Source organism: Arvicanthis niloticus, chromosome 12, assembly GCF_011762505.2.
Source record: "Arvicanthis niloticus isolate mArvNil1 chromosome 12, mArvNil1.pat.X, whole genome shotgun sequence".
In the NCBI taxonomy this organism is placed as follows: Eukaryota; Metazoa; Chordata; class Mammalia; order Rodentia; family Muridae; genus Arvicanthis; species Arvicanthis niloticus.
Window position 1 is genome coordinate 9,037,456 of NC_047669.1, and position 281,507 is coordinate 9,318,962.

General features: G+C 44.8%; 5 protein-coding genes across 14 annotated transcripts in view; 2 read left to right on the plus strand and 3 right to left on the minus strand.

Moving 5' to 3' along the window:
• Map3k13 (mitogen-activated protein kinase kinase kinase 13) overlaps nucleotides 1-16,636 on the plus strand; it is a 144,918-nt gene extending 128,282 nt beyond the window's left edge. For 4 of the 5 annotated variants that reach the window (XM_076942716.1, XM_076942717.1, XM_034514721.2 and 1 more), the window contains 5 exons: nucleotides 3,010-3,147; nucleotides 6,588-7,362; nucleotides 10,467-10,534; nucleotides 11,224-11,521; nucleotides 12,976-16,636. In XM_076942716.1, the coding sequence (XP_076798831.1) occupies nucleotides 3,010-3,147; nucleotides 6,588-7,362; nucleotides 10,467-10,534; nucleotides 11,224-11,521; nucleotides 12,976-13,077 (1,381 nt within the window). In that variant the 3' untranslated portion in view covers nucleotides 13,078-16,636. The remainder of the gene's footprint in view (nucleotides 1-3,009; nucleotides 3,148-6,587; nucleotides 7,363-10,466; nucleotides 10,535-11,223; nucleotides 11,522-12,975) is intronic. The other variant, XR_013113474.1, reaches the window with a different exon arrangement.
• Nucleotides 16,637-19,707: 3,071 nt separating this feature from the next.
• Nucleotides 19,708-26,476, minus strand: Tmem41a (transmembrane protein 41A). Its single transcript, XM_034514722.2, has 5 exons — nucleotides 26,277-26,476; nucleotides 24,901-25,054; nucleotides 23,301-23,462; nucleotides 22,376-22,514; nucleotides 19,708-20,454 (listed from the first exon to the last, which is right to left on the minus strand). Exons 1-5 carry the CDS (start codon nucleotides 26,393-26,395, stop codon nucleotides 20,234-20,236), a joined length of 795 nt encoding a protein of 264 aa, XP_034370613.1. The 5' UTR covers nucleotides 26,396-26,476; the 3' UTR covers nucleotides 19,708-20,233.
• A 3,518-nt stretch (nucleotides 26,477-29,994) lies between these two features.
• Liph (lipase H) lies at nucleotides 29,995-73,908 on the minus strand. 4 transcript variants are annotated; one of them, XM_034515052.2, is made up of 10 exons: nucleotides 73,683-73,903; nucleotides 63,572-63,939; nucleotides 62,067-62,175; nucleotides 55,978-56,079; nucleotides 53,699-53,788; nucleotides 45,186-45,353; nucleotides 43,243-43,338; nucleotides 38,102-38,213; nucleotides 34,760-34,933; nucleotides 29,995-33,206 (listed from the first exon to the last, which is right to left on the minus strand). In XM_034515052.2, the coding sequence occupies exons 1-10, from the start codon at nucleotides 73,729-73,731 to the stop codon at nucleotides 33,119-33,121; spliced, it is 1,356 nt and encodes a 451-aa protein (XP_034370943.1). In that variant the 5' UTR covers nucleotides 73,732-73,903; the 3' UTR covers nucleotides 29,995-33,118. The 4 variants fall into 4 exon arrangements, with proteins under 4 accessions (XP_034370943.1, XP_034370945.1, XP_076798835.1 ...); XM_034515054.2 differs by lacking the exon at nucleotides 29,995-33,206 and having other exon boundaries at nucleotides 34,788-34,933; nucleotides 43,236-43,338; nucleotides 73,683-73,907; XM_076942720.1 differs by lacking the exons at nucleotides 29,995-33,206; nucleotides 34,760-34,933 and adding an exon at nucleotides 36,595-37,592 and having other exon boundaries at nucleotides 73,683-73,908.
• An 11,902-nt stretch (nucleotides 73,909-85,810) lies between these two features.
• Nucleotides 85,811-121,291, plus strand: Senp2 (SUMO specific peptidase 2). Of its 2 annotated transcripts, none has more exons than XM_034515050.2 (17): nucleotides 85,811-86,046; nucleotides 87,685-87,743; nucleotides 89,151-89,284; nucleotides 91,075-91,141; nucleotides 93,186-93,276; nucleotides 97,977-98,145; nucleotides 100,148-100,248; nucleotides 102,512-102,606; nucleotides 103,119-103,170; nucleotides 105,840-105,900; nucleotides 107,668-107,844; nucleotides 109,155-109,301; nucleotides 111,178-111,381; nucleotides 112,096-112,175; nucleotides 117,224-117,308; nucleotides 118,017-118,112; nucleotides 120,043-121,291. In XM_034515050.2, the coding sequence occupies exons 1-17, from the start codon at nucleotides 85,946-85,948 to the stop codon at nucleotides 120,103-120,105; spliced, it is 1,782 nt and encodes a 593-aa protein (XP_034370941.1). In that variant the 5' UTR covers nucleotides 85,811-85,945; the 3' UTR covers nucleotides 120,106-121,291. The 2 variants fall into 2 exon arrangements, with proteins under 2 accessions (XP_034370941.1, XP_034370942.1); XM_034515051.2 differs by having other exon boundaries at nucleotides 85,812-86,046; nucleotides 109,170-109,301.
• A 12,259-nt stretch (nucleotides 121,292-133,550) lies between these two features.
• On the minus strand, nucleotides 133,551-232,782 carry Igf2bp2 (insulin like growth factor 2 mRNA binding protein 2). 2 transcript variants are annotated; one of them, XM_034515569.2, is made up of 16 exons: nucleotides 232,523-232,781; nucleotides 230,974-231,034; nucleotides 160,741-160,789; nucleotides 159,161-159,212; nucleotides 155,797-155,860; nucleotides 154,411-154,662; nucleotides 152,537-152,671; nucleotides 151,871-151,993; nucleotides 151,161-151,296; nucleotides 148,713-148,841; nucleotides 143,725-143,793; nucleotides 142,060-142,176; nucleotides 137,481-137,555; nucleotides 136,455-136,586; nucleotides 134,918-135,031; nucleotides 133,551-133,973 (listed from the first exon to the last, which is right to left on the minus strand). In XM_034515569.2, exons 1-16 carry the CDS (start codon nucleotides 232,698-232,700, stop codon nucleotides 133,881-133,883), a joined length of 1,779 nt encoding a protein of 592 aa, XP_034371460.1. In that variant the 5' UTR covers nucleotides 232,701-232,781; the 3' UTR covers nucleotides 133,551-133,880. The 2 variants fall into 2 exon arrangements, with proteins under 2 accessions (XP_034371460.1, XP_076798837.1); XM_076942722.1 differs by lacking the exon at nucleotides 133,551-133,973 and adding an exon at nucleotides 134,085-134,335 and having other exon boundaries at nucleotides 232,523-232,782.
• Between the last annotated feature and the right edge of the window lie 48,725 nt (nucleotides 232,783-281,507).

Below are 281,507 nucleotides of genomic sequence, written 5' to 3' on the forward strand. Positions count from 1 at the left end.
ACGATAATGCATGAGTTTGAGCTAAGAACAGAATAAAGTTGAGTTAATTTAAATTCAGTACCTTCAGTTTGTTTGCCTAAACCTGGTTATACAACGAGAGCTGGTATCTATTAAGTGTGGCCAGAACCTGTAGGCAAATGAAGATGCTCTGCACTGACCACACCCCTCTCTGTCGCTGACCACGCCCCCTCTGGCACTGACCACGCCCCTCTCTATTTAAAAGATAATTTACTGTACACATTTTATTTACAATTTTATACACTGTATTAATATGAATGGGACCTCTTTTCTACTTGAGGCATTTTTCAAATTAGTTATTTGAGAATTTTCCTAGAACGAGCTGAGTTTTGACCATATTCAGTCCTACCCATCTGCTCCCAGATCCCTCCCCAAACTTCTCTACCCATCCAACTTTATGCCCCCTATGGCCAGTATTAAAGAAAGCCATCGATTCACAGCCGCTCCTTGGCTTAGGGATGGGAATTCATGTCGGACTCTTCCTCCTTGCCAGGGTTTGGGTTGAGCTTGCACGGGGCTGGTGCATGCTGTCAGACCTGCTTTACATTCATGTGTGTGACTGTCCTGCTGTCTCCTGAGGACACTGTTCTCTGTGTTTGTTCAGCACCTCTGGCTCCTGCAGTCTTTCTGCCCATTCTTCTGCTGTGATCACTGAGCCTTTGGGAGGAGAGGGCACCATGTTTATGTTCCCTGTAGGGCTGAACATTCCACAACAGCCTCTTCTGCTCTGCACCTTGGCCAGCTGCAGGCCTCTGTATTAATCACTACCTACTTCAAGCAGAAGCTTCTCAGTTGAGGGTAGAGAGATGCATAAATCTAAAGGTATAAAGAAGTCATTAGGAGTGACTGGATACTATGTCCATTTAGAATAGTAAGAGGTTCTCCTTGAGGGCCTGTGACTAGTTTGGCCAGAGATGCTCAGCCTGAAAATGATGCTAGCTGTGGGCTTCATCTAACATCAAATGAGAACGCGGTTATTACTCCTACGCTGTCTGCACCACTACTGCACCCGTGAGCAAGCCACACCAGGATGGTGATTATTGTAAGATCAATAACCACTTTCCCCTACCAGTAGCATATGTAGAACCATCCAGCACCATGAAAGCTAGCCAATAGAGATGGGGCTTCCAGGTCAGTGCCAGCTTAATGTTCCTGTGCTATATAATTCAGATACAAGCTTTTCAGCAATGGGGCCTTATTGTCAAGTTCTGGAGGGTAGCCAAGAGAATTGGCAACAACGTTTAGATCTATGGAAGCTCAGAGGAGCCCCAGACTACAAAAGTAGTCTTTTTATTTGTTAGCCCATGGCATCTAGTGTCAATAAAGACATGGGTGAACCTTTATCAGGTAACTATATTCATTCTCTCTCTCTCTCTCTCCCTCTCTCTCTCTCTCTCTCTCTCTCTCTCTCTCTCTCTCTCTCTCTCTCTCACATGTGTGCACACGTGTGCATGTGTGTATGGTAGGTTTCCATTTAATTGTTTTGAGATGAGATGTTTCTGGAGTTTCCATATCCTTTCCATATCCCCTCCTTTCCATATCCCCTCCTCTACCCCGCTTTCCCATTCCCATGCCAGTTTAACCCTTCATGTTCCGTTCAGCCTCCTCAAGCTTTTACATCACTCTTTGTAACTCCTCTCCCTTTAAAGCCCCACACTGGGCTGCACCCCTCAGTGTTTTCCTGACCTCTATGGGTATTCCAAATAAACATACCTGTCTGACAATTTTAAATGTTTTTTATTTTATTTTATTTTTAAAAACTTGTTTGTATATTATGGTTATTTTGCCTGCATCTGTGTCTGCGCACCATGTGTATGCAGTACCCACAGAGGACAGAAGAGGGCATCAGATCCATTGGATCTGGAGTTACAAATGCCTGTGGATATTGGGAGTCAAACCCAGATCTCTAGAACAGTCACTGCTCTTAACTGCTCGGCCATCTCTCCAGCCCCACTTTGGTTTTTTCTTAACAGCTGAATAATATTTTGTTGTGTAAGTGTATCACCTTTTCATTATCCATTCATTGACTCATGGGTATCTAGGCTGTTTCCACTTCCTGACTGTGTGACTGATGTACATGGATGAGAGGGCATCTCTGTAGCAGGATATGGAGTACTTCGTGTATAGGACCAAGAGTAGCATAGCCGAGTCACATGATAAATCTATTTCTGGCTTTTTGAGGAAATGTCACACTGGTTTCCATGGTGGCTGCACCAGTGTGAACTCCCCCATCAGTGAATAAGTGCCGCCTTTTTCCCACATTGATGACAGCATTTTCTGTCATTTGTTGGAAGAGGGGGGTAGTCTTAGCTGTTCTAATTAGGATAAGATGATTAAGAGGGTGTTGTCTAGTTCCACAGTCACTGAAGACCCCCATACTCGGGAGACCCTTCCTCAAGCCTCTGGAAATCGCGACCACCCAAAGATCACAAGAAACCATACCTGGATGCAATCAGCAGAGGTTTATTAGGGGAGGAGCCGGTGGTCAAAACGACAAGCTCTTTAGCTCCAAGAGCAGGGTTTTTGGCCCCGTCTGGTGGGTTAAAGGGTCTTTTATAGCATGGGGTGGGGGGAGGAAGGCATTTTCGCGCACTTACACATGAATGGTTGCATTTTTGCGTGCTTACACATGATTGGTTGTTTTACAAATTTTGAACATAGCACTGGGAAGACCAAGGGAGGGGTAACCAAGAACAGTGGAACATTTCAGAGAATCTAGCCCAAATGATAGCATCTTTATCTGTAGTCAGGAATGCCTTCCTGCCTTGGGAGAGGCTTGGGGAATGTAATCCAGCAAGTGTCCTTCACCTGGAATGTGAAGGCCTGAAATCTTATTTTCAGTTCCGAGTTCTGTAAGGCGAAAAATCTACACATATTTCATAAAATGGCCTTTATAATTTTTCACTCTACATCACCATCTTTGATTAATCTCTGTCCTTCCTTTCTGTCTACCAAAACCAAGGAGTGTCTTTTTTTTCCTTTGTCCCACAGGCGAGAGCAAGCAGTGGAAAAGAAGTATCCTGGTACCTACAAACGACATCCTGTCCGACCAATCATCCACCCGAATGCCATGGAGAAGCTCATGAAAAGGAAGGGTGTGCCTCACAAGGCTGGGGTGCAGACTAAGCGGTGAGCCCACTGCAACCATGCATCTGATGTGACACCCAGGAAAGGTGGTTTTGGGGGCTCTTTGTTTTTCTCCACATTGACCCCTGTCAGATCTATAGCTGGCAGAGATCATTACCCTGTTCTGAAGGCTTCATTCAGTTACCTTGTTTCCTGCATTGTGGAGACACTCTAATTTCATGAGGTCTCACTTATCAGTGTTGCTTTATTTCCTGAGTGCTGTGCAAAAGTGGACGTTCTAGCTTAGAACTCTCCAGTCCTCACATCTAATAACCATAAAAGTGGACGTTCTAGCTTAGAACTCTCCAGTCCTAACGTCTAATAACCATAAAAGTGGACGTTCTAGCTTAGAACTCTCCGGTCCTAATGTCTAATAACCATAAAAGTGGACGTTCCAGCATAGAACTCTCTGGTTCTAACTTCTAATGACCACATGGGTGAACTAATTCCAGGCTTCTGTTTACTTATCGTCCTGGCCATCTTCTGCTCACTGGCTGAGAAGCTGCTTTCACTGGCAGCTGGCACAACCCTCGTTTTTTTGTGGTACTAATTAGGGACAGCCCACCTACCAACTCTACTCTGCCTACAGTTTTAAGACCAAGTGTGCCCAGGAAGCAAAAAGGACTATGTGACTTAAAACTGTGAGTTGACGATCACTTTTATACTGGCCATGGAAACTGTTTTAGAGTTTGCCGTCACTAGTACCTGCTTAGTAATTGAGCTCAAGAGCCAAACCCAGGGCGGGCAGCCTGTAAGGCACTGCTGACAGTCACCGTCAGAGGTGGAAGTGTTAGATCATTTAGATGGTTACGTCATTTCCAAATTGGAGATTCAGAGACCTTGGGAAAGAAGTTGGAGAGAAAAGAAAAGGTCTTCCCTAGCTGCTTCCCATCAGTCACCATCTGAAGCCCAAATTCCAGCTTACCATTTAGTCAAAAACTAGAAGGGTGTTGCATTCCATTTGCTTTTTGTTGGTATGATAAAACATTGACCAAAACCAACTTGAGGAGGCAGGGTTGGCTTACAGGTTACAGCCCAGGGAAGCCTTGGCAGGAATAGCGCTGACTGGCTTGTCCCCAGGCTCACATTCAACTGCCTTTCTTATACAGCCCAGGCTACACTTGTCCAGGAATGCCTAGCCCACAGTAGTCTGGGCTCTCCTATATTAACCGTGAAGAAAATACCTCAGTTATACCTACAGTAGGCAAATCTGATGGAGCTAATTCTTCACTTAAGAGTCCCTCTTGGGACAATGTGTCAAACTGACAACCAAGATTGGCCACCATGGTTTCATAGTACAGTCCTCCCAGCCTGTTTCCCAAGACTTCAGTAAGTCTGAGGTGGGAAAAAAACTGTGCCCCAGAGTCAAAGACTCCAGGTCAAAGAATCTTGGTGATGACAAGCCAACCCGCTGTGATACCCAATGGCACTCTGAAGTTGTAATCACTGTAATCCCGTGAGGCAGACACTTTACATACGTGGGGAATCTTGCAGGCTCCCCCTTTGTGAGGTTTGTGGGTCTGTCTCCCCACTTTCTCCTCAGCTCTCCTTTGGATGCCCCACAGCTCATTACCATGCAAGCGAATGCTACCCAGCCCTGGAGGCCTCCCTTGTGTCAGTTAAAAGCCCTTGACACTCTTTCACCAGGTCCTCATACAGCCCAGGCTGACGAGCAACACTGTCTCCAGTGCTCTGGGGCTGGCATAGTGGCGTCTTGGATGCCTCAGCTGAGCTAGAAAGGACTAGGGCAGCATGCAGAAGGGCTGCTGCCTGCCTGCTTCCAACCAGGGCCACCACATCCGGTGCCTCGTAATTAGCTGAGAAAGTATTTCTGCTGTTTATAAATGGAATGTGTTGACCTTCTAACTCTAAAAGTTCCTCTTCCTTTGTGTGTTGTCTGGTCCCAAACACAGGGCTCTGCTCAGGAACCGCTTGCTTACCTGTGGGCTCAGATCTACCTCCATGCTCTGGCTCCCCCCACAACCCCCACCCACGCATGTGACCCTCATGGCTGGTCCTGTAGCACTGGAACACGTTGAGTGAGGCCTCCTCTCATTAGGATAAAGTAGAATGTTAGGTTGGACACATGGCCCAGTTGGTAGAGTGCTCTTATGACAGTCACAAAGTCCCAGGTTCGATTCCCAGCATGGTATAAACAGCCACAGTGACACATGGCTGCAATTGCAGTAATTAAGAGGTAGAGCAGGATGATTAGCTCAAGGTCATCCTCAGCAAAGTTCAAGGCCAGCTGGGGCAGGGGACCCAGTCTCAGAAGGGAGGAAGAAGCAGAAATCCACGGTCACTTCTCAGCATCTCTCTTTTGCTGCCTCTGCCTAACTTCCTGGGCTCCCTTTCCCAGGAAAGGGCTCCCTTTCTCTGACCCCACCTTTCCTGCCAGCCTTTGGGACTATTGAGTACCTGCAGTAAATAAGACTCCCTGCTAGGATCAGTCATATACAAGGATGGATAAAACACAGTCTCATCCGTCCATGAGACCATGTCCAGGCCAAACTGCTTGAACATTTTAGACCTTGTCTATTGACCCTTAGGTTTGTTCTGTGGTACCATACCTTTCCTCTGTGATGTACAGCATGCCCACATGCATCATTAGTCTGATGTCTGATGTGAGCACACTCCCATACCTTTCCATGCCAGTACCATGCTGACAGTCAAAGATCACAAGGAAGACATTAAGGACCTTGTGGGACAGAATTCTAAAGAATGAGTGCAGGGGTTAGCGACTCAGAATCTAGAGAAATAAAAGCTGTCAGTAAGACAGCTTAACTGGTAAAAGAACACAAAGCCGATGACCTGAGTTCAATCCCCAGATCCCATGATGGAAGGGGTGAGCCAACTCCCCCAGTGTTGTCCTCTGGCCTTTATACATGCACTGTGGAACACACACACACACTAACCTATATACTCTCCACAATAATAAATTTATTTAAATTAAATAGTTTAATTAAATAAAAAATAAGAAACCACTGTAAGTGAACACTTAGATTGTTTCCCAGTCTTTTGCTGTTTTAAACGTCCAACATTAAACAGCTCTCTTGTGTCCGTCTGTTGCCTCCAATGGATAAATCCCCGTGTCTGTGAGGGCTGACTGAAAGGGTCTGTGTATGAAGCCAGGAAGGTGGCTCACTCTGATAGCTCCAGGACCCTGGAGGCTGAAGCAGGAAGATTGCCACAAGTTTGAGACTAACCTGGGCTACCGAGTAAGACACTATCTCAAACAAACATACATACATACATACATACATACATACATACAATAACAACAGAGGTTTTAGGGCCAGGGGTGTGGCCGAGCAGTAGGATGCAAGACACTGGATTTGATCCCCAGTGTTGCAAATTTATAAAGTATTGTAAAGCTTGGCATATTTTACCCCAGTGTTAAACATGTTTTGATGCATTTGAAACAAATCTGTTCTCCTTGCCAGGCCAGACCTATTGCGATCTGAAGGCATCCCTAGTACAGAAGCGGTTCCCACTGCATCCCCTCTGTCTGGAAGTCCCAAAATGTCCACCGCAAGCAGCAGGAGCCGGTACCGAAGCAAACCACGTCACCGCCGAGGGAACAGTAGAGGCAGCCATAACGACTTCGCAGCAATCTTAAAAACCCAGCCCACCCAGGAAAATTCACCCCACTCCACCTACCTACACCACACTCAGGCTCAGTGTGCTTCTGTCCATCAACAGAATCCTCTCCAGCAGCAATACCAGCAATCCCCTCCTACCCTGCCTCAGAGCCGCCATCCCAGACTCAATGCGCATGGGCAGGACATTGCAACCTGCGCCAATAACCTGAGGTACTTTGGCCCAGCAGCAGCCCTGCGGAGTCCACTCAGCAACCATGCTCAAAGACAGATGCCTGGCTCTAGCCCCGACCTCATCTCCACAGCCATGGCAGCAGATTGCTGGAGAAATTCTGAACTTGACCAAGACCAAGTTGGACCCTGGGGCTGTTGTCAGGCTGAACCCAATGATCCCTGTTTCCAGTGCAGGCCAGAACATTCTGGGTCTTTAGATGTTCCCACTACTGAGCCAGTGGGGAGGAGCCCAGACCAGTCCAGTTCACCAGCGCACAATCCTCTTTCAGGAAATGCCCAAGGCTCTGAGAGAACGGAGGCACAAGGATTCAATGGCTGTCAGTCTGGTATTTCTCATCAATTCACACCCCCAATGCTACCTCAAAAGACACGGCCCCTTCAGAAGGTAAGGTTTAACAAGAGTAGACTGTCTCTGCCATCCTTTGATGACAAAGACATCAAAGGATGGCAGAGACAGGCATGTGACACACATTATGAAATCGGGCATTTAAAGGTGTGCATTGGGAAAAGACTTTCCTTCCACGGGACTTCAGTGGTGGTCCAGGGGGTTCATTTGGGGGATTACTGAACTGGGAGACTGCGGTAACCATATTTTAAAGACATAGTCAACAAGTTTGGACACTATTGTCCTAGAACTCCAGTCTGAGCGGTGTCACACTGAAGTTCAGGAAATGGCGGTTCCTGGTGTGCCATCGCAAACATGATCTTGGAGAAGTCACACAATAAACTGTCATCCAGCATTTCCTGCATCCATTTGACTATCCAGCCCTCTAAAACTTGTGCTTCCAATCGCCCTTGGCACTAGTGCTCTTTACAGTATTCTTTAGAAAACATGAACAACCATCTTGACCCAGCTAGTTCTAAGTTGTAACCTGTTTGTCTCCTCCACTGGCTGCCTGGCAGTCCTCTGTGGAGCTAGGGATCCTGAGCTTGCCAGTCAGACAGTTCAAAGTGAGGGTTCTCCACCTAGCACCTCTGAATCTGCCACTGTCTATACACAGGGCCAATAGTGGACTCAGATATGCTTCTTGATTTGAAGACTATGTGGATTAGTGTCCAGAATAGCATCTGGAATTCAGCCTGCTTAAAAAGTCACATTGTCTTGCTAAGGTTTCTAACAAAGATTGTTGTGAGAAGTATTTGGAACATGTAAACATGTAATTCTGAACATTGCTTTAGCTCACTGTCACTGTTGAGGAAAGGAAAGGAAAGCTGAGTGTGTGTGGTCCACTGGATACTTCATGGGAAAGGAGCGGAGGCTGTGACTCCGAACTGTCTCAGATCTGTGTGTCTGTCCACACGTGCCACTGCTGCTGCCTGAGCAGAGAGGTTCATGTGTGCCGTCAGGTGGTGCACTTGATGTGAGCTAATTCATTCTGCAGCCCCCCCAACTCCTGTAGCCAGTAACATAGAGTCCTTCCATTTAAACTTTACAGGATGGCTGGTTGGTTAGTTGATTTGGTCTGGTTTGGTTGAGTCTGGCGGGGTGAGGGGCTGGAGGTTGGAAGGACAGAGTCTTGCTCTATTGCTCAAGCTGGTCTCAAACTCAGAATTCTCCTGCCTCAGCCTTCTATGTGCTAGGATTATAACATGCACTGTAGCTGGTCTTTGCTGCTTTGTGGGTTCTTTCTCCCACCCTTTGTCTGCCCCCGTCAGGTTTCTCCTCCTAACACTATTTAGGAAGAAACAAGAACAGAGGGAGAAAGGAATTAGAAAAATCCCTGAGTCTAGTTTTTTTCTTCTTGTTTATTCTTTGAGTACAACTACTAACAAACCACAACCCACTCACTGAACAATAAACAATCACCCACCCTACCTACCGGGCTCTAGCATTTATATACCCTCTGAAAAGTTTCCAGAATTCCAAATGTCACACAATTGCAGAAATTATCTGCAGCTGGCAAAACCATGCTTCTGCTAGAAAACGAGGCAAATCACAGTCAGGTGCTGCAGACGGTCCAGCGCAGCCCCACATCCCTCCCTATACCTAAGATTAAAAACGGAAGCACATTCTTACAATATCTTTGAGGTTTTTAAAGAAGCCAAAATTCCAAATTGTTTCTACAGTACACCAGCATACCCATCTTGGTTGTTTGCTGGCAGACGCCTTGCCCCCAGCCATCTTGCCAGCCTTGACCTAGTTCAGCACTTTTTGTCTACATTATTCTATTGCCATCTCAACGACCAATTTTAAAACATTTTCATCAACCTCAAAAGAAACCACATCTTCGCTGGAACTGCACACCCCACAGACGCTCAGCTTCTCTTTCCAAAGATGCACCTCAGTGGGTGTTCCTAATACAGCTGCTCATCGTGGCGTTTAGGTCTACTCTGTCCCTGTGTCCCTGTTAAAAACAAAACAACAACAAACCAAACGTGTCAAAATACAATGAACACGATTGTGATATTTTAGAACAGGCTTTTAAAAATGTAAATTACCCTCAACCTTTGGATCATTCCCACTGGCTCAGGGGTGGGGGACCATCTAAGCTCCCAGGAGACTCTAATCCAGGGTGCTGCAGCGCTGGGTAAGGGCAGTTGAACTTACAGGTGGTTGATTTTCTGCCTGTGGTGCCAGATGAGAGCTTCCCCTTGGGGAAGATCAGCTGTCAGCCAAGCACTTAGACAGCTCTTCACGTCAGCCACAGAACCCTGCAATCCTCTCAGCTGTGTCAACCAGAGCACCTCATCTCCGCCAACATGTGGACTCAGTAAATATGCCTGGAGACTCCCCCTGCCCCTCCTTTTAAGTTGGAAAGTAATGACACGAATTTGTGTGATTGCACCTTCAGTAAACTGCTATACTGGAGTTGAGTATGAACAAGGTACAGTCTGAGGTTTAAACACTGTACGTCTCGATGTAGCTGTAGTATTAGTGATGAAACAATTGCTATAGAAACGGGAAAGCACTTGCTGGGCTTTGCAGAACTAAAAGCACTTAGGTGGAATTCCTATGAAAGACCCTAGAACCACACTTATGACAACAGTTACAGGACAGTGTCCTAAATCCATGACCTCACTGGCTTCCTCTCTGGGACTTCTACCTCCTGAAGGCAAAGAGGAAGTCGAGTCTTCTAGCACCTGGCCAAGGGCCTATTGTCATGGAAACAGGACACACTGCTGCTGAATGGGTGGATGTGGACATGTTGGTTTGGGCTGCTCTGCTTTGATATTGGGGAGTTGTTTGTTTTATCTGGGAGCTGCTTTGTGGTTCTGTTGTTTGTTTTTGAGACAGTGTTTGACTAATTAGTAGGCCAGGAACTCACTATACCTGAGCTGTCTGCATCCTCCTGCCTCAGCCTTTTGAGTGGTGGGATTCCATTTGTGAGCTACCCTACCCAGATGTGGATGGACAAGTTTAAAGAGGCCTTAAGCAGGGTATCACTAAAGTGCTCTGGATGAAGATTAAACCTGTGAGAGGCAAGGAGAGATAGGGAAGAGGGAAGATCCTAAAATCAATAAAGGCCTCTATCTCCTTGTCTTCCTCAGAGTGGAGATGACTCCTCAGAAGAGGAAGGAGAAGTGGACAGTGAAGTAGAATTTCCTCGACGCCAGAGGTAAGGCCTGCACGAGCCTGTGACTGTGTTCAGTGTAATGGGGAAAACCCTGCATGTGCTACACCTGGCTCGGCCAGAGGCCCTTCTGCAGCCACCATACGTGATAATTGAACCAAGTGCCAGTGTCTTCCCATCATCATGTCTGAAAGTTGCCTCTGCACAGGAGGTCACAGGTCATCGGATTCATTCCCAGAGAACTTCACAGTGAGAAGCAGAGTACAGACCCACTGTCACACTGCAGAACACAGAGTCTGCTTTGGGAGGAGTGGTACTGGTTTGCGGTGACTAATGGTTTCCAGTGGGCCTCCTTGAGATAGGCTGTTCATGCTGCTTGAGTCAAGTCTCACACACGTAGTGTTTATGGAACATTTATTTCTTACAGTCATGGAAGCCGGAAAGCCGGAACTCACGGGGGTGGTGATGCCATCCCATTAGACACAGCTTGCTGCCTAGCTTGCAGACAACCACCTTCTTCCTGTGTCCTCACAGGGGAAAGATGGATAAATAACAGAATTTGGGAGGGCACAATTTAGTCCATAGCTACTCTCTACTTCTTATTGTTTCCTACCAGGCTTGACCTTCAGTATTCCTCTGGGTCAGGAGGTCAAGTTTCCTGTCACTCTGGGTAACAGACAAGGCAGGGAGAGACTCCTGCTCTGCTTACGTTTGCCTGGTTTCCCTGTTTGCAGGCCTCACCGCTGCATTAGCAGTTACCAGTCATACTCAACCTTTAGCTCCGAGAACTTCTCTGTGTCTGATGGAGAGGAGGGCAACACCAGTGACCACTCGAACAGTCCCGACGAGTCAGCCGACAGACGGCAGGACCGCCTGGCAGAGGCCCTGGACGACCTGCTGTCCCAGACACCCGAGGCCCCCATCGAGATCTCCTCCCACTCAGATGGGCTGTCTGACAAGGAGTGTGCTGTTCGGCGTGTGAAGACACAGATGTCCCTGGGCAAGCTGTGTGCTGAGGAGCGCGGCTACGAGGTGGGCACCTCTCACTCCTCACTCCACTGCGCCCTGTCTGAGTTTAGAGTATTTTCCTAGTTTGCTCTCTGTTGCTATGATACACACTATGACCAAAAACAACTTAGGGAAGAAAGGGTTTATTTCAGCTCACAGCTCACAGTCCATCGCTGAGAGAAGCCAAGACAGGACCTGAAGCAGAGCAGGAGCCTGAAGGCAGGGCCTGAAGCAAGGGCTGTAGAGAAAGGCTGCTTCTTGTTCCCATAGCTTGCTTAGCGCATATATATATATATATATATATATATATATATATATATATATATATATATTGGTGCAGCCCAAACCCAACTGCCCAGAGGGGGTAGGACCACCCACAGTGGGCTGTCACCAATTGTCAATCAAGAAAACACTCACCAGGCAGTGGTGGCACACACCTTTAATCCCAGCACTTGGGAGGCAGAGGCAGGTGGATTTCTGAGTTCGAGGCCAGCCTGGTCTACAGAGTGAGTTCCAGGGCAGCCAGGGCTACACAGAGAAACCCTGTCTCAACCCTCCCTCAAAAAAAACAAAAACATTCCATGGACTTGCCTACAGGCCAGTCTGATGAAAGCATTTTCTCAATTGAGGTTTTCTCTTTACAAATGACTCTAGCTTGGGGGGGGGGGGGGGCACACCTAATCAACACAAGTATGTTCATGCCTCAGGGTTTTTATAACTTTTATTCAGTAGATAAACTTACACTGTCACCACAAAGTACATGAAAGCATGTAGTCACGGGGGTCCTTGAATAAAGGCAGTATCTCACAAATGAGGCAGAAACATGGAATGTTGAAGAATCCTTACCTCCTCACCCCATCTTCCAATCCCACTAAGAGACTGAGTATCTTTCTGTCCACACCGGGCTCTCCTCTGGAAGACATTGCCACAGAACAGAAGACAGACTCTTGTGTAGGCTAGTACAGCCTTTGGAGAGTCAGGAGAGCATGGTGCTCATAACTGTAAAGCCTAGACTCAGACCACCTAGATGCAAGCCCCACTTGCATCTAGGTCACTCTACCTACTGTGTGACCTTGAGCAAGTTGCTTACCCTCTCTGAAGGTCAATCTCCTTACCTGTAAGATGTGTGATTTCTATCAAATTTGTGAGAAATGATCTATTTCGGCAGGTGAGTTTATCGGATTAGCAGAGGTAAAGAACTTACAGTAAGTGGTACCTGGGGCATTGGAGTGCTATGGAGATGAGGATGTGGGGACCTGCTACAGGTGCACCCCCACTGTCAGCATTAGCAACTTTATATAGCTATGTTCTCCATGCAACCCCAAGAACAGGGCCCAGCCTCATTTATCTTTACCAGCTCCTATAGCAGGAGCAGTGTTGAGCTTGAGGGCTGTAGTGAGCTGCCACATGGGAGTGTTCCACACGCTGTTGCTGAGGGTTGTGGAAGAGAATTAAGAGCTCTCGTCTGAACTTTGCAGAACCCTGTGCAGTTTGGAGACTCAGACTGTGACTCTTCAGAGGGCGAGTGTTCTGACGCCACAGTTAGGACCAGCAAGAACTACAGCTCTGCCACCTGGTGACAAGGGCTCTCTGTCGGGTCTCAGGACTGACTGCTCTCCAGCAATAGACTCCTCCCTCCTTCATCTGTCTGGGAGGAGTGGCCCAGTCCCAGAAACAAGCCACAGTGACAGGAACATGAGACTTGTCAACTCTCTGGGAAATACCCAAATGAAATACATCTCCGTGAGCATTTCAATCAAGAATGTCAGGGATCTGTTGTACTGAACTCTCCAGCTACTGTAACATTGATATTTATTTTTGTTGGACATTTTAACACTTTGTATTGTAAAGAGTGAACTATATATGATACAGACACAATAATTTCTTTACAAAAAATGAAGGAAATGTTGCTCTTTAGGAACAACATTCGGAATTCGTGGGGCCAGGTGTCACTGTCACTTGAACATGGGACCGGGTCTTTTGTCCATGCTTGAAGACTCGTAAGGAGACATGTTGAACATTGAAAACACAAGCCAAAGGGTCACAGCCACATTAAGGTCAACTGGCTTGTCCCTGGGAAGGATGGAAACGACCTGCAGGTTGAGTGATCTCAGCACCAATGCCGTGGAGGGCATGTGCTTCCTGTAGGAAGAAGAAGCACACAGAGCCATAAGTGCACATCTGGAAGCCATTTTGTTTCTTGAACGTTAAACAGAGCCTGGCTGTAAGAGCTTCAGCAGCATCAGGTCCCGCCCTCAGCACATGCTTCCCGTTTAGTGCCGCCATTTTCACGCCCCTGACCAGCGTGCTCTTCCAGACGCAGTGCCATTTCTCCCAGGTAGCTTCCTTTCTTTCCACCTGTGGGCCACTTCTTTTAGGAATGGAAAGGGTCCTGAGGGGGATAGAGGGGTGAGATGAAAAAGCATCTGTGACATTAGAAAAACAAGCCTGTAAAAATTCTTCCTGAAGATGCCTCTATTCAGATATATAAGCAAGACAGCGCGATCCCTCTCTGACCCAGGTTGTCTACCTCCCGGAATCACACTGATTCACACAGAAGGCAGCTAGGATGTGTGTATCCAGTGTCCAATCCCAAACCATCTTTATTTTGTTCGTGATCTCATTCTAGCATGGAAGCTTTGGTGGCTGTCTGTCAATCACTGTAGCATAAAAGGCTAAATTAGCAGCTCATAGAAGGTGACCTCCTGCACCGCATTTTTGTTCAATGCTATCTGTAAAATACGGTAGGTTTGTTTTGTTTGTTTTTTGGGTTTTTTTTTTTTGTTTTAATTCTGAATCACTGCAGTTTTGTTTAGTTAGGTTAGGAAATTTGTAGAAGGAACATGCTCAGCAGGAATTAGAATTAGTTTCTCAAAAGCACGTGAATCTTCCTGTGTCTAGAGTCCTGGGCTCTAAAAGGTTCCCCGAGGTGCTTTGTGGAGCCTCGGCTTGAAGCAGGAAATGTCTCACAGTTCCCTGGGGTCTGGGTCACAGGTAGACACCACCATGCCGGGCTTAAAGATGTTTCATCCAGAATGTATATACACACACGTTGGCCTGATTCCTGTCTCCAGTGCAGGCTTCTGCCAAGCATTGCCCTGCGCTGGCTGGGTTCTGATGTTGCATCCTGTAAGGATGTTAGGTATTAAGACATTCCAACCCCAATGGAAACAGTGCCCCTGGGCCGGGTGTCACTCACTGACTGCATCAGCCAAAATGAAGTGCAGGAGGGACTCAGAGCCAGTCTTACGTTTGATCCCTCCTTTGTTTACACTTTATGTTGAGGACATTGATTTTAAAACTTAGTCTATAACTTTAGCTCATAGGAAAGATAAAGGAACACGTACTTAGAAAGCAGTATTGTTTTGTTAAATTATTCCGTTTTGTATGAACCGTAGCAGGACTACACAGAGCTTAAGTTATGGCATTGTTATTCTTGTGTTTACTTTATGCTGTCATCATTTTCTGTTGACCAGAAGGTGTGGCTTATGATGTAGCACAATGACTGTTTATTGCTAACCATGAGTTATTATGGACTTCGTGGTCCTAAGTGAAGGCTGGGGATGGAGCTGCCCTTTGGCACTCCCAGCATTCCTCAGTGTTTTCCCTGGTCTCCTGAATACTGCAGCAATGGCCTGAGGAGGTGGGCTCTGCCCTGACACCCAACGGGTACACTGTGAATTTTTTTTTTTTACTTGATTGTAAAAGCTCCTGAATATGCAGATGACCAAGTGATGAACAAGTAGTTCAAAGGCTTCAAAAGTTACAAACTTTCTAAAGTGTCTTAGAATAAAATCATGGGACTGTAAGAAGGGCAAGAAATTGAGGTAGTTTCAAGAGTGGACAACGAACCGGTCACCATCTCCTTCCAGCTGAGTCCCACAGAAAGACTAGAAGAGACATGTACAGCAGCAGGATGTGCTTCTGTGACTGCCTCAGGTCCCCTGTTCCTTAGAATTAAGACTCTTCCCGTCCCACACAAAGCAGGAGCAGCTGTCTGTCCTGTGCATACCATTAGTGACACCAGTGAGCTCTGAAGAGCAGCTTCTGCCTGCACCATTCAGTATCCTCCCAGAACACACACCCAGTACCTCAGCCTTCATCAGCGTTCTGCATTCCCACCGTGCTGTGTGGCACACTAAGGCCACCTTAACTGGATTCTCATTACAGGATGCCATGATATGGCAGGGGTGTGCTGTTGAGTCCAGTCATTCACTGTAGCATCCAGATAAGAGTGAAGTCCACACTTCTATAGTAGAATTAACGAGGTTTCAGAGAAAAAAAAAATGGTTCTAAACAAGGTTAAAAGGGAAGAACAGTCCTACCCCACCTGCCGTGTAGGAGACAGGAAGTTCAAACTGTTCCCTTAAAACGTTATCGTCATCAGAAGAACCTTGCGTGTCGAGATCAGGGACCGTAAGAGCCAGCTCTTCAGTGCGGTTAGATGGGGCCATGCTTCGGTGCTTTGAGAACCCTTGCCAGACCGAATTCAAGCGTCAGCACTTACTGTGAGATGAATGGCTACATTCTTTGGCTGGCTGGTTTTGACTGACTACTAAGATGAGTTTCATTTTGTATTGCAATCAAGCACTGGATTTTTCTCTTTTTCCTAGACCATGTCCCTAAGTAAAAATCGCTCTTAAAATAACAGCCTAGCACAGTAATGGAGAAGCCTGCGCGCACTTTAAAACATTCCCACCACCACTCAGTTTAGAGCTTGCTGCAGGACTGGGGGCATTCTGCCCAGGACAATGAAGATGATGTTTTAAGGTGACTTGGGTGGCCTGCTTGAAGACTGAGTAGTTTAAGCCTTTAGTTCCACCAAGTTAATCCTGGAATTAAAGTAATTTTGAGTCAGTACTGTCTAGTGATTATTCAGGGCCTTGCTAAATTACTCCCCTAACCTGCTCTGGGTGATGAAAGCAATGGTACTGGAGTTTCTTGTTACTAATGGAGGCTTGTCAGTGCTCCCCACGAGGTAGCCCTGACATCTATCTTCCCCGTGCTCCCCACAAGGTAGCCCTGATAGCTTCTCTGTGAGAATATGTTCGTTTTGATCCAGTGGTTTACTGTTTTTTATTATGTCCTTATGTCTCAAATGTTTTTAATTATATATTTTTTAATTCTTTGAGAATTTCATACATGTCAACTCTGAGCTATGATCATATTCACTCCGTGCCCCCCTATATACCACCTAAGCCATCCTCCTCCCAACTTCAGGCTTTTGGATTGTTGTTTTGGTAATTCACCAAGTCCAGCTAGTGCCACCCAGGCATGCGTGTGACCGTCCACTGGAGCAAGGGACACTAACAGCAGATCACGTCCACAAAAGCATGATTTTCCCTCCCCCAGTAGCTGTCAACTGCCAATAACTCTGCAATAAAGATAAGGAACGGAGATTTCCTTCCCACATCAAATTCTCTATTTAAAAGACATTTCTAGCTGGGTATGGTGTCACATACCTTTAATCCTAGCTCTGGGAGAGGCAGAGAGAGAGGCAGATTCTGTGACTTCAAGGCTAGCCTGGTCTATATACAAGCCAGGCAGAGTGGCTTGGTGAGACTCTGTCTCAAAAATTAATATTAATAATAATAACAATAACAATAATATCATCATCTAAGGGATTCCTGCCCTGCCCCACATATATTATGTTTATTTCTCGAAACCAAACTACCATATTTCACCGTGCTCCACCTTCACCCTAAACACTGTGGTCTGCGTCTGAGCGCCGCGTTGCTCCCTGCTGATCCTTGCTACAGCCTCAGAGCAGAGCATCACTCACAACTCGCTGGAATTGGTGTGCAAAGTATGTATGGACCATTTGAGACCTTGAGTTCCCTGATGGGCAAGTACGGGGCCACGCCAGGGGTCTCCTTGTGGATCCCCAAGGGGATCCAGCAGGGGTGTGTCATGACAGGCAAAGGGCCACTTGCCTTTATGCTCTCCCTTTGGACTGCAGTCCAATTGACTAACCACCAGTCCCATCTCTGCCCACACTGAACTGTACCAAATGAGCACACTCTTCCCCGTCTGAACCGAAGGGTCAGGTGTGCCATCCGTTACTTGTTTCCTCCCGAGATGATGTGAAAAATGATGTGATATTTTTATCAAGACTTTTTTTCAACTGTCAGTGTGGATTCAGTGCCTTTCCAGGCAGCAAGCTTTTCTTTGCTGATGCCATAGAACAAATGTCCCAATCTGCCCACCTCCCTCTAGACTGGCCCACTGGATCCATACATTTGCTTATCTGCATGGCTCAATTGGCACAGCAAAAGCCCGTTCAAACAAGAATGAGCTGAACTAGGCTGCTAAGTGGAGGACCCACTGGAACCTAGAATGTTTCTCAGGGACAGAAAGACCTGGGGAGGCTTTGGGCAATGTCACACAGAACGGAGTGACAGAAGGATTTCAGCCAGTGTCACACCCCACACCCGCAGATGGCAAGGCCACTATAAGGAAGCTTCCAGCAGAACCAGAGCCCTGCTTCCCAGGGCCACTGTACGGCACTGGGGGTGGGTCAGCGGCATCTGGCCCTAGGCTGCTGTCTGCTGATCATGGCTCTCCCATGGCTACAAGCTAGAGGGTGCAGCCACATGTGAGGGGTGGGGTGGGGGGTGCATCATGATCACCCCACCCCAGTGGCTGGCCACATCTAGAGCTCTACTTCCCAGAGGATAGGGAAGCCTTTGAGTCTTCTTTTTTTTAATGTATATGTCTGCCCTCTCTCTTGCCTGTCTTTCTCCCATCTCTCTCTCTCTCTCTGTCTCTCTCTCTCTCTCTCTCTCTCTCACACACACACACACACACACAAAATAATGTGAGTTCCTACTGATTTAGAGCAAACTTCTTTCTAATATTTAAGTCTCAGAATGAAACTGCATCTCTCTCCCGTGGTCTCAGCTCCTGGGGGCCCTCCCACCCCACCCCACTCCTCGTCCTTTTCAGATACCGGCTCTGGCTTTGTACTGAGCAGCGGTGGGAACAAGAATGATTATGAAAACAAACCAATGCATGGAATTAAACAAAAAGTATATCTTATGTTTTCTGGTCCTCTCTTTTCCTAATGGGGATGTTTGCTGTCCTGCCAGGATGTCAGGGAAAGGCAGGCTGGGTTCTGCAACAGGAGCCTATGTTTCAGGGACAGCCGCTCCAGCTGTGATTTCTGCTATGTCTTGAGTATTCCCATAAAGGCCCAGGCAGGCCCTCTGCCTCTTCCTGAGCATCCTGCTGCCCTTCCTGCAGCTGCCATTACCAATGACATCACTCTTAAAGAAGCCAAGAGAGGGAAATGGGAAGCTGGCATCATTCTGTCATTCCGGGAGTGAGAAGCTAAGCGAGCCTTTCGCATTGTACTTTTTCAGCCATTCTGCTCCCTCTGTTAAGGGCAGTTGTTAGTCTGCAGCATGTACAAACATGCTCTTACAAAAATTTATGTCTATGGACTTAGGAAATCTCATCTCCTGGGAGCCCATACTTGTGCAAGATCCTGGGGACACACACGGGGGAGTCTCAAATGGGATAAAAGGCCCATGTGCACAAGGAGAAAAGCCCCTCTTCTCTCTTTCCCTCTGTATCCCAACATGCTACAGAACCAGGCCTCAAAGCACAGTCTCCACCTCCCCACCCCCTCATTAGAAAGCCTTCTTTTAAAAAGAAATTTTTTTTTAATGGAAAAAAAAAAAAAAAAAAAAAAAAAAAAGCCATGGTGTGGCAATCCACTCTCACTGTAGAACCTGAGAATGCCCCAGAATTCACACAGCACAGCAGGCCTAGAAAACCTTGACAAACCTTGACAAGACTCTCAGCAGAGCCCAGGTGTGACACAAACACACCAGCCCACAGGTGATGTCTTAGAGGGCAGTTCTGCTAAGTGCTTGTCACAAGGCCCAAGGCCACAGAGCGATCAGCTCAGGTGCCCAGCTGGGAGATACAATCATGGCTCTAAGTGACCACAAGACAGGTAGGCGGTCACACTACCTTCTCCTCTTTGAATTAAGAAGTACAACTGTTCCGCAGCTGTCCTCAGCAAATGGCAAAATAAAACCACTCACGGGGTGCACTGGCTGACAGCCTCACTTAATGACGCCAACAAGAGGAGGTAGAAGGGATTTCCAGGCAGAAAATATAGATGGCCATTTGATTCCGATGAGACAGAGCAGGACCTTCAGATGGGAAGAATTTCCCCTGAAAACATTCAGAACATGCAAAGCTGGCTTCCATTCATATTTACTCTTGTTTGAATCAGCCTAACAATCGGGACAAGGAGCTTAAACACAGATAGAAGTGTCCGTGAACGGGAGTCCTGCAGGAGTCATTGCACTTAACGCTGCGTGTACAACCTAGGCAGCCCCTCATGTTTCCCTTGGCTTATGAAGAGGTAGATCAGCAGAAAGGTGGAGAGGACAATTCTTCAACAGAGTTACAGAGGACAGGGTGACATCTGCAGGGTGTTAGCAGGAGCGCGCCTGTCACACAGCCTGTACAAAAAGACCACCTGTATCTTCTCTCAAGACATCTCAGGGACCCGCAAGAGGCAAGCTTGACAGATACTGAATAGATTTTCTAGAGAGCAGTCCATTTCATAGAACCCGCTGAACAGGACAGAACATCCTTCTAACAGACCTCTGCGCACACTAGAGCGCTGTCCACCTCATCTTTTGAGGGAAATTAAAACACAATGAGGACATTAAAAGGACCAGCAGCACAGTCCGGGGCCCTGTAAACACAGAACCCACGTTACACGTCCTTCCTGCTGTCCAGACAGCCAGTGTTGCCCGCTTCACTCAGTACCAGGTGCTTCTGGCTAAATTTTTTGATGAGCGTTCCAGGAACCAAAGCGACCAGGGCAATGGCCAACAGCTTCAAGACAGTCTCCCAGGAGAAGAGGGCATCCAGAGAGGTGAGGGTGGACAGGATGGAGCCCGTCTGCACGCAGATGAAATTGTATGGGATCAAACCTGGAAAACAGAAAGTGGATACACTCATTAACGGGGCAGGATGGCCAGGGATTCAGAACAGGGAACCTAGCTGTCTGTCTAACTCTTAGCCCCTCCCTTTTCTCCCCACACTTCCTGTACACACTTGCTTTACCTGAAAAAGGCATTCAGATATGCCACACAACTATATATATGTGATATATATATATCACAATAAGCAAAATTTACTTATCACACAGGGAAAAAACACTCAGTAAGCTGCCCTTTCCCATATCTGTTTTAGAGAAGAAAAGCAAGGTCATTTCTCACATAAAGTTCAGCGGCTGAAGTCTGCACACTTGCTTAAGGTGGGACCTAAGAGCCGAATGGGAGAAAGGAGCCTGACAACATGAAAGTTTCAGCTTGCATTAAAATGTTTCAATACCCAGCAAACAAAACAAGTTTCTTCCAAGTACAACTTTGTGCGCTCTGCACCCTGAGAACAGCACTGCGCTGGACTCCAAGGCTGGTAGCTAGACAGCGGATGGCATAACAATTCCTTAGAGTCAGGCTTGGTGACACATGCTTCTAATTTTAGTAAAAGGACGCTGAGGCAGGAGAATAACAACAAATTCAAGGCCAGCCTGGACAACAAGCTCAAAAATAAAAACAACAACCAAGAACCCTGTAATGTTTAAGAAACAAAAACATGTACGTCAGGCAAAAGGGAGCACGCTTTTAGCACAGTACGCAGGAAGTGGAGGCAGGTAGATCTCGGTGAGCTCCCAGGTACCCTGGTCTCCACTGAGAGTCAGCCAGAGCTCCGCAGTGAGACCTTGTCTCAAAGGGATATCTTAAGCCAAATGTGGCGGGTGCCTATAGTCCTGGCACCTGGACGGCTGAGACAAAAAGACTAAAAACTTGAGGCCAGACCATGCTATATTGCAAACAAAACAAATAAGTCAAAATGCATTCTTAAGCATCCACCTCAGAGACCTGGTTCCTTGCTTCTGCAGTGTATCAGAAGCCTCTTCCCTGTCCCCACCCCTGAGCTTCTGGTCAGCTGAAGAGGTGTACAGGAGATAACAGTCAGAGCACCCAAAGTCACAAAGCTTGGCCCTCAGAAAGGAATTCTGTCTCCAGAGTCTTTCCATGCTGGTGACGATTCCGTAATGACAAGTTGTTAAACCCCATTAGCTGAGGTGCTGAGGTACTACTCAGTTCTACTCAGTTCTGCTTCCATCAGAACTGGCTGTGGCCAACCTCCTTCCGCTTCTCTCAGATGTCGCTAATAACCCCTGCCCTGCTGCACGTTTGTTAACTTGGACATTAAACCCTGAGCATCAGTCCCTCCACACTCTGAGAAAGGTCTGGGCACCTCTGCCCATGGTTTCAGGAGGGTGGTAATTTACTGCAATGAGACATTAACACTCATGATAGGATGTTATCACTTTAACTTGCCAGGAAAGGCGGCCCGAAGCCCACATGTAAAGAAACACTGCTCCTAACCCCAGCTCTAATCCAGTTAAGTGATTTCCTGAGGGAAAGTGGCTTGCTAATGGCTGTGCTGTTCTCAGAAGGTAGACTGGAGCCTCCTGATGCTGGGTCTCCCTTAGCAAAGGGGCCTGTGCCAGAAAGGAAGTCCCTTGCTCTGAGCTAGCCGCTCAGTCTGCTAGCACTTCTTGGAGCCAAGCCATGTACTTTACAGAGATGACCCTGTCCAATCCTGGTGCTCAACACATGCAGGGCACACAAGAAACACTGCGGGCACGGGATGAACAATCCTTGGTTGTTCCACAAGTATTTGTATGGGTTTCCTATTGAAGCCAAAGGAGGTTTGAAATTAGAGACAGCCGTGTCAAGTCCAGACCAGAAGAATGCTGTTCATAGGCAAGCACATGGCCCAGTGGCCGGTGACGAGGGCAATGTCATTACGACAAACCTACCCCCACCCCCATCTTACCGATAAGCACTGAGAAGAAAAACTGCACAATGGGGATGTTCAGAATCGGGGCCGAGAGGTTCAAGAACCAGTTTGGTGTCATGGGGAAGAGTCTGAGAAACAGCAGGAAGAAGAACAGGCTGTTTCTGTTCTCCTCCACCTGCAGAGAGACCGAACCCAGCGTCAGGAACAGAACTGGCTCTCCAGCAATGCCTGAAGCTGGACAGCTCCTTCCCAACTCAGGCTGCACAAGTACTCCCCCACTCTCCCCACCCAACCCCCAGACATGGTGGCTCACACTTACAACCCTAGCACCTGGGAATCCAGGAGGCTGAAACAGGAGGATTACACAAGTTTGAGGCCAAAAAAACCCAGAAAAACTGGGTTGGGAACATAACTCAGAAGTAAGGTGCCTGCCCTGTCAGAATAAGGATCTGCATTGGGTCACCAGTACCCATGGCAAACAAACAAACAAAAAAAGCCTAGGGCAGTGCACAAGCCTGGAATCCCCTGGCAGGGAGACAGGAGGATCCAATGAGGCCTGTTGGTCAGCTACTTTAGCCAAACCAGTGAGCTCTAGGCTCAATAAAAAAGACTGTCTTCAAAAACAAAGTAGACAGTGATTGAAGAAGATAACAATAAACCGCTGGCTTCCACGTGTACTCACACATACACAAGCTCCCCCCACACACACCCAGAATTAAATAAAGTAATAAGATCATTGTGCCCGGGAACCAGAGGAGTCAGAATCTTAACTCAAAGCCACAGAGCAGGTAATGACAAGAACTTGAGGAAGCACAGACCTGTGAGCAGACATCAAAAGGACAAACTCTTCCCAGCTCCCAGGTGGGGCGGAGGAGCACTGTGGGAAATCCTGCCTCCACGCTGCTCCCTGCCCATGAGCTGATGCTCTGAGACCCAGCGCTCAGGTGTGCCCCCACCTTACCTTCCTCTGCAGCAGGGCCACTTTATCAGGAAAGTAGGAGATGACCAGCTGTTTGCCGAAAATACTGGAAAGCAGGTAGCAGCCCGTGGCGCCCACAGATGTCAGCACACAGCACAGCAAAAGTCCCAGCCATGGCCCGAACAAGGCACCAGCCAAGACATTCTGCAAAGAGAGCAGCCTCAGCCAGGGCAACATCTAGCAGCTTCCAGTGCCCTTATCCTGGAGCCTGTGTTAGCTCCTTCACATTCAGTGGTTTTCACAGCCCCAAACTGAAGGCCCATTCTAAAGCTGTGGATGAAAATGGGACTTTAAGTCTCTCCTGGGGCTCCTCTGCTTTACAAGGTCAAGTGGACTCAGTGGGCACTGGCAGGCTACAAAGGAGACCAGACCGTGTGCAGACATTACCTGGCTGTGGGGAGGGCTACAGGTACCCTGCAGCCAATGGGACACCCAATGAAAGGAAGCAAAGCTCACAGGCTAATATTGTTGTACAGTATTCCATACTGTACATACCTTCAGGAATCCGTGGGAAATATTTTTTGTTTCTCATCTGGTTAGTAACCTCACACTGAGCTTTCATTCTGGCCACAGTTCTAACTGACCTTAATTTCACAAAGATGGAGAAGTTAATTAATACTTTACAGATGCAGTTTGGTAATTATCATTCTGCCTCGAAGCCTGGAATCCGGGAGAAAGAACGTGGGAAAAGTCAAGGGTGCTGGCACACACCTGTAATCTCAGCAATTGGGAGGCTGAGGCTGGAGGATTGCTTTGAATACAAGGCCAGCCTGAGCTAGAAACTGAGTTCCAGACCAGTCTGTGCTACAGAGTGAGACCTCATCTCTAAGCATACACTGGATAGATGGAGCAGCCACTAAGGTTGCTTTCTGCTGTGGAGGACCAGTGTTTGGTTCTCAGCGCCCACACTGGGTGGCTGACAACTGCCTGTACCTCCAGTTCCAGGGGGATCTAGTGCCATCTTCTGACTACACAGGCATGTGTATGCTTGTACACAGACGTGCACATAAATAAAAACAGGTCTTTTAAAAGGCATAAGCCAGTGAATGAATGAGCATCGGTAAGCCAATGAAAGAGGGGACCTCGGCAATGAGGCCAGGGCTGCCAAACACACTAACCATGAGTCCTAAGCAGTCCTCACCATACCCTGGGTATTGTGCTATCGCCCCTACCCCCATTCTACATGTGAGAGACAGCCTCACAACCCAGCTCACACTAGGCAGAACTAAAATGCACCCCAATTCTGGGCATGAGAGCCCTCACCAACTGAGGATATATAGCACCAAGTAGCAGCTGGCTCTTTACCCCGAAGCAGGATCAGCTCAAAGGGTCAGTCAATCCAGAGTCAGACCTAAGGACTAAGTTGTGCTTGGATAGATCTAAGCAAATGTGGAGTAGAATATAATACTGGGGAGGAGAGAGAGACAGGACAGTAGGATGCTTGGAGTATCAATAAGTGCCAAATGCCCACTCACGCCCACTTCTCCACACTCATCCTGCCACTCGGCTAAAGGGGTTTCTGAGGGGGCAGCCACATTTTACAGAAAAGGAAACCCAGTTGGAAAGAGGGCAGGACACTGACCAGGAAGCTGGAGCCAGGGATGGCAAAGCCCTGTTTGTAGAGGTAGGCGCTGCAGAAGAGCAGAAGCACGTAAGCCTGGTGCTCTTTCCGGTACTCTCTGAGGACCTCGGAGAGCTCCCGCAGCTCTGCTAGATCAGAGGGGAACCACAGTGACCTAGGGATTGGAAAATCAGACGTGGATTCCAGAGAAGCCTGGCGCCTAAGAAAGTTACAAGTGTGTCTTCTTTGCAGAGTAGTTTGTAAACACATCATCTGGCCATCTTACAGAGAAAGAACTCAAGATGACAGCTGACCCAATATAATACAACAGAGGCAGGTGGAAGAGCCCTGGCATGGGGGCCAGAGCCCTGGGCTGGCCCCCTCACTCTGCTAAGCTCCAGTGTAACCTTGGAGTGACCACGGGCCTCATTTTCCTTGCCTAAAAAGGGCCTGGTGCTGGATAACCACTAAATTCCCTCTTTACTTATTTAGGGGTTTTAAGATGGAACCCCACAGTCTCAGCCATGCTGAGCATGGACCCCAGCACTAATTTACATCCTCGGTCTTGTCTTATCTTGTCTGAAGACACAAGTCTATTCATCTCCAGGTAAGTGCACAGTGTCATAAATTGCCTTTCTTTCAAGGAGACCCCCGTCCAAGCAAACAGAACTATTTAGACAGCATGTTGCCCCAGATGTACTAGGCAAAACAACAATTTCATCATTTAAAAATATTCCCCGTGGATGTATACCTCCCATCATAATAAATACAGCTTTCTTGATAACACAGCAGGCTGGAGGCTATCCCTTTCCAAGAGCCTCTCTCTTGACCCTGCTCTAGGCCTGGTACATTGTGAATCCCGTCCAAAGGTCACAGTACAAAGACTACCCTGCCTCTGCCATCTCCACAGTTCTTTGCTCCAGCAGAGATAAACTATGAGCAACCCCTCCTAGTTCTCGTGAGTACCTCTGACATCCACAAGAAAGCTTTTTCAGCTCCACTAAAAGACAATGGTAACTAAAAACAGTTCGAATGCTAGTTACGCCTCTTGGTAATGGGGCAACGTGCCAGACACACTATGCACTTGGAAAGTAATAAGCGGCAGTCGGGAAACCCGACCGGCAAGTCTTCTGCCTCCTGACTCGCCCAGCTGTCGTGGGAAGCAGAGTCAGACAGGAAGAAGGCAGACTGGATCTTAGCCTCGTCACCCGAAGTCTGGGCTGCACCTCTGAAGACTGGCTACTGTGGTAAACTGACTTGAGGAAGGAGAACCACGGTGGCCGAGATGCCTGGGGCTGGAAGGCGACCGCGCGTGCAGAGAAGTGCAAGGGCCCCGCGGCATCACTGCCAACCCTCCGACCTCCGCCCGGGCCGCCGCCCGGTGTCCTCCCTCTCACCGGCCTTCGGGCTCCCCGTCCGACCCCAGCCTCGGCCCCAAGGGCAGTCTCGTGGAGAGCAGGTATAGCGCGAAGGTGCAGCCTCCGAATACCAGGAGCAAGCCGAGCAGCGCGCGCATGCCGCGGCCGGGCCGGAGAGCGCGCTCCCCGCGTGGCAACGCAGAGCCCTCCCCGTGCGCCGACTGGGCGGGCGGAGCACGTTCTTGGACGGGCGGGGCGGGGCCCTCGCAAAGCCCCGCCCCCGCCAGTGACTGCTCGCTCTGCACTGAACACCTCCAGTGCTGCCCCTGTGACAGAGCTGGGAGATCTAGGGGTGAGTCGTGAGCCTGCCACGCCTAGCTTACCGGTCAGTCTTGTCCACACTCTGTCTCACAAAGCAAATGTAGCCAACAAATGTGAAATTGGCACCGATGGTCTGGAGAGAAGGTAATGACCACCACAGAAATAAATCGACGTGCCTTCTATTCAGTACCTAAAGTGTGCTCATTATCCCCAGTCCTCATAAACACATTTCAGAGTTCCTTGACGGATGAAAAACCTTACTGCTATAACTCTTGTCTAGGAGCTAGCGTGTACAAACCTGTAACACACATCTGAGTTTTAAATGAGTCTGTGGTGCTGGACATGGTGTTCATGTGACTGATCCTAGCACTTGAAGAAAAGAAGGAGGGCCCGGGATTCAGTCATCTTTAAACACTAAGTAAAAATTCAGAAAGGGAGAGAGTAGGTGGGTCGTGACAATGACATCTCCCAAAAGAAAGCTCAGATTCAAATATCCAAAACTAGTGTGGTCCTCGCACCATGTGGATTCTAAAAGAAGTGCGCATTGAGTTTACTCTCTAGGACGAGCAAGCACAGGAGCAAGTGAGCTGGCCCTAAGTAAGGCAACCTCAGGGAAGCCCAAAGTTCGGGAGAAATGAATAGCAATCGGCCACTTGGAGAGTGCGGGAAGATAGGCTGGGAAGTGGGGCTCCAGTAAACTGTGGGTGTAAGATAAGCCTGGAAGCATTTAGTAAGAACCATTCTGCTAGCCAGACATCGTGGTGCATGTCTGCAATCCCAGCACATGGGACACTGAGGCAGAATGGAGACCAGGGACAGCCTGGGTTATGGTGAGAACCTGTCTTCAAAAAACAGGGAGGAGAAAAGGAGGGAACATGTCCATGTTCCTTTGAGAATGTCTACATGTCAGAGCAAGTGGTTAGAATATACTCTGAGTTAACAGCAAATGCCCCAATTTGGGGAGGGGGGACAGAAAGGACCACAGTGGTAAGAACAGGGCAAGAGGGACAGGCTGCACAATGGGGACATGAAGTAACAGCACAGATGAGTGACCACTTGGGTGAGTTCTTCAGAGTCAAAAGGTACAGAGCACTTCTTTGGGTCAAACAGGGAGCATGCATCAATATTTTGAGAGTACAAAATCCTAGCAAGTCGACACCCAAGAACTGAACCCACAAATACGATTGGCCTTGTTTTGATATCAAGAGACTGGGAGCAACCCAAATGCTGATTGTCTCAGGACTAGGAGGCTACTTATGGCACATTCAAGAATGGGATATTAAGAAGCTTTCTAAAGGGGGAGGGGGCAGCTTTACATAGCCTGAGCTGGCGCAGTGTAGTGGTTTGAATGAGAAGGACTCCTCTAGACAGTAACTAAGTCTCAGTTACTGCACGAAGAGCGGGAAACTAACAGTCAAACAAGTTGCAGAGTAAAGAATGTACTGTCAGAGCCAGGGAGTGGGGGATGGGGGGTGCCTTTAATCCCAGTACTCAGGAGGCAGACACAGGCAGATCTCTGATTTTAATGCCAGCCAGGTCTACCGAGTGAGTTCCAGGACAGTCAAGGCTACAAGAGAAACCCTGTCTCAGAAAAAAAAAAAAAAAAAACAGAATGTACTATGAGTTGTTTATTAGAAAGATAAAGGGATATACTTTATCTTTTTAAGATACTGAAGTAAAATAAAGCAAGGCAGAGTGGCGACTGGAAAGCCTAGGCAGGTAAGGCCAGCCTAGGACAAAGCACAGTGAGACCCTGTCTTAGTTACTGTTCTATTTCTGTGAAAAGACACCATGACAATGGCAACTTCAAAAAATCATTTCATTGGGGGCTTACTTACATTTTCAGAGGGTTAGTTCACAGTGATCACAGTGGGAAGCATGGTAGTAGACAGACAGGCTTGGTGCAGGGGCAATAGCTGAGAACTCACATCTATCCATAAGTTAGAGGCAGAGAAAGAAAGACTGAATCTGGCATAGACTTGAAACGTCAAAGCCCACCCCCAGCAACACACCTCTTCCAAGGCCACACCTCCTAATTCTTTCTAAAAAGCTTCACCAACTAGGAACCAAATATTCAAATATATGAGCCTATGGGGCCCATTCCCATTCAAACCACCATAAACCCCTGTCTCAAAACAAAAATAAAACCAAGTATTTACACTGGGCTAAGATAGTAGGTTAGCTGGTAAAATGTTTCCCTTACATGTACAAAGCCCTGGTTTCTGTCCCAGGGCCTAGTTGCAAACAGGCATCTGTACACTTAAGAGGTTGAAGCAGAAAGGTCAGAAGTCCAAGGTCACCCTTGGTTACATATTGAGTTTGAGACCAGCCTGAGATATATGAGACACTGGAGAAAAAGTAGGGATAGAAGAGAATTGGGGGGGAGTAAAGTATCAAAATAACAAGATAGGGTTTCTACAGCAAGATTACACATTATTGGTAGAGTTGGGTAATGAACACATAGAGGAGAATTTTATATTCTTTTGTCTGTCTCTGTATATATTTGTTTATATTTCTACTAAGAAAGCAGGGAATGTCTCTCCCCTTCATTGTATCATTCACCCTGCTACAGTGTCCTCATGGCTAATTTTGGTACACACACACACACACACACACACACACACAGAGCTCTCTACAACCCTCACCTCCTCCTGATTTCTGTCTCTCCAGCCCTTCAGCATCCCAAGCCAGCACCTCCTGAGCCAGCCCAGCCTGACGCACACCAACCGAAGGCTAGCTACATCAGCCTTCCTTGAGGCTCCTTGCTTACAGCGCATGCTCGGATGCTCGTGCAGTCTGGCAGAGCTGACCAGGGCTCATCTGGAACCGTAGGACAGGTAGAGAATGGGAAGAGAGAAAGAGGCGTTTTCCTCATTCTTTGTCATTAGCTCACACCTTTCCTGATTTAGTCACATCTCCATAGAGCACTAGAAAGGAGTACCTCCTAGAACACTTGATTAGTGTGTGCATGTACACACACCCCCCATAAACACACACACACACACACACACACACACACCAAACCATCACAGACAAGCTGCTTTTGTTTGTTTGTTTGTTTGTTTTGTTTTGTTTTGTTTTTGTTTTTCGAGACAGGGTTTCTCTGTGTAACCCTGGCTGTCCTCGAATTCACTCTGTAGACCAGGCTGTCCTCCAACTCAGAAATCCACCTGCCTCTGCCTCCCAAGTGCTGGGATTAAAGGCGTGCGCCACCATTGCCCAGCCAGACAAGCATTTCTAGAGCTCCCTGACCACCCTGCCTAATGGGTGAGCCTCACTTTTCAGTGAGAGTGCTGGAGAGAACCTGAGTTCAGTTCCCAACACCCAGGTCAGACTGCTCAAAGCCACCTGTAACTCCAACACCAGAGGATCTAACACCATATGTATAATTAAAAATAAAGAAAAATAGCATTTAAAAAAAACACAATGTGGTGTCAAGGCTAGGTAGGCCAAGGTCCATTTTCCACCCACAGGAACATTCTTGAGTAAAAAAATTCTCAGAAAAATGAAGAATGTACTGACTGATAGTCACCTGACCCTCTGGAAAGTCCCAGGTAGAGTTCAAATGCACGTCATGATCTGTCCATGTCACACAGTCACTGTCTGAAGTGCTTGGAGGAAGCTGAAAAATGTGGCAGGGTGCTCCTTAGGAATAGGCGTGACACAGCGCCTTCCTCCACCCAGAGTGGCCCTACTACAATGCCTTGGTTGTCAACTTGACTACATCTGGGATTAATTAAAATGCAAATGGCTGGGACACCTGTGAGGGATTTTTTTTTCTCAGTTAAATAATTTGAAGTGCTCCCACTTTTAATCTGGATCTTTGAAGTGGGAAGATCCACCTTTAATCTGGGCCACAACTTTTGCCCAGCCTATATAAAGGACATGAAAGAAGGCAGCTTGCTCTGGATGGCAAGCCTATACCTTCACGGGTACTGCAGTCTACTGCTTCAGAATTCTGTTGTATACAGAATAATAGCTGAGACATACAGTCTCATGGACTGAACAACTACTGGGTTCTAAGACTCTCTATTGGTAGACAACCATCATTGGAATAGCTGAACCACAGTCTGTAAGCTATTCTAATAAATCCCCTTTATGCATATATAGTCGTGTGTGTGTGTGTGTGTGTGTGTGTGTGTGTGTCTGTGTGTGTTATATATATATATTCCTGACTAATAAAACTACCATGATGATTAGTATTAACTGTCAGCTTGACAGAAGTTAGAGTCATCTGAGTAACGGGCCTCATGTCTATGGAGAATTATCTTTCTTTTTAAGATTTATTTATTTAGTTATTTAGTTTATATATTTATGGGTACACTGTAGCTGTCTTCGGACACACCAGAAGAGGGCATTGGATCCCATTACAGATGGTTGTGAGCCACCATGTGGTTGCTGGGAATTGAACTCAGGACCTCTGGAAGAACAACCAGTGCTCTTAACCACTGAGTCATTTCTTCAGCTCCAGGAATTATCTTGATTACATTTATGGAGACCTGCCCATTGTAGGTGACACCATTCCCTTGTCAGGGGATCTGAACTGTATTAAGAGCTGGGAAAGTGGTCCAGTGAGATGGCTCATCTGGTAGACATACTTGCCTCTAAGCCCAATGACCAGATACCTGGGACCCACACACTGGAACGAGAGAACTGACTCCCACAAGTTCCCTTCTGAGCTTCACATGTGTACTATGTGTGACATGTGTAAATGTGTGCACAAATACAAACACACACAATGAAAATTAATAAAGTGTAATAATTTTTTAAACATGTCAGGAGACTGAGCTGAATACTCACAAGCATGCATTCATCACCCCGCTTCCTGACTGTGGATGTGATATGACCTATGAGCTTTTAAGATGCTGCTACCCTGACTCCCTGCCATGGTGGACTATACCCTAAACTGTGAGCCAAAATAGACTCTTTCTTCCTCACGTTGTTTTTGTCAGAGTGTTTTATCATAGCAACAGGAAAAGAAACTAAGACAGTGTGGATGTCAATCCATTTGCTCACAGCTGGCGCAATTCAATGAAGAGAAAGGTCCTGGGCTGGTGACACCTTCCCCAAGTGGTCACAGATGTGGGGTGGGTGGGACTCCCCTTCACACCAGGCATCTGCACCCTCTAACTGTTCTTCACTTTACCCTCTCTGTCCCTGGCCCTCTGGGACCTCTTAATCTGTTTGCACTGTCATTCAGAAATGTTTGGACTCACCTCTGCCTCCAGGGAGGCCTGGGAAGACTTCTCCAAGGTCCCATGCCCCCAAAGCCGACTATGCTCTGAATCTGAGTTAGCCCCGCAAGTTTAAGCAACGAGTCTAAAGATTAACATTAATCCCTCTAACAGGTGGGACTCTGCACAGTTTATTTTTATTTTGCATCTATACATCTTAAAGAATTTCCTGGAATAATCATGGATTCCACCAGTAGGAAGGAAAGAAAACTTTTTGTTTGTTTTTGTTTTGGAGAAAGGATTTCTCTGTGTAGCCCTGGCTGTCCTGGAACTTGCTCTGTAGACCAGGCTGCCCTCGAACTCACAGAGATCTGCCTGCCTCTCCTCCCAAGTGCTGGGGTTAAAGGTGGGCACCACCACCACTCAGCTTTTGTTTTTATTTTCTGCTTTTGTTTTTTAAGAAAACAGTCTTAAGGACTGCTTTAAATTTTTTTTTTCTGAAGCTGAGACCAGAGCTCATTGCACAGCATGTTCACTCCCGGAGCAGACAAACAACACTGTAACTGACACTTCCGCAACCTCAGTGAAAGCTGGCCAGGTTCCCTCCAGCCTCTCACTCTGCCCAGTCCACATGCTGAAATGCTACCCCTGTTTCTTCTCCTTTCTTCCACTTAGCAGCACAGGCCTCAGGGCTATAAGCTCATCCCAATACCTCTGGCCATCAGCATCACTTCAGAAAAGGCTGGAAGCCAGAGCCTTCTTGGTGCTCCAAGGCAGACAGTCCAGGAGGGAAGCTGGAGTTGAAAAAGAGAGATTGTGTATCCTCACATGAGAGCTAAACCTTACCAAAATAAAAGCAGATTCACAGTAGTCCACATCCCCCAGTTATCGACCCAAGGGATTTCACAGACCCTTCAGACTGGCCCTCCCAACCCACAGTTCCCATGAGGTAGTCCAGTTCATTCTCCAGCTCATTCCAGGATGGCAGAGGACTGGGCACAGGAACACAGATTGCCTGAGAGGCCTCCAGGCGTTACTTCACTCTGATGCTTACCCCACGGTCCTGAGGGTGTGGGTATGACAGGCAGCAGAATTGACAGTTGAGAACAAGTGAGGCCTCAGGATGCAGCCAGCCGAAGTGCTTTGCTGTAGGGAGCTGAGCTATTTCCATCTTGCCCTAGTTTAGGGGCTCCTCTCCCAGTGCTGTTTCATAATCACAGGTCCTTTGACATTTTGTGAAGTGACATCCTTGGAACACAGCCGAAAATAACCTTGGTTTTTTTCCCCCCATGCTTTGGGAGCCTTCAGGACGCAGTAGGGCTAGGCACTAAAAGCCTGTGGCTGTAGAGATCCTGACGTCACCACTGCCACTTGTCTTAACAGCAGCTACATCTGCTGCTTGGAGCACAGGATAGGTTGGAAGAATGTCTCAACATTCTCCATAAGGACGAGATCATACCGACACAAGTGAGGCCTGGGGAAACCAAAGACCCTCATCAGTGAGCTATCACAAACCTCCTAGTCTAGTCAGGTAAGCTTCATCACCTCCTTACAGTATGGACTTGTAGAACAACTGTTTCTAGTGCAATGGCAAATGGCTCCTGTGGTGGTTTGAATAAGCTCAGCCCAAAGGGAGTGGCACTATTAGGAGGTGTGGTCTTGTTTAAGTAGGTGTGGCCTTGTTAGAGAGGTGTGTCACTGTGTAGGTGGGCTTTGAGATCTATGCTCAAGCTCCACCCAGTTCAAATCACTCTCAGCACCAAGGTCTTCCATAGTCCTACCAGGATGGCCCATTAAGCCCCAGTTAAAGCATTCCATTATTTCCCAAATCTGAAGCTCCAAAATTCACATTCCTCCAAACAAAAACATGGTCAAGCCTATCACAGCCATACCTCAGACCCTGGTACCAACTTCTATCTTAGTTAAGGTTTCATTGTTGTGGAGACACCATAACCAAGGCAACTCTTATAAAGGACATTTGGCTGACAAGGGTTGGCTTACAATTTCAAAGGTTCAGTCCATTCTCATCATGACACGAAGCATAGTAGCATGCAGGTAGACAGACATGGTGCTGGAGGAGCTGAGAGTTCTACATCTTGATCTTAAAGTAGTCAAGAGGAGACTCTGTCTTCCTCAGGCAGCCAGGAGGAGGAGGCTGTCTTCTGCACTCAGTGGAACATAAGCATAGGACCTTAAAGCCCACCCCCACTGTGACACACTTCCTCTAACAAGGCCACACGTCCTAATAGTGCCACTTCCCATGGGCCAAGCATATTCAAACCACCACAGCTATGGAAGGCAGTCATGCACAAGAAAGTAGGGTGTGAAATCTGACTCAACTCCACTCCGCTCCTTTGTTAAAGATTTATTTTACGTTATGTGTACGAGTGTTGTGTCTGCATATGTGTATATGTGCCTGGTGTATGCCTGGCCCTGTGCAGGTCAGATGAGGGCATCAGGTTCCTGTACAGCTGGAATGTCTAGATGGTTGTAAGGCACTGTGTGTGTGCTAGGAATCTAATCCAGGTTCTCTGCCTGACCCTGGATCCTCCTGTCTGCACTTTGCAAGTGCTAGGATTGTAAATAACTGCACTCTGGCTCTTGCTTTGATGTTTTTGAGATGTGGTCTGGATAAGTTTCCCAGGTTTGTCTTGAACTCATGTAGCCTCTTCAGTTCTTAAACCTCTGATTCTCCCCTTCAGCCTCCAGACCAGCTAGAAATACAGGTGTGTACTACCAGGCCCAGCAGTAAATAAATAATCAATCAATTAATTAAAAGCCCCTGTTTTAATATATAGTGAATACCTTCTTAAAGAATATTACTAAATATTTTTGCAGTACCCTAAATTTTTAAGTAAAAGAAATTCATCACTTTGGAGGCTGAGGCAGGAGAATTGTCACAGGTTTGAGGCCAGCCTGGGCTACATTGTCAGGCTCTGTCTCAGAAAGAAAAAAAAAAAAAAAAGGAGGCTAGAGAAGGAAGGGGGGGGGGGCAACAGGAGCTTGTCAGACCTGCCTGTGACTCACCTGTCTGGGTGGGCCAGGGACCTCAGCTTCATTCGCAGGACCCTGAGCTTGTACTTTGGGCCCACCACAGACCTTGTGGAGAACAACAAGGAAATTTCTGCCACTTTATCCAGATCTCGATTAAATCTCGCAAGGAGACTCACTTGATGGTACTTCTGGAATGCAGACGGCTCACTGGATGGAAGAAATGGCATTTTAAAATGAATATATAGAATGTAAGATAAATATATATTCATTTAAAATGAATATGATATAGGTTGCAAATGAGAGACAGCGGCTTCCAGCCTCCAGGTCTGGTCCATTTGCGTACCCAAGCTGACTCTCATGGACAAAGGCCCCTGACTCCATAGGACTGCCTAAATGAAGTTCCTGACCTGCAAAGTGGCACTTCGGACATGTGCTACTGTGACTATTTACTGTGTTCAAGATAGTGTCCATGTCTCTGGGTACATTGCCCCAGCTGCTATGGCATCCAAGGTCTCCATGTGGTAGGATTTATATGCAGCAGTTCAGAGATGAAACCAGCTCAGAGTTCTTAGGGCCCTGCTACATCCCATGAAGCCTTAGATGATGTTCCAGTGGGGCTGGGGTAGCAAGCACCCATGGAACCCCCAATCCCAATCTGAGGTCTATGTCTGTAGCCAATTCACTGCCCCAAACCCAGGTGCTTGTCAGTTATCTGTGGCTTCCTTTCCCAGCTTGGTAGAGACATAAAACAGTGCAGAGACTCCCCAGAGAGACACCTGAGCAGCACTGGAGTCTCGGGTTATGATGCATTGGATGTTGCCAACAAAACTGGGATCATCTAAATTAAGTGCAACTGTAAATTCAAAATGCAGGTTGTTTTTTACTATTTAAAAAAAATGAAATGTCAAAGAACGTGCATTGAAGATGTTAAGGCTCCAACTTTCTCTCCTCTTCTCCCATCTCCTAATACTGGATCGAACTGGAAGATCAACTTGAAGAGGGTTTACATGAATGAACTCATAGTTCTTACCATTCGGTCTGCCTCAGGTCTCCATCTTGAATTTGCTTTTCTCTTTATTAAAAAGTTTAGCTCTTAATAGACAACTGTTTTAAATTACATTTATTATTTCTCATTCTCTCCCACCCACCTCCTGTGTGCCCAGGTGTGTGCATGCCATGGCACAATGCAGGCCAGAGGACATGTTCTGGAAATAGGCTCTCTCTTTCCACTATGATGGGTCATCAGGGCTGAGCAGCCAGTGGTGTTGCCCGCTGAACCAACTCACTGGACCCAGGCCTTAATCCTGATCAAAACGTGAAGGCAAGAAGATAAGGCTAGTGAGTTCAACACCAGCCTGGATTACATGAGGCCTGTCTCAGAACAGACAAAAGGATATTTCAAAATTCAAATTTAGGGATTGACAGTTGGCTAACATTCACTTAGTAAAGATAAAATCTCTCAGCTGTATGTAAAGGAGACATGAAAGCAGTTTACTGGTGTGAACACCCAAATCCTGTCAGAGCCCTGCTGCCCCTTCATGTGTGTGACTGCACAGTGTTCCTTGGGTGCTGTGTGTTCTGAAAGGCTGCATTTCAGGTCAGCTCTCAATTTTGTTCCCCTCACCTCAGCCCAAAGCCCAGGTACCACCTAAGGCTGGTTCCTCAAGATGTCCTCCTTATTGCTGCCCTTCCAGAAAACACTAGCCCACTGCGGACATGGGGATATCAGATCGGAAACAAATCCATGGGGAACCCTAAAAAATGCCACTGCTTACATCTGTAACTCAGGACCACTTGCCAGGGGTGGTGCCCTCCAGACTGGGCTGGGCTCTTGAGAAACATGAGTGTCAATCATTACTGAAGACAGGGCTGCCGAGACCTGCCTACGGGGCTAGCTGATGGAGATACTTTCTCAGTTAAGGTTCCCTCTTCCCCAGTGACCCTGGCCTATGTCAGGATGACAAAAACCAACCAACACAAGCATCTTCAGGCTGGGGTGCAGATCAGTGACAGAGTGTGGACTCTCCATGAGGAAGGTCCATGGGCTTTGGTGGTATCATGGAAAACATAGCTACTTCCAAGATCAAGGCCCTGGGTCCAGTTCCCAGCACCAAAAATAAACAAACAAAACCACCTCCAAGCCATGTGTCCACACATGCTAGTTGCCTGCAATCAGCCACAAAGCAATTCCCAGTTGCCCATGACCTTCTGTTTAGTGTTGAATGCATGTGGCCCAATCTCCTCGAAGACACAGGAGACCCATTCGAATAAATGAACCTCACATTCTTTTGCTTAAGTAAAGAGCATCTCTCCAACTTCCCCTGGTTACAAAAGTGACAGAATAAAGTATTAATATGTACATACTAATATATGTACTTACAACATAAACCATACATATAAATATACACTTAAAGAAAATTGAAAATTAGGGCCAGTGATGGGGTCACACATCTGAAGTCCCTGCACTCGGGAAGCTGAGGCAGGAGGATCATGGGTTTAAAGCCAACCTAGAACACATAGCAAGAACTTGTCCCCAAATAAGTGAATAAACAAACCAACAAATAAATGAATAAATTCTTAATAAATTTTCTATGTTTAAAAATCAATATTATTTGTATTGACAAGTCATAATTATATGCATTTATGGAGTGTTGATTAAAGTTTCATCTATGCGTACAGTGTGAAATGCTTATGTCTGCACAGTCTTGTAGGTGTTTGTATGTATTAGGTGTTTGTCTGCATGTCTGTCTGTGTACCACAGGTACATGCCTGATACCTTCGAAGAACAGAAGAGGGCACTGGATGTTCTGCAACTGTAGTTCCGGACGGCTCTGAGCATGTGTTCTGGGAACTGAGCCCGGGTCCTCTGGAAGAACAGTCAGTGCTTTGAACTGCCGAGCATCACTCTGGGTTTTGAGACAGGGCTTACTATCTAAGTCTGACTGGATGTAGACTCCCTGTACAGACCAGGCTGGCCTCACACGTGCCGCAATGCTCCTGCCCCTGCCTCCCAAGCAATGTGATTACAGAGCAGTCCATCATCACGGCTAAACCAGCACAGCCCTTTATGGCTTGGACTTAGAGAAGGCGTGGATGGTTTATTATTATTAACCATTTAATTGCTAGAAATGAAAAGAGAAGGAAGAAAAGTGACAATAAGCAAGAGGGACACAGAGAGAAGACACGCAGAAGAGAAAAGGGAAGGGTGGAGAGAAGATGAGAGATGAGAAGATGGTACCGACTGCACTTACAGCATGCAGAGGCAAGCCTACGAGCAGCAGTGTTCCCTCTGCCTCCTGTAGCACAGAGGATGGTATCAGCTGCTAAGGAGAAGAGCGTCCGAACCAGAAAACACCAGCTCGGAGCCTAACTTACTGATCAATTTTGGATTCTGTGATATTTCCATCTTCGTCTCTCAGTTTGATTGTAATGAACCCTCTTCTTACACTCTTGTTCCAAGATACAATGTCCACAAAATAATGATACACTGTAAAATAGGGAGAGAAGCCCATAAGAGAGGAACCCTGGTACTCCCCAGGAGGGTCGGGTCCGGGCCGAGATCCCTTTCTTCTCTCTCTAGCTTCAAGAATGACCTTGAGACACACACACACACACACACACACACACACACACACACACGCCTGTTTCCCAGAGGCAAGAATTACAGGTGTGCGCCACTACACTGGCCCACTGGCATGCTTTCCTATTGTTTCTTGCTCTTTGGTACAGTTGACAAGAGTGACAGCCATCAGTGCTGGCCAGTGACCATGTGCAGGATCATGGAAGCCTGCCTCAGCCTGGCAGACATGTTCAACCTTCTGACATGTTTGACCATTCTGCAAAGTCAATGCTAGAGAGCCTTAGAATCAAGTTAACAAAAATGAAAGCAAACAAACAAAAAAACACAAATTATCTCTGGGTTTTTTGGGGGTTTTCAAGACAGCATTTCTCGCTGGCCTCAAACTCAGAAATCCGCCTGCCTCTGCCTCCCAAGTGCTGGGATCAAAGGCCACCACTGCCTGGCATCTCTGATGTTTTAAGTGACTTTACTATCGTTTTGTGTTGAATTGTTCTTGCAGATGGTGGTCTAATTGTGGAAAACATTTAATGTTTTCCTGTCATTATTTCTCAACACGCCAGTACCACATTGGTAGAGCTTTGCATTGTAATGTGGTGAAATGTTTGCCTTTAAAAATCATTGTCTGAAGGCTGGCTAGATGTCTCCCTGCAAAGGCATGTACCGACAATTCTGAAAACCTGAATTCGATCCCTGGAGCCCCCTTGACACAAGGAGAAAATGAACTCCTTCAAACTGTCCTCTAACTTCCACCCACAGGCTATTCCAGACCACACACACACACACACACACACACACACACTTAAACTGTTTGAATTGTTGACTTGAGTTTTATTTGTAAAAGGACCAGTGTTCGACTCCTAGCATCCACATGGTGACTCAGCGACTCTCACTCACTGAAGGGATCTAGAACTCTCTTGTGGCATCTGCAGGGTCTGAGCACATGGCACACATGCAGGCAAAATATCCATCTATATAAAATAGATAAATAAGTTTTGTTTTTCTGGTTCTTGGTTTTTTTTTTTTTTTTTTTTTTTGACAAAGTTTCTCTGTGTAGCACTGGCTATCCTAGAACTTGCTCTATAGACCAGGCTGGCCTTGAATTCACAGAAATCCACCTGCCTCTGCCTCCTGAATGCTGGGATTAAAGGTGTGCACCAACACTTTCCAGAAGATGAAATAGTTTTTAAGAAACCATTAAAGGAGTTTGAGCTTGTGATATACATTCTGCCCGTATGCTCTGCACATTCACACAAAGCAATACACTCACTGATTATTATAAAATTAGAATGATGGTCAGCTCTGTAAACCACCAGTGATGCCCTGTATCAAGCGGTATCAGATGTTTAACCAAACATCAGCTCCTCATGGAAAATAAGCAGGCACGTCTATCTCATCAGAATACACGTGCTTTTCTCCTTAATAAATGGTAAAATTATACATATATACCAAATAATTATTTTTAAACAATTTTCTTTATGATTTATTTTTAGTAAATGTTTTATTTCTGTATTGGTTTTATACATCTATATATCTGGGGGTGTTTGATATATTCACAGGCTGACTCCCTGGGAGCCCACAGGCCACTCTGGTCAGAAAAACAGGTAGGCTAACACCAGCTCTTCACCTTGCCCTCAGCTGTTCCAACTCCAGTCACCCAGTCCCATCCCTGCCTCTACAGCGAAGCACCTGCTGCTGAGGGCCCCCTTCTCCTCCTGCTCCCATCTCTAGAGGACTACACAGATCTTCCCCTCCTGGCCTCCCTCCCCTCAACTCCAGCAGGCATGTCCCAGGATCCCACAGGCCACTCCTGCCAGGGAAGCAGGCAGGCTAACTGCAGGTCTCCTCCTCCCTCTCCATTCCTCCAAAGTCCACTCCCTGACACCCCATCTCATCCCAGCTCTGCAGCAGAAACTGCTAACCAAGCAAATGAAAAACTTGTATGATTAAAAATGTCAAATCACTGAGGAAGGAAATCGAAGACATTAGAAGATGGAAAGATCTCCCATGCTTGAGAATCAGTGGGACTGACATAGTAAAAATGGCCATCTTATCAAAAATAATCTGCAGATTCAGTGAAAAATCACATCAAAATTTCAGCACAATTGTTTGAATATCTTGATAGGACAATTTTCAGCTTCTCATGGAAACACACACACACACACAACAGGATCAGGATACGAGCTAGATGTGGTGGCGCACACCTTTAATCCCAGCACTTGGGAGGCAGAGGCAGGCAGATCTCTGAGTTCAAGGCCAGCCTGGTCTACAGAGTGAGTTCCAGGACAGCCAGGGCTACACAGAGAAACCCTGTCTTGAAAAACAAAACAAAACAACAACAAAAAAAAAACCAGATGAAACATACAAAAAACAGATGTAAGTATATTCACTTATGGAGACCTGATTTTTGATAAAGAGGCCAGAAATACACACTGGCGAAAAAACAGAGCATCTTCAACAAACAGTGCTGGTCAAACCAGATATCTGCATGTAGAAGAATGCAAATAAATCCATATGTATCACCCTGCATAAAATCAACTCCAAATGGATCAAAGACCTCAATATAAAACCAGATACACTGAACCTGATATAAGGTAAAGTGGAGAATAGCCTTGAACTCATTGACGTATGTTATGGAATAGGTCTAATGCTGCTTGCATTATGTTAATTGGTCCCCAAAATTGTAGGAGAATCAGCACATCTACATGTAAGACTCTGAGGTACCCTGCCCCCAGTTCAGTTTGACTGGTAAATAAGGTTGCCAGTGGCCAATGGCTGGGCAGGGAAGGGAGACAGAGGTGGGACTTTAGGATTCCTGGAGGAAGAGTGATAGCTGCCATGCTGGGAAAGGAGCAGAGGCCACGCCTGAGAGATGCCGGTCAGAGAACATAGCTGTAGGTGCTGGGAACTCGGCCCAGGAGGACTGTAGGTCTGAGTCCGGGGCAGCCAAGATGGAATATAGGTTTTAGTAAGTAATAACTCAGGAATATCAGAGAGGAGTGTTAGCCATGTGGAGGTTTGGAAGTGGCCCAACCATTGAGCTGTTTAAGGCATATTAAAAAATAAAGGCTGTTCCTGCTCTTCATACAGGAACCCAGAACACACCACAGCAGTTGATTTAAGTACCATAATTGGGTTCAGCTACAGGCACGGGAGGAGACTTTCTGCACAGAACACTATTAGCACAGGCACTAAGATCAACAATTAATAAATGTGATCTCATGAAACTGAGAAGTGTCAGCACGGCAATGACACTGTCATCTGGACAAAGCAGCCTACAGAACTGGAAAAGATTGTTTTTTGTTTTTTTTTTTAAACCACCTCCACATCCAATAGAGGGCTAATATATAAAATACATAAAGAACTCAAGAAGAAAATAGGTGTCAATTTAAAAATTGGGGTACAGATCTAAATAGAATTCTCAATAGAAGAAGGTGGTTGAGAAGCACTTAAAAATGTTTAACATCCTTAGTTATCAGAGAAATGCAAATCAAAACTACTTTGAGATTTTCCTTCTTACACCTGTCAGAAATGACATGCTTATGCTGTCCAGATGTGTCAGAAGCTCATACTGGTGAGGTGTGCAATTAGAACACTCATTCACTGCTGGTGGGAGCACAAACTAATCCACCACTATGGGAATCAGTGTGGTGGCTCCTCAGGAGGATGGGAATCAATCTACCTCAAGATCCAGCTACACTGCTCTAAGGCATATACCCAAAGGCCACTCATCCTACCTCAAGGACACTCGCTCAACTGTGTTCATTGCTCCTCTATACAGAACAGCCAGAAAGTTGAAACAACCTAGATGCCCTTCAACACAAAAAATGGATAAAGAAAATGAGCCGGGCGGTGGTGTCGCACGCCTTTAATCCCAGCACTTGGGAGGCAGAGGCAGGTGGATTTCTGAGTTCAAGGCCAGCCTGGTCTACAGAGTGAGTTCCAGGACAGCCAGGGCTACACAGAGAGACCCTGTCTCAAAAAAAAAAAAAAAGAAAAGAAAAGAAAAGAAAAGAAAATGTGGTACATTTTGCACAATGGAGTATTACTCAGCTGTTAACACAAAATAACATCATGAAATTTGGAAGCAAATGGAACTAGAAAGAAATCATCCTGAGTAACAAAATTCCACATCAGAAAGACAACTGTGGTATGTGTTCACTTATACGCGGATATTGGTTGTTAAGTGATGATAACCAAACTTCAATCCATACAGCCACAGAGGGTAGGTATAGAGAAAGGGACTAATGCACTGATATATCTCATTAGGAAATGGAAATAAAATAGACAGGTGTGGATGGAGAGGGATGGAATGGGAGGATCACGTGGAGAAGGGGAGGGGAGGGAGGGATGAAGGAGGGAATGTGGGGAAAGACAGGTAAAACAAAGTAAACTACACATTATCAAATGAAAGGAAGGAAGAAGAAAGAAGGAAAAGAAGGAAGAAGAAAGGAAGGAAGAAAAGAGAGAGAGAAGAAAGGAAGGAAGCAAGCAGTGTTCACAGGCCAAGGGCCTGTAAATGGCAGGCTCAAGAAGGCCCAGCGTAGGTCAGAACTGATTCGCGTACAGAATCCACCGGTTTGTCCCTGATCCCAGCCTCACGTCTCTTAGAAACAATTTCCTGGATGACAGCCCAGTGATGACAGTGACTGTCCTGGGATGCCGACACTCTGGCTTAGCTTTACTTCAGTCCTAATAACCTAGACAGCAGGAGTGATTGGCTCCATTTACCAAACTGGGCTGTGACACTCAGAAGGGAGAAGAAACGTGACCGAGGTCACACAACTGTTACGGACAGAAGCTGTGTTGCTCTCAGGCCTTTTAGCTCCATAGCTCTATCTATCACAATCCTCATTCTCCGGGAAGCACCCAGAATGCTGAGACTCTGTCCTCTCCAGAATGCCAGGGTCAGACAGTATACTCAACAGTTACCACTCACTGCAGTATGGTTTTGTCTCAGCCGTGTCGAAGAACGCCTTTGTCATCGGAGGATCTCTGTCCCATAAGTACTCTTTCCAGTTGTCAGCATAATAGCCTACAAAACAAGTCAGAAACACCAACCAGTATTATATAAACATGAAAGCCACAGAGGAAGCGAGAACAGTTTCTAACTCCCTCCTGCTCCCTCTCCAGTCCCCACTACAGTGGCTGAGACTAAGAAGGGCCCTGGAGAACATCCCATCCATGCTCTCCCCTCTTGCTGGCTGTCCCCATCCTAAGAACTGGGGTGCAGAATGACCCTACTGTGACTTCTCCTCTTACTGTGTCCTCGGTAGCTAGGTGGGGAACCAGAGCAGCACACATTGGTCATGTGGCTAGTTTTCAGCACTGTCTTCATTTTCAACATTAAGCCAGATTGAGACCCATACTTAAAGCATCACCGCTACTGCAGAGCAACAGGGTCTTGTTAGTCTTATTCTGAAAATAGAGTCTTATGCATGCAAAGCATGCACTCTTTACCACACAACACACCTCTCTCTCTCTCTCTCTCTCTCTCTCTCTCTCTCTCTCTCTCTCTCTCTCTCTCTCTCTCTCTCAATACTGCTAGAAATTCAGGGCCTGAAGCATGCTAGGCAGGCAATCTACTGATAAGCTATAGCCAGAGTTCTTGTGTTTTACTTTTTATTTTGATACAAAGTCTAGCTGGCCTTGAACCCATTGTGGAGGGATTATTTTGGTTTTGTTTCTAATATAGTTTTGGAGATAGGACCTGCCTCAGCCTCACCCTGCCAAATGCCTAGGGTTATAGTCCTGTCGGGGCCCTAGTGGGCTCAGGGTTAGGCCTATGGGGAGGGGGGAGGTTGTCTAACGAGCCCAGGGTTTTCTTGAAGAACTAAACTGAAGCTAATGAAGTGCACAGGTCACGGGTTCGATGTGCAATTGTGTCACTGAGCAGACAAATGTCTCTGCCTGAAGGAGACATGTCCGAACTCTGCCCAGTGAAGCCTCTTTCTGTCTGTCAGGAAAACTTTTTCATCACCCACAAATCCTGAAGTCCTGGCCACTTATAATACTTCCTCTACTTCTATGGAAAACACCTCAGTGGTCCCTGTGGCGTCCTGTGTGTGGATATAGGAGGCAGATTGTAGAGGGAAAGCATTCAGAGACACAACTTATTGAAAGGGATTAGTCTGCAAGGCTCAGCCCTGGGCCTGATCTCTGGTTCACTGGACTTCCCCTAGCAGAGAGGTCTGTGCATGGAGTGGGCGCTCCTGTCCCAACAGGAACAGGTGGTACAAAGCCTAGGTAGCTTGCAAACCCTCTAGTTTCCTCCCCCTTCTCTTCTTCTTCTGCCTCGTCTTCCTCTACCTGCTCCTCCTTTTCTTCCTCTTCTTCTTCATGACAGAATAGTTTGCCTAGGAGGGCTGCAGTAACCTCCAAGTGGATCCCATGAAAATTGTTCCAACACTAGGTAGATGGTAACTGTTGTTTCTTTTGGCTTTGGTGTGTGTGTGTGTGTGTGTGTGTTATTTTAATATTGTTTTTGAAAAATAGGGTCTCTCTCTTTGGTCCAGACTAGCCATAGACTCAACCATCCCTGCTAACCTGTCATGCCCTAACCTAATACACTCTATAGTTTAGAGAACAAGTTGGCTAGGAAAAGCTGGTTATAATGTTTATCATGTGGTACACTCTCGCAATACCTGTTACTCTGGAGACTGTGGCAAGAAGGTCTCAAGGTCATGGCTAGCCTGGGCTACAAAGTAAACTCAACCCAACCTAAGCTAAATAGCAAGACTTTATGTCAAATAGTAACTAAATAAAGCTGACTATCTAAAAACTTGAGTAAATACATTTTGAGATAAGTTTCAGAGAGCAAATGACTCTGGGAACTGAAAACGAATGAACTGTACATTAGAGACAGGAACCCAGCAGGCTTACCCAGGTGGGGACAGGACACAACTTGCCCAGCACCACAGCTGACACACTTGCCGTTCCTATAATCTCGATAGGAGTCACAGGGATAGGCCGTGATGGAGCAGTTATTTTGCAGGGATGCAAGGTACAGGAAGACGGACATCTGGTGATCACACTTGAAGTACTTTATACCTTAATTATAAAGGAACCAAGAACAGTTGCTGCATTTACCAGAAAAGCACGTTTCACATTTTATACAATCACCACCACAGCTTCCGAGTTCTCAACTCCACTTAATCCTAGGAGAACCGCAGACAGGGATTCGTTGTGGCCAGTGCAAGGTGGAAAGTAAATCATACAAAGGTGGTCGTCAGAACAAAGGCAAACCTGCGGGTGCAGGCTGGACAGGATGCTCGGTGCTTCAGGGTGCTTGCTGCTCTTCCAGAGGACCCCAGTTCAGCTTCAGGACACACACTGGCAGCTCACAACTGCCTGTAACTCTAGATCCCCGGGATCCAATGCCCTCTTTTGGCCTCCACAGACACTCATGTACAAATGCACACACACATACACACACACACACACACACACAAACACACACACTTTAAAAAGAAGGGAGGTGGAGAGCTGACAGTGCTTGCTTAGTATGCACAAAACACTAAATTCAATCTCCAGCATCACTAAAAGGGAGGGCTGCAGAGATGGCTCTGTATAAGCATGAACACCTGAGTTTGGCTCATCACCACACATGGAAAAACCAGCAGCACGGGTCTGTGACCCTGGCCCTGGAGATGTAGTGACAAGTGGCTCCCAGGGGAGCCAGTCTAGCTTAGACAGGGAGGTTCATGTTCAATAAGAGACTCTGCCTCAAAAACCAATATGAGAAATGACTAAAGAAACCATCCTCTGGCCTCTACATATGCATGCACGAGGACATGGACTCGTAGGCAAATCACCCCCAGCCGTGCACATAGATACTACCATCCAGTGTTTGAGCAACAGATTATCCTCACTGTATTTATACTTGATGAAATTCAGGATTCAGGGCCGCCCCCAAATACTGCTGACTTAAAGGAGGCCGAGGAGCTGGGACCACTCCTTGCCCCCAGCACACCTGTGAATCTAAAGGACTTCAAAGCCCTGGTCTAATTGGTAAGGTCACCTCACAGAGTAACTAAGTAACTACTGTGTCCACTACTCAAGTTGACAACCATGCTCACAGACAGTGCTAGTCAAAAGGTCACCAGAAAGTGACTTTCCATCAAAATCATTATCCAAAGAGTAACTCATGGCCAGCAAGATGGCTGAACAAGCAAAAACACTATCATCAAGGCTGATGGCCTGAATTCCAACCCTGGGTCCCACACGGTGGAAGGAAATAACTGAGTTCCACAAGATATTTTCTAACGTCTGGGCACACATGACCACACACATACATTTTTTTTTATAAATGTAATAAAAATCTAAATTAGTCATTAATTTTTTTCCTTATCTATTATTTTGAGGAAGAGTGAAAGAAAATAGGCCTTGGTCCTGAATTTGGGAAATCGTTAACAGAAACAAAATTTGAAAGGTCACTGTAAAGAGCCATGGTGAACATATCCACTCTGATAAACCTATTCTGTTATCTAACCCCCCACCCCAATGCAGATTCCCGGGTTATTTGAGACACTATCTCAATGTGTTATCCAAACTAGCCCCAACCCCATAGGCCTCCTCCCTCTGCCTCTTGAGTGCTAGAATCCCAGGAGTGCACCAAAACATCTGGCCAGCTTTTGAATTCCCCAAAAAATGACCAGTCGCCATTAAATATCAACATTAGTTCTAATCAGGAACTACTTTCTAGGTGTGGAGAGTTGTCTCAGTGGTTAAGAGCACTTAACTGTTCTTGCTGTTCTTGCCAAGGACCTGTGTTTAGTTCCTAAAACCCATAGCAAGCAACTCAGAGCTGCCTGTAACTCCAGCTCTGGAGAATATGACCCCTTCCTCTGGCCTGTGAGGGTTCCACACACACACACACATAGACACACATATACACATAGACTCACACACACAGAGACAAACACACATAGGTACATAGACACACATAGATACACACATATACATAAATAAATTTTTAATCACTTTAAAAAATATTTTTCTCTCCTTTATAGAATAACTATAGTTCCTTTGTAAATGAGGACTGGGCCCATTTCATTCACTGTTGTAGACTCTAGACGGCTGTCAGGCATATGTCTACTAGGGTGTGGTAGATGGTGAGAAAGCACAATTTACACTACTCCGCTGAGCATTGGAACCTCTTCCTACTCAGAGTTAAAATGGAAGTTATGTGAGGAGTTTCTGAAATCTGTCCCTGGCCAGCACTGATAACACCAGCAACTCCAAAGGTCAAGGGCCAAAGAGTAGTTCTTATCATGGCCACGGTGCCCATTCATTGTCAAAGGTAAAAGGGGACTTCTGGGAAGACAGCAGACTAGAGCAGCCTCTGTGTGGCTCACTGAAGGAGATAGAGAATAAGGAAAACAACCCCCAGGCTCAGGCATGGTGGTACACACCTGTAATCCTAACACTTGGGAGAAGGAGGCAGGAGGGTCATGAGTCTAGGTCATCCTCAGCTACGTAGTGAGTTGGTGCCCAACCTGAGCTGCAAGAGGAGAGTCTGTCCAAAAAAAGAAAAGAAAAAACAAAAGACACAGGAAAAACAGACTATTTCAACGAAAGAAAGAGGGTCAGAAGCTCAGAGAAATGTGGCTCAGATGAAGGACTCTCTGAAACAATGTCAAGCTGGCCAGGCAATGGCGACACTCACCTTTAATCCCAGCACTCTGGAGGCAGAGGCCAGTGAATCTCTGAGTTCTAGGCCAGCCTGGTCTACAGAGCTAGTTCCAGGACACAGAGACACCACACAGAGAAACCCTGTCTCCAAAACCAAAACCAAACAAACAAACAAACAACCAAGCAAAAACAACAAAAAGAATGATGCTAAGCCATCTCCATGTTTAATGAGAAAAATCCCCAGGAAAGCAAGAATCCTTGAGAACAATTCTTGCAGAAATGAGAGGGGGATGAGAAAGGGAGACAGGGTGAGAGGGAAGTTTTTAATTGTGTAATTGGATGAAGCCACTGAACAAACAATACAAAAAATTAAAAATAAACTTGATGAAACTATGACTGTGTCAGATTTGAGGTAACACAATAGTTATATTCCTGGGTCTTGATCGTTGTATTTGGCTTCAAAATAAACTCTCTTGCATAGTGGTGTTCACACATGCCTTTAATCTCAGCACTCAGGAGGCAAGAGGCAGACAGATCTCTGAGTTCAAGGCCAGCCTGGTCTATACAGAGAAACCCTGTCTCGAAAACTATAAAATCAGAGAAACCCTGTCTTGAAAAACAAAAACAAAACAAAACAAAAAACCAGAAAACTATAAAATAACAAACAAAAAAACCCTATCTCTTACTCTCTCTGAGTGAGAACTTAGTTATTAATTAACAAGGATTGTCATGAGCTTGAGGCCAGCCTGGGCCACAGAGTCAAGTCTCTGTCTAAGACAGAAACAAAAGAAGGGGGAAAAGAAGGGGTGGAAGAAAGAGACTGAAGAGCTGGCTCAGTGGTAAAACACTGTTGCTCTTCCAGAGGACCGACGTTCAGTCCCCAGCACCCACACAGCAGCTCAGGACTGCCTGTAATGCAGCTCCAGGGATGTGTTTTAAGTCCTACGAGCATTGCCTCGCTGGAAGTGGCCTCAAGTGGGCACAATAGGCAGCAGCTATGAGAAGGAAGGCATTCTAAGACTGAAGGCCTCAGAAGCATGTGGCCTGGCAGGTGGCGTCCAGGACAGATGTGCTTAGCTGGTTCCCAGCGATTCTTCCCATTTCCAAAGTGAACTCGAAGCCAGAAAAGCAGATTAAATATTAAAGGGAGATGAAAACTTGATGCTTGTGATGCAGCCTCGGGAGAGTTACAGGGATCTCCAGGGATCAGGGACCATTGAAAGGTTAGTGTCTCGGCTGATGTCTCAGAACACAGAAGGGAAGAATGTCCCAGGCTTAGTGGGACCTAGCACTGGGGCCTTGGGGAAACTGAGCTGAGAGAAAGTTCTCGAACTCAACCTCCTCACCGGCAAAACCATGTGTATAGAAACTGAAGACATGGGTGAAGCACGAGGAGGTAGAAGCAGAAAAGTTGCCCGTGGTGCATGTGTCTTTGGGGGAAAGGGAAAAGGTGAAAATACGTGAAAGGACAAGGCTTCATGGGTAGTCAGAGTCCCTACAGGTTACTGCCAGAAAACAAATTAAGTTGAATTCACTGGAGAGAAAAAAGGGGCCAGGGAGACAATCCAGATGGCAAAGTGCTTGCCTGCAAGCAAGAGGACCTGACAAAGATCCCCAGAACCCACATTTAAAAAGAGGCATGGTTGGGGGGCCGGAGAGATGGCTCAGCAATCAAGAGCACTAGCTGCTCTTCCAGAGTGCCAGGGTTCAATTCCCAGGACGCAGAGGGCAAGTCACACCTGCCTGTAACTCCAGTTCCAGGGATCTGACTCCCTCACACAGAAATATATGAAGGCAAAGCACCAGTGCACATACAATAAAAAAATTTTAAAAACTGGAAAAAAAGTTAAAGATCATAATAATTTAAAATACCACTAAAACATAACAAAAATAGGTTTGGTGGCATGCAGTTATAATCCCAGCACTTGAGAGGCAGAGCCAGGCAGATTTCCAGGTTTCACTGGCCAGCCTGCCTAACCATAGAGCCCCAGAGTGGTGAGAGACCTATCTCCAAAAGCAAGGGGGTGGACCTGTGAGAAGGCTCACTGAAGGAAGGAACCTGCTGCACAAACCTGATGCAGTGGCACACATCCCACAGCACAATGAGGGTCAGAGGCAGGAGGATCCCCAAGAAACTCACAAGCCAGCTAGCCTAGGACACCCAGGTATAGCACATTACCTCAAAAACAAGTGGAAGGCGGGAGCTGACGTCTCAAAGTTATCCTGACTTCCACCTGCACGCTGCAGCAGGTGCACACCCATACTCACACACCACGTACACACACGCATACACACACACCTAATACACACACACACCACATACACACACCACATACACACACGTACTACACACAAACTCTATACATACACATCATGCCATACTACACACATACACACCACAAACATGCACACACATAACACACACACACACTACACACAAACACATACTACACACATACACACCACAAACATGCACACACATAACACACACACACACTACACACAAACACATACACATACTACACACATACATACCACAGGCATGTACACACACACACAAACACTCACTACACACACAACACAGAGAGACACAGAAAGACACAGAGAGAGTGAGAGAGAGAGAGAGAGAGTGTGTGTGTGTGTGTGTGTGTGTGTGTGTGAAATGAGAATAAATTAGGTTTTTTTTTTTTTTTTTTTTAGAAAAGCTCCTGGACCCTATATCAAAAAAAAAAAAAAAAAAAAGTCCACACACAAAAAAAGTACAAAAGGAAGAAGAGAAGAAAGGCCATCAGGAAAACAGAGCACCAGAAAATGACTCCAAGGAGGGCCACAGAAGGCAGCTTTGAGAGAGGGGGCCGGAGAGCGAAAGGTTCTAATCCTGCGGACAAGGCAGGCTTACACAGAATGGCTCTTCAGCGCTATGGCGGTCTGAATAAGAAAGCACCCAACAGGCTCATATATCTGAACATTCAGTCACCAGGTACTATTTGAAAGGATTAGAAGGATTAAGAAGTGTGGCCTTGTTAGAGGAAGTGTGTCACTGAGGGAGTGGCTTTGAGGCTTTAAAAGCCCACACCAAGTCCAGAGTCTCTCCTCTCTCCCCCTCTTCCTCTCTCTTTCTGCCTGTGGATCAGGATGTACTCTCAACTCCTTTTCCAGCATTCTGCCTGGCTGCCCTCATGCTCCATGCCATGATGACAAAGGACTACACCTCTGAAACTGTAAGGAAGTAAGACTTGCCTCAGTCATGGTGTCTCTTCACAATAGGACAGAAGCTGAGACAGGAGTGTGGGGAGGTTAAGTCTAACTCATCTGTAACAAATAATAGGGAGATGTTATGGAGATGTGGGAGAGATGACCCTATACAGCCAACAAAGGTAACAAGAGGGGTCTCTGGCAGTGAGAGCCAGGGAGGAGCTACAGGCTTTCCCAGACTCCAGAGTGAACTGAGGACTGGATTGACAGTTGGTGGCACTGAGAGCCATAAACAAGCAAAAGTGGTCAGCGGCAAGAAGCTTTCTTGGTGGTGCCATGAGGTGTTACAATGTGACAGGAGGCAGATGATGCACAGAGGTGGGTGTCACAAGAACGTGACAGGGAGGTGACGGGGAGCTGCTGGTGTGGTTCCAAGAAGAACAGAGCCCCAAAGTGGGCAATAAAGATCAGGTCTACATGGGAGGCAGAGGCAGGCGGATTTCTGAGTTCAAGGCCAGCCTGGTCTACAGAGTGAGTTCCAGGACAGCCAGGACTACACAGAGAAACCCTGTCTCAAAAAACAAAACAAACAAACAAAAAAAGATCAGGTCTACATAGGAAGCAGCCAATCGGGGAAAGAGGCACTGGGTTGTGAGTGATGGCAGGCGGGGTGGGAGTGCTGCAACTGGATCAGTGTTTCTGTTTCCAGTGAAGACACAGGAAAGGTGTCACAGGAGACAGTGAAGGACCAACTGGGACTAAGAAGAAGAAGCATGGGGCACCTGGGCTAAACTGGATCAAAGTAAAAGCTGACAGGCCAGCACCTCTTACTGCTCCTAGCAGATACCATGATATCAGTAACAGCACATGCATGTGAGGACAGTGGATGTGGATGGATACATTGGATACATGTAATCACTTTGTTGCACAGGACAGGATCAAATGCTCAGTCAGGCAGTTAACTACCTGGTCTACCGAGTGAGTTTCAGCTGCATTCAGCTGGATCATTTTCAAACACTTTTGTGTGTGTGTGTGTGTGGTCTTCCCATGTGGCTATATATCAACGCCATTTCTACAAAGATCATCTTTAGGGTTTGTTTGGTTTTTTTTTTTTCCAAGAGTGTGTGTTAGTCTGTTAGTGTCTGTGGGCATACCCATGTGTGCAGGCTCCTAGAGGCCAGAGGACAACAGGCACCCTGCTCCATCATTGTTCACCTAGTCCACTGAGGAGACAGTGTCTCTCGTTGAATATGGTCCCAGGCTGGTAGCCAGAAGGACTAGTGTTCCTCCTGTCTCTGCCCTACACAGCTGTTCAGGTGGGTGACATCTGAGCTCAGGTCCTTGTGTTGTGCTCTGTCACCCCTGAGTCAGCTCTCAAGCCCTGGTACCACCCTTGTTTTAGAAGCTTATCAAGATGACTTTCCTTTCTCTAGCAGCAGTGAGGTATAAATTAGACTATTACAACTCCGTCCCTTGGATCTTCTTTGTGTTACCCTCCAATTTCCTATTTATGTTTTGTGATCTATATTTCTATTATATTATAAAATATTTTATTTTATAAAATATTATTTTTTAAAGATTTATTTATTTTTTATTATGTATACAATGTTCTGTCTGCATGTACACTGGTACACCAGAAGAGGGCATCAGATCTCATTACAAATGGTTGTGAGCCACCATGTGGTTGCTGGGAATTGAACTCAAGATCTTTTTTTTTTTTTTTTTTTTTTTTTTTTTTTTTATGGTTTTTTGAGACAGGGTTTCTCTGTGTAGTCCTGGCTGTCCTGGAACTCACTTTGTAGACCAGGCTGGCCTCGAACTCAGAAATCCACCTGCCTCTGCCTCCCAGGTGCTGGGATTAAAGGCTTGCGCCACCACCGCCCGGCTCAGCCAGTGCTCTTAATCTCTGAGCCATCTGTACAGCTCTATAAAATATTATTTTAAGATATTGAAGATATTGAAATATTAATTTGAAATGTATTTTAAAACATTTAGCCGGGCGGTGGTGTTTCAGGACAGCCAGGGCTACACAGAGAATAAATAAATAAATAAATAAATAAGTATATATATATAATAAAATTATTTAAAATATGAAATGCTATTTTATATTTTATTAAACATCATATATAAATATATATAAATATAAATGCTTTTTATACAAAATTTCTTTAAATATAATTAAATTTAAATAATAATATATAATCTAATAATAATTATAATATAATAATAATTTATTTTAAGTATAAATAACTTTATATAATAGTAATATATAATAACATAATAATACAAATTTATATAAATTGCTATGGTATATATATTATATTATGTATTTCTACTATATTATAAAATATTGTACACTTTCTCAGGTGGTCTGTTTTCTATTTACAATGACCCCTTGATATCAGGTAATTTATGATTGTTTTCATTTGTTTTGTTTTGTTTTTGAGACAGGGCCTCTTGACTAGGATTGAACTTCTGATTCTGCTGCCTCCACACTCCCTGCTATCAGATATTTTAATATTCCTTTCCGAACTAATGTCTTACAAAGGATAACAGATGACGCTTACCTCCAAATATTGTCTTGGGGCAACCCGGCTGATCCAGTCCTCCATTCGGGTAGAAGTCTATGTGTCCTAGGGCTTCCTTGTAGCCCAGTGCTAAAAGAGAACACACAAGGCTCGATTGCTCGGGGCTTGGGATTGTGCACATGCTAACGTCACCTGCCTGCAGGGTTAGCCAGCAGCTGGGCCACATGTGGTTGTTATCCTGGCCCTTACTCTATTTAAATGTTCTGCCCAAAGCTGTCGCAAATTGCAGTCACATCTAGACCAGGCTAACTGAGCCCAAAAATGGTGACAGGCTGAATTCCACTGTGTCCAGAGACAAGTGACTCAGCACTGGGCCACTGCAAGGCTGACAAGATGACCCGTTTCTTCTTTACATTCAGTCAGAGCTTTCGAAATGCCAGAAGATTCTCTTTGCTTTGGATAAATCTTCACACAGTGAGCTATGAAATAATTAATTTTTTACTTAGTAGGTAAACTCTTTAAATGTTTGAATCTGATCTGGAGAAATGGCTCCGCGGTTAAGAGTACTGCCCATTCTTGCTGAGAGCTCAGTTAGGTTCCCAGCACCCACATGGTGGCTCACAACCACCTGTAACTCCAGTCTCAGGACACCAGGCACACACGTGGTACACAGACATACATGTAGGCAAAACACTCATATTCATAAAAATAAAAGAATAAAAATAAAAATTTTGAACCTAAGACAGGTATGGTGGCTCACTCCTGAACTATCTATCAGCCCTTAGGAGGCTTAGGCAGGGAGCTAGCCATGAGCTTGAGGCTAGCTTGGGCTAAAGAGTGAGACCTTGTCTCAAACAGACAGAATGGGATGGATCTAGGATGATTTAAAAAAAAAAAAAAAAAAAAGATTAAAAAAGGAAATATTTTAAAAGATGGGCACCTAGAAACACAGTAACCTTATTTTCTCTAGCCATATAAACCCCCGAATAATTAGAAAATGCTGTATTAAAAGGTTAGCATAGAACCATCTGTGGTGGTGCACACTTATAAAACAGAAACCAGTGGTCAGAGACAAGAAGGTTGACAGCTTATAGTCAGTCTTGGCTGCATCATACCAGGACAGCCTGGGATACATAGCAAGAGTCTCAGAAAAAATAAAAGTAAATGTTTACATATACATGTATATGTTATGTGCAGGATACTGTAGCAACCATAATAGCTCTCCTATTATGAGATTCTGTGTATCGGCTGTGTGTCTCACACACTCTTCCATTGTTGTAAGTTCTTCCACATAGCTGTGGGGAGGGCAGGGGCCAGTAGACTTCAGGTTTGGCTCGGCATCACTAGAAAGAACAAAACCTAGGATCTGCCTCACTGCGACCCTTGCACTCTTTCCTTCAAAATTCACATCTCAAGAATAAAAAAACCAAATTGTTTTATTCTATCTTAAAACGGCACTTAAGAAGGAACTATTTTGCAAACTATTTTTCAAATGTCACGGTAAGTCATTTCCCCCAGAGATAAACAGTCACTACTTGTCACACAAGAAGTGCCCATGATACAGAGTCAGGGGTAATTTAAAAAAAATGTGTAGTGTCTGTGTGTGTTTTTATGCACATGTACCAGCATAAACTTAGCAGTCTGGGGACAATCCATGAGAGTCAGATCTCTCCTTGCATCATCAGATGGATCCCAGTGACCAAACTCAGGTCAGTCAAGCTCAGTGGCAGTGAGCACCCTTCCTGGCTGAGCCACCTCACAGACCCCAGACTTGATCTTTGTTGATCTTTGTTTCCTGGTGCTGGGGCATGCCACACAAACACTACCATTGAACTACATCCTCTGCCCTGGGTCCTTGATTTGTTAGCTAGTTGCTTCATAAAGATGAAGCACAATTAAATGAGCACTCTGCAGCTGCATCCCTCCTCCCTAGCTTCCCAGTTGGCTCATCCCTGAGACATTTGGACACCGCAGATATCTGTCCTTTTTATTTTCTCGGCCATAGTCTTGCTATGTAGCCGTGACACCCAACCATGAACATCACCCCAAGCCCCCCTCATGTATCACATGACAGATAGGAACCCAGCACGTTGGGAGACGGAGATTCACCAAAAGCCCAAAGTAGGCCAGGGGTGCTCTGGGTTGGGAGATACAAGACTCTCAGCCAATGGAAATAAGAGAAAAAGACAAGCCACCCTGGAAGCTAATTGTCACAAACCAGATCTGCAGGGGCCGGCAAGGTGGGGGTGGGGGTGAGGGTGGCGGGTGACAGCTACTGAATGTCTTGGGGCCACTAACTACAAAGACAGGAGTATTACCGTCAGTGTCTGAGTGGATGACGTCCACAAACTGTGCATCGCTGGGATCTAATCTGTCCTCAGGAGGTCTCCCGTTGAATAAAGGGCCTGCAGGGTCAAGACCTGAAAGAAAAGCAGAGCAGCTTGGCAGCCCCACGCCATGAGTCACTGCTCTTTGCATCCCTCCAGGAGAGGATGGCTCACAGGCTGCAGGGCATGCTTGGGTAAGTAATTGCTAGCATCCCATCATGCAGTCAGGACTTCTGTCTACAGCCTCTAGCTTTTTCCCACAGTGTGGATGGTTACTCTGACAGTGGCTCTGAGAACAGCTCTTTGAGGAGGCCAGGTTGGGGGCAAGAGCCCCACAGCAGGGAGTCACCTTAGGTAGAAAAGCTCCTGGCTGAGAATCAAACCCAGGAACTTACCTTACACATGAAGCTACACCCAGCTACCTCCTCAGTCCCTGACAAAGTTCCACCATATCCCTCAAACCAGCTTCAATTAGCTATGTAGCCCAGGCTGGCCTCTAACTGGATTTTCATGTGCCTCAGTCTCCTCCGTGTCAGGATTAATGGCATCCATCACTTCTCTGATCTTCCCCATTTTAGGGACTTCAGAAGCCCCACTTGGCTTTCACTCACTAATTTGTTGACACAGAAAACAAAGCCAGGTTTGCCATTATGATTCCATTCTCCAGGTGACTTCCCCTGAGGCCCAGGGGGCTCAACCATCCTGGCCAGAGCCTGGCCCTCCATCCACTCATGGTCTCTCTGTCCCTAGCTGAGCCAACCCAGCAGGAAGCTGTGAGACTCTCTGGAGAGGCTAGGTTTGGAAGAGCACTGTGTCACACTACAGATGAGGCAGATCAAATACATCCCATAATGCCTGAACCGATTCTTGGTCTTGGTCAGGGTGAACTGGGCTTCATTGCCACAGCAGTGAAACCCCTGGGAAATCACACTTGGGATTCTGGAACCACAACATGAACTTGACAAAGCCCCGCTTACTGGAGCCCTGTGCAAGAGGGTTTTTAAGGGAATCTTCCTCAGAAGTTTAACCTATGAATACATCGTATGGTTAAGCTCGTTTTTTATTTGTTTTAGGTGCTAAAGGTTAAACCTAAGACCTCTTGCATGCTAATCCCATGCTACTGCACACAGCCGCTCTCCTAGTCCCTCTGGATGCTTTTCTGAGGACATCTCCCCTTCCTGTGTTCAGCGCACAATCAAGAGGCAGCGACTGTGGTTCTGTTTCCTGTTTTCTCCTCTCCCAGTATCCTTGCCATTCCTTGAAACATTCTTTCATTTGCCTCCTTCCATTCTTGTCCCTCCGCCCCAGCCAACTGAAACTGGTGTGGGAGGGTGTGAGGTAACTCCCAGTCACTCAAGACCAACAGGTGGCCTCAATACAACAGGGCCCAATACAGTAGGAAAAACTCCACAGCCATGGAAAGAATTTACCCAGAAACTTCCCCCTCTTCACATCGGACACCACCAACCACTTTTAGATCAAACATTTAGACCAGGGAGGGCACTGAGAGTGATGGGGCGGGGAGGAGCTATCCAGGTACCAGCACATATAAAACAGAAGGAAAAGTATAGTCCAAAACTTGAATCCATATTTGCAGTTAAAAGTTTCTAGCAGTCACCTAAAATGTGTGTATGTTGCATGCATGTGTATATGCATATTAGCAGGTGTATGGGCATATGTGTGTATGCATATGGAGTCCAGAAATTGACACTGGATGTCAGCTTGCCCTAAGGACCCCTCTGTCTCTGCCACCCCAATGCTGGGATTACAGGTGAGTCACAACCAGCGTTTATCTAGGTGCTAGGGGTCCAAACTCTGGCCCTCATACTTGAATGACAAGTGCTTTTATCTGCAGAGCCATTTCCCAGCCTAAAATGTTTCAAAAACAAATGGCAATTGATTTTAAAAATGAGGACTGCTCTCTGCTCCAGTTGAGCAAGGTGCCCAAAGAAAAAAAGGCCAAGGGGAAGGAGGCCTGGGCCCCGCTGTCGTCAAGAAACAGGAGGCCAAAAACGTGGTCAATCCTTTGTGCGAGAAAGGCCCAAGAACTTCGGCAGTGGGCAGAACATGCGGCCCAAAAGAGATCTAACACGCTTTGTCAAATGGTCCCGTTACCTCAGGCTGCAGTAACAAATAGCCATCCTCTATAAGTGGCTCGAAGTCCCTCCGGCCATTAACCAGGTCACCCAGGCCCTGGACAGGCAGACGGCTACTCAGCTGCTTAAGCTTGCCCACAAGTACAGGCCAGAGACAAAGCAAGAGAAGAAGCAAAGGCTACTGGGCCGTGCTGAGAAGAAAGCTGCTGGCAAAGGAGATGTCCCAACTAAGAGACCACCTGTCCTCCGAGCAGGGGTCAATACAGTCACCACCTTGGTGGAGAACAAGAAGGCTCAGCTGATGGTGATTGCCCATGATGTAGACCCCATTGAGCTGGTGGTTTTCCTGCCTGCCCTGTGTCAAAGATGGGGGTGCCCTACTGCATCATCAAGGGAAAGGCCAGGCTGGGGCGCCTGGTCCACAGGAAGACATGCACCACTGTTGCCTTCACACAGGTTAACTCGGAAGACAAGGGTGCTCTGGCTAAGCTGGTGGAAGCTATTAGGACCAATTATAATGACAGATATGACGAGATACGCCGCCACTGGGGAGGCAACGTCCTGGGTCCTAAGTCTGTGGCTCGCATTGCCAAGCTGGAAAAGGCAAAGGCTAAAGAGCTCACCACTAAACTGAGTTCAATATACACTAAGTTTTCTGTACATAATTATAAGTACAAAATTTAAAAAAAAAAAGAAGAAGAAGAATGAGGACTGTGGGGCTGGAGAAATACCTCAACAGGATGCTGCCCTTTCAGAGGACCCAGGTTCAGTTCCCAGCACACAACTCAGCGATCTGCTGCCCTCTTCTGACCTCTGCAGGCACCTGCACATACATGGCACACACACACACAACTAAATTTTTCTTTTGAGAACATAAGGCTGGGGATATAGCTCAGATCATACAGTGCTTGCCTTGCATGTAGTGATGTCCTGGGTTCAGTTCCCAGCATACAAAAAAATATTAAATTAAAAAATTTAAATTTTAGCCAGGTGTGGTGGAGCATACCTTTAAACCCAGCACTTGGGAGGCAGAGAAAGGTGAATCTCTGAGAATCTGAGGCCAGCCTGGTTTATAGCTAGGGATGTCATACAAAGAAACCAAAAGAGAAAAAATAAGTTAGTTTTAAAAAATATATACTTGGGCTGGAGAGATGGCTCAGCGGTTAAGAGCACTGGCTGCTCTTCCAGAGGTCCTGAGTTCAATTCCAAGCCACCACGTGGTGGCTCACAACCATCTTTGTAATGGGATCAGATGCCCTCTTCTGGTGTGTCTGAAGACAGCAACAATGTACTCATATACATAAACTAAATAAATCTTTAAAAACATTAAATATATATATATTATGTATATATATATAATATACATAATATATTATGTATATATATAATATATATATATATTATGTATATATATATATGATATATATATATATACATAAACTGGACATGGAAAAACTTAAGAGGCTAAGTAAGAAAAGAACACCTCAGATTCAAGGCTAGCTTGGGGGACAAGTGAATTAAAACATAGCCTGGGCTTCAGAGTTACATCTTGTCTCAAAAAGACAAAACAAGACAAAACTGGGTCATTGATGGCTCAGGGGATAAAGGTTCTTGCCACCACACCTGACAACCCGAGTTCAAGCCTAGAACCTATAGGGTGTAAGGAGAGACCAACTTCTGTAACTTTTATATGCACGGTGTGCCACACCCCCACACATATATACACATACAAAATATAGAGAACAAAAATGTAAAAAATAAAAATATTTTATATTTTAATTAAAATTATTTAATATCTAATTACAAAAAGATAAAATAATACTCAAAAATTAAAAATAAATGAAACAAAACCAGCTGGGTACGTAGATCACACTTGCAACCCTAGCACTTAGAGTATGAGGCAGGAGGATTGGCATAAGCTTAAGGCAAGTCTGAACTTAATGAGTTCCTAGGCCAACCTGGGCTACAGAGTAAAACCCTGCTTCAACACAGCAAAACAAACAAAATAATGCATCTTGCAACCAACATATCTAAAAGTTGTTGTGCCAATACACTCAATAATAAATATGAGATTTGATTTCCTTTTTTTTTTTTTTTCCTCTTTCTGAACCTTCGTCTTCAAAAGCCAGTGCTTATTTTGCACCTATAGCCCATCTCAGTTCACACTGGCTTTGTTTCAAGTGTCAGTGGCTACAGGCACCTAACAGCTACTGTATTGTTTCTCAAAGGGCTGTGGGCAGACTACCTGCGTCTTCTGGGTGAAAATTTAGGCTCCTTATCTTGGCAGCAACTCATGGCAGAGTCTGGGCCTGGCATACATAAGATTCTGGATTCATCTCAGCACCAAACATAGGAAAGAAAGAAGGAAGAGAGGGAGGGAGGGAGAGATGGGAGGGAAAAAGCTGATGAGAAGTCAAACCAAGAGATAAACCTGGAGAGGAGACGCAGAAGAGAAGAAACCGACAAAGAGACTGCAGAGTGAAGATGGTGGCCTTACCTACCCTGGTCTCAGGAAATAATAGTGGTTTGTGTCTGTGGGTGACAGATCACATTCCACCCTGTGACCCAGTGAGCACACCCAAGCAAGGACACTGGGACTCAGAATCCTCCTGAGACAGCTGGGAGTAAATCTGGGGCTCGGAGAGCCTCACCAGAGGAGAGAACTGGGGACCTCCATGGAAGTAGACAATTGATTTGTAGACCGGAAGTCGAGTCCGGGTCTCAGGGTCAGTCACATGGGCCTAGAGTAGCAGAAAGCCTGGCTTGGGGAATTTCTGTAATTAGAGGCTGAGAACACTGCCGTTCACGTAGAGAACGGCGCTTGGGTAGAACGAAATGCTTGGCCTAAGGGTACATCTGGTCCATTTCTTCCTAGCTCTGTGATCAGTGACCTCAAGTTGGCAGTGACATCATTAGTCACTTCCAAGGAAATCAGTGTAGAAACCAGCAATTGTATAAATCAACACCTGCCACTGAACCCCATGGCAACACACCATGGGAAAGAAAAATCCCCTCTATCAGAAAATGATTTCTAGGGTGAGGCAGACCCAAGCCTCTGTCCTTCTAAGTGTGAGGATTCTCATTCTCTCTCTCTCTCTCTCTCTCTCTCTCTCTCTCTCTCTCTCTCCTCCTCCTCCTCCTCCTCCTCCTCCTCCTCCTCCTCCTCCTCCCCTCCTCCTCCTCCTTCTTCTCTCTCTCTCTCCCTCCCTCCCTCCCTCCCCCCCCCCCTCTCTTTCTCTGTCAACTTTTAAAACTACGTTGGTTCCCTAGAAAGGTAGGGAAATTAGGTAATTAAAGTAGCCTTGGCTTTTGGGAAAACTGAGGGAAAAAAATCCAAGGCAAACACCCTGAAGCCATGCCGGCAAGCTGGGTGCAGGGAGGGGGATTTAGGACTGTGAGGTTATCCACCCCCTCAATATATTTGGAGTCATTTACATTTCCTCTCCTTCCACACACTTCAGTCTTACAGTCTCCCTAAATTTAAAACCCGGGCAGGAGAATGAGTCCTGAGAAGGGTGAATGATAGTCTCTTGAAAGCCTGAACCAGCCCTCAGCCCCGTGAATAGCTGTGGAAAATTCCTACGTTCTAGGCAAGAGATGCAGTCTTTGTCCTTCAGGATTTGACCTCCTGCAATTCTGGTATTCATTCATGTTAGCTAGAAAGCTGAGATTTAGCTACAAGTTTCCCATCTCCTTTTGTGTTCACGAGTCTGCAGCCATGCAGCCATGCCTAGTAAGTCCTGGCTATGTCGTCCAAGCCTGAATCAACCCAAAGGAAGAAGGCTCTCTGGGCACAGGTCAGATTCCAGGAGATACTGGCTGGGGGTTACCATAACAAAAATAAGGTCACCACCAGGCTTTTCTGTGACAAACACAGTTTGCACAATGTTCTACATGGGCTGAGGTCAATGTTGCCTGTGTGGTGGTGCTCTCCCAGAGAACACATGCCCACGTGAGACCTCTGGTAACCAACAGGAACCTTACCTGTGATTCTCCCCAGCTTCCCATCATACATTTCTCCAACAAATCCAGATATGTGGGCTCCTAGGCTTACTCCAATCATGTAAATGTTGTCCAGAGAAGCTCCTTTGGCCTAGAATTTCATTAATACATTGTAAGAGTTCAAGAAATTGACCACACTTGCAGAGATTTCCTGTTTACTTTGAAGGAATATTCCTAAATACTTTATATCTGTTCTCACTTGGGCTATTTTGTGTGTGGGTAGATATGCATGCACAACTATACACATATGTGTAGAGGTCAGAGGTCAAAGAGTCAGGTGTCCAGCTGGAGAGATAGCTCAGTGGTTAGGAACACTTGTTGCTCTTGCAGCTCAGTAGTAAAGCACTTGCCTGCCTCTTAAGTCAGTCATAAGCCTTAGGGTCAATCCCCAGCATAGCAGAAAAAGAGGGGAAGTTACAGCATCCTGCAATGTTGAGAAGACTCCTTTAATACACAAAGAAGAAAAGCTAAGCCCATGTCTGACCCAGTGGGGAGGGCACAGAGTAGGATTCAAAACAACCTGCTAGCCCCAAATTTGTGTACTTTATTGTCTCCACTCCCGACTCTGCTGGATGTCAAGCAGAGACATGTTTAGGGCTTCCAGATAGGGGAAGGGATGATAAAGCACTTAGATGACTCCTAATGGAGTCACTATCCCAGGGAAGAAAAGGTGAGGGAGGGTAGACCTGGCTGTGGGCAGGCTGTGGGCAGCTTGCTCTGAGCCACCCAAATGTTAACCTGCTTGCTGGGGAGCTCACATAAAACTCACATCACCATCACACACAGTGGTCACCTCGTTGGGGGGGGGGGGTGTCCCTTTGAAATTGCTTTGACTTCATGTGATTGTTTTGTTTTTCAAGACACAGCTTCTCCTTGTAGACCTGGCTATTCTGGAACTCCCTCTGTAGACCAGAATGGTATCAAACTCACAGAGAACTGCTTGCTTCCGCTTCCTGAGCCCTGGGATTAAAGACTTGTGCTACCACAACCAGGCTCAATCCACATCTTTGTTATGTTAAAGGAGGGGGGAGGTGCAGTTTATGCCAACACTCTCTAAATAAAAGCTAAGGTGCTGCCTTGGGAGGCTTTCTAAAAACAATGACTGTCCCACCACCACCTGTTTTCACTGTGGTTGGGAAGAACCCGGACATAAGTAGCTTAACTAACAACTCTAGGCAGAGCCTCTCCTACTCAAAGACACCCTCATAGTACTCACAAAATGACACTCCTTTCACAAGCTACTTGCCATTCGCTACAGATTATGAGGACTTAAGATCTACAACATTTAAAATGAGAACATTGCCCCATGCCCCTTTGCTATGGGATGGACAACCTGCAGAGCCACACCCTCTTCCCTGGGTCTCTTCAGATTCACACAAAGTTACAAAATGTTACAAAATAGCCCCCCAGCAGCCAACCAAGTGATGCCTCTTGGCCTTAAGCTTCCAAACAAGCCACCAAGGTCATCTAAAACAAGTCTTTCTTACCAACATCTGGTCGATAAATTCCTTCAAAATAAGAGCTACTTTTCTGGTCTTGCTAGACGCGTGGGGGTATATCACAGTCGTCGCTCCTCGATTCCAATCAACAACCATCACATTCATCTCTTGTACCCTGATCAAACTCTGTACCAGCTCCTCCATCCAAACTGGAGGGGAGCCTGTTGGCCGGAAACCATGGATTATAAAAGTGGTTTTCTTGGTCACATTTAAGCTCCCCAGAGCTGTGGAGTTGATGACTTGTGCACAGGTCTGGTCTCTCTGTGTGTAGAGCATCAGTCTCACACTTAGTCCTGTACCTACCACCGCACTGTGGAAGCTCAGTCTGGTGAAGGATGGGCATGTTTCATCTGTATCTGGAAATAAGAATTAGATGACATCATGCAGGGCCTCCTAAGCAAGGAAGTGCTATGACTCATTCTTTACACTCTTACATTGCTCACAGCACCCCACAGGAGCTGAGTGAAGCTGGTAAAGTCATACTTAGTCTAGTATTTCTAAGTAGTGATTCCTGGTTTCTCCGAACATCTTTCACCAAACTCCTTCAAGGTTGAAAGCAGAAGTTAGCTCAATGGAGCTTCTACAGCCCTCCCAGCCTTAAGTATCCTTGTAGAGTGAAAAATTATAAAGGCTATTTTATGAAATATGTAGACTTTTTCTTTGCCCTTAGACCTAGGCAGAAGTGCAGATTCCAGAACGAGGAACTGAATGTCAGATTTTCACCACCCCAGAACACATTCCAGGTGAAGGACACTCTGCCCCTGAATCAAGCCACAAACAATAGGCCCACCTATGGGTGGGAGAGGCCCAAGGCAGGAAGACACATTCCTGACTACAGATAAAGATGCTGCCACCTAGGTGGGGCTATAGCCGGAAGATAGTTAATCTGAAATAGTTGGTAAAGGCAGGATAAGACACAATGACATGATAAAAACCACATTTTTGAGAAGAATGCAGGGTGATTTCCACATGACACTAACCATTCAGGGTGGGTTTTCTGGAATGTTTCACTATTCTTATGTTATGTATCCTTGGCAACCCCTCATCCCTTCCCCACTCCCCTGTTTTGTGGTTTTTCCCTTTAAAACCCTCCACGGACTGGATGTTGGGGACATCCTGCGAAAGTACGTGGTCAGACCGCTGGCTGCCAGCTCTTTCCCTAATAAACCTCTGCTGATTGCATCCAGGTATGGTTTCTTGTGATTTTTGGGTGGTCGTGATTTCCTGAGACTTGAGGAAGGGTCTCCCGAGTTTGGAGGTCTTTATTCTCACTCCCCAGCTCCCTCAGAACCTGTGAGTGCCTCCCAGCACAGTGAAATCATCTTTCAGGGCTATTCTGGATACTGAGTGTAGGGGTGTCTACCCTGTGAGATCCCATTCTCCTTGAATGGTAATTTCCAGCTATGTATCCTCAGAGAGATAGAACACAGACAGAGTCCATGGTCTCTTGTGTAGAACCCTCTCCTGAGAGGATGGTCAGAGAATGCTCTGCCCCACCCTGAGCATCTGAAAATGCAGACCATGTCAGCTGGTGCTGGGCCCTTTTCTTCTAGGCTCCTCAAGCTCGCCTTTCAAAGCTTTGCCTGCCTTAGAAGAAAGTTGGACTCGAGGAAGGGATAGCACAAACCTGAAAGGTCTTCTTGTTGTTTGGTACAGGATCTTAATATGAAATTCAGTCCAGCTCAGACTTACCACGAAGCCCTAGCTTCAACCTTGGAATCCACCTGTCGCACCCACTTAATTCTAGGATTACAGCTATGCCCTGCCATGCCATGCTCCATGCCTGGCTTGGAGTTCGAGGCCAGCCTGGTCTACAGAGTGAGTTCCAGGACAGCCAGGACTACACAGAGAAACCCTGTCTCAAAAAAACAAAAAACAAAACAAAACAAAAAAAAAAAAAATCAAACACACACACACCGAGGCTTGCAGAGGACACAGAGATTCAGTTCCCAGCACCCACATGTGGTATACAAGCACCTGTAGCTCCAGCTCCAGGAGATTTGAAGCCCTCTCATCTCTACCAGCTGCTGCATCCATAGAGTGAACACAAACACACTCAGGAATACAGCAAAAAAAGAAAATCAAATTCAAAGAAAAGGAAAAATATATATGGATGTATTATATTAAGATGAAGAGTTAAATGAAGAGTTTTGAGGTCCTTGTGTAGAGTGAAAAATTATAAAGGCCATTTTATGAAATATGTGTAGATTTTTTGCCTTACAGAACTGAAAATAAGATTTCAGGCCTTCACATTCCAGGTGAAGGACACTTGCTGGATTACATTCCTCAAGCCTCGCCCAAGGCAGGAAGGCATTCCTGATTACAGATAAAGATGCTACCACCTAGGTGGGGCCCTAGCCCTATAGCCGGAAAAAGTAAAGATAGCAATCTGAAATGGCCGGATAGGGCACAATGGCATGGTAAAAACCACATTTTTGAGAAGAATGCAGGGCGATTTCCACATGACACTAATCATTTAGAGTGAATACCTCTGAATTGTTCCACTGTTTTCATGTTTTGTATCTTTAACAACCCCATCCCACTCCCCTGGTTTGTGGTTTTTCCCTTTAAAACCCTCCAAGGACTGGCCGAGGGGGTCGGACCTTGACTCCAGCGTGAGTACCTGGTCAGACCGCTGGCTGCCAGCTCTTTCCCTAATAAACCTCTGCTGATTGCATCCAGGTATGGTTTCTTGTGATCTTTGGGTGGTCGCGATTCCGGAGGCTTGAGGAAGGGTCTCCCGAGTATGTGGCTCTTCACTTGATTTTGGAATTTGTCGGAATTGAACCTTTGCAATATTACACAATGCTTTGATCAAAAGCTGCTGAGAGGCTTTAGTGAGCTACTCAGAGATGGGACACACATGCGCAGGACCCTGCATCCAGCTCCAGCCACCGAGAGACAAAGGGCACAAACGCAAATACGGGTGAAAATTCTACTTTCCAGACAAAACATAAAGATCAGGAACTGCATTATTTTAAATTGAATTCTTTGATAGCCATCCTGTACTGCACCATGCCACACTGGGCTTCATTTATGGAGAGCAGCTCTGTAGAAAGTGAAGCACAGCTCCTACAGCAAGCCGGGAGCATCCCCTAGGGTAATGTTAATGCCAGGGAGAAGTTGAGGGAACAGGGATGGAACAGAAGGGGAGAGACATTAACTTCTGATGGGCCACCAAAAGGCGGGGGAACCTTGGGACACACCTATTCTGACTTCTCTCAATGGAAACTTAAGAACCTAACTATGTAGAGACATCTGTGTACTTTTGGTCATGGCGCCAATCACAGTAATAGTGACCAAAGTCATACACAATGCTCTGGGCCCTATATTGCTGCTGGTATACTCAGGCATGGTCCTGTAGTAGGTCAACACTTCCATGTCACCCTTCACTTCCTCTTCCCTAAAAAGAAATGCCCTTGAGAACCCAGACTGCACCTGTTGGTCTGCTTGGAAAGCCCATCCCAGAGCAATAACTCCCTACTTAATTAGTCATCTGATAGTACCGGAGGTGTTGTGGAACAGGGCGCCGAGCTCTCTGGGTCTGATCCATCTGTAAAACTAAGAAGTTTTGTTGTTGTTTGTTTGTTTGTTTGTTTGTTTCATTTTGTTTGTTTGTTTTTAGTTGGTTGGTTTTCAAGACAAGAGTTTCTCTGTGTGTAGCCCTGGCTGTCTTAGAACTCACTCTAGACCAGGCTGGCCTCAAACTCAGAGATCACCTGCTGCCTCCCCAATGCTGGGATTAAAGGGAGTTCACCACCACCTCCCAGCTAAAGCTAAGTTTTGTTCCAGTCTGTGCAGCCTACTCTCCAGACGCTCTGGAAAATCATGTTGTTTTTCCGCATGCTACCCATGTGTGCCAGAGAGGAATATGGCTGGGGTTAAGCCTGAATGATCTCATCCTGGGGAAGACAGATGTTTCTGTTCTTAACCACTAGGTCTGTTCACCTTTGGACACATGAACTGTAGGCCTTTGGGTTAGAAGCCACATATTCACCTGGGTCCTTGAGAGACAGGAGGCTGGTGAGCTGAAGGTCAGCCTGGACTATAATGAGAACTTGTTACAGGAGGTGGGGGTGAAGAATTTGTAGAATGCACAGTGGACTTCACCAGGCCATCTGCCCTTTGGCCCCACCTAACAAGGCTTATCTGAAACAGGAGAAATTATACCTGTCCTTTTCAGATTATTTTGGAATTCAGTTACTCTGAAATAACATTTCCTTTCATCCTGTGGTCTTAGAATAAAAATGGCCTCAGTTGGCTCATGTATTTTCATGCTTAGTCCCCAATTGATGAACTGTTTGGGAAGGTTTAGGAAGTGTGACCTTGTTGGAGGAGTTGTGTCACTGGAGGAAGGTTTTAAAGTTTCAAAAGCTCATGCCAGGTCCAGTTTTTCTCCCCCCCGCCCCCCACTTTCTGTGCCTGCTGCCTATGGATCAGGATATAAAGCTCTTAGCTATTGCTCCAGCACCATACCCGTATGCGTCTTGCCATGATAACAAACTAACCTCTGAGACTAAGCAAGCTCCCACTTCAATACTTTCTTTTATAAGACTTGCCCTGGCCATGGGGTCTCTTCACAGCAGTAGAACAGTGAGTAAGACACGCCTCTATCTCACGGAGGTTGTCCTATTACAGGTAACTTTGTCTCAGGGGCTCACCATCAATCTGTCTGAAATAGTCTCTGACCTGTGCTAGGACTGATACCTGCTCTACCCAGTCTTTCTAACCCAACCCTTCCTTTCTCAGGTGCCAGCCCCAAAGCATTCTGGGATGTCTTCCTGCCCACTTTTCCCTCCTTTCTGGATCCATCTACTATACTCCCATCAATAGAGATCTTGGGTTCATTGGTTTCTTCATTCATTTGTTTTGATTTGTTTGTTTGTTTTTAATTACACCAACGAGGGACACAGTACATTCTTGCCATGGTGTGGAGGTCAGAAGGTATAGTAGTTGGCTCTCCTCCCACCATGATGGAACTCTGGTGGGCTGGCTCAGCAGCAAGTGTCTGTAACCACTGAGCCCCATTGAGACAAGGTAGCATTATACAACCCAGGCTGGCTTCAAACTCACGATATTTCTGCCTCAGCCCCCCTAGTCCTGGAGTCATAGGCATGTCTGGTTCAAGACTAAACTTACTGTTTATTCATTTTTTTCCCATTTGAAAAATATATTATGAGGGTGTCATGTACATGTCTGGTACCCAAAGAGGCCCAAAGAGGGTATCAGATTCCCTGAAAGTGGAGTTATAAGTGATACTGATCTGTCTTGTGGGTGATGAGAATCAAATCTCGGTCCTCTGGAAGAACAACAAGTGCTCTTAACCACTGAGTCATCCCTCCAGCCTATTTATTAATTCTGACTCCTAAAAGGTCCAACTCAGGCCCTTTTGCATATGAGGCAAGCATTCTACCACTCAGCTCTATCTTTGGTTCCCAGAACTAAACATTTGTAAAAGACAACAATGAATCTAGACCATGTAACAAATTAGCTTAAGCTGCTTGGGGTCAGGGTATTGTGTTGCTTGTATCAAATGTGTTCCTAGTACTGGAGCTTTTTGTTGGTGTCAAAATTCTCAGCATTTTGGAGAGCATACAAACAGGAGACATTGTGAGAAATAAGCGTGTTCAATGGCTTGCCACATAAATTTTCATATTTTATGCTAATGTATTTAAAGCTATGAACTAGTTTATGCTTCCCAAACGACAATTTTTGGGCTATTTAAATGATTTCTTACAAAGTCAAGGTTACTCAGAGGACAACCAGTATATTAAACTGGTTTTTCAAGTTTAATCTCGTCTCTCGTAGTTCACTGAAACAGGAAAAATTATGCCTGTCCTTTTTAGACTGCTTACCCTGAAATAACATTTCTTACTGACAGCTGGAAAATTACAAGGAAATGAACTCTGTATACAGCACCCTTTGAGGAAGAATCTGGATTCTATACAGAGGTGGCATAATTGTTATTTAGGACGTTCTTTCTTATATTAAAATAAACAGATTCAAGTTGAAAATCAGGACTATCATCAATAGCCTTTTTATCTTGTGTGACTCCTACTGGCCTGAGGATGATCTTGAAAGCCTGGTCTTCCTGCCTCCACTTCACAGGTGCTGGAGCTGCAGGTGTGCACACCACACCAAGTTTATGCAGTGCTGCAGATCAAGGCCAGGTTTCATGCATGCCAGACAGGCACCCTTAACTGAGACACATCACAGACTCACAGAGACACTTTCTTATAGTCTTGGCCATGTCTATTTACACATACTGACCACGGATGCTCTCCTGATGGACTGACAGAGTTAAACCATCATGAATTTCAGATCATAAAGCTAAAAGTCTTAAATAAAAACACAGTACAGTTTTGAAAAAAAGCGGGGTTTGGAAGTCAGACCTAGGTTTAAAATCTAGAACTATTTCCTAGGTATCCACGCTGGCCCATCGCCTAGCCTCTCTTGAGTCTCACTCTTGCATTTATAAAATGACCATAATAATGATAATCTCAGGCAGTTCTACAAAGGTAGGTTCAATTTGAAACCAAAAACGTGTGTCCCTACACATATATAGTTATTTGAATATGAACTGTCTTCCACAGGTTCATGTGTTTGCACATCTGTCCCCAAATGTTGGCACTTGTTTTAAGAGGCTGTAGAATCCTTGGGAAGTTGGGTCCTAGCTAAAGGAATAGTCCCTAAGGGCCAGGCCTTAAGTATTATGGGCTGGGCACATTTCCAGCCCCAGCTCTCTGTTTCCTGACTGCTAAGGTGTAGCAGCGGCACCATCAGCTCCACCACCATCATCAGAGCCCCAAGCCACCCTGTTTTCTCATGTGATGGACTAAATCCTCTTGTGCCTCCAGCCAAAGAAGCCCCTCCTCTTTAAGTTACTTCTGCTGGTATTCTGTCACAGCAACGGGGAAATTAATTCAATATGCTCATTATGGGTTCAATCTCCAGTGCACGCACACACGCATGCGCGTGCGCACACACAATAGTATTTTGAACCAACTAAAAACAGTTTATCAACACCCCATCATAAAGAAAAGGAAGGGAAGGGACTTTCTGAATAAAGTTCTGTGTGATTCAGTCTGTTTACACAGCATCACAAACCCTCATAAACTGCTGCACAAGGAAGTGGAGCCAGCCTGGGCCACCAGGGAACAGGTTGCTGATAAATAGCTTTTACCACATATAGGTGATAGTTAAAAAAAAAAAAAAAAGTAGCCTTTCTTTACGAAAAATGTTGGTGTTTTGTTCATTGTGCATTTATCTGCAATACTTTTAAATATTGTATTGGAGTATCACTTATCAGGAGGGTAGAGTGGGCAGAGGCACCGGCCTGGAAGCCTAAGAACCGGAATCCAGAACCCACATGGTAGAGAGAACTGATGCTTGCAAGTTGCAACTCCCTATCACAATGTGGTTTGTGCATGTATGCACATGCATGCACTCATGTGTAGAACACAAATAAACACATGCACATGCACGTGAGCACACACACAAACAAAATAAACAAAAATAAATAAACTAACTAATTAAATGTAATTTTTCAAGGTAAAAAACATAGCACTTGCAAGATGGCTCAGCAGTTAAAGTTACCGTCCGGTCTTCCTGAGGACTTGGGTTTGATTCCCAGCACCCACATGGTGGCTCACACCTAATGGTGATTCCAGTCTCAGATCGGACACCCTCTTCTGATCTCTATGGACACTGCATGCACATGAGACACAGCTACATTCAGGAAAACACTCAAGATGAAATCTCAAAGAAAATTTAAAAATCACTTATTTTGATATCTGAGTTTTGGTCCCTCCTCTCCTTGATGGTTTTCTGTGGAATGATGTTCTCACCCTCTTTACCCTAAGCCCCAGCCTGTCAGGACTGCTCTAAGAATTTTAGGTGATACTTATGAGGTTTCCAGAGCCTTGGCACATAGATGACGGACTGGGAAAATACTATTTGCCACATAGGATTGTACAAAGACTTGAAACAGTGCAGTCAAGGTGGGCTGGAAATAAGTCCTAATATAATTATTATACATTTTCTAGTTTGATTCTAAGCTTCATCTATTAACATACTCATAGAACTTTTAACACTTTTAATCATTTTATCAAATTGAGTTCTACTGTCTTATCCTTTGCATTATTTTATTTTTAACTTTTTTTTACATTTTCTTTAGTATTGCTTGTGCACATGTGCTTGCATGCCAGAGCTCACACATGAGAAGCCAGTGTTCCCCTTCCATCTCTCCGGAGTTAGGAGATCCAACTCAGCTTGCCAGGCTTACGCAGTTGGCGCTTTTACCCACTCAGCCAGCTCACATGTGTGTGTGTGCGCACATGTAGAGTATGTTTGAGCATGTGGAGGCTCTCAGAGTTTGGCAGGTGTCTTCCTCAGTCACTCATCAGTTTATGAACTGAGGCAGGCTCTTATTAGAGCCGAGAGATCTCTGATTCTGTTGATCCAGCAGGCTTGGGGACTCTTTGTCCCTGCCCACAGCGCTCTGAGGTTCCAAGCGGGATTTCACACCTCTTAAGCATTTATGTGGGTTCATATTTATCTGGAAAGTGCTTCTCAGCCCCAAAGACCACTTTCTTTAACAACCAGTTTAATACTGGAACCTGCAAGATGGCTCAGTGGGTCAAGGTCGATAGCAAGCCTGACAGCCTGAGTTGTATCCAGTACCACACAGTGGGAGTAAAAAACCAGCTCCTACAAGTTGTACTCTGACCTCCACATGTGCACTGTGGCTTGTGCACCCACACATATTAAGTAAACAAATGCAATGGAAAATAGTTTGATATTTGAAACCTTGCCGAGCCCTGGAGTAGAGACATTTCTGCTATATCTAGTCTGCATTTGAGGTTTCCTGTTGGTTGGTTGGTTGGTTGGTTGGTTGGTTGGTTGGTTGGTTGGTTTTTAACGTTATTCTTGCAGTTGGGAACATAACTCAGTAGTTGCATGTTTGCCTAGTGTATGTTAAGGCCCTAGGTTTAAAAGGACCTAGCACCGTCTGCTGCTGTCTCCACCAAAGGTTATTTCCTTAGAACAAATAGCACAGGCCACTTTTAGGAGCCATGGACCCTCATGAGTGGTCTACAGGTCTGATATCTGCCCCTGCCCTTTAAAAAGTTATGTCAAGGCTGGGTGTGGTGGGGAACACCTTTATCCCAGTGAATTCAAGACCGGCCTGGCTTACAGTATAAGTTCCAGGGCAGCCAGTGCTACATAGAGAAACCCTGTCTTAAAAAAACGAACACAAGTTATGTCAGAATTCACAGTCACAAGCTTTGTGTGAAATGGAAGTGGGTTCCAGAAGGACTGAGAAGTGCATTTCATTTCATGTTTGTTATCTCACCCATGGAGATCCATATTTTCACTTTGATTTTATTATCTTTTTTTGTACTGAAAATTGAACCTGGAGTGTCATATACATTAGGCATATGTATGGCTGAACTACATCCTCGGCTTGGCAATTAGTAATTTTTATTTTTATTTTTTTGGTTTTTTTCGAGACAGGGTTTCTCTGTGTAGTCCTGGCTGTCCTGGAACTCACTCTGTAGACCAGGCTGGCCTCGAACTTAGAAATTTGCCTGTCTCTGCCTCCCAAGTGCTGGGATTAAAGGCATTTGCCACCACCGCCCGGCGGCAATTAATAATTTTTAAGTTATAAATATATCACTGCACCATTATAAGAAATTTATGTTTTTTTTATGAAATTATGATTTTTCTAACAGTGGTTTAAATACACGTAAATAAATACACGAAAGTATAAAAATTTACCATTGCAAAAAAAAATGAAACAAAAAAATGAGAAAAACAACTTCTCTGTGTAAGCATTACAAAATAAATTTTTACAGTTTCAAAAAAATAAGTTATTTAATTTTATATAGCTGAAAGACACAATTTAACTATGAAAAAATTAATACTACCTTAGCCTTTTCAAGTTAATTCAAAGAGACAAGGGGTTGAACTATGGTTGAGGGGAAAAAATTCACCGTAAGAAAGCTCATTCTACCCATAGCTCCTGGCGTCAAATATGCTCACATAGAACTTTGAAAGTCGACTAATACTTCTTAAAAACATTGGCTAAATGACCTACCTGATTTCACCAAGCACGTGAAACTGATGAGAAAGCACAACCTCAGCATAGGGAACCTCAAGAGATCATGTGTCCCAAACACAAGGACACTCCGCACTCCGCAGAGACTGGCTTTCCCGAGTTCCCACCTAGGAGTCTGGCTTTCTCCAAGAGAGCTAACATAGGGCTAATACAGAGTCCGTGACAACAGGAAGTCCCTGAGGGAGGTTCTGTGGCCCTGTTAGTCCTGTCAGGATCTTTGGCTCCTCCTCTTTGCAATAAAAGATCTGGGACTTTCTGCTTGCACAATTGGTGCATATGTTAATGTGCCATTTGCATTTGAGGATGACGGAGTTTCCTTCTTCGTGGGCGGTTTACTAGCTGTTTGGCTTGGTGTGTTGAAATCACCTCATTTGAGATCCTTTTCCTTTATGAATGAATCCTGAATGACAAATCCGGGTCAGTATTCCCCTATTACCACTGTGTATACAAAACCACTTTCACGTTAACTCACATGCACCTTCTCCACGGAGCAGGCTTTAGACTTTTAAGAACATTTCAGTAAGTCCAGTTCTACAGCCGTATTTACGAATATATCTGTGCTTTAGATTAGGAAGATCTTTTGTATTTAACCTTCTCCCCATCCAGAGTCCTTGTCTCCCTCATAGTGGAGTTTTTATTTTTGAATTTTATTTATTGGAGGTGGCAGGTGAGTGTGGGCTTTGGTCCCTGTCCTTCCTTCAGGGCTGGGACAAGCACCTTTACCTGCTGTGCCTGCCGTGCAGTCTCACCCACCCAGTTCTCCTCTTAAAGGGGAAGAACACGTCTACATCTTTCCAACCTTTCCAAGGACTGTGCTAGAAGTAACTAATCCTGCTCTAGGAGGTGACTTGGGTGAAGGCACTGTGGAGTAGAGAGTGTACCTAGCCAAGATGGGAAGGTGAGTCACTAATGACAGGATACACTGCAAAGTGACATACCCTCTTTCTAGTGAAAATTCCCCTAACAAGTTTCTGGGTATTTTATAAACTTAAAAATAGTAAGAACAAAAACCCTAACAACAACAACAACAACAACAAAGCACATTTTTCACTTAAATCATTAATCATTTAGCATTGTCTATGTGTCTGTGTGAAGTGCTTCTTGACATAGGTATGTGGCCTCAATAAAGAAAACATTTATGTTCTGTGTGTCTCAACTTTCTCAATCGTGAAATGATAAGATCGTTGACTCACAGGGGTTATGCAGATTAACTGAGGGATGGAAGCTGAGGTCTTCAGCGCTGGGCCTGCTGCCAAGGTAATTGCTTCTGCCTCTTAGTAACTCCAGGTCACACAGCTGACACCCTCCCCACCCCTCTGAAGACTTGCTGTAGAATTGAGAAGGGGGGCTTCAAGAGGACTGTGAGGAATGGGGCCCTTCTAGTCCTTTCCTGAGCACAGCAGGAACACGCTGTAGTGTGCTTTGCTTTTCTGTGCTGTCTGGAAATGAATTAAGAAACTGTACATAGGAAACTCAGATCAATCCACTTTTCTGCTGTGCACTTGTTCTAAGCCTTGTTCCTTTAAAAAAAAAAAAAAACAAGGGCTCTGTGGAACAGAGAATCGCTCTGTCTCTTTAAGGAACCTGAACTGGAATGTGCCGCTCCCTGCTGGGTAAGTATAACTACCTGATAAGTGTTTAGTGAGTTCCCATCAGCTTTAAGTGTTTATCTGGCCCTAACCAATATACTTTAGGGACAAAACTAGCCAATCCTCAGTTATAGGAATAAGGGTCGCTCTGCAGAGTGGTCTTCTACGTGTTATTAATGGTTAGGACACAGAAGTTCCCCTAAATTCATGTCTAGGTGTTCAGCTTTTATTCCAGCATTAAATGCAGCAGAGAAGCAATGGAGGAACCCATTCTTTCTCTTTTAGAGGAGTAAGAAATATTGACACTGTAATAACAAATACCAACTATGCAATAGGAAAACAAAACTCTCTAAAGGTGGAGAGAGGAGGAGAGAGTAGTGAGTCACCACAAGGACTCGGATCTGTTTACTGGGTGGAGAAGGGACCCAGGGCCTTGGTCTAAGCAGGTGCTCTACCATGGGGTTGTCTCCGTAGCCCTGCAAGGGATCCTTTAATGAAGGAATCTTCACAGACAGTGAAGAATCTTATTTCTTTGGGGGTTGGGGAGACTAATGATTTTTTTCATGGCATCAAATTATATGTTTAGAAAGCATGGATTCCAGTCAGGCAATGGTAGCACATGTCTTTAGTCCCAGCACTTGGGAGGCAGAGGCAGGCAGAGCTCTGAGTTTGAGGCTAGCATGGTCTACATAGTGAGTTCCAGGACGGTCATTAAGACACTTAAAAACTTTGTCTCAAAAAAACCAAAACCACATCAAACCAACCAACCAAAGGAACAAACAGAAAGCATGGCAGTATGGTAATTAAAACTAGCTGAGTGTCATGGTGCATACCTTTAACCCCTGAGGCATGAGGACCAGAGCTTGAAGTTAGCCTAGGCTATACAAAGAGATGCAGCCTCAAAAAACAAAACAAATACACAGAGGCAGGGCACTCCCCAGTCTTGAATAGTCACAGAGTGTTACATAGAAACTCGGGGATGTGAAAACACACAGGGCAACAGCAAACTGCTTTGTCGGGATCAAGTTCTAGAACAAACAAAACTCAGTAAGGCCCAGCATCTAATGGATTCTCTTTTGGTACCATGGACTTTAGAGTCATTTGGATCTTGAATTGTTGTGTCAAAATTGAATGCAAGAAGTCAAGTAAAGAAACCAAAATGGCTGCCCTGTGTGTGGAAAGGGGAAAAGTTTATTCCAAACTGCCAAGGCTGTCTTCTCAGGAAAACAGAAAAGCAAGAAGGTTGAAATCTCCAGAGTTGTAAGGAAAATGGGAGTGCGCTAGCTGGGGTGTAGAGGCTTTGAAGTGTATCCGGGTACCTGTGGATAGGGGCTGAGGGAGCCTGGAGGCAGCATGGACTTGATAAGCTGAGAGGCACCACAGGCCTTAGGTCCCTTTTGCTGGAGACAGGGGAATGCCTCCTTCAGGCTACTGGGAACCAGTTTTACAAGTTTCTGAGGAAGGCTGGTTTTTAACCCAGAAACAGGACTATAGTCCTGGACTGCCTTTCAGAATTGGGGGAAAGGAATTCACTTTAGACGTAACAAATATGTTTTTATTAGAGCCAGAGTCGTTCTGGCTTTGTAGCTGGCTGAACCCCAGAACTGATCATGAGAATCTAGAACCGCCATTCATTCGACAATCTCCAAGGGATATCTGAGGCAGGTGCAGGGCTGTTTATGTGAGAAGTGGCTTCATGGAAAAGTTCTACAGTTTGGAAGGGCAGCCCTGTGACCTACTAACTAGATCATCATGTGGAATGCTTAAGAGCCATCTGGGGCTCACGCAGCCTTGGTCCACAGGATATTCTCTTGGAGAGAGCTTCTCTTCACTGTCCTTTTCAACAAAGTCTTGCTACCAAAGTGTGTACGTGTGTCTGTATGTGTGCACACCTCTCTCTGTCTCTCTCAGTGTGCTTGTCTGTCTCTCTCTCTGTGTCTCTGTTTATCCCTGTATCTCTCTGTCTCTGTCTCTGTCTCTGTCTCTGTCTCTGTCTCTGTCTCTGTCTCTCTCTCTCTCTCTCTCTCTCGTGTGTGTGTGTGTGTGTGTGTGTGTGTGTGTGTGTGTGTGTGTCTAGTTGGAGGACAAATTGCAGGGGTCTGTCTCTTGATATAGATTTGCTATGTAGCCCAGTCTGGCTTGAAGCATCTGATCCAGCCCAGGCTGACTTGGGGACTAAGTGTCCTGTCTTAGGCTTCTGAGTACTGGAATTACAAGCGTGTGCCGCTGTATCTACCTTCAGATCTATATTTTAAATCAAACCACTGTGAGAACATCTAAATTTGGTGGAAAAGTCAACCACTTTAACTTGTTTTTATATTTTATTATTATGGTGTACATGAGTTTATGCTGATTTTGTGATGACAACACTATTGCATGAGCAATTGTGAGAACAAAATTTGAAAGCAGCATTGTAACAATAACAAAAATTCATGGTCAGCAAAGACCACCAACAATTTGTTAAATATAGTCATAATAAAAATATTAAGCCCCTGCAGGGGCAGGGTGACAAAAAATAAAGGCATACAAGGGCATGCCCAGACAAGTCCAAACAAGCCCAAGTGAGTAATGGGCTATCTGGTGTTTACTTTTCTCTCCCTCCCTTTTCTGGGAGGTCCGAGTTTCTGCAAGTTCTGCCAGTTCTGCAAGTTGCTGATGTTTGAAATATCCAATCATATGTAACCGCGCCAAATTTTCCCGCTCTCCCCAACCCCTACCGATAAATATCCCAAGTTCCCTGGGTCCAGGCGCGGAACCTCTATCTCCTGTGTGAGATATGTTCCAGCCCGAGGGCCCTCGTCATTAAACCTCCTCTGCAATTGCATCAAGAAGGTCTCTCGTGTGTCCTTGGGGCGCGCAGGTCCGGACTTGGGTGAGGGTCCCCTTGCAGGGGGGTCTTACACAATGATTCTGGAACAATATTCTATGTCCAGAATTAAGACCTGAGTCTCTGTGTGACCTCTACACTTGCTTTGTATGATTACCGTATGCTGAGCCTGAGTGAGGTCCTATAGTCAGGTGATGATTTAGTACACAAGCACCAAACATGCCAGGCCCCAGAGACATTCCCTGCCTGCATGGGGTCTCATCCCTGTAGGGGCATTGCAGCATAAGCTGCCAATCTAAACATTTGTAGAAAGTCAGAAATGTTAGAGGCTGGAGAGATGGTTCAGAGGATATGGGCACTTGTCCTTCCAGCCCCAGTTGTTGTTCAAGCCCCAGTACCCATCAGGTGGCTTACAATCTGTAACTGTAGCTCTAGAGGATCTGACACCCTCTCTTGGCCTCTGTAGGTACCCCGGTACCCTGACACAAGCAGACATAGAGAAATGCATACAATTTCAAAATTAAAATAAACCTTAAAAATCTGTGGGCTGGAGAGATGGCTCACTGGTTAGGAGCACTGACTGCTCTTCCAGGGGACCCAGGTTCAGTTCCCAGTGCTTATGTGGTAGCTCACAACCATCTGTGACTCCAGATCCAGAAAATCAATGCTCTCTTCTAGGTGCTGCCGGCACTGTATGCACAGAATATACAGACACATGTGCAGCCAAACTCCCACACCCACCTGCCCTGCCTGCTGAGTTCTCTGGGGTACCCCCAACTGCCCTGAGCAGCCTGCTATCCTTGCTGGACCCTCATTCTGCTACCTCTCAGCCCACCTTCATCAGACCTGATAAATTGAAACAATAAATCCCAAAAATACCCATCAGAGACCTGCCACACCAGGATTATCAAGGTTAAGTCCCCTCCCAATACCTACCACAACAGGAACATTCAGGAACTAAGGCCATCCAGAAGGCTAAAGGCTCTCAGAAGAACACAATCAACAAAAGCCAGGTCAACATGACACCTCCAAAGCACAGCTACCCCAGTACAGTAAACCTTGGATATCCTAACACAACCAAAGCACAAGAAAATGACTTTAAGCCTAAGGCAGTGGTGGCACACACCTTTAATCCCAGCACTTGTGTGGCAGAGGCAGGCAGATCTCTGAGGCCAGCTTGGTCTACAAAGGGAGTTCCAGGACAGCCAGGGCTCTACAGAAAAACCCTGTCTCAAAAAAGAAAGAAAGAAAGAAAGAAAGAAAGAAGAAAAAGACCTTAAATCCAATCTTATAAAGATGATAGAGGCCTTTAAAGAGGAAATGAATACATCCCTTAAGTAAATACAGGGAAACACAATCAAACAGGCTTTTAAAGAGGAAACAATAAATCCCTTAAAGATATACAGGAAAATACAAATAAACAGGTGAAGGAAATAAATAAAACTGCAAGACCTGAAAGTGGAAATAGAAGCAATAAAGAAAACATAAACAACCCAAATAACCCAATTTAAAACTTGGGACAGAGCTAAACAGAGAATTCTCAACAGAGGAATCTCAAATGGCTGAGAAACACTTTTTAAAAAATGTTCAACATCCTTAGTTATCGGGGAAATGCAAATCAAAACAACTCTGAGAGTCCATCTTACACCAGTCAGAATGGCTAAGATCAAAAATTCAAGTGATAGCCCACGCTGTTGACGATGTGGAGCAAGGGGAACACTCCTCCATTGCTGGTGGGAGTACAATTGAAGACCCCCATACTCAGGAGACCCTTCCTCAAGCCTCCGGATCGCGACCACCCAAAAATCACAAGAAACCATACCTGGATGCAATCAGCAGAGGTTTATTAGGGGAGGAGTCGGCGGTCAAAAACGACAAACTCTTTAGCTCCAAGAGCAGGGTTTTTGGCCCCATGGGGTGGGTTAAAGGGTCTTTTATAGCATGGGGTGGGGGGAGGAAGGCATTTTCCGCGCGCTTACACATGATTGGTTGTTTTACAAATTTTGAACATAGCACTGGGAAGACCAAGGGAGGGGTAACCAAGAACAGTGGAACATTTCAGAGAATCTAGCCCAAATGATCTAGAGTCATGTGAGATCACTCTGCACACTCATTCTTCTCAAAAATGTGGTTTTCACCATGTTATTGTGTCCTATTCTGCCATTTCAGATTACTATCTTTACTTTTTCCGGCTATAGGGCTATGGCCCCACCTAGGTGGTAGCATCTTTATCTGTAGTCAGGAATGCCTTCCTGCCTTGGGCGAGGCTTAGGGAATGTAATCCAGCAAGTGTCCTTCACCTGGAATGTGAAGGCCTGAAATCTTACTTTCAGTTCCGAGTTCTGTAAGGTGAAAAATCTACACATATTTCATAAAATGGCCTTTATAATTTTTCACTCTACACAATCACTTTGGAAACCAATTTGGCAGTTTCTCAGACAACTGGAAATAGTTCTACTGGAAGACCCTGCTATACTACTCCAGGGTGTATACCCAAAAGGATGCTCCACTATACCACAAGGACACTTGCTAAACTATGTTCATAGCAGCTTTATTCCTAATACCCAGAAACTGGAAACAACCTAGATGTCCCTCAACTGAAAAATGGGTAAAGAAAATGTGGTACAGGCTGGAGAAATGGCTCAGTGGTTAAGAGCACTGACTGCTCTTCTAGAGGTCATGAGTTCAAATCCCAGCAACCACATAGTGGCTCATAACCAACTGTAATGGGATCTGATGCCCTCTTCTGGTGTGTCTGAAGAGAGCAACAGTGTACTCATATACATAAAATAAATAAATAATTAAAAAAAAAAGAAAATGTGGTACATCTACACAATGAAATATTATTCAGCTACTAAAAACAAAGACATCATGAATTTTGCAGGCAAAGGAATGGAATTTGAGAATATCATCTGAAAGACCCCCGCAAGGGGACCCTCACTCAAGTCCGGACCTGCATGCACCCAAGGACACAAGAGAGACCTTCTTCATGCAATTGCAGAGGAGGTTTAATGTCGAGGGCCCTCGGGTAGGAACATATCTCACGCAGGAGATAGAGGATCCGACCCAGAACCCAGGAAACTTGGGATATTTATGGGTAGGGGTTGGGGAGAGCGGGAAAATTTGGCGCAGTTGCATATGATTGGATATTTTAAACATCAGCAAATTGTGTAAGCAATCATTTGAGCTGGCAGGATGACTAGTTACTTTTGACCATGAAACCTTGGACTTCTCAGAAAGGGGGAGAGAGAAGTAAACACCAGATAGCCCATTACTCACTTGGGCTTCTTTGGACTTGTCTGGGCATGCCCTTGCATGCCTTTTCATTTTTGGTCACCCTGCCCCTGGAGAGACTTAATATGTTTATTATGACTATATTTAACAAGTTGGTGGTGGTCTTTGCTGACCATGAATTTTTGTTATTGTTTCAATGCTGCTTTCAAATTTTGTTCTCACACATCCTGAGTGACATAACCCAGACCCAAGAGAACATTCATGGTATATACCTACTTATATGTGGATATCAGCCATAAAATACAGATAGATATCCATGCTATACTCCACAGACCCAAAGAAGCTAAACAAGAAAGAAGGCCCAATCAAGGATGCTTTAATCTCTTAGAAGGAGGAATAAAATTGCCATAGGAGGCAGACAGAAGAAGGGGGTAGGTGGAGGGGAATAGGGGGTTTTCAGGATCAAGTGTGGGGAGAGACAGGAGAGATGAGCAAGAAGACCATGAGAATGAATGGAAATCTGAACTGACAGGTGTGGGGAGGTGGTTTGCATCGCCAGGATGTCACAGAGACCTGGGCTAAGGGAGACTCCCAAGAATCAATGGGGGTAACAATAACTGTGACTCACAAGAGTGGGATATGGAACCTCAAGACGTGGCCACCTCCTGTAGCCAGGTAGAAACCCCAGTGGAGCAATAGGGACACTGACCCTCTCACTAAACTTTTGACCCAAAATTTATCCTGTCTACAAGAAATACAGGATGGAGCAGAGACTGAGGGAATAGCCAACCAATAACCACCCCAATTAGAGATCTACCCCATGGGCAAGCACCAATCCCTGACACTATTAATGATACTTTGCTATGCTTGAAGACAGGAGTCTAGCATAACTGTCCTCTGAGAGGCTCCACCTCTGAGAGGTGGGAGATGAAGCACCTAGTCTTTCAGAGAGTTGATGTGCCAAGATTGCAGGGAATATCCAGGGGGACCTCCACCCTCTCAGAGGATAAGGAGAGGGAGAATGGGGGAAGGGACTGTAGGGAGATATTGGGAGGACAGTGATCATGATGTAAAGTGAATAAATAAAAAATAATTTAAAAGTATCTGTTCAAACTTCCTTTCTAAAATTATGTTTTTAATAGCTTTGTAAACTAATGGACTTCCCATAAAGTTTTTTATGTAGACTAAGTTTGGGCTAACTTACCCCCCCCCCCATCTCTGCTCCCCAGTCCCATGAACTGGACTTAAACCTTTAACCCCTGGTGTATTCCCTCTCTCCTTTCATGTCACCTGTTTTCTGTCCCCTAGTTGAAATGTTTTTCTGAAGTTGGAAGGTCCTAGGTTGCATTTTGGTTAAGCCTTGTGCCCACCCTTCATTTACCCATTTTCCAAACCCCTCATGCTTCAATCTCTAGCCCTAGGGTCCCCCTTTTACCTACATTTTTTAAAAATATCTTTTACCTATATTTGACTATTCTCTCCCCCGTAATTCTCCAGTCCCCAGTGGTCCACTTCTAGTTTTCTACCTTCCACCATACTCCAGGTTAAGCATACAAAACAGGATTAGAAGCAAGGATCCACATGAGAAAAATTTGTCTTTATGTGCCTCCGTGACCTCTCTCAGTATAATTTTTCTAGTTCTCCCTGTTTACCTGAAAAGTTCATCATTCTGTTGTTTTACAGCTGAGCAATATTCCATTATGAATATGTATCACATTTTCCTTATCTAGTTGTCACGTGATGCATATCTAGGCTGTTTCTATTCCCTACCTATTATGGAGATGGTACAGTGATAGTGGGGTGTCTTGGAGAACAACAGGGTCTTTCTTGGGGAGGCAGGGGCCTAAAACTTGATCATCACAACCACTATAGGCCAGTGACTTTCAGGTCTTGTCTCATAAATTCGAAGTGTGAAATTCATGTACCACAAAAGGTGAGTTTTGAGAGAACTTTACTATAGATTCCTAGGTATAGGGGTGATGCCCTCCCCTCCCTTGCATCCTAAACCTGTGGTAGTCTGGAGAATTGGCCCTGAGGTCATGAGAGAGGGTGAGGTGGCTCTGTCCTTCCTTATTATAGCACCTTGGAGAACGGGGCCCTGTATCTTGCCTGGGCAACACAATGGAACTGGCCCTATTGGCAAAGGCACCCTGTGTGAGTGGGAGAACTAGGCCAGATCCTCCCAGGCTGCAGCACTTGGGAGAGTAGGCTCTAAACCTTGACTGGGCACCACATTGGAGGTATGGGTCTAAGTGAACTGTCCTGCAGGAGAGGAGAAATGACCCTGCCTCCTGCAGATAGCAGCATTGGTGGGCTAGCTGGAGCAATGCTGGAGAGCTCACCCTGTGGTGTGGATAAGGGAGAGCCAGCGTGCTGACCTGTAGCTGCCAGCAGCCACAGTCGAACCCGGTTCACCTGCAAGAGAGGCTGGGGATGGAGAAGGGACAGGAGGGCCGGGAAGAGATGAAGCCAGGACAAAGTTCTCTGATTGAGGCTCAAAGTTTATTGTATGACCATCAAATAAAAAGGGGGAGACCCCACCCCCACAAGAAGAGTCTCTTCGGCACTTCAGCCCAGCAGCGTGGGTGAGGGGTATGCATCCTTAATCTAATACCGGGCCAGAGGTGTACCCAGCAAGCTCAGCAGGCCAGCTATTCAACTCAACTCTGGTGGCAGACAGCAGGTGTCCAAGGCAGGCAGCTTCCCAGGTCCTTTTGTTATTCAGTCCCTTGTGGTAAACAGCTTGTTCCAGCCTGTTCAGGCTGACAGGCTGGGGGAAGGGTACACTGACCAGTTCAGCTACTACCTAGTCCATCTCTTTGGCCCTTCTGCTTCACCTGCTCTAAACACTGTCTCTCTTTGTCTATTCTGGTAACCACCACAGCAGGGAGCACATCAACAGGCATAGATAGATCCTCAACTGGCCTTGGTGTGTGCCTTGGGCAGGTAATTTTGGCTAGCTACATGGTCTTACACACCCAAAAGGAAAGATAGAGCCTGTTTGTTGTTGCTGGGTTTTTTGGGGTTTTTTTATGATTTATTTATTTTATGTATGTGAGTATACTGTCCTGTCACTGTCTTCAGACACACCAGAAGAGGGCATCAGATTTCATTACAGATGGTTGAGAGCCACCATATGGTTGCTGGGAATTGAACTCAGGACTTTTGGAAGAGCAGTCAGCACTCAGCCACTGAGCCATCTCTCCAGCCCTTGTTTGTTTGTTTTAAGAGAGGGTCTTTCTACATAGTTCTGGCTGTCCTGGAATTCACTGTGTAGACCATGCCAGCCTCTAACTCACAGAGATCCACCTATCTCTACCCACTAAGTACTGGCATTAAAGGCATGTGCCACTATGCCCAGCAGACAACAGAGCCTTTTTTTTTTTTTCTTTTTTCTGGTTTTTCGAGACAGGGTTTCTCTGTGTAGCCCTGGCTGTCCTGGAACTCCCTCTGTAGACCAGGCTGGCCTCGAACTCAGAAATCCACCTGCCTCCGCCTCCCAAGTGCTGGGATTAAAGGCGTGCGCCACCACCGCCCGGCACAGAGCCTATTTTTTAATAGTTCAAGGGACTACACTCCCAGGCATTATGCTTATATCCATAAGAGATATTATTACAATTATTTCTAATAGTTTTCCTTCTGATAAGAAAAGTGTATACATTCACATAGAGAATAGTGAGAATTGCTACCTGACAAGCTGATTAGAAGCCCACAGGAATCATTAGGTCCTTGTTTCTCTGAAGCTTTCCCTAACGAGTTGTGTCCTTCTGCCCTACCCACTCCCCAGCATCTCTAGCTCCATTGCACTCATTCATCACAGCAGCGAATGACCATGTATTCTAGTTTATAATTATCTAATGTAAATGTCGCTCCCAGTAGACTTGACCTTAAGAGTGCAGTATGGGCCCTAGTACTTAGACTCTGATTCAAAACGCTAGCGGATAGCTCTAGTGTCTTAAACACATGATTTAATTGCTACTATATACCTTTGGTTTTTATGACACGTATAAGATTCCGTATTGCGTTCGGTTGCTGTGGACGTGAGGGCAATCCGGGTAAAGTATGAGACCAGTGTATATGCAAAATAAAGCGCAAAACGTTAAATACTAACCTGACCTATTTTCACTCCGCACATTCTTTTACAGAGCCCCCCACTGTCCGGTTGCTTGGGTAGCTCTCCTAGCCCAGCAGTGATACACGTGGTTTGGGTCTGTGGGCCTTGTCCCGAGATCGACTCCTGACTGGCTCTGCTAAAGAGAAAGCCCCGCCCTTCAGCCTGCCAATCAGACCCGCGCAAGAGCCCGCTCTGCCGGTCCGGCTTCCTGTTGCTAGGCTTGCAGGGAGCAGGCCCAGGCTGCGCATGCTCAGACTACGGAGGCCGCTTTCCCGTTGGGCGGAAAAAGGTGACGTCAGCGGCTTCTAGAGAGTCCACCCATAGCCCGGGGAACGTTGAATCTGTGGGCCCTCTGATGGCGTCACAAACCCGCGCCTGATCCTGGCTACGGCCGAAGCGGCGAAGGCGGCAGCGGCGGCGACAGCTCTGGGGTTCGCGTCTCGGGGTGTGTCGGCCGCCGCTGCTGCTCAGGCCTGGAATGTACAGATGGCTGGCTAAGGTTCTCGGCACCATTCTTCGCTTGTGCGAGCGTCCCGCGCCCGGGGCCCGCGCCCTGCTCAAGAGGCGGCGCTCCAGCAGGTAAGGTGGCCGCGCGCCGGTCGGGTCCCCTCCCCCGCGCTGGCGTTGGGCGCCGCGGGCCTGTGGGAACCGGCGGCTGCGCGACCGCGGAGGCCTGGGGGGGAGTCCGTTCCTCTAGCTGTGAGCGGAAGGGGAACGGGGGGCCGGCGATGTGCTGCTCGCCGGATACGACTCCTGTCGCCCGGTGTCCTCGCGGGCGGTCAGCGCAGGATCGAGTCACTAGGTTAGGAGTTTGCCCGTAGTCGTTTGACGGCGAGTACTGTTGTCTTCGCACCGAAGAACAGCAGTTGTCTTGTTTGACAGCAGCTGTCGTGTGTGTGTGTTGGGCTGCAGGGAAAGAGAATGGTCCAGTTCTTTAACATCCTTGTAAGAGGCAGAAAGAAAGTACGTACCACACTCTTTTAAGACTCGGTTAAAATTAGAAGAAAATAACAAATATTAGTACTTAGCATATACTCCTTTATTTACTTTACAGTGTCTTCCCCTTTAACTAAAAATTTATTTAGAAAACAAAATACTGTGCAACTTCAGTACTTCCCCTAAGTCTCTCTTTCCCTCCCTCCCTCCCTCCCTTTCCATTCTTTGATATGTCTGCTTCGCTTATTATTATGATGATGGTGATTATTTTTGTTTCCAGGTCAGGAGAAGTAGGCAAAAGATTGGTTTAGGGGAAGTAGATCAAAATGATTCATAGGTGACTCCAGGAATATAGGTCACTGATGAAACTGGTTGTTAGCTAAATTGTAGCACGCATTCCAGAGATACATGGTTTCTACCGTTTCATGGGGTTCAGATTAGAATAGGTTAAGATGTTATAAAGTTCTCAAAGTGGTGCTTACATAAGAACGGACAGTTTAATTCTGTCTCAGTGTTTTATGCCGGGTCTGGTGCACAACGAAACTGCATATTTAAGGAACAGAACTGGTGATCACCTCACTTTTTCATTCACAGTCCCTCAGAGTCATGCAGTGTGCCGCCCTGCACCTGTGTGTGAATGTGTTCCTGGCCCACCTTGAATTCTAGGGGCCTAATTCTAGATGAATTGTAATAACCTGTTCTTTACTACATTTAGGGGTTCATGTCTTAGGTGACGATTCGTTTTAAGAACTAGAGGTGTGCCTTAGAGGTAGAGTGCTTGTCTGTCATACCTGTCCTGTCTTCAGTCCCCAGCTCTGGGCTGTAAGGGTTGGGGGACAGTTAAGCAACACACACCCCCAACTCCCAACTAATACCTTATCTCTTAAGGCTGCTTATATTGTCACTTGAAGTTAAAAAAAAAAAAAAAAAAGAAGAAGAAGAAAGGCTGTTTTTAGGATCAGTGTCCCCAAATCAAATGATATGTTGGTTTCATTTGACCAGATTATACATCATTATGTAGTAGAGGGTATTGAGTCTTTCTTAAGGTTTAGAAATAGCATTCTACTTTATACCTGACATCTCATTTTATGACTGCGTGGGACAAAAGGGAAGGAATGTTGTATAGTACGAAGCTTTTGTTTTGGTGCTAGGTGAGGAAACCACAGTCTTTTACATGCTAACACATGCCCGACCACGGAGTCTTCCCTCCAGCTCTGAGTAAGTTTATTTATAGAAATGCATGTATTACCTATGTACATACATCTTTTCCTTTCTTTGCAGCGCTCTGTTTTCTACTGCACTGGACACTGATGAAACCCCAGCTAAAAGACCAAGATTAGGTACTACATTTTTTTAATTCATTCTTTTAGTAGGAAAAATACATGCATGGAATAAAACTGAAAAGATAAAAAGTACAAACAATGAGAAGTTTCCTCTTTCCTGCTCTTTCCCTACGCCATTGTCTTTCCTAGAGGTGACTGTTTTCAGGTGTGTGTTGAATGTGTGTTTAAAGTTCTAAAGACTTCTGTAATAAAGGTAATTTGTTTTTGGAAGAGGAGGAGGAAGCCAGTTCAAACTGACTGATCTGATTCATCTGGTTGAGTGGACCAATCTAATTTGTCATCACACATCTACTTTCTTGTATCTGACTGGTAGATGAAAATAAAAGGCCGGACAGTGGTGGCGCACACCTTTAATCCCAGCACTTGGGAGGCAGAGGCAGGCGGATTTCTGAGTTTGAGGCTAGCCTGGTCTACAGAGTGAGTTCCAGGACAGCCAGGGCTACACAGAGAAACCCTGTCTCAAAAAACCAAAAAAAAAACCAAAAAAAAAAAAAGAAAAGAAAAAAGAAAAAAAAGAAACTATAGGCAACATAGATGTTCAGGAAGTGAGAAGAAAGTAGTATTATGAAAGAGGGAAGTGGAGGAGCACTGAGGCATCCCCACCCCCATTTGTTTATTTCTCTGTTTTGTAATCCTTGGTACCAGGAAGAAGTGAGCTTGAGATGGTCCGATGTATCTGGTTCAGTAGAGGGATAGTTTCTTCTTGTCACAGATGCTCAGGAGCTGTGTGCATTATCCTTCAGTCAGTCAAGATTTATCAGGAGCTTGGAGGGTGGTTGTTTAAGGCAATCATTGTTACCTGCCTGGGACAGACAGGCTAACTAGTGAGTGAGTGTCAGTGCTCCCTGTCTCCCTGTGGCTCTCCATGCCTAGCAGTGTGTGCTCACTTATGCCGGTGGGTGTCTCTGTGAAGGTTCACTGTGAGCACTCTACAAAACTCACTCCTCAAAAGCTGCTACTGCACATCCCTTCTTGGGGAACCAGTGTGTGGTTTACCACAGTAGTAGTTGAATGCTTTTGTAGCAGCTCAGGTAGTTGACTAACACAAGTTCACACACTAGAATTCCTTTTATCAGTCTGAAAAAGTATTTCTTCCTAGTGTGTGTGTGTGATGCACATGTGTGAGTGGAGTTGTTCTGTGACTTGCCTGTGGAGATCAGAGGACAAGTCTGTAGAGTTGGTTCTCCATCTTTGTACAGGTTCTGGAGATCAGACTAGTGTTGCCAGGCTTGAGCAGCAAGCACTGTCATACACTAACATCTCGATGGCCTAAAAACATTTTTATAGGTACATTTTAATTTGGTGTTCAGAAGTAAGGCTTTATTAAGAACTAAGATTCTTTTAAAGTATAATTTTTTCTGAACGTTTAGTGCTCTGTGTTTATAGTTGGTTGATACTTTATAGATTGCTTCATTCACCAAGTGAAGAACAGTCTCTACAATGCTGCCAGTTTATTTGGACTCCCACTCCAGCTGACCACAAAACCCATGGTATCTTCTGCTTGTAATGGAACACGGAATGTGGCCCCTTCAGGAGAGGTCAGTGGGGCTGGGACTTGGGTACTGATTGTTTTTCTTTTCCTTTTTTTGTTTTTTTTTTTTGTTTTTTTTTGGTTTTTCATTTGTGGGTTTTGTTGTTATTATTTTGTTTTGTTTAATTAATTAATTTTATTTATTTATTTATTTATCTATCATGGAGATGGAACCCTGGGCCTTATATATCTTTGTGTGTGTGGCTTAGGTTGTTGTTGTTTGTTTTTTGTTTTGTTTTTGTTTTTTGTTTGTTCGTTTGTGGAGACATGGTCTCTTTACAAAGTCCTGGCTGGCCTTGAACTCACAGAGATACGCCTCTTCGATTAAAGGTGTACTTGGCATGAGCCATGTGCATCTTAGGCATGAGTCTACTACTGAGTTATATCTCCAGCCCTATACACTGTGATATTTGTCTTTAGTTTTTAAAAACTAAACGTTAGTAAAATAAATTTTTAAAAAATTCTCATTCTTTTGGGGAATTAACTTTAGATTGATTTATTTTCATAAATGATCATGCATTTATTAGCTTTGATATGAAGGCCAAAAAATTAAAGGTTAATAATTTAAATACTTTAAAAATATTTATAAAGAATATTTGGGAGCCAGCAAGATGGCTCAGTGAGTAAAGACGCTTGCTGCTAAGCGTGAAGAACTGAGTTCAATCCCCAGGACCCACACTGTAGAAAGAGAGAACTAAGTCCTGCCAGATGTGCACTAACACACACATTTATGTACAAATACACATGGATAGACGGGGAGGGGGAGAAATGCAAGAGTTGTTTTAAATAGTGTTAGCTCACTCAGCTTGGTGGTATGCTCTTGTGATTCTGTGTTCAGAAGGCAGCTGCAGGAGAGCTAAGGTAGGTGACCTTAGAAATTCAAGACCATTGTGACAGTCTAGTGACATCCTCACTTAAAAACAAGAAGGAAAAGCAAGGCCAGGTGCAGTGGCTAATGCCTGTAATCCTTAGCAGGTAGAGACAGAAGAACCATTATGAAATTGAGACTAGCTTCGCTACATAGTGAGTTCCAGGCCAGCCTGGGCTACAGTCAAACGCTGTCTTAAAAACAAAAGAACAGAGTGGAGTTTTGTAGAAAATTTGTTATTCTGACCCAGGGTTTCTATTCCACCTTTGTCCATTTAGTTCCCAGATAAAAGACACACACAACCTTTACATTTACAGAAATCCTTAAAGAGCACAAGAGCTGGGCAAATACCTACCCTCTATGCTGTTAGAATTTACTTTCCTATAGACAACCCCGTTATTACTTACTGTGTTTTATCTGGGCTGCTCTTAACTCTAATTGGCCAGCAGTCGTGCCACATTTGTATGGCTCACCTAACCTATGTTGGCATCTCTTCCTCCTCCACTTTCTTCTCCAAGAAACCTAAACCCCACCTATGTCTCTGGCCAAATATTGGCTGTTGGTGTCTTTATTTACCAATCAGAAATAACTTGGGGGCGAGGGTCACAGGTCTACATACAGACTCCAGGTCTTGGGGTATTACAATAGGCATTACAATAGACAGCAAGACCAACCTCTGCAGTAAAGTGAGGGTGCGGTCAGCCTGCTACTTACTGCTTCTCCCTTGAAAAAGGAAATTTGTTTCTTTTCTTATTTAAGTATTTATGGGAAGTCTGTAATTATCTTTTAACACTGTTTTGTTGCTTTTTTTTTTTTATCTTAATGGTGTTATTTCTGTGTGCAAGCTTGAAAATAATCATGACTTGAGTGAGCTTTTGTATCAGAAATGTTTTTAAATTGCAACTTTAGAAGTGACTGCTTTATTTTAGGTGTTTTCAAACTCTTCATCTTGTGAACTGATGAGTTCTGGATCCTGCAGCAGCATGCTGAAACTGGGTGAGTGGTCAGGATATTTCTGCTTGCCTGTGCTTACAGCCGTGTCCCCTACGTGTTAAGAATGTGAAAAGAAAACACCGGTTTGGATTAGGATTTAAATAAAGGCATAATCTTGTTACCATCCATAAAAACAAAATATAAGTTTTATCTTAAATTTCTAGGACTAGAAATATCTTTGGTTTTAGAGTTTTTTGGATTTTGGGGATGTCTGCCTGGACCCCAGCAGTTGAACATCCCTGAGGTAAGTTGGAAATGTCTGTATCAGCATCAGGTCTTCACAGGAAGGATGTTTAACCCAGCGCTCTCCTTTATAATTTTTTCTGAGTTGACTGCTGTGTTTACTGTTTATACGCATGGTTCTTATGTGACTTCAGATCAAGACTTACTGATTAAAAAATAAGAAAGGGTTGGCATATGGCTAGATATTTAAGAGTGCCTATTGCTCTTGCAGAGAGACCTGTTTGGATCCTAGCACCCACATGAGGCAGCTCCCAACTGCCTCTAACTCCTGCTCCACAGGGGATGTGATGCCCTCTTCTGGACTTTATGTGGACTGTATTCACATGCACATATCCGCACACAGACTCATATGTACATATACATGTAATTTAAAGATAATAAAGATAAATCTTTAAAAAATATTTCTGAGAGAACTTACTGTGAGCCCAGCACTGCGTCTAATGGTCAGGAGTAACAGAAGACCGTGTCTGTGCTCTCAGAGTTCATTGTGTATTTGTTGAGCAGTCTTTTTTTTTTTTCTTTTTTTTTTGGTTTTTCGAGACAGGGTTTCTCTGTGTAGCCCTGGCTGTCCTGGAACTCACTCTGTAGACCAGGCTGGCCTCGAACTCAGAAATCCGCCTGCCTCTGCCTCCCAAGTGCTTGGATTAAAGGCGTGCGCCACCACCGCCCTTGGCCCGGCTGTTGAGCAGTCTTAAGTTCTTAATTCCTGCAGCTGTATAGAGTTGGAGATTGTCATTAGACCCGAGAGTGGACTTGTCATTGTATATACTGCACACAGTGTTACTGTGAGGAAAGCTCCGAGGAAGCCAGAGTTCTGAGAAATGGTTTTGCTGTCTGCCTTGTGGATTGACTTGTAGTTTGAGAGAAGGAGGAAGAGGAGGAGAAGGGGGACATAGTGAAAGTCAGTGTTAGAGAAGGTGAGGTTCAGAAGTTTGAAGTAGAAGGAGCTAAGAAACGATGCTTATAGCTAGACTCCTCAAACTTGTTAATCAAGGCTCCTTGTGTAGCCAGAAGTGCAAAGATGGGTAAATGTGGACCCTGTGTACTAGTTCTTTGACATTTGACAACAGAGATGACAAACTGGGGAGAAAGGTTTGCTTTAGCTCCTGGTTTTAGAGGGCTTGGGCTGTGGTTTCTTGGGAGGAATATCAGAGTAGTGGGATCTTGTGCCTTAGGAGAGCGCGGTTTCCCTCACGCAGACTGGCAGGCAAAGAAAAGGGAGAATATTGTGTCTCCTTCCCTCCTCCTCCTAGTACAAGACTGCAGTCCACACAGTTAGGGTGGCCTTTCCTCTTTTAGTCTGCTGTGGAAACTTCACAGACACCCAGACGTAGCTCACCAGTCTCTTCAGTCAAGTTGGCACTAAAGATTAGCCATCGAAGGCTATGTCATCTCCAGTGATGCCCAGACACATCACATTAAACCATTATACTCTGCGATTAAAAAGTAATTCCAAAGGACTTGAAAACTGGTGATAGGCTTGGGTTATTAAAGTCTCATTAAGGCTTATGTAAATTGAATTTGGCTTATATGTACTGTTTTAATATCAGTTACTTGATTACTGTTGTGGTTCTGTGGTAGTGAAGTTGAACTTGGGATCTCATACGCATTAGGCAGTCCTGTACCACAGAACTACACTCCTAGCCCTGCCATTGCTTTTCTTTAATTTGTTTGTAACATTTGTGCTGGATTACTATGCTTTTAAAAAATAGAGATTTAGTTCTGCCGTGTAAATACGCTTTCTGTCCCAATTCAGGCTGTTGACTGGTATATTTTTTTTTTCATTACAAATCTGTTGTTAAAGGTAATAAATCTCCTAACGGAATAAGTGACTATCCAAAGATCAGAGTGACAGTGACCCGAGATCAGCCACGGAGAGTCCTGCCTTCCTTTGGGTAAGTTAAATTGTACTCTTCTGTAAGCGAGGCTCGCTCTTCTAGGTGTTTTCACTGTGTTCTATTACATAATGTGAGGGCAATAGCTGAGTATCACATGGCTACTTAGATTTGAATTCGTTTCTTGTCCAACTATATTACATGTCTATAGTATGATTTGGTTTTGAAAACCATTTTAATATTTTTATTTTTAATAATTGTATGTGTATGGGTATTTTGCCTAGGTACCTGTGTAGCACTTTCATAGTTGGTGCCTGAGGAGGCCACAAGAGGGCGCTGAACCTCCAACTCTGGTCCTCTGGAAAAGCAGCCAGTACTCTTAATCACTGAGCTATCTCTGCAAGCCCGTTTTATGTTTTTATTCATCTTTGAGGATTTCACACAATATATGTTGATCATGTTCATCTCTTAACTCCTCCCAGACCCTCCCCCTCCTCCCTGCCCACTGAAGAACTTGTCCCTTCCCTCCCCCTCTTCCTCTTCTTCATCCCTGTCTCTCGCCTCCTCTCCCTGTCTCTCCTTCTCATCCTCCGTTGAGTTCAGTTTGTGTTGCTAGCTACTCCTGAGTATGAGACCTGCCTTGATAGATATGATAGATATACCTGGTGCCACTCCACTGAAGAAAACTGACTTTCTCTTTCCTAGAAGCAGTCAGATACCAATATCTCCTCAGCTAGAGATGGGACTTTGTACCCACTGCCATGTTAGGCTTTTGTTTGGCTTTAGCTTACACAGCCTTTGTGCATGCTGTCACAGTCTCATTGTGAGTTCATAGGTACATCTGCCTGTGTATGGAAAAGAGTGTTTTCTTACCACTCTTACCTACCGCCTCTGGTTCTTACAAGTCTTTCTGCCGTCCCTTGCGTAGATCCCTGAACATTGAGGGGAGAGGTGTGATATAGACAACCCATTTAGGGCTGATTGTTCCAGAGTCACTTATTCTCTCTGTCCATTGGCCTGTGGTGGGTTTCTGTGTTAGTAACCATCAGCGAGAAGCTTGTCTTATGAGAGTTGAGAGATACACTGGTCTGTGGTTATACCCATGGTTTGTTAAGAGTCATTTTTATTGCTATGTCCATTCAGCAAAATAGTAATAGTGAATCCCCCACCCCCACTCCAGAGCCCAATGACTTATCTTGCCTTAATAAGGTTCTTGGCCTTATTGACAATGTCCATGTGGGTTTCATCTCATGGAGCAGGCCTTAAATCTAATTAGAACTGGCTGGTTACTCCCATAAAATGTGCCATTGTTGCACCATCATTATAGCTTGCTGGGCTCATGGCTGGGGAGGTTGGTGACTATGTTCTCCTGGTGGCATCATAGCACCTTCCAGCACTGTGAAAACTAGCCAATGTGGTTTAAGCTTTCAGTTGAGTACCAGCTAGATTTCTCTATGTTCTGTGATTCAAGTATTTGATGTTTTTCAGGAATAGGGTATTATTGTCAAGTTCTGGAGGGTAATCAAGAGCATTGGCAATAACCTGTAATGTTTAGGGGGTTGGTGTATAGGATTCCATTAGCCACTAACTCAAAAAAGAGCCAGCCCATTCCTGGTACCGGGTATGGGTATTTTCTTTGGTAGTGTGTGGTGTCCATTAGGGAGTATACTTTCTTCTCAGCAGCTTTTATACTTTTCTCCAAAATTGACCACATTTTAGAACACAAAGCAAGTCTCAATACAAATGTAGGAAGATTAAAGTAATATCCTGCATCCTATGTGACCACAATGTAATAAAACTGGATATCAACAACAGTAAAAACAGCAGGAAGTACCCAGACTCATGGAAACTAAGCAACACACTATTGAATGACAACTGGATTAAGGGAGAAGTCAAAGGGAAATAAAAACCATCCTAGAATTAGGTGAAAATGGAAACATAGTATCTGTGTTTATGTGTATGAATGTTTTGCCCACAGAGGCTAGCAGAGGGTATTAGAACCCTGGGATTACAGACAGTTATTAGACACTTTGTGGGTACTAGGAACTGAATCCTGGTCCTTTGCAGAGTAGCAAGTACGTTTACCCATTGAGCAATCTTTGCAGCCTCCTTAAAAACCATTTTAAAAACTGTGTGTATGTGTGTGTGTATACAGAAAAGTACATAAATCTTAAATATAGCCTGATATATTTTATACACTGAACATAGCAGGTCTATTAAATATTATTTTTTTCAATAGTTTTTTTCTCTTAAATTTTTTATGCATTTAGTAAGTACGTGTGTAAAAGTTCAAGACAGTTTGCGAGAGGCAGTTCTCTCTGCATCATGCTGGCTCCAGATTCAAATCCAGGTTATGTGGCAGGGCACCAAGCTCCTCTGCCCTCTGAGCTCCCTTGTCAGTTGTCCTCTGTGTATTGTCACCTTCTAGAATTCCTACTGCTTGGAAATCTAACTTGATGGTCTCTCATCTCTTCTCTTGCCTTGTTCCTTTTAAAACTTTGTGGTGGTGGAGATCTTTAATTCCAGCTATGGGAGGCAGAGGTAGGCAGCAGATCTGAGTTCAAGGCCAGCCTGGTCTACATACTGAGTTCCAAAACAACCAGGGTCACATAAAGAGACCGTGACTCAAAAAACAAAAACACCCTCCTAAAAAGCTGTTTTATTTGGTTTTGTTATTGTTTGTGGTTTTGTTTGTTTTGTTGTTCTGTTTAGTTTTGCCTAGGGTCTCAACCACATAGTTCATACGAGACTGGAGTTTATTATGTAACTCACTGTCCTGAACTCTTTATGTAGTCCTAGTTGGCTCTGAACTCTGAATTTTTCTGTTTTCATCTCCTGATTTTTTTTTTAAGCTCTCTCATGGTTTTTAAGTTGTAAGAAACTCTCCCGTCTGCATGAATTTATCTGTAAGTATCTTGTTGCAGTTACATATGCACAGTGCCTTTCCTCACCTCAGCACCTGTTTACTACTTTACATGTCTTCCACCTGGCCTTTTCTGTTCCCCAGCCAGACCCCAGGGCTTCTTTCAGTCTGCCTACTGCCTTGGTTTATTTTAGTCTTCTCTTTCAAGTTAGAGTCTTTATTAAAAATTCTGGGCTTGAGAGATAGTTAAATCAATAAAGTGCTTGCTGTACAGGCTAAATTTGGATCCCTAGCACTCGTGTAAAATCTGTGCCACAGCTGCACACCTCTAACCCACAGTGCTGGCGGTGGGTGGAACAGGCAAATGCCTAAGCTCATTGGCCAGCCAGGCCAGCTGAATTCATGAGCTCCCAAGCCCAGTGAGACCCTGCCTCAAAAATCAGGTGAAGAGCAGTGGAGGTAGGCATGTTAGCCTCTTTTACATGCACAAGTACACACATGCAAACATGAACACATACAAATGCGAATCCAGCCATCCTTGGCTAACTACTTATAATTAAAATGGAAATCTAGGTGGCCTTAGAGTTGATTCAGGGGTTGAGAGCACTTGTTGCTCTTGTAGAGGACCCAGCCATATTCAGTTCCCAGTACTTCAACCACAGTTCTGACGCCCTCTTCTGGCCTCTCTGGGTACTGTATGCATGCCTTGCACAGCTGTACATGCAGACAAAAAACACTTATATATAAACTAATAAAATAAATATTTAAATTTAAAACATTGTAAGATGAAAACCCGCTGTGGTAGTATACACCTTTAATTCCAGTACTTGGAATGCATAGGCCGGTAATGTCAAGTTCAAGGACAACCTGCTCTGTATAGACAGTTCCAGGCCAGCTAGGGTTATATATATAGGGTTATATAGGGTTATATGTCTCAAAAAGAAAACGGGAGGTTGGGGGAACGGGGGAGGCTAACTGACTAATTAAAAATGGGGTGCTCTGAATTTGGGTGAAAGATAAATTGTACAGGTAGAAGGGAAAATAGTAGTTGACACAAGACTATCTTATATCAGAACATGAAGGAGGGCACAAAAACTAGTGAAACTCCAGGCCAGCTTGAGGAAAAAGTTGACTAGTATTTAGTGGCCAAATAGGGACAATTTAAACATCAAAATGAATAAAGGTCATAACACCAATACCTGTGGGTGGGTGTATACTGTGGAAGATAGATCTCCATAGGAAAACGCTGAGAGAGTGCAGAAGGCATGAGAAAGATTACCATTTTGTGACTGTCATGATTGCATGGATGAGCCTTGGTTGAGCTAAGGTAGGAATTTGATAAGACCTAGAATACTTATATTAACATTACAATGTCTCCCCCAAACCTCTTACTAATTATAAAGGAGGAAAGTGACCTGTTACAGAGAAACCTGCCTGATACTTGACACTACCTTAATAGATCACTGTTGGCAGTGGCACAGGCATGCTGCACTGAGTAGCTAGGACTGTAGGCATGCTGCACTGAGTAGCTAGGACTGTAGGCATGCTGCACTGAGTAGCTAGGACTGTAGGCATGCTGCACTAGCTCAGTATAGAGTTTGCTAGCATGTAGCATTGCCATGGTGCCCAGTGAATAAAGGACAAGTAGACAATTCAAGAGAGAGGCATGTGCAGTGGGGGCTAAATCTGGGGCTGGGGTTGGAATCCTGTCTGTGAGGAGGGCAGCTCTAGTGGTCAGAACAGGCATTCCATAATGAAATACTGGTATATCTAACTTTGCAAATGGTGATTGTTTAGAAACGAGTGCTCTTAAACTAGAGCAGCAGAACACTTGGATGACCTACAAGCTTAAATCTCAATTCCATGATACAGTCTTTTGTTTTCTTTTATTCTCCAGTTTTACGTTGAAATCAGAAGGCTATAATAGAAGGCCAAGTGGTCGTCGCCATAGCAAAAGCAATCCAGAGAGTTCCTTAACATGGAAACCTCAGGAGCAAGGTGTAACAGAGATGGTTTCTGAAGAGGGTGGCAAGGGTGTGAGGCGTCCCCATTGCACCGTGGAGGAGGTAAACACTCTTAGCCTGATATCTTAAAGAAATGTTTTTAATGATTTTTTTGAGTAATGGTTTGTGTACTATGGCATAAAATTCAAAATGTATCCAAGGGGTATGGTGATGATGAGTGTTCCAGCATCCCTTCCCTACCTGGCCTCCCCCTTACTTTGACTCATAGGACCTGCTGTTGCTGTGCGGTCAGAGCTACTCTAGACACTCAGATGCTAGGTCCACTGAAGAGAAAGGAGTCCTTCTAGGAAGAGATTACTTCTAAATTTTATGTTTCTCTTCACATAGACCTGGCTGTCCTGGAACTCAGTATGTAGACCAGGCTGGCCTTAAACTCACAGAAATTTGCTTGCCTCTGACTCCTGAGTGCTAGGATTACATACATGCACCATGACGCCTTTTCTAACTTACTTATAAAAACCTTAATAAGTGTGATTAAGTAAAGGTGGTAAATGATGTGCCCCTCATCTTTTTCCTTCACCTTTCAGAGTGTTTAGTGTGGTGAGGGTACAGACCTTCATTCTCTCTTGAGATCTTCACTTATTCAGGGGTTTTGAGAATTACTTCTGTCGTTGGCATTCCCCAGTACCATCAGCTATTTTAATATGGTAGATAATTTTGTGAGCTATTTGTGACTCATCAAAGAAATATTTGTTCAAGTCCCAGGTACTGCACTCGTTTTTAGGAATTTAGTGTCTGAATCCTAAATATATTTGGCCCCTGCCTGCCTTCATGAGTTTTACATAAATAACTTATAATCCAGCAGAAAGGCCAAGGGAATAGTGGGCCAGAGGTCCTCTGGGGGTTTTAAGAAGATAAACTTGACTGTTTTAAGAGATCTGTGTAGGTAGATTCTAGAACAATGGGTAGTCAGTCTTATGAACACGTTTGTCAATTGAGAATAGTAGCACAGGGCCTAGAGGGAGAACCCAAGGCCCAAACTTCAGCTCTGGATAAATAAGTCACTGACCAAGATGCCCTTTGTGTTTAAGGGGCAGATGCTGACTTCAGTTTTGAACATTGTTTAAAGTGATCAGGAAACATGCAAGAAGACCTTTCCTGTAGACTCTGGATATAGGTGATGGGAATTTTGAGAAGAAGGCAGAGTTAGAGACGTTTCTGGATTTTTTTACAGATTGATGTAATATAATTCAAGAGAGCTGAAAGGTGATTCAGGGGAAGACTATAGTGTGAGGAGCTCTGGGCATCTATGGCAGGCAGAAGAAAGTAATCAGACTGAGGAGGAGGAGAGAAGAATCACAGGAGTTTTCTGGTCAGGAAGGGCCAGGCGAGTGAGCTGGATGAGCTGCTGAAGGCTGACCGTATAACACAGAGCTGCACCAGTGCAGAGCAGTGTGCATACAAGGCTGCTGGGGCCTGGGGAGACCAGTTCCAGTCAGGAAGGTGCAGATTTCTTGCTATAAAGTGGATTATTTCTGTTGGTATTTTCTGATCAACTCAGTTTTCTTCAGCATAGTTCTGTCAAAGATGCAAATGCCCTCACAATCTAGCACACTGATTCTTAACCTTCCCAATGCTGCAACCCTTTAATACAGTTCCTCATGCTGTGGTGACCCCCAACTATAAAATTATTTTCATTGTTGCTACTTCATAACTGTCATTTTGCTGCTGTAATGAATCGTAAAGTAAATATCTGTGTTCTCTAATGATCTTAGGGGACCCTGTGAAAGGGTCATTTAACTCCCAAAGGGGTCTAGAAGCACAGATTGAGAACTGCAGGTCTCACATGTAAAGAGTGCAGCAGGGTGGAAAGCAAGTGGCCTACCTAAAGGGAGAGCTCCAGGCTGCTGACGCATTTTTCTGAAGAGGTCAGGGTTCGGGATTCGTAAAGTAGAAGAAAGCCAGTATTTGATTAAAACAGCTCTGAGAACAGTGTGCTCCAAGTAACGTACCTCTGTAGGCGGCATCTCCCTGGCCACTGTCTGCTTAGAGCTGAGGCTAGGCTTCATGTGCTACTATTTACTACGTATAATTTTTTATTCAGGGTGTGCAAAAGGATGAAAGAGAAAAATACCGAAAGTTATTGGAGCGTCTTAAAGAAGGTGCTCATGGGAGCACTTTCCCTCCTGCAGTTTCACACCACAGGTAAGAGGAGCTGATGAGAAATTACTTTGCTAGACTCTCTCCTTAGTTCCGATCCAAATATCTTGGTTTTAGAGAGGTGGTGATGTGAAGAGAACTGCTGTGTAGTTTATCAGACACTGTATGCAGTGCTTACAGAATGTCTCACACTGTACACAGTGCTTACAGAATGTCTGACACTGTGTGCAGTGCTTACAGAATGTCTCACACTGTACACAGTGCTTACAGAATGCCTGACACTGTGTGCAGTGCTTACAGAATGTCTCACACTGTACACAGTGCTTACAGAACGCCTGACACTGTGTGCAGTGCTTACAGAATGTCTCACACTGTACACAGTGCTTACAGAATGTCTCACACTATACACAGTGCTTACAGAACGCCTGACACTGTGTGCAGTGCTTACAGAATGTCTCACACTGTACACAGTGCTTACAGAACACCTGACACTGTAACACTGTACACAGTGCTTACAGAACACCTGACACTGTGTGCAGTGCTTACAGAACACCTGACACTGTGTGCAGTGCTTACAGAACGCCTGACACTGTGCAGTGCTTACAGAACGCCTGACACTGTGCAGTGCTTACAGAACGCCTGACACTGTGTGCAGTGCTTACAGAACGCCTGACACTGTGTGCAGTGCTTACAGAACACCTGACACTGTGTGCAGTGCTTACAGAACACCTGACACTGTGTGCAGTGCTTACAGAACACCTGACACTGTGTGCAGTGCTTACAGAATGCCTGACACTGTGTGCAGTGCTTACAGAACGCCTGACACTGTGTGCAGTGCTTACAGAACGCCTGACACTGTGTGCAGTGCTTACAGAACACCTGACACTGTATGCAGTGCTTACAGAATGAAATTTTCTGTTAGTTTTAGAGTCCTTTGCCCACATTCATTTTTTTTCTTTTCTTTCTTTTTTGTTTTTGATTTTGTTTGTTTGTTTGTTTGTTTTTTGTATTTTGAGACAGAGTTTCTCTGTGTGTAGTCTTATCCTGGAGCTCATTCTGTAGACAGACTGGCCTCAAACTCACAGAGATCTGCCTGCCTCTGCCCCTGAATATTCCTGGAATTGAAGGTAGAACTAAACCCACAAGTGCCTGGCTGGGTTTATTTGTTTGTTTTGATGTTTTGTTTTGTTTTCAAGGCAGGCTCTCACTATCTAGCATAGGCTAGCTTGGAATTTATAATTCTGCTTCCACTTCCCTCTTGCTGGGATTATATTCATTTGATACCACATCCAACTCAAATGAACTCTTACTCATGTAGAGAAAGGAAATCCCCTCCCAGTCTCATCAACACAAATACTTCCCACAAGATCTGTCTGTCTGCTTTTGTCCTGGCTCCTCCTTTCTGCTCAGCTTTCCCTTCCCTTTCTCTCTTCCTTCTTTACCCTGTCACAGTATCTTTATACTTCATTTTCCTTCACACATACACACTCTCTCTCCCTCTCCCCTCCCTCTCCTCCCTCTCTTTCTCTCTCCCTCTCCCCCTCTCCCTCTCTCCTTCTCCCCCCTCCCCCTCTCCCCCTCTCCCCCTCTCCCTCTCCCTCTCTACCTCTCTCTCCCTCTCTCCGAAGCATCTGTTGATTGCACTTCAGCATCCTCTACTTAGAAGCAAGATTAAATGTTCACGTGTCTCCACCAGTCAAAGATAGTTGATATATCTAGGTTGGGTATTGGGTTACACTTCTGATTGAGCATCACCAAACTTATAAAGCCTTTGATTAACATTTTTAAAAAATTGTATAAAAGCAAAAAGGAAATGGGGGCATGGGATAGGGGTTTTCTAGGGAGGGGAAATGGGTAAAGGGGATGGCATCTGAAATGTAAATAAAATATCCAATAAAAAAAAAGAAAGAAACAAGATTAAAATTAAGTCATAAGGTCTTTGCTTCTGACATGGCTTGTTAATTAAGTACAAGCAATTTGAGCAGATGAGTGAGGTAGGAAAGGAAGTGCTGTCTTATTTGGAGAGTTGGGCAGGGACATGCAAGTCCAGGGTGTCAGCTCATCTGGTAACTTAGTAAGTGATTGCAAATACACAGAGTTCCATAAAGTATGGAACTAGCAAGTTGAGTCACAGGATTGTCTAGCCTATTGAATGCAGAAAGAATGAATTCTCTGAGAATTGTAACTTTAGCCATTACAGTATTATAGTTCTGTTGTTCTGTTGTGGGTTGGAGTGATAGTGCTTACACTCTGAGGTCTTTCTTCCCCTTGTATCTGATCTGATCTTCTTCACTTTTGTCTTTCTAAGTTCTCAGAGAATTCAGATGGACACATTAAAGACCAAAGGCTGGGTGGAAGAGCAGAACCATGGAGTCAGAACAACCCACTTTGTTCCAAAACAGTGTGAGTTCCAGATTTAGTTCTTTCTAAGTCACTGCCTGTAGTTCATGTGAGAGCACGCTACTGAGATATGGTATACCAGGCCATAAAGTAGTGTCAGCCTTCAAGACACTGGCTAGTACTTATTTAGTACCTGAAGTTTTATTTTTAAAAGGAAATTGTTTTAAGATTAAGTTGATTGTTGAAATGCCTGTATAGTAGTATATTTTGTGAAACTAAATCTAATTTACTTCCTTACTTTTTGTAAGGAACTAACTTCCTTACACCTTCCTTATATTTCTCCAATAACTGTTCACTGATGACTTTACCTTATTAAATGAACTGCTATCAGTTGTGCTCAGGATTTAAAGAAGAAAAAATTACATGTATTTTAGGTGCTTGCATGTGAGGCAGCCAGTAGCGTTTTAACTTACATTAGCATCGATGCAAACAAATATGCTGGTACTTGGAATCTGTGGGTTGAAATTCAAACCTATGATTGGTTAGTAAAGGATCTTTTCTTTCCATCCCCACAGATAGAGTTGTTGAAACAAGAGGACCTCTCTGTTCAATGAGAAGTGAAAAGAGGTACATGGCTCGTTTAACTCTAAGATTTTGTTTAGAATTAAGTTTCCTCACTTTGCAAATTACATTATGAATAACCATGAGGAACTGTGAATTTCCTTGGTCTGGTAGCTAGTCAGCACTCAGGAGTAGGTGAATAGTTCTTAAGTCAGACCCTTCCAAGCTGCTCCTTATCCCTCAGCCATCAGGGCTTGGGCAAGTGGGTGCTTCTAATGAGTATGTTTGGGTTTCCAGTGGCCACTGTCTTGAACATAGGAATGGTAAAGGCCAGTCTGCTTTCCTTGGGGTTTTGGGAGGTTATTACTTTATTGCAGACTTGCCAGCTGTGACCAAGAGTCCAGATCTGGTCCATCTGACTGTGTTTGTTAAGGAAACCACATGGGTAAAGAAGTTGTGAATGAAGCTATAAGCATTTGTATGCTTGGTGTCCACAGAGTCCAGAGAAGACATCAGATCCCCTAGAACTGGAACTAGAGCTACAGAAGGTTGTGAGCCATCATGTGGATGCTGGGAACTTTGCAGAGTAACAAGTACTCTTCAAAAAGACTTGTCAGAGACTTGATGCAACAGTTAGCTCTGAAACCCCATATAAATGCAGATGATGCACTTGTGTTTTATGCTGGCACAGGGTAAATAGTCCATCCCCAGAGTGGCTAATGGGGCAGTGAGAAAGGAACAATGAGACCAAAGCAAGATCACAGCTCAGCAGAGAACAACGCGTGTGGGAAATTTTAAGATCTGAGGTAGCAGGTTGTGAGCTTGGCCACCCTTGGCCTTGCTTGCATTTAAGGTTCTGTGGACACTCACAAGTGCGTGTTATGCATGGCTTTCCTCCAACTCCCCAGAGTCTGCATTGACACTGAGGCTTTACTGCTGCCCTCCCAACCTCCCCACAGGGAGGCTGACCCTGTTACACATTGCCTGGTCTCCAGGCCCTTGGAAATCAGGTGAACACCTCCATGACCCTTTAACTCCTACATATTGTATACCTGCTAAAACAGTCCCACATGAACAAAACCGAGGTCACTTACCAGCTTGACAAAAGCTGTGGCCTCTGAGGGTTTAGGTTGATAGCCTACCCATAGGCAGCTTTCTGTCAGGAGGGTACCTTTGTTCTTGAGGCTCTTTTTAAGAGGAATTTACAGGGCTGGCAAGATGGCTCAGATGCTTGCCACCAAGTTTGAAGACCTGAGTTTGATTCCCAGAACTTGCATGATAGAGATAACCAACTTCCTGAGGTTGCCCTCTGATTTATGCTTGTGTATCACAGAACATTTGCTGCCCCTCAAATAAGTGTAGGTTACAGGCAAACACATGAACAACGGGCTCTGGAAACAGTAATGCAATAGTGAGTTGGCAGTTTTATGCTCTGAAGCCTGTGGCCAGTTCCTTACTCTAGGAAAGAATACCTAAGGGTTTCTTCAGTCAGGGTGCTGGGGTGAGCCCTAGCAGTGCTAGTCGTTGTTAATAATTGTATCACTTTGTCCATTGCTTTCAGTGTGTTGGTTTCAAATTCCTTTGCTCTGCATTTTCCTTCCAAGTCTTCTTGTACGCTTGGCTAAACGGCCTTTCAAGTTCCTTTATCACTTCAGTTAGTTACTGCTTCCCCACCTCTTTTTTTAAGGGAATGGGCAGGGGTGGGAGGATATGTGTGTATGCATGTGGAAGTCAAAGGTAGAGACAGTAGATGTCTTCCTCGGAGACTGAACCTGGAATTGATTTGGGTAAACTGACTGGCCAGCAAGCCTCAGCCCGCAGTATACACATGTGCTGTTGCACACAGCTTTTACATGGATACTGGATCAAACTCGGTAACTTAAGGACTCATCCACCGCTCAGCCCCCCTTTCCCTGTATTTTGAGACAGGCTGAACTCAACTCCTGACCCTTCTCTTCTGCCCACTGAGTGCAGAGTTTACAGGCATGGACCACCTCTTCCTGCAGCTTTTAAGATGCCCGCAGATAACATTTCAGGTTGCAGAGAAAATGGAGCCATTTTTACTTAATAGTATCATTGCCCTGTCTGAACCTAACAAGTACTGTCTAGTGACTGCATTTCTCCTCACATTCTGGTCTTCTCAGCACCTGTCAGGATCTCAATGGGAGCTCTCCCATTACAGCATTCTAGAGTATCTCTTTTTAACCTAGATCTGTTTTTCCCCATATTCTTCCTCAGACTAGTTCCAAAGTTTTAAGAGCCACAGAGAGGCTGGTCACAGCAGTAACCCCACTTTTCTAGCATTTGTTGTTCATGTTAGTTTCGCTCTGTTGCTCCTAAAATGCCTGACACAAACGATGTAAGGGAGGAAGGGTTTCTTTTAGCTCATAGAAGTCTCTCTGTCATGCTGAGGAAAGCATTAGAATGACATAGTTTGTTTATGGCAGACCAGGAAGCAGAGACAGGGCACTCTCAAGGCCACTTTTCTTTAGAGATTAATAAATCCTAATTTTAAAATTTAAAAAAAGAAAGGTTCAGAAAGTTTCATGTAGCCCAGGCTAGTCTCAAACTCATTATGTAGCCTTGAGCTACTGGTCTTCCTGCCTCTGCTTCCCTGGGTTCTGGGATTACAGATGTGCACCACTGTCATCAGTTTAATAAATTTTACTTATGAAACTAATTTGTACCACATTAAACAGCAGAACTCTGTAAATCTGTAATGCTTTCCTCCCCAGGTATTCAAAAGGAAAAGCTGATACAGAGAAGGTGGTGGGACTCCGATTTGAAAAGGAAGGTGTAAGTAGAAGCCCTTGGTAAATGGTAGATTTGTCTTGTCACTGGACTGACATTTTGATGCCATAGGAAACAAGGAAGTAGCTCTGGCTGTCCTAGAACTAGCTCTGTAGGCCTCATTTATAGACATCTACCTCCCAAGTACTGAGACTAAAGGTGTGTGCTACCACTACCCAGTCTACTTTTAATGTAAGTATTGGAATTACTGTTTCACTATCTCTGTAGGCATGTTCAGGTTTTTATAAGTAAAATTTATTTTGTTAAACATTTAATATCTGGCAGAAATCAATCTCAATCCATCTCAATCCCCACTCCCATGATCTTACTATTCAGCCTTGCTATATAGACCAGACTGGCCTCAAACTTGTGGAGATCCACCTGCCTCAGCCTCCTGATTAATTAATTAACCCTTTTCTGGGATTACAGGTGTGCACCACCACACCCCACACAGAAATATATTTCTTAATTAAATGCAACTGAAACTTTATGCATAGAATTACAAAGGTCTTAAAACATCCATTTACCTAATGTTCTCTGTTTCCAGTGATTCCAGATGGACTCTTTTGTGTTTAATTATCATTTATCGCCCTTTTAGTCAAAACAGAATGCTCATAATGTTAGCTCTCAGGGAGGACCAAGTCTAGACAGTTAAGCCAGTCTAGATTTCATGGAAGAAGCTTTTACATTTGTAGTCATCTTACAGCAGAGTGAGAGCTAGTCTTTTTATAAAATGAGGAGAGAGCGGGTGGGAACTACCATGCAGTCAGAAAGAATGAAGGAAGCTCACTGGTATCTTGAGACTCTGTAGCTCTACTCCAAAGTTCTGTTTCTAAATACATTTCCTAACAAACTTGTAAGGTGTCAGCTTCGTATCTGCAAGCAAGTGCTTTACCACCGAGCTCCAGTCCTTGTAGAGGCGTTCACTATGGATGCACGATTTAATCAGTGGCCATTGGTGATAACTTCCTGTTCAGTGCATTCCCTATAGCACTTTGTTTTCTACATTATGCACATGAAATAGGACTGTAGTTCGGTGCTAGAGTGTTTGTCTAGCATGTTAAAGGTCGTAGGCTCCAACCCCTATATAGAAGAAGGAATAAATAAATAAATAAAAGCAGCTTTAACTAACACAGGATAACTTTGACTAAGAAGTAGACTCCTCTGTGTGATGTTCTGTATACCATGCCTTGTACCTTTCTAAACTTTACAAACATGTTTTAACTACATTTTAGAATGGGATAGGAACTGAAAATGGTTTCTTCCTAGTTCCAGAGGAATGCTGTTTCTGTTAGTAACTGCTATGCCCTGATATGTGGGCCTGTGTTTAACTCTGAAGCTTACAGTCACCTTTACCAGGGCAGGCAGGCTGAGGCTGTCTCACCATCAGGACAGCTGCTAAATCTCATAGTCATTGTCTCTCTTCAAGTTAATGCCAGATTTGTACATTTTTTTTAAAAAAAAATGTATAAACCTTATTAAAAAAATTACACACCAAAACTGACTGGACCCAAAGTCTCTGCATGTCAGTGGGCTGTGCAGCAGAGAAGCTACTTGGAATGGAAGCCATGGTGTGTCACATGGGATCTTTGACTGTTCAGTATATCTTTATGCACGTATTCACCACTCGATGTGGAATTCCATGGTGGAGTTAAAACTAGAGAACAGTTAGTTAGCTTCTTCCATATCCTTACAGTGTTTTATATTCTGTATGAACTGTTGTATTATATGTACAAAATCAAGCATTGTCAATGTTGAAATTCTTTTGGTCAGACAAGAGGACACCAAATGGAGCCTGATCTGTCAGAAGAAGTGTCTGCCCGGCTTCGCCTGGGCAGTGGAAGCAATGGCTTACTCAGAAGGAAAATATCAGTGCTTGAGGCAAAGGAGAAGAACTTCCCAAGCAAAGAGAAGGACAGAAGAACAGAAGATCTCTTTGAACTTACAGAGGTACAGTTCTTTGTGTGGGTCGGAATTAGCTAGCTATTTCAGACTAGCCACAGCTCTTCTAAACGTAAGTGCAGCTTTGTTTTGGGAAATTTCTCCAGATAAGGAATATATTAAGTTTAAAAAACACAAAGCAAAACCTCCAGGTCTGCTTATATTGTCTGTATTGGTCATTCAGGTCTGTGTGAGGGTAGCCTGATGCCTCAAGCACAATTGGTTTTGGCTGGTTTTTTGGTGGTTGTTTGGTTGGTTGATTTTGGTTTTTCTTCTTTTTTTTTTTTTTTTTTTTTCTTTCTGTTTTTGAAACTGGACATATGGTTACTTAGCCCAGGTTGGCTGGCATTCATGAGATCCTCTTGCCGTGAGCCTCATAGAAGTTAAAATTCTTATTTTAAAAGGGATTCTTCATACTGAGTCAAGAACCCTGTTATCCTGGTGTGTGTGGAGGGTTCTCACTCAGCAGAGACGTCTCGATTGCGTACAGTGCACTGCACATGCAGTTCTTGAAGCTTCCTTTGTCCTGTCATGATAGCATGGCCTGACACAAAGTGTCGTAGGGGAAAGAGCTTCCTGCAGCTCACATTTCCCGGTAAATTCCTATGTTCCAGCTGGGCACATCACATCCATGCAGGGGTGCACGACTGCTTACTTGCTCAGACTCAGACTCTGCTGGGTCCCCCTACATCAGTTAGTTAATTAAAACAAACTCCATAGGTGTATCTACAGGGCAACCAGATTAGATAATCCCTACTTGTAATTCTTGTAATTCTGGGTCCTGTCGAGATGAACACAAAAGCTAACCGTGTCAGGTAGAGAGATCAAGCCATAAAATAACAAAATTGTGTGCAAAGGAGAAAAACAATAATGGAAATAATTGTGATTGGGTTCATAAGCTAAATAGACATTTAGCCACATAAATCTTTAAAATAATTCAAGGAGATAGCCATTATTAAGACTGGTTTGGTTTTCGTTTTTGTTCTCATTTTAGTTTTTTGAGACAGGGTTTCTTGTATCACCCTGGCTGTTCTGGAATTCACTAAAGACCAGGCTGGCCTTGAACTCAAGAGATCCGCCTGCCTCTGGCTCCCAAGTGCTGGGATCAAAGGCATGTGCCACCACCATCCAACAATTAAGATTGTTTTACAGTTGTAAATTTGAATATTTTTACACTGAAGTTTCGTAGATGTCTAGAATAGGGTTTTGTTTTTTTTGTTTGTTTTTTTTTTTTTCAAAGATTATCAGGTGTTGCTGAGATAAAAGGCTTTTTCAGCCTGAGTCTTTCCATACCTGATAGTGGTTCTGTGCTAATATAGCATCGTCTAATTCAGGACATGGAAAAGGAAATCAGTAATGCCCTGGGCCATGGCCCGCCAGATGAGATTTTGAGCAGCGCTTTCAAGTTGCGAATCACCCGAGGAGATATCCAGACCTTAAAGAACTATCACTGGCTCAATGATGAGGTCAGTCTTCCTTTTCTGCTCTGCCTGTCACTCTGCTTAGTGTCTCTGTCTGTAATCAGTGGCCTCTGCCTGGTGGGAAGGGGATGGGAAAGCAACTTCAGTTCTGTTTTGCTGGGGAATGGACCAAGGGTCTCCCATGTTCAACAAGCAAGTGCTCTCTCTGTTCTGAGCTATCTATGTCCTCACCCTTTTTTTTTTTTTTTTTCCTTTAAGCTTTTTATTTTGAGACAAGTTTCCACTAACTTGTCCAGGCTGGCCTATCTTACATAGCTAAGACGGACCCTGACCCCTGTTGTGATCCTCCTGCCTCACTCACCTCATCCTCCTGAGTAACAGGCTTTCCCACTACCCCAGGTGCTGTTTGTTTGTTTTGTTGTTCCATACTATAAATTGAACCAAATACCTTGTGCAAGCACTGTCCCTATGGGTTGTGCATCCCCTGACTAGTAATTTTTAAAGCAAAGCATAGCATTAAAAATGCATTGTGATGGGTATGATGGCATATGCTTTAAAAATACCAAGAGAACTCAGGAGGCCAAGGCAGGCAGATCTCTGTTCATAGTCCATACTGAATTCCAGGCCAGCCAGGGACACATAGTGAGACACTCCCTAGCCCCCAACCGACTACAGAGGCTACAGAGCCTGATATCAGTGCCTATAGCTTCCCTGTCTTCTGTTGGTACAGTGATGGAAAGTGGTGTTGAGCCCTCACGCAGGAAGGGAAAGGGATCGTGGGAGCCACCTTCTCTCCTTCAGCTTCTCTTAGTGCTGTCCTCATCTGTGGGGTGGGGTGCTCATGAGGGCCATTGCCTACTGTTGTCATGCTGAGTAGTAGATCCTTTATAAGGAAGGGTCTTAGAGCAAGGACAAAAGATGCTGCTGCAGTTAAACAGGATCCTTGTTTGCTTCCCATCTCTGTGCCTCCTCACGAACCTGTACTCATGTGCATAAGCTTACATATATACACATAATTAAAAATAAATTTTAGGCCGGGCGGTGGTGGCGCACGCCTTTAATCCCAGCACTTGGGAGGCAGAGGCAGGCGGATTTCTGAGTTCGAGGCCAGCCTGGTCTATAGAGTGAGTTCCAGGACAGCCAGGGCTATACAGAGAAACCCTGTCTCGAAAAACCAAAAAAAAAAAAAAAAATTAATTTTAGAGTTTTTGATTGATGTCTGTGTTTAAGCCATAGCAAGAGATAACTATAAATTGTCACTCTATTTGTTATTTGTATCATACATATCTACAAAAGCTGGCTTAGTTACTACCACTGTTTCAGTTGGCTCTTTAACCAACTCTTCTGTCTTTGAATTTTCTCCCATTTGCCCCCTGTCCCTATGTCACAAGCCTAGTTACATGAAAACACTGTCATTTGTAAATATAAGTGTAAATATGCTTATTATAAAGCTTTTGAAAAACACTTTATATTTGAAAATTTTTGAAGAAATTATTGCTCAAAAGTTCCATAAATATTTTGGCATTTCTCCTTCTGGGAAGTGTGTCCAACTTGAGGTATACTTTGGATGTCGTCCTATAGTTAACAGTGCATTTTTCTGCACAACACTTGCATATGGCCTTTCATTACTGCATGGAAATGTCATTCATGTGCTTCAAAAGTTTAGTCACATGACTTGCTGGGTTCTATTAGGGAGGTGGCCCGGTATTGGGAATTGAATCCAGGGTCTTGCATGCTGCTGAGGAGTTCAGTTCATGGCCCGTCATCCTTCTTTGCCTGGCTCATTTGTACTGAACAGTTGTTTCTGACTTCTTGCATGAACTGCTTTTTCTCTAAGCATCTCACTTTCTGATTCATATAGGAATTTAATTTTGTAATGTATTTGTCATATTCCACATTATAGCCTTTTGTTATTTTACAGGTCATTAATTTTTATATGAATCTTTTAGTGGAAAGGAGTAAAAAGCAAGGCTATCCAGCACTTCACGCATTCAGTACATTCTTCTATCCTAAGTTAAAGTCTGGAGGTTACCAAGCAGTGAAAAGATGGACCAAAGGGGTGAATCTCTTCGAACAAGAGCTTGTTCTGGTACCTATTCATCGGAAGGTACATTGGAGCCTGGTGGTGAGTTAAGAGGATTCACCGTTGGAGTTTGGATGTAGACTCCTCCTCCTCTTCTTTTCTCCTTCCCCTTCTCTCCCCCTTTCCTCTGTCCCCAGCTCTTTCCTTCTCTCCTTTATTATTCTGGGGATCAATCCCCAATCTTTATGCATGCTAAGAAGGGATTCTCCTGCAATTGTACCCTAGTGTAGACAGTTTTCCTCTATAGCAAAGGCTGCTCTCACTTGCAGTGAGTGAAAGGCAAGCTCTGCAAAGTCCTCTCTGAGTGTGCTGCTGTGCTCAGCTTCAAAGGCTACAAGGCATGCTTTGAGGAGGAGCTTTTGTTTTTGTCTGGAAAAGGGCAGGGAGGAGAGTACTAATACTTGGTGAGAAATTTCTAGGCCTTTGTATAGAAATTAGAACTTACTCTATTAATCTCACATCATCTGTGATATTTTATCACAGCTAAAGTTTCTAAGTCTGTTTCATGTATTACTACATGTGTTAAACATTTAAAGATGCTTTTGTCTTTAGAAATAAAATCTTGCTGCTATTAATGTTTGCAGTGTTTCTAGCATGGTATGGTAGGACACGGCATACCATGTACTTAGGACCCAGTACTTAGGAGGCAGAAAGGAAGACCTGGGATTCAAGGCCAGGCTGGGCTGCATAGTAAGACTGTGTCTCAGTGCAATAAAACAGATGTCTGTCTAAGGGCTTTGCCTTTTCTCATTATAGGTGATGGACCTGAGAAAAAAGTGTCTTAAATATCTAGATTCTATGGGACAGAAAGGCCACAGGATCTGTGAGATTCTTCTGTAAGTAATGTCTGAAAATCTCACTCTGTTCTGTTATTCCTCTATTGGATAATCTCTTGTATTTATGGAATTGTGTTTATGGATCATGGAAAGCAAATCTGCAGGTGTTTCAGGATAAGGCACATCCTCTAGAATCATGGTTGAAATTTGATTTCCTTGGAATTGGTATTCTGAGTGTCCTGAAAAATGATTAGCCCAGGAGTCTTGGCCTGTAATCCTGATGGCAACTCATGCCGGTGTTTTCTGATAGTGGGGCCCATTTCATAAAACTCAGGGACATTTTTTTTAAGTGTGTGGTTTGTGCAGGCAAATATTCCAAATACAATAGTCCTCATTATGTGAAGTATGTATTCCACAATAGTGTCTACAACCAATCTGTGTGGACTGTGCTTTATCCCAAAGCATGAAGGTACTGTCTGTCTTATGTGTGTCCAGACTCTCCTTTGCATTGTTATTTTTGCCTTTTGGGGCCATTATTGTTACTTGGTCATAGTGTTCTGCTGTCATGATAGTGGGTCTGACACTCAGGAGGGCAAGCAAGTATAGATGGGTGGTCTAGAGCAGGGCGTCTCCCCTTTTCACCTGAAAAACTTTTGTGTCTCCCTATGTACATAAGCACATAAAATAAGCATTGTCTAATGAAAGCTGGGTCCTGGGAATTGAACTTAAGTGGTCAGGGTTGGCAGAAGCACCTTCACCAGCTGAACCATCTTGCTGACCCCAAACAGCAATTTAGTTGTTTTATTTTTTGTTTTCTTGAGACAGGATTCTTTGTGTAACAGAGCCCAAGCCCTGGCTGTCCGGACTTGCTGTGTAGACAAGGCTGGCCTCAAACTCACAGAGATCCACCCGCCTCTGACTCCCTTGTGCTGGGATCAAAGGTGTGCACCACCACACCAGCTCCAAACTGCAATGATTAAAATCAGACATTTTGACAACACAATCTAGAACTATAACCTAGAGATATGTTCATTTGATACTTTCATGCTAAGGAAAATAGTAAAAGTTTGTTTTCTCTAATTAGTCAAATTTGTTTCTTTTTTTTGTTTTGTTTTTGGTTTTCGAGACAGGTTTCTCTCTGTAACCCTGGCTGTCCTGGAACTCACTTTGTAGACCAGGTTGGCCTCAAACTCAGAAATCTGCCTGCCTCTGTCTCCCAAGTGCTGGGATTAAAGGCGTGCGCCACCACTGCCTGGCGACAAATTCGTTCTATGGAGCAGAAAACTGTATAGTTCTGTGGTTCATAATGTGCAGTAGTGTTCAGTCTGTGGTGAGGTGATTCGGTAGCATTGGTGGGTGATGGGTGGGCACTCACAGTGCAGAGGACACGTGCTGTGTGTTGAGAAGCAAGGCTACGGTGAAGCAGCCACTGCTGCCTCATTCATTCACCTGTCATCATACATTTGATTCTGGCTATTGCACATTAGAACCTTCTACTCTCGCCATAGCTTTGTGGCTGCCATCTTAGTCACATGTCCCCGTGTCATGCTGTGACATTTTTTGAAGTTCATGGGTGTATATTGTGAATGTTCTGCATAAAGCAAGCAGTTTTAGATTCTCATGCTTAGAACTGTGTACAGTTTAAAAATTATGAAATGATTATTCCTAGAACTTTCTGCTTCATATTTTGGACTGAGGTAATTGAAACAACAGACAAGAGTCCTCTCCTTAGAGAAGGAGGACTCTTAATTGCTAGAACCCTTCCTTTAAAGCACAGCCAGTTTTTCATTGTGCTGATTGCTTGTATACTTAAAGTACATCAATAATGTCAGTATGCTGGATAGTTTTGTCAACTTGGCCAAAGCTAAAGTCATCTAAGAGGAAGGAACCAAAATTAAGGAAATGGTTCCATAGGTTTGGGGCTGTAGGCAAGACTATAGGTCATTTTCTTATTTAGTGATTAATGTGAGAGGGCCCAGGTCATTGTGAGAGTTTCTATCCCTGGTGGTGTGGTCCTGTGGTCTATAAGGAAGCAGGCTAAGCAAGCCACGGGAAGCAAGCCAGTAATTAGTACCCTTCCTGGCCTCTGCATCAGCTCTTGCCTCCAGGTTCCTGCCTTGCTTGATTTCCTGTCCTGACTTCTTTCAATGATGGACTATGATATGGAAGTTTAAGCCAGATAAACCCTTTCTTCCCTCGGTTGCTTTTGGTCATCATGTTGGTTGCTTTTGGTCATCGTGTTTCATCACATCAGTGATAATCCTAAGATACTCTTTTAAACCTTTGGCAACTGTAGCAAGTGCAGCTTCTGCTTTTACCTTTAGTAAGGATTAACAGATGTGCTACATTCATCTTATAAAAAACTGTTAGTGAGAGTTCAGTTTTTTTAAAGATACAGCTCCCTCTTCCCAGGCTGGACCATTTACCAGAAGAAGGTCACATACCCAAAAGTTTATTGGTGGCAAAATGGACAAAGCTGGTTTTGTTTATTTTAATAAAAGAAGATACAAAGTTGGGAGGGTAGGGAGAAGGGGGGGGGTTGGGGAGCAGACATACAAAGTTGGGAGGGTAGGGAGAAGGGGGGGGGAGTTGGGGAGCAGACATGAATATGAATAAAATACATGTACAAAATTCTCAACTAATAAAAAAAGAAGCTAACAATTCATTTTTTTCTTAAATATTTTAGTGTAACTTTTTTATGGTTATCTTAGACAAAAAGTTTAAGAGAAGAAATATTTAATAGTCAGAAGATATTAAATTCTTTACTAAGAGTTTACTTGTTCTCATAATGGAGAATTAAATTTTTCTTGAAAAACAAGCAAATAAATATTTTCCCCCTAATCCAAGCTTCTTTAGAACCTTTAACATGAAGTAGTGTTGTGTTTTGTCAGTGTCATTTTTTGCATCTATAAAGATGTCCATGAGATTTCTGTCCTTGAGTCCATTCATGTAATTTAGAACATTAATTGAGTTACACATGTTGAACCTTTCCTGCATCTCTGATCAAGTTGCCTGGACAACTTAGTCACCATGAATGGTTTTTTGATGTGTTGACTTCAACTTGCAAGTATTTTGTCTTGTGCTTAAATTTATCAGGGAAGTTAATTTCCCCTCTACCCACCTCGTGCCTTTATCTGCCTTGACTTGGAAGTGTTTCTTCCTTTGCTTTCTGAAGTGTTTATAAAAAGATAAAGAGAGTATGTTCTGTGGATGTGTGGAGAGGTAAGGGGAAGGGGATGTCTCAGCGGGCCCATGTAGAAGCATCTCTTCCTGTGAGGGACCAGTCACACACTGGTATAGTACAGAATAGTTTATTGAGGGCATGGGGAGGGGAGCCAGGAGGGTAGGAGAGAGAGAGAGAGAGAGAGAGAGAGAGAGAGAGAGAGAGAGAGAGAGAGAGAGAGAGAGAGAGAGAGAGAGAGGAAGAAGAAGAAGAAGAAGAAGAAGAAGAAGAAGAAGAAGAAGAAGAAGAAGAAGAAGAAGAAGAAGAAGAAGAAGAAGAAGAAGAAGAAGAAGGAAGAAGACGGAGGAGGAGGCGGAGGAGGAGCAGGAGCAAGAAGAAGGAGGCGGAGAAGGAAGAGGAGGAGGAAGAGGAGAGAAGTAGGCTGGCCATGACCTCATGAAGACAGAGGAAGGGGGGGGACAGAGAGGCAAGAGGGTAGGAGGGTAAGAGATTAAGAGAGAGAGAGAGGAGGGGGCAGGCAGCTCCTTTTATAGTGGGCCAGGCCTACCTGGCAGTTGCCAGGTAACTGTGGAGGTGGAGTTTAGACAGAATACTAACATTCCCCCATTTTGGTTTAATTAAAAAAGAAAAATTAGAGGTGATGGTGAAGTAGGAATAGGGTCGTTGTGATATCTGGCTACTTCCTGCTGGCATTGGGGGTGATGTGTCTCTAGGGGGACCCTAGAAGAATGGGTATGGGGGATGTTTGTCCGGTCTTAGGAGAGTTGGCTGTTTCCTGCTGTCCAGGGTCTATGGAGCCATCTGAGGATAGGTCAGAAGGAACAGGTCCAGTAGAAGCAGCTGTGTATGTGACAGGAGATGGGGCATCTGGAGGTTGCTTCTCTGGAGCCGTTCTGGATATGCCTGGACTTGACAAGATGTAGGGAATAAGATTAAGTATATTTGGGGGAAAGAAAGTTTTTTCTAAGATGTACATTTGAAACCCAGAGGGATCATCCCACCCTTTGGAATAGGTAGTAAGTGGGAACTTTAGGCACATGTACTTATCTGGATGGCATCTATTTGGTCCATGAGAGGTTTGTCTGAGTGGGTTTCCTGTAGCTTGTAAGTTTACAAAAGAGATAACAGCATGAGTTAACAACACGAGCAGCAAGAGTTTAGACAGAATACTATCACTTTCTTCCTATGGAGTAGCTAGAAAAGCCTGGGATGAGTGGTGAGCTCCTTAATTGTATCATAGAAATGGGAGAGAGAACTAGAAACTTCCAGTGTCTGTTACAATCAGGGTTTGGCTTTTTTTTTTTTTTTTTAAAGTAAATATGATATCTTTTTTTTTTTCAAGATTTATTTTATGTATTCACCATTGCTCTCTTCAGACACACCAGAAGAGGACATCAGATCCCATTAGAGATAGTGTGAGCCACCAAGTGGTTGCTAGGAATTGAACTCAGGACCTCTGGAAGAGCAGTCAGTGCTCTTAACCTCTGAGCCATTTCTTCAGCCCAAGTATGATATCTTTTAACATGTATATTTTTTACTATCAGGAAGAGAAAACCTAAAAAGTAAAAGTTACATTTCTTTTCTTTCTTTTTTTTTTTTTTTTTTTTTTTTTTTTTTTTTTTTTTTTTTTTTTTTTTCTCCCGGAGACAGGGTTTCTCTGTGTAGCCCTGGCTGTCCTGGAGCTCACTCTGTAGACCAGGCTGGCCTGGAACTTAGAAGTCTGCCTGCCTCTGCCTCCCAAGTGCTGGGATTAAAGGCGTGCATGCACCACCAGTGCCTGGCAAAAGTTACATTTCTAAAAAGACAAATAGATCCAGATTTGAGATTGACATCCCTTCTAAATATCACAAAGTCCTGTTTAATCACAGCGGGTGGTCTCCTGGGCCTTCATTGATACACTCATTTTTGTTCTTGTTTTCTTTAGTCAGTATTTACAGGATGAAAGCAAGACCAAAAGAAATACAGATCTCAATCTCTTAGAGTGGACCCACTACAGCATGAAGCCACATGTAAGTGTTGCTCTGCCGTTTCCCACCGTCAGGCCTGGACACCTTCCTTTTTCTTTGTTATTTCACACATTTTCCTAAAGTACACTTTAGGCGTGTGTGTGAGACCCCAGTATATGTATGTGTGGTGGGCATGCTCCCTTTCCTAACTGCATTTGAGAATCAGAGGGACTCTGTTGTCATCCAGTGTGAGACTGAGCAGTGGAGCAGGCCTTCCCGTATTCTTGTTCTCCTATAATCCCTTATGTCTGATAGCCAAGACTGGGATACTATAGGCCTGGGCACACAGTTTATTCCATATAGGTTTATCTTCTAATGTTGCTAGTTGTGTTTCTGCCTCAAGGGCAGGACTAACCCTCAAGGCATGATCTTAGTTGATTACAACCTCTGAGTTGGTTTTCTCATCTCACTTGAAACTGTAGGGATTCTTAGCAGCAGGCACTTGTCCTGCTTCTTAAGAATGTGTAATTAATTTCTGCAGTATTGAAGTAGATTCCTGTGTTTCATAGCTGCTTTTTTTTTGTTTTGTTTTGCTTTGTTTTGTTTTGTTTTGTTTTTCGAGACAGGGTTTCTCTGTGTAGCCTTGGCTGTCCTGGAACTCACTCAGATTTATTGACCTTTATGCTGCTTCCCAAAGTCTGTTTAGAAAGAGACTCAGGATATCTGTAATGATATTTTACCTCTTCCTCTTTTCTGTTTGTTTGGTTTTAGGAGATTCCTCAACAGTTGAATGGGAGTGACTGTGGAATGTTTACTTGTAAATATGCAGATTATATTTCTAGGGACAAGCCTATCACATTTACTCAGGTGAGTCCAGGCTGCTGCCTGTGCACTATTAGTACTGCACTTTGGCAGTGCCCGGTACACTTCAGGCTCTTCAAGTGAACGGTACTGCTGCTAAGAACCTTGGGTAAGGCCCGTTCTAGCCAGAAGCAGTGTCCTGCCTGCTCTGTTGTAGCACATGTTCTCGGGCTTGTCCTGCTTCTGATGACCAGTGGGATAACTTGCTTGTCCTTGAACTCCATTTTTGATTGGTTCATGTGTGTTACTGTTACTTTTAGCTAGAGAGAGGTGTGTGAGAGTAGATGACAGCAGGGGGAAGCTGGGCCTGTGAGGACTCACCGAGTCCAAGATGGAAGCAGGAATGAATGGTCTTTCCTTTCTGCAAAGTACATCAGAAACTTTTACAGTTCTGTTTGATAGTGCACCTACTCTTTGTACAGCCAGAGTTGGCTCCAATTAAAATGATTTCTCATTCCTAGACCTATATTTGATAGCTTCTGACTGCCAAATAAACTGCTTGTTGAATAGTAGAACTAAATGCTTTGGAGGAACATGAAGTAAACTGGTGAATTACTCTTTCCAGTCTCAAAGGAAGAACTCGCTACTGATTAGTCTCAGCTGTTTTACTAGGAGTAAATGTCCTGTTTTACTGGGTGCATACCTCTAATCCCAGCAATAGGGAGGCAGACATTGGAGGAGGGTCTGTGAGTTTCATAGTGAAACTCAGCCTGGTTTGCATAGTGAGTCTGTGTCTAAAAAAAAAAAAAATGTAAAATATGGAGATAGGTCCGCCTGTTTATAGCAGTGCACCATGAATAGGGCAAAGATAGGAACTTCAATTTTGATTTTTTTGAGACAAGTTTCTCTGTAGCCAAGGCTGTCCTGAGACTCAGAGATCTGCCTACCTCTGCCTTCCCAGTGCTGGGATTGGCACCCACCGTCCAGCTGGAACTTAAATCTTATCAAGCGTGGGGGTGGGTGTCTGAGTCACCAAAGGTTTGGGGTGTTTTGCATTTTGTCACTCTGAAACCAGGCCAGTGAGTCTCCGTGAAAGCACTACGTCTCTCCCTTTCCTACCCTAGTCTCAGGGTTATTATACTGATACAGGGACACTATGGAGGCACACGAGCCTCAGACTCACCATCTTGATAGTTTAGCTGCTTTCTAACGTGTTGGGACTATAGGTGTGTACCACCACAGCCAGCTAATATAATACATAGCCAGGAGTTGCTTTTTCTGTGTGTGACATGGAGCAAAATTGATTATGGTAGAACAGAAATAAGATTGTAGATTTGTTTTTCACCTTTTAAATAAAAGTCATTTAAATTCAGAGCAGGGCCTCATAAATACTAGGCAAGACCTCTCCCACTGAGCCGTGCCCTCTTGCTCTAAGGTCACTTTTTAATATAAAAACAAATTGTTTTTTAAATGGTGTTCATTTAGAATATAGAAAAGTTTCCTGTTGTACCACTGCTTGGACCTTTCTATTTGCTGCATGTTTTACTCTTGTCCTGTAGTATATGACTCTGTATCCAGTTTTGGGTTTCTTAGCATGTAAGTACATGTAAGCATGTGTACAGTAATTAATGCCCTAATATATGCATATAGACTAGGTGTGTGGCACTTGTTATCCCAGAACTGTGGAGACTAGGGAACTAGAAGCTTGTGGTCACAGCCAGCTTAAGCTGTTTAGCAAGATCCTTCTCAAGCAAACAAAAAACATTTGTCAGACACAGTGACACGTACCCATAATCCCAGCCCTAGAGATGTAGTCAAGAAGATAGGAATTCAAGAAGGCCTCCTTGACTAGAAATAAATTCCACTGTGCTTTAGAAATGTGTGTATGATGTAAACTGTGAAGCTCATGTAGAGGACATGCATTGTTTTATTTATGACACCTAAAGGCTGCCATGCTGTGTGCAGAAGTGTGTAACACTGTTGTGGTTCCTTTCAGCACCAGATGCCTCTCTTCCGGAAGAAGATGGTGTGGGAAATCCTCCACCAGCAGTTGCTGTGACACTGCCCCACCTGGTCTTCCAGCTGCTGCTGGTTCTTTCATGGATGTTTCCATATACCTCATGCATTGTGGGTTAAAAAGTCCCCGATCATTTCTCTTCTCTCACAGGTACTGAGCTCTCAAGAGTGCATGAAGGCCTCTCCTCAGTGGCCCTTACTAGAGGTGTGGAGGGGCTGCTTGCAACCCTGTTTGTAAGGCTGTGCCTGCTCAGAGCCCTGAACTGTTCACCCCATATAAGAACAAATGCTAATTAATGTGTTCTGTTTTAAAGCGTTATTTCCATATGAATGTGGGAAATGCAGGATTTGTTATATGAATTGTTCTCTCTGTGTGTTCACACGTATTCACTCATTTGCAAACACTGGGCAGTGCCCCTTTCCCACTGCTCTTTTATAATTAGCTATAAATAATTTGTTTGGACTATTTATTTCTGAAAAGAATGTTAATCAAACTGCGCTCCCTGCTGCAGAGAGATATCAGCAGGAGGAGGAAGGAAGTCTTCACTAGCTTCTCTGATGCTGGAGTGGGAACTACCAACACAGTTAAGGTTCTCTCTTTTAAGGCTTGAAAATGCCTGAAGACATGACGCTGCTCTGCTGTAGGGGTCTGGATGCCCTTCAGAGAGTCTGATGCTATGAAATGGGCACAGTTCATGGAAATGTGGCCAAGGAACGCAGTCTGTGCGTCCTCAAAATGCTCATCTTAGAGACTTTCTTTTCTAGAACTGAAGTAGCCTGGCTTCCTCTTGAAACTGGATTCAAAGTAACTGTGACCATAAATGTTAAGTCCTAGGTGTGGTGAGTGAGCCTCACCATGGTAAGGGCCGGTCTGAGCGTTGATTTCAGAAGATGCTCCTCAATTTAAGCCTATTTTTCCTCAGAGTTTTTTTAAAATATATATATATATATATAAAGCTGAAATTAAGTTCTTGGCTCATCAGCATGCCCTGTGCAGCCCCACTGAGCCTTTTGCAGAGAGATTTAGTACTTGGCTCTGAGGTTGCCGGGTTTACAGTCATCTATTTTGCATATGAAAGTTTGTATTTAACTTTTTTGTTCATTAAAAATCTTACAGATGTGGTTATGCATTTTTAATTTCAGAAAGTTGGTCAGAGCATATTTTGCAAGATCTAGTGCCTAGTGTTGCTTTTACGATGTAATAAAAGACTGTCTGGCAGAACCTAGAATTATATCCTGATAATTTTTCCTCTTTTCTCTGCTTCAACCTTCCAAACTTGTTCTGGTACAAAAAGAGAGAGAGAGAAAATTAGATAAGCTATACACATGTTAGATAAATATTCACATCTGCTCGTGGAAAGCCTGGGCAGCTGATTGCAGGTTGTAGCTATTGAAACCTGTTTTAGCCTATTTTCTCTGAGACCTGAAGTGGCCTTGGTTACAGAAGCTGGGCCTGTGATATGGACTGAAATGGCTGAGCCCAGGTGGCCTAGCCAGACTGGAGAGCATGTGGTCTAATAACTCAGGGGTAGACTGTGTTGTACCCTTCCCAAGGCAGACTTCACAGGACCCCTTCCTTAGCCTAGACCCTAAGAGCTGTGCCAGTGATGCCAGGATCAGGCAGCTGGCCTAACCGAAAGAGACCAGAAGTTGATCGTGTCTACACTACTAAAAACTTCGTGCTAGAATGTTACCTGAGAACTTATGACCCAGGCCTATCCAAGTGGCTACCTGACCTGAGTTTGACCCCCAGTACCCACACTGGAAGGCGAAGACAGACCTCCATACTTGCACACACTAACCGATGGACCAAAATAGTAATAAGTAAATACATTTGAAAGGAATTTTAAGGGCCTTGGGTAGGTTTGTTCCTGTTGGCTCATCCCTGCTTGGATAGTGATTTATTCTCTGCCCAGGTGAGTGATGCTGTAACTAATGTGGCATTTGAAGGGTGTCCTCAAGTTTGCCACCGGTGTGTGCTTTTGACATGTATTCTTAAGCTTCATCTTCTCCAGCCTAGCTGGAGAGATGGTTCGGGGGTGAGGTCAGAATTGACTTTTAGTTTCAGCCCAGTTTGTCTGTAACAAGCAAGCTGGGCACCTGCTCACATCTGTAATCCCAGTTCCCAGTGAACAGAGGCAAGATCATTAGACCCTTCCTGGGAGGAACAGGAAGGGTGATGGGGGATAACTTTACTCTCTTCCGGCTTCTCATCACACATCTTCCTATAGGTATACAGTAATTTTTATAGAACATAGAAAATACCAAAGTACAGAATGTTAAGTTCAACGGCACTGCTTTACCTGTGTCTGAAGCCAAGCTAAGGTACCAGAAGCCACGGCTCTTAGGCACTCATGTCTCTGTACAAACAAGTGTGTGCATTAACAGAATTGTTACATTCAGCGTATGAGAAGAATAAAAATAACTGATAAACAGCTCTTGGTGTAACTAGTGAGTCAGGAAAATTAAAGCCAGTAATGTTTTTGTGAAATTCCAGTTTTGGAACCTGAAAGAAACGTTGCGTTCTGTTTAGCCCATAGTCTCTAAAAATGAGTAAAAATTTAAGAAATACACACTGCTGGTGACATCTCTTTCTGTAGCTGAGTGCTTTATGCTTTTGCTTTACCATGTATTGGAGCTGGGTAGAGAGAAAGTCCTCTGATGGCCATCCCTACAGATTACATATTCTACCTGGGCCAGCCAATTAAGGCTATTAGAACCCCTGCTCCTTCTCTTTGAAGTCCTGAATACAGCTTGGGCACTGCCTGGGGATACTAGGTGTTCACGTTCACTAAGAGGATGTACATGATGCTGGGATCTTGTGTGGGTGTGGGGGGTCTTCCCAAGATACAGTAAACTCCAAATGCACAATTTAAAGTACTGTAGTCAACCCACATTATTTAAATAGCTTTGTGAACTAATTTTGAGAAAACCTCATGTCAAGTAAGTTTTTAGAACTTATTTGTAAGTTGGAGATACAGCTGGCTTGCTGATTTACTGCTCTTAATTATTTAATATACACAAACTATCTGGGGTATGTTGGAATGTTAATTTTAACTACTTACCAATAAATCTCAAGTAGTTTTTAGATTTTTTTTATTGGAACATTACCATATTCTATCCTATGTCCAATACACAACACAGATATATGCCATTATTTTGTGAAATAAACGTTTGCTTTTTTAGGCTGGAGAGACAGCTCAGCAGTTAAGAGCACATTCTGTTTTGACTCTGGACACGCACATGTGGTGTACACTCAGGACAAACACACAAGGGTGGGGTCAGCTGGAGGGATGACTCAGTAGTTAAGATCACTTGCTTCTAGCCTCAGGAGATGCAATGCTCTCTCTTCTGGCCTCCTTGGGTACCTGCACTCACATGCACAAAACCACATACATATGTAATTAAAAATATAAAAATATTGAGGGCCCTGCCTGTCTTATACCATGTAAATGAGACTGGCCTGGCCTTGAGTCAATACAGGTCTGTCCAGCTTTAAATTTTGTTTCTTTTTTGGTTTTTCGAGACAGGGTTTCTCTGTGTAGCCCTGGCTGTCCTGGAACTCACTCTGTAGACCAGGCTGGCCTCAAACTCAGAAATCCGCCTGCCTCTGCCTACCAAGTGCTGGGATTAAAGGTATGCACCACCACTTCCCGGCTAGCCTAGCATTTTTTTAAGTGTAGATAGTGAGTCCTTATCTCAGACTCCTGTGGAACTGTTTACAGGAAACTGCCAGAACAACATAGAATTTTGGGGAGCATGTGTTTCAAGTATATAAAGAGAAGCTCTACCGTCCCCCCCCACACACACTATGTACATGTCACATGTCAAACACATGGCAGTCATTAAGTAGCTGGTGCCTTTTTTATAATTTAATATCAATAATATATACTTACAATAGGAAGATAAAATGTTGACAGAAGATATAAGTTCTGGTGACCTCTGCCACCCACTCTACTCCCAGACCTCTACAGCCCCACCCCCATTCCCCAACCTCCCACATCTTACAGGGTCTCACCTAGGGAGTACACCATAGCACCCCCAATTTTATTTTTATGTTTGTTTTGCAATCTGCCAGATCTAGTCAAGGTCCTACCTCTTTGCCTCTTCAGACTTCCACTAAGACTTGCACTCATCCATCCACAAGACCTTTTGCACTGCCTGTACACCTCACTGTATGTACACCCCAGCTTCCCACATCGACCCATTCATACTTGATTTCAGTAGCCCACTTTCTCCAATAGACAGGTCATCTGAACAAAAAAAAAATACTAGTTAATTAACACCATACATCAAGTGGACTTAATGGATACTATAGAAAATTCTATCCATAAACACCAAAGAATACTCATTCTGCTCAACAGCATGTGGAACCTTTTCTAAAAACAGGCCACATCCTGGGACACAAATTCATAAAGATTGGCATAACTCCTTGTATCCTATTTGGCCACATGCAACAAAACTTAAAATTGATAGCATTTAAATCCTCAAATATACAAACCTATTGACAAACTCATAAGAAATTGAAATAGTAATAAAAGGCCTAACAGCTATTTTTTTAAAAAGGAGGAAGAGAAGAGGAGGAGGGGGAGGAGGAGAAGCAGAGGCAGCAGCCAGAACCAGATAGATTCACAGCAGAATTCTAGACATTCAAAGAAAATCCTTAAACCATTCAAAGGGGAGTGGGCTAGGGGAGGGGTGCTCCATGAAGCAAGTATCACTCTGATACACAAAGCAGGTAAAGACAGAACAAAAAACTATAGGCCAATATCCCTTCTGAGCATGTACTCAAAAATACTTTCAAGCATAATACAGATATTCATCAAAAACATTATCCACCAAGTTGGAATTATCCCTGAAAAGCAGGGATAGTTAAACATACACAAGTCGATAAATGCATTAAATCACATAAATGGACAAAAATTGCATGATCATCTCAATAGATGCAGAAAAATACTTTGATAAAAGCACTGGAGACTAAGGCTAGAGTGAACACACCTCAGTATAATAAAAGTAACCCACAGCCAACATCATCCCAAGTGGAGAAAACCTTGAAGCAATTCCACCACTGGAATGAGAGTAGGTGTGGCCTTGTTAGAGGAAACGTGTCATTGTGGGAGTGGGCTGTGAGGTCTCATATATACTCCCACCACTCCAAATGACACAATCTCCTTGCTGCCTGTGGCTCAAGATGTAAAGCTCTTAGCTGCTCCAGCACATCTGCCTGCATGCTGTTGTACTTCCCACTGAACCTCTGAACCTGTAAGCCAGCCCGAATGAAATGTTGTCCTTATAAGAGTTGCCCTGCTGGGCACTGGTGGCGCACACCTTTAATCCCAGCACTTGGGAGGCAGAGGCAGGCAGATTTCTGAGTTCCAGGCCAGCCTGGTCTACAGAGTGAGTTCCAGGACAGCTAGGGCTACACAGAGAAACCCTGTCTCCAAAAACAAACAAAAAAGAGTTGCCCTGGTCATGGTATCTCTGCATACCAATGGAAACCCCAGCTAAGACACTGCAGAAGGGAAAGATCTCTAAATAAAAAAAACTCTAAGCCTCTGAAGAAAGACATGGAGACACTAGAAAAATGGAAAGATACCCTATATTCATGGATTAGTAGAATTTAACATTGTAAAATGACCATTTTACCAAAAGCCATTTACAGGTTCAATGCAAACCCAGTCAAAATCCCCATCCCATTCTTTACAGAAATAGAAAAAAGCTGTCCTCATACGGATCCACAAAAGACCCCAGACAAAAAGAGCAAAAAGAACAGTGCTAGAGGGATGACAATTCCAGATCATAAGATACATTACAGAGACAGAGTAACAAAGCAATATGTCATTGGCACAAAGATGACAGGAAGACCCAAGGCATGAGGTGTAACTTCAGCCATTTAATACTTGACTAAGACTCAGACAACAGCCTGAAGGAAAGACAGGGTCTTCAACAAATGGTCATAGGAAAGTGGATGTCCACACGCAGAAGAGAGAAAGCAGACCCATATCATCACCTTGCACAAAAACTAACTCTAAATGGAACAAAGGCCTTAACCTGAGACCATTGAACTGTTAGAAGAAAAAAGAAGCAGTATTCTACAGGATACAGGTGCAAGGACTTCCTGAACAGAACTTCATTTGTCTGAGAATTAAGGCCAACAATTGACAAGGGGGACTTCATGAAACTCAAAGGCTTCTGCTTTTTATTGTTTGGAAACAAGTCCTCCAACAGACGGCTGGGTGATGGAAATGTGCGTCTACACTGGGAATCCTATAAAGTCAAAGGTATCGTGGACTTGACAGGCAACTGGATGGAAGTAGAAAAGATCATATTGAGTGAGGTAACCCAGACCCAGAATGACAAACACCGTGTGGTCTCTCTTGTCGGAGGCTCCTAGCTCCAAATCTTCAGATGTGAGGATAGAGTCTATGGGAAAGCAGAGCAGAATCATTGCCAAGATAGTGAGAGAGTTAACAAAACACAGTGATTTGATCAGGGAAATGGGTAGGCAGGGGGTGGGGGGATTCTTAGGGATTGGGAAGTGGATAAGTAACAGAAAGAGATGGAAGGAAGGAACCAGGGAGTGACATGATACAGGTGATCTGATAGAAGAAGAAAGAAAACGGAGCTCCTTCATGGGGGGGACGGAGGTAACACAGACAAAGGTGGGAGGAGGGAAAAGGGGACAGCAGGATACAAGTGCTCTGGTGGGGGGAATGGGAAAGGTGGGGCTCTTTAGAATTTGTTGAGGGGGTAAATACAGAAGGAGTGGGGTGGGGAACATCGTAATAAGGTCATCTAGCTAGGTAGGGGTGAGGATGGCGATGGCAGTGCACATCCTTAACCCCAGTACTCAGGCGCCAGAGCAGATAGATCTCCGAGTTTGAGGCCAGCCTGGTTTACAGAGAGAGTTGCAGGACAGGTAAAGTGATACAGAGAGATCCTGTCTTGAAACAACAACAAAATCCCCAGAGACAAACAAACAAAAACAATTAGGACATCTGAGTAAAGCTACAAGGAATCATACTATTAACTATATTTAAAAAAAAATACAAGAAATTTGGTGTATAAATATACATATATATTTTAATGAACCTCTCTCATCTAGACTAATTGTTTTCCCTCCAAGAAACAAAGACCATCTAACAAGGGCTGGGGCAATGGTTCAGAGGTTAAGAGCACTGACTGCTCTTCCAGAGTTCAATTCCCAGCAACCACATGGTGGCTCACAACCATCTATGATGGAATCTGATGCCTTCTCCTGGTGTGTCTGAAGACAACTACAGTGTATTCATATGCATAAAAAACATAAATAAATCTTAAAGAAAGTACACATTTAAAAAAAAAAAAAAAAAAAAAAAAGGTTATCTGACAAAAGCCTTCTTGAATTGTTGTTCAGGGCTAAGAGATTCCTAAAACACTTTCTCATATATTGTTACTATTGTTACTAGGATGTTCTTTGCTTTGTTGTTATTGGAAGCCAATCACAGTAAGGGTCAGTTAGAACTGCTTTGTATAGTGAGCCACAATAAGCTTGGACCCTAACCAGCTACCCAGCAGCCCTTCTGCACCCGTGTGTGAGCTTTTATGGTGTTTGCATTTATAAGCTGCCCCTGGGGTGGACCCCAAAATAAGAGAGACACCTGCACCTATTTAGAATAAGACTTCCTTTTTGACTAGGGGTTGAGTAAAATTTAAGTTCCTCAAACCTTCCTGGGAACTGATATCGTACTTGGCAAAACCAGACATGTAGGTAGGTAACTGACATCCTAGTTAAGGCATGAATGTTAGACAAGGCAAGTCCCCTGCCGCAGGTGAATACCCCAACCACTGGGAACAGGGTAAGTGTACAGCAAAGACATGTTCCTAAGGAAATCTCTAAATCCCAACTGGTGAAATAACTCGTCACAGATGTTTGTGGATTTTAGGCTTATAAGCTCTGTAAGATCTTAACTCAGTGCATCAGTCAGCTCCTGAGTCTGACCTACATCCCCAATCAATAAACTATCCCTGTCTGACTGAGATAGGAGTTCATGTGGTTTGTGGGACAACTCCTGGACCCCAACAAAGTCACCCCACTGATCCTTTTCTATATTTTGTGTTGAGGCTTTGTCTTTTACTGTCTATTGTAATGCTAAGTGCAAGACCCCAAGACCTGGAGTTTGTATGTAGACCTGTGACCCTGCCCCAAGTTATTTCTGATTGGTGAATAAAGATGCCGACAGCCAATAGCTGGGCAGAAGTGGCATAGGTGGGGCTTAGGGTTCCTGAGCTTGGGGTAGAAGAAAGTGCAGGAGAGAAAAAGCCACCATGGGTTGGCTGAGCTATAAAAATGTGGCCGGCCAACTGGAGTTACGAGAAGCCCAGATGAAATATAGTTTAGTAGTAATTCAGAGTTATCAACAGGAAAGTAGATTCTGATAGCATGGAAGCTAAGGTGCCCGCCCAGCTTTTGTACTGATTAAGGCAATATTGTAAATATAAAGGCCGAGTATGTTTTTGATCCGGGAACTCAATGATCAAGGCAGGGAAGAAGCTACAGGTCAGGAATGAAAATAATTTCTACAACAATTTTGAGACAGGTCTCACTGTGCAGTCCAGCTTGACCTTGGTCATGATCTTCCACCCTCAGCCTCATGAAAGCTGAGACTACCGAAGTGTGCCACCATTTGTGTCCTGGGCATACTCATGACTGAATCCTTGTGAACGGAAGCTTTTCTAAGGCTTTGACACATGGAATAGAGTTTGGATAGAAAATTCTTCAGTGATGAGTTATCTCCTTGGGCCTGTGCATGAGTCTTGACCAGCTTACAGTATCAGCTATGGACTCCCTCTTTTACGATTGGCCTCTCTCAAACCCACTATGGAGTCCTTGGTTGTCCCTATAACACTTGTGCCATAGGTGGGCACACCTTACTTGCCAGGTTGGTTTTGATCCTTCAACTGGGTGAGACCATTGGTGCCTTTTCTTGCCCAGCTGCCTGTGACAAAAATGCCCCTAACCTGTAAGCAAGCCCCACTTCTCCAAGGACAGATAAAGACCCAGAATGCTGTGTGTGTGTGTGTGGGGGGGGGTGTTGTCCATGTAAAGTAACAAGTCACATGTTTTCACTTCCGTAGACAGGTTTGATGGCCCTAACTACACAGGATGTGCTTGATCACACATGGACAGTGGGTACATAGAAAGTACATCAGGATGGATGCTTGCCCCTGATTGGACAAAGGTGGTAAATACTTAGCTTTGTGCTTTTGCCTTCATAAGCCTCTGACTGATGTAACTTAGCAACATACTCTGGGAATCCCAGGCATGGACCTTGCCAGTGTCCATGGTCCTGGCCAGTATTTAATAAATCCTGCTTCAAATTTGGCTCAAAAATTGTGGTTGTGTCCTTATTCTCCACAGGTTTAACAATCCCAGGATGGTGTCCCACACCTACCACCAGGGAGTTTGTTTAGTGACCCCTCCTAGGAGCAGTGGCATTACTCATGCAGGGTGTCTACTCGGAACTGTCTTTGCATCTTTTAATTGGGTTATGAGATAGTTTTCACATGGGTTGTTTTATCACTCACCCCTTATCCCCTCATTTCTGTCTCCCTGTGAACCCCTTGCATATTCCTTTCAGCACTGGACACTCCCTTCTTTTCCTGGCACCTATGTTCTACTATTTCTTATCCCTCAAGGCACCACCCCTATGACCTCCAAGGTCCATTCCATATTTTTTTTCTTCTACAAGTAAAGAAGAGTCAAAGCTAGGATACGCATGTGAGAGAGACCACAGGATGTGTCTCTAGAGGCTGTGCCACCTCACTCAATACGTTTTTTTCCCTAGTGCCATTCATTCAGCTGCAGGTTTTATACAGCTGTATAAAATTCAGTGTATTTTAATTTTTTTAAAACTTCTATTTTTTATTTACATGTTTGTAAGTATATGAGTTAGGAAGTCAGAAGTGGTTGTCAAATCTTCTGGAGCTGCAGTTACAAGCAGTTTTGAACTAGTTCTGGGTACTGAGAACCAAATCCAGATCCTCTGTAAGAGCAGTAAGTGCTTTAATCTGAGCTATCCCCAGCCATGTCAGTGGCTGGACATTTCTTATTACTGTGAACAGAGTGGCAGTGAATCTGGATGCATTGCTACATACTGACCTCTAGGCACAACATAACCATTGCAACCAGAAGCACCCAGTACCGGGGTTGCCTGCAACAGGCATTCGTAAGGCTGGCAGTTCTGTCCTGGGTGGGAATGGACTCACAGGACTCTTACCCCATCCTGCTCCACGACTGGGGAGGGGGAGTCATTGTCTTCAGTTGTCCACCGGGCTACAATGGATACCCCTAGAGTCATGGTCATACAGAACAAAGTGAATAGATGTAGAAAAGACAGGGGTGGGAGGAGCAAGAGGGGATGGAGGGAGAGTAATCCGTATGCATTCAACTATTAAGGAACTTAGTAATTTGTAAAAACCTTGATAACCATTTGTAAAAAACTTGACCTCCTCCTGGAACCGAGTGGAATAAAGACACCTGAAACTGAATTGATTTTACTTCTGAATTTTTGTTTCATAATTTTTTGAGGGCAGGGATCATAACCCATTATAAATTTTATCAGAAAAAAAATTCAGAATCTATATCTGAACTTGTTCATTTTTTTTTAGAAGTGAATTAACCCTCACTTTTAAAAAAAGGTACAGGTGGCCGGGCAGTGGTGGCGCACCCCTTTAATCCCAGCACTTGGGAGGCAGAGGCAGGCGGATTTCTGAGTTCCAGGCCAGCCTGGTCTACAGAGTGAGTTCCAGGACAGCCAGGACTACACAGAGAAACCCTGTCTCAAAAAAAAAAAAAAAAAAAAAAAAAAAAAAAATTACAGGTGATTGATGGCTTTATTTTTCATTTTGAGGCAAGAGTCTCACTAGGTGACCCAGGCAGATCTTGAATATGAGATCCTTCTGCCTCAGTTTCCAAGGGTCTGGGATTACAGTCCTGTTTCACTAGGCCTGGCTAAATCTGTGTGTTTGAATGGTTATACTGGTATGCACACACACACAAATACACGTGTGTGTACATATACATATATAATATACATTTGTATAGTCTGTGTGAGATGTATGCTAAAGGCCTCAATAATGGTGATTTACGAGAATATTCTCTCAAGGACCAACCTGTCCTAGGCAGTACAACACCGAGGAAGTAGTTTGACGGTGTCAAGTGTCTAGGCAGCACACTGCACATTCAGTACCACACCAGCCAGGATTACACACAAAACAAAAAAAGCAAAGCAAATCCCACCTTCTTCTAATTTCCATTGCTGCCCTCAGCTATGGCAGCTCCATGATGGTACCCACTTCTATATCTGCATGCCTTCCTATGGGGGGGATGGGGAGCCCCCTCCTGGAGATGGCAACTGGCCATCTTCCAACAGTGGTCTTGGCAAGGCAGACAGCCTGGTACCGATGCTCCTCCCTTCTTGCTGGGCCTTTGCTGTGTATTGAATAGGGCTACCACTGAGCTACACGCCCAGCAGGTTTTTCAGCTCTGCTCAGCTTGTAACACGGATAGTTATTAAGTTTGTTTTATGTATCGTAAGGCTTTTGTTTGTACTGTTATTTAAAGAGAGACAATTAGAAGGGATGTGGCTAACTCAGTGGTTCTCAATCTGTGGGTTGAGAGATCCCTTTGGGTGATCAAACCCTTTCATGGCTCATAGGGGTCACCTAAGGCGACAAGACAGATATTTACGTTACAGTTCACAACAGTAGCAGAATTAGTTATGAAGTAGCAACAAAACAGTTTTTATGAGAAGCCATACTAACGGTCACAGCGTTAGGAGGACTGAGAACCACTGAGGCTCAGCTTGCCATGCAGTCTGCCCTCTAGTTCTATGTCTCGGCGACCTGGCGGCGGCACATCTTAGGTTTTCTGCTTCTTTCCCAAGAACCAGGTAGCCAAGGAGCTGTCCAGCCCCGACTGTCCACCCGCTATTTCCCCAAGCCTTCAACTCACATTCCGGGAGACCCAAAGCTCAGAAAATAAAACACCAAGACAACAGGATCTTGTTAGCTTGGATATATTTTTTTCCTTTTTTTTTTTTCTTTTTTGTCACAGAACACTGTTTGCAGTAGAGGAAACCGGCATCGCAGTCTGGTAGTGTCATGGTTTCTCCACATAACCAGGACGTGGTTATATCCTTCAGCACAAAAGTCCTCACGGCACGTACCCTATTGAAATTCAGGACGGCTCCAATAGTCTCTGTTTTTCTTTGTCATTTTTTTAAAAATAAACATTTTTAGGTTTGTCCACAAGAAGGCCACGTAGGCTCTTGGCTAGCGGAAGACAGAGGTGCCGCCACACACCTGGGCTGCCGCCTGCTCTGGGCTGGCAGTTCATCTTTTTTTTTTTTCAACTCATTTTTATTAAAAAAATAAAAAATGCTCCAACTATCAGTTTTACAAAATCTCTAAGGGAAAACACAAGAGCAAGGTGCTGAGGTAAAAAACACCTGAGGTAGCTTTATTTGTGTGTTTTTCTCATTTAAAAAGAAAAGATCTGTAAATTTAACGCCCTGGGCCAACAACCTCGTTTGTATAAATTGCTATTTTCCTGCGCTTGCTTTAAATTTTTAAAGAAAGAAATAATTTCATTAAGTGTTGATGGCTTATATACCAAGATGTAAAAGGAAAGTACATTCTTTCTTTGTGGAGTTTTTCTTTGTTTGGTTGGCTGTTTTGTTTGGTGGGTTCCTGCTTTCCTTTTCCAAATGCTAGGACAGGTACCGCTGACTCTTGCTCGCTTGAGTAACCAAGTGTAAGCTGAGGCTGGTCTGTGTGGTTCGAGTTTGTTCCTTGTGTGTGGTGTGGTGTTCAGAGTACTGCTTTGCCTGGGGGTGGGGTGGGGTGGGGTGCATAGATATGGGGAGCAGAAAAAGGATGAAGGGATTCAAAAGAATTTTGGGTAGAAAACGGAGGAAAGAAGGGGAGGGAGATAAAGAGAGAGACAGAGAAATATATAGCAGTATGCAAAAAAAAAAAAAAAAAAAAAAAAACAGTTTAAAACCTGTGAAGCTGAGAAATGGGTGTATGGAATAAACAGGTGATGAGGGCCTAGGGCCCCTCCTCAGGGACAGGATCCCTTCTGTTGACAGACACAGGTGACCCACAACTGCCATTAAGTGTCCTTGACAAGATAGATTTCCCTCCAAGTGAATTTTGTGTGGGTGGCTCAAAGTTCCTTTCTATATCAATGGACCTCACCCAAGACTTTAGTCCTTGAAGTCTAGAAAAGCCTGCTTTCTCTTCAAAAAGAAAACAAAATTAATCACTGAGTAAAAATTGGAGTTAGTTGAGTTATTTGATATATTATTTCTAAAATATATTAATGCTGCAGGCGCCCTGTGTAACCCACAGGCCACATTTCTTAACATCCTTCCCCTTCTGATATGTACATACATGTACAGAGACAACTTTCCACAACAAAGAAACGGCTAGGAATTTTGCTTTGCTTTGAGCATGTTCACCTATGTTAGTTCAACTGAAAGGGATGGCGTCCTGGGAGCGGAGGAGAAATCTGGGTTGGATGGGCAGTGGGTGGCTGCTATGCCTGCAGAAGCCAGGGGAAGCTGGGGGCAGGCCAAGCGGTGTTTCTGGAGAACCTGGCCTTCCCTGTGCCCTCCTGGATCCCAGGATGTGTGGGGTCTGCAGGCCCTGGCTGCGCTGCAGACTGCTCACTCGGGATGGTCTTTGGTTTGCTCCCGTCTGCTGGCTGTGTGGTCTCATCTGTCAGGTGTTGGGAGGGCTACATTCATCTGTTTGCTGGTATCTGTGGGAGCCTCACTTGCTGCGCTGTGGGGCGACTCCCTGAGGGTATTTCTGCTCCTGTTGCTTCACCTGCTGTACAATTTCCCTGATCTTGCGTTGTGCAGTCTGCAGTGGAGAGAAGGGAGGGGAGGGCACAGGGAAGACACAATCCCAGTTCTGAGGCCCCGTAGGAGACAGAGGGTTTGGGACTTCAGAAAGGTAAAGTTGGATGCTCAGGCCAATTTTACCTCCCCCCAGGCATGGCAGTCAAGGGCAGAATTCCTCTCCACCTCACCCAAAGCCTGCCAGGTACAAGGTAGGGGTCAGGGAGCTTACAGGAGTGGGAGGGGGAGGAACTAGCCGCCTAGAGTTCACAGTAAACGGACAGGCCAGGACACAGCAGCAGGGGTCGGTGATGGGGATAGAGGCCGAAGGCCCTGCCACTCACAGCTGAACTTGGCTATGGCCCCACTCACTGTTCCAAAGCACTAGAAACATCAGGAAAGGAGGGCGAGGCTAGAGCCCAGGCATCTGGAGCTTGGCTGTGAGCCCCAGCTCGCCATAGGCTGAACTCTGAGATTGACCCAGGCAGCAACTACAGGGGTTAGGTCAGAGAACAGCTGGACAAGTCGCCTGCAAGCATGAGACGAGCTCTTCGCAGATTCACAGTTGCTCTCTTCCAAAACTCACTCAACAAAACCATCAAGACACTTGCAGTGCTGTGTGTGCTCTGGGGGGGCAGGGAAGAGAGCAACAGAAAACTAGGGGCCCTTCCTGAGTATTAACCTTCCACAGTGAAACCTAGCATCTGGCTGCTCTGCTGGGGGCTTGCCCGACAGACACGAGGCTCTCAGAGGAAGCCCGGGAACTAGGGATGCTACACTCCCAACCTAAACAAGCCAAGGGCCTTGAAGCAACAGTTTCCGGTCCCTGAGGTCAGGGGGCCTGTGGGAGGGGTTCCATGGTGAGGGGGAGAAGCGCAAGCACGTTGTCACGTGACACAAATACAAAAACTGAACTAGTGGGAAGAGCTGGACAGGAGGCAGGATCCTAACAGAATAGTATAGTACCTGGCTAGCAAAAAAATGCCCGATAATTCTGACGATCACTTCCTCATTCTCATCTGGCGTTTGGTCACGAGGCACGATAACTTCTGCGCTTGTCAAGTTCTGCAGCTCGTTCACCTGGGAAGGCAGAGAAGGCAGTGAGCAAGGCGAGGCCCCAGTCCCACGCCAAAGCCTATACTTGGGCTGTGGAGGAGGGGCTAGGGATACAGGGGGAGGGGCTTAGAATAAGGGGCGTAAAGGAGGCAGGGAGGCTCAAGTTCCAAAAGGCTGATTGACAGAAAAAACAGGAGTGTAGCCATGGCCAAAAGGCTGACTGACAGGAGAACAGAGTGTAGCCCTGACCCCATTGGGCCACCTTTAAGCCGAATGCTCTAATTCTGCAGACACTCGTGGGGACCCCAGTAACAGCTCCCATTAGAAGCCTGCTTCTGAATCTGCTTCCTGGTTGCTAGCCATGAGCTATCTTGGTCTCTTGTCTGACACAGCATAAACCACCAACCTCCTTTCCCTTCCCCCTCCCATTTCCTCTCCCCCTTTCTCCCCTTTCCTCTCTTTCTTCTGAGACAAGGCTGGCCTTGAACTTGCTACACAGGTGAGGACGACCATCCACTTCTGATCTTCCATGCTCCATTTCCAGAGGGCTGGGATTACACACACAGAGGTCCTGTCTGTCCCTGACCCTTGGCATGATGGGGGCAGCCAACACGGCTGGGGACGCAGAGAATACAGTGACTAATGGAGGCCCAGGCTTCGGCTCCACCGGGCACTCAGTTGTGCGTATTCTGGAATCGGATTGCTCTTGAAAACCCAGAGCCCCCTGCAGGCCAGGCCGACTATATTCCTTTGCACACGACTCACTGCATCTAGAATCCAAGCTGGGCGGACCGGACGACACACTGCAGTTCTTGCTACCCAACAACGTCACTTCACCATCATGCACCTAGTTCTACAGAGACTTGACCAGTCACCCACTCATCTAGTGAGAAAGCCATCTTCCAGAACATACTCGCACCTAACAGACACCCTATTCATGTCTGGGATTAATGTATGAATCTCTGAGGGTTTGGCCGTCGAACCCAGGATCCCATACTTGCTAAGTGCACGTTCTATCACTGAATTCTACCTCCATCTCTGGAAGTCAGGTGACATGTGCTACACCTTCAGACCAAAAACATATATTACTTTAGAAGTAAATTTTCTCACCCTTTGCTGAGCCAACTCCCCTATAGCAGACATCCAGACTTGTGAAAGAACCAGAGAAGGGGATGTAAGGCAGGGAGAGTGAGGGTTCACAAGATTGCCATCAAGAGAGACCATAGGCCAGAGTTGCAGCCTGGACTTGGAAACCAGGTAGAGTGGTGTCAAATGGCCAGCAGATACTTTGGGTTCTACCTGTTCTGTGTGTGTGTGTGAAAGTGAGGGTGTACATGTCTATGAGTGTGTGTGCACGTGTGTATGGTATATATGTGAGAGTGTGTATCTGTGTGTGTATGTGAGTCTATGTATATGTGGCAGGGAAGGGAGTCAGGAACCAACTTACGGTTTTACCGCCTTTGCCAATCACCCGGCCAGCTGTCGACGAGGGAACTCGGATGTGGGCCTCCAGCTTCACCTCTTCTTTGGGATTAAAGAAGTTTTCTTCTTTCAGTTTCCCAAAGATCCGTCCCTGGGCCTGCAAACAAGGCATGTCCCTGAGAAAAAGCTGGTGACTGGGCTGTCCACACCTCTTTGCCAGTGCTAGGAGGGAGCTAGGAGCCCAGTGATGGATGCTGTCCTCCCTCCAAGCACACCTGCCTCAGTTCCCTCAGAGCCAGGGGGTCCCCACTGAACAACCTCACTCTGCAATCTGCACACGGGCTGCTGAGCTTCCCGGCTTGTGACTGCCTCCTCTAGGGAACATGTGTGTCCAGGTTGGACGACTACATTCTTATTTCCATGTCCCCAGTGCCTCTAAGTGTCTGTTGTTGCATTGGTCTAAGACTTCTGTAACTCCCTCTCCACTTCGTGTTCAGTTTTCTGGTCACTGAAGGCTGTGAGCTCGGTGGTGACAGGATATGACCAGTCTGAACCTGCCACCTTTAGTTTCCTTCTGTGGTGCTGGGAATCAAACTCACGGCCCTGTATGTGCCAGTAAAATCATCACTTCGGCATGCACGTTGGCCGCAGTCAGTGCTATGCAACCATCATCACTATCTGCAAACCTCTGGCTCTATCCAGGTACCCTTTAGTGGCGCCAGCCTGCAATCCCAGTTTCTCAGGAGGCTGAGGAAAATAATTGCAAAGTTTTTTTTTTTTTTTTTTTTTTTTTTTTTTTTTTTTTTTTTTTTTTTTTTTTTTTTTTTTTTTAAGCAAGGCCAAGGCCAACCTGAGCAACCTAGTGAGACTTGGAAGGGGGCTAGGAGTGTGGCTCAGTGGACAAGAGCTTGCTACCCTCTATGTATGGGGCCCTGGGACTGCCCCTGCACCAACCACTACCACAGCAGCTGGCAGCTGGTCCCACCCCTTGCTCCTCCCATTCTCCAGCAACTTCCAGAGCCTTCAGGCTACCATGGTCCTTGGCACTAACCTTGAATTGGGCTTCAGGGGGCCCGGTGATGATGACCATCCTCTCACTGACATCTGGACCTTCTGCTGGAGCAATCTGTGGTTCAAGGAAAGAGAAACATGTTGATGCTGAGACTCTCTGCTGACACCAGTTGATGACAAAGCTTCTGCCTTTAAGCCCCATGTCCCATCTGACATTGTACTACCTCAGCCCTGGGTCTTAGAAGTCACGACCTTAACCCTCAGTATCAAATCTGGGCCATTGGCTGTCCAGAGCGGGCCAGAGCAGGCCAGGAGTTACTGCCGCTCCCTGCAGTGAGCACTCCTCTAGCTACTTGTCTCTCTGCCCAGCCAAGTCCCAGGACCTAGAGGGAAGACAGGGTTAGTCAGCAGCATTGTCAATACTATGTAGCTGCAGGAAAGCTCACCCTAGCTCTAACTCAAGGCACACAGGAGCCAGCTGTAAAAGATAAGGAAGGCAGAGCAGGGCGGTCTGTCAGTAAATGATGAGTCTGCCGTGGTTCCTGTCCGGGCTCTGCAAACCCTTCTCCTTGTGCACTTGCTGCCTCATCTGGGAAGACTGAGCCAGCAAGCTTTTTAATTCTGTGAGACTACAAAGACCTCACCCACAGTTTGAGTAGAGGTGTCTGGTGGTTTGAATAAGATTGGCCCCATAGGTTCATATATTTGAATGCTTAGGGAGTGGCATTAGTTTGGAAGGATTAGGAGGCGTGGCCTTGTTGGAGGAAGTGTACCATTAGGGGTGGGCTTTGGGATTTTAGGAGCCTAGGTCAGGCCCAGTGTCTGTCTCTTCCTGCTACCCGTGGATCTAATGTAGAACTCCAGAGCACCACGTCTGGCTGTGCTACTGTGTTTCTTGCCATGATGGAAATGGACCAATCCTCTGAACCGGTAAGCCAGCCCCAACTGAGTGCTTTATGATTTGCCATGGTCATGGCGTCTCTTCAGACAACTACAACATGAAGACAGAAGTTGGTACAGGGAGTGGAGTGCAGCTGAGACGGGCCTGACAAGCCTGTTTGGGGATGGAATGGAACTTTGGGCCTTTGGATTAGGAGAGCAGTTGACCGCTTTAAGCAGGGCTTACAGGGCCATTACTAATAGGAGCATGAAGACAGTGCTGAGGGCGGTTTGAACTGTGGAGGCCCAGTTGAAGACATTTCAGAGAGGAGAATATTAATAAGTGGCCTGGAGACCATTCTTGTGGTATTTTGCAAAAAAAAAAAAAAAAAAAAAAAAAGAAATACAGAGAAAAAGAAAAGAAAGGAAAAGAAAAGAAAAAGAGAAAAGGAAAGAAAAGTGGCTGCTTTATGCACTTATCCAAAAAAAAAAAAAAAAAAAAAAAAAAAAAAAAAAAAAAAAAAATCTACCTGAGGCTAAATGAGAGAGTTTTGGATTAATGGCATTGGCAGAGACTTCAGGACAGCCCAGTGCCGACTCTGTCATGTGGTTATCAGTGGTCACGCTCATCAGCCGACCAAGGGAAAGTACAGAAGGTACAGTCTGAGTGAGGGGAAAGGGGGCACCAGGAAGAGCAACGGAGCTCCGTGTTATGCTGAAGGGTTTGTTGCTCTCTTTCCTTTACAGGCAGATGCTAAAAGGAATAAAGAAGAGAGTTACCTGGGGGAAGACCCCACCCAGCTAAGCTTCCAACTTGTGGAAAGGAATTAAACAGAGGCTGGAGCAGTGAAGAAAACCATCAAAAACAGAAAGTTGATGAAAATGAGTTTGAGGGGCCAAGCTCCAGTTCCGGTAAGCACCAGAACCTGGCAGCTTCAGCCACATGGTTAGAGTCAAGAAAGGGTTGTAGATCCCTCTGCAGCTAGGGAAGGCCAGAGGCCAAGCCTCCTTCAGGATCTTATTGCATTTTCCTCCTAGCACACTCTGACTTAAAAAAGTCTTTACAGTCTCAAACAACAACAACAACAAAAAGTCTTTACAGGAAGAGGGAGAGAAGTTGAGAAGAGTTGGGCAGGACCTGGTAGTTCCAGGCAGTTGCTCCACCCACTGAGGAGGCTGAGACTGGACTTTTTTTTTTTTTTTTTTTTTGGTTTTTTAGAGACAGGGTTTCTCTGTGTAGCCCTGGCTGTCCTGGAACTCACTCTGTAGACCAGGCTGGCCTCGAACTCAGAAATCCACTAGTCGATCATTTGAGACTAGGTGTTATAGAGTTTAGCTCAACAGCACAGGAATTTAAGGGTGACCCGGGAGCTACATGTGAGCACACAGTGCGTCTTGCAAGAACCTACGCAGTTCTCAACTCTAGGCTTCTTTAGAGCATAGTGACAACAGCTAAAAACCACACTTGAGAGGTGGAAGCCTCAGAATCAGGAGTTCAAGGTCATCATCGGACACATAGTTTGCAGCTAGCCTAGGCTTTCAGTAGCGGTGTTCCAGGCAGGCAGGCAGGCAGGCAGGCAGGCAGGCAGGCAGGCAGGCAGGCAGGCAGGTAAGCAAGCAAGCAAGCAAGCAAGCAAGCAGGCAAGCAAGCAAGCAGGCAGGCAGGCAGGAAAGCAAGCAAGCAAGCAAGCAAGCAGGCAGGCAAGCAAGCAAGCAAGTGAGCAGGCAAGCAGGCAGGCAAGTAAGCAAGTGAGCAGGCAAGCAGGCAGGCAGGCAGGCAGGCAGGCAGGCAGGCAGGCAGGCAGGCAGGCAGGCAGGCAGGCAGGCAGGCAGGCAGTCTATTACAGGATCACTCGGAAAGGAACCTGCTCAAGGAGGTGGCGTTCCCACCACGTTGTGAGCATGCGGTCTCCAGATCACCCCATCTACGCTATAAGACAGGGTCTAGGGCCGTGCCCCAGCTTTCTTGTGAACACCCATGCTCAGCATATGGTCACCTGCACCCCTTCTGCTAGACCTCCAAGAAGTTCTCTGGCCTTCATTACTTAATGGGAGACATGGGTGACACAGGTAAGGAGGCTTCCAGGACCACCCTCCACCGCGGGCAGTTATTTCTCTGCGGTAGCCAAAGCTTGTCCGTCCAGGGTATGGAGACTGAGGCAGGCTGCTCACAGGCCGGCCCTGAGGCAGGCGGCAGGAAGCCCTGTCTACTTCAAGAGCCACCGCTGGCACTAAGCCCTTAGCTGAGAATTCTGTGGAGCGATGTCTCAGGGACTGATGACAGCTGTGACAGACCTCCCTCCCTCTTCCTTTCCCTGAGGGTGCTAACTGGGCTGACTGGAAGGTCAGCGGGGTTGCTATTGTAGGGAGTAAGGCTGCCATGGTAAAAGGCAGCAGCACCGGAGCAGAAACAGGACAATCTGGTCAAATCTTGGCTGTCACGGTGGTTCTGTGGCCTTGGATAGATCAGCCAGGTCTCCTGGGCTCCATTTTCTCAAAGCATCAGCAAATGAGGAAGGTATTGTGGTCTGCCTCGGCAGACACTCAGGATCGTAGTGGTCAATGAAATTTCTATCTAAGATTGAGGCTGACCACTTAGATTGAGGCTGACCACTTAGGTGTCTCTGTGTGTGTCTGTCCTTTGGTCTAAAATGTTTCACTGTAGTTTTCTTTACCATCTCAGACTACAACACTGGGCACTACCAAAGACCTCCTGGGTGCTCCAGGCTGTGGACACCCTTGCTTTCTGTATTATCTTGGCCAGGGCACCACCCGGCCAAGCCATCAGGCATAGAGCACCCCGCGACCTCATCACACCCAGCCCACAATGGGCTGCTAACCCCCAGTTTGAATGTGAACCCTAACTGAAAGCACAGACAGATGCAGCCTGAGAGTGCAACAAGATGCCATCCTTCCCAGGGGCGCCACGGTCCTCATAATGCAGGACTTAGAATACTTTGTTTTTGGTTTTCTTCCCTATCATACTTGCTGTGGGAAAAGCTCCAGCTCTTAGGGAGAAAGTGTAGGTGTTTTCTCTCTCTCTCTCTCTCTCTCTCTCTCTCTCTCTCTCTCTCTCTCTCTCTCTCTCTCAAGTCATGAGACTTGGCATAATTCTGGGTTGTCTCATGGTAGCAGATTCTTTCCCGTAACAATAGAAAACATTTCCGGAAGCATTTCATGGGGCTGTCGGAGTCAAGGCCTTAGCTGAGGCAGGTCTGTGGCAAACAATCCCTGACAACCGAGGGGGCCAGAACACAGGCTAATTGCAGCCACATCTGCACACATCAGTGTTACAAACCAAGGAGACTTCCCTCTTCCAGCCTTCGGCTCAGCCCTGGCCTCTTAACAGGAGATGCTACCAGCTTTGTCTGCCTATGACTTTATCAGCACTTTCCAGAAAGTTCCTTTTGCTTTTTCATAGTCTGTAAGTCCTTGAAGCCAGAGCTAAGGAGTGTCAATGTGTTGAGTGCTAGGCACAGACACTCATTCTGTTCATTTTGGTCTTCTTTTCTTTATCTTCCTGGTGAGAGGAGACAGTGCCACGCCTTGGAGGACCACCTTTGGTCATTACTAGTGTCTTAACTTTGTTGTTTGGTTGAACAGGAAAAGGACTAAGATGAAGAATGGGGGCCAACAGGAATGGTTGTGGAAATACACTTTAGATCCTGTCTCTGGGTGCTGAGAGAATTCTCTACCACCGACAAGAGGAAGCCTGTGGGGACAGGTGGCAATAGTCTTACCTTGATGGAGGCACCAGCAAATCGAGCCAGCTGTTTGATGTGTGCCCCCTTTTTCCCGATGATAGCACCCACAGCCTGGGTTGGGATGAAGAGACTCACAGTCTCCTGCTCTGGGTACTAGAAAAGAACATGCACACAGCTGTCACTCTGACCCAGCACCTCATGGCCCAGCCAAGTGCCGTTAAGAGTCCCAACATGGGAAGGCCTCACTATCTGGGAAGATGCCCATGGCACGTCAGTGTGTGACCTGGTGCTCTACAGGTGAATCTGAGGAGTGATGTCGAACCTAAATGTTTGTGGGGCACATACAGCTGTCTATCCCTGGCTTCTTTACAGACACAGATTTGATGTATATGTTTCCTGGGTCTTCCTCCAAGAACCAAAATGGGTTATTTTGTGATGGTCCAGTGGATTAAAAAAAAAAAAAAGTTTGTCATGCAAGCTTGATGACATTAAGTTCAATCCCTGGTGGAAGGAGACAATTCCTGAAAGTTGTCCTGACCCCCTGTGGTGGGTATGAGCCTGCACATATACAATAGTACATAAAATAGTAAAAAGTTATTCAACATGCCCGGCCCAAGGACAGAGGGAAAGCCGCCCAGCCCATCCTATAACTAGGGACACCACTTCACAAGGTGACTCACCCTGCTGTGACCAGGCCCCATGGGGAGTACCCAGGAAGGTGGGCAAGTCTCCTATTCCTGGAAACTCCCTACCCCCACCCCCCAAGAAAGTCAGAGGCTCTTAGGCCAGGCTGCCAGTGGTTGATGCTGTAGGGGTCTGTGAATGATGTGTCTTTAGTTGCTAGACTTTGATTAAAGAACATTGGCAAAAACGTGTGGTATCGTGTATGCCTGTGTCCATGTTCATATGTGTGCATATATGTCAGAGGCCAGAGGCTGATGCTGGTATCTCCCTCAATAACTCTCTACTTTAGTGTTGATGTGAAGTATCCTATGGAACCCAGAGCTCATGACCTAGTTAGATTACCTAACCAGTGAGATCCAGGATCTCCTATCACCAGTGCCTCAGTGCCAGGAGCCCCGGCACACCTGGCTTTTAGGTGGGTGTTTAGAATTGGAACTGGGTCCATGTTTGTATGGCAAGCAGTTTACCACATGAGCCACGTCCCTGCCTGCTGAAAGCTTTTCTTTAGTTCATTAACATTTTCTAATTGAGTTTTCCTTTGTGTTTTTAGTGTGTGTGTGTGAGCGCGTGTGTGTATATACACATGAGTATAGATGCCTGCAAAAACCAGAGATACTGGATCCCCTAGACCTGGAGTTACAAGTGACTGAGCCACCTAATGAGGGTGCTGAGAACTCTCGTGTTCTGGAAGAGTAGCGTGCACTCTTAATGACTGAGCCATAACTCTAGTCGTTTTGTTCTTTAAGGAAGGATTTTACTCTGTATGCAGCTTGGGCTGGCTTGAAATGCACTACACAGCCCAGGCTCAACTCAGACTGCTAGTATCACCTGAGAGGCCGCAGAGGCAAGGGGGCTTCCAGGGTGGCTTGATGCTTGCACTCTGAGCTGCAATACTTCCGGGGCAGCCTCGAGCCATGGCAGAGAACATTCACAGGCCCGGTCAGGTCATCAGGGGATACATGGAGCCGGCCGCAGAGAGGAGGAATGGTGGATGGGGCAGAAATGAGGGGCACTTACGGAGTGATGATGCGGGAATGGGCCGAAATGGTGATGAGGGTACAGACTGGAGAAGTATCCGGAGTGGGTCTGCACATTAACAAGACAGTCAGTGAGCTGGAGTCTGAGTCCACACAGCATGTGCTCTATGAGCCAACACCCCTAGCACATGTACAAACGTGTGCCTTAGTGTTCCTAATCTCTGCTCAACTCCCTTTACCACGAGACCACGGAACTCATGGCTAGGCGTCACCTGGCTTCTAAGATGACCTTTGCCCCCTGGGAACTCAGCGCACACACTCACTGCTCTGACCTGCTTTGGTGGAGACAGCGGCTCCTGTTTTATAGGGGAATAACAAGTTGTGTATTACAAGCAGCAGATAAAACCCAAGAGTTATTCAGAACAAGCAAATGTGATCCCAGGAGGACAGAGCAGTTAGCTGCATCAGAGATTTCCAGAAGGAACAGAAGCGCAGTGGAAAACTGAAAGCAACAGTGAGGGAAAGGAAGCAGACGGATAAAAGCATCGGTACAGATGTGGGGAGGAGGGCAGATGTGTGGAAGGGGCAGATGTGGGGAGGACAGATATGGGGAGAAAGAAGTGGAGCAGGAAGGCAGATGTGGACTCATGAAGTAGAGTTAGCTATTAAGAAAATCAAAGTTAGCCGGGCAGTGGTGGCGCATGCCTTTAATCCCAGCACTTGGGAGGCAGAGGCAGGTGGATTTCTGAGTTCGAGGCCAGCCTGGTCTACAGAGTGAGTTCCAGGACAGCCAGGGCTACACAGAGAAATCCTATCTTGAAAAACAAAACAAAACAAACAAACAAACAAACAAAGAAAATCAAAGCTGAAATAGCTGTTTTTTAACTGGAATACCCATGGTTCAGCAAAGACTGATCTAATCTGTTTATGAATGCTTCACCCTCATAGTGGTCCCGTGAGACACATCTGATTCATGGTCTTACGGGCAGGACCCTTACTGAAGTCAGCCAAACACTCTTCCACTGTCCAACCTCTCCAGCTAGACTCAGCTCCAGGTCAAGCTTTACCTTATGACCCCTTAGTAACAAAATCCACTGTGTGGTTTTTGAGCTGGGAGAGAAAAGGGCTCTGAGCACCTTGGGTGCTTCTCAGGTTCTAGGGAGGGGCCCTCACCTGTGGCATCCCCACTTATGCCTGGGTTGGACGAAGAGACAGAAGAGGTGTCTCAGCCCACAAGAGGGTGTTACCCAACCAGTGGCCTCAGGGAAACCTCAAATTTTGAAGGAATGTGGGCAAAAAGGCTCTCCTGGCCCTGCTTCTTCTCGAAGACTCTCTGGGAAGCACATGTACTCCAGTCCTTTCTCTGTGCATGTCTGAGGTATGGCAGGCAAGCACAAGGGAGAGGATTCCTGCACCTGCCTCTGGCCCAAAGCAACTCAGCTCTCATAGCAAAAGTGATCACTGTGAACTGTGAGTCTAACACCCAGGCAAGGCCAAGACCCACAGCACGGCCAGTATTCCGAGGCCTCAAGAGTCTATCCAGACCTCTATCTGATTGGATTTGTAATCCAGTCACTCAAAAGCCGTTGAATACCACCATGTGGAAGGTATTACTCTAGAAGAGAGGGACACACGGAGACTCATGGTCTACTTGGGAGACAAATGTAAAAAATAACTTCAGAGAAGTCTGAAGCCAGTGGTGACCAAGATGGAAAAGAGTGAGCAGCCCAGGGCCTCATAGACCTGCTCCAGATGTGGACTTGATCTCAAGGACATCCAGGAGCCAAAGGTATGGGCTGTTTTCAAGAGAGTAAATTGTAAAGCCCAACTGACTCCATTTTTGAAGAAACTCCAATTTGTGGGAGACCAGGAGCTAAACTCCAATCCCAGGAAGAAAACCACAAAGTCCAGTTGAGCAAACATCCCAACAGCAGGTGACTTAAGACATCCTGCAGAGAATAGATAGCTTGGCCATCCTGTTTGTCAGGTGGTTTTGCCCCTGTGTCTGGTTCCTGGAGATTACATCAGAAACGCAGTTTTAAAAATATTTAAAATATTTAAATAAATTTTAAAATATTTAAAACTTGCTGACCTGTATAGAAATTCCCCAAGCTTGCTGTACAATAAATAGCCTGCACTCCTAGACTCAGGGCCCTCACTCCAACCCGCTGTGACAGGGATGGTGGGAGTCCTTGCTCCCAAGTTCATAATAACAGACCCTTATGTGTTTACACTGGAATAGGCTTCTCAGTGGTCTTTGGGGTCTCTAAGACTTGGACATAACATAAATGAGTATTTATTTATAATGATGTAGGTGTCTAACCAGTGTCCTTTCTGTTTCCCATCTCCCCATGCTAAGATGGAGTTGACACCATCTAATGAAAGGGGATTTTCAAATTAATGTTTCCTCTGGTGACCAGACAGCAATCTATCAATGACCTAAGGAAGGCAGGATACAATCACCTGCCAAAAAGGCCAAGGCTGTCTTATATATATATGTATGTATGTATGTATGTATGTGTGTGTGTGTGTGTATATATATATACACACACACACACACACACATACATATATATATGCACACACATGCATGCTTTATCAGTGTGTGTGTATGGGGTAGCGTTGTTTACAAAGGTGACAGCTAGGTGGGCTGACACTTGAGTTAGGACGTATCTTCAAGCAGGAGAGACCAGAGGTATGAACAGTGAGAAAGGAGTTATAGGAGACTTGAACCAGGCTTATGCATCACACTCAAATGTCTCAGCAGCTTTGACGTGATGACAGTCTCATCCCTGGCTGAAAAGAAAGTATGTGTTCCTTTTGGGAATCAGGAAAAGCAAGGACAGGCAGTTTTCCAAGGTTAGGAAGGTTCACTGGTCTATCCCAGACTGTCAAAATGTCTCTGTCCACAGCAGCTTCTCCACTCTGGGTTCTCTTAGGACAACGGGGGAGAGGGTGAGGGGCTGGACACTGAAAAGCAAGAACCAGAAGCGAAGTGTGAACCTGGTTCTGTATCTGGCTCTGCAGCCTGAGATCTTAACCCTGCCTGCTTCCTTGATCTGCACACGTCTGGAGTAACCTCAGTGGGGTGAGGTGGGGCCTCAGGAGAAGGCTGTCAGTAAACTCCCCGGTGAGTAAGCTCATTAACATATCCTCTCCAGTTAACTTAAATACATGAAAGTACAATTAAATTTTTTCCCAAACAAAAGTTGGCAGGCCAAGGTGTGTTATGGGTAGGATTGATCATATCTAAAAGAAATGAAAAATTATTACTGTTTATTCAATTTGTCAAATAGTAAAAGCTGCCATTTCCCAACTCATTCTCTGAGGAAAACCACAACAAAAGCAAGCTTTGTGTTGAAGCTGTCAGAAAGTGTGACTCTGCAGTGACTTCCGTGGAGACACAGAGTTGATGAGACTGGATGAAGCCTGACACAGGCTGTGACAGGTGGAACGCTTGCCCTAAGGGAGGTGGAGGCAGGGGATCAGCAGCTCAAAGCCATTCCCAGAGATAGCTGGAGACCAGCCTGGGCGACAAGAGACGCTGTCTCAAAGAATCAAAGCTAAAACAAAGGGATTTCAAGTTGACTGATAAAACAGCAGATTACTCCATAACTGACTTTGGGAAACTGGCTATACACTTGGAAAAAAATAAGGCTAGATCAAGATAAATTCCCTGTAAAATACAGTATAAACATGGCCCAGCAAAATCAACAATTGAAAATTAGTATAAGGAAAAACATTTTTATAATCTTGGATAAAGAAGGGGCTTTTTCCTTAGCATGACATTAAAGGCTAAAATCTCCCAAAGAAAATATCACATCTTTAGTTTTTATTTATCTACTTCATTTGTTGAGACAGGGTCTAACCATATAACCCAGGGTGGCCCAAAACTTTTGGAATCTTCCCCCTTCAGACTCCCCAGTGCTATGATCTACTATTCAGTGATTATGCTTAAACATTCCTGCACCAATCAGGTCTAAGAGAAAGCCATGATATATAAATTGCATGCATCATTTTAATTCAGTTATCAAGGACTCTAACTTTCAGATAGACGCTACAGGGCTCCCCATGCAGCCTCTGTCCCAGGAATGATACATCTTTCAGTGTCTTTTAATGGTGCCACATACATTTCACAGCAAAGGTAAAAGATGTGACCTCCACATCCAGGTGCTTCTGCCACGACCCCTTCATTACCGACACACATACGGCTCAGTGGTAGCCCCATCCTTTAGTTTAAGGTGTTAAGTACAGTACGCTGTACTCCCAAACACCCCAGAAGAGCTCAGAATGTGCTGTGTCTGGGACGTGCTAACTCATGTCTATTTTCAGGGTGTGAGCACAGGGGCCACCACAGAGCCACCAGCAATGCCTACTTCAAACAGCACCAGTCGGCAAAGAGCTCACCCACTCACCCCATTCTCCCCGCTGGAATGGTTTATACATGGGAGTAACCAAATCTGTCCACAGAATAAGTTCTCGTGTTTGGAGAGGAATAAGGTGAAGGAGAGTAGCTGTCACGTGTTCAGTGTCTTCAGCCTCCATTTGGTAACCCTGAATGATGTCTGTGAGTAAGACTGACAAGTGTAAAACACCATTCACATTCTGCTGGGAATTGAGACTCAAATATCAGGCAGTGTGTTGTTCCAAACACTGTGGTGTCTTCGTTCTAAAACTTTCCTTTCAATAAAGTGTACTTGAGTTACAAAGGTAGAGATGTGTATCTACTCAAGGATAACCCTGGAACCCTACCTAACATTTGTATTAAATGACTAACACTCATGAATGTTGCTTGAACTAACGACTCATTTTTATAAAACACACCTCGAGTTAATGAACCAGTGAGGAGTTTCTTCCTATGTGGCATGACACCATGTCTGAGAGACACCTTCCGAGCTTGGTTCAGTATTTTTCCCCACTGGAAAAGCTCTTATTCATGCAAACAAAAGCGTTTGTCCTTCCTCAGCATAGGGGAGTGGCTGTGCTGCCTGGGGGTGCTGAATTCGGTGGCCCTTGGGAGTTACTTACAGCAAAAGGGTGATAGGGAGGACTGGGGGGAACTCCTCGGGGCCCTGCTGGTGGTGGAAGCACGGACAGTCCTGTCGAAAAAATGCCAAGTGCACTGAGGTTTAGCCCTGGGATCAGATTGGCTTGTTGCTGGAATAGAAATAAGAAAAAAGATAAGGGAGAGAAGATGAGGGAGGCTGGGCTTGCTGCGGCCGGCCTCCATCTCCTGTCTGCACAGTGCCAGCATTTCCCAGTCAGCTCCATCCTGGTACATGGACTTCCTCACCTTGTACTGAGAGCAGACAACAAACCTCAGCCTGACTGTTGCATTTCCTCCAAGCTTTCTGGCCATCCTTACTGTGGGCAACGATGCCATCACCAGCTGCCTTCCTGTTAAGCCCTGGCCCTCATCCCACTAATCGTCCCTAAATACCCTGTGCCCTCTCAACCCTGGACTCTTGTGCCCTGCGGGTGCTCCTCCCTCACCTGTCCAGGTCCTCTCCCTCACAACACATACATCTCTAACACTCTCACTTCCTCAAAGATACAAGATGTAATCACAGAGCTCAGAGACTTACTCCCGCCTCACTTCCTTGAGAGTGGTTGTTTAAGAGTTTAGAGCTGTATTCAGTGTCTGCCATACTAGTACTCAAATATTTGTTGAATGAAAAAAAAACCAAAAACCAACAGTCTTTTCTAATTATCCAAGGATGAGTCAGAGTCTGCGCTAGCACTGGCATGCAGGCAAATCTCATCATCTGATTGGACGACAGCTCCTTTTGTCATTTAGCTTCAAGATCATGTTAGTTCACAACTCAACCCAGGATGCTCACCAGAGCTGGAGGTGGAGAAATGTTCCTATGCTGGCTCGTGCCCAGCCTGCACCAACCCTTGGCTTCCTGAACATGAAGCAATCATCTAAGATTTCCTGTTTGTTTCTCTGTGGGTAAAGGCACCCTGGAAAGTGCCCCTTTATGTAAGCATGCAGAACTGCAAATGTGGGTCCTTCACCATCACCTTGTGTTGTATGTTAGGACCCGGTGATTTTGTGACTTTGCTCATAGAGCGTGGATTTGGCACAGATATCTAGCACCATGTTCTGACACGGTGATGTGGGTGTACTTGCACCTCTTGTGAGAACATCCAGATTCCATGGAGAGAGGTTCAGCAAAATCCACAAGAACTAGATGGCTAGATGGTATCCACACAGGGTGGTTCTCCTCTCCCTCTCTCCCTCCCTCCTCCCCATCTTGTCCTACAGTTACTGTGTGGGATTGGGTGATCAGGTGGGACTGGGGAGGTGTGGGGATGAACCTATGCCCCTGTACAAAGTGCTGCTGTCAGAGAGCTGGGCTGCACCAGATCACTCTGTGAGATGTGGGGATGAAGTCGTAGATGAAGACTGAAGGACAATAAGGTTGATGTTGGCTGATCCTTTCCAGTCTCAGAAAATTACAGTGAAAAATGAAAGCTATTCACTCTTCTGAGTTTTGCTGACAGATAAATATTTTTAGACAATTATAAAGTAAGAATTAAGTAACAGGAAGAACGTGTAGTCTTGAATGTGGCACAGAACATTTGAGTGGGAACAGCATTTACTAGGTGAACCAAGAGTGCCAACCAGCAAGCAAGAGAAGCCAGTCAGAAGTGAGTCCCTTCTTTTCTCCCATAGACAGACTGAAATGCCTGCTTCAAATAGCCCTCAGCTATAGCCCCTACACAGCCCAGGCTAGACAAGGTCTCTGTGCCCTGCAGTGGCATTTGTTTTTGACCCTGCATAATGAACTCTAGGCCTTATGTATGCTATACACATATTATCACAAAGGAGCACCTCCAACTAATGGATATATTTAGATAAATAAATAAATAGATAGATAGATAGATAGATAGATAGATAGATAGATAAGATAGATGGATGGAAGGAAACAGGGTCTCACTATGTAGCCCCAGCTGGTCTGGAACTCATTGTGTAGACCAGGCTAGACTCCAACAAATAGACATCACTTGCTTCTGTCCCTCAAGTTCTGAGATTAAAGGTGTGCGCCACCAGGCCTGGCTAACGATATACTCGAGCTTTTAAAGAGAGAGGACATGACAACATTATACAAGTTTAGAAACCAGGGAAACCCACTTTCTTGGCCCTATTACTTTTATTCTCAGGTCCAGCACACAGTCCCGCTCACCAGCATGCTTTGCACACCCGCGTAGCCCAGCTCTGACAGGTTCCTTTTCTAATACAGTGGTGATAAGTGGTCTGGATGGTACGATTTCATAGTCTCACGCTGACTTGTGTCTACTACAGTTTACTGACTGGTTTCTTATCTTGAGGTCTTTATCCTAGGAAGCAGAAGTTCTTCACATCTCCCAAGGCACTTCCCCCATCAGCCGAAGGGCAGCTATCCTTACAGAGCTCGTGTCCTGTCTGAGCTGCGGGAAAACTAGCAGAGAAGGAAGGGCGCGGGTACTCACGTTAACGGCCAGCATGTCGTTTTCAAAGGCCTCACGCAGCTTCTTCATGATCTCTCTCTCGGCACTGGCACAGGCTTCAATGGTACCTTTCACGGTGATGGTTCTCTCCGGGTTATATATGCTCAAATCCTGCAAGCTGCCCAGTGGGAAAAGACAGGAAAATAAAATTCCAGACCATAAACAGGTCCTGGTAAAGATAAGGACAGGATTTCTCCTAACACTACAGCTCAGAATCCCTGCTATCTAATTAAAAGTCTTACTAGTGACATTGACCATATATATGTATATATCAGGGGAGGGGCGTACTGTCGCTTGAACCTAGGGCCCCACTCAAGCTAGGAAAAGCCTTCCCTCCCCAGCCCCAAGTCTTACTTTGTATTTTGAGAGAAGTCTCACTAAGCCTCCCCTTCAGTTCACTGTGCAGCTAACTTCAACTTTTGGTTCAGCTGTTTCTTTCCTTGAGAGCCTAGATTACAGAATTGACTAATTTTTACTTTGAAAATTTCACGGTGCTGGGGATGGAACCCAGGGTCTCCCTGTGCTGGTGAGTGCTTTGGTGGCTACATGGCCACACTATGGATCTCCTTCCCATGATGCTCAGGGTTAATTATGGCACAGCTGAGTGTATTCCCCTCTGAAGAAAAGCAGGGAGGGATAGGAATGCTAGCATCCCTCTCTCCTGAACAGAATCAGTCTGAGGGGGAGCTTACGATGAGATGGTTATCTTGGTCCCCGTCTCATGTTCAATTTTCTTCAGATTTCTGCCTTCTTTGCCAATCAGTCTTCCAACAAAGCCGTTGTGAGCCAAGATTTTCAGAGGAACCTCCTCAGCCCTGAAAAGACAGAGAGGACCCAGCACTTAGGACAAACGATATCTCATAGTTCCCAAGACTCAGCACATTCACTTTTTGTGAATAGAAATCCAATTTTTTCAAGTTCTTTCCCAACCTCAGCTTATGAATTCTGACTAAAATGAGCCACACGGTGGTAACTCCACTTCCATTCCCTATTCACTAATAGCTAAATGGTAGCTGGTCCATGAGTCAGGCCTGGCTGGAAGTAAATGAAAAAATAATCCCATATAATCCAGCAATCCCAACTTCTGGGTATATAGCAAAATAAAAACCTTGCTCTCTCTCGAGCTCGCTCTCTCCACACACACACACATGTGTATATATGTGTATGTATATATTATATATTAATAACTATATCTACCTCTCTATACATTCTATTCATTCTATCACTTCTGTTCCTCTGGAGAATTCTGAGTAACAGAAACATGATCCCTCTACCTTTATTGAGTAACTCTCTCAGCTCTTTTAAACATATCTCTTAATCTTACAGCACTGAGTGGTCCGGGCATCATATAGACTTACAGTTTGGTCTCATCAGCCTCTTTCTGCATAATCTCAAGAATCATGCGGCACGCTTCAGACGTCCCTTCTGGGGTGGCATGGATTGTGACAGGCTTCTCTGCAGCCCCAGAGTTCTCCTTCCTGTGGATGTCTACCCTATAGAAAAAGAGTCAGGAGCCATAACACAGCAGTATCGGACAGGGCCTAGACAGGAGGAAGCCCAGAGCCCCAGCCGACAGAGTGAGGACAGAGAAAATGTTGTTAGCACACTTGCAGCGGATGCTGCTCAAGGCGGCCAGTGTGCAAGGGGGACTCGTGCTGTTACCAGCCAGTAAGAGCCAGTTTGGTTAATGAGGTATTTTTTGTAGCCTTTCACAGGTCTGTAGAAGCAGAGGATAAAGTGAGAAGGGAGCTGCACCACAGAACAGCAGATCACACCCTTTAAAAGCCAGATTCAAATCCAAATTCCAGCACCAAATTCCAGCACGCTTTATGAATCTGAGCGTCTACAGAGGGACAGAGGCTTGCCTTTCTCTGCCTTCCTAAGCTTTTGGTTTTCTTTCTGTCTCTGTCTGCCATCTTCCAGGCTTTTAAAACTAATGGCCTAAAAGTCTGATGACTTTATCAGACCCCTCTGGGTCCTGCTTGTTTTTAACTTTCGGAATCACGTAACGATCGCAGCCCTTTTTACTTGGCTGCTAGAGGAACCCAGCCTTCAGCCTACTGCTCAAACTGGCATGCATTTTGAGAACTTATTTCACTTCACTGAAACTTGTTGCCTTTTAAAGCCACCACACACACACACACAACTTTTGGAATCAGAACACAGATAAATAAAAATTACTTTATAGTGGTGCAAACCTGAGACAGGTTTTTAGAATAAAAGGAACATTAGACCACAACTTATTTCAGCATTCCTACAAGGGTCTACAGCTGGGGGGGGGGGGGGCAGGCACTGGAGGAAACTCCCTTTCGGTTTACAGGGCACTCGATCAATGATTAGAATAAGCCGCACCAGCTGAGTATTTGCTGATAATTCAATGCCTTGCAGTGTGAGCTCATTTGATCTGCCTGACTGTTTGTATTCCCACAACGATCTAGGTAAAACATTGTGGCTTCCTTTTTCCCAGAAGCAATTGATACTCAAAGAGGTGAAATAGTTTATAACAACTTGAACACAAAGCCTGCATCTTCACAGTATGCTGTACTCTCATGATCATAGAAAAACCACCAACTGTACAAGTCATTTTACCCAGGGAGTGCTACTTCCTGTTCAGTCTCCTTCAACAGAAAATCAGACACAGAGCCAGATACTTTCTTGCTTGATGAAGCTGTGACCCACAGCTTCTATAGGAGACAACATAGATGGCCACACTATGGTTGACTCGGCAGAAGGAAAAAGCCCAGACCTGAGCGTCCTATGATCCTACCAAGCACATCTCAGCTGCGGTGAAACTAGATGTGCTCACAGTCTGTTAGCATCAAGGACTGTCCGTCCTGGAGGTCCTCAGTGCTCTCCTCATAAACTGAGCCTTTCAGGGATGACAGTTATGTCATTAGCATGAGCACTCACCACAGCCCCCAGCCTGAGGTGAGTCTGTTAGTGCACTCACCACAGCCCCCAGCCTGAGGTGAGTCTGTTAGTGCACTCACCACAGCCCCCAGCCTGAGGTGAGTCTGTTAGTTAGTGCACTCACCACAGCCCCCAGCCTGAGGTGAGTCTGTTAGTGCACTCACCACGGACCCAGCCTGAGGTGAGTCTGTTAGTTCACTGACAGAAGCACAGTTCCACATGCCACAGCCTCCCACTAGAGCAACAAAGGGCCTGAGCATGGCTTAGATGGGATGCAGGCAACCCCTGGGAAGGAAGCAGAGGAAGCTCTGGAGGCACGTACCGGGACTGGGTCTGTTTAGTGATGTTCTTTATGGTCAAGCCTTCCTTTCCGATGATGGCACCAACAAACTGGGTGGGGACCAGGATCCGCAGCGGGAAATCAATCTGTCTGGACTGAGAAGAGCTCCCGGGGCCATGGCCTTGTTCCCGGGCTCGATGAGGGGGTGAGGGGGAGCTCACCTCTTCATCGGGGATGTAGGAAATCTTGAAGGAGTAGTCCTCGAACTGATGCCCACTTAGCTTCTCAATAGCTCTGAAATACAGTAGGGTAGGAAAGCTTATCAGCGTATAGGAAAGACTCTTCAGAAGGCCAACTCAGCTCACTCACAAGCCACTCTGTGGTGCCTGTGCCAAGGATGAAGGACACAGAGGTGAGCAGGACAAACAGTACCTCAGTCCCTGGAGTCTCAGGTAACAAACGAAACAAGCTCTTGCAGTATTCAGACTTAGGAGATTTAGATACAATTCTGCACCTTGCTTCTCTTTTTTCCTTACCAAAAACTAAGATAAGGGTCCAAACTTATTACTCTCCTTTTAATCATAACACATCTTCATGATCAATTAACCAACCTCCTGAAGACCATTGGTATGAAAATGGACGAATATGTCTTCACATATGCTAAAAACTACAAGGGCGCGAGGCTATTGCCTCAGGAATGGGTATGGCTAGTCCACAGCCATGAAGTATGCAAATCCATTATACTTCTAAGTTACACTGCTAATTAAGTTTGCCAATTATACTTTAAGTTACAAGGCACTTCAAGGACCTCCTACCAGAAGATCTTAGCTAGGCATGGTAGCACATGGCTGCAATCCCCTCCCCCTCCAAAAGATTAAAAAAAAAAAAAAAACTTTTTTGCTATTGCTTAAAAAACTTAATCCCAATCTATTAATAGTAAACTCAAAACTAATCATTATTGGAGCATCAGAGTCATGAATGAGAGTAGGGAACCCAAGCTAGGCACATGGGTGGAACACTCCTACATAACTATGCCCGATGTTGTCACAGAGGTGAGTCCTCGTTTTAACATAGAAAAACGGTTGCATGGAGAATGGAGCATGCTCCAGGTAAAAGGGCCCCATAAAGTTTGTCAAAGCTAAGCCTATAGGTGCAGCAGCATAAGGCTGGCCCTCCCTTCCTGACACGGTTGGTTCTGGTGTTTGCTCAAGGCAGTCTCTGTCTAATCACCAACAGCCTGTGAACTCCCTGGGGTTGTACCGACACACCAAAAGCTGAGAGAGCCGCTGGAGTTGGACTAGCATGTCCGAGAGGATGTGGATTAGCTGGTACCTGTCTTCTCTGCAAGGGTTTCCAGATGCACCACTCAAAGGAAACCAAAGACAAACCCAAGTAGACCTGCGAGGAGGTAAGCCCAGACACACTTACATCTTTGCCTCTTCTCTTGTTGTATAGGTGACGTTGACAACAGCGGTTTCTGTATCTGTGTTGACTAAGAAAAAAGTAAACATTGTATCATCATTTAAAAGTAACTCTCATCCTCAGGGTCAAGGAAGGATGGGAATTTCCGGGGGAAATGTGCAAAACACTGCACCATCCTAACTGTCGTTACGTGCACCTCTGTGTCTATTCATCTGTACCCATAGGATTTATAAATTAAACGCATGGGATACTCTGTGATCAGCTGCATATATAATATGCTGGCCTCTACTTCATGTCTTCTGTAAGTACTTCTGAGGAAGCATGTGCATTGTCTGTGTATTTGTATATTTTCACTTTTAATATTCAGGAAGTAAACAGGGCACGGACTGCCCTGTCATTAGCCCCTTGGGAATGTGCTGTCATTCTAAGTGCCGCCAAGACACCTCTGTTGTAAACGCTATTTGATCTTAGGCTAAAACTACAGAGGGAAAATGGGAGGATGAACATGACACAATGAAAATGAACGAAAGAAAGAAGTCATGGCTCCTTGTGTTTCATATTTTCAAATTGATCTTCTAGACCTATTTACTATTAATTTTAACTGTTAACTCAAAACACACAGAATGTTTCCTATATTTAGCTTTCTAGAGCTACAGAGAAGGCTGTAAACCCAGACTCCCAGAAATGGCTGGGCTTGAGTTTTCTAGTAAAGACATCCTCTGTGTGTGTGTGCACATATCACACATATATGCATATCCCACATTAAAAGGCAACCATATCTATAAAATATATCTGAGGCATGCAATATATATCTATATCCATCCATCCATCCATCCAGGCAGCAGAGTAAGCCTGGGCTACATAGGTAGGCTCTATCTGTAAACATACACACACACACACACACACACACACACACACACACACACACACACACACACACCCCAACCTCTATTCATTCAAAGGGCTTTGTTGATAAAGCCTGCTTTAACCCAAAACACCTAAATGAAAAATATGTTTTCATAAAAAACAAGAATGACAATCAGATCCACTTTTCAAATACGACATTAGGGAATTTAAAGTTAACAGCATTAAAGATAATTCCAGAAAAGCATAATAAAGCTGCCTTTCAAAGTAGCAGTTTTATTAAGAGCACTGGCTGCTCTTCTTCTAGGGGGCCTGGGCTCAGTTCCCAGCACCCACAGGGCGGTTCACAACTGTTTGTAACTCCAGTTCCGGGGGATTCAACATGCTAACACAGACATACATGTGGGAAAACACCAATGCACACAAATTATTCATTCTTAAACTTTTAGGGGTTCTATGACCACCCCACTTGCTACATCAATAAAAGGTAAAGAAATATGAGTCAGACTCTCAGTGGAATTTGGCAACCCCCAAATGTTAAAGACTCTTGGATTAAAACATTTTGTAATTTCAAGGCAGCTACAGCCTGGGGTGGGGCACTGGAGGACAGATAGGACATACACAGTCATCAGCAGTAACTGATCTACACACCACTGCCACCAATCCCAGCCCTGGCCTCTGCCCAGGAGCACTCTGGCTACTCACTGAAGATTCTTATTCAGGGATGCCCACATAGTGCAAAACAGAGTCTTGTGACATAACCATCCTCCGTGCCAGACCAATCTCAGGGGTTGACTATCTGTAGCATTCTAGACTGACAAAGAAGGCAGTAGACTCAGACTCCCAGAAAAGACATCCTCCCGGGGCCCCAGGTTCTTAATTTTGCCCTCACTTTTTACTAATATTCTTTGTTCTCTAAAGAAGTTTGTCTTCTGAAAGTCACATGGGCTTTGATTTTAGTGCAAGCTGAGCCCCATTTAAGTAAAGTATCCCACGGTTCCTCACGTTCATGTTCCTAAGACTCCACTGGTTGGTTCTGCTGGGTCAGAAATCACCCACAAAGTGGGAGACAAAAGAACACCTCAATAGTTAGCTCTGTGGCTTGAGGCATTAGCAGCTGGGCCATCTCCAGTGCACGGGCACTAAAGGGCTGTTGTCCCAGTGCCCTTGAATACCTCCTCAGGTCCATCTACCTCCCCAATCTGGGATCTCAGGCATGCACCACCACATCCAGACCAGCTACCAATGTTGTTTTTAAAATCGTTTTAAAGTTTGTACCTGTAAAGCCATCTTGCCTGCTCTCTCCACTAGAATGTCTTCCGTTCAATAAGTGAAAACTTTTAGAAAACATGTTTTCTTCTTAGTGCTTTCCTTTCAACTCTGAGCATGCAGCATTAAGAAACAGAGTAAAGTTCTCAACTGTCGCAAAGGGGAGAACACCCAAATAACTGCTGCTTCCAACAATGATGCTAACTACCCGGACAGAGTGGAGCACTGGTGAGACATCCGATTCTGTATGACCTTTTCCTGGAGACTTTATGGTCCCCTACAGTTGTCTACAAACTACACAAACAGATTTGCATTGAATGATGGGACATTTGATGATACAGAAGGGGGAGAAATTATGGTCACTTTATACAAGTGGAAACTGAGTCGGAGAGGTTCGGTGGGTGACACTTAGCTCACAGGATCAAGGTCTTGAAGAGGCGCTCAAGGCCAATGTAAAAATAATCTTTTCGTTGTTAGGATCTTAAGATCCACCTTTCTAGGATGCTTCATAAGACAGCAGCATCAGGCTTTTTGCCCCCCCCCCCCAAAAAAAAACATCAGTGCTTCAGGCTTTAACAGAAAAGAAAGTATTTCCTGGCATAGACAGCACTGCTCCAATGATGGTGGGGCTCAGATCTGAGTGCACACAAAACCCCCAGATTCTTCATTCATGAGGAACGACCCCCCCCCCAAGTTTCCACAGGTATGTGGTGAACCCTAGGAACCTGCATTTTTCTAAGTGCCCCCAGAATCTCTGTGTGGAAGTCATACCTCATAGTACCTCATAGTAAACAGATGTTAGGTTGTATTCTCACCTGCTAGTGAGTTAGTTAAGGGGTAGAAGTGTAAGCTCAACCATTCTCAGACACAGTAAGCTTGCCCCATTCCAACTGCTTGTCCAGCACAACAGGTTTAATAAGCCTGAATGTGGGGCAACACCTTTAGCCCCAGCATTTGGAGTCAGTTGGGTGTGAGTTGGAGGCCAGCCTGGTCTATATAGAGTTCAGGTCAACTGGGGCTATACAGAGAGAGAGACCCTGAAACCATATTCCTTGAACAACTAAACAGACAGACTGAATGACCGACTGACAGCTGCCTCTGACAGGCAGGTGGACAGATACACTAGAGACTTGCTACTTCTCTAAGACGATCCCAACCTGTAAGAAACAGCAGGCAAGATCCTCAAGGGTCAGGAGGCTAACCTCCTCACTTGGGGCTTAACGTCTCCACAGCTTACCTTGCTCCACATTCTCCACGGTGCCATACTCAGCCAGCAGTCCATCCAACACCTGGAAAGATACAGGAGGGTCATAAAAAACGACATCGGTTTCCCTCTGCAAGAGAAACACGCTACGGCATAGGAGCAATGTAATCAAGCCGGCACCTCAGACCCTCCATAAAAACAGAACTCCATGAACCGGAGGACCCAAGGCACTTCTTTTCCTCTTTATCTTTTCCTTTCTTTTCTTTCTTTTTCTTTCCTTTTTTTTTTGCTGACTGGTTCCTGTCTATTCACTAAGGTGACACCACAATATTGGCGTCTTGGTAACTGAACAGCCATAGTCCTGTGATGACCAGAACCAAACTTGTTAAAATGAGAAGCAGAGGAAAGGACAAAGCTCTCGCTTCTTTAGGAGCTAACAGGCCTCCCTTCAGCTCTCCTCCAGACATCTCCTTATGTTTCCAAGTAACAGACTGTGTATGCTTCAAATATACATAGTAAAAAAAAAAATTGTTCTTGAGGATGGAGAGACGGCAGCAAGGAGTACGCACGACTACCGCAGAAGTCCCGAGTTCGTTCCTAACACCCACACGGCAGCCCACAACCTGTGACTAGAGTTCTGAGGGATCAAATGACCTCTCGCCTCCTGCACAAATGCAGTGTACAGAGACCCCCACTGGTACACATGTACACTAAAAAATGACACATCTTTTAAAAAAGTTTGTTCTTTATTTTTGAGATAGGGTCTGTTTGTCAGTAGCTCTGGCTGTCCTGGAAATCCCTATGTAGACCAGGCTAGCCTCAGATTCAAGAGATCTGCCTGCCTCAGCCTCCTAAATACTAGAATTAAAGTCATATAGCACCGTGCTTGGCTATTTTGTACTTTAGAGTAGGGTGTGTGTGTGTGTATGTGTGTGTGTGTGTACCTGTGTTTACATGAGGACACACACAAGGACAGGTGTTTGCAAAGGCCAGAGTACTGGATCTGGGGTTATAGGTAATTATAAGCCACCTAATATAACCACTGGAAATTGAACTTGGGTCCTCCGAAAAAACAGCCCAGGCTCTTGACCTCTTGACTACTGAGTTCTGGCTTGGTTCTCTCTCTCTCTCTCTCTCTCTCTCTCTCTCTCTCTCTCTCTCTCTCTCTCTCTCTTCCCTCCCTTCCTTCTTTCCTTCCTTGCTGGCTGTTTTAGTTTCACTTTTAGTGCTCTGAAAATATATCTTAACTGTTATTCATAGCAATTAACTCAAAACAAAACAAAACAAAAAAAAAAATGTACGCTAACTAAGAACTTTGTTTCCGCAGGCTTCCTAGTGCCTCAACCATCAGAATAGGAAAAGATAAAAATCGTTCATCAAAGCCTGTGGTGAGAATCACAAATGGCGCACACGTTGTCTCCTGGCTGGTGTGCTGGTACTTGGTAGTCGGGTACGTGAGGGGTCAGAGTGTACTGGACCAGGGAGGGACAGATAGAACCTTTAACTTACTTCATGCACCCTGTGACTGGAAAGGAAGGGCGGGAAGTCTGGAGGCCTTTAATTCCTAAAGTAAAGGGAAGTTGGATCAAGGAGGCACGCAGGCTCAGGCTTACCTCCCACTGCAGGTGAGGCGGGATGTTCCGAATCTGGATTTTTCTGCTCCTGTAAAGACAAGACCAGTCTAGAACTTTTTCTCCACACACTCAAACTTCAGCAAATAACAAAATCTGACGTGAGATCATAATCAAGTTCACTGTTCAACTGTATCCACCAAACCATACACAGACACTCTTACTGTAAATCGTAGGCACCAAAAAAAAAAAAAAAAAAAAAAATCCAGAAATAATAAGTTAAAGAAACTACAGTTTAAATACAGCCGTACATTTCCAATTTCCCACCAAAGTAGTCAGAAGCTAAACCATCATATACTGTGTTACAATCATTTTCTCAAAATACACATGCTTGCAACTGATGCCATCCTAGGCTCAAGCACAACTGGTGAAGTCACAAATGCTTTGGGCTTAAACAAAACCAGATTTTGTTTTAATTTTCATTTAGAATTTTATTTCTGGGAGGTAATTTTTCATAATTCAAAAAATTAAAACATCATAAAAAATCTTCCAGTTCCCAATCCTCACAGAAGTCAACACTTGTTTCTGCCTGCCCTCCAGTTCTGTGTAAATACAAGCTTATGTCTCTTACCTGCATGCTCTCACACTGTCTGTACCTTCACCTTTCACTAATAGCAGCGCACTGACAATCTTCCCATCTCAGACAGAAGGCTTCCTACCCCACGCTTGCAGCAGTCACCCCACCCAGCCACTTTCCGTCGTATCACAGACAGTTAGACCTTTCACTACATTTTATTCTTTTGATGCTCTTAGGAAGACATCCTGCTAATCTGGTGGCTCTAAATGATTCCAGTATCTTCTTGTTTTTAATGTAAAGAAACAAGTCGATCCAGGTTTCTTACACTAACACTGCCTAGGCAGAAGGATCACAAGTTCAAGGCCAGCTTGGGAAGCAAGCAAGCATGGTCTTTTTATTTCTATCTTCTGAGAGGATGTTAAACTCCAAGAAGAAGACCCATCAGTATGCAGAGGTGCAAGTACTCATTTGGGGGAACGCTGGAGAAGAGATGTGGTGTTCACAGTGGACTCTATTCCTTCCCCTTCTTTCTTGTGCCAGTGTTACCAAACAGTGGCTATACACAGTCACATGCTCCCCCATGGCTTCAACCCAGGCAAGGCCTCAGGAAAATGCTGTGATTTAAGCAGAGAAGAGGAGAAACAGAAGTACAGAGTAGGAAAGCCAGTGAGGCAGAAGTCTCATTTCCTCCGTGCACACGCAGTATGAGAAAATACTTCTGGAGGTGCCGTTCCCTCAGATGCCAGTAGTCTTGCACCTCCGGACATGGGTGGGTCTTCTTCCCAGGGTTTAACATGGTCTCAGACGATAGGTCGTCTGCTGGCCTGGAGTTCATCAAGGCTATTAGGTAAACCAGGTTGGTTGGGCTGAGATCACATGTGTGAACTGCTAGGTAATATATGGAGGGTGTTTGAGACATGGTTTTTTTTTATGTAGCCCTGGCTGTCCTGAAACTCTCTTTGAAGACAAGGCTGGCTTTGAACTCACAAAGGTCCACTTGCCTCTGCCTCTTGAGCACTGAGATTAAAGGCCTGAGCCACCAGGCCAGGCTGTCATGTAATGTTTATAGTGTGAATGTGTTTTGTTAATGACTAGGACGGGTTAGGATGTAGAACCTCACGTCTTGTTCCAGGAAAAGACTCAAGGGCTATTTTCTGTCTCTGTGCTGTGAAGACTGGTCTCTTACACTCTTCAGCTATCGTTTTTAATAGAGGCATGCCTATGGTGACTACGTAGAAATCCCCTACATAAGGTGTCACCAAGCCCATCTGTTAAAAAAAAAAAGCCATCAGAATTTCCAAGAAAATGCTATTTCCAAATATAAATATTGACTCTGATAACAAATATAGCCCATAGAAAGAAACTCATTCACGAGCTCGAAGATACTTGAACAAGGATAGCTACAGCACACCTACCTAGCAGCAGATGACAAACGACAACAGAGCCATAACATACAGAAACACACAGCTGTAAAATGGAGTAGGTATAGCCACATGTGCACATGCAGGGAATTCTCCAAGGCAGGTTGTTACAGAAAACCAACTGATTAAGTTGATCCTAGTTTTGTAAATTAGTTATTTTTAATTATATCCATGTGTGTGGGGTATTTACACTATGTGTGGGTACCCACGAAGGTCAGAATCAGAGCCCCTGAGACTGGAGTTACAGGTGGTTATGAGCCAACCAACAAGGGCGCCTTAGGACCTGAACTTGCAGGGGCAGTTGTGCAGTCAGCCACTGAGCCTCAACACCAGATTTTCCTTTCCCAGCCTCTTGGCTACTCTAGGAGTTTTAATTGTTGACCTTTATTAAAACAAAACAAAACAAAACTAAGTAGGATGGGCTGGAGACATGGCTCAGTGATCAGCACACAGCACTGAAGAACGGTTATCTACACATGCAGGAAACTCTCTGTTGATGGCCAAGCAAGGCACTGGTCTGCGGGTGGGGCAGACGTTAGGGGTCACTGTTCTGCTGCTGCCTTCAGAAGAACAGTAGCTCTGGTTTGCCCTAGGTCCCTGGCCGGCCCTACTGTCATGCTCTTAGCCACCAGGGCAGTGTCAGACAAGGGTTCCATTGTATGGAGCGGGCCTTAAGTATAATTAGGTATTGATTGGTTATTTCCGCAAGCTTTGCGCCAGTATTAAAGCAGCATATGTTGCAGGCAGATCACCAGAAGGGTTTGTAGCTGGATTAGTGTTTACCTTTCTCCTTTGGGAGTGTGCAGAGTATCATGAACACTAGTCAGTAGGGGTGAAGCGTCTAGCTAGGCACCAACGACCTCTCTGTGTTCAGTGAGTTGTGTAGGTGTTGTCTTCAGCAATAGGGTCTTATCATCAATGTGTGGAGAGCCACCAATAGCCTGGGTTGTTTAGGGGTTTCCATGGGGCTCCCTGGGTCAACAATGTGAGTAGATATAACCTATTTTCTGCACTGGAGGTTTGGTGATGACAGATGTCTATTTGGGGCTTTATTCCATTTAGATTTCTTTCATATATGTATATATTTTAGGAAGCTTTTACCGGATGGACGGTGGGGGCACATACCTTTAATCCCAGCACTCAGAAGGCAGAGGCAGGTAAATCTCCATGAGTTCAAGGCCAGCGTAATCTACAGAATGAGTTTCAGGACAGCCAGGGCTACACAGAGAAACCTTGTCTTGAAAAACAAAAAAACACCACCACCAAAACAGAAGAAGGAAGAAGGAAGGAGAACAAGGTGGAAGAGGAGGAGGAGGAAGCAGCAGCAACAGACATGATGACAATGGTGACATTTACCTTATTAGGTTTCCATATGACCCCTCAAATGGTCGCTCCTCATACTCTCTCCCTTACCACACACTTCTTTCCCCTCTTTTGGTTTGATTCTTCCATTCAGGCTCCTTCCCTCCACCCCCACATCCCCTTCCCATCCACTCATAACATCTATTGCATTTCTCCTTCCTAGGGAGATCCCTCCCTCTCTCTTACTCCATATGTAACCTCCGTGGTTCTCTGGTTTGGTGGGAATGAAGGCTTGTCTACCTAACTATGGAAATCAGTGTGCTGGTTCCTCGGGAAGCTGGGAATAAATCTCTCTCAAGAGCCAGCTGCACCAGTCTTGGGACCCAGAGGACTCGACATATTACTACAGACGATACTTTCTCAACTGTGTTCACTGCTGCCTTGTTTGTTCAAAAAGAGCCAGGAACTGAAATCAGCCCAGATGCCTGTCTACAGATGAATGCCTGTCTACAGATGAACGGATAAAGAAAGTGAGGTAAATCTACACAACAGAACATTACTCAGCTTTTAAACTGAAATCATGAAAGTCACAGGTAAATGGATGGAGCTAGGAAAAAAAAAAAAATCCTGAAGTAACTCTGACCCCAAAGACAAATATTGTTAAGTATTTGCTTACACATCAGCTGTTAAAGTCTTTGATAAGCAGGCTCCAATCAATAGAACCCCTGTAAGGCAAACACTTTACTGACTAGTGTTTTCCTCCATTCTACACCTGTCATTCTGGTTGCAGGCCGATCATCCCACTCGTATCTTGACTCTGAGAGCAAGAGTGAAGGCACAGTGGGACCTTTGCCCACTTTTGTTTTAACTGAAAGCAGAGTAGGACCCTGAGCCAGCAAATGGTGCCTTAATAAAACTACACAGTCACTTTCCCCGTGGCTTTACAATGCAGGAACTTAGAACTCAAACACAAGTAAGCGGTTTGCAGGAGGGAAGGGCAGGAGGGCCAGCTACACACCAGGACAAGGGCAGTACCATCCTGGGGTCATTAGATGGCTGATTCTGCATCCTGGTTAATTGTAATCACAGCACCTCTGTAGATTCCCTCATTGCAAACCACCACAAAACAAAATACACAAGACCCCAGCTCATCTTTCCGGATACGGATGTTGCAGGGCATTCTCTATGAGTGCCTATTTCTGTACTCTTTTTTTTTTTTTTTTTTAAGGATTTATTTTATGTATGTAAGTACACTGTCACTCTCTTCAGACACATCAGAAGAGGGCATCAGATCCCATTACAGATGGTTGTGAGCCACCATGTGGTTGCTGGGAATTGAACTCAGGACCTCTGGAAGAGCAGTCAGTGCTCTTAACCGCTGAGCCATCTCTCCAGCCCCTATTTCTGTACTCTAGATCCCCCAAAGTGATAAAAGTTGCAACTGGGTGAATTTCAGATAAAATAGACATCAATTACAGATGTTGAGAACTGGAAACATTATTTTCTCATGACAGAATTAAAAGCTTTGACCATTCTGGGCTGGCTGTTTCAGAAAAGAATGAGTTAACCTGATTTGTAGGAACCTAGATTGTTGTGTCCCAGGTTCCATTTTAAATCTAGGTTCAGGGATCCCCAGGGAAACTGTCAACATACAGAGAAGCAGAGGAAGCCCAGAGCATCCTGTGGGATTCAATGAGAAATTCTATGTAACTTGTTTCTATAAGAACCCTGAGGTCCATCAGACGACACGGGGTCCTCACCTTGGGGGGAAATTAGAGCACTTTGGAAAACCTACTGTCTGCATGGCAGGGCAGGTGTGCTAGCTAGCAGACGGTAGGACTCAGGCAAGCTCACCTGCTCCAGTCGCACAGGCAGGTTCCATGCACCTCACAAACTCAGCATGGTCGGTCATTTCTTAACTGTTTCCTACTCCTTAGTTTTGAAAGTTCTCTTTAAAACTTCTCTGATCATCTGACCTAGTACGGGAGAAAGGACCCTGACAAGAGCCGAGTCCCATCCTGAACCTATATCAGTTCTGGTTTGTCTCCAACCCGCATGTTCCTACATGGTGAGCAGGAGCAGGACAAGTCAGATAGTGCAGTGACCCCTTGCAGAGCACTGTCTGTAGGACAACTGCAGCTACAAATGCAGTGACCCCTTGCTCTGTAGACATATATTCATAAAGCCATATGGCCCCGGTAGCTTGCAGCTCACATCTCCGGCGTATCATACAGAACTCCTGGAAGTCATGATTGGATGGAACAAAACAGTATGCAGAAGTATCTTGACCAGAAGCATAGGACCTTGATGGAGGTGGGCCCAGCATAAGATTTCAGATCAAAGCATTAAGATGAAAAGGAGGAAGGGAGACTGGGAGGCGGGGATGCCAGCACATGAAAATGCCAACACTCTTCTGAAGCTTCAGATACGATTTCCTATAGATACCACATCCTGTCACTTTCCTCAACTTCTACTTTATGATATAAAGAACAATAATAGCTTTAGCTTTCCCATCCTCTTCGCGGGCTGATACTCTCTCCATTGCAGGCTCAGCAGTTTAACAGGATGCAGACTAATAAAGTCTCAAAGACACAGAGAAAACATCCTCCAGTTTTTAGCAAGAAGGTTTCCCCAAACTACAAACTGCCATTATCTCAATGGTTCTGTGCATCTCATGGAGGCCTGGCCCCTCCTGGTGACACTGCTATCACCGTCAGGATTTTTTGAGTAAGCAATCAGAGTTTCTTATCTAAGTCCCAGGGAGTGATAGGTTTTGTTTTGTTTTGTTGCTTTCAATATTTACATATTTGCTCTTAAAACATCACATTGGAATTGTCAATTCAACAACAAAATTTTGTATTTCAAGTTTGTACTTTGTTTCAGTAGGCCCTGGGTAGTGTGTATCCCTTTAGATAGAAGAATAACAGGTCTTAGAATGAACATGTAGCTTTTCCTCTCAACATCACCTTACTGGAGATTTTCACCAAACTCTCTCTGCAGGAAGGGTTATTCCAGAAACTTCCCTATAGGTGGGGGCACCTGGAAAATCATCTGCTTCAGTTTTGACAGGCTGTGTCATGTCTCACGGGGCAAGATCAACTTTGAGAAACTCCCCAAAATATAGGTGGGACAAATTCTGAGTGCTCCCCGAGAAGGGTAAGGACACTCATGCATTGCCTGAAAGGAAGCATGCATTTGAATTCAGGAATGTGAGGCATTTGATACAAAGACTGTGTCTGTCTTTGTACTCCGAAAGATGCATGCTTGCTCTGGCGGTCCAAGGTTGAAACCCAGGGGAAGAAAGACAGTGTCCCATTTAGTCTCTCTCTTTCTGCTGAGATGAAGTCCTATGGGGGGTGCTGTTCTGAGACAGGGTTTTGGAATGTAGCTCAGGCTAGTTTTGAACTATGTTGCTCAGGCTTGGCTCAGAGTCATGATCCTCCTGCCTCAGCTTCCTGAATGCTGGGATTACAAATGTGTACCATGTGTGATGAAGTTTCCGCTTAACAAAATCAGTTTCTAGAAAAGTGATTTAACTACCTTTATGTGGGCCCTGAATTAAAATCCACAATTAAGACTAACCAGGATACAAACAAATATTTGCATACAGCAGTGAATTCAGATAAATAACATAAAAAAACAAAGTTCTAATCTGAGTGTATGAGGACAACCGCCTGTGGCACCTGGACACGCTCACCAGTCACCAGGAACCATGGGTCCTCAGCATCAGACCCGGGGATTTCTCAAAGCCAGCCTTGGATCTGCCCTGCGCCTCCTCTATATTCTCACCTTTCCTCAGCCCAGAAGGCAGGACCACAGCAGTGTTCGGCCACCAACAGCCACAAGGAGCATCTGCTGCCAACAGGTGACACTCCATTTTGTTAATGACAGTGGCTACTTTAAACAAGCCACTTTCTCTCACTCCACATTATAAACAAGTGAGCCAATACCATATTACCCCCCAAAGAAGGAACTATGCCCCTCAGTCTTTATCACTGTAGTTATGATGATGAATATGACATTAAATTCTCGGTGGAGTACTAATCCCCAAGGCAGCAGGAAAGTTGTGCAAAGCAAACCATCACTTCCCTTCATGAGCTCCTCTCACCAGCCAATCAGATCATGTCTAGTCAAGAGGTTCCATCTCATCACATTGAGAGTTGACATCCTGAACAATCTGATCACCAATATTCCTACCAGAGGCTAACAGCACTGAGACTGATTCTGCAGAACAGATGATCTTTAAGTTCTAACTAAGTGCTGCCAAACGATGTAACAAACCCTGCTAAGTATCTATTAGAAGCCAGTGCTTTCAGGTTGTCCAACCAGTAGCCTATGGGGCTACATGCAACCCAGTTTAATATCCTTATGATGTAATAGACTCTACTAAAAGCAAAGGGCACCCAGGGAAAGCTGAGGTGGGCCTGTGTTGAACAACACCACGGCACCTTCGCTGCAGCATGGCCATGTGGAGGAAGCACTCTGTCCTTGGGCTTAGCTCTCTGAGCTTCCCCTGTCACACAAGGGAGAGATGTGGGGAAAGACCAGTAAACACCTAGGATGCATCAGCAATGTGCTCCAGAAGAGCAGGAAGGAGAAAGTTTTAATGGCTCTTTATCACAATGCTAGGTGAGCCAAAAAATGATTTCTTATGAACGGAGTGAAGGAGGGGCAAACACCTGTAATCACAGTTCTTTGGGACTTGAGATCTTTCTCCCTTGGGCTAGCCTTGGCCACAGAGAAAATGCAAGACCAGCCTGTTATCAATCAAGACAACAAATGAAAGAAAAAGCAAGTGGCACATCTCGAACACCAGGAGGTGATGACAATCAAAGACCATCTCTGGTATCTCAGAAGGTGCTATGGTTTGGGAATCTCCAAGGATCTCTTATGATTAAAGTCTGGTCCATAGGGTCGGAAGCAGGGCACACACTTGTATGGAGGCAAGGGAACCTTTGGAAAGTAAGGCCGAGCAGAAGGTCCTTGGGTAACTGGGGACCAATTGGGAGGATTTCTGAAGGAGGTACAAGGTCCTCACCTCCATCCTCCCAAGCTGCTTGCAGCTATTCGCCAAGGCTGCTATACAAAGGCCAGCAGGCAACAGGACTAACATCTCTGGTGATTCAGCACAGAATTCCAGCTTCATGTTCACACTGTCTCCTGGGTTGCTGTCTTAACAGACCATCCACTGGGCATGCGCCAGCAGGACCCACTGCTGAGATAGATGGCTCTGTACCTGGGCAGACATATGAACGGCCTCACCTGCCTGGCACAGCCACACAGCAGGCTGACAGATGGCTGCTCCTTAAGGAAGAGCAAGCAAAGTGGGACCATATGAGCATATGGTGTATTAAAATTATACCAGAAAACCAGGCCCGAAGAAACACCAGGCTGAGGCAAGGGTGCAGCTCCCTCACAAGGCTCCCATAAAAAGGACACCTAACATGGGCGTGGTGACAACCCAACCTGGCACTTGACCATCCAAGGGCCCAACAGACAGAGAGCTCCCAAATATCCCAGAACCTCACTCTGTTGACGTTGATGTGGCTTCCCACTCGTCCAGGCCTTCATTCACCTGAACCTGTCTGCTCTTTGCCTCCAGCCTCCAGCACAGCAGTGAGGTGTCACTGCTGCAGCTCAGCTCTGCCCTGTGGCCTCTCTACATCAGGAGCAGCACCTGTCAGCACTCCAGCCAGGGCTCCTACAGAGACGACTTTGGCATTCCCATCAGCATCTGCCTCTCAGGCCTCTGAGAAGGCGCCTGAGCTCTGGGAGCCTTAACCCCTTATGAAGCCATTCCATAAGGGAGACACATACAGGTGTACTTACTGTGTGTTATGTGATCTGAGAGTCAATATTAGCACTTAAGAAAACCCTTGCTCACCTCAGCCAGGGCCATCAGAAAATGCAGGAGTACTTGGCAACTCAAATTGCTGTCAACGATTTATTGGTATTCAATAAATTCTGACACTGTAGAACACCAGCGCGCTCCTGTGTGGTGTATTCACAATACCCACTAACAGGAAGTCATACACAGAAAGTCAACACTGGTGAGACTCATTACCCTTTTATCAGTGCTGGGATGTGAGGTGGTGAGGTGAGAGGTAGCCAGCTCGACAAGGTGCTTCCAATTGCAGTCAAAGCAAGCCTGCTGCAAAGAGGAGGGACAGAGAGCCAGCACAGGCCTCCCATGATTCAGGCTACAAACGGATCATAAAACCCCAAACATCTCAATTAAACCTTGCTTGCATTAAAATTTTAACTCACATTAAAAATTTTAACAAACAGGGCAAACAACAGATCTCAGAGAAGTTTTAGAAACCCTCATTCAGCACCAGTTATAAACTATCATCTGTGAGCCCAGAAAATGATAGGCGAAGTGTAGAAGCACTGTGAAGAACTGTAGAAAAAAAAAAAACAACAAGCAAAGCTTCCCAGGGAGCAGCTGCCAATCAAGGAGAGGGAGAACCCTGGAGGTACCAGGGGTGAGTCCCACAATCAAAAACAGAGGTGACTCAGGCCTCAGGGAGGACAGACAACTCATCTCAGGCCTGCACCTGGAAAAGGCCACCATACTTAGTGGATACTGAAAACCACCAGATTCCTAAGGCACAGTGCCTGGGTTTGAGCTTCACAGAGAGGGTAAGCAGGAACAGGTTCACCTGAAGCGTAGACTCTGCTAGGGCAGCCAGAAGGGAGGGCAGACAGAGCTCACCACCACAGCCTCTGTCTTCAAACAACTAAGTCCAGAGACAAGGAAGCTGAATCACCACACTCATACAGGTCTGCATCCTCCTAGCAGCTAGCCGTGAAACAAACTTTAATGATGGGCAATATTGATGGGTTTCAGAGAATACTGTGCCCTTTTGTGGTTGGGAAGGAGTTACAGAGAGCTTAGAAATGGTAGGATGGTGGAGACATGAAAGTTAAAGTGAGAGGCATGTCCAGTCCAAACAATCAAATTAGGAACAATCAAATCTGGTGGAGGTGCCACAGAGATACCAGAAAATGACAGCTGACCAAAACCATCAGGGCTGAAGTGAGAACTCTGGCCTCATGCTATGGCATTAAATGAACACACACATGGGTTTCTATACATAGACAATGTATCCCTATATTCGTGAATGTAACAACATCACTCTGCAATTGCAACATGGACACTGCCTGCAGCAGGTGGCCAGATTTCATTTTAACTTAGGTCAGAGTTGGTCTCCTTCCAGGAGGGATGTCACTTTTGTCTCTGGACCGAGTTATAAACTGTTGAAATGCTTCCTAATGGCTAAACTGGGAAGGCAATTCAATTCAACAGATTGCTATGTGTGAACTAGAATCCACTGAGGTTTATATAGAAAGGGGAACATCGGTGAACTATGAACTATTTATCATTCCAGCAAATGAGATACAATCACAATTATGCACAACACTGTGTCATATTGGATTGTTACTCTATTACAGGGCAGGAACTCAAGGATCTGTGCATCTGGCAAGTGATCTGTCACCAAGCTACATCCTTAGCCCAAAGTTATCTTTTCAATACTCAGAATTTACTGCTTGCCAACATGGTAGCCAGAAGTTTTAGAAAAAGTCATCTTCTCAAGGGTTATAAAGCTGTAAAAACACTCATGGAAATTGTTAAGTCTCTCCCTGCTGGGAAGGAGCCTTCTTTTACAGAGTTGGGCAATGGTTGCACACGCCTTTGCAGAGGCCAGCAGATCTCTGGGTTTGAGGCCAACCTGGTCTACAGAGCAAGTTCCAGGACAGTCAGGGATACACAGAAAAACTCTGTCTCTAAAAAAAAAAAAAACAAAAAAAAAAAAAAAAAAAAAAAACCCAACCAACCAACCAACCCCAAAACCCCAGAAATCAAGGCACCATTCTGCCAAAGTCTAACTGAAGGAACCAAAGAACCCATGGAGCTTACTTACAGAGCATGCGTGAGGAGTCTCAAAGGAGCCACACCACTGAAAAGCCTCACGTCAGCATGGATGCCTTCCTCACAGCTTCGAGGATGGGAGTCTTCCCTGTGGTTAACTTCCACAATTTACATACTCCAGCATCTCCTAAGACCACTAGGGTGCATGTTACATACAAACAGCTGTGAGATATTGCAGGCCAGTGGAAGCCAGAGTCTCAGGTGAGGGCCCAACGGTCCTCTCCATGCCTCTCCTTCTCTAAAGAGACATCAACAGTCACCAGTCTTGATCTTGGGGGGCACTTGCACAGCTGTTCTGATAAAGGTGGTTTCAACAGGAATTCTTTCATTTCAGACATGACAAAGGAATTCAACAGTGTTCAGTGTAAGAATCTACCTCTTCTAATGTCACCATCTCTGCCTTCCTTCCACCCTAGTATCTCTGTAGCTGTGTCTGCCCCCCCCACCCCCGTCATGCACTAATTAAGCCCCTCAGCAGGATGCATCTCTAACGTTGGCTTATAAAGAGGCACTAAGAACCATGGGCGAGTCACATAAGGTTCATTCCCTGCTGGAGCGTCCAGACTAGTGAGAATTCCACATAACCAGACAGAAGAGTACATGCAGAATAAGGTGGAACCATTTGAGGACAAAGTACATGGCACAGAGGAAAGGGGGTATGTAGGAATGAAGCTTAACCTGAAGGACAGACAGATATACAGGAGAAAGAAAAGAAAGCAAGGGGCATTTGTCCTGCAGAGAAAATGGCATAATCGAGATTGGCAACCCCAACCAGTTTTGGTTATGTGCAAACTCGGGGAAGTCCGAATTCATTGAGTAGCCAAAGTACACAGAGAAAGCCCTGATGTTAAGCGGGGCTGCAATGAGCTGAGGTCAAAGCAAATACACGCTAAGATCAAAAGTCCCGGGAGTACTAACAGCCAGGTAGGAGGGGACAGATGAGGAGAGGGCTCACAAAAGGAGGACCCCCACACCCCTGCCACAACTCACAAGCAAGCACTCTGGATGAGGCAGACATAGAGACAGACCACCACTAAGACCATCCCCTGAGCTCTTCTTGCCCAGTGAGGCCATATGTAATCTATAAACTAAACTGCCTTGATCCATCAGCCAGCAAGTCTTGTTTCCCATCAGTTGTGAGCCCTCTGGGGCTACAAATGGCTAAGCAGTGTAACTGGCCTGGAAGGAACAGGGATTTTCTAGAGATTCTGTGCTGCTCCCTTTGAATAGCCTACTGTTAAACCAATGTCCTCAAGGAATTGGAAATTCCTCAGGAATATCAAGCTGGGAGGAGAAGACTGAAGCCTGGTTCCAGCCAGAGGACTCCTCTATCCTCTTGTGCCCCCCACCCCCACTCTCTACAAGAGATCTCACACACAGTGCGGACCTTGTCAGGCCACCTTGCAGAAGAAACTAGAGACAATGAAGGGTTAATAATGAGCAGGACACCATGGGGATGACTGCTTAACTATATGGTCCTCTCTCTACCTATGTAAGGAGCCAGAGGGCTGGGGGCAAGCCACAGACATCTTTAACCCTCTTCTGAGCATGGCACAATAATCTCTTTTTTCTTCTTTTCCTTACTACTTGTTTAACTGGCTCCTGAGGGTGGGTGGCTGAACCTGGCTTATTAGGGCCACCGAGGCTCAGATTCTAGCCCCCAATAGCTAACAGTGAGAAGTCAGTCTAAACAAAACGTACTGGTAATATATTTGGCTGAAACCTTAGAAACAAATGAGTCTATACTAAGAGAACTCTTGGTCAGCAAGTGAGAGGGCACAGGGCTGCTCCATCAAAGAGGCAGAACACTCCAACCAACTTTTGGGAAGGTGTAATCGAAGAGGCAAATGATTGATACACTGGTCCAAAGGACTAGAACCTATAAAAGGAGAGGAGGAGGGAGGAGGGAGGAGGGAGGAAGGGATCCAAGGTTAGAGAACCTCTTCGGTCAAGAGGCTGTTCTGGGAAAGTTATGAAAGAGATTCTCTGAATCTCACTCAAAGTGATATGGACAAGGGGAAGTGTAGGCTCTAAGGAGAGGAATAATGGAAGTAATTCCAGAAGAGAGTGGTATTCTAAGAGCAGCAAGCCGGAGCACTTAGGAGGCACGAGGTTGAGCAGGAGGTGGTCTTACGCCACTGCCTTCAGGCTGCTTACCCTGCTTCTCCACAGTGGGCAGACACAGCATGAAACACTTGGGCTGGACTGGGTCTTTGGGCCTCAGAGACAGCATAGCAATCAGCTCACCCACAAGCAGACTCAACAGAGAGGCGGCTCTGCCAACCAGAGCAGCTCTGAGTCCCCAGCAAGAGTGGAAGAAAAGAGGTTACAGTTTGACAAAACTTTGGTAGCAGAAGTTCCAGGAGAAGAAGCATCAAAATTCTTCCATTCTGTGTTTACTTTTTTCCTTAAACACTGTTCTCAATAAAGGACAGCAAAGATGACAGTGTTTGAATAGTATTTAGAGGCTTTTTATAAATGAAGAGATGAGGTTTAAAAAAAATAAAGCTGGCATAAGGAAGGCAGTAGACATCTGGCTGCCTACTGTATACTATTTGGTTTAACACTTACGCTCAAAAAATACTGGCAGTCCCACTTCCAACAGAGCAAATGCAGGGTTTAGGAGGGTGTAGCTGTGCTGCCAAAGCTGTATGCCAGGACAAGCCTCTCTGTTAACAGCAATAACTTCTCAATATTAACAAGTTCAACACTAGTCAAGTATTAACTAATGAGCTTTGCGGTTAGGTGCCAACAATAGCTATATCCTACAACTGGACGCTGTGTGGAAGGTCTCTCTCTCTCTCTCTCTCTCTCTCTCTCTCTCTCTCTCTCTCTCACACACACACACACACACACACACACACACACACACACACAACCATGACAGCAATTCATACATGACAAGTGGCAGGACCACCCAACTGTGTGAGAGGCAAAGTTCCTGGCATCATCCTTGTCCCAAGAGAGCCTCTCTCACTCAGCATGCCCATGCTACCATCCACTGACCAACACATCTTCCCTGCTCTACAGTATCCCTCTAAACTTGTAATCAAGGACTCTCTTCTCTCTGTTCTTCAGAGTCTGGACTCAGGAAAGAAGTGTTGTTAGGGCCACCAGACAGAGCCATCTCTGTCAAGCTGTTAGCTGATATACCGTCTGAGACACGAGTTTTAATGCAGCTAAGATGGGTCTTATAATCATATGGGCAATATGTGGGAACAACTGTAACGATGGACGTCTTGGGCATCCTAGAGGGCTGAAAGAGGCAACTTACGGCAAGAGATCTTTGGACATTTCTGCAGCCAATAACCTAAGCATGGAATCCTACTTACGCCTACTTGTGAGTTAACTACTGGGCAGATCAACTCATTCAGGGAAGTGGCTGTTATTATCACACTCAGTTAGTGACAGGCAACATTAACAACAAGGCTGAGCAACCTCCTGAAGTCACAGTCGGTAGAAGCAGAAGCAAGATTCACACTCACATCCAGAGACACCAATTACCCCTCATCAGTAATTCCTGCAGTTCTCAGTAATCTGCAGGTACCTGGTGTCCCCAAGACCCTTTTGGGAGTCTACAGGGATAAAACTATTTTCCGAATTATGCCAAGGTGCTTCTCAATTGTTGATATTTGCAAAGGTTATGCAAATAAACAGCAAACCCAACTACAGGTACCACAGCCTGATTGGGGACGTGGGCACTGGGCTTTATGGAGAGTCACAAAGTCCCATTGTCATATGCTGTTGAAGCAGTAAAAATTATTAAAGTTTAAATATGTAGACTCCGGGGTTGGATTTACACACAGAAAAAGGTGATTCAACAAAAAGCATGAACACAAAATTCCCGCTGCATGGAGAAAGGAAAGAGATGGGAACAGCTGGGAGCTGCTTTCTGCCTGGAGATCCAAATCTACTAACAGTGACTAGCAATGGTAGACACTTAGAATTGGGTATGTGACAGACATTTCTTGAAAATGAACAAAGCGAAGCTATTACTTTGAGGAAATCAAAACACATGCATTTGTCTCCAATGCTGAAATCTGACATCTCAAGTAGAACTTAGAATTTCAAATACACTTGTATACCATCACGAGCCTATAGCTTCCCCATACCTGGAGATTTGAGAGTTGGTCATAGCAGTGAAGCATGTAGTTTTATGACACTAAGGTAGCATGTCAACATTTGCGAGCTCTGAACGGCTCAACTGTCCTTTATTTTTCAAATGATCGCAACATCCTGCGGTCATCAATGGATTTAAAGGAGAAGTACATTAGGAGTTATTCTTGGGGCTGGAGAGATGGCTCAGTGGTTAAGAGCACTTACTGCTTTGCAGAGGACACCGGTCACTTGTAGTTCCAGTTCTAGGGGCTCCAGTGACTTCTGATCTCTAGGCACCTACATTTGTGTGGTGCATATAAGTGTGTGTGTGAGTGTACAAATAAAAAGAAATAAATACATGAATCGTCTTAAGTGGAGCCAGCCTAGTGGCACAGATTTGTAGTCCCAGCTACTCAGGAAACTGAGGCAGAAGGATCATAAACTCAACTCTGAAGCCCAGGCAGGACTTTGAATTTAAGACCAGGTTAGACAATTTAGTGAGACTATGCATCAAAATAAAGAGAGCTGGGGATAGGTCCATAGTGGCTGCTTGTCTAGCAGATGTGAGGCTCTAGCTTCAACTTTTATGAGAAGGAAAAGGAAAGTAAGTAGGTAGGTAGTTGTTCATATGGTTCATATGTTCACATGTTCAGAGGCTACACCAAAATGAATCTTTAAAAAACTACCACTTGGGAGTTAGAGAGGAGGCCCAGTGGTTAAGGCCAATTGCCGTCCTTTCACAGGACCCAGGTCCATTTCCCAGAGATTCAAAACCACCTGTAAGTCCAGTTCCAGAGGATCTGATGATGCCCTCTTCTGACCTCCACAGACACTGCACACTTGTGGTGCACAGTCATTCATGCAAGTAAGACACATGAAATAAATCTAAAAAGAGAAACTACAGGGGCTAGAAAGATGGCGCAGTGGTTAAGAGCACTGACTCTGCTCAATTGCCAGCACCACATGGTGACTCACAACCCTCTGAAACGGGATCTGATGCCTTCTTCTGGTGTGTCTGAAGACAGCTACAGCGTATATATAACAACACATAAATAATAAATAAAATAAAAAAAGAAAGAGAGAGAAATTATGATTCATCAGCTCCAGTGCAACATCAAAGACAGATCTACAAAGTAATCTGAAAGTGCTATTAAAGCATTTGTTCTGGGGTGATGAGCTGTCTCAATGGCTACAAGAGTAGTTTGACCTCTGGAAACCACAAGGTGGAGGCAGAGAGATGATGCCTACAAGTTCTCCGGCCTCTACACGAGGGCTCCCTGTGACACAGATGAGGGAGAAGGGATGTCATGAGAGATGCTCACACACCTCAGCTTGCTCCAGCTTCCTTCCAGGCCCCCTCAAGCCCCTCACCAAGATGCTGGCTTCCTGCCTCTTCTTGCCTCTTCCCTCCTCCAGCACCCAGTGCTGCTGCTCTCTCACATTCACTGAGGAACATGGGAAGGCTGCAGTGAAGTGTCTCAGGTCTGTGGAAAACTGATCTTGCTTCTTTATCCCTACGAGTGACGGTCTTAGACCTCACCTAGCCTCACCCCTTTATTTTACTGCAGACTCAACAAACAATGGCAGGGAACGGAAACACCCTACCTTCCCAACTTCCGATGGTTTCGGGGTAAATCAGGCCCGACAACAATGGGGAAAGAAGCTGAGGAACAGTGGAGAAATGTCAGTACGTTCTTAATCCCACCTACACAACACACTGTGGACCAAGGCAGAGGCTTGACTGTTGGTTGGTGCTTTGCTCAGATTTAATAGATATTAAATCAGAACAAAGTAAATGAAATAAACATAAACACCTACCCCCTAAAAACATACAGTAATGTAGAAAAGTAAAAGACCCAAGAGACTCTGAATAGATGGAACAGAAGAAAAAAAGAGGAACATTTACAAACTTGGTGATAAGTAGGTAACATGTCCATATTGCAATTTAAGAAATTATTCAGTTACTTAGAAAAGATTCAGGTATTCAAGCATCATGAGGACTTTAGGACTGTCTGACACTCTTAACATCTTTGTCACAAGGGGGCGCAACTTTCCTTGCAGACTCTGTAGTCAGAGGAAAGTCCTCAGTCCCTCAGAAGGCCGTTCACCTCTGCCAGAGTCTCTGTGGGTCTGGGCATCACAGCAATCAGCATCTGTCATGTACAGGTTAAATGCTTTCTCTCAGTCTATAGTAGTAAATTCTACCAACTGCGCCAACTGTGCCGAGTTGGACAAAAGGTATCATGTAGGTAAACCCCATCTTAAAAATGGAAAGTATCAGCTCCTTTTAGAAGAAGGAAGAAGGAAAGAGGTCGACCTGCCCAAGGCCAGAGAGATCATGTTCCCTTGGGTTTTATGATATTTCTTTATCTTTGTTGTCACGTCTATGTCTAATTTGAAGCCGAGACCTTGATCAGGAAATAAGAGAAATTACAGGGCTCCTCTGGGAAGACACAGCAGGTATGAGGTCACAAATGCAGAAGACCACGATCACTAAACACTTCCAACCTCACTTCTAGCTGCTAAGTCTCAGAAACCCACTTCCTCCCCAGTCCTAGTTCCATGGACATCACCAGATTCCAAACTGGTCCCCAAACTGACACTCATAAGATGAGTGAGTCAGGAGGCACACAGCGTGAGAACAACTAGTGTAAACCACGCGTACACACTTTAACTCCACTCTGACCGCACTGCTCACTCTAATGAGACTCCTCTGAAAGCTAGCTGGAGTTTTACTCAGTGGACCCGCACGTCACCTTTTCCAATACAGTTGTTGGTTCAAAACAACCAGGTTGTAAAGTAGGTTGCCTCCACATCTGGTTGGATCTAGAACAGTCCTCATTAGGACTGGCTTGGCAGCTAAGCTCCTTCCAAGAGTTGCAGTGGGCTCCCGATTCCTCCCTCCCTCAGGCACACACCCCCTTCAGGTTTCTGCTGAGTTGAAGGGTACCTCCCTTGCCCGAGTGCCACAAAGCAGAGACAATTCCAAGGCTACTTTGCAATTGTCCAGGCAGAAATAAAGGTATACTACAAGACTCCCGCCTCCTGCCCCTGGCTAGAAGACTGTTCACAATAGACCCCAAGACAAGGGGTTTCCCAGGAGTCTCACGCTAGGAAATGCAAAGGCTGGGACTCTGGTTCCAGCCACAGGGTGAGCTGATTTCAGTCTGATAGACTGGTGCCCTAACAACAGTGGTGAGGCGGGCCACGCCTTTTCTAGGACTGATTAGTTATTCATTCCTCCTGTCTGTTATTTAAACCAGAACTGCACGTCAGGACAGGGAGATGGCCAGAGGGAGAGTCCCCTCTCTGGATCTTTGTTCCTCCTCCTAATGTGGCCATGCTGAATAAACCTCTTTTTCTACTTTTCATAATTATTTAATTGGCCTATTGAGGTTGAGCGGCTGAACCTGGCTTACTAAGGTTGCCAGAGCCGGGGCTCTGATCCTGTATACTCCTCTTTTGGCAGCTTTAACCTAAGATTTTATGTGATGCTCCCATCAGCTCTGGTGTCTGTCCCCTCCTGGAACAGTACATACAAGACTGTTCCATACCCATGCAGGGACAATTCAAGGGTAACCTACTTTACCCAATGTGGCTGTTCAATCACTACGCTCCATGTTGTTTATAATCTGAGATCCCAGCAGGGGGCACCATGAGAGAGGAAGCTGATAGAATTAAAAACCTACACTTGCATGACATTCTCTGTGACATCGGGCTGAGTCAGCCTGGCTTCCCCCCAACTGCAACCAGACTCCGCCTTCTGACCCTGATATGCAAAACTGTGTAATCAGAACTGGGTGGCAAATCCATGCTAGGAAAAGCATGCATGACCTCAGCCTTCAAAATTAGAACTGGAAAAGCCCTCAGCAGCTCTGAGTGTCTCCTACACAGCAGCTTTTTGCATTTCCTTTAGGACTTTAATTTTCAAGCTAATAAATTTCACCATAAAAAGAAGATAATTTTTTTTTTTAAAAAAACTTGAATTGTTTATTCTTTTTTGAGTTTTTTAAAAATTAATTTTAGGAGCTAATTTTTAATTGGCTTGGTGGTTAAAAGCACTGGCTACCTCTTGTAGAGGACCTGGGTTCAGTTACCAGCACCCACATGGCAGCTCACAGCTGTCCAGTTCCAGGGGATCCAATGCCATTTTCTGACTTCTGCCAGCAGCCAACAAAATTCTCAGACAGACATGAGGTTTTTTTTTTTTTTTTTAAATTAGTATTATAGGTTCGTGCATGAAGTCACAGGTTTTGTTCTAGCGTTTTCATGCACTGCTTAAGTTTCTATTTCCTGTTTCTATGATTGTAAAGGTGTGACGTTTGTGTCCTTCACATTCATTCTTAAGGCCATTACGCAGCTTCTCACTGCGCTTCGGCCAGGCAGTACTAGTCAGCTCCCATCCGCCTGCCTATGCCCTTCCTTCCAATGGTGCCAGCTCCTCTTTAAATCCCTTCCGACCAGTCCACGTCTTTCTGTACCCAATGCACACCCTCGCCCTGAGGAAACACTCTAGATAGTTCTGTTTCCCAGAAACAGAGTTCAGGAATCCAAGGGTAGCTCAAATCCGTGATCAACTCCAAGTGTTGACAAAGGTCTACAAGGCCAGGTGTAAACATGTGCGTGTCCTGTTAGTGTAGTTAAAACAAACAAACCCACGAGAAGCAGATACACTAAACTGTAACAGCTGTCAAATGGGGGCTTCCGCTGTCCTGATACAGAGGAACTTTTCTAAACTACTCTGGAGCTTGTCCCTCCCTGTTTCCATTGAAACAAGAGACAGCAGAGAATGAAAGTTACTCCAGGAACCCTGTTTATGGGGAGGAAAAGGTCTTTTGGGGGGTGTTTGTGGGGGGTAATAGAAGGTAGTAACTACCTATAGTGAGGGAGCTGTGAAGGCTGCAGGCTCACATCTTTGTTTTTAAGAGACACGATCCTAGTTTTCATCGTCGCATCAAACGCAGGATACTATACTTTCATCCAGCAAAAAAATTTTAAAAATCTACTTCTTAATAAAGTAACCCTTGGCTTACTGAGATGCCTGTGCTCAGCGCCCTCGGCTCGCATCTCAATGGACTTCAAGGAAGGACCAGTGGAAGACAATCCTCTGACCTCTTCCCCTGAACTCTGACCCAAAACAGGGAGGATTCAGTTCCGGGTTAAGATCAGGCAGGATGGATGAGCTTCCAAGGGAGGGGCCTAAGGAATAGAGCCGCTGTTCTTTCTAAAGTGTACTGCCAGGACAAGAAAGTTGCCCTGCAGGCCTGAGAAGAAAAACAAACTTCAAAGGCATAAGGTTACAGGGTTCAAGGTTAGGGAGAGTCTTTTATAAGTTATTCTGCATGTGACTGTGTGTGTGTGGTGTGTGTGTGGTGTGTATGCGTGTGTGCGCATGCTTGGATGTGTGTGGTCTCATGCATGTGCGTCTGGAAGCTGGAAGCTGAGGTCAGGTTCTCTTCAATCTCTCATTGAAGCTGGGATTTGCCATTTCCTGCCCGTCTAAGCTAGCTAGCTTGCCCTGGGGTGCTGGGCTGGGCTCACAGGTAGCTGCCAGGCCTACCTGCTTCATGTGGGTTCTGGGGTGCTACTTAAGTTCTCATTCTTGCTCAGCTTTATCTACAAGCCATGGCCCCAGCCCAGAAGAGAAGTTCTATGAATGTCTACCGAACAAAACTCTGCCTTCCACCTGGCTAACCTTCCCACCCCAAAGAAAGCTAGTGAATTAAGAAATCTAGATTTTTAGGGTCTGGAGAGATGTCTCAGCAGTTAAGAGCACTCACTGGCTGTTCTTCCAGAGGTTCTGAGTTCAATTTCCAGCAACCACATGTTGGCTCACAACCATCTATAACTGGATCTGATGCTCTCTTCTGTCATGTAGACATACATGCAAATAAAGCACTTATATATGTAAATAACTCTTTAATTAAACCTGTAGGTTTTAAAGCCGTTGTATATGTAAAAGCTCTCTAAACTGTTAATACTCTGGTCCTTCACCTCTCACTAACTTTGTGTTACAGTACTGTCACAAACCCTGGGATCGAAGACTAGCTAAATAGGGAATTAGATCATTTGTTTTTATAAGGTCTTCCTTGCTGTTTCAAACCATGGACAGAGACTAGTTCAGTTTCTGTAGCAGGTCAGCATGTCACCAGTTGTGATAGAAGTTCTTTTTTTTAAAGGGGATGTTACAAGGGATTAATGGCACTTGCCAAGCAACCCTGAAGTGCAATCCCTGACCCAAGGGAGGTATATAAAGTAGACTCCGCAAAGCTGACCTCTGACCTCTGCACCCAGGCCATGGCCCCCCAAACTCCCCAAATGATACATTAAAAACTGAACAAAGAAAAGGTATCCTCTAGCTGAGTGTGGTAGCTCATGCCTGCACCAACACACTCAGAAACACAACCACCACACATCTGAGGCCACTGTCCATACAGAACGTTCCAGGTTAAACCTCCAGGGTAAGACTCTGTCTCAACAGAACAGAACCAGTTCTTAGCACTGTCACATTGCCCTTGCACCGGTGAGAAGAGACACATGGAGCATGGGTCCTGTGACCAATAGAACTGGATAGACATGGTATGTTCAACTATTAGAAGCTGAATTCCTTCATCACATCTTCATCACCATGGCAACCCCATTCTCCAGTGTATGGCTGCTTTTTAAGTCTAAAGTCAGCCTAAACCCCTTCTTCTCGAGTTTTTTCATGTAAAAGAAAAATCTTTTTTACTACTTCTTTGGGAATTCTGTACAATGTGTTTCTACCACAGTAACTCCCTCTCCCTCAACTTTCCTCAGCTCCACCCCTTTTCCTAGCTAGCCAAGTTTGTGTCCTTTTATCCCCAGGTTCTTGATATAAAGAGCTTCAACATCACTGACAAACTCGGAAATCTGACAACACCTTGGCTCAGCCACTAAAGCAATTCAAAAATAGGTGTTAGAATCTCAGACCTTTGCTCTTCCCAGCTTGAGCTCACTGAGAAGTTAATCACTATTTTATATGCGCCTGTGCACACCTGTCCCGTGGTGCAGGTGTGATGGTTAGGTCTGAGGATACCCGGGGAACTGGGAGTCTATGCTCTCCTCGCAGCATCCAGGTGGAAGGGTGCAAGCTCAGGTCTTCAGGTTTGGAGGCAGGCACCTTCATCCACTGAGCTATTTTGCCAAACCAAGAACAGCAACTTACTCCAAACATGTACATGCCAAGTCCAGGTTGGTAAAGGATAATTGTCTATTGGTTTATTTATGAGTTGTCTGAACTTAAGAAATATCATAGGGGGAAAAAAGCCACTAAGAAGTTGTAGTTCTTGCTTGAATAGGGAGTTCAAATGAATAACCAATCACCACTGTTTAGACACTATCGGTGATAATGAACTCCGAAGCCTACAGTTCAAACGAGGTATTAACATGGATACAGATGGAAAGACCAGCTGGAGACTGGCCTGGGTCCTCCCTCTGACAGGCTAGCCTCCAACTCTGTGGTGACTCCCTGGTTGGCTACCTTCTCCCAGGCCCAGCAGCCTTGGGCAAGCCTATGTCTTGTGTGCATCTCTTCTGTCTCAGGGAAAGTCTGAGCAGGACAAAGTTTTCAGGTCCTTTTCCTACCCAGCCAAAGATCAGATGCAGAATGAGTCTGGATGTGAGCTTCCAGGAAAAGGCAAGTGCTCTATTACAATTAAAAGTCATGGTGTGTTCAAACGTTCCTGATATCAAGCCAAGAATATAAATCAGTTTAGTTCAGAGGGAAAGCAACCTGCTCCTGAGATAAACCAGGGCAAGTATACAGACCTAACCCAAGCCAGCCATGTCTGGGCTCTTGGTCCCTAGCTGACTCAATATGGGAAACTCAGGAGTTCCGGCCTCCGATGAGCATGTGCAGGGACAAAACTACTGAACGACAAGGCTTAAAGGACCTAATCCACCTGATTTAATCAGAGAAAAGAACCTACACTGCAGAATTAGAGACCACCTCCAATAGATAGACATGCCCAGTGGAGGCATGGGGGCCACCTTCAAAATTTTTAACCCAGAATTGTTCCTTGTCTAAAGAAAATGCAGGGAAAAAACCAGCAGTGACTGAAGGAAAGGCCATCCAGTGACTGGCCCACCTTGGGCTCCATCCCACACACAGGCTCCAAACCCTGACACTATTACTGATGCCATGTTGTGCTTACAGACAGGAGCCTACCATGCTATCCTCTGAGAGGCTCTACCAGAAGCTGACTGATACAGATACAATGTCTTCCACATGCTTCAGAGACTCACCACTATCTCATATAACCTTATGAGGTATTCAAAGACCTTCCAAGTACCCAGAGTGGACATCAATTCAAACAGACACACACACACACACACACACACGACAACGTTCAAGGATAATCATGGGTTTTGGACTAAGACTTTATTGAGTGTGACCACAGCTGGTTATGTGGAAAGATGTCTGACTTTGCCTCACTTTGGTTTCCTTCTTTGTAAAACAAGGACAGGGCGGCCTCGTAGGGTTTGCTTTGAGAATTAAGCAAGGTGATTCATACGCAATACATACTGGTCACATTCGACCACTGAGTGAGGTCAGAAAGTACTCAAGGTGGAAGCTAGCTAGCTACAGGAACTGAAGCAGAAGCCATGGAGGAGTGCAATGTTGGGACACAGCAGCTATCAAGATGTGAAGCGTTGTGGGTGTGGCTCCAGGAGACTGGGCACTGGTGGTCTTTGTGGTGTTGAGCATTGGGTCACCACTGCCACATACTTAAAACAATTCCTAAGACTTCTGGCTCTAAGTGAAATAGGACAGACACACACTGAATCTGCCTATGACTTTGATTTTTGTGTTCAGGTGACATGGAAATTCAGATGCTCTGTTTGTGCCAAAGCAAAATTATCTCACACATTTATTAAGTAAAGTAACTTATTACCAGCAAACTTCTCCGGGGGATAGCTCAGGGACAGAACCTCTGGCTACACTTCAAAGCACTTGGTTTTTCTATGAATAAATACATCTTGTAACCTTTTAGAAGGCCACTGCTATTCATGAAACCACCACTCTTTTCTTTTCCCCAGAGAAGGCAATACCAGGAACCAAAAGCAGTGTAAGAATTCAGCTCGATGCAGGCCACCGTGAAAAGGACACATCTAATGCATAGCACACAACTGTGTTTGAAGCAAAGTGTAGTCCGTGTACAGCTCACCTGGAAACTCGGGACACTTCCTGCATTCAATCCAGAAGGCAGTTTTAGAGCACACTACTGTATCTGCTCATATAAAGAAAAGTGAGGTTTTTTTGGAGAGGGGGTTTTACTGGGTAGCATATGGGGGTGTCAAATTTTGAGATACAATTTAATCCTAGCACTTGGAAGGCAGAGGCAGGTGGATCTCTGTGAATTTGAGGTCAGCCTAGTGTATACAGCAAGTTCCAGCCAGGGCAAAAGAGTTTGATGAGATACGATGAGATAAAAATGCAGGAAATACTGCATCTGAAAGTGTGTTCTGACAGTATTTGAATACAGGTCAACCCCTGAAAGAGGTGTGGCTATCAGCAAACTCTACCAGAACCGAATGTGATCGGGTAAGTCATACCTGTCTACGCTGGCTATTGCTCTAGAAGAAAGCACGACACTGAGGAAAAGGATGGGGTAGTTTAAGACACACAAAAGCTTTTTTCTTAAGACAGTTCACAGCAAGAGAGCTTGGTGGGTAAAGGTGCTTGCTGTCAAGCCCAGCCACCTGAATTTGATCTCCAACATCTATCTGGTGGAAGGAGAGGCAGCTCCTGGACCACACACGAACCACAGCACTTCCATGTCACCTATCTACAATATAAATAAATTTAAAAATTTAAAGTTAACAGGTTCAATTTGTACTATTGCTTTAAAAAAAAAAAAAAAAGGAGTGTGCATGCGAGTATGTCAATGTACCACGTGCATGCAGTACATGTAGAAACCAGAAGAGAGCGTCAGATCCCCAGGAACTGGAGTGAAGGTCACGTGAGTGCTGGGAACTGAACCTGGATTTTCAGCAAGAGGAGCAAGTGCTCTTAACAGCTGAGCCATCCCTCCGGCCCTCTGCATTGAAGTCCATAAAGTCTATGTTTTCTAGAACAAACCCTACCACCTAGTCTCTCAACCCATCCTCACACCAAGCCAATATCCTGCTTTCTTAACAAGTTTTTACTTAAAAAAAAAAAAAAATTGAGCTGGGTAATAGTGGTGCACACCTTCAATCCCAGCTCTCAGGAGGCAGAAGCAGGTAGATCTCTGTAAGTTTGAGGCCAGCCTGGTCTACAGAGTGAGTTCCAGGACAGCCAGGGCAACAGAGAAACCCTGTGAAAGAGGGAGGAGAGGAGACACTGTAGCTGTCTTCAGACACACTAGAAGAGGGCACTGGATCTCATTACAGATGATTGTGAGCCACCATGTGGTTGCTGAGAATTGAACTCAGGATCTCTGGAAGAGTAGTCAGTGCTCTTAACTGCTGAGCCATCTCTCCAGCTGAGAAATACTCTTAATCAGAGGTAGAAAGAGAGTATCATGGGACAGAGACCAGTGAGGCTAGGGAGTGCTATGGAACCAGCCCCATCCCTGACTCATGCTTCAGATGCTTGGTATTCAGCCAGTGGTGCTGTTTTAAGAGCTTGTGGAACCTTAGAAGGTGGGCTCTGGGTCCAGCACACTCTTGGCTTCTCTCCACCATGATGTGAAGAACATCCACCACACTCTCCTGCTGCCACCGAACTACTCTGCCAAGCTTCCCGCTACGGTGGACTGACACTCTCTCAAACTGAGCAAAAATAACCTTTCCTCCTTTAGGTCGCCTCTGCCTGGCACTATGTTACAATGACAAACAAGAAAGTAACGAATACAGAGAGGCCGGGTCTATAATCCCAGCTGCAGAGAGGCTGAGGCAGGAGGATCCTTCAGGCTTAGGAGTTCAAGAATAGCCAGGATGGCACTGAGGCTACTTAACCCTAAGGAACAAAAACAGCAAATTTAAAAACCTACAGAAATGCCAGCAAATTTATAACCAATGATTGACAGTAAATAAAGGTCTTTACTTTTTGATTTTTTTTTGTCCTGTGTTTTTGTTTTTTGTTTTGTTTTGTTTTGTTTTTTTTTTTTTTTTTTTTTTTTTTTTTTTTTTTTTTGGAGACAGGGTTTCTCTGTGTAGCCCTGGCTATCCTGGAACTCACTCTGTAGACCAGGCTGGCCTCAAACTTAGAAATCCACCTGCCTCTGCCTCCCAAGTGCTGGGATTAAAGGCGTGCGCCACCACTGCCTGGCGATACTTTTTATTATTATAAAAATAGTAACTTTCTGGGGGCTAGGGATGGAGTTAGCTAGAAGAATGCCTGTCTATCATGTACCAAAGCCCTTGGTGTGGCCCCCAGCACCACATAAACAGTGTATGCCAATAATCTCAGCTCTCAGGAGGCAGAGGCAAGGAAGACAGAAGGACAAGGTCATCCTTGGTTCAATGCATGGTTTTGAGGTCAAATCTGAGCTTCTTGAGACTCTGTCTCAAACAAACAAAAACCACAAACACTTTTTGGAAGGATGCAGAAGACCCACCCACCTTACAGAGAATAGCAGGGTTTACTCCAAGTCTAATGATTAAAACACAGATCATAAGCAAGTCAGGCTTTGACAGACAACACAATTATGTCACGCCAAACAGCCATGCATCTTAGCTTCTCCAGGAGGGCCACATAAAATTATCTAGTACAAGAAGTAATTGCCCGAAGTCCTTCCCACCACGTGCTCCTAAATAAGACCAGTGAGCAACAGTCAGGAGCGGGGGTGGGGTTGGGATCATCCCAAAGGGGGCAGAGCTAAAACAGTAAGAAGGTCCAGAGGTTAAGCTGTATCCATTAAACAGCTCCAAGTGGCTTGAGGACACGCTGGTTGCTTCCTTTGGGCCCTGCCCACTTCACGAATCTAGGCCATCAGTCTTAAAACAAAATCCTATTGATCAAGCAATTGAAACAGATTGAAAAAGTTAACAAGTTATTAGCAGGAAAATCCTCAATCATTTAAATATCATCATTGGTATTTTGGCACGTTTCTGTCTTCTCTCAATGCAGGGTGCTAAGAGAGGCCACTAAGCCGGACCTCGGCTCTGGTGCCTGACTTACTGGACACCCTAGGTACAAAGTAGACTTTCAGAAAAATGGAACAACCATGTGAGGTCCCCATTCACATATGCAGCTATTTCATTCAGGTACAACAACAACTCCTGAACAACTCAGATCTCAAGTGCATGGGGGGTGTGATCTCAAAGCACCAGCAGTTCGCCAGGAAGCGGGGGGGGGTGGGGGGGGCGTCGCGTGGGAGGCCGTCGCGTGGGAGGTCTACAACACAGGCCTGGAAGTGGTTTTCTGTAGACCATGCTCACCATGATTCCCAGAAGGAAGATCCCTAAAAATAGGTAGTGACAAATAGGTAGTGACTGTCTCTCCTGTGTGTCATTATGTTACGCTAAAGCAGCTGACAGGACAAGCCATTAGTCACAAGCCATACTGACTCAGATTCCAGCCTGCACAGGGGGTGACCTGGGCTACAACTCACTGAGGGTTCTACCTGACAGCTCTCACAGTGCCCAGCCTTAGCCCTACCCGGACCCTGGGTGGCTGTGCTGATAGGAACTCTGTATGTCTCCCCTCCCACCATGGGGTGTCTACTATTTGGCTTCAGATCACTTGAGTCCAGTGACTTATTTCTTCTCCCTCCTTCCCCTTGCTAATTTTAAACTCAATTCCAAATCAATATTTTCTGAGAGAGAGTGTAATGCCCCGCCCCTCCTACCACTTCTCATGACCGGGGAATGAACACCAGCACAGAACATCTTGTGGCGGCCTCAGAATAGAAAGCACACTTAAAAGTTTGACTTTCTTTCTTTGGCTGTCAAAGCACTGATTTGCTCTAACTTCTGTTCCATACGCAGGCTTCCCTCCTCTCCCCTCCATCTAGCTATGTATTCAGTCGCACAAGGGATACACACAAAATATAAGACAGACGTTCTTGGGACCAGTGCTGTGGACACCAGTGAGACCCAGAAAGTACAGGTCAGTGGAGGTGTGCGAGCTCTGGCTGCTCTCCCTTCGTGCTCTCTGCCCTCTTTGTCAGTGTGCTAAATGCTTATGTTTGACGAACCACACCCTCCTCGCTGTGGGTGACTGAAGGATAGAGACCCACGGAGAAGACGCATCCAGAAGCAAGAAAGCATGGAGAGGTGCTGGGAGACTGGGGAAGCTGAGCCATGCCTCCTCAGACACATCCCACTGCTGGGGCTTCAGTCACAAGTTCACCACCAGTCCCTGATCTCACCCTTATCTTAAGCTTGCTGACTATAGAAGTCCCGTGGAACCCGAGAATAGAGAAGACATGCTGGTTCTGGTTTTCTAGACAGGACAGATGATGAGACTACAATGGCAGCTGAGCTCTCTAGGGTGAAATTCCCATCCATCAGGAAGTGATGCTAAAAGCCTAAATACAGACTATTCCACAGGCTCGCTGTAAGGGGCACAGCTACACGAGCCACACCACAGAAGGCTTCACGTGGAGAAGATGAACAGTTTCTAAAAAGCTAATAGCTGGGTAACAAGCTTATTGTCCACGACCCATGTTGTCAGCTACTATCAAATGGGAGCTCTTATCAAGTACAGTTTAAATAGCAATATAGATCAATGATTTTCTGTGGCTGTTCAGATCTGCTTGGCCACTGTTCTCCCCTTCATCTGCTGATGGTTCCTCTTGTTCTACCAGACAGTCCCCTCTTTTGCTCTCAAATCACACACACACACTCACTTTCCTCCCCTTTCTTGTTCCTCCCTCTCCCTTTAGACCCTTCTCTCTCCTCACACAGTCCCCCTTCCATGACCTTTATATATTTTAAAATCTAGAGTAAACATAGGAGAGAAAACACCTGGTCTTTGTCTTTCTGAGCCCGCTGGGTTGCTATCTCTTGGGCACACTGACTCCAGGCTATTTCTCCCAGGCTATTTGTGAGAATGGCTGAGTCACATGGTTCTATTTTCAGCGTTTCTTGAGGAACCTCCACGCTGATTCCCATGGTGGCTTCACTCGCTTCCAAACAGCGGTGTCTTGAGAGGCCCCTCTCCCCACAAATAGTGTAATTAAATAACATCCTAAGTTACTTACTAAATTAAAATTGAATCAAACAACTGCACGTTTCTCCTGCTGTCATTTCTTGTGTTTTCTTCGGTGTTTATTTGTGTTTTAAGAAGAGACTTACTATCACCACCAGACTGAAATTCAGAGATTACAGGCATACGCTTCTATGTTCGGCCCTTACAATAAAAGTACTCTATGTGCAGAACCTGTGTCAGTAAACAGGGCTGGGAGGCAAACAGCCAGCCAGCCACCTGTCTGTCTTAGAGTTTTAATAGTCAACAAGCTAAGAATACCTTTAAATATTTTCAAATTACATTGGTTGATGTGTTTATTCAGCCAACTGTGGGATTTTGTTCCCTGGTCCCAGGAACTGAACATCAGGCTTGGCACTGAGACATTGTGCCACCCCGAGAATGATTTTAACTTAAAAAAGTTTGAAATGGTTGGCCTCAGGGCCACTTCAGTAAAGGCACTTGCCACCAAGCCTGATGACCTGGGTTCAATCCAGGATCCACGGGGTGGAAAGAGAAAAATAACTTTGACAAATTGTCCTCAGACCTTCATTCATATTCATACGTGTGTGTATGTGTGTATACACCAAATACATGAATATAATATAAATAAATATAAACATGTAAATAAATCTTTTCATCTTGTCATACTTCATAGATGTTTTGGTACGTTCTGATTGTTGCTTTTATTTTCTCTTTACTCCAAGTCTGGAAGACGAGTCAATGTGAGCCACTTATAGTATCTTCTTAGACATCCGACAGAGAAATTTGATGTTGGATTTGTTCAAGGTCACAGCCGTGATGAACGGCAAGACCAGGAATATACCTGTTTCCTTACCTATGCTCTGAGGTGTGCCCATCACACAACTGTCCTCTCCTGGATGTCTTCTGAGTGTGGCTGCCCAAAGTATCTTAAACATTCTCTACATATTTGATAGCTCACTAGAGTATAAAATTATCCTTCCTAAAACAGGTGGAGAGCAGACTCCCAACCCACTTCCTGCAGAGTAGACAACACTGTGCCTCGTGGTACCCTGCCTGACGACAAGGTGGAGCGTCCTTGGCAGACGTCTTCCGACCAGTTCCTAGAAACTCTGCCTGGGGTTTGTCTCTTCAGACCTGCCTATCTGCTCCTTCAGGCTTTTCAGTGTAATGTCACTCCTACAGATCCCTTGCTCCGTAAACAAGATCACAGACTCCAGAAGAAACTCTTATGATACTTGGTGATGTTTTATTACATCATTTATTCATATGGAGATGAGAACACGTGTAGAGGGATTTCCCTTAATTATCTGATTGGCTAAGAAAGATGACAAATAGTCAATGGCTGGGTGAAAATGAGGAGGTGGGCAAGACAGGAAGAGAGGGGGAAGAGGAAGAGTTGGAGGAGATGGAGGACGGAGGAAGACGGAGCAGAAGCACATGGCCGGGAGGAACTGCAAGTAGCAGGGATTTCATAGCTGGGGAAGAAAGAGGCAGATCTGCCCAATACAGGCCTGCAGTTTATAAATATATAACTGAGTTGCATTTTCCTTGCACTGGGGTCGGTGATTTACTGCAACAAACATGAGTGTGCAGGTCAGAGGGCAGGCTTGGCAGCAAGTTCCTGTACCTGCAGAGCCATCCCACCAGCCCTAACAGACTACTTTCTAAGAACTTCCATTACATCTCCTCACCATCACCCTGCCAACCACAGTCCTGTTTCCACCAGCTATTAAAGCTGCTGTCATTTAAAAGGCCACTGTGATTAAGCAATCTGTTGTGGACACCAAACTAAACAGCTCTCCCTTGCCGCACTTCTTAGGGCCGTACCATGCGCATGTGCCTCACACATTTCCAACAGAGGAGGAACAGAGCACACACTTTGAACCCGTTACCTGACCGCTGAGCCATACGCTTCACCGCTAGGAATGTACTTTTCAAGTAGAAATAAAAGGGTCCACTACTTAGAAAAATGTTTGTCATTATAAAGTACTATGAAGATAAAGCTGCTGAAATGGGAGTGTAATCCTGGAATATATGTTAGGGCAAAAATGCTTTCCTATACTCTTTTGGGAAATCGACTTGGTAGTAATTAGCAAATCGCTTAATGATTACACTCTTCAACACGGTAATTCCACATCCAGGAATTTGTACATTAAAGATGTGAAATGTGGACAAAATCAGATCCCTACCCCTTAAAGGACAATTGCGCCTTGGTGGGAAAGGGAGGAAGTGTTATCTCTTGAGAGAAACACATTTCTCTACTCACCTGCAAAGTACAGGAACAAACGGCTGCTTCTATGCTTGGGAGCATCAAAACAGTATAAACATGTACTTCACCCCTGCCTTTCCCAAGGGAATTCTGCTGTTACAAATCCCCACAGGCCCAGTAAGAAACCAGTAAGAAGATTCCCTAGACATAAGTACGCGGGGAGAGGTGTTCTGAGGCACAAACCTGGAGGTGGCAGGATCCTCGAGCCCTGGTATGGAAGCTTCCTTTAGGACTCATTAACTTAGAACAAAATGTGATAATGACAATAAATGACTGCATGTTAAACCCTTTTAGAAAGCTAACAATTTAGTTATTTCAAGAGGCCATTTAATACTAAATACATTTGTTCACGTTATATTTTAAGTACATGCATATAGCGATCCCCTAATGAAGGGAATACAGAAGTGAAGAAAGCTTCCAGCACAACTCACAGGTTCCGATCATGTGACTAACGCCACGCTGCCCTCTAGTGGTGGAGGGCCACACTCACCGAGGCTTCTCGCAGATCAATAAGCCCCTTTTTATTGAAAGCTTTAAACTCACAAAGTTATGAAGAGGCAACAAAGTTTCTAAAAACATGAACTCTTAAATGCTGAGGTCAACTGACCAAAAGAACACTCGGTTTTAAAGCCATGCTTCCTTGTTTATTCCCCAGTTCTCTGTAGGCACAGACAAAGCCAGGTCTCAAGAGATAAGCAATAAGCAGGGCATGGTGGTGCAGGCTGTTAAACCCAGCACTCCAGAGGTGGAGCATGTAGGTCTCAGGGCCAGCCTGCTCTATGTGGTAACACAAAAAAAGAAAATATTAGAAATCATTTATTTCAAGCCAGGAAATCTACACAACCCAAGAAGTTCAAGCCTCCACCACACTTACAGCCTATGACCAAACTGTGACTGACTGACTGACTGAATGAATGAGACTTTCTTTCCAACCAAGTGCCAGATGCTGTCACATTCTTCCCTCTGTAAGTTCAGCCCTAGTGATTTGTGCCAAGTTCATGTGTATGGCTTCTAATGGTCTTCCTCTTAGACTCATTCATCACCAATGCTGTCTCATCAGAAGGGAGATTGTGGGTGTATAGCTCACTGAGAAATGAAGCTTCTACTCCTGTCTACCAGATAACACCACACAGTTAAGAGGAAGACTGGCTAGGGGAAACCCAACTTCATGGAGCTCATCTGAGGATTCAGGGGACCTTGGAAAACAAAACAGGCTTTGTCATGATAGGCAAAAATCAAAGGGCAGGCTCACCATACTGTTTAAGGAAAGCAGCCGGGTTCACCTGCACAGCATTTTAAATGTTACAGTGTTTCCTTTGCTTCCTGAGTTACAGGCCTGCAGGCTCTCACTCCCAAGAAACTCAGCAGGAAGATAAATGCCTGATGGTGGAGCCCGGAGCTAAGCTGAGCAAAACAGAGCTGGCTGATAAGTGAGTGGCCCACTCAGACTCACGTCAGCACTACTTATCTCCTTCAGCATCTGTGAGTCACACGGGAGGGGCTCATGCACATGATGAGAAGTTCCCTCAGGTGTGCTCTTACTATAACAGGTGACAAGAGCTTTAAAAAAACCTGACAGACTTCATGAAAGTTAAAAGCAAAGAAGCCTTGAAAGGATTTTAAGTAACAGCCAAGCACCGTCAGTCCTAGGCTTGAGAGGTCAAAGTAAGAGGGTCACCATAAATTGGAGGCCAGTTTGGACTACACAGTAAGACTTGACACACTTCCCTCCCCCACAAAATTGAATTAAGTTAAAAATTTAAGAGACATGCCAGACTGCAAAGCTTGGAACCAGTGTATGATTCAACTATGTTGCTAGACTCTTCTAAGAAGCAGGGAGCTGGAGGTGGAGGGGCAGGGGCTTGAAGGGCAAACCTGGCAACCTTGGTTCTATATTCAGAATCCAAATAAAGAGAGAGAGGGGCACCCCAACACTCAGGAAGCAGAGGCAGGAGGATCTCTGTAAGTTTGAAGCCTGGTCTACAGAGTGAGTTCCACAACAGTTAGGGCTCCACATAAAAACCCTGTCTTGAAAACCAGAAAGAGGCTGGGCAGTGGTGGTGCATGCCTTTAATCCCAGCACTTGGGAGGCAGAGGCAGGCGGATTTCTGAGTTTGAGGCCAGCCTGGTCTACAGAGTTCCAGGACAGCCAGGGCTACACAGAGAAACCCTGTCTCGAAAAACCAAAAAAGAAAAAAAAAAAAGAAAAAAGAAAACCAGAAAGAAAGAGAGAGAGAGAGAGAGAGAGAGAGAGAGAGAGAGAGGAAGAAGGAGGAAGAAAAGAAGAGAGAAGAGAGAGAGAATCAACTCCGCAGATGAAAGGTGTGGTTTTACCCATCCATCCATTTACTGACTCATTGTAGTGTTTTCTGCTTCCTGCAGGACAGTATTTTAAAGCATCTATTCAGTGTATTATTCCAAATGTATTTGTGTACAGAAAATATAGCCAGGGCAAGGCTACAGAAAGCAAGTTAGAAACTGCAAAATGGCTCAGCAGGTAAATGTTCTTGTCTCTGAGCCTGATGACCTGAATTGATCTCTGGGATCTACATGGGAAAGGATGCAAATCAACTTCCCCAAGTTGTTCTCTGACCTCCACACGTGTTATGTGCACACATGGACACACACACGTAAATAACTGTAAAGAGTAAAGTGTAAAAACTGCCTCTGATAGGGGCTGGAGAGATGGCTCAGCGGTTAAGAGCACTGACTGCTCTTCAGAGAACCCAGGTTCATTCAATCCCCAGCAACCACATAGCAGCTCCCAACTGTAACTCCAAGATCTGACACTCTCACACAGACATACATCCAGGCAAAACACCAATGCACATAAAGTAAAAATAAGTAGTGTTTTAAAACTGATAAACCATGGACATTTCAAAATTAAGCATGCTGTGGAGCTCTATAATGAATCCTTTTCTTAATTTTTTAATAAAACTTTTAAACTTATTGAATATGTGTGAGTTTTCAGCTGCATCTAAGTATGTGTACCACAAGCATGCTTGGTGCTCTTGGAGGTCAGAAAGGGGAGTCAGATCCCCTAGAACTGGAATTACAAATAGCTGTGAACCATAGCTTAGGTTCTCTGGGAGAGCAACACACTCTTAACTACCGAGCCATTTCTTGAGCTCCAAATACTTAAAATGTTTTCGAATGTCTGCTGCATACACATGGAGACCAGGGGACAGCTTCCAGTGTCCTCCCCAGGAACACTGCCACCTCCTTTGATCTCACACTGGCCTGAACTCACCAATTAAACTAGCCTGGCCAGCCAGCAGCCTCCAGGAATCGTCAGCCTCTCCAATGCTGGGATTACAGTGCATGTTACTGTGCCAAGATTAAATTCAGGTCTTTGTGCTTGTAAGACAGACACTTTACTGACTGAGTCATATTCCCCAAAGTCCTTATCTACATTTAAAGGCAGTTTTAGGTAATTCTCAAGTTAGAAATTCTCAGGAGAAATATTTGAATACAGGTAATAAATATGCATTTGAGATCTCAAATATAAAAATTTGTTTTGAGCCTTTGGGTATTTTCTACACACACACACACCCTTGTTATAACAGCCCAAGGTATCAAATGGAGGGCTGGTACAACCACTCTATCCTCATCATAGTGGGAAAAAACCAGGCCGAAGTTGATGATCCAGCTCCTGGGAACCACATGGTGGAAGGAGAGAACAAATTCCCCTTAGCTTTCCTCTGACCTCTAAAGGAGCCATGGCACAATCAGAAATACAAACATACATGCACACGCACACACAGTGGAAAAAAATACAATAAATACTTCAATTCCAGCTATTCTGAGTTTCTTTGTATAACTTATGAATTTGTTATGGAAAACACATGCAATACAGGAGTAAACATACTATGTACCCATTGTCTTCAGTCCTTCCTATGGCAAATTAAAAATGGATCGACAACCGCAAGCAGAATCTAGGAAGTTGGAGGAAGAGAACCTAATTATCTGTCTTTAAAATGCTGAAAAGGTACCCCTCCTGGGGGAAAATACCAGCAGACATGCAAGCCCTTCATGTGAAATATTCTCTAGCATATTTTAAAAGTTTGGTGCTTGCAAGGCTAAAAGGTTATAATAGACGTTAGATGGTAACACTACAACCAGCTCCCTGCAGAGGACGTTTTGGAAATTGTGCCTACAGAGGAACAGCCCCAGGCATGGATACACACCTCTATTATGACTGAAAGCAACACGTCTTGTGAGAAAAGCTATTTGGTCACTGAAGAGCAAAGTATTTTAAGCATCTCACAAGTTTCTAAGATTGTTTTCATACTTTTCTCAAAAGTAAGGCCATGGACTGTGTGTGTGTGTGTGCACATATGTGCTTGCTTTTGTCTGCAAAATGAGACCAGTGGGTTAAAGCATTAAGAATCCTGGGGACAGCTCCACTAAGCCTCCAGGATCATGTTGTGGGAGCCCACAGTATGTGTGAGAAATTACCTTGTGTTTTTGGCTTTGTTTAGAATTTAGCAGAATCTATACATTGTCTTTAAAAGAATCAGGGAACTAGAAAGATGACCCAGCATTTAAGAGCACATCTTGTTCTTATAAGAATCAGTTCCCAGCACCCACATGGCAGCTCAACCAACTGAAAGTATATTGTGCTCCAGGGACTCTGATGCCCTCTACTGCCCTCTGCTGGTACTGCACTCACATGGCCCACACACATACTCAGGAGAACACACACACACACACACACACACACACACACGCACACACACACATACATATTTTTAAAATAATGAGTCATGTGCAACTTGATTCAAATGGAAGACACAGTTCTCTTGACCATAAATATATGAACTGCCCAGAGATCTTGGTATATTTAATTCTTGACCCAGCGGAGTAAAACAAGTTCTTCTTTTGGGACTGGGGTAGAGGAGCTGCTAAGAACACCTTCTGGGTATCAGAAACAACAGAATCAGAACTATTTAATACGTAGCAGACTATCAAAATAAGAAAAACAAGGTATAGGACTTTAGTTCTGGATCACAGCGAGCACTGGTTTTCATGACTCCAGAATGTGTACTTTTCTCTCTGACACTGAATAGCTCAAAGCGACATGTTTGCCACAGAGGGTCTTTAAGGAAGTCTTTCTGACCACTACTGCTCAGAACTGACATCTGATCTCACTTTTTCTACCATACCATGTTTAATAAGCCGGCATACATTTATAGGGGAAGCTCCAGTACCCACCCCCTTAACTTTCATAGGTCTTGAGATGTTTCATTCTACATAGATATGCATTTACAAGGAAGACATTAAAAATGGATAGTGCAGAGGTTGCGGATGGAGCTCGTTTGGCAGACTGATTGCTGAGCATGCAAGAAGCACCACACTTTAAGAGGTATGGGCTTAGCACTCTGGAAGCGGAGGCAGACAATCTCAAGTTCAAGATCATCCTCCTCTACATAGTGAGGATTCAAGACCAACTTACTGACCCTGCCCCCTGCCCGTACTGAGCTGTAACACTTGGGGAAGCGGTCTCTCTCCCAGAGCACTCACAGCTGGACTTGGCAGGCCAGGCTCACACCACTGCCGGTGCTGTTGCTGGACTTCTGCTACCTGCCCTGTGCAGGCCGCCCAAACCAAACCTCCTTGTGCTTCTCTTCGAAGAACTGTAACACTGGCGGCTTTCCAGGCCAGACTCGAGACCCATGGGACCTATTCATCCTGGTTTCACTTTATCCTTTGGGCAAGTAGAGGACGACAGGATACAGACAGGCAATAGAAGTATGGCCAGTCCCAGAATCCTGTTCTGGGTATACAAAGACACCATGCCTGTGGGGCTCCAAGAATCCCACTATCAGCCCACTATGAAATTGTATATTCTAAACCTGACACTGTTAGGCAAAACAATGATGTACGTGTGCTTTCTTTTCAAGTTAAAAGTTTTTTATACCCTCAGACCTAAACTCATTTTATTGAATAACCAAAGAAAAAATAAGCCAATACACATACGTATGTGTATATGTGTGTGTGTGTGTGTGTGTGTGTGTGAGAGAGAGAGAGAGAGAGAGAGAGAGAGAGAGAGAGAGAATAATCTCAGACTTAGGAAAGCAGAGGTAGAAGGATCCCAACTAGGAGGCCAGCCTGGGGTTACATGGCAATACATTATTTCACAGAAAAGAAAAGAAAAGGGACTGGAGAGATGACTCAGCAGCTAAGAGCACTTGCTGCTCTTCCAAAGACTCGGGTTCACTTCCCAGCATCCAGATGGTAGCTCACAATCATCTTTAACTCCAGTCCCAGAGGTTCCCATACCTGTCCTGACCTCCAAGGGTGCTGCACACATGTCATGCACATATATACATGCAAACAACACATTATATATGTGTGTATACACACACACATGTGAAGATCAAAGGACACCCGCATGAAGTGAGTTCTCCCCTGCCGTTATGCTGGCTCCAGAGCCCAGCCTGGGTCACCAGCATGGAGCAGCAGGCATCTTGACTTACCGAACCATCTCAGCAGCCCTTGACAAACTATGAAATGGTTCAATAGATCAAAACTTCCTAGTGCGGCAGAATTCACAATGAGAGCAATTTCCAGTCTGAGCAAGTCAGTGAAGTAGATCAGACGTTTCGTTCACTTGTGTATGAACAACAAACACAAGAGCTTAACGTGGCCATGACTGGAATGATAGTCACAAGGCAGTAAGCCATGTCTCGTCTCCAGAATTTACTCTGGGGCCATGAGTTTCCAACATTTTCCCATTATCACACCCCTAATGACCCTAATCAGTCCTTTCCCCCCAACTACCTCACCCAATACATTTTAATACCAGAGACATTAATTTATGTACAGTCCTCTGGGAGTCAACAAACATAGTATCTAAGAATCATCCAAGAATCAGTTTCCACTCCCCTGGAGGCAACATGACCCAACTGGGGAATTATGGTTTTAGAAGCTGTTCATCTAATATTCTCAGGATATGTGTGGGAGATGAAGACACCCATTGTACTTTTCAATCAAAATTCTTTCAAAAGAACTTCAATATTTTAAAAGACTAGATCTAGGACCTCTGCTAGAGGACATGTCCCCTGTGAAGCAGCAGTGGGTAGATTTCTGAGGTGGTGTGGACCACATCCCATCTCTGAGGAATCTTCTTTACTTTGTTTTGGTCCTATTATGTTTTACAAATACAAAAACCTGTCTTAGTTCAAGAACCCTACCCAAACATGCTATGACCAAATTTGGCCTGTGGGTTTACTTGATGCTGGTCTACAAGGGCCACAGCTAACAGTTTTGGAGATCTTAACACTGTAATGTAAAAGGGAAACAGGTCTGTTTACAGATGGCTGCCAGCCTTTAGGGAGAGGGAGATGGGAAGTTATCATTTAATGGGCACAGAGTTTCTTATTAGCAAGTTGAAAAGCTCTGTAGATCAACAGTGATGATAGTCATAGCATCCAGGCATACTACATACACTGAACTGCACACTTCCAGGTGGCTGGGATGGTTAGGATTTACGTGTATTTCACCAGGAGTTTTAAGTATTTATTTTGATTCATGTCTATGTATGTAACTGTCTATCCATCTGTCTGTGTGTATGAACACACGCATGTGATTACTTCAGAGGCCAGAAGAAAGCATCAGATCCTTTGGAGACTGAGTTATAGGTGGCTGTGAAACATGCATCATTGGTGCTGGGACCTAATCTTCAGTTCTCACTCCTGCTCTTGTAGACAACCTAGGTTTAGTCCCTAGCACCCACGGCAGCCTAGAAGCATCTGCAACGTGAGTCCAGGGGAGCACTTGGTGCTCTCTGGTCTCTGCGGGCACCATGCACATGGCGCACATATACATGCAGGCAAAATGCTGACACATAATCAAAATAAATCTTAAAAAAAATAGAGAGTGGTTATCTTTAAAGCTGAAGAATAGGAAGCAAAAAGAACCCTGATAACCTGCCCACATTACAACCATGAACTTGAGGTTCGACACCATCCGCAGACAGCTCCCAAGCATGGTGCAATGCTATGATCCCAGCACCGGAGGGGCTGCAGCAAGAGGACTGCAAGTCTTTTAGCCCTGCCTGGACTGAATAGTGAGACTATGTCACAGAAAAAAAAAAAAACAAAACAAATCCCACATAACGAACAAATGGCCCCTTACTCCAGCTGAAGTGCAGACATTGGATTTGCAGAATTCTCACCACCAGGGACCCCTTTTATTATTTTCTCTTACAGAGATCATATTCTAAAATATTTTATTCTTGGCTTGGGGAGGTGGGTCAGGGTTTTGGTAAAGTACCTTCCATGCAAGCTTATGGGGGCTTAGAGGGACTGAACTGAAATTCAGGGAGACTTACATGGGTCTAACCTAGGCCTTCTGCATATATGTTATAGTTGTGTTGCTTGGTGGTTTTATGTGACTTCTAACAGAGGGAGTGGTGCTGTTTTTGACACTTCTGCCTGCTTTTGAGACCCTTTTTCTCCTACTGTGCTGTGGAGGTGCCTAGTCTTTCTGCAACTTGATGTGCCAGTGTTTGGTTGATAGCCCTGGGAGGCCTGCCCTTTTCTGAAGGCTTTAAGGAGGGGAGTGTGTGTGTGAAATGGAGGTGGACTAAGAGAAAAGGAGGGAGGGGAAACTGTGGTTGGGATGTAATATACAAGGAAATAGATTAATAGATTAAAAAAAAAAGTAAAATAAAAAAGAAATAGCAAAAAAAAAAAAAAAAAAAAAAAAAAAAAAAAAAAAAGCAACCAAACCTCACAGCCCTCTTTGCTTAAGCTAGACTATGTGAATTTCCATTACCAGGAACAAATAAAACCAGTTATGAGGTTACCTGACATGGAAGGATAAAGACTATCATCCCTGACCAAGTATGCCAAAGGTCACCAGCACCCAGCTCATGCTGGGCTTGCTCCTGGCCCTTCCCACCCTCTAGTTCTCTTCTAGGAAATTAGGTTAAACCTCTTTGCTGCCAGGTGTTCAGGAGTCCCACGGACAGGCAAGCTGAATCGGGTGTGCTGAATCAGTTCTTGCAGCCATGGCTATGCCAAATGCAGAAACTTCAACATCTTCAACTCTAGAGAAGTCCCCTCGGCCAATCGTCACAGACTAGGCTTCAGGCTACACTTGGCTTGCAGTGGCACCAAAAAGCACAGATTCTTTAAATGCAACTCGTGTAAATGATGTTCATCTACAAAAAGAAATCTTTTATCACAAATAGAGGGACAAGAAAAAAAATTTCTTTCTTCCCACTTGCCAATCACTCTACCTGGCTAATTGTGTATTATAATTTTCTTTAATTTTTTTTCACTGACATGGTATTTTATTTTCTATTCATTAAAGACTCATGTTTAAAGACACTTACAATATTAATTGAAGTCACCCTAAGAGCTCATGTTTTTATATCCCAACACTGGGGATTCAGAAGAGAAGACAGTCAATATAATCACAGAGAGAATCGCTCAGTTTAAAACTTGAAAGGTTTGGTCCTAAAGCATTACACACAACTTGGGTTTAGCTATAAAGGTCCTTGGCTTTAAGACTGAACATTCTGTTTACTTCACTATTAGGAATGCCTCTTAATGCTGGGCAGCATCTTTTTGGTAGGTGGTTGTTATCTGTGATGGCATGAACTTAAGTAGAGAAGAGCTCACTGAGAAAAGGCACTTAACCAATTATGATAGGGAAGGGGAAGGGGAAGGGGAGGGGAGGGGAGGGGAGGGGAGGGGAGGGGAGGGGGGGCTCAGTGGCCTGAGACTGATAGGTAAGATGGTCAGGCGAGATTGAGGAGGAGAAGCCCAAATGAGGCAAAGTATGAAGCCAGGCTGGGAGCTGACAAAGAAGAAACACAGACACACATGCACACGGAGACAAAGACACACATGTACACAGACACACACAAAACACAGGCACACAGACACACATGCATGCATACTGAATGAAAAAGGGAAAGAAACAGGACTAGTCCTGGGTATGGAGGTGGAGGTTTATATTACATAAATTGGAGAACAGAACCAGAGGCAGGGACATCTGGGAGAGTCCAGAGTGGACATGGCCCTAAGCAAGCCATGTGGGGAGATGCGGAGAGGGAGAGAAGGGAACCAGATGCAGCAGTCAGGAGACCTAAGGGGAAACAAAGGCCAGGTAACCAAAATGATTGAATTACTATGGGAAGGGCAGCGTAGGCCCTGGCCTGGAGAGTTTAGGGTTAGGGGTAGGGTGTGCCAGCCAGGAGAGCCCTGTGACAGGTGGGGACTGAGGGGTGCAGGGAGAACCTGGTGGCCAGTGTCAGCTTTTTTTTTTTTTTTGATTTTTTTCGAGACAGGGTTTCTCTGTGTAGCCCTGGCTGTCCTGGAACTCACTCTGTAGACCAGGCTGGCCCCAAACTCAGAAATCCGCCTGCCTCTGCCTCCCAAGTGCTGGGATTAAAGGCCTGCGCCACCACCGCCCAGCCAGTGTCAGTTTTGATATGTTAAAAAGGCATGTTAAACAGGCACCTCAGCCACTTGTCCCAGGCTTGAAACCTGGCACAGAGAAATACATGCACAGAGACACACAGAAATAAACACAGACACACTTGCACACACAAAGACATGCACACACTTTTAAGAGAGAAAACCAATGCCATACACTGCGCTTTCTGGCTTGCTGGTGATGAATTCTCCATTTTCCTGCGGCTTTAGACACTCCGGATCCACTTTTGACTTTTGGTTTTGTTTTCTTCCATGTGAAACTACAGTGTAACTGTTCAGTGCTACCTCTGCTATGGATAGAACCGGTTCGTGACCGTGAGTCACAAGCATCGAGAAACCTGGTAAGTTAATAATTAATACGACACTTGAAAAGTGCAGAAGGAGGGAAAAGGTGGGTGGGCCAATCTGTCTTAACTGAGTGGTATCTCTGTGGGCTGAGACAGAACTGATGTGTGCTTGAAGCCAGGGCTACACATAAGCTCCAGGCCAGCCTTGGCTACTCAGTGAGATCCTGTCAGAAGAAAGGGGAAGGAAGAAAGGGATCACAGGCTTCTATCTTGTATTTGAAAGGAAAAACATAAGAATTACTTTCTAACTGAGGAGTACACAGGGGAAAGCTACTCATTTCAGATTTTCTACCAATTTAATATTATTAAATTATTGCATATTACATATTTATATTATTTACATATTGATATTTTTATAAAACATGATGTATTATTATAAACATAACATTGTATAGATATTATATATTATTAATTATTATAATTAATATTAAGGATAAGGTTTTTTTTGTTTTGTTTTGTTTTGGTTTGGTTTGGTTTTTTGGTTTTTCAAGACAGGGTTTCTCTGTGTAGCCCTGGCTGTCCTGAAACTCACTCTGTAGACCAGGCTGGCCTGGAACTCAGAAATCCGCCTGCCTCTGCCTCCCAAGTGCTGGGATTAAAGGCCTGCGCCACCACCTCCCGGCAAGGATAAGTTTTGAAAAATTATAAAACTCTTTTTTTGTCATTAGTTTTGAGAAAGCAAAAGACATTTTTGCCATCAGAAATGTGAGCTGGCTCAGGCTGCGCCCAGGCATCTGTGAAGCAGTAGCAGCTCCCAGGATCGGGTATCCTGGGGTCCTGATGCTGTCTGCTGCTAGGCCACAGAGGCACGTGGGGTCACGACTGGACCTTATCACAGGTAGGCAAACAGAAGTAAACAGAGGTGCCAATAAATAAAACCAACTTCCAAAATGACTAAATCGATGAAGCCCAATGTTCTCTTCTCTCAGTTCAGCCAAATCCAACACGTGTTTTGGACCAAGAATGGCTAGCAGTTACCAACAGATGACAACCAAACAGCTTGCCTGAGGTGTGCATCTCAGAGCACTCCCACCCCCGCCCCCCACTGTCCTCAGGTCCCATCCACTCATCCATATGACTATTTCTAACTCCTCCAGTGAGAACAATGGTCCATTAGACACGGAGGGAGGCAGAAGGATGAACAATCTCCAAGGATAGGAAAAAATTTAGAATAAAACGCAGACAGTTCAATATCCACGGGTATGACACGGGCAAGTGGAGCATTTCACAGCAGGAGAGACCTGCATCTTTATTTCCATGCAACATTAAACCCGTGCAGGTTTCATACTGAGTCCAATCTTCATGGAAGCTATTACAGCCATCTGCTTGAATGCATGATTATGGCAAAGTCACTTATCAAATTCTAACAAGTCCTATCTATTAAAAGCAGATTATTTTCTTTGGGGATTCAGATTTCACCAAATTAATGTCAAAAAAGAAAGAAAAGAAATTGCCAATATATTTATTTATCATAGATATTATCAAGGCTATGACCAAGAATTTCAAGGGTAGGGTATGGCTCTGTAATGGAATGTTTACCATGAATACAGGCCCTGGCCTGGATCCCAAGCACAGGGGATTCAAAGATAGAACCGTAAGCTCTCTCACCGACCTATCCATCCATCCGTGGACCACTTCCTACATTAACCTCAACAAAAAGAAGACAGAGTGGGAGCACACGAGAGTGGCATGTCCTCACCAGTCACGTCAAGTAGCATTCTTTGTTCCTGGAGCTGTTCAAGCCTTACTGAGACAGGAAGGTAAGAAAAGCTCTCAGACCGATCAGATGATAGTAGGTGTTAAAAATAGAAAGGATACCTTGCTCTTTAGAAGCACACAGGTGCAAACAAAATGAGAAGAGCTTTTGGTCACAACCATCAGCATTCTGAAAGACACCATAAATAGGCCCACAAGAAAGCAGTGACATCGGACTGCCCTTTCCTCAAAAGGAGCCTAGACTCTTCTCCCTCAACTTCAACTAGAACCTCCCCCACCCTTGCACACAGCCGTACAGAGCAGTGCTCAATGCTTCAGTCTTTATGACCACAAACTTGTGATAGATGCAGAACTAGTCAGACCTCGGCATTATAGGAAGCTACAAAGAAAGCCCTCCTGGTTCTCTTAAAGCCTTCTTGAACTGGAGGCCAACTATCTGCTCTAGATTACCCACGCTGCATGACTGTGGGCCTTCCTATATTAAGAAACTTTGGATAGCAGAAAGAATGCGGGTTTTACAGTCAGACAAATGTAGATTGTGTCTGAAGGTCTTTCTTTTCTCCTTTCTTAATGGTGGACTTCTGCTCCTGTGGGGTTCAAATAAGGCTGCCACCACAGAGCTACTGGTACCTCAGCACCAGTGCTTGTTAAGTGGCATCTGTTCTTCATACTGGGCCCACTATACTTCATCCTTCCCAGCATAAATCTATGCGCTGACCATGCATAGCAGTGGATACCTGTCAGTCGGCCTGTGGATGCTTCACAAATGCGGAAGTCAGCTGACATAAGCCCACAATGCAGACTAGGGTGCCTCCTGGCTCCAGAGAAGCCTCCTAAGTGAAGGCACTGATCCCCGGTCTCTCCTCCTGGCCTTGCTTTCTATCAGCTGAGTGAAGACGGGAACCCCGAACAGCACACTCATTGCGAGGTGCTGTTAGAAAAGGGCTTTCAAATATATTTTTGTAGAGGTGGCCAAGTTGGCACAGCTTGTGAGTGTGGGCAAACAGGCCAGAAGACCTGGTCCAACCTGGCCGTGTGCCTTACTGCTCTCATGGCCGGCCCAAGCCAGCAGTTCCAGTTTCTGCTGCTGCTTGTGCTACAATGTGAGTACCTACCTGCCTCACCTGAAAGGTTGTAAGGACTAGGGAAGTTACTGTCTCTCACTGTACCAGCTAGGACGCACTCAATAAAATGATCTTAAGTAGCTGGGATATTGATTGGTAAGACACAGGAATTCTACCTGCCCTTCTTGCCCCTGCAGCAGATAGATGCCTAAGCAGAAAAAGGGTCCAAGGGGAAACAATGGGAATGTGTGGGAAAACAATGTTTCTAGAGGAGCCAGGGGAAACAATGGGAAGGTGTACTTTTCTCTCTGAAAAACCTTCCTGGGGAGAGAGTAATGTCTCCAGCCTGGGTGGTAGTAAAAGTCCTGAGGGTGAGTGCCAGGCATCCGGAGTGTGTTCTTATATCTTACCTGGAACCCAGTCTGCATTTAACTCAGAACACACTGTCAATTAGGGACCTTGATGATAATGGCATGTTGCTCAGTAACCGAAGTATTGTTTGAATCAAACTATTGTAGCAATCGTTTCTTGGCAGGTGTGCCCTATTGATACAGAGCCAGGCGCACACTGACAGTCTTGGAACAACTGCTACAAAATTGCCACAATTCAGTGCTTCAGTTTAAACTGTGACTCAGGTTATGCAAAGTGCTGTAGACATTCTAAGGCAATTATCAAATAGATTACCACTGGAGAAAACCACTGTTGTTTAAATTGGTCTCTGTGATGTCCTTCTAGCTCAGGAGCTCTGCCTTGAGAACTTGGTGTGAGGAGCACACCAAATTCTTTAACTAGAAACGTGGTTTTTTTTTTTTTTTTTTTTTTTTTTGGTTTTCTGAGATGTCCAACTATTTAGCACAAGTTGGTCTCACACAAGCTGTAATTCCCCTGCCTCAGCCTCTTAAAAGTGCTAGGATTAGAAAGGTCGGAGCCAACCACCCTATCTGGTAAAAATAGGGGGTTCCCCACTTTATGTGTTACTTACTTTGTATGTGTGCAGTTGCATGCACCACAGTTCAAGTAGAAGGTCAGAGGGACAATGTGCACGGTTTGTTCCTATCTTCTACCATGTGGGGGCCAGAGGCTCCAACTCAGTCAAGTTAGCTGTATGACTACCAATGCCTTCACTTGCTGAACCATCTCACTGGCCTAAGCAAAGAATCTAGTCTAAGCCCTAATTCTGGGTCTGTCAGCAGCCAGCTCTGTGAGCAACACACCTAACATTTGTTTTATCTCACACCAAGTACAAGCACACACACTTTCTGGATAGTCTTCCAGTCTGCTGTCAGTCTTCGACATGCACACACACACAGACATGCATGCACATGCACACACACACACACACACACATGATATATGCAATCTTTAGATATATATATTTAAAAAGACTAAAGACACTTCACATCAACCTCTGGCCTACACACACACACATATGTATGCATGTACCCCCCCTACACACACACACACACACACACACACGCACACACACATGCTTTCCAGAAACCCCTTGTTCCCCCAGTCTCTAGCAGCCACTGCTGGATCCCCACCATGAGGTGAACCGTAAGGAAGACATTCTTCAAGATCTCCCGAGACAGTCTGAGTTGTTCAGGTTCTTCCAATCTTTCCTGTCCAAATTCTCCAAGCACAGTATATTAAACATTAGATTCAGATCTGTGGCTAAGATGACCCACAATTTCCCCCTCACTGCTGAGACCTTGGGGAAGCAGCTCCCAAGTGTATACAAAATACATGCTGATTTTTCTGGGGGTGGTGCAACATTTGTATTTTAAATCACTACTGGTGCCTGCAATTACCATGCCGTTTATTTTATCATGTGTTACAGGCCCACACTATGATTTACTCAATGTCAAGGTCTTGATAAGGGAGTTAACATTGAAATTTGACACTGTTACTATGGGAAAATACCACTGTTCTACACCACCTGTATAATTCATTCTCTCTCTCTCTCTCTCTCTCTCTCTCTCTCTCTCTCTCTCTCTCTCCCACACACACACACACACACACACACACACACACATCCCAGAATGCATATGGAAGTCAGAGGACAACCTCAGGTGTACGCACTAGCCTTCCACCTTGAGCCAGGGTTCTGTGTTGTTTTCCCACTGTGTATAGCACACTAGAGGCCTGCAAACTCACAGTCTCCCGTCTCTGCCTCCCATCTCCCTCACAGGAGCACTGGTGTTACAGCTCCCAGTATGCATCTGGCTTTCTATGCAGATTCTGGTTTAATCTCAGGTCCTCATGCCTTTAAAACAAATGTGTTTACACACTGAGCCATCTCCCTATCCCTGCTTTAGGGCTGGGCAGATGGCTCACCAGATAAAAGTATTAGCTGCTAAGCATGGGAACTGAGTTCCAATCCTCCACACTCAATGAAAGCTGGGCATAGCAACGTAAGCCTGTAACCTCAGATCCCCAGGGTTTGCCGGCCAACCATTCTATCCAGCTAGATCATTAAGCACCAGGTTTCTAAGAGATCCTGTCTCAAAAAATGAGGAAAGCAATAGAGGAAAGACACCAAGGTTGACCCCTCACCTCTGTACACTCACATACAAGGGGGACACATGCTCCCACACATATATCCACATACACGTAACTATTTTTTAAGATTTGTATGTTTATGCTAGTACTTTACATATATATATATATATATATATATCTGTCTGTCTGTCTGTGTACTACGTTCATGCTTGGTGCCCAGAAGAGGGTGTCAAATCCCCTAAACTGGAGTTTCAGATAGTCGTGAGATTCCATGTGTTTCCTGGGGACCAAACCTGAGTTCTCAGTAAGAACAGAAAGAGCTCTTAACCACTGAGCCATCACTCCAGCACCCCACACACACCAAACTATTTTCATAGGGTGTTTTCTCTTGGTGGATGTCTATAATGTGATATTGTGAAAAGCAGTACCTGTCTGCTCAGTAAGATCCAACTAAACAAACAATAACATTAAGGTTTTTTTTTTTTTTTTTTTTTTTTTTACTGAACTTTCAGGAGGAAGACACTTTAGAGGACAAAAGGAAGTGAGCTCTGGACTTCTGGCCAACCATGTCAGTACTGGCTGTACGCTACTTACACAAATCTGTGCCCAGTCCCCAGACCAGGTAGGCTAAAGTCACTCCCTACATCCTTAGGATGTCCATGCAGGCACACCTATGCACCATCTGGGGCAGCTCTGATTCAGTATACTCTGTGTTTACATTTCCCACCCCAACTCCAACCTTACACCTCTAACAACCCCCCCCCCCCAACTCCCCATAGTGCAGATGTGCCTGGCCCACAAGCAACACAGAGAACCATCAACTTAGCCTTCTCTGGTTTAACAAAAAGTTATCATCCTAAATTACCTCCTTAAAAATTAGACTACACTTTGGAAAGGAGTGCTAAGGTTGCAGACTGGTTTTCAGCAGTGTTGATAGAGAAAAGGGATTTTTTTCTGTGCGGTAAAAAGAAGCCCATAATCCCAGCAACTTGTAGAGGCTTGAGTTCAAGGTCCTTCTCTGAAACTACACAGAAAGGTCAAGACTAGTCTGGGCTACAAGAGACTAAAACAGAACAAAAGCATTTTCTGCTTACCTGTCAACTTAAAAAGGTAACAATTTTATTAGAGTGTACAAAATGAAACCGTACCAAACCAGATACAATGTATTTCAATCCTTGGGAATCCCCTCCCACAGCCAGTCTGGAGGAACACAAACCATGAGTGCCTCATTCCTTCCTGCTAGGGGTATAAACAAACACATAGGTCCATGAGTGAGAGGGTGACTGAGACCTGGAGGGAGCCACTCAGAAGGACCAGAAGACACTTGATTCAGGACAAGACCTTTTAGATGGGTGTTCAGGGAAACAATGGGGCCGAACACAGCCAATTTCCCAGTATTCAAGACAACTTTTACACTGTGTCTCTGCAGCTTACTTACTGCCCCACGTGCTCTGTCTGGACCTTGTCCCCACAGCCATTTCAGGGATGATCATGCTAGTGATACATGCTAGTCTGAATTGTAGGCTGCCAGGCTCTCTGTTTTCCCTCCCTTTGAACTTTCCAGTGTTAATCCAATGTTTCCCATTCAGAAATCCCTTGCCAAATGCTTGGCAGTAAATGATAAAGAGGACATATATGGAAAACAGGAACTGCATCCAGGTTTTGACTATCTAGTGTTCTGAACAGCATCCTGTCCCAGCCTTAATGGGCTGCAGGCATTTAGAAGTGTTTCTGAGGGGGAGTTCTTCCCCAGTGGTGTAGCCTCTGCAAGTTGCACAAGAGACTAGCAAAGACAGTGGAGCACACACAGAGACATGTACACAGAAAGGGGCCGGGTGGGAAGAATGGGTTATTTCAACCCAATCGCAACATCACCAATGAGGTAGAGAAGCCCCCTTATTTTGGCCAGCAGACTAAAGCACCACCCACAACGTTTAGGTCTCTAAAAGAAATACCCTGGCTGAGAAAATGCCTAGGATGAAAATTGTTTCAAGGAAAGCACTCATAAGCATCTCTGTGGTGGTTTGAATGACCTTCCCCCCATCCCCAGCCACAGACTCTTAAGTTTGAATAGAATACTTGGTCCCCGGTTGGTAGAACTGTTTGGGAAGGATTAAGAGGTATGAGCATTTTGAAGGAGGTATGTCACCGAGAGTGGGATTTGAGGTTTCAAACAACTGCCGCCATCCCCACAAGCTCTCTGCCTCCTGTTTGTGGTTTGAGATATGAGCACTCAGCTCTTCCTGATGTCATGTCTTTGATCCAGCACCATAGACTCCCATCACTCTGAAACCACAAGCCCAACTAAATACTCTTTCATAAATTGCCTTGGTCATGATGTTTGAATCACAACAACAACAAAAAGAAAACCAACCAATACAACAACTTCATTAGAGCTCAAATAAAATTTAGACGTTAACTGGTATAAAGCTCGCTCTGGCAAGCTGATGTGGAAGTTACAAACTAAGATTACAAGCCTTGTAAGCCTCTCTTGCCTACCAACTATAAAGGTCATCACTGTCCCACGAATGCAAACCCTTAGACTCAATCTCACACCGTGTGTGACTGGTGGCTCATAGTTGACATCCCAGCACTCAGGAGGCTGAGGCAGGACACTTGACACAGTGAGAAAAATCAATATACCACCATCACAAAGAGGGCACTTAAAACCACACCAGAGAACAAGCTAAAGAAGTTTCCAGAGCATTTGTACGGCACTCACACCAGAAACAAGTCATATTTCTACTCAAAGAGAAAGCGTGGTAGAAGTTTATAAGAGCCAAGTCTGACAAACACTTGGGCTGTAGTAGCATGTAATTGAAAGCAGTGTTTAAATGCACCTGAACATGAATTATCACTGCCTTCCTTTTCAACTAGTTTCAACCAACGATGATGCAAACTGTATTATCAAGGAGTGAAATGTATCCATCCAACTCAGGGAAATTTAACTTCTTGAATCGCTTATGTTTCAGAGTGGCAGTTCAGATATTTGTACTGAAGAACACATGGGAAATGGGACCTACTTCTTGCGGCTCCTAGGAGCTGGGAACACAAAGCAAGAACTGGAGGCTCAAGTATTAGCTGGTGCTAAGGCAAAGGCCACACGTAAGTTACTTCAAGGAGGGGTTGCCTTTTACAAGTCTAAGTGTAGTAGTGGGTGTTTGTAACTCCAGGGCTAGGAGAGCAAAGCAAACTCCTTTCTTGAGGCTCAGTGACCACCAGTCCAGCCCACTTGGAGCTGCAGGCCAGAAGAGATTGTCCTCCATACGGCACACACAAATGCAGGCATTCCAACAATGTGGCAGACCCGGTCTCAAAAGGCAAAATGCACAGCTCTTGAGGAACGACATCCAAGGCTGACCTCTGGCCTCGATCAGACACACACATGGTCAACATTTTAAACCATCGGGGTGTCAGCAAGCCACTCAGATCACAGACCAGAAGCCAGGCAAGATGATGTACACATTTGATGATGTACACATTTGATGTAGGCGCTTCACAGCAGAGGCAGAAGGACCTGCAAGCCTCACGGCCAGGTTGGTCAGTCTAGATAGTGAACTCTGGTCCAGTCTCAGAACAAGGAGAGAAAAGAATAAGGAGTAAGAGAATGATTCAGGATATACACTGGCTGAGTAGAATATGTAAACTTTGCAGAAAATTTAGCATTTGGTTTTTTTAAATGATAATTTAAAAAAGGCACCTTTCTTTCTGAAGTAGACAACACTAAGGGACTAAGATTCTAAGACTCACTCTACACAACACAAAGGAAACACCCAGGGCTGGAAGACAGCTCAGCAGATAAAGGCAATCATTTCATTGCTCTCCTAAGGGACATAGGCTTAGTTCCCTGAACCCACAAGGTGGCTCATGAATGTTCATTAACTACAGGTCCAGAGGACCTGACACACACACACACACACACACACACACACACACACACACACACAGAGAGATGGCTTCCACAGACACTTAGAGCTCTTGATGCACAAAAAACATGTACACACATGTATACATACATGAACTGGCTGGTTTTATGTCAACTTGATATAATCTAAAGTCATCTGAGAGGAGGGAGCCTCAATTGAGAAAATCCTCTGTAAGATCAGGTTGTAGACAAATCTGTAGGGCATTTTCCTAATTAGTGACTGGTGGGGTAGGGACTAGACCACTGTGGATGGTACCAACCCTGGGCTGGGGATCCTGAGTTCTATAAGAAAACAAGCTGAGCAAGCCATGAGGAGCAAGTCAGTAAGCAGCAGCCCTCCATGGCCTCTGCACCAGCTCCTGGATCCAGTTTCTGCCCTGCTTGAGTTCCTGTCCTGACTTCCTTTGATGATGAACTATGATATGGGAGACTGAGATAAATCCTTTTCTTCCCAAGATGCTTTTGGTCATCTGTTTCCTCACAGCAATGGGAACTATAACTAAGACAATAAATAAAAATAAGTAAGTTTTATTTTTAAAAGTTTTATTTTAAAAAGCAACATGCCACGTAAGTTATGTTCCCCAAAACTTTGTTCTTTTAAGTCACCTGTATTCCAGGGATAAGCGCATTGCAGATCACCAGTGATGAGTGTAAAGGGGAGTTTGAAATCATGACTGTTAGTCCACACTCTGACTAAGTCAAGTAGCTCAGGGCAGCCTAAACGCAAAGCTGAGAAGCTGGCCTGAGTTTGGTAAAAGACAGAACGAATACCCTGATACACATGGATGTGTGAATATCAGAGATCCGGCTCAGTGGTCACATCTGCTTAGAATGCTGTAGGCCCTGGCTTCCACTGCCAAACATGGATATGCTTGACACAAAAGACGACTCTAAATACTCTCAAATCTCTTCAAACGTGTCAGGTACCATTAGCAGTGTGCTGCAGTGTGTTTCTAGTGTGTGATAAAAGGTGAGGGGCCAAAGATCTGAGGACCCCATGGCTTTCAATTTCTAGTGGGGGAGAGAACTGCACGTGTCTAATATCAAAGTGACCACTGTGTTCTGCTGGAGAAAGATGTTCATGTTTGGATAGTAAACTGCACATTTCTTAGAAAACCCATGATTTTAAAGAGTAAATCTATTTCCCTCTTGTAGGCCATGGCTAACCACAGTATGGTGTAATTTTGGAGAAATCAGACCTCACCCAGTTACAAAAATAGCAAAAAGGACTCTCTGCTGCTGGCAGAAATACACAAACATCATCTGTATTGATAGTAGAAACGTTTTTTTCCTGTCTTTAATTAGGTATTTAAAAACATCAGCTCTTTCAGGCGAGGCAGGGAGGGAACAGTCGGTTTTACAAAAGATGGGCTAAGTGAAACTACTTTTCAGAGAAGAGAAAGAGGTTAAAACGGTAAGAAAAGCAAAAATCTAAAACTGAGGATGAGAGTAAAAATGTATCATTGCTGGAGGCACTAAAAACCTGTGCCTCATTCTGTAGTCTCCGAAATAGAGACAACGATCTCTTCCTTACCCTACAGGTGTACAGCGTCAACAGGATTCAGTAGCCAATAACTGGCACGACCGTCATCCAGTTTCACTCTGAGAGGCGCTAACTGTGAAGGCTACTGTATTGGCATTCTCGCCCTTCAGTTTAAGTCACAAAGAAAGCAGGCATCTGCTTGCCACTTCCTGACTTCAACATCACCACAGCTCCCAAAGTTGTCACCTCCTGAGAGTGTGGACTAGACTTCGTGTCTCAGGTCTAATGAAGGGAGAATATGCAAAAATAATAGCAAGGCCATGGAAGGCAGCTGGTGACACCACTCTCCTGTGTCCTGATGTTGGGGAAGCCTGCTGTCACGATCCCAACAGAACTAAAAAGCAGGTTGTGCTGTCAGGAGCCACAACCAAGCCTTCCAATGACAGCAGCAGCTCGAGCTGCTGTCAGTCAATCTATCTGCCTCCCCCACCCCTCTTAGTTCTCATGAAAATTCAAATTTTTAAAGCTCAAAGCCAGAAGTAGTAGCATTCTCTTTAAGAGTGTGGACTGTTAAGAGTGCACCCTGCCCTATAAAATTAGTGAGGCTGAGGTAGGTCAATCTCTATGAGTTCAAGGCCAGCCTAGTCTACATGCCTTCTAGGCCAGCTTGGTCTGCATAGTAATTAAAAAAAAAAAAAAAAAGTGTTTATGTTCAGAAGAGCAGCCCAGGCCAGGAATAGCAATATACATGCATTAAATTCCAACATTCACCTGGCAATGATGGCCTATGCTTTTAATCCCAGCACTCCGAAGGCAAAGGCAGACAGATCTCTTGAGTTTTTTTGGTTTTTTTGTTTTGTTTTGTTTTGTTTTGTTTTTTTTTTTTTTTGAGACAGGGTTTCTCTGTGTAGCCCTGGCTGTCCTGGAACTCACTCTGTAGACCAGGCTGGCCTTGAACTCAGAAATCTGCCTGCCTCTGCCTCTGCCTCCCAAGTACTGGAATTAAAGGCGTGCGCCACCACCGCCCAGCGGATCTCTGAGTTTTAAGCCAGCCTGGTCTATAGAAGTTGTTCCAGGACAGCCAGGGTTACATAGAGAAAACCTATGTCAAATAAATAAATAAGTAAATACCAACAATAACAACAAAAAAACCAGTAACAACAACAAAAAACTCCAACATTTCAGAGGCAGATTTCTGTGAGTTCTAGGCCAGCCTGGTTTACAAAGGCCAGCCAGGGTAACATAGTAAGACCTTGTCTTTAAGAAAAAGAAATGAGCCGAGCCGAGCAGTAGTGGCGCACGCCTTTAGTCCCAGCACTTGGGAGGCAGAGGCAGGCGGATTTCTGAGTTCGAGGCCAGCCTGGTCTACAGAGTGAGTTCCAGGACAGCCAGGGCTACACAGAGAAACCCTGTCTCGAAAAATAAAAAAATAAAAATAAAAAAAAGTAAAAGAAAAAGAAAAAGAAATGTAGGGTTGGAGAGATAGCTTGGAGGCTAAGAGCACTGACTGTTCTTCCAGAGGTCCTGAGTTCAATCCCCAGCACCCACATGGTGGCTCACAACCATCTGTAATGGGATCTGACACCCTCTTCTGGTGTGTCTGAGGACAGCTACGGTGTACTAATATATATTAAATAAATAAATCTTAAAAGAAAAGTTTAAAAAAAGAAGAAAACAAAAGACCAGTCCTCTCCAGTCCTACCCTGCCCTGTAAAACGAGGCTGGCCATTTTTGTGGAACCATTTGGATCCTGAACTTCCAAGTTGGTACCTGACCTATGCTGGCTGGAGTCTCAGTGACCAGCTTCTTCATGCTTATGAATTAGAGTACAAGACACATTTTTAAAGTGGTAATTCCAGTTTTCAGAGTAGTATCTGTATTGACACAAACAGGCTGAGTCACTATGCAGAGGGTTAACTTCTGACGGCTCCCCCTGCACTGTTGGGATGACAGGGGACACACTGCATCAGGTTTATGCAGTACTGGAGATGGAATCAGGGCTTCCTGGTGCTGGGCAAGCATGCTACCAACGAGCTACATCCCTAGATATTTTTTGAAAATGTATCTTAAGTCAACACTCTTTACTTTGGCCTTAGTGAATATTTATTACACCCAGAGCCAAAAACCAGAATCTAAACAGCTTTTAAATGCCTCAATTTAAAGACACAAAAAGTACAACACTAACCAGAACACTTTCAAACATATTTACACACACCAGTTTTCATTAATGTATTTCTTTACTGGTATATTTTACTTTCAAAACCGTCTGCCTTTCCCAGGAGTGCTGGGACACATCTGTCATCCGAGCACTTGGGAAAGCTGGGGTGGGAGGATTACACATCTCAGGCCAGCCAGGGCTACATGGAAAGACCCTGCTTTAGAAAAAAAAATTAAATTAAAACGTTCTATGTCACCTTATATTAGACATTTACCTGAGTAACCCAAGGTCATATTTTCAAAAGTGTTTATCTGAGCTGGCAAGACGGCTCACTGGGTATAGCAGCTACTTTTTTGCTGCTGTGATAAAACACCATGAGCAAAAGCAAGTTAAAGAAGGGCTTATGTTGGTTTGCAGTTCAGGGGGATAAGAATCCGTCATGGTGGGAACACATGGAAGTAGGTGGCAGACACCGCAGTGGGAAGAGAATACCACGCTCTCACATCCTCACCACAAGCACAAAGCAGAGGCAGCAAGCTGGAAGTAGGCAAGTTTGCTTTTAATCTCAAAGATCGGCCCCAAGTAGCAAAGGCTTTTTGTCCTAAAGCAAGCAGTGCTACAGCACCTAAACCTTTCCAAATGATGCCACCAACTGGGGAAAAGTGTTCATATGCCCAACTATGGAGGACAGTCCTAATTCAAACCACACTGTAAAGGTGTCAGCAGGCCTGGTGACTCGAGTTAGATCCCCAGAAACTCGGTAGGAGAAGAGAACACACTCTTGTAGGATGTCCTCTGACCTCTACCACATGCTTACATACACACTCACACACTCACAAAGAAATGCAAAACAAAACTTTAAAGTATTTACCAGACACAGAGAATCACCATTCCCTAGCACATGAATTATAGCGCTTGCTAGAGCTGCTTTGGGGTGGATCAGAAAGTGGAACCATGTTACTCCCATTAAGTGGAAACAGAGGGCTGTATTTTATATGAGCCTGTATTATGCAATGCATACACATAAGACAATGTTACATAGTCAGTATAGGTACCTCCTATATTTAAAAAGATTTTAGATAACTCAACAAAACAAGTATTCAGGGAGTCCTGCAACTAGCAGACAGGCATAGGGCAGAACTGGCAAGCTTCTGGTTTAATGACACACCTTGTCTCAAAACTAAGTGCCGGGGAGAGGTTGAGGAGAACACCTGATGTCAACCTCCGGTCCCCATGGGCATACACAGAGGGTATGGGGATGAGGAGGACACAAACACATCCAGCCTATTGAGAGAAGGGTTTTCCTCTTATTTCTCGCTTGTGGATAAACTAGGATGGTGGGCAGTGGGTAAGGTGTGGTGCTGCACACAGCACTCAGGGAAGCAGAGGCAGGCGGACCACTGTGTGAGATTCAGGATAGCTGGGGCTACACAGAGACTGTCTCAGTGTTGCTGTCCGCTCTGTTCCGCAGGTTGGGGTCTAGCAAGAGAGAGAGTGGGGGGAAGAAGGGGAGAGACGCGAAGAATGGAAAAACCAGAGGATCTGTGGTCAAGTCTCCTTTACTGTCTCCAACACACACAATTCCTACTTTACTACACCACCACTACACCACCACTACACCACACCCTACACCACACCCTACTCCACTACTACATCACACACAAGGAAAATCCTGGGTATTTATAAGCACAAATAGGAGAACACAGGTGAAAACATTTTACCACGTGCACCATACAGCTGAGGTCACTAAACAGCAAAACAAGCTATGTGGGATAAACAATATATTTATCAGAGTGTGCTTCAGCTGTTATAGGCTTTTGACAACCAAGTCTTTCATCAGGGTATATGGTTCCAGATGGCTGCAAAGTTGATAGGTGCTTTCTAGCCGCTTTCTGCTTAAAGTCGGCTCCCAACATCTCAGAATCCCTCCACTCACTCACTCTTACTCATACACACTCACATACACACACTCATACACAGAGACACACTCACTCACCCACTCACTCATACACATTCACACACACACATATTCATACACATACACTCACATATACACAAACACACTCAGACACACATGCACCATAGTGTCTTCAGCTCTGTGTACTCACTTTACAGATACACACACGGTAGAGTGTAGCAAATGTCAACCCATGAGCCTTCTTTGACCTCTACCTGTGTCTTTCTGGATCCTCAATGTTTATAAACATATGTGAACTGTTGCCAAAATTTTAAAACTTGGGGATGAGGAGCTGACGAGAGGCTCAGCAGATAGGAGCACCGGCTGCTGTGCTAGAAGACGCAGGTTCAGATCCTGGCACTCACACAGCGGCTCACAACCTACTGTAACTCCGGTTTCAGGGGACCCAACGCCCTATTTGAACATCCATGAGCACCATACAGGCCCGTGATACACATACATATAAGCAGGCAAAATACACATAAAATATAAATACTTATACATACATATACATGTATATATATATATATCTCAGAGCTCTGCATTAAAAACTGTTTAATTTTTCTCTTAGAAATTGTATTTGCAAACACTGGCCCTACACTTCCCAGTGGCCACAGGTGGCTGGAGCTCTCTTCTGCACACTCCAGAAACCTCCCTGCCATTACCTATTACTCTGGTCTACAGATTCCTGAGAATGGGCCTCTGTGAGCTCTCATTGCAAAAGGTAGATGCATGTATGTGTGAGGTCACTGATCCCAGATGGTAGGAGGCAGGAGGAGTGAGAGCACAGACACAGCAAGCAGAGCACCTGCTGGCCATCACGCATGCAGCCATCACTCATGGGGTTCCAAAGCCCTGCAGGCTCCCTCACAGTCCTTCCTCAGGGTAAGAGGAAACAAAAGAATGGCTTTTTAAAATTATTTTTTCGTTCCAGGTTTTGTCAATAGACAAGGCCAATAGGAGAAGCTAGAGTCTACATATTCCTTGAAGATTCAGAGAGGGTTTTACAGTGTAGCACAGGAAGCTGTGTAGATCATGAACTCACAGCTGTGCTTGCCTGCTCAAGATCAAGCCAATGAGCGTTCCAGGATGGAGTCAGGAGGGGCTGGAAAGCTCCCACTCCACCTGGCTGAGGAGCTACTGCCAGCCATGGCTGCTGGAAAAGGAAGGAGGAAGCAGTTTTAAGCACATGGTCACTGGGTCAACCATGCTCCAAAAGATGGCCTCATGCCGATGAGCTTATGGGGGCCACAAACTGCGTTTGGGAGATTTTATTTAGCTATAAGTTTTAAAAACTGAAGTGAGGACAGGGAGAGAGGGAGTTTGTTAGAGGAGTGGGGACTATGTACAAAATTCTCAGAGTTAAAAATAAGGAGAACTGATAAATGTTTTTAAAGTTCATATTTGACCTATAATTACTCTCTCAGGTAATTAGTGATTATTGGGACCTATAAAAGAAGTGATTAAAAAAAGAACTGTGTAAGAAAAGGGGGAATTATTTTACACAGTATGACCACTGATAATATCTTGCCACCACTATGATTATAGTTTATTCAAAACATTTTTCAGTCATCAATAATGTAATCACGGGCCAATAACATGGCTCAGCAGGTGTAGGTGCTGGCCTGCCATCCTGAGTTTAACACTGCAACCCACAGGGCAGAAGGAACAACTCCCACTCTCACCCGCAGCCTGTGGAGCACGTGCCTTCCCATCAATACAATTTTACACGATAAATGTAACCATGACTTCTTTTTCACTCTCTGTTTACAATCCTTAATTTTAAACTAATTTTTATTTGTGTGTGTGTGTGTGTGTGTGTGTGATATGTTTGTGTACCACAGCATACACGTGGGGGTCAGAGGACAGCTTGCAGGAGTTGATTCCCAGAGGCTGAGTTCAGATTATCAGGTTTGACTGACAAGTGCTTTTGCCTGCTGAGCCATCTTGCTGGCCTTTCTTAAAAGAATGCTTTTATTAACAGATATTAGTTACACGTAACACATGGACTTCATTAGGACAGTTTCCTGTTATTACACACATGTATGTAATGTACTTTGCTTACATTCACCCAACTGCCCTCCTCAAACTCCCCTTCCACGTTCCAATCAGCCACTTTTCTATTTTTAACTTTTTTTTTTAGGGTAATACCCTTTTCCTGAATAAACCCCATGTGATATGGAAAGAGTATGACAACTCCCATCCCATGTGACTCGCTGGCTGTCAATCTAACCCGTTTAAATGTTTTCAAGATTATGTTACTCCTGTGCAGCGAGAGTCCCAGTTGCAACTGGTCAGAGAGCTGTTCTCTTCTGGAAGGGAACATGAAAGCCTAAAGCAAACGCTTGTTCCTCACAGGTGAGGGTCCCAGGTCACTACGCATAGTTGACTCCAGTGGACTTGTAAAGGGCCTGCTTGCCTAGAAGTTCCTAAAGGAAACTGTTGTTGACTACAGGAAAATCCATAGATTTAGAAGCCTGCCATGCAACTGGCAAAGCAGTTTCTAAAGTGAAAGTGACAGAGGCCAGAAGGCCACCATGCAAGAGGGAAGGTGTCCAAGGGACCAGGAGAGGGGCTGGGTGCTCTGAACGCCAATCAAAGCCTGGCTTAAGATCACCCAGACCTCACACACTGGTAGGCTTTTTTATTTTTAATACCACATCCCTTTCTAAACCAGATTTGAGAGGCAGCTACAGTATCTACAGCAGCCATGAGTACAGCCGCCAAGAATGGAGCTCTCAAGAGCACATAGTTACTCCTTGTCTCTATAAACTCAACGACCCTCAGCCACACGGTCTGTGGAACAGTGCTAAAAACCACTGCCATGGAAAGTCAAATTCAGAGTTTAGCTTGCAGTCAGTCAGGTAGGCATAAATAACACTGTGATCATAATCATCACATGTAAGCTAACCCACAAACCTGCTGGGCAGTAGTAGCCTTTAATCCCAGCACTGGCAAGGCAGAGGCAGGCAGATCTCTGAGTTCGAGGCCAGCCTGGTCTACAGAGTGAGTTCTATGACAGCCAGGGCAACAGAGAAACTTTGTCTACAAAAATAAAAACCAACCAAACAAACAAAAACAACAACAACAAAAACCCACTAAAGCTATAAATCAATTTTGGTAGCATTATTGAAATAGATATGCATGTCGAACCATTTATATGAAAATCAATGAACAAAAGACCTGACTTTTCTGGTGCAAAAGTCTGAAGATGTAACCACCTGCTCCCAGGCTTCTATACCACCACAAACAAGATGCCCGTTTACTAAGCCCCAGTCTTATTTCTGTCATCTTGGATGTTTTGTGATAAACAGACAAAATGCGTAAAATTTTAAGAATAAAAGCAGCTAAAATTTAAAAATCTTAAGCCATTAAACTTTTTTTTTTTAATTCCCTAAACGGAAGAACAGGTTGTGTATTTCTAAAGATGGTTGATTCTCTCCTACTCAGGTGGTCCATCAGGCACAGGGTCAGAGTGCAGGCTACAAGGCTCACTGTCAATTAAAGAGACAGGGAGGGAAAGGCTAGCTGGATCCAGAAGGCAGATGAGTTACATATCCAGATTTCTTTTCTATCCTTCAATAATTAGGAAGGAAATGAATGAGAGAGATATCTTCCCTTTGCAAAGGATGCAGGCAACTGCATTTAATGGGGGGGAAACCTTCAGCATGGAGAAACTCTTTCCCAATCTTTCAACCACTTACAAAAGATCTGCAGCACGTGGCCCCACACCCATAGAAGCTGGTGTGTCGGCTGCACAGTTCAAGGAAGTGTGGGCCACAGAGATCATACATTCCAACACACTGAGCAAGCACACATGTGCCTCCTGAGCTGCCCCAAACTTCAGCCGGCGAGGGACACCAGGCCTACAACAAAGCTTTCCTAGCACCCTCAAAAATGCAAAGGGAAGGCAGGGGGAGAGGAAAGAAAGAACTTGTGAGCAGACCAGTCACAGCAAGAATTTTCAACTGTCAAGGAAAGAAAGGGCCGCTTAGCCCTGGCCACTCTGGAAACACCGACCACTCCTGTGCTCTGGAATTCCAGAGAACACAGCTGCACCGCAGGCTGCAGCCACCCAGTGCCCTGTTTCTGTGGCATCTCCTCCCTTCCTCCCTCCTTTCTTTTCCTAATCAATGAAAGGACTAAAGACTCTTTCTGTGTTAATCTTTCCTTATCGACATCTGACAAAGAAAGACACAGAGCCCTGCACTTCAGAATTCTGGGCATACAATTTGAAGAAAAACATCCATTTTTCAAAGTAGGCTTGTTAACATTAGAAGAACTACTAAACAAAAGGGTTCCAAGGGAGACAAAGGCCCACACAGAGGCATTTCCAGCGTCTGTCAATGGCGGCTGACAGGAAGCTACCTGCACACAGGAAAGCCATTCAGTTTTTTGCTTCATTTCTCAAAGAGAAAAGGGTAAGAGAAGATATGTATTAAAAATGCATCTTCCAAGCCAGGTGTGGTGGTGCACACCTTTAATGCCAGGCAGCCTCTGAGTTCTAGGCCAGCCTGATCTACAAAGTGAGTCCAGGATAACCAGGGCTACACTGAGAAACTAAACCCTGCCTTGAAAAACCACACACACACACACACACACACACACACACACCCCAAATATCTTCTGTATCTTCTGATACCTTAAGCAACCTTCAGGATCTTGACTGAGAAAAGAAATTATCCTTTACAATTTAACACATAATATTATCTTATGGCTAAAAATGTACCACCTTCACTGGGGCCCGTGAGAGGGCTGTCCTGCGGGCCCTGCTGCATGACGTACATGACACAGTGCACACAAAAGGATAACCCGGAAGAGACCCGGTGAGAATCCAATACTGATGGTATCACAGAAGCCAGAGACCTCAAACCAGACCAATGACTCATTGCAACAAACATCTGCAAGTGAAGGCGTTTGGACAGAGGGCTGTACTGTGAGACACACTGACATACTACGGCATCCATGATGACATGTTTTCTATGCTTTATTTTTTTTTTTTTAAATGTTGGGGGAGGCTGCGAGGGTAGAGGGCTGGGGGATGAATCAGAGTGGGGTGCATGTTGTGAAACTCACAAAGAATCAGTAAAAAGTTAATTCTAAAAAAATGTACCACCTCCCTCTATAGAAGAAAATGAGTTTCATGTTACTAAAGAAAACAACCACAAATGCACAAGACGCAGCTACCACTCAGTAATTATTAGTTACTCTCTTCCTGTCCCATCTTCTGAGTCACAGCTGCACAGAAAATGCCACATCAAGCCCTGAGGCCATACAACTTGAAGACCCGCATAAGGAGTTGGGAATAACCCTTCACCTACTTTTTTTTTCTTGATAACTCCACCCTCTGTCCCACCACCACTACCAGGAGAGTCCACAAAAGCCCAAGGAAACCAAACAGCGAGTTCAGGAAAACATCCCGGTTCAGGGATGAAGGGCACTTCACAGCGCTCAGTTACTGAGCATGCCATTAAGAACTTGACTCCACTGATGGCAGACCTCCGTACTCCATACCAAGCAGAGGTCAAAGGCCTTCTTCATGCAGAAAATGAAACAGAGGAAGAAAGACTGGCAGCTCCCACTGAGGAAACAAGTGGAAACACAACTCTGCCTCCTGCAAGGGGCTGAGTCTCCAGGAGCCCACCAGGTGAACTCTTCAACTTTACCGAAAGGAGTACAATGTTGACCACAAGTCAGAACCAAAGTCAGTGCCTAATTTGTGTGGCTCAAATGTTGAGAAAACTGTCCTGTTTTGGTTTTATGGCTTACTGGGACAGACAGGGTCTATGTAGCCCTGGCTGCCCTTAAATTTGCTATGTGGACCAGGGATCAAAGGTGTGTGTGCCACTGTCCCCAGTGAGGAACGTTCTTCTTAGCACTGTCCTATTTCTTGTTTTTTTTTTTTCTTGTTTTTTTTTTTTTTTTTTTTTTGGGGGGGGGGGGGCGGGGGGTTTGAGACAGGGTTTCTCTGTTTAGTCCTGGCTGTCCTGGAACTCACTTTGTAGACCAGGCTGGCCTCAAACTCAGAAATCCGCCTGCCTCTGCCTCTGCCTCCCAAGTGCTGGGATTAAAGGCATGTGCCACCACCACCCGGCTGTCCTATTTCTTAATACAAAAAAATGCAACCACTAAAACACGAAACAGTATAAACAGCAGCCAAACAAACCAGCAAACACCTCCCTGGATAAATGTGCACACTTTTGTCTATGACAAGCAGATAGGAAGCGGGGGTCAATGCTGCTTTTAAAAAGACTTGCTTGCCCATGCTTTTAATCCCAGCACTCATGAACTCCATGAGTTCGTGGCCAGCCTGGTGAGTGAGTTCCAGGACAGCCAGGGCTGTTACACATAGAAACTCTGCTTTAAAAGCACCCCCCCCCCCAAAAAAAAATAAAATAAAATTTTGTGCCTATTTCTAATTAAATTTCCTATAAAAATAGTTTAGCACGGAAGAGCAGATCTTTTGGACCAGGGTAAGAATGAGATAGTTGCAAGTTTGGGCACTTGACAAACAAGTCCTATCACTCCTGATGGGACCTGGGCCTTCGACACTTTCAGCCGTTCATTTAAGATTAAGTGCTAAGTGAAGCCCTCTAGAGGGTAAGAATCAGTGCTGGACCTCTTGCCTGGGTTCTTCCCTGCTACTGAATTTATCTGCCTTAGACAAATTATTCCATTTTTCTAAGACTAAGTTTCCTCAGATGAGAAAAGAACTCATCCTTCCCCCCGGCCCCTTTTCCAAATATTACTTAGAAAAAGTAAAATTTCTGTTGAAGAGGCCATAATAGCTTTATTACCTTACGAACTTAAGATGCAGCCACGGGAGCTACACCGCACCACAGTGCTCTCTAACAGTGTTGTAACCTTCAGGAATAGTAAAGTCAATCCACGCTTCTGAATGGAGTGAATAAATACATGACAATGAGAAAAATTGCAAATCCCCCTCTGGTTGCAAAGGGTCACACACGTGTTTCTATTTGCTAGGTATTAGCGCCAAACTTAAAACGCACACTTTAACAGGCCAGGAAAACTATAACGCATTTGCATTTTAGAAAATAAAAACATAAGAGATATAAACAATTAGAAGATGCAAAAATAAGCAAGCAATGCACCTCAAGAATACAAAAATTATTACCTGGGGGATAAAGGTGGGGGCTGTCACTGCTTTGGGAGGGTGATGTCTAACCCTGGACTTAAGGATGGCTTGTGGACATGATGGCCCTTTAACAGACAAGCACTAGTTTCTGCTTTACTTATCCAGCGTCAACATGCCACCCAACTCTGGACTAGATAGAAGACACATTATTATAATTTTTTTCTCTTCCTTAACAGTGAAAGCAACAGAACCTAAGGTTTTCTGTAATAAAAATAATAATAATAATTTCTTTCCCCTATTTTGTGAAGCAACCAGACTAAAATCCATAATCAAACCAGGAAAAGTAGAACCTTAAAAATAATTTGCAACACTCTGCAATTTGCTGCCCAAAATAGAACCCATAGCATCCACGCCACTGAATGAAAATGATTAAGTTTGTAAGCATCAAGTCAAACTATAAAGCATAAACTTAAAACCATTTAATACAATAAATGAGAAGGCGGGGCGTTGGAGGGAAGAGTTGTCTTTACTGGTAGATATGTGCTGTTTGCTTGCTTTATGTGTTCATTAACATTGTTTGAATAGTCCCCAAACTAATTTGTACTTCCCAGTGACTGCAAAAAAATAAAACCAGACCAATCAATTAGTTAGGCATGCCTTCTTAAACACAACTCTTCTGTCCCTCAAACTAAGAAGTCAGTTTTTTAGATATTATGCTTTTGATTAGAAGTTTCAAAGCACACTTTTTTTTTAAAGTTAGTTTAGCCAAGGCTCAGCAGTCTCTTTAAAAACAAAAACAAACAAACAAACCTCCTGAAAATACACTCAAGATGTTTAAATACATTCTTTAAAATTATACCTTGAAGTTTATAATTTTCTAAGGAGCTTCCACTTCTACACCCCTTCTAATAAAACTGATCCATAATTGGTTGTGCAAAAATAACAAACCATCCTCCCAAGTACAGTAAGTGAACACTCACATTCGGTAACACACACTTTATACCCGGGCACAGTAGTGTGTGCCTATGATCCCAGCATTCAGGAGGCCGAGGCAAAGAGGTTCATGGGTTCAGGAACAGCTGGGGCTGCACAGAGAGACTCTGTCTTAAAAAGAAAATAAAAGTGAGTGAGTGGGGGGGGGGGGAAGGGGGGGAGAGCAAAGCCTTAATGGAATTAAATGAGAGAACTCTAAGAAGGTAGTTTTTGCACTATACAGTCTTCTCAGCAATGTGCTCATTGAAAAAAAAAAATACTGCAGGTGTCTGTGTCTTGACTGGCAGAAGTGATGGCACCTGTAAGAGCTAGGCGTCACTCAAAGAAGGTGGCATTATGTGTGCCTTCCTTTGTGAGTTTCAGTCATCTAGTGATTTTCATTAGCTTTGTCTGGACTGAAACTCAGAGTTAACAGTTGCTCAATTAAAGGTCTCCTCTTTGTCTTGCTACTTGATCTGTGTAAAACTACTGCCCCCACAGAATTCACACACCGATGAATCAGAGGGATAACAATTTAGTTCAGTAACAACTGACCAACTGTTCCTCTACTTTTGAGGGGTTCATTAGTAGACTATGGAATAGCGATTCAATTGTAGATGGCAGATATTTAGAAAATATCAATCATTTATAAATAGTTCTAGAAGAAATTTTTTTTTAAACTGCTTTTCTGTCTTTCAATAAATTTGCCCTGGTCTCTGTTCTTTAACACATAATACAGCATCATTGACATTCCTCTTCAACACACTAAGAAACTTAAAGCAACCTATACACACACACATACACACACAGAGAGACTAATTTAAAATAGTAAAATAATTTTCACACATAGTTTTGAATCTCTTAATCTTTTAAACGTATTTTAAAAGGTAAAATCATTTCTTAAAGAAAATATACTTCAGACCATAAAAGGCTTTCTCCAAATATTAATTTCCCTCAACTATGAAATGATAACCTCAGCTTAACAAAATGAGACACATCACTCTTAAAGATCTTCTTAGTGGTTACTTTATCTATAGCTGCAAAGAAACATTGTTATTACTATAAGGCACAATGTAGCAAATGGATTGTGTATCAATTCTCCTTTAGAATTAAGGTTTAAGTATTTAAATACTTCTATAGATTGCTACCTTACAATTTAAAAATTGATACTATTTGGTGAATTAGAAAACTAAGCAAAATAAAATATATTTTATTTGTGGACCTCATTTGTTTTTAATGTTTCAGGATATGAAAATAAACACATTTTAAAACATTTTAAGACTACTTTGTTATCTAAATACCAAGTCATTTTTTTCTTTACCATTTCTATCCCAACCCCAACACTTATTTCTAGAGATCAGGAAAACGTGTTTTCTCTAGGGAAAAAAAAAAAAGTTATCTTTTTAAAAATGTGCTACTGCAATTTCAAAGCTAAATCTAAGTGTCTTTACAGTTTGATATCATGTGACATTGTATTAATCTATCTACATATGTAATTAAGTCTGGCCATTACTTTCTAATTCAACAAAGTCTTGAAATAGAAGGCTACTAAATAAGATTTAAAACTAATAAAGTCTTTCTTGTTTCTAGAAAATTAAAAATTAATGCAGAAAAAGCCTTTGTTACAGGGAGGGCTGGAAGTTGGGTGGGTTTTGGGGGGGGTTGGTATTTAATTCAGCTATACACAATGTAGTACATACAAGCAAAATACAATTGGGATACTGTTTTCTTTAGCATTCCTATAGGAGCCCAAATTCATTTGCATTGGAGAGAAGACAATTACTGATTTTTAACTCATGAAAGGCAGATTCACAGCTTTCCCTGCACCACCTCAGAGGATCTAACTGGCCAGTAGAACCCTATCTACCATCATTCAGCTACTTCCTAGAAGTGGGCAGATACTGCCTGCTTTTTAAAGTTCTGTTTCTCACAGAATCATTCAACTTTAGGGACAAAAGCACATTCAAGTTAGCATGTCTTAGACCAACACGACTTATGCAAAATGTGTACCAGTGTGCAGACATGACTTTTTAAGTGAACTTTCAGCAGTACCCAAAGTAAAATTTCTATCAAGAAAGTTTCCATAACTTTTAACAGCACTTTTATAGTTACCAATTTTTTTCCTCTTAAAATCTTTGACCTACAGGTACTATATAAAATACAGAAAAAAAAAAATTTGTATTCAGCAGACTGAAACCAAGTAGAACATAAGCGGAACAAATGATGGACATGCCTTACCTTACAATAATTTGCACTTGAAACATATGTAATACAAAGAAAAAGAATTCTCTACTCCAGAATGATTGAGAAAACAGCCGTGTCTAGTCTGTCTACTTTGTAGCCACCAGTATAAAATGATGCTATGTGATTTAACTGTAGCCCCAGTGGTAAGCAAATAGCATGCCAATAATTCCACAAAGACTAAAAGCATCTTACAAACTATCATTAGCTTTAAAGAAAAGTATCTGGGATACTGATATTAAAAGAACTCTCTAAAAAAAAAAATCAAAGAACCAAGCAGAATATTAAAAAATTAGCACTCAATCGTTCAATCATTTTTTTCAAGGAGGCAAACAAGAGAATGACTTATTTCCCTCCAGCTCTACAAAACTCAAAAAAAAAAAAAAAAAAAAAAAAAAAAAAAAAAAAAAAAACCCACACATAGAACTGACCCACAGTTCACAAATTTACTTCCAACTTGTCAATCTGCATCAGAAAAGAAAATAAAAACAATCACTGCATAACATGAAAGCTCTGGTATTAAATGTCACAGTACCCTGTTTTTTGTTTGTTTGGTTGGTTGGTTTTGTTGTTGTTATTTAATCCACAGGCATAGTTGTACCCAGAATTATGGAGAATTTACTGATGCCTCATCCCAGAGGGCTGACCTCGGCTAATCAATATCAACCAGTCTAGCTTTCTCCTCCTTAGCTAGCACTGCAAATAGATAACTTTTGTATTTTAAAGTGAGAGAGAGAGAGAGAGAGAGAGAGAGAGAGAGAGAGAGAGAGAGAGAGAGAAAGAGAGAGTGTGTGTGTATGTGTTGGAGCCACTCTCTCCAGCAGGCTACCCATGCATTTGGTATGTTAACTGTCTTCAGGTGTAGTCAATCACACAGCCTGCTCTCAGATTCCTCCAAGTGACTTCACAGCGTCAACATGTTCAAAGAAATCATTTATTCCTAGGACTATAGAAGTCCTAGACTGTTTATTTAATTTATGCTAAAACTTATGACATGACTACTTTTGAACTCATAAGCAAAATTACATGACACTTCAGCCAAAAAGCAAACAATCCCTACATTTAAAAACAAAAACAAAATCAAAGTGGTCTTTTTGTTGATAAGTTTTAGGTGATCAGAGTGACTTTAAATAAACCAGTACTTCACTTATTTTGAAAATTAAATGATATACACTGCTTTGTGGAATAATGGGACATCAAATAACCTCAATTAAAAATTAGTGACTTTTGTTAATTTTAACCTCCAAACGGATTCACAAGAGCAAGACAGCCAACAAAAATGAAATATTTATAGATGCAAACTCCCTTAAGGATTCTCAGTGGTTCTAGCATTATTCATCAAATCTTCAACTGTTAAGAGACGAATGGTTTAAGCTTACAGTAAGTATTTAGCATCCAAGAAAAGATCCCCTTACACGTCCCAACTTAAAAATATATAAGCATAAGACACTTTACAGAGCACCAGCTCCAGCTACACATTTTCAACATAAGAATTCGTTCCGTATAACAGCCCAGACTGCAAATCATAATTCTTAACTTTCAAAAACAAAAGTATTAAACAGTTTTCTAACGTGGCACAATCATTTCTAAACAGATTCTGTTACATTACGATGTACGTAGAAGTGTGCACACAATGTCTTTAAAAACCCTCCAACACATCCAAGTGTTCATAAAATTAATTTGTTTTGAAATGTTCTCAATCCTGAAAGAGCCTAAACATTTACCTCAGATTAATAAGGAAAAAAAAAAGCCCCCCAAAAACAGACTTAGCCTCCTCAATTCAGATACTTAACATAGAACGGCAAAGAAGCGTTAGTTAATGGGATGAAAAACTAAGTTAGGACACGTGGTGGGTGGGGGTAGAAAGAATAAAGGCTCCCAATTTAAAGTCCACAATGAGCTTTAAACAAAAATGTTCTCCTTCATTCTTTCATAGAGAATCACTGGGGAAACCCAACCCCCACAAAGCGTGTTACTCCTTCATTAACAATAGCTAACTATCGACTTCACCGCGACATTGTTTATCCCCCAACGTTTCTCTAAAGCAACAGTTAACAACTAAGTGCTCGGGAGCCAAGCCCAGCGCTTCAGTTATTAAAGTCTGGCTTCTCCCTGAATCCAATACAAACATGCTACTTCTTTAGAATGCTGTGCAAAAAAACCTCCTTATTTACTGAATTATTTTATAATTCATCACTAAACTATGCAAAAAATTAATTAATCGCATGGTTTAGTTAAGCAATTCAGCTGACACAGTAAATATTTACTCTTAACATCTCACAGGAAGTTTGCTATTGTGCTGGGGTTAGGGATGGTAGTGGGGAGTGAAAGGCAATTTATGATAAACAACTTAATCGGTCACAGCCAACTGAATTCACCTAGGGTTCTCCATCCCGACTCCTAATTAGGCACCAGTTTGCAAGCACAGAAAATACCTTATATAATGAAAGTAAAATAATAAATAATAACAATAACTTTCTAAGCTACGTATCTCCAATAACAAAACCAACAAAAGCCCCTTTAAAAACCATATAGACACTTTTTTTTAAGCTGAGCGTATTTTTTTTTTTTAAGTTATACGTATGGAAGCTCAATCACAGAAGGGGTAAAGAAAAAAAGAAACTAGGCAAAATATATTTACCTTAGCTTTTTAGAGACTGAGTAATCAACTTCCATGATTTTCCCATGCAATTCCACTTTACCTTTAAAACAGAAATTTAAAGCACTCAGAACCTCCCAGAGTCAAACCTGCGGGGGTCAAGGAGGGGCACGCACACTACTCCACGCTCGGGCTCCGCCTTCTGGAGCCTTCAAGGGGTCCTCCACCCGGCCGCAGCTGGGCGAACTTAGCGCCAACAGTGATCGAAAGTGGGCGCCCCGGGTAGCGAGTGATGAGGGACGGGCGCAAGCCCAGTTCCGACCCCAGGTATAGCTGTGGGTGGCATTACCGGAAAAACACATTTAATAAAGAGCGGCGCCAATTTGAAAAGATGAGCTCATTTGAAACTCAAGCTGCAGGACTGGCGCGCCTCGGTCTCTCCGGCCCCCAGCACCCCAGCACCCCATCCCGCCACCCCGGGACCCCAAGGCTCCCCGGCACTCGCCCCCTGCCCTCCCTGCCAGCGGTCCCGGGGACACGCGCAGGAGTCCATGGCTCTGCGGCCGCCTGCTTTGGGGTGACCCCCAGATCTCGCCAGCTAGCCCCGCCGCACAGGTTTTCCAAGGAAGGGGGGGTTCCCTTGCAGGGTCGGGGGTCGCAGGCCCCCGGGAGCGTGGCCCGCCGCGTGCGTGTGCGGGATGCGAGCTGGGAGCGCGCGCGCGGGCGAGTGTGTCGCGCTGCGACTCCCGTCTGGGCTCCAGCGCGCTCGCGGGCCCCCCGGTCGCCTCTTTCCCGGTTCTCAGCCCGGGCCCCCACCGAGTTGAGACAGGGTACCTCGTAAAAAGGTGCTTCTGGCCGAGCAGGAGGCAGGGAGACGGGAGGCGGAAAGCCCCCAGCCCCGAGTTCTTCTCAATAAAATCGGACAAAAAATTCAGGGAAAAATAGGAGCGCTTCCGAGACCAGAAAGAGGGAACTGAGCTTGGGGAAAGGACCGAGGGAGATGTGCGGTCCGACAAGGGCCGGGTGGAAGAAACCCCAAGACCTCGAAGGGTTCAGTAGGTAAAGTCGAGGAGATGCCCAAAGTGGGGGGCCAGAAGACAAGAGGGGGTCTCAAAAGGAGAGTGCGGCTTGGGAGACGACAGAGGGCGAGAGGTCTTTGGCACGAGGCATGGGAAGAAGGAAGGTCTGGCTAGGAGAGGAGATGCTGGATTTGGGGGGTCCCAGGCAAAGGGGGTACTAGAAGGGTCAAGAAAAAGAAAAACGGGGGGACTCTACAAAGGTGGGGGCGGGGGAAGCTCCGGAGAGCAGCTGGGCACTCCAGGGGCGCTCCTAGGGAGCCAGCGAGCCTGGGGACCCTCGGAGGGGCGCAGGGTCGCCCCGACTCTAAGGCCCGAGGGTCTGTTAGCCCCCGCAGTGGGGGCAGGGCAGCCGGCCATTCCGGAGCCAGCCCGCCGCGGGAGTCGCGGGGCTGGTGCGTGAAAGTGAGCGTGAGGGCTCCGGAGTCGCGGCGGGCGCGGCCCATGGGGCTCGGCCTCCCCGCTGCCGGTGTCCGGAGCCCGCGAGGCGCGGCGTGGGCAGCGCGAGTGCTCACCCGAGAGGGTCTCGATGGCGCGGATGGCCCAGTTCTGGTCGGGGTAGTCCACGAAGGCGTAGCCGGACTTGAGTAGGACCTGTCCCGCCAGGGGCAGCTTCCTGTCCCCGAAGAGCTGCCGGAGGTCGTCGGCGGTGACGGCGGGGCTCAGGTTCCCGATGTACAGCTTGTTCATCATCCGCGTCTTCCCGAGAGCCCGCGGCTCCCCCGGCCCGGCACCCGGCGCTCCCGCCGCCTCGGCTGCCCTCCTCTCTCCTCCTGCGCCCGCCCCCGCCCCCACCCTCGCCCTCAGCCTGGCTCCCCCCACCGCGGCCGGCCCGGCCCGCCCGGGGGCAGAGGCGGAGGCGGGGACTCGGCGCGGCTGCCTCCTCCGGGCAGAGTCCCGGGCGGGCGTGCGGACAAAGCGCTCGCTCTGCTTCCCGGTGCCGGGGCGGCGGCGGGCGGACGCACCCCGCGCGCCTGAGAGTTGGAGCGGCGTGTGCACCGCCGAGAGTGCGCGCCCTGCCCGTCCCGCGCCGCGCGCTCCGAGGGCTCGGCGCTCCCAGGCTGCGCGCCCGGCAGGCGGAAGCGGCGGCGGCCCGAGCGGGGCCGGGAGCGGCGGAACGAGGCGGCGCGCGGGAGGTGAGGGGCGCGGGTGTGGGCGGGCTGTGCGCAAGGTGGACCCGACGTGGGCGCGGGGCCGGTGAGGTGCACCTGGAGGAGAGCTCTGCACGCCACGGCTGACAACTTTCCCCGCGCGTCCCGAGCCATGAACGGATCTAGAGACTTGCTGCGAGCCAAGCTCTTGGAGGCGCATGTGGTCAAAGGACGGAGGAACACACGGGTCCCCTCCCCCAGACCGTGTATCCTAAGAAAGTTACCGTGGCGCCGAGCCTCAGTTTCCCCAACCAAGGGGAGAAAGGAGAGCCAGACCGGAGCCCAGCGGAGGCTAGGTGGCGGCTAGTTTCAGTCCCAGTCTTGGTAGGCGTTCCCTGTGCTCTGGAAGGGACTAGAGAGGAAAGTTGTTCTTCCACGCGGAGGACGGAAGAGGAAGGGTCCTAGACCCTCTCCCAGGAAGGAGCCAGATTGCCAGGCGGCAGTCTAAGTCACATGACCCCGTGGGAATCGTGGAAATGAAGAGCTACAGAAGAGAATTAATGGGTTTTGAGGTGCGATGGCTCTGGACTTCTGAGTGTGATCCGGGAAGTGTTCCTTGGTTTTTAGAGGGCTTTTTAGGGTTTTAGTGGTGGGAGGTTATGTCATGGTGGAAAAGTCACCATGGACCGTAGGGTAGAAGGCCTGTCTACTCCATAGTCAGACCCAGCAGTATGCCCCAAAGTGAGCCAACATCCCTGAACCTAATTTTTATCCCTAAAGAAAATAGAACAACCACCCTTGTGAGGGTGACATAAAAGGCTAGCTGAGTAATGTTGATACACTGCACTTTGCTTCCATTTCTTTGCCCAGGGAAACTTAAAAACTGGGGGACGGGGGTGGGCTGTCCTTAATTACTTGTCTTGATAAGAAAGTGATGAATTCTTTCCCATCTAGATATTTACTGGCATTTCAATTATAGCTTTCGTCAAATATTCACATATTTTCCTCTCTGGATTTTACTGCTCCTCGAACTAGGAATAGGGCTTTGATAGATAGTGTTCCCCAGACTGACAGATAAACCAGGGACAGATGCTTCCTAAGTAAAATGTGGAAGAAACTCGCAAATGAAAACAACTTGTGTGTGCACAAATCACCTCAGACTGGAAGCCACCTTCAGATTGCTGACAGGAACGTTCTTAATTAGGCTGCCATCTTTGTAAGGATATGTTTACCTGTTCACAGTAAATCATAGTTACAGGCTACAGAAGACAAGGAATTGCCACGGGTTGGTGGTCTCCCTCGCTGAAAGGTTAGTAAGCCTTTTATGTTGCGTTACATTTTCAAACATGGCAAGTGTCTGTGGCCAAGCCATGGCTGCTCTGCAGACACAGTATACCCAGTCTTTCTTAGCATAGGTGGGGTCTTGGGGGAAGGTGGGGCTCTCTTTTACACTCTCAGTGAGATTACTTTCAGACTCCTTTCTGGGAAGTAGCTTCTTTTTGCTGTCTTTGGTGTGTTCTGTCCTGCTGTCATCTTGTAAACCATGCTTCAGGAAGATAGCACGGGATTAGTAATGACAAAGGACACTTTTCTCCATACCTCTTGTGGTTTTTGATTTTCTTGGTCCTGCAACGAAGTATTGGTCAAAAGAGGTTGAAGGGAAGAGGAGCTTATTTGAGCTCACAGTTTGAAGATACAGTCTTTCCTGGCCACAGAAACAGGAAGCAGCTGGCCACATGGCATTCGCAGCCAGGATGCAAAGCTGAATGCTGGTGTTTAGCTTGGTTTCTTCTTTTTATGTAATCCAGAACCCCTGCCCATGAAACTGTGCCACCTGTATCTGTAGTGGCTACTCTGCCCTGAGTCATCTGTGGTGATTCAAAATCTCATAAAATTGACAAGATTAAGCATCATAACATCCACTCCAGCCCCCTAAAGTTTCACTTTCTTCTCATAATAAAAATACATTTAGTCCAATTCTAAAAGCCCCTATAGTCTTAAATATTCCTGACACTGTTTGAAAGTCCCAATTCTCTCTGAAGACTGTGGGTAATCACTTAACTGAGAACCACCATAAGGTTAATAAGCAAGTTACCCGTTTCTGGAAGCAGTGACACTATAAAGACTCGTATTCCAGAGGAAAATCATAAGGGGGTGGGGGTGGGGAGAATCTGATTTTAAAAGAAGCAAAATGCAGCAGGGCAAACAAGGTCCTGCAGCTCCCAGCCACCTGGGACTCCTGAGGAATCCTCTGGGCTCCAGAGGGCGTTTATGGCCCTGCTCCACCAGCTCTGCCAACCTGCAGTAGGCATAGCTTCTCTTTGGGGCTGGCCTCATTTAACATGTGTAGTTTTCCCTCCTAGGTTTCTCTGTTTTTATCATGTTCGACATTCTGGAATCTTCATGGCATGTCAGGCTTCATCCAGTTTAGAGCTCACAGAATGGCCTCACAGGGGTTCTTTACAGCGACATCAACCCTGCCACCATAGTCTAGCCTTGGTGACTCTGGAACTATGCTGTTATGTTCTGTGACACCTTCCCCCTCTATCTGTCATGCTCACGGCTAACATCATGTGGATGCTGATGCCTGGTTCTGCTGCCAGCTCAGGCTGGAGCTGCCCCACGGTTTCCTCTTGGACCATGGTTCCCTTGGCCGTGGTGTTCTTCTGATCCTGGGGAAACACGTTCTTCCTAAGTAGGTTTTTTGTTTTGAGTAAAGAACCCCTTCAGTAACATTAGATCCTTTCAGATAAATTTGTATTTAGGAAATCTTAATAGCTAGGATCTTCCCCTCAGAGTATCTCTCCTATAGTCCCAGTGCAGAGACCCAAGCTTCATGATGGCACTTTTTCCTTTAACACAGTCACTTTCAAGTGTGGCATGTCTGAAACTGTAACTTGTTTACATTCTTTTCCTCCTCGAACTTTACATTCTTCTTCTTTTTGCCTTCTCTAACTACAGGCCTGAATAAGAGCAGTGACCCGCAGCCCTCCCACAGTTTGAGTGTTGGCCTGTCTTGAAATTCCTTCCACCAAGCACATTAGTCCCATTACTTTCAAATTCAGCCTCATTCAGGTTCTCCGGACATAGTCAAATGGCAGCCCCAGTGTTTGTTGTAGAACATACATGGCTCTAACCCAGTTCTCGATAGGGTTCTTGTTTTTCTCAGAACCTTGTGAACTGGGTTTCCATTGGCCACATTTGACATTCTAGTTTTCCCCAGTTCCCACCAGCCTGGCCTATTAAATTCTGCCTACAGCATTCTAGGGCAAACTTACAGTCCTCCTATAAGCTAGTTCTAAGTTCTTAGAGACCATTACAGGCAGGATCATCACACCCGTGGCCCCACTACTAAGTACCCGTTTTCTATACTAGTCATTTCTCACGTTTTGAGAGTTCCCATCCTGGTAGGGAAGGCGTAGAGCTGGGTGTGAAGAAGCTGCCTGCATTGGGTCTACAGTCAGGAAGCAGAGATAGGAAAGGTTTGTTCAGCTCCCTTTCTCTTTCTACAGCTTAGTGGCCCAGCCCATGGAGGATGCTACGAAACACACATTTAGGATGGCTCTCCCACCTAAACCCAGCCCCCCAGAGTCGTTTCCCTGACGATCCCCCATCCCATTATGTTGACATCAACATGCAGCAGCCACAGTTCTTAGAGGCAATAGGTTTTCTGTGATAGGAAAGGGAACCTTTCCTTTGGAGATGGCAGGGGTAACATCCGAGAGAAAGCCAGGAATTGATAGGGGTCCTCGCTACTATGTAACAAAACTCACTCCTGGCTGTTTCTCTCGAGCTTCCCTACATCAGCCCTCCCTAGGAGCTGAAATGGTTGACAGAGTTCCTGCGTGATCTTGTAAGCCTAGTGAAGCAAGATGAGAGGATCAGAAGTTTGGGGACGTTCTTCAAGTATTCACATTTCTTTCTAAAACCTATGTGTGGTGGTTTGAATATGCTTGGTCCATAGAGTGTAGAGGAATTTCCCTTAATTATCTGATTGGCTAAGAAAGATGACAGCCAATCAATGGGCAAAAATGAGGCAGTGAGTTTTCTGGACAAGACAGGAAGAGGAGGAATTGGAGGAGACAGTGAATGGAGGAAGACAGAGGGAGAGAGTTGGAAGAAGATGGAGCAGAAGCGCATGGCCTGGAGAAACTGCAAGTAGCAGGGATTTCATAGCTGGGGAAGAAAGTGGTGTAGAGGTAAATCTGCCCAATACAGGCCTGCAGTTTATAAATATACAACTGAGTTACGTTTTCCTTGCCTGGGCTTACTGGGGTTGGAGATTTACCACAACAATAGGGAATGGTACTGTTACTCCTAACAACTAGATGTGGCCTAGTTGGAGGAAGTGTGTCACTGCGGGGTGGGCTTTGGAGATCTCCTCCTATGTTCAGGCCCCAGTCATTTTGGAAGAGAGCTTCCTCCTAGCAGCCTGAGGATGCCAGTCTCTCCTGGTTGCCTATGGATCACGATGCAGAGCTCTCAGCTCCTTCTTCAACACTATTTCTGCCTGAACACTGCCATGTTTCCTGCCGTGATGATACTGGACTGAACCTCTAAATCTGTAAGCCAGCCCCAATTAAATGTTTGCTTTTATAAGAGTTGCTTTGGTCATGGCATCTGTTCACAGGGTGTCTGGAAACCCTAACTAAGACACTGTGTTAGCCTTTTCTCCCAGAGTTTCAGAAACAGTAGAGAAGCCTACAGCTTCCTGTCGATTCTCTGTGGCAAAAGAGCAAAAAGGTGGCCAGGACAATACTTTCGACTCCCACTTTGCAGGTAGGAATACTGAAGCCCTGGGAAGCAGCAAGCAGTCCGTGGTCATACACAGGCTTAAGACACATGTGGTAAACAGCCTAACAGTCCCCAGAGGACCAAGTCTTCATCCTAGATTTTCACTACAGAAATACATCTGCCTCTGGCCAGAGGTACTTTTTGATGGAATCATGTTAGCATTAACTTTTTGAAGCTGCGTAACCACAGGGGAAATGGTTATCCTAATTGAGTTTAGTATGTTCAATGTTTTTAGATAATGTGAGAAGCTGGAAGAGAAAATGAAGCCATACTGGATGATGGGGCCAAAGCCAGAATGGTATAACTTTGAGAATGTCACAACAGCATCTGTGTGTCCAGTAGTGTTTAGTAGTGTCGCTTAGACATCTTCTGTTGAGTGGATACAGGGGAAAGTGTCTTCACTTTGTTCCATTCAGATTCCTCATTTGTGAAATAACTCAGCCATTTCCTCACAATAAACTCCACCTCCCCTGCACTTTCCAAAGCCTGAGCCTTCTCAGAACTCTGCCCCTTTGCACATACTGTTCCACTTCCCTGGAATAACCTGCCCTTGAATGTTGCTTTCTCGGAATAACTTACTCTCGAACGTGCTGTTCCCTGTCCTGGAATGCATTTCTTCCTCTGTAACCCCCTTTCTCCTCCCATCTTGGCATCAGGATACGTTCAGCACTTCACACAGATAAGAAAATATCCTGGCTAGTAGTCATAGTTGCTTGCTGTTGTAAATACACTAAAAAAGACCCTACTAAAGTACGTATCTTCTGTGGTTTTGTGTTTGGTTTTTGTACTGGGGATTAATCCCAGACAGATGCTCTGCTGCTGACCAATGGGATGTGAATTATATCTCGAGTTTTTTTTTTTTTTTTAATTATACAAGGGGTTAGAGAGATGGCTCAGCAGGTAAAGGTGCTTACTGCCAAGGTAGAGGACCTAATTTAATCCCTGGAATGCACACAGGGGAAGGAGAGAACCTTTGACCTCCACCTGCAGCCACAGAATGGTGTGTGCATACAACACGCACATACACATAGACACACATAAATATTAAAACTGTTTAAGTTATATGAGAAAAGGTTTTCCCTTTATATAGTAACTCTGTGGATGAATGAGACTCTTGGTATTTTTTCCTCTTCAATCATCTTCAAGCCATACTGTGACCTCCTCCAGGTTGGATAAACAGTGGTTACCTGAAACCTCAGACTGAATGAAGGCATATACATATAATGGGGCTTTTCCTCTCTCCCCTTGTTGAACACATCCATGAGCTTGTGGCATCATAGTGCAAAGCAATAAGAATGCACAAGAAGTAAGTGCTCTCCAGACCTGACAGGTTTATGGTCAGTGGGGGAGGCAGATATGCACACAGATGCACTATGGCATTTCAGATGTGACAGTTTATTGTCAGTTAGATGTCATTCAGCCTAGGCTTACCAGGGGTCATCATGGAAGAATTGATACTGGAAATGTGGCTTGAAGGATAAGTAGGTGTCTTAGTTAGGGTTACTTTTGCTGTGACACTATGACCATGTTGGGGAGAAAAGGGTTTATTCAACTTATCTTCCATATCACAGCCCATTGTCAAAGAAAGTCAGGGCAGGAACCTGAAGGCAGGAGCTGATGAGAGGCCATGGAGGAGTGCTGCACACTGGCTTGCTCTCCATGGCTGCTTTCCTCAGCCTGCTTTCTATTGAGCCAAGGACCTCAAGTCCAGGGATGGCTCCACCCACAATGGGCTGGGCCCTCCCCTGTCAATCACTAATTAAGAAAATGCTCTACAGCCTGCTCTCTCGTTTTTATCACAAGCTTTGCCTTATTTTTTTAAAGATTTATTTTTTTTTATTTATATGAGTACACTCAGACACACACTAGAAGGGCATCGGATCCCATTACAGATGATTGTGAGCCATGACTCGCGGTTGCTAGGAATTGAACTTGGGACCTCTGGCAGAGCAGTTAATGCTCTTAACCGCTGAGCCATCTTTCCAGCCTTTTCTCAGTTTCTCAAAGGAGGTTCTCTCCTTTCTGATAATGCTAGCTTATGTCAAGTTGACATAAAAAACAGCCAGCATAGTAGGGGTTTACTAAGCTAGGAAAAGGCAAGAAAGGAATTGTAAATCTGTGTTGGTTTGAAAGAAAATGAACCCCATAGGCTTATAGGGAGTGGCACTAATAGAAGGTATGGCCTTGTGGGAGGAATGTCTTTGAGTTCTTGTGCTCAAGTGTAGCATTCTCTCTTCCTGCTGCCTGCTGTTTCAGATGGAGAACTCTGAGCTCCTTAACCAGCACCATGTTCACCTGCACACTGCCATATTTTCTGTCATGATTATAATGGACTAAGTCTCTTCACAGCAATAAGACCCTAACTAATATGATGTCCTAGAAAAAAAGAATAGCATGTAAGGAGTCAGAGAGATGGTTCTGTGGTTAAGAGCACTGGCTGCTCTTCCCAGCAGCCACATGGAAGCTCATGCATGGCTATCTGTAACTCCAGTTCCAGGTGACCTGATGCCTTCTTCTGGATTTGAAGGCACTGTATGCACATGCTGCACAGACACGCATGCCACCAAAACACCTACAAACGGATGGATGGATAGATAGATAGATAGATAGATAGATTGATTGATTGATTGATTTAAAAAAATCTCCATACCTGTCTTAGGGGTTCCATTGCTGTAAAGAGACACCATGACCACAGCAACTCTTATAAAGACAACATTTGAGGCTGGCTGTCAGAGGTTCAGTCCATTATCTTTATAGCAGGAAGCATGACAGCATGCAGGCAGACATGGTGCTGGAGAAAGAGCTGAGAGTTCTGCATCTTAATGTTTCAGTAGTTGATTTATCTGCTCAAATCGCCCTGGTGGCAACAGCACAAGTTCCTCACTACTGCTCCAATGTTCTGAGTTCCTGAATAAAAGACAGACAGACACACACACTTCTATTTTAATATGCCTTGAACAGCTCAATAAGTGAGCCACTCCCAAACTTCCACGTTGCTAACGCCTCTCCTCCGATACTCCTGAGTTATTACTTACTAAAATCTATATTCCATCTTTGCTGCCCTAGACCCAATCGAGGGTGCCCCGGGACTGCTGCTCCCTGGCTCTTACATGATTGGTATGCTCTCTCTTTTGCACCTCTTAGATCTGGACCTTACTGCTTTTCTGGCTTGTCACTCCTCCTTCCCCCCAGTCTCCTTGCCCATGAATCCTAAAGTCCTGCCCATCCATTGGCCACTGACAACTTTATTTGCCAGTCAGAACCAACTGAGGGCAGGGACCCTCAGTGTCTTACATACAGAATCTCGTGCAATCTTGGGAACTCAAATAACAAAATGCAAGCAGTAGGTCAAATCCACAACATGTTGATCCAAAGGCAACCAGGAGAGACTGTCTTCCAGGCAGCTAGGAAGAAGGTCTCAAAGCCCACCCACCCCCCACAGTGACACACTTCCTACAACAAGGTTACACCTACTCCTTCTCAGATGATAAAAGCATATCATCTTGGCAAAGTAAACAATGTGCAAAGGATTTGAAAAGAGAATGGCAAAGTATTTTTCTAAAACAAAAGAAACGAGGGTAATGGAGCAATGGCTTTTCAACAGACTGGAGATTATTTTAATCTGGCATTCTAAAAGTAGGCTGATTACAAAGTCATGCAAAGATACAAATATGCCCCACTTAGTGAAATCCTCTGGAAGATGAGTCCCAGCCACACTGAAAGAAGACATGGGTTGGAAGTAGGATTTCCAAGACAGAGTGCCGTCAGCAGCCATCCAGAAAGCAATGGACACAGATCGGAAGACAAGAGAAGGCTCAGAGTGAGACTGAAGAAGGACACCTCACTCCCCAAGAAAAAAGGGGCTCGTTATCCATACAAACAGTAAATGTTCCTGATAAAATGACAGGCAAATGGAAAACACAATAAATGGGAAAATACATGACTGTTCAACCAGGAGCCTTGGCTGTAGGCTCGATTGTGAAAATGTTTGTACAATCACAGCACAAGCATTGGTATATTATACAAACAGCTACGAGAGAACTCTACAGAACAACCAGAAGAGCAAAGCCAGTAGAAAAATTAACAACGACGGTGAACAGACTAGTTCACAGAAGACAGAATGGTAAGAAGCTTGTGCCAGTGATTGAGAAAATTAAAACCACTCCCAACTAGCAATTGACAAGAGTTTTTAAATTCCAAGGCATTGGGGGTACAGAGCATCAGAAATGTTCTACCACTATCCTGGATGACTGGCTGACACCCTGACCCAGCAGAGCAAAAGATTAACTGTCAGCCATCTTCAGACCCTACGCCTGATAACTTCAATTTTATTCCAGAAGGCCTCTGCATGTGTGCTCAGCCTGTGTGGCTACACTGCCTCTTCTCTCACTGCAGATCATGGTTTATGATCTAGAAGACAGGAGGCAGGCAAGAGTCCAGCAGTTCACAATCTGAAGTGACACTCGGCCCTGGTAAGGGAGAATAGAAAATAGGGGCCGGAATTTCAGTTTTATGTGTTTGTTTGAATAAGGTGGTGCCATTTCTGGGGTGTACAAGTCTGCCTTCAGGCTTCTGAGAGCTGGAAGCTGATGCCACAAAGCCCAGGCTGATGGCAGGGATTTGTTGTCACAATTTTTAAATAAAATTATTAATCTTATTTTTAAAAGCAATAATAAAGCTTACAAGGCAAAGAATGCTTTCCAAGTTTGACTTTACATCATAATCATCAGGATAACTTTTAAGAATGCAGATTTCTGAGCTGGCAAGATGGCTTGATAGGTAAAAAAAAAAAAAAAAAAAAAAAAAAAAAAAAAAAAAAAAAAAAAAAAAACCAAAAAAAAAAACAAAACACTTGTGGGAAGCCCTAGTGACCTGCACTCCATCCTCAGAGCCTATATGGTGTAAGCAGAGAACCAACTTCCAACAAGGTATCCTCTGGCCTCTGCATGTGCTTTGTGGCATGCACTGGTGTGCTTCCAAAACAAATGTCATTTTAAGGAATATAGATTTTTTTCTATCACTGGAATCATTATTATCATTATTATAAATGAAGTTTTTTAAAAAGATTTATTTATTGTAATTGAGTACACTATTGCTGCCTTCAGACACACCAGAAGAGGGCATCAGATCTCATTACAGATGGTTGTGAGCCACCATGTGGTTGCTGGGAACTGAACTCAGGACCTCTGGAAGAGCAGTCAGTGCTCTTAACTGTTGAGCCATCTCTCCAGCCTCCATAAATAGAGTTTTTAAGGTCCCCTCTCCTAAGTCTTCCCAGGTCCTCCGCATTTCCACCCCCTCAAATCCACACCCTTTTTTCTGTCTCTCATTAGAATACAAACAGGCATCTAAAAATGGCAGTGATAATAATAAAATAAAAACGAGACAGAATAGAACAAAACAAACAGAAAAAAGAGTCAGTGAATAATCACAAGAAACACAGATTCTGAGACACATGTACACATATATTAGCACACACAGAAAACCATAAAAACAAACTCAGAAACCATAATATATATAAGCTAAAGGTCTGTAAAGTTTAAAAGAAAAAAGACAATGAACTGTGAGACAAAAATAACTCCCCAAATAGCATTAAGTTCATTTTGTGTTACCCATCTGCATGGGGCCCATCCCTCAGTGTGGTCTATATACCCAGTGAGATTGCTGGAAATGGCTACATTTTTGTGTGTGTGTGTGTGTGTGTGTGTGTGTGAGAGTGGTTCTCAATTGGAGATAGCTTCTGAGTTAGAGGTGTGCTCTCATGTCAGTTCCTCTGTCAGCACTGGGACCTCATCTGTCTTAACCCTGTGCATGCTGCCAGTCTCGGGGTTCATGTGTGCATTAGTTCTACTGGGTTTAGAAAACACTGTTTTCCTTGGTGTCTTCAAGCTCCTCTGGGTCTTAGAATCTTTCTGCCTCCTCTTCCATAGAGTTCACTGAGCCTTGAGAAGGATTTAATGGAGACATCCCATTTAGGTCTGGGTGTTTCAAGGTCTCTCACTCTCTGTACATTGTCTAGTGGTGAGTCTCTGTATTTATTCCCATCTACTGCAGAAGGAAGCTTCTCTGATGATAGCTGAGCAAGGTGACTAGAAGAATGTCATTAGAAGTCATTTTATTGCTCCATTTCTTTAGCAGAACAAGAACAATTTTTTTTCCTATGTCCTTGGCTTATCTCCTTTTAGGTTCTTGGCCATGCAGGCAGTATCGGACAAAGGTCCCATCTCATGAAGTGGGCCTTGACTCCAGTTAGATAATGGTTGGTTACTCTCATAACTTTTGTGCCACTATTGCATCAGGGTATCCTGCGGGCAGATCATTGCTATAGAGCTCAGGTTTGTAGCTGGGTTTGTGTTTACCTTTCTCCTTTGGGAGTGTGCAGAGTGTGAACAATGGAGCTGAAGGGTCTAGGTAGGCACCAGCTCTGCTCGTCAGTTTTGTGGGTGTTGTATTTAGCATAGGGCCTTACCATCCATTTGTGGAGAGCCACAATAGCCTTGGCAGTAACTGGAGTTTGGGAGTTTCCATGAGGCCCCTTTGATCAACAATTCAAATGCAATCCATTCCTGTCACTGGAGTAGTTGGGGCTTTGTCTCTCAGACACACAGAGGGGATCAGTGGTTAAGAGCTCATCCTGCTCTTGAAATGGACCCAGGTTCAGTTCCCAGCACCCCATGGTGGCTCCCACCATCATTAACTCCAGTTCCAGCTCTCAATAACTCTCTTCTGACCTCCATATACACTGCACACATGGTACACATACATACATTCAGGCAAAGCACTCAGAAACATAATTCTTTAATTATAAAAAAAAAAAAAAGACAAGAGGTTGGGATAGGTTGATTGTAAGGTTAGATTAGGGAGGAGTTAGGCAGCAGGATGGGGATGGATTATGATAATACATTGCATACATATATGAAATTCTCAGAAAATAATACATATATTCAAAGGCACATAAAAAATAAGATAAACTGTGGGGAGCAGAAGACAGCTATCATTCTTGCAGTCACCTTGAGCCATATACCCTGACAAGAGACTTGATTACAATAGCCTACAACAGCTGAGCACACTCTAATAACATCTTGTTTTAGATACCCAGGATTTTCCTTGGGTGTGTGAGACTTAAAGGTGTGTGACTTAAGGGCGTAACTTAGAGATCAGATTTAGAGACAAGACCTAAGGGCATGACTTAAAGGCATGACTTAAAGGCGTGGCTTAGAAGTGAGACATATAAAAGGTGAGAGGCAGACAGAAGAAATTATTAGTAGGTATTAGGCACTTAGCATTTGGAGAAAGAATTTGGAACTGGGAAAGTGACTAGCAACTGCAACTAGGATTAGATGCTAGGAATTAGGGACTTGGAGAGAAGAAAAGAGACTGAAGAATAAACAGGATTGAATCACGCTCTGTCTGGTCTCCATTCTTCTTGTCTGTCCTCTCTCTCTTGCTGAACCCCAACCTGTTCCGTGCACCTCCCAAGCCCCTTTTCGCCCGCGAATAAGGACACAAGAGGCAATAATCAGGTATTACTGCAAACGAGGATTTACTTCTTGTAACAGTAAAGCTGAAAGACGCGGAAGGGGTGAGACGCGGAAGGGGCCTAGCTTGAATACACCCTAGAGTGACATATTCACTTCTGATTGGCTGTTCGCTCACCACCCAATATTACGCCTTGGGATTGGCCAGTGACTTTGGCGGGCTTTCTGCCTTTGCAGCTGCGCAGTTAATACTACTGGGAAGACACGAGGCCAGCGCCATCTTGGAATGGCAAACGTATAACCACTGACCACGGCTTCCTACACCAACCCTCGGACTGGAGCAGCTTGGGGCAGTGCGGGCTCTAGTAATTTAGCCCCCAAGGCTTTTGGCAGTGCGGGTTCCAACATTGATAGAGCAGTCCCCGACATTTTGGCGCCCAACGTGGGGCAGCTCAGGCCGCAACAATAAACATTAATACTAAAATCTAGCTTTTTCAGATTTTACTGGTTATGTCAATGACATTTTCTGTAGCAAAAGAAAATTGAAATCAGTTTTTGCATTTAAGTGTGCTTGTTCTCCTTTAGGCTATATCATTTATTGGTCATTTGTTCTTCCTGTGTTGACGTTTTTTGATGTGTGAAGGATACCTCTATGTAGAGTGCTCTCAGAATGGATTTATCTGATGTTTTCTCCTGAGTAGATTCAGGAGATTTGGTTACTCACAGGAACACCACAGAGATGACACTGTTTAGGTAAGAGTATGCATTGTGTCTGGGGGACATGGTGCTGATGTGTTGAGTACTGGTGGTTATATCAGTATAAATCAGGTTTCTCTGCTACAAAGATATTAAAGGGTTCTTACCCTTAATAAGGTGTTTTAGTGTTTGTTGTCCCATTATTGGTTCTTTTCTGCGTATTTTTCCCTCAGTGATTAACAGCACATACTGCTCTTGCAAAGGACTCAAGTTCAATTCCCAGCACCCAGCTCAGACAGCACACAATCACCTGTAACTCCAGCTCTAGGGGGTTCCAACACTTCTGGTCCTCATTCACACAGACATACACACACATAATTAAAAATAATGTGTGGGTGCATGTTTTTAATCCCAGCACTTAGAAGGAAAGAGGTAAATAAATGTTTTAAGTTCAAGGCCATCTTGATCTACAAAGAAAGTTCAAGGCCAGCCAGAGTACATATAGAGACCCTGTCTCAAAACAACAATAAATATTTTAAAATGGCACTAGAGAGATGGTTCAGAGGTTGAGAGCTGCTTTTCCAGTGGACCCAGGTTTAATTCCCAGCACCCACATGGTGGCTCCCAACTGTCTGTAACTCTAGCTCCAGGGGATCTGACACCCTCTTCTGACTTCCTCAGGTACTGCACAGATGTGATGCACAGACATGCATGCACATAAAATAAAAATAAATATTTTTTTAAATAAGTGTTTTTCCAGCCTTCTATCACCTAACATTTGATTTTGGTCTAAGAATGTTTAAGTGTTTAACACTTACTAGAGCTTATTCCCTTCTGCAATGTTGATCTCCCTCACCTGAAATTTGGTTTTGTTCCTCTTTCTTCCTTTTTTCTCTCTTTCTTTCTCATTTTAGTTTTACTATGTGTTAACTTTTCTCTTTTTATTGCCATTTAATATATAAAGTATTAAAATGGTTGTAAATTGTAGCTGCTTGTATTCTTATGTTATTTTGGGTCTCCAAAACTGCTCACACGAGTGTTCACACATAAGACACCCAGGGACCCTGCCCCTAGTTGGTTCTGATTGGTAAATAAAGACGCTGACAGCCATTGACTGGGCAAGGAGACAGAGGCGGGACTTTTAGGATTCCCAGGTTAGGGACAGAGAGGAATGAAAGAAAAGGAGGAGATCCATCATTCTGGGAGGAGAGGAGAACTGTCATGCCTGAGGAGAGTGGAGGACAGGAAGACATAGCCAGCATGCGAAAAAGCCGGGAGAGTACAGCCCAGCTGGGCATCACTCTGGGTCCAGAGCAGCCAAGATAGAATGTAGGATTTAGTAAGTAACAACTCAGGATTATTGGCAGAGAGTAGATTAACCACATGGAGGTTAGGAAGTGGCCCGACCATTGAGCTGATAAAGTATATCAAAGTATAAAGGCTGAGTGTGTGTGTGTGTGTCTTTCATCCAGGAACCCAGAACATTGGGGTAGGTAGAGAGGTATGTGCCACCCCAGGGATTTATTTAATTAATAATACAGTAAACATTAACTAAGGCAGTCCATCCCCTCTTCTTCTGTCTGACCAGTTTCTACTCATCCACAAGGGTGGCTACCTTTACAAATCCCTGGTTTATCTTTCATATGCTTTTCTTTTTGTACAATTAAAGTCATACATGTTTTCTTAATCCTCTTCTTTCCCACAGAAAAGGTAGCCTGTTAATAATAATCTTTTGTACTTTTCTATAGGCTACACCCAAGGCCTGTGTGTACTTTTCTCTATTGACATAACAATACATCCTGGAAAAAAAAATTACCCTCTCAGTTCATACAGATTTTCCTAGCCCCTTTAAGAGTTACACAGCACTCATAGTGTGTGGATAAATCAATGATTTCCAGTGTACTGTATTTTTCAAAGGTAGATGCTCAGTTAAGGAGATGGCTCATTGAGTAAAGACTCGAGAACAGTTCAGATCCCTGAAGCCCACTTGAATGGTGGGTGGGCATGGTGTCTATCTGGAATCCAGCTCACAGAAGGTAAGCTGCCTAGCCACACTAACCAACAGCAAGCAGATGGGTCAGCAGGAGACCTTGATATAGAGTGGAGAGCTGCCTTGGAAGATACCTAATGTTAACCTCAGACCTCCATGTAGGCACACACACACACACACACACACCCATGTACTTGCAAACACAATCATGAATATGCACAGGTGTTGTAGTAACTATTTTAAAAATGTCCGCCGGTCAAGCCGACTGTCTAGGCTGCAGTGTCTCTGCCTAGCTCAACCACGTGGCCAGAGGCCACATATGTGCAGCAGCTAGAAACGGCCAGCCAGTGACACCAGCCCTGCCACCCACGAGACGCCAGCATAAGAGATGGCTCTGCCAATCTTCCACAATGTCTCTGCAAGGCTGGGCATTGCCCAGACCATCCCACCAACCACATGGGCCCAGTAAGAAAATGAGACTCTAATGCTTAAATTATCTAAAGGCTTATATATTTAGTAATGATCAATAACAAGATACCCTTACAATCAGAGATATAACCCAATATCCAACCTAGATATACCAACTACCTTTGACTGCTACAGACAAATGAACATCAGCCTCCATGTCCCCTCTCTTATTCTCAGTCTCTCTCCTAGCTCCTCCTCTTCCTTCTCCTCTTCCTCTTCCTCTTCCTCTTCTTCCTCTCTTTACTCCTCCCACCTTAGCTCCTCCTACACACAGGCACCCTGCACACATAACACACAAGAAAGAAAACAGGAAATGTCATTAAGGAACCTTGTATGCATACTTTTGCAGTCTTGGAACTTTATCTTCAGCATGCATTCTCAGAATGAGGTTGCTATGTAAAAAGCCTGTGTATGCATGTTTTAAGTATACATTGGGAAAGCATTCTCCATAAACACTAAAACAGGTTAGGGGAGGAGACATCGCTTGGGAATGTGCTTGCCCTGTAGGCATGAGGACCCATGCTTGATCCCATCACTCCCATTTGAAAGGCCAGGCATGGTGGCACATACCTGCACTGCACATTTCTGGGAGGTGAAAACAGAGTTCATATTGGCCAGGCAGCCTAGACTATGGGTGAGCCCCATGTACCAGTGAAAGGCCTTGTCTCAAAAAAACAAGTCACTAGCTTTGCGTGCTGGCCACTCAACTTTCATCCCAGTATTGAGCTGGCAAATCTTGAGTTTGAAGTCAGACTGGTCTACATTGTAAATGCCAGGCCAACCAAGCCTACATAGTAAACTCCCTTCTCAAAGCAATAACAAACAAACAACCCAAGGCAGTGGCTCCTGCAGAACCACACCTAAGGCTGACCTCTGGTCACCACAGATGAACATGAACATAGTTATACCTGTTTGCATCCCATCCGTTGTAAAAGGGTACCTAGTTCTCAACTAGTGCCAAAAGTGTGTGGTGATCTTTAATTTTTGCCAATCTTATAGATGAGAAATGATGTAATTTTAGTTTGTAATTCTCTTACTTTGAGGGAGAAGGTCCCTTCTGTGTAGAACAGTATAGCATCTATGGGGGCCCTTCTATGTAGAAAAGTATGGCATCTATAGTTTTCTGTTCCTGTCCACTGACCATTCTCCTATTGAGTTTCTTTCCCATTTTGTGATTTTTTTTTTTAAATATTAGGTATATAAGCCCTTGGTTCAGAAACATGTGGCAATTATTTTCTCCCAGATTTTGTCTTTATCATGTTCTTTCCTATGTAAAAATTTTCACTTTTATGTATTCAAGCTTGTCTCTCTTAGTTCCATTTGGTTTTAAGTTATTATTAAGTGTTTTTTTCTGTGCCCACATTAGAAAGGAATCCACTCATTTTCTAAATAAGAATATGTAGTGACTTTTTTTTTTCTCAAACAGGTCTTATTGTCTCACCAGGATTGCCTAGAACTTACCATGTACCCAACCTGATCTCAAACTCCTGATCTTCTTGCCAAGGACTCTCAGGTGTTGTGATTCCAGATGTGTGGGCTGGGTTGTGGAATCTGGTCTGATCTCTGGCAGGAAAACCTCCCTGGGAGAGTCAAAGTGATGACAAGAACCTGGTGCATTCTCTGGTTTGCTAGGCTTAATTCACTGTGAAGGTTTGTTGTTGTTGTTGTTGTTGTTGTTGTTGTTTCAATGTGTTTGAGTACTGTAGCTGTCTTCAGACACACTAGAAGAGGGCATCGGATCCCATTACAGATGGTTGTGACCCACCATGTGGTTGCTGGGAATTGATCTCAGGACCCCTGGAAGAGCAGTCAGTGCTCTTAACCACTGAGCCATCTCTCCAGCCCCAGCTTAGTTCATTGTTACATTGTCCTGGCTAGTTTTATAATGCTATACTGAAGACAAAGTGACTGAATCCGTACTCTGTGGAACATAGTGCTAGGGAATTGATGAAGCAGGACTCACTTTTATTATTCCTTACAAATCTTGAGGAGAGGTAAGATTTGGAGGAAAGTCACCCCAAGACAAAAAACTAGGTCCAAACCCTGACCTGGGATAGACTTCAAAGCTCACTGTCAGCTGCTACTGTCCAGTGCCTTTCACTGTAGGACTTTTCAATGGAATTCCCACATCCCTTTATCAAAGGAGAAATTAATCTATTTTTGTTGGTGGTGGTGGTGGTTGGCTGGGTTTTTGTTTGTTTGTTTTTCTTTTTCAAGACAGGGTTTCTCTGTGTTGCCCTGGCTGTCCTGGAACTCACTCTTTAGACCAGGCTAGCCTTGAACTCAGAAATCCACCTGCCTCTGCCTCTGCCTCCTAAGTGCTGGGATTAAAGGCATGCACCACCACTGGCTTGAAATGATCTTATTTATATTCAGCTCCTGACTTCGTTCCTGCAGGGAATGACTCCTCAGGCATGTGATGCCTTTTCTTCTTAGATCCTCACCTTCAGGTACAAACTCTCCAGGAGTGAGTCATTTAGCAGCTCCAAGTAACTACAATGGCCGCTGGTCCACATTGCAGGGCTCTGCTCTGGAGAGCTGTTCTCTAGGTTGACGTGGCAAAGCTAGGACTTTGTGTCCCAAGTGCTTATAACAGCCAATTCACAGACCATCTGAGGGAGCCGGTCTCAAAGCCAAGTGTATACCAAAACTTATCCACAGAACAAGCCTTAAAAGGGGGAATGGGGCAGTTGAGGTGTTGGTTAAGCTTTGAATCATGGGAGGTAATGACCAGTCTTTCCTTCATGAATGTTCTAGACTTAAACTGTGAGCAATTTTATAGTATTGTAGCTCAGACTTCTTTGTATTGAGTCTGGAGAATGACCAAGGTAAAATGTTCCAAGATCTGGATGGCAAAAGCACCAAGAGCCTCCTGTCTAACACGTGTTTTAGTTTGCTTCCTATTGCTGAGATGAAAATATTGACGAAGGTATCTGTCAGGGCGTTATTTCATCTTACAGCCGTAGTTCCATGAAGGGAGTCAGGGCAGGAACTGAACCAGCGGCCATGACGAATGCTGCTTACTGGCTTGCTCCTCATGGCTTACTGAGCCGGCTTTCTTATAAACTCAGGACAACCCTCAGTGGCCTGGGCCCTTCTATATTGATCATTAATCCAGAAATAAGGTCCATCTGTGGAGGCAGTGCCTCAATGGAGTTCACTGTTCCTAGATGACTCTAGCTTGTGTCAGGCTGATAAGAAAACAAAACAGAACTACCCAGCACAGTAAATGTCTGTTGCTGGCGCGACGGCCTGTTAAATACAACATACACTTGCTGCCCACAGACCTGAGAGTTTAGCCTTTACTTATGGCTTCTCACTAGGCTTCCCTAACACTCTGATACTGTTCCTTGTCTTCTCCTGTTGAGTTCTGTTGTTCCTTTAGTGCAAGAAAACATAAGGAAAAGTGCTATCTCAATGTCGGAGGCCTGAAGTTGAATTCCTTTAATGTTCACTACCTGTGTAACCTCCTGAGCCTTCCATCTTGAAAAGGAAGAATTGCTGTCCAATACCTGGAACCAGGCCTGGTCCTCCTCGTCAGGCACCTGGTTCGGGCCTGGCCCTCATTGTCAGGTACCTAGTGCAGCAGATGTTTTCCTTCCCTGACTTGGGATGCTGTAGCATCACCATGACAAACTCTACAAACTCAGCATCTACTGGGTAGGGGGGAGTTTCTGGACAGAGGTGTTGGGATCTTAGCAGTCACCTGGCCCAGTGAGACCCCTAACAGATAGTCGCCAGAGTTGGCCCAATGGTACCCGTACTGCGTCTTGAAGCTCCCCACGGTAGAAACTGGTTAAAGGTAAACTTTACACGAAGTTGAACTACAATCAGTTTATCTCTAATTTTAGATCTTCATGACTTTTGAAAGTTAAAAGAAATTTGTAAGATCTTCAAGTCCATCACCTAGCTTTGTGAATGAAGAGTGTAGAGTCAAGGAGAGACGGTATGGTGTCCTTCTTTTTGTAGAGCTGCAGCAGAAGAACAGTCTTTCTGGTCTTTCAGTGTTACCATCAGCCCAGGTCTTGGAGTGTTGCCTTCCCCACCCTATGAATCAGGCCTTCTCCTCTCCCCTCTCCAGTCCCTCATCTTTGCGTATGCAACATTTGTGACTCCCAGAACTGACAACAAGTTTCTCATTGTGCTCTAACACACTGTGAAATAAGACTGCTCGTGAGTCAGATCGGAGTCATTAGACCTAGAAATGCCAAAAACTTGAGCTACACACACCCAGCAGAGCGTGGATAAAGCACGGTAGCCATGATGCTTTAGTTTTGTTGAGTGGACATAGGATACTTTTGAAACACTTGTGCCAGGCCTAGAGGAAGTGCTTGTTAAGACTTGCCAAATTACTGCTGGGTGGGGTTTAACTTTTTAACCCCTAACATAAGAGGGTGATATATAGAGACAGGAAATTTTCAAAAACAAAGATCTACCTCCTGAGCCTAGTATGGTAGGCTGTAATCCTCAAAGAGCAGGAGGGTGGGGAGTTCAAGGATATCCGCAGCTATACATCAAGTGTGATGCCAGCCTGGACTACATGAACCGGTCTCAACACAAAGCCCATAAGCCTGCTTTTACCAAGGGAGGCATGGTGAGTCCTCTGTCTCCTAAGCTCTGTTTTCCTTCAGGCTGGCAGTCTGCCATCTTAATGCAGCAGTAAGGAGGGTTTCTCCTGTCTTGGTCAGGGTTACTGTCATGGTTTGAATATGCTTGGCCCAGGGAGAGGCACTATTTGGAGGTGTGGGCTTGTTGGAGTAGGTGTGTCACTGTGGGCATGGGCTTTAAGACCCTTGTCCTAGCTACCTGGACATCAGTCTTTCACTAACAGCCTTCACATGAAGATGTAGAACTGTCAGCTCTGCCTACACTGTGCCTGCCTGGAGGCCGCCATGCTATTGCCTTGACAATAATGGACTGTACCTCTCAACCTGTAAGACAGCCCCGATTAAATGTTGTCCTTATAAGAGTTGCCTTGGTCATGGTATCTTTTCACAGAAGTAAAACCCTAACTAAGACAGTCACTATGCTGTGAAGAGACACCATGACCATAGCAACTCTTATAAAAGAAAGCCTTTTAGTGGGCCTGGCTTACAGTTCAGAGTTTTAGTCCATTATCATCATGGCAAGAAGCATGGGAGCACACAAGCAGCCATGGTGATGGAGAGGTAGTAGGGAGTTGTACATCTGGATCCACAGGCTGCAGGAAGAGGGAGAGGCACTGGCCTGGCTTGAGGGCCTGGGATCTCAGAGCTCACCCAGAGTCATACTCTCCAACAAGGCCACACCTACTCCAACAAAGCCACACCTCCAAACAGTGCCAGTTTCTATGAATGAGCCCTTGGGGCCATTTTCATTCAAACCACCACATCTCCCTTCTCTCCTTCCTTTTAGCTTTTGTGTTTGTTTTGCTTGTTTGTTTTGTTTCATCTTTTAAGACAAGGTCTTATTCTGTAGCCTAGGCTGGACTAGAACTCACTGTGTAGTTCAGGATAGCCTAAACTCATGGCAATCATGCTTCACCCTCTCTGTTGGATTTACAGGAGTGAGCCACTTCACCCATCACATTTCATTCGATGGCCTTAGGGATGGAACTGGGGGGGGCCTTAAGCTGCATAAGTGGTCCCTCACTGCCCTACATCCTCAGCCCTTGGAATTGCAAACTATCCAACTGAGTTACTTCTAGAAACCCTCTCTAAAGCCAAGGGGATGCAGAACAAGGTCAGAGTTAGTGCTTTTGATAACAGACCTGAGCAGGCTTTCTGAGGTACGTTATTTACTAAATGAAACACAACATTGCTTGAAAAACAACAAACTACTCTGAGTAGTTACTGTATACCAATGAGCCCAGCACATAGGAGGCACAGATGGGAGGATAGAAAGTTCCAGGTCAGCCAGGCTTCAAAGTGAAATCTGCCCCAAATAATCAAGGACTGGGGGTGTAGCTTGGTAGTAGTGTTTGCCTAGTATGCATGAGGCCCTGGATTCCATCTCCAGTCCTGCAAAATAATATTAATAACCATAACAAATAAAATATTTTTTCGCAAGCTTTGTTTTTATTTTTTGTTTTAAAGATTCATTTATTTTTTATTTATATGAGTACATTTCAGCTGTCTTCAGACACACACTAGAAGAGTACATTGGATCCCATTACAGATGGTTGTAAGCCACCATGTGGTTGCTGGGAACTGAACTCAGGACCTCTGGAAGAGCAGTCAGTGCTCTTAACCACTGAGCCCACCAAATAAAGTCTTTAAAAACAAAGAAGAAAGACTATAAATCCCAGATCCTGATTCCGAGCAGCTTTCACCTGTGAACTTGAAAGTGGGCTGGTTCCTTCAGTCTGAAGGAAGCCACTTGCAGGTCTGGATCTGATCACCGTTTCGGAGGTATAGGACTGGTTGTACCTTTTTATCAACTTGTCACATGCTTCACTTAGCTCGGATCAGGGAACTTCAGATTGACCTAGTGTTTGTTGTGGGAGGGCCTAACCCAGGGATAGATTTCTGGTAGGGAATAACCAAAAAAATGGAAAGCAAAAACAAAACCAAAAAAACTAAATTCTAAGTGGTTTGTGACATAATTCTGACCCTTAGTGACCCTCATACCTTAGAACACGGGATGTTCTGAGAACCTGGAGGGATGTTAAAGAGGTCACTGGATGCAGGGGATCAGGCACCCTCCAGAGCATCCTTGAGAGGGTCGCAGGGCTCCCAGCCATGGGACATCCTGAGGATGGTGTCCCCAGGCGGTACTCCGAACCTTCACAAGCTCTGTCTCAGGGTCTTTTTTCTACATCAGTGACACTTTAAAGGGTGATTTCAGTCTCAGAGGGTTACATCTGCTCTTTTGGTTACAGTAGAAGACATTTTATCCTAATGCCACTTCCTCCTCCCCATTGTCTCTTAAGCCTGTCCCTAATATCTTTTTTAAAAATGTGATTTCTATATCATGCGCCCCAATTCTACTCATCTCCCCCTCTTGTACCCACCTTCCACCCTTGCAACCTCCCCCACAATAGAGGAAATAATGAGATTATGGAAGCTATAATGTGTCACAGTGTGTCCCACAGTACACCCTTTTGTCCACTAATTTGTTTGCAAATGTTCATGGGAATGAGTTGGTCTTGTGTGAGGCCTGTTGTCATGGAGATCTGTAGTTTTAGATCTGTAGGACCAGCCCCTTCACACACTCCAGCAGATCATCCATGGTGCAGATGTTGGGGTGAACAGATTCAAAGCTCTGAATCTGAGCTGTCAGCATGCCAGCTCCCCTGCACCCACACCACTGGGGCAAGCTCTTCTGCCCTGCCCTTGCTGACCCATCCAATGCCACAGCCAATAAGGGGTAGAGCCAGCTTTCCCAAGAGCATGCTCTGGGGGTAGGGGAAGACTTGCTCATCTGTGCCCACGCTATCAGACCAGCTCTACTGTGCTGCCCAGGTGAGGGTTCAGTGCCAGCCAAGCCTAGGTGCTGCAACAGGTGAGGGGCAGGGCCAGTTCTCCACTCTCATAGCCCCAGGGCCAGCTCTTCTGCCTGCCATAGGTGATGAGGAATGAGGGAGAGGAGGAGATCACTCCTTCTCCCAGCCACAATGCAGCAGAGAAGAGGCAGGGACAGCTTTCTCATGCTCATACCCTCAGGACAGGCTTGCCCACACCCCTGCTACCAGGGTTAGCTCCACTGTGCTGCTTAGGCAAGGTGCATGGTCCACCTCACCTGAGTGTCTGGGTCATCTCAGGAGTGCTATGCTAAGTGCTGCAGCTGATGAGACGACGCACCAAGCCTCCTTGCTCCTAGGACCCCAGACCAGCTCTCCCACAATGCGTGGGTGAGGGGTGAAGCCAGTTCTGTATCCTCAGATATCAACATGTCCCTTGGTGGCCACCCAGACCAGGGCTATCTTGCCTGGCCCTCTGTGACAACAAACCCCTGCTGTTACAGGGCCACAGCCTCAGATATGGCCCTTGGTGACAGCACAGGCCAGGACCCCACCATGGCATCATATGGCACAGGTGGCATCACCAGCTACTCACATAGGGTTGCTCCCCACTTCCCTTGAGTCTCCAGCTCTGCCTCTCTTCCTTGTGCCCACATCCTTCTGCTTCTCTTTCCCTTCCATTTCTCTACCACTCTCTGCTCCGCTTAGTGGCTCCTGGGGCCTCTGAGTGTCTTGGGTCATCTCAGGAGTGATCTCAGGAGTGCTGGTCCTATCTGTGTGTTATGGCACCAGGCAGGGGTCATCCCAGGCATGGTCTGCCCCATCCCACCCCCAGGCCTACTTGGTTCCAGACTGGTGGCCATCTCAGGCTCGCTCCTCATTGCCTGGACCCACCCCTGTGGCCCCATTTGGGGGATTGTCTGTCTTGGGCTCACTCTCATCCAGGGGTCATCACTACTGGTCGAGACCACAGGCTCCAGGTGGGGTTTGTCTGGTTTCCAGCTCACTGCTCTGTCTGGGCCCACACAGTAGCCAGACTGGTGGTCATCTCAGACTTGCTTTTTTCATGTTCCTAATATCTTTATATCATGTTCTCTCTCCTTTAACTCATTTTAGCCCCCACCTTCTTAGAGATGTGTTATCAGAGCCCTGGTTTATGTCCTGCCTGGTTTTTATGTTTGCCAATCAGATGCTTGCATATGTGGTCCTCTGAAGATTACTTGAAAGTCTTTCATAGCAACCAAGTCTCCCATATCAACCAGCCATTTGGTATTGCTTTCTTATTTTTTTCTTCTTCTTTAGACAGGGTCTTGCTCATTAGCCCAGGTTGACCTAGAGCCCACTATATAGACAAGGCTGGACCTGAACACAGTTCCTCAAGTGCTAGGATTATAAGCATGAACCACCATATGTTTTAGCACAGCACACTGTTGTCTCTCTTCTCTAAGCACTATTTTATGAAACATTAATTTTATTTCATTTATCTAATTTAATACATAATATATTATGTATTATATATAATAATATCTAATAAGATTAGATTATCTTATACATCTTAAAATGTCATTGGATCTTCTAAATTAACTTTTTAAAATAAATTTATATTTAAGCATTCTCTGTTACATTTTATTTAAGTTTTACATTATCACTCATCATGACCACAGCCCTTGCCACTCCACCTGAAAACAACACAAAGCATTGCATACCTCGCCCAGGGAGCACTACTCACCTTCATCATGACCACACAGGGAGCATTGACTACCATCATCGTGACCACACAGGTGTGGTACCCAGGTTCATTGTGGGTCCTGGGTTCTGCTTCTCTTAGCTGGCTGTATGTGGACAATTCACTGGCTCAGAAAGAAGGCAGAGTCTGTGTTTCCCTTCGGGGCATTGGCGGGCCAGATGGGAAGGGGAAAGCAGAGACTAGGATGAATAGTGCGATTCCTGATCTCCTCTCTGGGTACCTGGGTGCCGCTGGTGTCAGGAGTGGGGAGTCTTCAGCCCATATTTCCTCTCAGGGCATCTTCACGCTGGGCAGGAAGGGGAATGTGAAGCCCAGGATGAGCAGAATCTGGTCTGATCAGGAGCAAGTGCCAGAGGAGCAAGAGAAGAGAAAGGCCCTCTTAGGGAGTCTTAGTGTCCTGGCTCTTCTTAGGCAAAGGCCTTCTCTGTGGCTGTCTCTAGTGAGGCAGCTCTCTGAGACCATCTTAGTTTGTTCATATTTTTTTTAATTGGAGGTGGATGTGGATGCATACACTTTATTTGGGGCGAACCAGAGATTGTATACTTTTGGGGGGAATATGTGAGAATATCCAGGAAGGAAGGTCATTAGCTGAAGGCTAATGCTGTCTAGATACCTCATTAACGTGGACAAGAATTCCAGGTGCTGTGCCACGTGACTGAGTGCCCATGGTTCTCTAAATTGGAGGCCGTGGTTATATGTTCCAGAGGGACACAGGAGGCTAGGAGGGGACAGCTCCACTTCTACTGTCTCAGATCTCTGGTATCATGGTCCCATGTGCCCTACACACAGGGAGCACTGTTCACCTTCACCATGTCACCAGCTTCTTCCATTAAAGGACCACCTGCAGAATGAGGTATTTTAGACATCCGAGGACTTGCAAGAACCTTCTTTCTCTCTTTCTAGAGGATGACTCCTGTGCTCAGAAGCTGCACCTAGCCCTAGCTGAATGAGGAGCATTCTTTTGGCTTTAAGAGTTAGAGTTTTAGTTTTGCATATGTGTGTGTAAATGTATGCCACATGTGTACTGGTACCCATAAAGACCAGAAGAGAGTGTCAGATCCCCTAGAACTGGAATTATAGGTTGATATGAGGTTGTGAGCTGCCATAGGTATGTGCTGGGAATAGAACTTAGGTCTTCTGAAAGAACAACAAATGCCCTTAACCACTGAGCCATCTCTCCAGCCTCCACCTCCAAAAAAATCTTTTTTTTTCTTTTTTCTTTTTTTCTTTTTTTCTTTTTTCTTTTTTTTTTTTTTTTTTTTTTTTTTTTTTTTTTTTTTTTTTTTGGCAAAGTTTCACTGTGTCCTGCCTGCTCTGCCTCCTGCATGCTGGGATTAAAGACAAACATCATCACACTTGGGGTAAAACCACTTCTGGAATCTCAGCTTCACATCCACATTGAATGACCTAAGACTGAACCTCAAGCACCATTTATACTATTTAAAACCTGAGAATAACATGAAACAGAAACCCAAACTCCCACTCAAGAAAGGTGGGGCAGATTCCATACTAAAAGAGACTGCCAGTGACCTGACTTCAGATGCCCAGGTCCCATCATAAAAATAAAAACATGAAAAACCAGGACAGTGTGTCTCCTCCAAACATTAGCATTCTCATAGTAATGTTCCCTAGGGAAATCCATTTAGGTGACACAAGAAACAAATTCGAAATAATAATGTAAATATGTTTATTTATGTGAAATAGATGCCAAAATGGAAATGAATAGAACTCAAACAGATGAATAAAATAAAACATTCAAAATACCCCCAACAAAATAAAACTTGAAATGATAATTTTAAGAAGTCAAATAAAAAACTCAGTGGAGGGGCCTAACCCACAGATCAAGTGGATCAAGTGGAAGAGAGAGTCTCACAGCTTACAGATAGGGTAGAGCTGGACCACTTAGTCAAAGAAAATGATTTTTTAAAAATCATAACATCTTCAAAGTACAGAACACTGAATGTATAGAACAAAGGCAAGCTGCAAGTGAGAAAGACCAAATCATATATAAAGACAAGATTATCAGAATAACAGCTGATTTTTTTCCAGTGGAGTCTTTACAAGCCAAAGAGATTGGGGTGATGTTCTACAAGTTTCTGAAAAACTACAGGTGCCATCTCAGGCTACTATACCCAGCAAAACTATCCATCATCCTCAAAGGAGAAAGAAAACTTCCTGTAATAAAAGCAGGTTAAAGAAATGTGTGAGCACCTCTGCCAGCCCTGCAGAGGATACTTAAAATAATGTTTGGGACTGAAGAAAAGGATAAACATACCCAAGAGGCAACAGCATACGCATTCACACACATTTTAGACAAGGAAACAAACACCACCAAATCAACAAAATAACAGGAATCAGTATGTTGTGCCATGAAGTGTTTGTGAACCTCAAAAGACAACCAAGAAGCTGTTTCCAATGTAATCACATTAGGGTCTCTTTATTACAAACTTGAGCTTGGGCTTACTGCTGGCCCACAGGATGGGTTTGGTCAAGTAGCCACAAACTCTCATCAGGACAAGGTTTTATAAGTAATGAAAGTAAGTAAGGAGGGGTCCAGCCTGGCAAGCATTTAACTGAATATCTATTGTAATCGGACAGGTGGGTGCTCTGAAGCAAGACTGTATACAATCAAAAATAGTCTGAAAGTACGTCTGAAACAGTCTAATCTTTGATTAACTGTTGTTAGGCAGTAGCTAGGGAGTAACTCTGGCCAAGGACAAGCCTTAGGGTCCTTCCTGGTATGTGGGTGCAGCTGGGGTTCTGCTGTAGGTCAAGTTCTCAGGTTTTTTTTTCTTTTTTTTCTTTTCTTTTAAGATGGAGGCCAGTTCCAGGATGGAGTAGGTTTGGCCTTTCAAATATACATCTCTCAATAATAATCCTGAACATCAGTGGCCTCCAAGTCGCAACCAAACAAAACAAAAGCCACAGACTAGCAGACTAAATTAAAAAAAAAAAAAAATCAGGATCCTGGGCTGGAGAGATTGCTCTTCCAGAGGACCCTGGTTTGGTTAGCAGCACCTGCATGGGCAGCTCATAACTGCCTGCAACTCCCTTAGGAAATCTGAGGGCATCTGCACTCACATATGCACATACCCACACCCCCAACACACACCACATTAGACCAATAAATGGGACCTTATGAAACCAAAAAGCTTCTTTACAGTAAACAACAGTATCATTCGAGGGAAGAGGTGTGAAGCCCAAACAGAGGGGACCTCACGACTCCATGGAGAACTGCAGACGCACCCCGAATCACTCACGAGAAACACGGCTTGATGCAACAGCAAGAGGTTTACTCAAAACTAGCATGCTAGGGCATCCTTCCTGTCCCACGCAGGGGTAGAGGAAATCAGCAGCCCAGCTGAGTTCTTACAGCTTAAAAAGGAAGAATCCACAAACCAGGTGGAGTTAGGGAGGAGGGGGAAGGAGGATGTGCAGATGCGTTTGATCTCAAACTCTTAAGATGGATGGTGAGTCACTTTATAATTGGCTATTTCGGACTAGCTACACTCTATCATGAGCTCTGGTTCAAAGCGGGCAGGCTTATCTCAAGCCTATAGCGTCCTGGCACCATTTGTCCCAGGGCTGCTAGTTAGGGCCATCTGTTCGAGTGGTCAGCTAATTTCCTGGTACTGAGGCGCCACAGTGTTTGACTTACTGATTTTCATGTCTTTTGTTTTTATGGACAGGGTTCAGGGGGGTCAACTTAAATTTTTTTATCTTTCAGAGGCAACCTGCAAATGGGGGAAAAATCTTTACCAGCTGTACATCTGACAAAGGGTTATTATCTAAACTCAAGAAAGAAGGAAAAAACTGAACATCAAGAACACAACCCAATTAAGCAATTAAAAATGGGGCATACAGCTGTACAGAGAGGTCTCAAAAAAAAAAAAAAAAAAAAAGGAAAACATTTTTTTAAAAAATGTTCTGCATCCTTTCCCATCAGGAAAATGCAAATTAAAACTAGTTCAAGATTTCATCTTTGTTGCAGGCTATTTGATTACGTTGTAAACCCTGAGACTGTGAACTGTTTCTCACTGTGGCTCAGCCTTGATTCTAGAGCTCTTTGTTTACAGAAAACAGTTGTGGTGTGGTTCAGCTTAGCACACACCTTTAATCCAAGAGCTAAATAAGGTCAACCCTAGGTCAAGAGGCAGAGCAAGTAACCAGCTGACAGGGAGTGAACACAAGGAAACAGAAAGGGGGTGTCTTTGAGGTGAAGGGGTTGAAGACAGCATGGAGAAGGAGAAAGAGCAGTTTCCTCCTGGACCATTGCTGGAGGTCAGCTGGGGGCTTTCTCTGCCTCTCTGAGCTAGCAGGCTTTCACCATAGGATCTGGATCCTGGGTCTTAATTTCATAAAATCGAGCAGGTGCTGGGATTTTTTGTTTTTTAAAACAACACATCTTAATCCATCAAGATCTTAAAAAATCAATAAGGCATGCTGGGTGTGGTAGAGCACACTGCTAGTGCCAACACTTAGGCGGCAGAGACAGGTCAGTTTCTGAGAGCTCAAGGCCAGTTTGGTTTACATGCCAAGTTCCAGGCTAGCCAGGGGAAAGGGGGAGTTCCCATTCACTGTTGGTGAGGGTGTAAAACAGCAGAGCCACTATGGAAATCAGTCTGGGGTTTTTCAAAAAAACTAGAAGAGAATATGTAGGGCCCATAAATACCACATCTGGGCACGTCTCCAAAGGACTCTATCCTACCACAGAGATCACTGCTTATCCATGCTCATGACTGCTCTGAACACAACAGCCAGGAAGTAGAAACAGCCCAGATGCCCATCAACTGGGGAACAGAAAATGAAAATATGGTCCATGAACACAATGGAATATTATTCAGCAGCTAAGAAAAATGAAATTATTAAGTTTGTAGGCAAGTGGATGGAACTGGAAATAATCACTCTGAGTGACACCCAGATCCAGGAAGATAAAGGCCGTGTGTCACTGTGGGTTGCCCTGGTGCTGTTTATATTCTGGTGTTAATTCTGCTTCTTCAAGTGGGGCTGCCCCTGACAGGGAGTAGATCACGTACTCAGGCGATTTCATGTGAATTTTCTCCCCATTTTAAGTGGCCAAATAAAGGCTGGAGCCTGTGATTAGGCAGTGGAAGGGAAAGGTGAGGCTGGAGGTTTTAGAGAGTTAGGGAAGAGAGGGAAGGAGAGAGGAAGCAGACAGAGGAAGATGAGGTGAAAGGAAGATGGAGCAGAACCACGTGGCCCAGAGAAGCCGCAAGTAGCAAGGGGTCTCGTAGCTGGGGAACAGAGTAGTGTTGTGGTAGATCTGCCCAATCTAGGTGTGCAGCTTATACATACTGTAACTGAGTTGTGTGTTTTTCACAGGCTTATTGGGGTTGGAGATTTACTGCAACAATGTGTTCTCTCTCATATGTGGATGCTAATTTTCTTTAGAAGTGTGCATTTAAATTAGAGTCCCCTTAAAAGTCAGGAAACTTGGAAGGGACTGCGGGGATTCCGAGGGAAGGAAGATACAATGTAGGTGGGTGTGAAGGGGGAAAGTGTAATGGGAAACAAAGGGTTAAGTGGATGGGGGTGAGAGGACAGATAGAAGAGAGAACATGGGAGGGACAATTAACATGATAGAGCTATGTGGAAACCTACAACTGTAGAAACTTTCTAAAGTAGATACAAATGTAAAAAGTTTAAATGGAGTTAGTCTGTAGTAGGGGAAGGGGCAATGCCCCTTCCATATATCACAGGCATCAAATAAATCCAATTGTTAAGTAGGGGTTACTTCTTATTGAATAATTGGTCAATGGAGCCCTATAGATCTTCCAAGTATTGCAGCCAATTGTCAATATATTTGGTTACTCTCTAAAACCCAACAGCAAGACCCTATAACATAGTTGAGCCATAGAGTACGGAGAAATGAGGACGACAGTACCGACCTAGAAGCTTCATCCCTACTCACTTTCATGGTGCTGCAAAGCTCTGTGCACGCTATTGGTAGAGAGGAGCGACAGGTGTCCTACCCATGTCTTACCAGCTATGAATCCTGAGAGCTACAACAGTGAGTAGCCTGGCAAGATAAGACCACGGTTTCAATCATAGCTTAGATGTTATAAAAGTAGACAACTACTTTATGATTGGATTTAGATCCACTCCACAAGACAGCATTTGGCCTGGTGTTAACTGAGCCGAGAACCCATGACTGGTTAAGCCATAGGCCCTGGGAAAAGTTTGCTAAGTGGACATAAACTGCCATCTAAGCACTCACCTTTATACTTGAAGAGCGCCTCTCAAACCTTATCCAGAGAAGCTTCTTTTTATAGTAGGTAGTGATTAATACAGAGACCACAACTGGTCAGCATACAGAGACCAAGAGATGGTAGAGTGTTTAGCTCTAAAGGGGACATCTGTATCACACACACCACCACCACCACCACCACCACCACCACCACCACCACCACCACCACCACCATCACCACCATCACCATCACCACCACATTCAAGTCATTGTGGAAGAGAAGGCAGTAAGAAAAGACTGTAAGAGCCAGAGGCAGTGGATGTCTGTAGCAAAAGTGTTATCTGGACATGGACATAGCAGCTGTTCCTACATGCCCAAGACCTATTCAAGAACAAGCCAGCTAAAATTCCAGCATGGGTGGAGGGGATCATGAAGTCAAACCCCTAGTGAGGCATTATTGACAATGGAAGGGTGTCATCTTCATGGATGCAGCTCCTAAGAAGCTACCCATGCCCAGTAGTCTGGTCTACAGAAGAAGTTTCAGGCCAGCCCTCAGAAGAAACAAACAAAAGGAGAAAGAGGGGGAAAAAAAAGAAAAGGAGAAGAAAAAAATCTTGAAGGAAAGATTTTTTCTTTCCTCCAAAATTCTTGTCAAAATAACCCCCTTGCTGTGTGTAGATGGGGGTTGTGGGGGCATCCGATCCATGCACACACTGCCAGAACCCCCTCACTCTGTGTGGATGGGGGTTAGGGGGCATCCAATCCATGCACACACTGGCAGCAATAAGTGGACTCAGTGGGTTTTAAAACAACACATGAAGTTGAGAGGGAAAAGTGAGGCAATGGGAGAAGAACTGGAGAGAGCATGGTGGGGTAGACATTATCAAAATGTTTGTATTACATGCATGGATAAAATTCTCAAACAATTAAAAATGTGTATATTTTTAAATAAAAAAAAACTAGGTGTAATATGTTAACTATGGAATATAACTTTGATGGTAATCAAGTTACATATAACTTGATTACCATCAAATATTCAATTCCATGACAAGACCATCTGAAGAATGTGCTAATGGGAGAATATATTAGTTTGACCCTTTGGTTAAGCCATTTGGCAATCCACCATCAAGAGCCTGAACAGATGGTCATCACCTTTGGCCAAATGATCACACTCCTAGGAATCTCACCACTGGAAATGCAGTCATGCAGAACGATGACAGACTCCCTATGACACATTGTTAACATGTCATAACAGTGACAGATTACCTAATAACAGGTTTGTCAGACTAGATCCCCACCACTAAGTGACATGGGACTGCAATCAGAAATGTGGCCAAAGGTTTATGAAGTGTCCATTGTAATGTTTTTATGACAGAGTGGATAAAAGCCAAATGCCCAAGAAAAAGAAAAACTGGTGTTCTGTGCAAGTGATTAAAAAAAAAAAAAAAAAAAAAAAAGATGTGGAGACTAACACCATGCTTTTTCCTGAAAGTCATCTGGAAGATTTACATGGCCTCTCTGAGTGCCTAGCCTCATGCATGGCCAACAGGTGTCTGTGGTTCCGTAGGAGACTTTCTATTCCCTAAGAAAATAAACCCATCCTGGAAACCTCAGTCCCCAGTCCATAGTCTTTCCAAGTCTAAGGGATTCCCTGAAGTTCTGACCTGAGTGCCCCCTCAGGCCCCCTACCCTCCCTCCCTACACATAGCAAGGATTTGTTCTGATAAGAATTGTAGGGAGGGCAAGAATAAATTGTATTTTGGAGATTGTTTTTTTCTTCTTTTTCTGGAGACAGGATCTCACCATGTAGCCTTGGCTGGCTTAGAACTTGCTATGGAGAGCAGGTCTTAAAATCACAGAGATCTGCCTACCTCCGCCTTCATTAAAGGTATGCACCCTCCTGACCTGCTCTTTTAAGAAATATTTAATTTGGGAGGAGATGCTATTTTGAAGTCAGAATTTCTTAATCACCACATTACTCTAAATATGTGGAGAGAATAACACAGCAAAGTGTTTTCAGGGTTACATTGGAGTGGTGGGCCTGTGGATGACCTATGAGGAAACTTTCAGGCATGGAGAATATCATCCCCAACTTGCCATGGCTACCAAGTCTACCTGTTTTCTGGAGCTGCTGGAACCAAATGAAAAGTCCAAAGTTGATGTAAATAAACATGGCGTTCTACACATGGAATTTGGAATGTTTTGTCCCCGGTGCCTCATTGTCTCCTGGAGACTCTTGAGCTAGTGCTCTCAGATGCCCTCATGATGGACACACTGTGCCCTTCCTACTTTGGCTTGGGTTTCACCACATGGCTTACTGTGGCCAGCTGATTGAGGCACGAAAGGAAAGGCTTGAAGTAAACCAGCAAAAATGGGCTCTTTCTCTTGTCTTCCTGCCCTTTGCTCTAAGAATAGTATGTTTTACATAACCTGTGGCCCAGGGAATGAGAAATATATAAAAACATAGATTCAACCTAAAGCTTTAAGTTTAAATAATGTCTAACAGTTGCTTAGAGGTTAAATGTCAGCTAACCTTAAGACACATACTGAGAAATGAATGACTGTGATTTTAGGTCTTTGTGTTATATAGTTGTTTTATGTAGAATTATTATGGTTAACTGATGTTAAATGTCCATGACATTCTGAGGAAATAAAAGGAACAGAAACGCCAGGCCTAAAGTCTATGATTGGGAGAGAGAATGGGTGTGAGTCAGGTGTAGTACAGGGAAGAACAATGAGGAGCAGAGAGAAGATAGACTGGTCTACAGAATTCAACAGAAAGCCTTTCTTTGGGGACATGGAAATTTACTCTGCTCCTCAAGGGGCCACAGCAAGGGCAGATAGATAGATAGATAGATAGATAGATAGATAGATAGATAGATAATTATAAACTCAAAAAACCTGGGGAGATAAATCAGTCAGGAACAGACTTGCCGGGAAAGTACAAGCACCTAAAACTGATTCCCCAGCAGAGTGGGTTACAGCAATGTGCCTATAATCCCAGCACCGCAGAGACAGAGACTGGAATCCCCAGGGTTGACTGATCTGCTAGTCTAGCTAAATTAGTCAGCTTCAGGGCCATGGAGAGACTCTGACTCAAATAATAAAGTGAAAAGCAATCAGGAAAGATTCTCAACATTGACCTCTGGCCTACACACACACACACACACACACACACACACACATTCTCTCTGTCTCTGTCTCTGTCTCTCTCTCACACACACACACACACACACACTCACACACACATACATGCATTCTCATACACACATGTACTCACACACATACACACACACTCACATACACTCATACACACATGCACTCAAACACATACACTTACACACACTCACATGCACTCACATACATACACACAGTCACATACACTCACATGCACTCACATATACACACACACACTCACATGCACTCACACACATACACATACTCACATGCACACACACACTCACATGAACTCACACACACTCGCATGCACTCACACACTCATGCACTCACACACACACTCACACTCACACACATACACACACTCACATGTACACACACACACACACACACACACACTGAGTCTGTGACGTCCTTGAGTAAATGGGTGCTGTTGACATGGGCACAGCCATGTCAAGGACCCCAGAGCCACAGCCTCATGGAACATGGTGAAGCTTTCTTCTCCCAACCCCCAGGGTGAATGGAGCTCAAAGGGAAATGGCAAAGTCTTCCACTGGTCCACATGTGGATGTTGATGGGTGCAGAGAATGTCTCATAGACCTCACACTGGTATGTATATCTTGAAGACTGGCTCCCCTGCAGAGATGGTGTCTAATGCTTAGCTGAACCTTCTTCCGTGATTCAGCTGTACACCATAAACCTCTCCTCCATGTTTATCTGCCAATGGTATATAATAAAAATGCTGTGAGTCCAGGGGCTACAGTCTTTCCATCAGAGAGGCTACTTGATCCCAGCTCTTCTGTACATGTCTTTTTCTTCATTCCTTCACTTCCCCAAGTCAGGTCAAGTTCCTCCAGGAGGCCAAGCAAGGACAGAAGGATACAGGTAGTATCACCTGAACAGGAAGCCAACTGGGGACAAGAACGTGGACGATGACTTCTGGGAATCTTAGATAGATAGATAGATAGATAGATAGATAGATAGATAGATAGATAGATGATAGATAGAGCTATAGATATATAGATATTATATTTTATATAATGTGTATCATTTACATATTGTTTATAATAGTAATATAATTTATTATTATTATTTTATGTGCTTGGTGTTTTGCCTGCATGTTTGTCTGTGTGAGGGTGTTGGATCCCCTGTAACTGGAGTCACAGGCAGTTGTGAGCTGCCACATGGGTGCCGAGAATTGGACCTGGTTCCTCTGGAAAAGCAGCCAGTGCTCTCAGCCTCTGAGCCATCTTACCTACCCCGCTACTGGGAATCTTACAGGTCGGACAAGGGAACACTCCACAGAGAATCATCCTTGTACAGGTAAAAGAAAAAAGGAAAAAAGGAATAAATAAAACCATGAAGAAAGACACAGATAAAGGGGGTACAATTCTTTAAATTCATAGGCTATAAAACATTTGAACAGGTAGACTCTAGGGAGGAACGCTAAACTCTAGAAAGACTTTGGGAAGAAGTAAAATCTAAAGAGTCAGATGTACATTAGTACATTGAGAGAATTTTGGAGACCTCAGAAGTACAATGTAGGTGTTGCAGTTCTATTAGTCCTTGGCAGTGTGGGAGGCATGTCCAGGGAAAGGGGCGGGAGATTTGGCTGCTTGAAGAATAAATAAATAATAGAAGAAACGTTGAGGGATTGAATGCACAACAGAAGGACCCAAGCATGTTCCTGTTTCTGCTTTTGGTTTAAAATTGTTCTCACGTTACATTTGTGAAACACACACACACACAGAGTATACAGGTGATGCAGCCTGTGAGGTGGGCCTCAGCCTGAACCCCAGGAGCCAGGCAAGTGCAGCACTGGTCTGTGTCTCATCACCATGGCTAAGGGGGTCTGGTGTATCTGCACCAGGGATGCTACAGTCAGCTACTGCATCACACCTGGGGCAGAGAAGGCAGCCAAAACCTGCAGAGCCATGCACACACAGAGGAGCAACATAGCCAAGGGGGAAGAATCTTGGTAGCTTTAAATGCTTTGTGTCTGGTAATTGCATCCAACTATGCGGGTAAGGCCTGTCAAGGGGGTTAAACCAATGCCTTTTCATACAGCGGCTTGGTCATATCCACACTTGTTTATATCAATGAGTTGTTCTATTTGGGGGACAGGGGAGATATTGCTGTAATCACCTGTAGTTCCAGTGAGCTCCACCCAACTATTAGGGTAGGCTACAGTACTGCAATTTAGACAGGACAACTGGGAAATAATGGGGCCTACCTGCAGATGCTTGTGCCCATAATAGTGATGTGACCCAATTATGTCCCCATATCCTAATAAAGAAAAAGCCTTAGGGTCAAGTTGGTTTCTCCTGCTACTACTGGATCCGTAAAGGACTCCAAGGCTGCAGTCTCTTCACCTTCGGTTTCTGTTGGGCATAGTGGTTGCTATGGTCTTCTTCTTTATGGCCTAGTATCCAGCGCTGCAGTGAACCACTCCAGGCTAAGTGTGAAGATCCATCCTGAACATCTACGAAATAAGAGAGGGGAGGTGTGGCGAGTGACAAGTGACTGTGTCAAGGACCCCAGAGTCCCAGACCCATGGGGAAAAGGCAGAGCTTTCCCCCAGGGTGAAGCTCAGAGAGAAATGGCCAAGGCTTTCTCTAGTCCGAGTGTGAGTGTCAACAGCATGCACAGAGTGTCCAGCACGGCCTTTACACCTCACCTCTGTATTTAAAGCCTGAGGACCGCTCCCCACAGACATGGTTCCTGTTGTGATTGCTAAAACGATGATTTTGTCTGTTATGCCCAAGTCGCAGGGACCCAAAGGCCACCATGGAGCCAGTTCCAATGCAAACACATAAGGGTCTTTCTTACGAGCTCATGAACAAGGTCTCTCAGCGTCCCTGTAGCATTGAGTCAGAATGAGAACCCTGAGTCTAGGGGTGCAAGGTATTTAATACAGTTACAGCAAGCTTGGGGAATTTCTATATGGGTCAGCAGTTAATATTTTAAAAACAGCATCTTGGTATAATCTGCAGGAAGCAAACACAGGAGCAAAACCACCTGACAAACAGGATGGCCAAGTTATCTATTCTCTCTGCAGGATGTCTTCAGGTATCTATATGTACCTTGACCCTGCTATTGTAGCCTGGCTGGCTGTTGATAGGGAATGGGGATGCTATTGGGATGTTTGCTCAAGTGGACTTTGTGGTTTTCTTCCTGGAATTGGAGTTTAGCCCCTGGTCTCACACAAAATGAAGTTTCAAAACCAGGGTTGGTTGGGCTTTACAGATTCAGCTGCATACCTAACTCCACCTCCTTGTTCAGCTACCTGCAGTAACCCTACCTCTCTGTTTAACTATGTATGATAAAATGCTGAACCTCTAGGATGCTGAGGCATTTCCATCAGAGAGCCCAGTCTACCTGAATAAAACCTTCCTATGTGTCTGCATGTTTCTTTATTTTCTTACCTTCCCAGTTAGGTCTAGTCCCTACCTTCATGGGTCAAGAACTGTCTGTGCAAGGATATGGAGTCCACACACACCCTTTAAGACTCAAGGAGTCTTTAATAGCCTGTGTATACATGATGTGAGTTTTGTGAAACCATGATTTAGCTCAGTGGTTCTCCATCTTCCTAATACCAAGACCCTTTAATATAGTTCCTCAAGTTGTGGTGTCCCTGAACCATAAAATTATCTTGTTGCTACTTCATGACTATAATTTTGCCACTGTTATGAATTGTAATGTAACTATACGATATGCGACTCCCAAAGGGGTCCTGTCCTATAGGTTGAGAACCACTGATTTAGCCTGAGACCTACATCCTTTGAGACCATTCACAGGCCTCGTGTTCCTGTGCCCACAACTCTTGTTTCTCAGAACCGAGGTCACAGTTCCTGTCTATTTGTTTTGAGATAGGTTCTCTCTATGTAGCTCTCACAGGCCTAGAACTCATAGAGATTCACCTGTTTCTGCCTGCTGGAACTTAAGGCATGTACTGTTCTACCCAGCAAGGCCATGGTTCTTTTAATCCACTATATACTGTCCGGCATACCACCAGCTGTTTATAAATTATTAAATACCATACAGTTTATTTTTTCATGGCCATAAAGTATCTTCCACTGTGGTCCAACATCCTCACGTTGGATGGGAATTTAAACACAAAACATTTTTTGTGTGTGTCCTATTTTCTACCCTTTAAAATAACACAAATATGTAAGGTGCTCGTGCTTATGGATGCCAGAAGTTGACATTATGTATATTTTTCTATCACTCTCTGTGTCAACTTTTTTGTTTGTTTGTTTTGTTTTGTTTTGTTTTGTTTTGTTTTGTTTTGTTTTTGAGACAGGGTTTCTCTGTGTAGCACTGGCTGTCCTGGAACTCACTCTGTAGACCAGGCTGGCCTCAAACTCACAGAAATCTGTCTGTCTCTGCCTCCAAGTGCAGGAATTAAAGATGTATAGCCACGATGAACTGGCTTCTACCTTAATTTTTTTGAGACAGGCATCTCACAGAACTTGAATCTGCCTCCCTAGTACTTCAGTCCTGGACACATACCATGCCTAGCTTTTCACATGAGTGCTGGAAATCTGAATTCAGGCCCTCTTGCTTGCATAGCAAGCATCTTACTGAATGAGCTTTCTTCTCAGTTTTATTCGCCTTTCCTTTTAAAATAAATACGTATTTTTAGTAGCATGCACATACGTGTGCAGCTGCGCATAGGTATGTGTACATGAATACATGTACCCTTGGTAACCAGAAGTACCAGGCTATACCTGGAGCTGGATTTACAGGGAGCTGTGAGCCAATTGACATGGGCACTGAGAATGAAACCCAGGTCCTCTACAATAGCAGTTCATGCTTTTAACTGCTGCATTATCCCTCTAGCCCACACTTACCCTTTAAAAACTCTACTACAGCCAGGCAGTGGTGGTACATGGCTTTAATCCCAGTACTAAGAAGTCAGAGACAGGCAGATTTCTGCAGAGTGAGTTCCAGGGCATCCAGGGCTGCTACTGCCAAGGACCAGCCTTGGTTGGATAGGGGTTCTGAGAGAAGGGGTGGCTGAGAGTATCGAAACAAACGACTCAAAATCAAACCATGGCTCTAAACTGGTGGCCTATGTTCTGCTAGAGACAACTTCCTTTTGCTGTTCTAAAAACTCTGTGAAAAGCCCATTTTTAAATTTATATATCAGTTCAGTCATTGCCCCAGGTTCCCTTTTGATTATCTCATGAATCAGCATCCAATGACCCCAGCCCCTTGATTCTTAGAGTCAGCAAGCACAGGCACAGACAATAAGCTAGATGGGTGGGACCCTGCCCCAAGGTTACCATTCCTACCATGCCCAGGCCTGGACCTAAACTCCCTCTGTCCCAAGCTGACCATGAACTCAGGAATCTTCCTGCCTTCATAAGCATAAATGAAAAAACTCAGCTGGGTGGGATCTTGCCCTGTGATCACCACTCCCTATATCTCTCTATCTTCTTCCTTACTGTCTTCCCGACAACCTGGGTCATAGTGTAGCTGCCTCTGTTCCTTTAGATTGTGAGCTCCTTATATTGCTCATATTGCATCCTTATATTTTCCATAGTTGAGAAATTATAAATTTTTGAACTCATATATCTCACAGCCTTAAGGGCTGTCCTGAAGGTCCCAGCATTCTACCATTTTGCTGAGACACAGACACACCCTTGCCTCTCAGACTCTGATTAGCATGGAGTCATTAGCTTTGGCAGAGGGGACATTCCTCGAAGGAGGAATGTGAAAACATGTACACTACTATACAAACCTTATGGTCACAGCAACCATCAACACTCATGGAAGCCCATACCCTGCTGGCTGTTTCAGAAGCAGGAACCATGTCATGTCGTCCCTTACACATGGCCAAGCAAGATTTGGCATGCCACACGGAGAAATCCTGTCTCAAAAAAAAAAATCAAAAAAAAACAAAAAACAAAAAACAAAAAACAAAACAAACAAACAAAAAAAAAACCCAACCAAACAACAAAAAAAAAACAATAAAACCTCTACTGCAAAGCTACATTTAAAAACAAACAAAGAAAAAACCTGTTAAATAAAACTACCAGAAGGTAAATTAATAGGAGACAAAGTGAAACAGATAAATATTTCAGTAAAGTGATAAAATAAGATGTAAACAAATATTCTGCATAAGCCATCCCAAGTTCTCTTGCTAAATTCAATAGTATTTAGCAAGAGAACCTCTCCACTTAGCCAAATTCTATACAACTTTTTCTGCAGAGTCTAGCCTGGTAAGTCTGCCTGACCCTCCCCAACCCACCAGCTCTTATCCAGGTCCCATATCCAGTGCTCCAGCCTAGTCTGCAAGGACCTGCCCTGTCTACATCCGTACCAACCCATAGGGCCATACCAAGCCATAGTCTACTTCTCTATCCAGGCAGATCTCCGCCCCCCCCCCCCACGTGCCTCACACTGAGCCAGGACACACATCCTGCACGACAGCCCATTCCATCTGTTCATCTGACTTCACTCCACCTAGGTCACTTCCAACCTTTCACCCAACCCACCCACACATCCTTTTGCGCCAACCTGGTCTGTCTATATCAGACACAGAACTAACAAAAGAAGCCCACATGCCCAGATCTCATGGCAAATATACAAACAACATGGAAGGTCACATAAGTATCTCTTGTCCAAAACCTACCAGTCCTGTAGAAATGTCTACCAATGAGAATTACCTAAGTGAACCCCAGGACATAAAATTTAAAAGAACAATCATAAAGTTCATCAGAGAATTCAAGGAGTTTAAAGAAGATGAAAAGAAACAGGTCAGTAAAATTAAAGAGACCTTAAAGAGGATAAATACCTGAGCAACGCCCAAGAAAACACACAGGGGCTAGAAGGATGGCTCAGAAGTTAAGAGCACTTGCTTTTCCAAAGGACCTGGGTTCAATTCTTGGTACCCACCTTATGGCTCACAATCATCCTTCCTGTTGCAGACAATCCAACACACTCTTCTGACTTCAGAAGGTACAAGGCGTACATATACATGCTGTAGAAACACTCATAAAATAAATCTAAAAACAAAAACAAAACCACAAACAGGCTCCAACCAGCAGCTGACTCAGACAGATACAGACACCCAGATAGTTTGGGGACTCTTATGGAAGAATTGGAGGAAGGGTTGCTGGCCCCAAAGGGGATAGGAACTCCCCAGGAAGACCAACAGAGTCAACTAACCCTGGACCTTGGGGCTCTCAGAATCCAAACCCCCAACAAAAGAACATACACAGGCTGGACCTAGGCCTCCCTGCTCATGTATAGCAGATGTGCAGCTTGAACTTCATGTGGACCCTGAACAACTAGAAGGGTGTGTGAAGGAGCTGTAGGCATAATTTTTGCACCTATTTTAGTAAATGCTTAACCTCTCCTCTTGCCCACCACCTGTCAGAGGTAGTGGAAGAGAAAAGGATATGGGGTGTGTCCTTCCCCCAAGCCTGAGAAGGCCTGCAAGTCATTTACCACAATAGATCAAGCAATAGTAAGACCTGAGATGGCTGAATAGTAAGAGCCTGAAGATGGCTCAAAATCTTTATCAACCAGCTTATTTAACTTGACATATAATCTCCACTTTTATTGGAGAGTGTTTTTTTTATCATTACTTAAAGCCACCACTATATACCTGGTGGCTAGACTTGTGTCTGATCCCTGCTAATTAGCAGTTGGATTAGATACTGAAACACTTCCACTTCCAACCTTATTTTCTACATTGCTTGGATGTTGCTTTTAACCTTTGAACCTTGTATTTTAAGCAGATTGATTGCCCTTACACAGGATCGCTCTCAGCAAGCTCAGCTATTCATCATGGCAGTTATCGCTGTGAAGAACTGCATCTAGTGCATGCCCACAGGTCCTTTAGTCTGAATGTGGTCTTGGACTAAAGAGTGTGCTAATGATGGCTGGTTAGTCGATGACGGGTAAGAGTGTTTTGAGCTCCTATAAACCTAAGACAGAGGCATACATCATTATGCTATGTATGTTTTCCTCAATGATGGGTAATTATAGGAGTAATTTTTAGCTCCTATAAACCTAAGGCAGAGGCATACATCAATGTGCTATGTATGATTTCCTCAATGACGGGTAATATAGGAGTAATATAAACGCCAACCTAAGCCAGGCACGGTTGCCCGGCCACTCTAGACACTAGACGGGATGAAATATTGTGCTCTGTCCAGATATTGGCACTGCCATCTTAAAAAATTAAGGGGGGGAACTGTGCCCTTCCCCCAGGCCTGAGAAGGCCTGCAAGTCATTTACCACAATAGATCAAGCAATAGTAAGACCTGAGATGCATTGCATTACCAGCCTTGGTGACTTAGAGCCTGCTACCGGAGCTAAGAAGAATGGACTGCCAGCTGAGCTAGCCTTGACACCTTCTGGACTGCTATCTCCTTGCCCAGCCCCTGGGCTGAACCGAGAAGAGACTCTGGGGGTGGGGCTTCCCCTTTATATGTGAAAGCAAATTATTAAACTTCAGGCCTTGATCAGAATACTTTGTCTTGGCCCCACGTTTCTCTCACCCTCCATTCCCGTTAATTCCCAGGCTTTGTCTCAGGAGAACCCGGTTTCCCATAGCTGCAGGCAGCTACAATAGGGGAAGTGGGCCTGTTTAGCAATAGTTCTTTGGGGGCAAACTCAATCTTCTTTGTCAGCAGTTCAGTCCCATGGCAAACACCAAATATGAATTAGCAGCTGCAGTCCAGTCCTCTCAGCAGATATCACTCACAAGCCAGCAGCTATAGTTCAATCCTGAAGAAACCACAGGTGGCAGGTGACATGACCAGGAAGTAAAGATGCCATGAGGTACCACCTGAGTTTAATGCCACACGATGGAACGGGAGGAACCATTTCTGAAAGCTGGCCTCTGACCTCCATGCGAACTATATCACAGTTGCACACACACACACACAGAGAGAGAGAGAGAGAGAGAGTTGTGTTATGCCCATTCCCCAGCACTTGGAAGATGAAAGCAAGTAGTTCAAGGTTATCTTTGGCTACATAGTGAGTTCAAGGCCAGCTTATGCTACCTGAAACACTGTCTCAAAAAAAAAAAAAAAAGAAAAGAAAAAAGAAAAAAGAAACAAAAGGATTCTAAGAATTGTAAGGGTCATGGAGGAAAGCTGAGGCTTTGTCTATTTGGCAAGATTGGAGCTTTGCAGAGAACTCCAAAAGGCCACTGGTGAAGGTAATAGTGAAGTCCCTGGGATTTGAAGAGGTCAAAGTCCCCGAAGAGAGCCCAGAACCGGCCATTGGAGAAGGAGCAGCCTCAGATGAATGAAGACAGATTCCAGGATAACTGAGATTTCAAGAACAGCAGCATGTACAGACTGAGACAGGCTGGAGCCTTTAAGGCAGGTTGTGTTGTAGAGTGAAAAATTTAATGAAATATAAGTAGACTTTTTCTTTGCCCTTAAGACCTGAGCAGAAAAAGTGCAGGTTCCAGAACTCGGAACTGAAAATAAGATTTCAGGCCTTCACTGCCCCGGGACACATTCCGGGTGGAGGACATTATCCCTGAATCAGAGGACACTTGCTGGATTACATTCCTCAAGCCTCAAGGAAGAAAAATAGCTAATCTGAAATAGTTGGTAAATGACAGGGCAGGGTACAGTGACATGGTAAAGCTACATTCTTGAGAGGAATGAGTGAGCAGAGTGATTTTCACATGACTCTGGGTCATTTGGGCTGGGTTTCTCTGAAATGTTCCACTGTTCTTGGTTACCCCTCCCCCCTTGTTCTTCCCAGTGTTAGGTTCAAAATTTGTAAAACAACCAATCATGTGTAACCGCGTGAAAATGCAACCAATCATGTGTAATCGCAAAAATTCCTTCCTTTCCCTACCTCATGCTATAAAAAAAAAAAAAAAAAAAAAAAAAAAAAAAACCCTCAGCTTGCTGGCCTTTTGTCAAAATTCTGTTCCTGCGTGGACGAGCAGTTTTAACTGTTGACTAGCCAACTCTCCCCAATAAACCTCTGCTGATTGCATCTAGGTATGGTTTCTTGTGATTTTTGAGTGGTTGTGATTTCCTGAGACTTGAGGAAGGGTCTCCCGAGTTTGGGGGTCTTCAGTGTGTCAATGGCAAAAAGGACCTACCAAAGCCCAGAACACCATGACTAAGTCAGATAAGACACTGGGTGTTTGATGTTTTATACTGTGTACTTTTAAAAAATCTGATTGTAATTGTATTCTGATGTTTCCCTCTTAGAACTGAAAGGATGTAACTTACTTTTTATTTTCTAGGAGCCCACAGATAAGAGGCTTCAGACTTTTAAGGTGTTGAATATTTTAAGTAGACTGTGTTAGTTGTTAGCTCAGTCATCCGATCACAGCAAACAAACCACTCCAGACCACATGGTTTCAAGATGGGGGGAGGTTTATTCAGGAAATAGGGCAAAGGTGGGGGGGAAGAAGAGAAGAGAGGAAGAGAAGTGGAGTCCGGCCATGACCATGTGGAGAGAGAGGAAGAGAAGGGGGCGGGGTCAGAGAGGTAAGAGGGTAAGAGTAAGAGAGCAAGAGAGTGAGGAGGGGGCAAGCAGCCCCTTTTATAGTGGACCAGGCCTACCTGGTTGTTGCCAGGTAACTGTGGAGGTGGAGTTTAGACAGAATACTGACAGACTGAACTTTTTAAATTAAAAAAAAATTCAACTGTTTGAATTTTTAAAGACTGGGACTTTTAAAGTTTCACTGTGTTTTATATTATCATGAGGTATTGGGGACAAACTGAAGAACCCCCAGACTCGGGAGACCCTTCCTGAAGTCTCAGGAAATCACGACTACCCAAAAATCACAAGAAACCATACCTGGATGCAATCAGCAGAGGTTTATTAGGGAAGAAAGCTGGCAGCCAGCAGCCAAACTGCACACTCTCGGAGGAGTAGAGTTTGACCCCACCAGCCAGTCTGAGGAGCGTTTTAAAGGGAAAAACCACAAACCAGGGGAGTGGAAGGGTGGGGGGGTGAGGGATTGTCAAGGATACAAAACATAAAAATAGTGGAACATTTCAGAGGTACTCACCCTAAATGATTAGAGTCATGTGAAAATCACTCTGCACACTCATTCTTCTCAAAAATGTAGTTTTACCATGTCACTGTGCCCTACCCTGTCATTTACCAACTATTTCAGGTTAAATATTTCTCACTTTCTCCAGTCACAGCCCCACCTAGATGACTTGTATCTTTTTTATGGTCAGGAATGTGTCTTCCTGCTTTGGGCTTTTCCCACCCACATGTGGGTTCTACTCCCTGAGGCTTGAGGAATGTAATCCAGCAAGTGTCCCAGAATGTGTCCTGGGGCAATGGAGGCCTGAAATCTTATTTTCAGTTCCTCGTTCTGGAACCTGCACTTTTTCTGCTCAGGTCTAAGGGCAAAGAAAAAGTCTACATATATTTCATAAAATGGTCTTTATAATTTTTCACTCTACAAAACAAGAAAAAGAAAGGCTATGGTTTAACAGTGAAGTATATATGTATGTGTGTGTTAAGCTCACTAAACTCACTAAGCTCACTAAACTTTCTGTCAACTTTACACAATATATGGGAAGAGAAAAGTTCAGTTGAGAAAACGCCTTCATCAGATTGGCCAATAGGCCAGTCTAGTTAACTAGCATTTTCTTGTTAAATAATCAGTTCTAGAGGGCTCTTCTCACTATGGGTATTGTCATCTTTGGGCAGGTGTATAAGAAATTACATTGATGAGCAAGCCATACGAGCAACCCTGAAAGCAGTGTCCCCACAGTCTCTGCTTCAGGTCCTGCCTCCAGGTTCCTGCCTTGAGTTCCTGCACTGGATGCCCTTTATGACGGACTACAGAGGTGAGCTGATAGAAAACCTTTCCTCTATAACTTGTTTTTGGTTTACAGTGTTTATCACACCCATAGAAAATCAAACTAGAGGCTGGTGCATAATGGCACATGCCTTTAATCCCAGAGCTCTCAAGTAGAGGCAGACTGAGCTCATGAGCACAAGGGTAGCCTGGTCTACACAGCCAGTCACAGGCTAGTCTGTCTTAAAAGAGAAAAAAAAAAAGAAAAACAAGAAAGACAGAACAGTAAACTGCCAGCACACTTTAGCTGCATTTTGAGTGACTGAGTGTGGGTCCCCATTCTCCTCGGGGTCGTTGGCCACCTGCCCAGGAGGACAAAGGGAGCAGAGTCCAGGAACAGGGTTTTGGACTGACCATGAGTACAAACAGTCGCAATGACATACTGAGTCCAGCACCAGGATGACAGATTAACTTTACTTGGGATGAATCAAGGGTTATATAATTTGGGAGATGGGGGGCTAGGAATATCCAGGGTAGGAAATAGGTTGTTGACTTAAGTACTGAGATGCCTAATTAGCATGGTGAGGCGTTCCAAGACTCTCAGGTGCTAGCTGAATGAGTTCTTATCAGGAGAACAGAAGTTGAACCTGTAACCTTAACAAAGGCTATCCGACATCCCACAGTTATGGGGTGTGGCGTCTGGGAAAGGAAGCCTCACTGACAAAGGGAGTCCAAGGGTTTTTTGTTTGTTTGTTTTTTGTGTTTTGTTTTTGTTGTTGGTTTTTTTGTTGTTGTTGTTGTTTTTACACCAAGGTTAGGGCCTTCTGGTCAAAGATCAGACTTTGACCTTAGCAGCAGGACAACATTTTATTCTAATTACCAAATGTACGTTGTGGCATGGGTGTACATGCGTGTATATGATAGGTAAGTAAACTTAACAAGATATTTCGGGCATCAGATTAAAGTTGATATAAATACTGGCTCTGACCCTAGGGTCAGTTATAGAAGTAAGAACTGTAACATTTATTTTCTTCCTTTTTTTTTATATAAGTTAGCCAATGATTTCTTCCATGTGCAACAAAATATTTGTTAATAATAGCCAATTTTACATTATAATATTTTAAAAAGATATCAAGAAGTGTGTAACTTGGCTAGAAAAGAAGTAGTGTATCTACAGTTAAAGAAAGATGTGGCTCCCCGGGCGGTGGTGGCACACGCCTTTAATCCCAGCACTTGGGAGGCAGAGGCAGGCTGATTTCTGAGTTTGAGGCCAGCCTGGTCTACAGAGTGAGTTCCAGGACAGCCAGGGCTACACAGAGAAACCCTGTCTCAAAAAAAAAAAGAAAAAAGAAAGAAAGAAAGAAAGAAAGAAGAGAGATAGAGAGAGAGACAGAGAGAGAGAGAGAGAGAGAGAGAAAGAAAGAAAGAAAGAAAGAAAGAAAGAAAGAAGAGAGATAGAGAGAGAGACAGAGAGAGAGAGAGAGAGAGAGAGAGAGAGAGAGAAAGAAAGAAAGAAAGAAAGAAAGAAAGAAAGAAAGAAAGAAAGAAAGAAAGAAAGAAAGATGTGGCTCACTCTTTGGGGATAAAGCTACTGTGATTTTGTTTGAATGCCAGGTTGTGATCGAGTGAGTCTTTAACTCCCTCATCTCAGCCTCCCCCGAGGCGCTGCTGTGCGTACCCAGAAAGCCCCTGTGTTGTTCTAGACTGTGGAAGGGAATAGTTACAGATGCTACAAAGTTTCTGCCTGAAGCCCAGTCTTTCTTTCTTTCTTTCTTTCTTTTTGTTTTTTGTATGTTTGTTTGTTTGTTTTGGTTTTTTTTCGAGACAGGGTTTCTCTATATAGCCTTGGCTGTCCTGGAACTCACTCAGTAGACTAGGCTGGCCTCAAACTCAGAAATCCGCCTGTCTCTGCCTCCCAGGTGCTGGGATTAAAGGTGTTCGCCACCACGCCTGGCTAGCCCAGTGTTTCTTGCTGCTGCATTTCATGTGTTTCCTTTGGTTCACAGGTGACCTTGTCAGTGTAAGGCAGGCCTCCGAAGCATCACCAAATCCTGGACCAGATTGTGTCAGGCTCTGGCAAGGACCATGTCTTACAACAGCAACAGAGTGCAGGTCATCCATTGTTAAAGTGAGTGAGAGACCAGTAGACAGACATGTTCCAGGAGACAGACAGCCAGGTGTCCCACTTGCTCCTGTCTCTCAGCTGCATGAGCATCAGTGGGTCCAGGCCAGGGGGTTCATGGGTACAGAACCTATATAAATTGACTAACCAATGTCCTGATTCTGTCTGGTCAAACCTCAAACTCCCACTGTTCTAACTGAACTCAGTGTGACTTCCCTTGTTCCTTTCTTGTCTCTCTTTTTCCCCAGTAATTCAATTGTCCCACACTTACCCACAATCTGGGTTTTTATTGGTTATAGTTGTAGACTGAAAAATTATAAAGATCATTTTATAAAATATATACAGGCTTTTTCTTTACCCCTAGACCTGAGCAAAAGAATGCAGGTTCACTAGTTCCAGAAAGCAGAACTGAATGTAAGATTTCAGGCCTTCACTGCCCCGGGATACATTCCGGGAAGAGTACATTATCCCTGAGTCAGAGGACACTTGCTGGATTAACATTCCTCAAGCCTCAGGGAAGAGAACCCACC

Excerpts from the sequence above, each read along its gene's own strand:
- Senp2 (XM_034515050.2), top strand. The coding sequence starts at position 85,946 with ATGTACAGATGGCTGGCTAAGGTTCTCGGCACCATTCTTCGCTTGTGC. Across the intron at positions 93,277-97,976 it reads AGAGTCCTGCCTTCCTTTGG|TTTTACGTTGAAATCAGAAG; the intron begins GTAAGTTAAATT and ends TTTATTCTCCAG. Across the intron at positions 112,176-117,223 it reads AGGATCTGTGAGATTCTTCT|TCAGTATTTACAGGATGAAA; the intron begins GTAAGTAATGTC and ends TGTTTTCTTTAG.
- Igf2bp2 (XM_076942722.1), bottom strand. The coding sequence starts at position 232,700 with ATGATGAACAAGCTGTACATCGGGAACCTGAGCCCCGCCGTCACCGCC. Across the intron at positions 154,663-155,796 it reads ACAAGAGAAGAGGCAAAGAT|AGCTATTGAGAAGCTAAGTG; the intron begins GTAAGTGTGTCT and ends ACTGTATTTCAG. Across the intron at positions 148,842-151,160 it reads ACGACATGCTGGCCGTTAAC|CAACAAGCCAATCTGATCCC; the intron begins GTGAGTACCCGC and ends TTTCTATTCCAG.
- Tmem41a (XM_034514722.2), bottom strand. The coding sequence starts at position 26,395 with ATGCGCGCGCTGCTCGGCTTGCTCCTGGTATTCGGAGGCTGCACCTTC. Across the intron at positions 22,515-23,300 it reads TGGCCCTGCTGCAGAGGAAG|GTGGAGGAGAACAGAAACAG; the intron begins GTAAGGTGGGGG and ends GTCTCTCTGCAG. Across the intron at positions 20,455-22,375 it reads TTTCTTCTCAGTGCTTATCG|GTTTGATCCCATACAATTTC; the intron begins GTAAGATGGGGG and ends TCTGTTTTCCAG.
- Liph (XM_034515052.2), bottom strand. The coding sequence starts at position 73,731 with ATGCTGAGGTTGTGCTTTCTCATCAGTTTCACGTGCTTGGTGAAATCA. Across the intron at positions 62,176-63,571 it reads AATTTATCGACCAGATGTTG|GCCAAAGGAGCTTCTCTGGA; the intron begins GTAAGAAAGACT and ends ATGAAATTCTAG. Across the intron at positions 53,789-55,977 it reads CATCCACTCAGACACTGACG|CACTGGGCTACAAGGAAGCC; the intron begins GTAATACTCCTG and ends GTTCTCTTTTAG.